Source organism: Brienomyrus brachyistius, unplaced genomic scaffold (genome assembly GCF_023856365.1).
Source record: "Brienomyrus brachyistius isolate T26 unplaced genomic scaffold, BBRACH_0.4 scaffold51, whole genome shotgun sequence".
NCBI classification, from domain to species: domain Eukaryota; kingdom Metazoa; phylum Chordata; class Actinopteri; order Osteoglossiformes; family Mormyridae; genus Brienomyrus; species Brienomyrus brachyistius.
The window spans coordinates 948952-1191710 of NW_026042326.1; the positions used below are offsets into that span (position 1 = coordinate 948952).

The 242759-nt window shown below is 41.8% G+C and overlaps 6 protein-coding genes across 23 annotated transcripts; 2 read left to right on the forward strand and 4 right to left on the reverse strand.

The window, feature by feature from the left end:
* Positions 1 to 6607: 6607 nt before the first annotated feature.
* On the reverse strand, positions 6608 to 31979 carry LOC125723793 (RAC-alpha serine/threonine-protein kinase-like). Its single transcript, XM_049000576.1, has 14 exons — positions 31847 to 31979; positions 26655 to 26771; positions 21770 to 21898; positions 21143 to 21254; positions 20456 to 20585; positions 20079 to 20210; positions 19922 to 19987; positions 19466 to 19534; positions 19261 to 19386; positions 18919 to 19047; positions 13498 to 13712; positions 13162 to 13249; positions 11640 to 11742; positions 6608 to 8719 (listed from the first exon to the last, which is right to left on the reverse strand). Exons 2-14 carry the CDS (start codon positions 26698 to 26700, stop codon positions 8640 to 8642), a joined length of 1425 nt encoding a protein of 474 aa, XP_048856533.1. The 5' UTR covers positions 26701 to 26771; positions 31847 to 31979; the 3' UTR covers positions 6608 to 8639.
* A 20767-nt stretch (positions 31980 to 52746) lies between these two features.
* LOC125723787 (uncharacterized) lies at positions 52747 to 155426 on the reverse strand. 12 transcript variants are annotated; one of them, XM_049000558.1, is made up of 22 exons: positions 155196 to 155426; positions 154605 to 154946; positions 153891 to 154235; positions 149728 to 149826; positions 149395 to 149490; positions 145997 to 146086; positions 145406 to 145477; positions 143722 to 143835; positions 143041 to 143139; positions 80688 to 80786; positions 66846 to 66929; positions 66145 to 66225; positions 64214 to 64300; positions 58834 to 58926; positions 56544 to 56633; positions 56215 to 56307; positions 56008 to 56103; positions 55703 to 55721; positions 54407 to 54461; positions 54211 to 54309; positions 53838 to 53906; positions 52747 to 53465 (listed from the first exon to the last, which is right to left on the reverse strand). In XM_049000558.1, exons 1-22 carry the CDS (start codon positions 155254 to 155256, stop codon positions 53370 to 53372), a joined length of 2379 nt encoding a protein of 792 aa, XP_048856515.1. In that variant the 5' UTR covers positions 155257 to 155426; the 3' UTR covers positions 52747 to 53369. The 12 variants fall into 12 exon arrangements, with proteins under 12 accessions (XP_048856515.1, XP_048856516.1, XP_048856513.1 ...); XM_049000559.1 differs by lacking the exon at positions 80688 to 80786 and adding an exon at positions 134251 to 134349; XM_049000556.1 differs by lacking the exons at positions 143041 to 143139; positions 143722 to 143835; positions 145406 to 145477; ... (2 more) ...; positions 149728 to 149826; positions 153891 to 154235 and adding exons at positions 84817 to 84915; positions 85493 to 85606; positions 87727 to 87798; ... (2 more) ...; positions 91716 to 91814; positions 96313 to 96657 and having other exon boundaries at positions 155196 to 155425.
* LOC125723806 (uncharacterized) lies at positions 107646 to 125913 on the reverse strand. 4 transcript variants are annotated; one of them, XR_007386971.1, is made up of 12 exons: positions 125808 to 125913; positions 125167 to 125247; positions 122850 to 122936; positions 114747 to 114839; positions 111447 to 111536; positions 111118 to 111210; positions 110908 to 111003; positions 110583 to 110601; positions 110009 to 110171; positions 109281 to 109335; positions 108712 to 108780; positions 107646 to 108335 (listed from the first exon to the last, which is right to left on the reverse strand). XR_007386971.1 is itself a non-coding variant. In XM_049000599.1 (12 exons), exons 1-12 carry the CDS (start codon positions 125854 to 125856, stop codon positions 108240 to 108242), a joined length of 924 nt encoding a protein of 307 aa, XP_048856556.1. In that variant the 5' UTR covers positions 125857 to 125911; the 3' UTR covers positions 107646 to 108239. The 4 variants fall into 4 exon arrangements, 3 of the variants coding, with proteins under 3 accessions (XP_048856556.1, XP_048856558.1, XP_048856559.1); XM_049000599.1 differs by lacking the exon at positions 110009 to 110171 and adding an exon at positions 109085 to 109180 and having other exon boundaries at positions 125808 to 125911; XM_049000601.1 differs by lacking the exons at positions 108712 to 108780; positions 110009 to 110171 and adding an exon at positions 109085 to 109180 and having other exon boundaries at positions 125808 to 125912.
* A 33415-nt stretch (positions 155427 to 188841) lies between the features above and the next one.
* LOC125723812 (uncharacterized) lies at positions 188842 to 192655 on the forward strand. 3 transcript variants are annotated; one of them, XM_049000612.1, is made up of 9 exons: positions 188842 to 189035; positions 189124 to 189195; positions 190021 to 190075; positions 190149 to 190178; positions 190266 to 190347; positions 190535 to 190649; positions 190906 to 190967; positions 192158 to 192232; positions 192317 to 192655. In XM_049000612.1, exons 2-9 carry the CDS (start codon positions 189141 to 189143, stop codon positions 192446 to 192448), a joined length of 606 nt encoding a protein of 201 aa, XP_048856569.1. In that variant the 5' UTR covers positions 188842 to 189035; positions 189124 to 189140; the 3' UTR covers positions 192449 to 192655. The 3 variants fall into 3 exon arrangements, with proteins under 3 accessions (XP_048856569.1, XP_048856567.1, XP_048856568.1); XM_049000610.1 differs by having other exon boundaries at positions 188847 to 189035; positions 192314 to 192655; XM_049000611.1 differs by having other exon boundaries at positions 188848 to 189035; positions 190024 to 190075; positions 192314 to 192655.
* A 5578-nt stretch (positions 192656 to 198233) lies between these two features.
* Positions 198234 to 213722, reverse strand: LOC125723790 (adhesion G-protein coupled receptor G2-like). 2 transcript variants are annotated; one of them, XM_049000571.1, is made up of 18 exons: positions 213570 to 213722; positions 212283 to 212373; positions 211319 to 211369; positions 210984 to 211163; positions 207969 to 208031; positions 207728 to 207823; positions 207358 to 207435; positions 205951 to 206110; positions 205464 to 205614; positions 204293 to 204427; positions 204085 to 204195; positions 203889 to 203928; positions 203621 to 203721; positions 202050 to 202171; positions 201179 to 201447; positions 200989 to 201079; positions 200566 to 200849; positions 198234 to 199790 (listed from the first exon to the last, which is right to left on the reverse strand). In XM_049000571.1, the coding sequence occupies exons 2-18, from the start codon at positions 212350 to 212352 to the stop codon at positions 199633 to 199635; spliced, it is 2160 nt and encodes a 719-aa protein (XP_048856528.1). In that variant the 5' UTR covers positions 212353 to 212373; positions 213570 to 213722; the 3' UTR covers positions 198234 to 199632. The 2 variants fall into 2 exon arrangements, with proteins under 2 accessions (XP_048856528.1, XP_048856527.1); XM_049000570.1 differs by having other exon boundaries at positions 207716 to 207823.
* Positions 213723 to 229728: 16006 nt separating this feature from the next.
* LOC125723794 (acyl-CoA Delta-6 desaturase-like) lies at positions 229729 to 238824 on the forward strand. Its single transcript, XM_049000577.1, has 13 exons — positions 229729 to 229949; positions 230502 to 230765; positions 231328 to 231438; positions 231794 to 231991; positions 232636 to 232737; positions 233933 to 234058; positions 235647 to 235707; positions 235984 to 236060; positions 236205 to 236302; positions 237432 to 237528; positions 237782 to 237861; positions 237973 to 238098; positions 238472 to 238824. The coding sequence occupies exons 2-13, from the start codon at positions 230559 to 230561 to the stop codon at positions 238521 to 238523; spliced, it is 1335 nt and encodes a 444-aa protein (XP_048856534.1). The 5' UTR covers positions 229729 to 229949; positions 230502 to 230558; the 3' UTR covers positions 238524 to 238824.
* The last annotated feature ends 3935 nt before the right edge of the window (positions 238825 to 242759 follow it).

Below are 242759 nucleotides of genomic sequence, written 5' to 3' on the forward strand. Positions count from 1 at the left end.
GCCCTGCCCATCCTTCTAGGGAGAGCAATACGTCATTGGCAGATGAGTGGCCGTCTGATACAGTAATTGGTGAATGCTGATACATGAATAAATTCATAAATTAATTTACAATATTTTATCAATAAATACAGATCGCATTTGGAAATGCGCGTTGGGTGTGATGTTTAATATACGGTATATCTACCGCAACCTCGCAACTGAAAATGTCACCAAGATGTCTTTAACGCTATAATTACTACGAAATTATTTTGATAGGCTTTTTAAAAGACTTATACACCGATCAGCCACATTAAACATTATTAACCACTGACTGGTGAATTGAATAACAATGATTATCTCATTACAATGGCACCTGTAAAGGATGTCATTATATATTAGGTGAGGGAGCAGTCATTTCTTGAAGGTGATGCTGGAAGCAGGAAAAATGGGCATGTGCAAGGATCTGAGTGACTTTGACAAGGGCCAAATTGTATCGGCTAGATGACCGGGTGGGTGACATGGTGGTGCAGTGGTTAGCGCTGTTGCCTCACACCTCTGGGACCCGGGTTCGAGTCTCTGCCTGGGTCACATGTGTGTGGAGTTTGCATGTTCTCCCCATGTCGTCATGGGGTTTCCTCCAGGTACTCCGGTTTCCCCCCACAGTCCAAAAACATCCTGAGGCTAATTGAAGTTGCTAAATTGCCAGTAGGTGTGCATGTGTGAGTGGATGGTGTGTGAGTGTGCCCTGCGATGGGCTCGCCCCCCCCCCATCCTGGGTTGTTCCCTGCCTCGTGCCCATTGCTTCTAGGATAGGCTCCGGACCCCCCGCGATCCAGTAGGATAAGAGGTTTGGAAAACGGATGGGTGGATGGATAGATGACTGGGTCAGAACATCTCTAAAATGGCAGGTCTTGTGGGGTGTACAGTGGTTAGTACCTACTAAAAGTGTTCCAATGAAGGCCAACCGGTGAACTGGCAATGGGATCATGGGCGCCCAGGGCTCACTGATGCGCATGGGAGCAAAGACTAGCCTGTCTGGTCGGTCCCTCCGCAGGAGAGATACTGTAGTACAAATTGCTGAGAAAGTTAATGCTAACTATGATAGAAATGTGTCACAATGCACTGTGCATTACAGCTTGCTGCATATGGGGCTGCATAGCTGCAGACTGGTCAAAATACCCATGATGACCCCTGACCACTGCCGAAAGCACTTAACATGGACATGTGAGCATCAGAACTGGACCATGGAGCACTGGAAGAAGGTGGCCTGGCCTGATGAGTCATGTGTTCTGTTACCTTATGTGGATGGCCGGGTGCATAACTGTTATTTACCTGGGTATAAGATGGCACTGGGATGCATTATGAGAAGAAGCTGGCAGAGGCAGTGTGATGCTCTGGGCAATGTTCTGCTGGAAAACCTTGGGTCCTAACATTCATGTAGTTGTTATTTTGACATGCACTACTTACTTAAACAATGTGCAGACCAAGTACACCTCTTCATGGCAATGATATTCCCTGATGGCAGGGGCATCTAGTTAGGATGCCTCCTGAACGACTTCCTGCGGAGGTCTTTGGGCATGTCCAACCGGGAGGAGACTCTGGGGCAGACCCAGGACACACTGGACAGATTATATCTCTCAGCTGGCCTGAGAACACTTTGGTATTCCCCCGGAGGAGCTGGAGGTGGTGGCTGATGAAAGGGAGGTCTGGGCGTCCCTGCATAGACTGCTGCCCCTGTTACCCGCCCCCGGATAAGTGGCAGAAAATGGATGGATGGATAGATGGGTGGGTAGGTTTGTTTACTGACCATTTTAAAGAGTCAAAAAACAGGCAGTGATCCACAAGACCAGTGATTCTAGGGGGAAAAGCTTGATGAACTAGCATAATATCCAATATTAATAACTTCTCTCCCCATCCATCCATCCATCCATCCATCCATCCATCCATCCATCATCCTGTGTATGGAGGGTGGCAGGACTATCCCATGTAGCACAGCACATACAGGCACAATCATACACTAATATTAATCAACAATATTAGACACCAGTTGAATGAATGAATGAATGAATGCCTTTTATTGTCACTATACACATGTACAATGAGATTAAAAGCAACTCCTCCAGTGCAAACATGCATGTTGAAAACGCAACAAACAATAAACAAATAGTGCAAAAAGTGCAAAAACTTTATACTATATACATATGGAAGGAATAAATAACTATGTAGGTTATTGTTTAAATATTACACAGTAATGATGATCATGTGCAGTGAGTAATGATGACACAGAGCGATGATATTGTACAGTATACAAATATTGCACAGTTATTATCAATACCAGTTAGATATTGGATATTGCACAGTTGATGGACGGAAAGAAGTCCAGGGGTTGGGGGGGTTAGACTGTGTAGTCAGTGCATGTGTGAGTTTAGGGTGGTTATGGCTTTTGGGAGAAAACTCTTCTCGAGTCTTTGTCCTCGCTGTGATGCACCTGTAGCGCCTCCCTGGTCAAACAGGTCAGAGCCAGGGTGGGAGCTGTCCTTGATGATGTTTTTTGCTCTGCTGAGGCAGCAGGAGGTGTAAATATCCATCAGGGAGGGGAGAGGGCAGCCGGTGATCTTTTGTGCTGCCTTTACTACTCTCTGGAGCTTCTCCCTGTCTACCATGGTGCAGCTGCCGTACCATACTGTGATACAGAACGTCAGCAGGCTCTCAATGGATGAGCGGTAGTTGGTGGCTCATGTCTTTGGACATTTCCTACCTGACACAAGGAGAATTCGTGACAGATACACCCATAGAAAGGTTTATTTGTACTATTCTCTAGACTTTAGAATAATTATAAAGAAATCAATACCTTGTGGGTTGGAACTCAAAAGGCTGCCAGTTCAAATCCCTGGGCTGACTGAATGATCCCAGATTGCACTGTAATCAGCATCCATAGTCTGCTGAGCTGCTTTTGGTATAAAAGAAAAGGTGGATAAGGTCTAGGCGATGGACAGAAGGGCCGCCTCTTTGTGACTGCAAAATCTCTGTGGTTTGTATGCATGGACAAAAGAGCAGCACCCAGACTTCATAGGAGATAGTGGGTAAGGTGCTTTGGCGGGGGGACCTCCTACAGACTCTCGGGTCCTGCTGTGAGACACTGATGCTCACATGAGAAAAAATGGTGCTACGTCGTATGTTAAGGGAAGTGAATGGGGAAAATGGCCTCATAGAATTTAGATCAGAGTATGGATCGGGATTTCTGTGCAAGGCATAATGAACAGCTGCAATGTTTAACATCATTCAAACCATGCATTTCTGTGGGCTACCAAGGTTTGGGGGCCCCCTGTTGGCCGGCAACAATTACTACACTGGAAGGGAGGGTGAAAACAACAGCCTACCTCTGATAATGAACACCGTGTCCAAACACTAAGATGTAATCATATCCCGAGCTGTGGAAGGTTAATGACTGGCTTTATGGTCGTGACTTGAGACCATATGTTTTGGATGCTCCGGTACATGATCATCGCTTGGTGCTGGGTTCCGGACAATAGTGTTTGAGAGAGTTATATTGGAGGGACACAACTTAATCATTTAAATATAAAGGTCTATTTTTTTTTTTTTTTGGGGGGGGGGGGGGGGAATAAAGCCAAAATAAATATTGGTGGGTACACGGCCCCCATGCCCCCTGGTTCCTATGCCCCTGCAGACCGGCCAGGATGACCAGGATGAGCAGTCAGAGTGTTTGTTAGGAATGTCTGACTTAAGTTTCCAAACAGGGTAAATTCAACTCACACCTCCGAGAAAACCTGGCAGTCAGAGGCCAGAAAGGTGCTGGGCCCAGGGCCCTTGTTCAGTGCTCATATGCATGCAGTGAGAGCAGTTTCCGCATTCTTGGCACGAAGTCGAAGACGTTTAGAGTGGGTGTTATCCTCTGGCAAAGGTGCGCCTTAGAATGGCATCCTGTATAGGAAGCTAGAGCTAACATCCCTACTTCTTATAGATGATTTTGTACCTTTGCTCTTCTCTGACCAGGATCTCCAGCATGTACTTGAACCGAGTGTGAAAGTGGGATTGAGAGGCAGATCAAGTTGACGGTCTCAGTTTTGCAGGATCAGAGCAGGACCATAGTGAAGCTGAAGCCATGAAAGGTAATTCAACGTTCTATATACATTCCTGTCCTCACTTCTGGTAGTAATGATCGCAAGAACAGGGTCACCAGTACAAGCAAAAGAAGTCAGACATCTCCGCAGAGTTGCAGGGCTCACTCTCCATGACGTTTCCTTACATGGTACATTGAACTGAAAATAGAAGCTGCACTCTTGAGTAGGTATTTCAGACGGTGACATATATAGGTAATGAACTCTGATGAAACTAAAGTCTTGGGTGAACTGCATCCAATTAAATCCAGGGACTATTGTGTCCCATGTATGGCTTGTTTATGGATATGTCCAATCAATGGATGACATCCATCATCTATACTATACAACACAACTATACAACAAAAATGTGCCAAATATTTAATTCCAAATGGTTTGTAATGTACCTAGCTAGTATTTATTTCATAATAAAGAATGTTTTGACTAATGCTGACTTAAGAACTAGAGCTTAAGTTAGCATTAACCTAAACATTCTGCTTCAAAAACATTATTTAAATAAACTCAAAAATGCTACATGCCCATCATTGTATGTGTACTTGCCATCTGTTATACATGCTGTGTTTAACCAGTGAAGATGTGGGTTGGTTCTCAAGTTGTGCCACTTGAGCACCACATGAGAACCAGCTCCCTGTTGGTACCGGCACCGGCACCAGTAAGGTACGAGTGGGAAAGAGGTAAAAGTGAGGAGTTCATTCTGTCATGGCAACCCTAACAGGTACAAGGACTATAAAGAATAAAGATACCAGCCCACGATTAATACAGATCTCTTATTACACCAACAGTAACACAATCTACAGTAAATATCACTCCTGAGTTGTTTTCTAAATTAGACAAAACTTCATAGCAACAGTAGTAAACACACATGAAAGAAAGCAGACTAACTTTTCTATTGTAAAGATGGCTGTATATGAATTTTGACACTTAAATCACAAATCAATACATAACCACAATCAAATTAACTCAGTACTTAGCAAAGGAATGCACACTCTGACTGAAATACCTCAGATAGTATTTTAGAGCAGTGATTTTCAACCACTGTGCCGCGTGAGAGATTGTAAGGTGTACCGTGGGAAATTATCCAAATTTCATTTAATTGGTCTAAAAAGCTTTTTTGAAAATTAAGTATTTGTAAATAATATGCCATTGTCGAATGTCTATGCTGTTATGTAGTTATGTATTCTAAACAAACAAAGCTATTTCAACATTACAGTGATCCCCCGCTATATCGCGGTTCAGCTATCCTGCCCCCGCTATATCGCGGACTTTTCCCAGATGCGTCACAGTTCTTTGCATCTCACGTACCTTGTATGTGGTTCGATTGTTTTCATTTTGTTTTAAGCCCTGCGATGGCTCCCAAGCGTCCTGCATCTTCTAAGCCTTCTGGTAGTAGTGAGCCTAAGCACCAGAGGAAGACCTTGACCATTCAGGAGAAGGTAAATCTCACGGATATGCTTCAGGAAGGAAAGCGTTACGAGGACGTCGCTCACCATTATGGCTTGAATGAATCAATGGTACGATACATCAAGAAGGATGAAAAGAATATAAAAACCACCACATAACTTTCCTTTAGTCAAACAGAAAAAGAGGGTGGCAGCAACTCCTGATGAAGCCATCGTTAAAACGGAACCACATTACATACAGTATTATGTTACTCATATCCTTTGCCCGACATCCACATATCATGTGTTGTTTTAATAAATGCACATGTGTTTAAAGTGTGTGGGATGGGTATTTTAAGGCTTAGACTATAAAAAAATGGTTTATTTATACAATCCTCATATATCGTGGATTTTCACCAATCGCTGATGGGTGTGGAACGTACTCCCATTTTCCCACGACATGTCTGTGAGCTGAGTTTTTCCAAGCCTTACTCATACAAAAACTAAAAACAGACTGAGAGGTGTTGAGGAAGAGCTTTGTGTGTGTCTGTCTTCAGTTCCTGCCAGAATATTAGCTTTGTGTTCATCCAAAACAGGCTAAGGTTTCACACTGAGTGAGTATAAATAAATTGAGAGGCTATTTTGTCAAGACTAGGCTACAGAATATCATTTCGTAACATTTTTGGTTGGTGGTGAGCCATGGGACTTTTCAATGTTAAAAAAGGGCCGAGGCGTAAAAAAGGTTTTAGAGCTATGGTGCTCCAGTGCATAGCAGTAATCTTTCACCTGCAGGGGCACTGATATGATTGTCCAGTCCAGTATTTTGCTAATATTATCTCATACTATGCATGCCACTCTTATTATGTTCTTTTGTTATTTGAAGAGGGCAGTTAGCGCTTTACGATGACATCACATGTAGGGGTGTGACCCTGTCAACTTCCTCTTCCAGTCAAATGACATCTTAGGAGGACACATTATATACTGTATAATAACAACAGGTGACTGTAGGTGAACCTGCCTCCAGGGTGTCCCCTGCCTTGTGCTTCCTGGGATAGGTTGATTGTGACCTTGAACCGGAAAAGGCTAAACATCACAGAATATGACATCAGCTGTACTACACTCTTGTTTTATTGTGATTTTCTGTAATCCATTAAGATGTCTGACTGTTCATGGCTTCTCATATGATACAATTCTAGAAATCCTGCTCAAACAGAACACATATACAAAAAACGCAACCCTTATTTGAAAAATTTAAGTACACAAAAGGTTCGACATATAGGGAGGGAAAAATGTTTGCTGAAGCTTTTCAGGTTGCTACCAAGGGAGTGCACAGAGGAAGGGGGAGTTCTAGAGAAATTGAGAGCCAGGCTTAGTATACAAGTGAATCAAGACAATATTCTGTACAATTTGCTAAGTGACAAAAGATCCAAAAGGTTTAAAATAATAATTCATTTACAAAACTCACAACATATATGATCACTTAGCTGGAAGTCAAAATGGCAAAAAAAAAAACGTTAAATGGAGTATCAAGCTTAATAAGTTATAAAAGATAAAAAAGTGCATCCTTTTGAGAGTAAAACACAAGGTTCACTGTGGATATTGTGTTTCATGGTCTGTGAGTACAAAAGGTGACTTCATTTCTCATTAAGCGGAAACTTTATATTGAATTTACAGTTTAACTCTAAAAGTGAGTGAATATAATAAGTCTTCAATACAGCTGTGCAACACAGGCTGGAAATGCACAAGGGAAATAACACCGCAGACCTAGAACGTATACAGTATAAACACTGGACTGCTTTTGTCACTGCTGGTGTGAAAAGCCATCTTAATTAAAGCCAGCCACTTTTCTAGGCAGCAACTCCCCAGCTTAAGAACCACACCCAAAAAGGTGTGTATCACAACGGCAGCCTCACTGAGGCTGAGCACTAGGGATGAGCGGCAGCTCAGACACCGCACCGGTGAGGCACGGCCGAAAGCACCAAAAAACTAGGCCCGAGAAGCCAAGACGGCAGGGTCTGAAGGGTTTTTGTTTGAAAAGACAAACATCGGGTAGTTAAAAGCAGAGCGCTGTCCAACAGCCTGCGTCAGCACTCATTGCTCACAGGTATTCAGAGCACATCAGTATCGTATCAGTGCTATTTTCGAGTGTATGCTAAGCAGCCGGTGTTTACCACAGACCTGTGCTATGGCACAATGCAGCTCTCTCATGCTGGTTAGTTTGGCTGTGTAGCTGACATTCTGTTGACACACAGTCCAGTGGCAAACTGTGAGCATTATGAAGATGAGAGCAGCTCTCAGTCGGTGAATAGAAGTGTGTTCAGCCATTGTATAAAATCCTCAGAATTACAGGTAGCAGGACAAGGTAGGTGAGGCTAGGCTGCAAACATCAGGCCTGCAGACAATCTTGCGTTAGGGTGGAAGTGGCTCTCGTAAGACATTTCATTGTTTACCGAGGCGTCCAAGTTCCTAGGTACATGAACTTAAAGCTTACTTTTAAATAACAAAAAATGTTACATTCCCATCCTACTGAATGCGTACTTAAGTTGCCTTGAACACACAGTCAGTCCAGGCATATTATCAAAATTCAGTCATCTACTCAAAGTTTTCAAACCATAAAAATAAGACGAGCAAATATGATATACAGAGAATTTAATAATTCAAACTTACTCTAAGAGCTCAATTTAATGAAGGATCTAAGTTACCCCCCTTGGTGAAACTAGAGAAACTTGGTGATTAGTTGCAATTAATACGAAAAGGAAAATAATATAAAAAAGTTTGATAGCGTGACCTCTTTGAAAAATATCTGAAGAGGGCCGCCACACGGTTATATACTGTCGCATTTTCGCAAATTACAATTAAGTAAATAAACCCTGTAGATCTGGAAGAAAATGTGGTAAAACAGTGAAGCAGCTATCAGGGGTAACAGCAGCACTCCCTCCCAGCAGTGTGTCCCCATTCCATCCAGACAAGAACGAAAGATCCAATAGAAAATGCCTGAATGGCAGTGGTGGCGATCGTATAAAGGCATACGAGGGAAAAGAGAAAAGCCCCATGATGCTTAGCGGCATGCAGTCTGGCAGGTGAGGGCCAGCAATGGTGTCGGGGGGGGGGGGGGGGGGGGGGGGGGTTTGCACACGGCTCTTCATGCAGTCCCACTGGCAGAGTATGAAAACTGGGGGAAGTGCGGCCTTCTGTCACTGTCATACGGCTCCATGTTCTCATCTACGAGCAAAAATGGCACAAATTAGATCAGTGGAAGCCGTATATAAACGAGAGATCAATAGAAAGAACAGAAACCATACTGCTATCACTAACCCAGAGCATAACATTATCACATTCGCCACTGAACACCCACCTTGCGGCTGCATATATAAAAGAGCCTCTGGTGAATTTGAAAAACATGACCTTTATTTTTAGCCATGGCTCTACGCAAGGATGAATGTGCTTTTATTTTGTACTAGAAAAAAAAACAAAGCCAAAAATTCTTTAGCTGAGACATTAAACCCGGGAGAAATTTAACAGAGTATAAGCCAAGCTAAAATCAACACCATAATTAATACCCTGGTGAAAAGGACACCATATAGACCAAATGGTGCTATCTAAATGCCAGGAAATAAACCTGGAAACAAAATGTCATTCATTTCTAGGCAAGTCCTATGGAGCCCCTAAAGGGTCAGGGTGGGAAAATATTTTTCTAAATAATTTTGTGTTCCCTCGCAATAGTTTTCTGATAATAACTGTCCTATGTTTAAAGTACAAAAGATAGAATTAAGGGACTAATAAGTATAAGCCTGAAACTACAGGGGAAAATGTGCACCATGTAACTTTCATATTACAGTATGTGCTTTATACGAATTTATTAATAATTGCACTATGTCCACTCACCGACAGTGACTGTAAGACAGCTGGACTAATCAGTAAACTTAAACGATACAGACTTTACCAGTGAAGTGTGCTTTAAGCAGTAAATTGTGGGAGACAATGTACACCATGTAACTTTCACATTATTAATGAATACATACAAAAACACACAACTGCACTGTGCCCAATCACCAGAAGTGACTGTAAGCAACAGACACAGTACAGTTATTATTGGAAAAGTTCTGTGAGGGAACAAAAAAAACTATTGCGAGGGAATGCAAAACTATTTAAAAAAAATAATTGTCCCACCCTGACCTCGTAAGGGCTCCATTCATGGAGCATCTCCTCTCCTAATATATTGTAGAAAACACAGCAAAGTATAATCCCATTATAAAATGTAACAGTGCCCAATGGCTTCTCATCTATGGAAGCCCATTTCCACCAATGTGAAAAAAAATGAAATTCCCTAAGCCATTATAATGAGAAACACACACACACTTTCATCAACTTTTTTTCGAAAACCAAATTTTATACATAAAAATACTTTGATTGGACAAGAACATAAGAAATTAACCATAATGATTTTAGCAATCACAGGCAATTACATTACTTATTAGGTGTATTAAACAGCAAATGTTCTAATCAACAATCTACTATTTGAGGTGGGGGAGGATAGATAATAAATGTTACAAACTCCACAACCACAGAGGGTGTAGAATGTTTCCAATTCAGCAGACCAACTTAAAAACATGCTTTGTCATTGTCATTATACACAGACAAACAGCAGATGGCATAAATTATCTGCCTCCTGACTAAAGGTGGCTGAACTTAGTTAACGGGAAAAACGTCATTTTAGCAATACCACGTCATGTGAGCAGTGATCCCACCCGCTGTCCTTGATTGGCTGACATGATGACATACCACGGGGTTGGTCTAATGATTGGACTAATTATGCAGTTACTGCCATGCTTTGTATCACACCGTGCATATCTTGAAGCTGTGCAAATTAATATGTGAATTTGTGTATTTATGTTAATTGTAAATATTACTGTGTAATGCCGTGGAATGCATGTGCCGTGTAAATTGTTGACTTCAGCATCTGTGCAGCTGCTAGTATTAAACTGACAGTGGCTGATAAAGAAGAGTTCATTTTCATTTTAAAAGAGCTGTCATTTCCCTTAATAAATGACTCAACCACCACACATCTTTTTTGTTCCCCTTTTTATATGGGTCTGGTGCATCAAAAATATCCTGCACTGTCAAGGGTTGCGGAGTTTGTAATATTGACCTCACCCAACTAAATAATATCCCTAAATAAATCATTATTTCGAGAAACTCTTGAAACATCAAGAAACCAAGTCGTTATTTCGAGACACTAAGTCGTTAATCCATGATACGAAGTTGTTATTTCGGGATGTTAAGTCATTATTTTGAGTAAGCTTTTCATTATAATGACTAATGGATCATGTTTTTTAAATCACATTGGTGGAGATGGGCTTCTAAACTCACTCCTTACGAGGCAAATTCAATTCAATTCAAATCACTTTATTTATCGCCAAGGGGCAATAAGACAAGAGTTGTGCAAAAACACATCAAAATTGTATTTTGATACAATATACAAAATGCCTTATTTATAAGTATCAAAATAAACTACAAAATACAGCCACGAGTGTCAAACTACAACTATATTTTTTAAAATACATTTCATATACTTCTATATTTGCCATGTTCCTTCACAAACAGCCTGACTCAAATGGCTAAACATAAGAGCAGCATTTTTCTCACTGCTTAATGAGACAATACAAATAAGAAACCAAACCAAAGATAAAAACTTCTGAAGAGATTCACTCAGCAACATCTTAAACACTTTACACATGACTATGCCTGAATGAAGTTTGGTTCAAAACAAGCGATCACCTATTGTTTAAAATGACCATTCATTAAAATGACTGAATAAACTAAAAACTTACTCCTCATGCAAGCACAAACCTTTTACACAAGACAACATGACACATGCATTAAAGTATTTCTTAAATTTTCAAAACTACACTGAACATCAATGTATTTTGCTAAAAAATATGTAATCATTTTTATTTAATCAATACAAATTACAAAATACAATTTTATATTTAAAATCCATTTTTTAAATATATGTATCAGATATACTGCCCATCCCTGCGAGTGACCCAGGCTAGAACTACTACCGAACTTATTTTGCATGCATGTGTCATTAGCAGAAAATGAAATGTGAGTAGTGATGCAGAGCTGACAGGTAGGGTACCTTGTCCCGGAGGTGTGATGGTGATAGTCTGTCCTGTAAACTCTTCATCAAAGTATCTTGTGTCTGTTTCTGAAGTAACCTGGGGCTTGAAGGGTGGGATAAGCTGAAGGGAGAATGTTTGCAAAGAACATGTAATATCGAGCATTGGATGATGTGCACAGGGCAGGTTATCCTTTACAGAGACAACATTATTATTACTATTATTATTATTACTACTTATTATTATTATTTACAATGGAAACCACTTTTAGGGATCACAGTTATAGTGATCAACTTCTTATATTGATCAAAAAGCTTGGGGGAGAATCATTCCTGTACAGATACTGTTTAAATAATTTGCTTACAGTAATCAAGTAGTCCTCTTAAAGTGTTCATTTTGGTTCTTTTTAAACATGACAACATAAGAAATTAAAACTGCGGTAATTATTTTTTCTTCACTTTACTTTGCCTTGCTGTAAACTATCTGCTTCTGGCTAACTACCTGAGGCTAATGCAGTGTGCACTGAAAACATGACGGGAAAAAGTTATTTTCTCTCATGACAAATACAGACTCAAAGCTTATGACAAACCACCAAAAGTGAGCAATCAAGCTGCAGCAGCGAAACTACAATAAGAGCTTTGAAACAATGTAACATTGTGAAAATGTGCTGCATAAATAAAATTCAATTTAATTGAATATTATGTACAGTACTGCACTGTATTATAGCGCATTTGACAGTTAAATTAATTTGTACAGTACTGTAATTTGAAGAGTTTAAAAACAGTTGCACTGTATTGTGAAATCAATAAAATTAAGCAAATAGTGACGGTGTCCATTTTATTATCTTATATTCTGTAATAAATAATTACATTCTGTAATAAATATGCAAATGACAATTAGATGGTAATCTGCCTGAGACACAAAGAAAAACAACTACTTCAATATCATCATCATCATCATCATCACTGTTGCTGTTGTCGTCGTCATTATTATTACTGCTGTGTGCCATGTCTCCTCACTGAACCGCCTAACTTCACGGCCAACGATTATATTCTGGCACTCAGTGTAATATAATACTCAGACTTTGCCTATTTGGTTGTCTAAACACAGTACATTATTTATCCATCTGTGTCTGTCTGTCCCTCCATTCTTTCATCCTGTCTGTTATGTATATTGTATTACTGGATCTACTTTTTCTGGTGTATATATAAATTAACCATTATGTGTGCGTATGTGCACAGATATAAGTTCTCTGTGTAATACAACGAGTTCAATAAAAAAAGCAAGAAAGTGGTTACCTCCAGTGTTTCTCAGTTTATTATAAGGTTGAATGTTGTAAGACACAAAAACAACAACTGGCGACAAGGATGTAAGACACAACACTGTCCACCTCTCCCTTCCCCCTATCTATTTCTCCCTTCCTTCATGATGTTCTCTTATGTTGTATGGTTGTGTGTATTATCTGATCCTGTTTATAACTGCTGGTATAACAGCTGAATTTCCCTTCATACGATTAATAAAATTCATCTTATTAGGGATTACCTTTTTCTCATAAACATCCTTCCACTCAATCCCCGCAAAGAACTTGTGCTGCATGATCTCCTTGGCATCACCGGGCCCACCACCTAACCTACAAGACAGAGAGAACACTGTACAGAACACTGTTCCATGTACATTTTTTTTCCTTGCAACAAGATCATAATTTTATTTCAGCGTATGACCTATCATATATCCAAAAATAACAAAAAAGATACTTTGACTCGGTGTTCAGAACATGACTGGAATCTCATCTGAATTTATAGCGTATTGCAGATGAGCAGGGTTATTCCAGTTCCCCAGATCAGTCCTGGAGCTGACAGGCAGGAGGTGGTCACGCACCTCTGCTTGGGGTCTTTCCTGAGTAAGCCAGTGAGCAGGGACCGTCCATCAGGCCCCAGGTTGCGAGGAAAGCGGATATCCTCCATAAGGATGAGCTCAAACAGCTTCTCATGGTCCTGGTTGTAAAAGGGCAGGCGGCCGCACATCATTTCATACATGACGACACCCAGGCCCCACCAGTCCACTGCCCGTCCATAATCATTGTCTTCCAGCACCTAAGAAGATGTACACAGCAAAGGAACATCAGCAAGGCAGAAGTGTGGGTATCATTAGTATGAGTAGTTCAAGCGTCAAGAGGCATTGAGGAGACACTGAGGAGTCAGTATCGATGCTGACTGGGTTAGAGGGGACGCCATAAGCCGATCAACAAAAGAACTGTGGGGTCGATTCTCCCATGGCAGCGTAGCTGTATGCGTTTTTCACTTAAGTGTATTCACTTTTCGACTTAAGTCTGGGGTTTACATGTGTAGGCTCGATAATCACTTTTGGCAAAGAAACACAGAAATATAGAACTGTCACATGTAAACGACCCTTAAATGCATTCTGCCACCGACTAAACCATTTTCACTGCATTTTTCACTATGTGCTGTGGAGGGCTGTATGAAGTCTTGTGCCTCTTCATGGCCAAATGTAAAATTCTAGTGTTCAGAAAGTCGACCATGAACCAAAGAAAACTTTTTGCATTGATTATATATTTAGAAGTAAATGTTATAATCCAAAACAAACAAAAAAAATTGATATAAAAATTATATAGCACTGTACTATATAGAAATATAAGGTGACCAGATATCCATGTCCGGGAGGACACTTTGCGCTACCTCAGGTTTTACAAATTAATTTAAAATGGAACAACTCTTACACTTGGCTAAATAGTTAAAATTTTCTTGCACTTTCACTTGTTTGTTTCCTTGATTGAAAGAGTCATCCAGCTCTTTCACATTAACATTAGTGACACAAGTATGATTAAGTGAATTCCAAGCTTGAATAAGTGAATTCCAAGTCGTTTGAATTGAAATGGTAGTTCACAAATCCTTAGCTTGAAGCATCTCCCCTTACAGTACATTAATAAACTGCTCACCCTAAATATATAAAGTATGTACAAGTATATTACCATTAGGTAGGATTCAAGTGACATCTGCCTTTTCAACATGCCTAGTAGGCTAAATGACTGGTCAATTAAAAAAAGAATTCCTTCAGTGAAAATGAATAAAGAACAGGTTCAATCTTGATGTACTTCAACTGACTGACACTGAATGCATCGCATGTTTCCAGGGGTATCGTGAAATGCTTTGTTTTGAACAATATGGGATGCAGTTTGAGGGGCGGCATGGTGGTGCAGTGGTTAGCACTGTTGCCTCACACCTCTGGGTCCCAGGTTCGAGTGTCCGCCTGGGTCACATGTGTGTGGAGTTTGCATGTTCTCCCCATGTCATCGTGGGGTTTCCTCCGGGTACTCCGGTTTCCCCCCCACAGTCCAAAAACATGCTGAGGCTAATTGGACTTGCTAAATTGCCCGTAGGAATGCATGTGTGAGTGAATGGTGTGTGAGTGTGCCCTGCGATTGGCTGGCCCCCCATCCCGGATTGTTCCCTGACTCATGCCCATTGCTTCCGGGAATGGCTCTGGATAAGCGGCTTGGAAAATGGATGAATGGATGCAGTTTGTCCCTTGTTTTCATACACTACATATGTACACTAGGTTAGGGATCCCCAATGGAACTACCTGACCAGGACATTTGCCTAATTAGTAACTATTCTATGCTTAATGGGGTAGATGTGCGGGTTTTTAGTGGCAGTGACTAACAGTTGGATTGGAATAATACATTGCAGCCTACAGTGTAGCTTATAAGCTTGTTTAGACTATGTAGTTGATTGAATTATTTTATCAGCAATGCATTCTAAACTTTCAGTCCATGCTACTGTTGATATCATTTTCACCATGTCTAATGGAGAGGCATATTTGCTTGATGGAAGAATAGACCAATAGCTGCAGATCCACTGTGAGGCAGATCCACTGAGAGGTCAGAGGTTCACTGTGGGGCCAGAAATCCTCTGCGGTGTTGCCGAAAGTGATGTTACTTCCAAAACAATACTATACAAGGAATTGTAACTGTTCATTATGCTTAGAAGTATGGGAATTGTATTTATTTGCTGCTGCTTGACTGCTACAGAATATACTTTCTGCTTAGACTGTTACTGGTTTTGGTTAATAGTTTAATTCATTGTCAAGTGCAGATTGCTCTGGTTTGATGAACACTTATTCCACTCACACTTAAATACAGTAAGTGCAAGTTAGCCTGAATTGCATCACGGACTGAGGTACCATATTTAGCAATCAATAAATCTTCATTCAAAAGACCATAAACGCATACTCAATCATTTTTACAGTGTTTTGTATTTGATATTGACCAACAGATACACAGATCAATTTGTAAAAGAAATACTGTGCCTCAGTTATGAAAATGTGCTACCTGTTGCACACATTTTCATTACCCATTATGCCCAGTGATGATGTTAAACCAAAATAATTGCCGCAAAGAACTAACCTAATTAGATTTTCTTATTTCTTAAACTGGTGAATGAAGTAGATATGATGTTCTTATAACAGTGCTTATCTAATTAGATACAACTACCATTTATCATTAATTGGTACCAGTTTGTGTGGTACCATGCATTTTCAGTATATTTTGATCTCTTGATTCAGACCAATTCTACGCTTAAGAGGAATACATCGTCTTTGTAAGTCGCTTTCTATAAATGTCTGTCGAAATCTAAACAAATTGAGGTCAAGGCTGATTCCCAGCCCTAAACAATAACTGTATGTTCTTCAAATAAGATGCTTCTAAATTTATGTTTTGCCACATGTCTTTAAAGTAATTCTGAAATAAGGCATGCGACTTTTAGACTTGCCCATTTTTATTTTCAGCTATTCTTTTCAGTCAGAAGTTATTTTTTTGTGCTTTGATAGAGACAGATTGCTTTTGTTTTTAAGGAACTATACCCATATGTTCATCAAATAAAAAGATTTTGGTATACGAGCCTTTGAGGTTTTCTCAATTTGTTTCCAGTGACTGTCCATTTGTAAATTTGTCTTCCATTTGGAGAGTTTTTTCCAACATCTTTTCAAATACGGAAAGCCGCTATACAGAATTTTATATGTCATTCCAGTTGGACAGATATCGAATCGGAATCAAATCAGATTAAATTGAATTGCTAAGCTTATGATTCAGAATTGAATCAAAACGGAGCATCTGTGCCAAAACCCAGCCCTAGTGAGGAAGAAAGTTCTTTTTGAAGTACAGCTGTAGCATTTGCAGCACAACAAAAAATGTCAAACTGTTATGCTTTACTCCTCAGGGTCGGGGTTTCAGGCCTCCAGGGTACCACTCTTCATGGCCATTTAGTCCAATAGTCTTCTCTGATTTTTCTGTACTATTTTATGTTTATATCATATCATTGTATCTAGTACTGTCCCAAATGATTATTCTTTAAACGATTAATCTAGCGATTTTTTTTTCTCTCAATTATTCGACTAATCTAACAGCTCATTTTTTGATTGTCCTGATAAATTTATTGATAAGCAATTTTCAAGTTTCACTAAATGTGAAATTCTCATTAACATTTAAATTTATTAAAACTTTTCTTAAACATTAGAGCATTATTAACAAAAAAGGCAAATCTTAGGAGACAGTAGGATTTCTGTTAGACTGAAGTTAATAATCACAGCAATAGTTTTTACTTTATTATTTCAGTATACCAATTTGACTTTAATGTTGAAATAGGTGCTAAAACATGCAATGATTTCATAAATAGAGAAACATGTTTTTAACAAACACAAGCAAAGGTAGCTTATAGGTAAGGTTACTTCAGTGAGCAAGGAATGATTTAGGCTACAGTACATTTTTATAATCAACATTGTTGATTACGTGGAATAATTGTCCCAACCCGATTTGTATCATTGTATTTTTTTACAGTGTCGTAAAGTTTTTACAATATAAAATTAATAAAATGGTGTTCGTTTCATTGTAATGTGTATACTTAATTGTATTAAGTAGGAGTACAAAGAAACTGCAGGTTATGAACAGATATTTTCCCAACAAAGGTCTTTTATGCATTCAAGTCTAATCATGGCATGCACATAATGTCTGCAGTAATCATAAAAAAAAATTCAGAATATATAATTTACTAAAAAGCCTCTCTCCAACGCAAGCCACATCCATAACAATTATATATATATATATATATATATATATATATATATATATATATATATATATATATATATATATAAACTTTTGAAGATATTAAAATTCCTGCATAACAATGATGTGCATAATGTATCCAAATGTAGGGATTTTCAGTATGAGTCCAGATGTCCTACACAAGGTGAGTTTACATTAGTCACAGAAACAAATTAGCCGGTTACAACTGTGTAGTTGTCACATGGTGAACTGAGCAATTAAAAACCCCTTGTTTCTGGTCTGTGTGAAAGTGTAAAATGACTCCTCTTTGTTACCTACAAAGAGGCTGACATTAGTTTAGCAGCTGAAACATATGTAAATTGCATTTACTGAAAAGAAAGTAAAGCCACGCGGATATGAAGGGAAAACATATTATGGTCACATGCTTGTTATGCAGCAAGGCTGTATTTCAGCTTACGAGATACAAGTGCGTGACCGATTATTAGGGCTGAATGGCTTGGGGAAAATATCTAATTGCGATTTTTCTGACAGACATTGTGATTACGATTTGACTTGCGATATAATTTTTTATGTCAAGCTTCAGTTCAATATTCAGTGTGCAGTAAATTTAAACATATGATGCAGCATGAGATACCATCAAAATATTCATTGGCAGAGGGTATAGTTTTTATAGTTTTTCTCTTATACATACACAACATAATAAACAACTGTAAAAATTACTTTCTAAACGGTGAAAATTATCCATTAAAACACAGCACATACCAAAAAATCTGCCATACTGAATAAACAATAAAACACTGCTGGCATCACAGTGGACTTCTGGACTGTCATTGGATTTGCCTCACAGTAGATATGCAGCCAGACCCTTCTCGAACAGACCACTATACTTTTAGTCATTGTAATCTCTGAAGTATCTTTTGCTTTGTTGATTAAACTGAATAGTCACTATTACCAAAATTGAAATGCTAGTTAAACAATGAGTTTATCTGAGTGCAAAAGAATATCAGAACCCTAATCCATGACCCAGCTTGTGCAAAAACATCACCAAAGGTTCTTATTTGTAAATTGCTGCAAAGAAGGAACAAACTTCCCACAGGAGGCAAACAACATGTTTGTGGACAAACCCCAAAAAAGGCATGAAAAAAGCAAGAAGGTTCTGGACACCGATATTCTATTAAGCATCCTATTATGGTAAACTGTCAATGATAACAAGCCATTACCTCTGGAGCCAAGTACTCTGGCGTTCCACAGAAGGTCTTCATGGTGGCCCCGTCTGTGATGCCCTCTTTGCACAGCCCGAAGTCTGTGATCTTAATGTGTCCATCCTTGTCCAGCATAAGGTTTTCCAGCTGTAAGAAGAACAGAGGGTCTAAAGTATTAAGTATTGCTAATGGAATTCAGTATTTAATTCATATCACGTAAATGACAGATAACCTAAGGTTAAAAAAAAAAACTTCAACAACATGCTTCTCTTGAAACAGCAAATACTTCTTTTACTTTACAATGATACCCTTCAAATTCTTTGACTGGCTGAGAAAGCTGGCAGTGCCTCAGAGGCTCACCTTTAGGTCCCTATAGACCACATTCCTCTCTGAGTGAAGGTAATCCAGTGCTGAAACAATCTCTGCCCCGTAGAACCGCGCCCTTTCCTCTGAGAAGACGCGGTCCCGTGACAAATGGAAAAACAGCTGAAAGGGAGCAGAAGGGTTATAGTGGCAATGCTGAATCTGAGGTTTTCCCCAAATTATGCATAATAGATGCACTTACCTCACCACCATTTGCATACTCCATCACAAAACACAATCGGTCATGAGTCTGAAAGGAGTATTTCAAACCCTGGCGGGAAGAAAAGTGAAAATTATAATTCAATTAAAGAAAACTTTCACTATGACATTCACACAAATTACTCCCAGTTTTCTCCCTACTTTGAAAAAATGTTTAAAAGAACATGGAGGCTTCCCACAATGAGTTTATCAATATATTAGTAATTAGGTTCCACAAATCTAAACAATACCTGAGAATCAAGAACAAAACAAGCAAAATTCTGAGGCCTTACATCAGTTTGATTCCAGTCAGATAACCTAATTAAGTCGATGTGTCTGATTGGAGCTCATCAAACAGTACTGGCCAACAGCTGTTGAAGTCCTTCTACAACTAAAACGTAGAAAGTTTCTTTGGCCAGCTACTCATTAACAGCTGGTAAGGGATGTAGGACAATGTCACCGTTAGGAATGGATGCTTGGAATTCTGCAGCACTCGGTTCTCAGTAAGCGTGTGTGCGACTTCATCCTTAGAGAAGAGAATTAGGGAAGGCAATCAGCAGCATTAAAACCTCGCTCTCCCACTTCCCCACCTCCCAGCCACCATAGGAGCTACTTACCTTTGCCACGATTACTTCCTTTTTCAGAATCTTCATAGCGTAATATCGCCCAGTGGCTTTCTCCTTCACCAAGATGACTTTTCCAAATGTACCCTTACCAAGCAGCTTGAGGTATTCAAAGTCATGCATAGTCTATGGAAAGGAGTGATAAAAAGTGAAGCTACCTCTGGCCAAAAACCCACACAACAGCTGCTAAAACCCAACTACTATAACCCAGAGTACATAGAGGAAAGCTGAACAAACACATGAAAAATAAAGTCACCATGCTATCTACCATAAAATTTATGGCATATCTCGCTGTTTCTGCCGTTCCTAAGAGTAACACAGGAAGAGACTCAGAAATGGGCTAAATAGAAGAATATTCAAGCAGTACATACAACTTTCAGGCGAGGTTTGGTTAAGTACATCTCCATGTCCATGGGGTCAGGGGAGTAATCCATCATCTCCTCCTCATGTTGCTTCTGCAGGCCATCAGCAACAGCCTGGATGGCTCGAGTCCATTCCTCCCTAATCAGGGCCAAAAAAAGGACATATATGTTTATGTGTTTCACACTTATGACTGCAAGGCCTTTTTCCAAGTAGAATAATGAAATCCTGCAATGTATTAATCAATAAATGTTTGAAAATAAAAGTTCTTTTATCCAGTAATGGAACTGCTGGAGAGCTGAATTATCTGGACAGTTGAATACAATCTTGATAAACACTGAATTGTAACATTTCATACACTGATGTTTATCCACAAATACCCACACTAGTGAAGTTGGATATTTAATGTAAAACAAAATATTGTGAGGTACACAAAAGGGGTAATTGTATTAAGTAGGATTAATCACTCCATAGGCATGCACAGCAAATGACATACATTGTGCAATGTCGTTCATTATTAGTTTAGTGTACAGCTCTAACAGAATACTGTTACAAAAAAATTTTATGTTGATATTTTAGAATTATGTTGTTACTTGAATGCTAGATACAAGAGTTTTTTTCTGTAATACAATAATCAGTTGAAGTGAGTTGTGCTATTAGAGTGCCATTTATGTGTTCTGCATGGGTCTCCTGGTCACCTCTCCTCAGGAGTGTCGACGTGAAAGGTGCGCTCAATGACAGTGGTCCACTGCAGGCAGCGGATGATGAAGGTGTTGGGTTTGGGTCGCTCAGTCTTCATCAGCTGACATTCTGACCAGAAACATGGACAGTGGAAAAGAAAGAGGTCCGAAGCTACAACAGAGTGCCAGTTCTGACCATCATTCATGAGTGAGTTCACAGAAAGCTGAAAGAAGGACAGCAGAACCAGAGATGAAGAACCAAACTAGAAGACTGGAACTTATAACCAGACTTAAATAGACTAGGGAGATAACTGACTCGGAATGAAGAATCTAATAGGTAGGTCTTCCTAAAGGTTCCATTTCCCCTTCTGTTTAAGCATCAAACCCTTGCTGGAGCTACATGCTATTACGTGTTTGCAAGAGCTGTTAGCTGGCTAACTAAACAGCTCAATGCAATGCTGCTTTTGTAATGGTGTTACGATGGCACAATATGTATGACTGGAACATACTCTTCTGGCAGGCTAAAAATGTAATAATCTCCTGAACACAACAATCTAGCCCCGAGATACAAGTTATCCAATATGGCGGCCAGGTGAATGGCAGCAGAGTGGCACACTAAGGAACAGGGTCAGTAAATTCACTTACGTGCCACAGAAAAGTTATTTAATGGCGTTTCCAGCTGGTCCACATCTTGTGGACGTTCCTTATAACCAATGAATGTACCATCGGTCTTCAGTAAGAAATATCTCGGCCTCCAGGTCTTGATGTACTCTCCTGTAGGTCAGAAACTGGCATGAGCTTTCTCTGCAGAGCGAATGAATCTAAAATACAGCCTGTTACACTTCTGCTATTTCTGACAAAAACACTTAATGCATCACTAACAGGAAACTGAACCCTAAGGCTACGTTGACACTGCCATGCTGAAGTGACTCAAATCGGATTTTTTTGCCTTAATGTGACGCAGACCTGATCTTTTCAGGGCTGTGTGGACACGCAAATCTGATCTTTTGAAATCGGATTTGTGTCACTTTCATATGTGGTACTAAATCGGATACATATCCGATTCGCGGCCATACGACCTGAATGTGAACGCTCAGATCAGAATTCATGTGGCTTTTTGCTTATACGCAGGCGCCGACATCATCAGCCTGCACCGGCAGGCTCGTACCCACACATCTCTTGGTGCAGCAGTTCCAGCAATAACTGCAAAGCCAGCCTCCTGACTTTTTTTCTCCTTTTCGACCTGCTCATGTACAGCTGATTCACTGTTTGTCGTCCTCCAGAGCAAAGTGCGATACATGCGTGAACTACAGACGCCTCCATTTTTAATGCCATGAGTCGTCACACAGATATGACGTTATTTGTTGTTGGTGATGCAGCTGACCCGGGTAAAAACGTATCAATGTGCACATGCATGACATTTTGAATGACTGATGCATTCACATTGCAGTCAGGCACAGGTCACTAGGTAGTTATGAATGTGATTTGGCACTATGCATACAGTTGAACACAGTAGAAAAGGAAAAAGGGCATATATACATTTGTTAATTTTCTACTGTATGCAACTAAATTTCCACCTGGAATAGCTACACCATCATTTTAAACCATGGATACTAACGTGCCCCAGAGAATTGGGGTCTGCTTTGTCTAAGCCTCCACCTTAGAAGCAGCATCATCTATGATTAACAATGTATAATATACAGACTAATACACTGAACAGTTAAGATGCCACTATAATGGATTATAAAACTCAGCTGGACATATATCAGTCTTTCAACACACACACACACACACACACACACACAAGGGGCAATTCTCACAACTAAAGTGTTACAGCTGACGGGCAACTGGCCAAAAAATATGAAGCAAATGCTGCATTGTAACATTAAAGATGAAATCATAAGGGAACCTAAAACATTACGCACTGAAAGAGAGCCCACAGCCCAGGCCTGTAGCCAGAAACTAATTTTGAGGGGGTCCAGGAAATTTTTTTAGGGGAGTTAAAATTGATTATCTAACTACCAGGCTGTGTCTTTGGTCGGGAGCAAACAAATTTTGGGGGGAGTTCAAACCGATAATTTTACTACGTGGCTACATGACTGCCACAGCCTTGGAACAAAAAGCTAATATTTATGGCTTTAACCATTCAGAATAACTGATTACCCATTACTATGGCCAAGATATATGCATGAAAGATGGATGGATGAATGAATGGATTATTAACTGTAGTGGTGCACTTGTACTTTCAATGGAACATCCCAATCTGGTGCTGCTCTTACTTGCTGCCATTTGCGTGACATTCACTGTCATGAATGAGTAACTTATCATAGCAGTTCACTCAATGCCAGAAGGGGGCGTCAGTGACATCTGTTTTGCAATTCTATGGTAGGTCACAATGCAGATGCTTGGTATGATAAGTGCAATAATGTAACAGGAGTTATTCTGGTGGCATCGCTGTCTGGGAGAGGCTATGATGGACAGGGTAACCAATGAGCAGGTTCTAAAGGATGGATACCAGTTGTTTTCCCTACTCTGTTTGCTGACTGCACTAAAAGCATTTCATCCTGCTATGGAGTACTTCCCTTCATTCTCTTTGTTACAATTGCCACAGATACATCTTAATATTGCAAACAGTTAAATTCTGTGATTAATTCTGTGATTGACATTTATAATATATGTTCATCCATCTCTCCAACTTCCAGCTGTTCAAGGTCACAAGGGATTGAAGTCTGTCCCATGTAGAACAGGGCTGGGTAATAAAATACATACTAATGTATATCAGTGTAATCAAATATTTTTTTATTTCTACAGGAGATATTTGATACCCCTACAGCTAGCTTCATAAATCTGTACAACAAAAATCCAAATATTTTTTGGTTGAATCTGGTCAGGAAAGAGGCTACTCAATTTACTTTTTAAAACTAGATGACATTTGTGAATTTCCAATGTATTTCTGCTTTTATCTTTGGTATGTGGGTGTTTATGTGTACTTTATGGGGATGATATGCGGCTTGGCGGGTATGGGTGCTGTGTCTGTGATCGGAAAGTCCCACTACTGGTGATTAAGGGCCTTGCCCTGACACTGCCAATTGCTTCAGGGGCTGTCTGATGCTGCTTTCTCAAAATGTATGTCACTTTGAGTAAAAGCATCAGCTAAATAAATAAAAAGTAATTAATTATTTAACTAGGCCTGGGGCATTTAAAAACTACAATGGCTTAAATGAACTTTGATCCCCCATTGGATTTTTACATTTTTTTGTGCTACAACTGGATTTAATCGTGAATTTACATCACGGATCTGCACCAAACAGCCTGTAATGTCAAAGTGGGGAAAAAATATCTACACAGTTTTCAAAATTTACAAAATCAGCTGAGGTCTTGATTGCATAACAATTACACTATCTTAGCTGTGAAACCTCGAAATAAGCTCTAGTGCAATCAACTGCCTTCAGGAGACATAATTATTTGACAAGAGTCAACCTGAGTGCAATTAAAATGTCACATTAACTGAAAATAAAAACAGCTGTTTCTGGGTGGCCCCAGTGTCTAAACAAACAGCATCATGAAGACCAAAGAACAACCAAAACAAGTCTGTAGATGCTTGTAAAGTTCTAGAGAAGCACCAACCTTTGGTTATAAAAAGAAAAAAAATCCCTGAAGCACCATTAAATATGGCACTACTGGAGCTGGCTGTCCACAAAATGTCAGTGGGCAAGTAAGGAGGGCATTAGTCACAGAAGCAGGGAGGCTAATGGTAGCTTAGGAGAAGCTTCTGAAACGGGATAAACTTTCCAAAGGACGATCAAACCTGGACAAGAATGCCAATGTCTACCACCGTGGTCATGTCCTCGGTATTCTTACTGCATTTTTACGCAGGACATTTTATTGAAAGATGCGCTGAAAACAAAGCTGACAGAGCAATCAAAAGTCAGTGAAATTAATTTGGATTGAACCATATAGAAAAGTTAAATATAGTGTTACACTGTAGTCTTAAATTCTCAGGGGAGCACGACCCCAAATCCCCCCAAGGAAGGGCTAACACTTTTGACTTTGGTATTTTTCTGGCTATGTCCCGGTGGACCATTAAACCTGAACCCTTCACAAAGCTGGACCTGCTAGTGACAATAAGAAAGTCATTGCAAAAAAAAAATCTTATGAAACTGTCATCATGTGAAATTCCTCTTGTAATTTGCTGCAAGCAAGCATGTATGGTTGTCTTTTTGGCCTTAACGGAAAATGCTATGTGGGGGAAAGGCAACACTGGGCTGAAAATATCATCCCCACACAGAAGCATGATAAATCATGCTGAGGGGATGCTTTTGGCAGGGACTGGGGGAACTCATCAGGATTATGGGCAAGATGGATGGAGCCAAAGACAAGGCAATACTAGAAGAAAACCTGTTTCGGTTTGCATCAGACTGGAGTGGAGGTTTCAACAGGAAAATAACCATAAACGCACAGCCAAGGCTACACTGGAGTGCTTTAAAAAAGACCAAGAATCTGAATGTTGGAGAATGTCCCAAAGCCCAGATCCCAATCCAAGTGAGAATCTGAAGCAAGACACCAATCAATAATTCTCATCCAACCTGACAGAACTTGAGCAATTTTGCCAAGAAGAATAGGTAAAAATTGCAGAATCCAGATGTGCAAAACTAGTAGACACTTATCCCAAAAGTGCATTTCTCATTTACATTGGAATTAGCAAAAACTTCAGATCATATTGAAAAGACAACATCTATCACCTTGAGCCGAACAAAATACTGCAATCTTAGTATGCAAGTGTGAACATGGTGTTTAGAGTGGAAAAAAAAAATCATGTGTAGATTTTACAATGAGACATCAGAAAAGACTGAAGCAGCATCATCTGCAAAAATTCAACCATCTTTTCATGACTTAAAAAGTATCTACCTCTTCAATAGGCATATTTCATATTACATAATTACTGACCAGCTTTAATACTGTGTATTGTCAGGAATTGCTTGGAAAGTGCACTGATCAAAAGACAAATTACCTCTACCAACATGAAAGTGACAAACTATGGTAATTCAAATAAACAAGATACTGAGAATGTGGGTCATTTTTTCCCAAGCCCGCCAGCATCTTATGGCCTACTCCCCTGGAAAACCCCTTCCAATACCTCTGGCTCATGTTAGTAGGTTACGTTAAGGCTCTACAGCTGAGGAGCACCAGGGTAAGTAGTACACAAAAGCTACTTAAAGCCAAGAGGCATGTGAAGAAGCGTGGAATTCTTGGCAACGGCTCATTGAGGACACATACTACAGCTCCAGGATCGCATTTCATTTTATCTTTAACAAAAGTCTTTTGTTTTGTATCTTTGACTAAATCCACTTTCTAACTGATAAAACTTAAGATGAATTCTCAGCAGTATCGGTCCTCCATAAAACTGCATGAGACAATCCAGATTTATTTAGTCATGCAGTGGCCTACAAAGAATTTTAGAATAAGACAATTTAATTTTATCTAATAATAAGAAATGAACAGGAAAGAGACAGAAAACTGGGTTTCTTACCTCGTTTGTAAAGCCAGCCCTCCTTCACAATCATGACTTCACTCATGATGTCCCCTAGCCTGCTTGGCTCAAAAGCTGGCAGGATGTGGGAGCCTAATTCTCATTAATCACTGGAGTCTTGGAGAGCATTAAAAAGACAGACACAAATTAACCCTGGCAAAACATTCTGGCACCCCCATCCATATAATATACAAAGGATGACCCATAACTTTAAATATTGTAAGCTGGATCAAAATATATACAAATGTTAAAAGTAGTGGAGTAATGGTACACAAAATTCATGGTTGTGTACATACAACAGTTTTGGGTTCATAGTTTGGCAATTTCGGTACAGCAAATAAAACAATTATTAAATCTGCAAACACAACCACAATTAGAGACAGTTGTAAATCAAAGGCAATGCATCTGTAGATGTGCCTGAATAACAAAACCTAACAGACACTTATTTGCACATTATTTTATGAATTTATTTTTACAAAGATTCAAAAATATTAAGTCATGATCATAATGAATTAAATCCCATGTTCTCTACTACAGATTATGGTCAAATCTCTCTTTCTAAATTTCCTCGCAAAAGTGCATTAGATGCTATGGGAATTCCAACCTATAGAGGAATATTCTGTCTTGCTCCAATTGTAGACATATGCACACAACTCTCTCTCTCACACACACACACACACACACACACACACACACACACACACACACACACACGCACGAATGATGATTCAAATGAATTGACACACTGAATGTGTTTCAACACATTTATTGGGAAAACAATGTTCCAAAACCTGCCAATTATCATTACCTGTAATCAGCATTAGATGAAATCATCTAAGTCACAATTAGCAAAATGTTTTGTGTTGAACATCTACAGTCAGTCCTTCTATAACGCATGATACGCGGCATATCTGTTGTCGCACAACTAATATATTAGTACCCAAGTCCAACATAATGCAGAATCGTTCGGAGAGAAAAGCACAGTGCAAGCTTTGCAAGCATGCAAAAACAACTATCCAAGTGAACGATAGTGATATCCGATTAATGAACAAATTGCTTTTTTGAACTGGTTCTTGTCAGTGAATCAGTCAAACTTGTTTTCAAATCTAAAATAATTGACCTTTTTGTACATCAAAGCAATGTACAGGTTAAAGTCTTAGATTCTAAAAATCTGAAAATATTTGGCAAATTATCATACAAAAACACACAATAACCTTATTTGATTCACTGATATTTGGTTTTCATAGACTGTCTGTAGCCATGTTGACTTCCGCTGTATTTGTGCTGTGTGCATGCCCAGCCACACTGTATGCTGGCTTTCACTCACTATTCCCAAATCTCAGTAAGCAACAAGTTTAGCACAGTGCTCCCCAACCCAGTGTTCTCAGACTAGGAATGAAATGGTTACTGGTTTCACGGTGAACCGCTGTAAATTTTCCAACAGTTAGTATTACCGTATCAAATTTTAATAATCAATAATGCCGTGGTTTACCATCGTGCTTTGAAAATCCTGTTAAACACTGTCCAACTTGTACCAAAGTTAGCAACAGGCTCCCAGATGCAGGTGCAGCATGCATGTGGGTTTGTTTTGTGCTGAAAACATGGCAGAAGGTGGTGACAGCACTTGGGAAATTTCAGACGTCTAACAGGACTAGGTCAGAGGTGTGGTTCTATTTTGGCTTTTATAAGAATCCAAAAATGATTGAAGTTGGCCACCCTGTCTGCAGAACTTGGAGGAAAAAAAAAATCTGCAAAGTCTAGTCTTTCAAGTCATCTCTGTGAGCACTGACCACCACTCTCTACTTTTTAGTGAATGCAAGGTAGTTTAACTTTTAGGTTAGTGCATGATGCGGGGACTTCAAAATAGGAGAAAATGTTATGGTTTGTCTGTATAACTTGGCAACAGCTTGTCAATAATGTGAACTGAATCTTTCAGTGTTATTTACTGTTGTAAAAACATTGCATATTGTCATTGCTGTAATGGAGCTGGCATTTTGCCAATGTGCTCTTAAGAATGAATTACGAGTACGTTTGCATTTGCATATTCTTGAAACAGAACAATGTTTAATTGTCTCATATGACAACACCATACAGATTCCTCACATTCCGCTGCTTTCTGGGTTCATTCTACACAACATGAAAGCTCACATTTGCTAGAAATGGGTTTCCAGTATCACGCACTGCCTTATGTCACCACAGTTCTAGGCCAGTGGTTGCAGACCAGCAGCTTCAGGATGGAAGTTTAGGGGTGGGAACAAACCAGTCAATGATAGAAGAATACCCAGTAATTGTTTAATTACGATGCTAATGTAGTTAATTAAAAAGTAAGAAGTTAGTTACTGATTTATTTTATTGGCTACATTATTATTATTTTAAAGTGCATTTATTTGTGGTTTTCAATATAGGCCTAAAACTTGGTGAAATCATTTGGTTTTGTGTACGTTTTGAACATTTTCAGCACACATTAAAAATACCGGAGTAATACTGATAACCGTGTTACTTTTGATCACTGTAATCATGATATTAAATTTTCATCTCTATTTCTTCTCTATTGGGGACCACAAACAGTTCATGTTTTTTCTCTGTCTCAGCTCCCTGCCAAACAGTCCACATTTTTGCTCCTTCTAGCAAAAACGTGGACTGTCTGTTGTTCCCTGAGGACCAGATTAGGAAACACTGAGTTAGTAATTCAGCATGTTCAGTTGAAGCGGTTACTAGGCAATTCATGTGAGACTCATAAGATCCATAGATGTTTATGATCATTTATTAATGTATCATTTCTTATTTGAAATGCATAGAATTACATTATTGGCCACTGGCATTACTGATTTTATTGTTTAATTTTGTTTGGTGGAATTTACTATGTTTTGGAGTCACAGATATTTTTCCCATTGGATATGTGCATTTTAGTACACGATTATAGTGAACGCTAGGTCTTTCAAGCACGAATTAGTTGCATTGTAGCAGGACTGACTGCACTTGTAAATTTAGGTTCCACCAGTGTTTGTAAATATATTCATATATTTCATTGTGCATACCGAACCAAAAATTATATACTGAATGGTACACAACGAATACATGTACTGTTACAGCCCTAGTTGTAGGATAGACGTCCATTACATGTATTGGCTGGCAACCTTAAATGCAAGAACTAAATTATAATATACAAAATTATGATAAATACTGGCTTATGAAAGGTTTTGTTTTACCCTTTAGAAAGCCCTAAAACCAAAGCAAACGTCATGCAACCATGGTGGGCCTGGAAATCAAAGGTCTCAGCAATGGAGCTGCGAGACACTAAAATTCCACCCCAGACCAATGTCATTTACTTCCCTAAATATGTCCAAAAGCCCCATTCATTTGTAGTATACAAAGAAATCTTAAGATAAACTAGAGCACTCTACCTTTAACTTCTATACAAATATCTATCCATCCATCCATTTTCCAAACCGCTTATCCTACTGGGTCGCGGGGGCTCCGGAGCCTATCCCGGAAGCAATGGGCACGAGGCAGGGAACAACCCTGGATGGGGGGCCAGCCCATCGCAGGGCATTCTATATACAAATATGTTTTTTATAAATATTATTGGAACGGTGCTTGCTATCATTGTCAACAATCAACTGACATTACCTTACAATCATATGCATCCTTTGCTGAGAGTAAGCATGAGCATTCAGATAGCACACTCTGAATTTAGTCTACTTTTATCGTGACTGTGTTATTCTGGAAACTAATATACACCCCTGGGACTAGAACTTTAGAATAGAGAACAGAATTAACTGTTCCACCATGCCAACTGGACAGACTTTTCCCTTAGAAACTTTAATAGAGCTATGTAAAAGGGTCAGACAGCAGCAACAATACTTTCCCAAAGTAGCAACACAATTATGCATGAACGTTGAAACTGGAATATCATAAATGGCCTTCGTAGGCCTTTGTAACTAGGTAGGGTTTTTCGAGTTTGAAAGATAGAATAACCACTTGGAAGCAAGTGAGAAAACAGCAAGCCTAATAAAAAATCCATCCAATAAAGGTCTGGCCAGAGCAGGTCATGTGATGCCTGAAGGTCTTTGTCTCTGAGGAAGACTGCTAGATTGGCTTGTGTATGCTTAGCATAGCAGCCAAAGTAAATTCAAAAAGCAAACCTGCACACAATGAATCAGTCAAGATGGGCAGTATAATATATGTCATGAATTACATTTAAACCAATGAAAATGTGTTCAATTAGTATAACAGGAGAATACGGATTCATTGTTTCTAATTGAAACAGCCAGCTATTCCTATTAGACACGGCGTGTATTGCGCTACAAATCAGAATTCGGCCCTCAGTGATTTTATATATATATATATGTATATATTTGCACGCTGCCTACGCTAATTTTCAAAGTTAAACAGGATTTATTTTAATTTCGCTAAATTCATAAATATTTCAAGAGCAATGCTACCTATGGAGCAAGTGAAGAACTACTCGGTGAAGATGACACCGAGTCGTTCACAGGAAGGGGGGAGATGGGGGGACCGTAGCCGTTTTGTAACTTGGCTTAATGACCAGTTCTCAAAAAAGCAGCGTAAAAATAATACATTCAACATGTTAAGCAAGACCAAAGGTCATTATTCAAGTGGACTACGAACACATGGTAACACCACTTTTTTTAACAACGGGACTCTCAAGGAGTTTAATTCAGGCTGCACGAACTATTCTGATATTTAATGTAGATACCAGACACAGAAAAATAAATTGAAATTAAAAACGTTAAAACCCCTAAACAAAAAATAACTTGATTATAATGTAAAACACAAAGCAGACAAAATAATTACGTCAGGAGCAAGACGAACGAGACGTACAAATTAACTGAACGATAGCTTCATCAAACCCAAATTTAACCATTATACCATATACTTCATATAGGATGTGCCCAATTTGCACTGTATATAATAAAAATAAAAATGTAACACACTGTTTACAGTAAGGGTAAACGGCTCACATGCACAGCGGTAGGTCAAAACCTCCACTTCAGCATCACACGTGTCGATACTCCGATATGTGGTGTTCGATAATACACGTGCATAAGAAATATATATGTTTATATAAATTCTCAGCTTTTCTGATGGGCTCTGCCTGCGCCTCAGGCCTACTCTCGGCGGCCGCTCCGCTCCTCTCTGTCAGCGGTACCCACACAGCATCACTTTACCTCGGCCCAGCGCTTCACACCCGATTCCGGATCATCGCCGCAGGCTTAATCCACCACGTATCGCTTCACTTTCTTCTTGGACAGTTTCATAAAATAAAATCTGTCTCTTTTACTTCGTTTGCCTTTTCCGTCGCGCCTACCGGACGCCGCTGGACCGCTCCTGCTCGCTCTGGGTCCTAGTGCCCGCGAAGTCTCAGTACATGCAAGTCCAGAGGACCCCCGAGCTCAGGCTGCGGAACGTCAAACACTGCAGGCACATCAGGGGAGGAATTTTGATACAGTCCTTAGTCCCCTTGTTCAGGTGCGTTCCGCGGTCCATCTTTCTAGTTATATTTTATTTTTTCTGGGATATTTTGTTCGTCTACTGTATACTTTTATCCTTCCTTTGCACTGTGCTGTATTTGCACAGTTGTCTGCACAAGTTGCCTTTTAGTGCTATGTATTTGTCTGCAGTTTGCTGCTTTATGCACAAGAATTTCAAGGCAATTCATCTTAATCATAATGTTTGTTTGTCCTGATGTTTTTTTTTCGTACTATTTCGTTTCTGTAATTAGATATTTGTAGAGATTATATATTTGTGCAGAGTGAACAGGTTTGAAACTATGCGTTTCATACAAAACCACACAAATATGTTTATATAGTGACCTGCCAATTTAAATACAATGTAAAATAGATCATCTGCTTAGTTTAGCCTATCGGGCTTAATTCCAGGTTGTTTCCTTTATTCATTTCCCCAGCCGTCCATCCACTTCCGCCGAGTGTACCAAAATTATACCATAACCATAAATCGCACTTGCTGTGTGTCGCTGTGTCATCTGCCCCCGGCCTGCACTGCGTGTGAATTAAACTTATCAAGCGTGGGCGATGTCTGAGTAAACTAGCAAGCAAGGTTAATGCTGCATTTACATTGTCTTAGGTTTTATTTGTAGCCTATAAAAGGAGAATGCTTATCACTTTAAGCTCACAGTCACAAAATATTTTAAAGGGGTAGTTCTATAAGGGATAGTGAATGTATACAATTATTCAGAAATATGTTACTGTCTTGTAATTTTTTATTTTTATTTTTTTACAATTTTAACATCCTTTAATGACTGACATCTGTTGAAATAATTGCAATATTAATATAAGCAATCGCTTATTGCATTATTACTATTTATATTTCCATAGTTATTTATCTGTAAATCTATTTTTATGGTTGGTCATTTTGTGGCAAATTGTGGAACAAAGGTCCATAACAAAGCGGGAGAGTCGGGTTCAAATAAAAGACAAAATATTCAAAGACAAAAAAAAAAATTCTAAAAGACATCAAATACAAAGAAGCACAACAACAACAGCTCATGGCAGTTACAGAAGTTAAAGAGCCTTCTTTTAGAGAGCATTTCCCCACAATGCTAAAAAAACACTGAAGCAATTCCGATAACTAAGTTTCATCATCTAGGGCAACTGTAGTCTCAGTGCTGTAGGTCATTTGCCACAGTAACTCACAGTGCATGTAGTTCTGTTTTGTGTGTGAAATGTTGGTTCATTTCTCTGTGATTAAATATGTTTTTATACTTTTGTGCATGGATGTGTATATCTCCTGAGTGCATTTCTATATTTGTTTGTATAAATACATCTATGTCATTCTGTCAGGAAAGGTGCAATATTACTGCTGAATTTAGTTCTGCAACCTTCAGATATTCTTAGAAATCAAGTTGCTGCAGCGTAAATTTAACCTGCAAGGGTGGTTTTTCCGCACCAAGAGGAAATCCCCTCACACAGCTAGACAAGTAAACAACATATCAGAAAAACACTATGGGGAAAATGAACAGGTTCTGCATTGCCCTCACTCTGAATCTATGAAAATGTGTTTACTACTGAAAATAAATTCTTGCGGTGTTAGCTCCGTACTAGAGAATTATACTGTTTATACTATACTGATTTTATAAAAAGCTAGTTTTCCAAGCAAACTAATATATACATACTTAATGACAGCATGAGTTTTCAACTCCCTAGGAAAATGGATATGATATATTGGGGACTGCTTTTTCAACAGTAACCAAAAAATGAATTATTATTCTGGAACTAGCCTCTTAATAAGACCTCAAAACTTTAAAATACCTCTAGGCATCCCAAATGTCTTGAATATTTACAACCTGGAAATGTAATTGATTTGGCAGTTAACTTGCATATAAAATCAGAGCAGCCTTGCACCTATAATTTCTGGGATAGGCTCTAGACCTAGGGTCACCAACATGGTGTCCGCGGGCACCATGATGCCCCAAAGCACCACATTAGTCGCCCGCGGACCTGTTCTAAAAATAGCACTACTCACCAGTGAGCAGCGTCTAAAATTTTATTTTATCCTATTGCTATTCTTCTTTAATAAAATTTGCATTTATATAGATTTGAAAATGACAATATCTAAAGAAAGCATTTAAAACATGTTTATTATACATGAAGTTAAATAAGTTTAGGATGGTGTTTCAAACTGGTAACCCTTCGTATGGCTCAGTACCCATGAAGTAGTTCTCAGTTTCAAAAAGGTTGGTAACCCCTACTCTAGACCCTTTTGGCTTCGGTTTCATCCCACAGTCCAAAAAACGTGCAGCATAGGCTGACTGGCGTGTCTAAATTGGCCCTGTAGTTGTGTAATGTGAGTGTGGCTGTGTGAGTGCATGCACTCTGTGGTGTATTGGCGCCCACTCTGGGTTGGTTCCCGCCTGCGCCTGATGCTCTCGGGATAGGTTCCGGGCCCCCCACAACCCCAGTGGGGATTAATGGATGGTACAGATCTTGCTTACCTAAGTTCCTGTGGTTGTATTAATGTCATAATATATCTATATTAATAGGCCTATGTGATAGTTATACTGTATTTAACACAGGGTTGCCAATCTGGTGTACTGGTTCATATTTCTCCACACAAGTGCAACCCTCGCGTATTCACTCTGCATACTGTATGCATACACGGAAATGTTCATAGTTCTCCTGTCAAGCTGCGTAATTTGCACATGTGCACAATGTATTGTATATTTATGGGCGAAGCACCGTAGGTGTGTAGGCACCCATTGTTTCTGTTAGTATTTTTCACTATTATTATATTTTCTGCCATGGGAGTCTATGGCAGCTCATAGAACAGATAGAATTTGGCACATCAGAAGATGACAGTTCAAGCTGTTCATACACCAAATTTTGGGTCAATCCATCTATCCCTCTAGGAACACGATCAGGCCAAATTTCAAGATACATTTTTGCTTATAACTTTTGAACCCCTAGGCCTGGATTTGTGTTCTTTGATTCCTCTGAATCCATAAGTAATCCTGATTCAAATAGCTCTAATTTTCACGATATTGGTTTTCACCACCAATCTTGGAGTGCATGATCAATCGTAGGTGGGGACCAAAAGTTATTCAAGTAATTATGCTATGTCAAATGCCATGGTCACTGTCATCCAATGCATTTGATGGCAAAGCAATGGTTTGATATCCATTTTCTGAAACCGCTGAATCCCAACTGGGGTGGTAGGGGGGACCAGAGCCTATCCCGGAAATAATGGGCACAGGCAGGAACTAACCCTGTGCAGCTGCCAACACACCGCACAGTGCACACTCACATAACTACAGGGCAAATTTAGACACACAAATCAATCTATTCCGCATGCTTTTAGACCGTGAGAGACAACCGGAGCCCCGGCGAAAACCCATATCAAAACCAAATTTGTTAGATGGACTTGGGACCCAATTCCGAGGAAGGTCAACAAAAATGGTGTCACGGTACCAGTAGAGGGCACTGTAATAAGCAAATTACATTTTACCTAATAACTATAAAAATATTGTGTTTTCTAATACTGTCTCTAATTCATTATTATTATTATCCATCCATCCATCCATTTTCCAAACCGCTTATCCTACTGGATCGCGGGGGGTCCGGAGCAGGGAACAACACGGGATGGGGGGCCAGCCCCTCGCAGGGCACACTCACACACCATTCACTCACGCATGCACTCCTATGGGCAATTTAGTAACTCCAATTATCCTCAGCATGTTTTTGGACTGTGGGGGGAAACCGGAGTACCCGGAGGAAACCCCACGACGACATGGTGAGAACATGCAAACTCCGCACACATGTGACCCAGGCGGAGACTCAAACCCGGGTCCCAGAGGTGTGATGCAACAGTGCTAACCACTGCACCACCATGCCGCCCCATTATTATTATTATTATTATTATTATTATTATTATTATTATTATTATTATTGTTATTATTATTATTAGTATTATTTTATTATTATTATTGTTATTATTATTATTATCCCTGCACGCGTAAATAGTCTGTTGGGTTTGCAAAATCACCTCAGCGATCATGCGCAGAGTGTCCCAATGAATGCAGAAAGCGTTCATCCGCGGAGGCGCTCAATGACGTTAAACACGTAGTAAACGTTGGAGCGGACACGTCCGTAATACGTGTGCGGAGAAGCATAAAGCAGCCACGCGAGAATCTATGTTATTCCATTACAAACTTAAAATTAACTATATCGGAATCGTCGGGGTAGTTTGCAAAACTTCTACACGATTTACAATGTAATAAAACTGTTACATACAAGTAAATGCGTGTGCATGTGTTGAAAGACTTGTCTCCAATCTTACTCCTGCCAGCTGACCAAAGTTGGCAGCCTTGTAATAATGTCATAAAACTTGCATAAACAGAAGTCAAACGCCATTGGTTCCATTCACTGTTATCAAGGTTGACCTCGCGAAAATAAGTTTATTTTTAGTTAGCTGAAATAAAAGGTTGTACGCGTTTGCCAAAATGTTATTTACCTTCCATAATATTTACTTAAACACTGGGCTTCAAAACAGGAAACGTCATAAAAGGCACAATGTACGAGGATGTTGGGATCAACCAATTACGGAACGCCACGTCATGTCTCCCAAATGGCGATGGAGGTGACTACGGTGTGGTACATTTCATGTTTTTTAGACCATATTTTATGGTTGAATTATCCGTTATCTACATCATTAAAACATTAAGCCGTGCCTTCTGCCACTTTTTAAATAATGGTGTATAACAGCAGCTTATTATTGTATTTTTTTTGGAAGTGTATAGTTACATTGAACTCACACACTATGTGCAGTTCATACATTTGAATAAATGAAGCTTACCAAGGTTACCAATGTATATTGAAAGGTTCTACTTCTAAGAATACTGCTGTTAGTGGGGTTATGTATAATAGAACAGTGGTAGTAGTGATTTTAGGTACATTTTGCAACTATTTGCAATTGTGCCAGGCTGCTTTTCAGTTTGATGGTGTTTTAGGAGGTAATTTCATGAATGGGTCATTGATATGGAATGGGGGAGGGGTCTTTTCAAGTGCATGATGTAGCAAGTGTATGGATGTTTTGATTAATCTATTGTTTACTTATATTTACTGTATATTTTCAGTATTATTTATACTTTATGCAATAATTTAAAAATACTTTTTAAACGGAACAACTTAAAATGATAATGTAGCACTTATGTCTATCTGGGCATTCACCATTTGTTCTTCGGGTTCCAGAAATAAAGGAAGTTAAAACTCGTATTCTTCTCGCATTTCTGACGTTTTTCGTCTTTTGGTGCCACCTGGTGGAATCAAGCAGTAAACAACATTTAATTGTATTTAAAAGACTCTTATGGGACTGCAACATGAGAGGTATTTGAAACATTGCCATTTAAAACCATAAGGTGTTATTACAATCCGTGTCAGCATTGTTTGGTCCAGTACCAGTTTGAAAGATTTTTTACTCCAGCACCATAATCTGCAGGCAGTATTCAGTCCCAGGTGTGTAAAGGAACAGTGCTACCCACTGCATCACGGTGCCACCCCTACAAAAAATATGTAAGAGCATTATTTTACTGTTAGAATATTGGTGGACACCACTATTCCAAAGAGTAAACTGTGCCATGCAAATCATTGTTTGTATAAAACGAATGACAATAGAATGCAAATGTAGTTGACAGAGAGGGGGTCCAGCTGTAAAAGGTCTCCAGTAGTGACGGTTGAAGGCCCTGTGGTGCCCTAGGCTGTGCGTTTGGATCTCTAATCCCCGACGAGTCCTATTACAGAATTCCTTGCCTCACTATGAATCCAGCAAAGCTCTGTGGCACGTTGGCTCTTCTGAAGCAGCTCCTGGAGGACCTGGCTTCTGGTCAGTCCACCTCCCCAGCAGTACATCCACACCTCCCCGACACAGCTGCAGTCCTGCTGGTTCCCAAACATATTCATCATTTCCTGATATCTGAGCGCTATGGCGGATCTCCTGAGCACAGCTGTGGGTTCATCCTTCAGTGCAAGTTGGACCTCCATCACAACAGCTTCCTGCTGGCCACCAACCAGGTTGATTTCTTCATTTTGCTTCTCACTGGGAGAGTCTGTGAGTGGGTAATGGCTCTCTATTACCAGCAATGCTGGACTCTTCAATCTTTTTATAGTTTCGTCAGACATATGATGAAGGTGTTTGATCATCCTGTCCACGACCAGCTGTTAGACCTCCCCCAGAGTTCATGTTCTGCTGTAGAATATCGAGTTAGGTATCCTTGCCCCAGTAACTGCATGGAGCAAACCGATGCTTTGTGTGCCATACCAGAGAGGGATGTACCCAGACCTCCAGATCAAGATAGCATGCAGAGGAGAGAAGTTACTACTGGAGGAGTACATTCAGCTCTCTATGTCTTGATAACCTGATTGGGACTGTCATCACTACAGCAAACATGCATGCATGGGCCTTGCATGGGCAGTTGTGAGTTTACTGTGGGCCAGTGTGCGCAGAGCAAACAGTTTAACCACACTTTGAGTTGTTAAATTCCACAATGAATATTAACTTACTATGTTCTTGAATACTAAATTACTCTGTTAATTCAATGTGTATCAGTTTCACTGGCTAAAATACTTACCTTTATGCACTTATATCTTTATTGATGCACAGAGCTAACGATTTACCCGTAGTACACTGCTCAAAAAAATTCATGGAACACTTTTTAATCAGAGTATAGCATCAAGTCAGTTAAACTTCTAGGATATTGTTCTGGTCAGTTAACTAGTAGAGAAGCTTGTTAATTAGTTTCAGCTGCTTTGGTGTTAATGAAATGAACAACAGGTGCACTAGAGGGGCAAAAATGAGACGACCCCCAAAACGGGAATGGTTTAGCAGGTGGAGGCCACTGGCATTTTTCCCTCCTCATATTTTCTGACTGTTTTTTCACTAATTTTGCATTTGACTACTGTCAGTGTCACTACTGGTAGCATGAAATGATACCTGGACCCTACAGAGGTTGCACAGGTAGTCCAACTCCACCAGGATGGCACATCAATACAGCAGGACCGGTATCTGCTTCTTTGTGCAAGGAGGAACAGGATGAGCACTGCCAGAGCCTACAAAATAACCTCCAGCAGGTTACTGATGTGAATGTCTCTGACCAAACAATCAGAAACAGACGTCAGGAGGGTGGCTTGAGGGCCCAACATCCTCTAGTGGGCCCTGTGCTCACTGCCCAGCACCATGGAGCTCGATTGGCATTTGCCATAGAATACCAAAAGTGGCATGTCTGCCACTGGCGCCCTGAGCTATTCACAGATGAGAGCAGGTTTACCCTGAGCACATGTGACAGACGTGAAAGGGTCTGGAGAAGCCATGGAGAACATTATGCTCCTGGTGCACGACAATGCCCGGCCTGATGTGACGAGAGTATGCAGGCAGTTCCTGCAGGATGAAGGAATTGATACCATTGACTGCCCCCCTCGCTCCCCTGACCTAAATCCAATAAAACACCTCTGGGACAGTATGTTTTGGTGCATCTGACGCCGCCAGGTTCCACCTCAGACTGTCCAGGAGCTCAGTGATGCCTTGGTACAGATCTGGCAGGAGATCCCCCAGGATACCATCTGTCGTCTCATTAGGAGCATGCCCCGACTTTGTCAGGCATGCATACAAGCACGTAGGGGCCATATAAGCTAATGAGTATGATTTTAAGTTGCTGCAATGAAATTTCAGCAAAATAGACTAGTCTGCCGCGTCATTTTTTCACTTAGATTTTCGGCGTCTTTGAATTCAGCCCAGTGTAGGTTGAAAATTTTCATTTCCGTCAAACGATGTGGCATCCATTCATTCCTAAAACATTGCCCTGTATATCAGTTTAGATATCCAGCAGGATTTTTTCCCCATTTAGATCTTATGTGTTTTCAAAGTGTTATTTACATTTTTTGTAGTATGCTGTATATACACTATATGAACAAAAGTATTGGGACAGCTGACCATTACACCTACAGGAACTTTTATGACATCCCATTATAAATCCATAGGCATTAATATGAAGTGTGCCCACAATATGGCCCCACTGTGCCCACAGCATGCCCATTGTATGCCCATAATGAACCCAATGTGCCCACAGTATTAGCACAGTGCCAGCTTTGGGGCCTGTATAGGGCCACTGCCGAGCAGCCCACAGCGGGGCATGTAGCAGGTCAAAAATGCACCTCATCTGTGGGCATACTGTGGGCATGCTGTGGGCATGCTGCGGGCCCACATGAGCCCCAATGGTGATCCACTTTGTTTTGTGTGGGTAGCTTACTGAGCCCACGTGTGCCTCGCATTTCACGCTGGTACCAGGGCCAACAGTGGGCTTCCCACAGTGGCCCCACATGGGCCCCAAAGGGGCATGTTTACTGGGGTCTACCTCTATCCCTGTCTCTGCTCCTCGTGACATCCTCTCAGCCCACCTCTGGATTGAACCCCATACCGCAAACAGACTGCAGCTGTACCATGTGTACCTAGGTCAGATCCTCCGTTATCCTGGACATTACCCACAAGCAGCTTACCATGCCCATCTTGCTCCAGTGTGATTCAGGTCTGCACTCATCCACCGCTGTGATTGACTCTGCGGTAGCAAGCAACTTGATTAATGCCATCTTCACCCTCTGCCTGCATCTGCTTCTCCAACTGGTCAATCTGCATGTGGTCCCAAAAGGGAAGCAGGTTTATTACCCAGTGCACCAAACCTGTTGTCATTCATCCCGATTAATTTAATCAGGAGCAGTTTCAACTGTTTGTAATTAAGTTCCCCCAAACTCAGTAGCTCTAGGATAACTAGAGACCCTGTAGTTCTAGAACATAAGAAATGTACTGAATGCTGACAGTAGGTGGTCCAAATAATGAGGTTCAGGTTAATTACACCAGGGAGTTGGGAGGGAGCAAAAACATGGACCGTTTGGGGGTCCCTGAGAACTTTTAAATATCACGGATTTATGAAATGTTTGCTTGGCCTTTAAACATTACATATTTACAAATCATATTCCTGGCAGTGACATGTTGTCTTCAGAGCCAGACATTGCCAGTGATGGGTGCAGCGGTGAAGTTTCTCTGATTAAGGGTGAATTGGCTGGCAGCATACTCTCTTGTGAGCCAAATGAAGCAGGTGGTTTGGGCGGCGTGGTCACTGCTGATGTGTGAGATGTAAATGGATGGAATGTATCATGAAAAGTGCATTTTTTTCTAATTTTCTTTTTTTATGGCAATATTGATTAGATATTTCTTTGGCTAACTAAAAGTAAGCTATGGGAAATACAGAAGACTTTTGTCAATGTAAGTATCATAGATTGCGTAATTTTAAGTACTACTGATCTGCGAAACTAGGAGAAGTTCTTCCAAAAGCGTAGTTGGTAGCAACGTTAGCAACTTACATAGTTAGAATCATGTAACTGAACAGTTCCAACTATGTAAGTTACTAACAGGAGTTTTGGGGAAACATACCCATAACTTACCTGTTAAAGATGAACATCAACCATGTCTGTTGACAGTTTTGTTCCTCAAGAAGGGTATGAAAAATCACAGCCTTGAACGACATACATGCATACAGCCAGCCATTTCTGTTGTTGTCCTCCACTTGTTCCACACAGTCTGAATGCGCATGCCCACTGAACTCGAACGTGGGCTGGCATATGTGACATTTTAGGGATGTGTTTAAGACCGTAACAGTCCAGTAACAGTCTAGGAAATTCAAAACAGCTCGTTTCATTTCCTTCTCTTAGATATTCAGAATTATATTTGAAAGAGGGAACAGCAGTGTTTGAGATTCATTTTTTGGCACATTTGAATATTTATTAGAATTCACTTTAAATTCATGCACTTTAAATTCGTACCCTGAAGCAGGAACACAGGGCAACAATTTCCCAAAACATCCATTACCTTCCGTTTACAAATGCAGCCAACTTTTGTCTTCCATTAAGAAACTATTGTAGCTTCAAAATATTATAATAAAGTCTATACTATATGTGTAGTTTCCATACATGCGAAGTTAAGGCAACAAGGGGGAACTCACGATTCTGCATACATTGAGTGATTTAGATATCACTGATTAAAACCGTTTCAATTTGCTTTACATTCGACATTTCAATATTCTGCAACTTTTACTCCTTGCAATTGGAGCCCTTGAATTTCAGGCCCGATTCAAGCCGAGCTCGACGCCAGCTTAACAATGATGCTCCACAGGCCCAAACACGCAAACACACGCAAGACGCAGGAGCACGCTGTCTTAAACACATCTAACGTTTCAAAGGCACAACTAGGTAATTAACGTAAAGAAGCTCCCGAAGAAAATGCGCAACCATGATGTTGGGAGGAGAAAAATACATTAGGGAAGGTGATATTGTGATGCACTTTTGCACTCGCGAGTGGCATATTTACGCGTGTGAGTTTTGACTTTGATGTGACGCCATACTGAATATGCATCCAGTGTCTTGACAGCTTTTTTCTTTTTTAATCCATGCAAGGTTTGGACATAAAGTCCCATTTCTATATTAAAGTCCTGGATGTAAAACAAGAAGATTTTTTAAAAGCAGATTAGCAGGATGACTAAAATAATAGTAATATCTATAAATTCAGCATATCCTTATGTTTAATAAACATGTAGAACTTTAAACTGCAAAAACCACCACCATCGTTTTGCTTTGTTTATCCACAATATATCCTCTTTCAAAAGATGTTGTGGCTGCTGAACTGTTCCTTTCTTCACTGCCACTTCAGTGCCTAACCCTTCCGTGATATATCAATACCGTGTGGTGTGTTCTGCTAACCAAATTTAATAAACACAAGGATTTGCCAAATTTATATAGATTACTAACTTTTGGGCATCACACTATGCCTCTCGTCAGTATTTTAAGGATACTGATAACCTGTATACCAAATTGTGAGTGTAAGTAAACGCCCATACAGTACTGAAAAGCTGGTGACTGGACAAATGTTTACACTCATCATATAAAGCTCTGGTGATTATTGTGCGGGGCGGCATGGTGGTGCAGTGGTTAGCACTGTCGCCTCACACCTCTGGGACCCACGTTTGAGTCTCCGCCTGGGTCACATGTGTGTGGAGTTTGCATGTTCTCCCCATGTTGTCGTGGGGTTTCCTCCGGGTACTCCGGTTTCCCCCCACAGTCCTAAAACATGCTGAGGCTAATTGGAGTTGCTAAATTGCCCATAGGTGTGCATGTGTGAGTAAATGGTGTGTGAGTGTGCCCTGCGATGGGCTGGCCCCCCATCCTGGGTTGTTCCCTGCCTCGTGCCCATTGCTAATGGGATAGGCTCCAGACCCCCCGCGACCCAGTAGGATAAGCGGTTTGGAAAATGGATGGATGGATGAATTCTCTGTAAGTCAGAGCAAGCTGGCCGTGAAGGGCAGTTACCCACAACAGCAGCAATGGAGCAGGGCATTAAGGGCCTTGCTCAAGGACCCGCAGATGTGTTGAGGCCAGGCTCGCATTGGAGACTTTCCAACCACTGAGCCACACGCTGTAGATGTATATCCATTAAAGGTAGCTTACAGGGTGGCATGGTGGAGCAGTGGTTAGCACTGTTGCCTCACACCTTTGGGAAAAAGGGTTGTATTCTGTACCATAGCTCCATGTGTGTGGAGTTTGCATGATGTAATAGGGTTTCCATTGGGTATTTTGGTCCCCCACCCCAAGTCCAAAAATATGCTCTGATGTATTACAGTCACCAAATTGCCCATAAGGGAGTGTGTCCGGTGATAGGTTGGCACCCCGTTCTCGATTACTCCATGTCTTGTGCCCATTGCTTTCATGGTAGTCTCCAGACCACCTGTGACCCTGAATGGGAAAAGCAGGTTCATAAGATGGCTAACTTGCAGCTCCACTTGATCTATCTAGTACTCTATAAAGTAAAATGTACCTGTCATGCCCGGCTCGTCCACTCCTCATGTGTGCCACGCCCCCTGGTTACCCACGTGTGATTCCCTGATCGTCTCCAGCTTTGTCCACTTAATTTTGATTGGTCTCGTCTTTCTTAAGTCCTGGTCTTACCTGTTCCCGTTGTCCGTCATTGGCCTCTTTGTGGTTAGATGTGGTTAGCTGTGCCTGTGTGTCTCCTGCTCCTTGTCATCAATAAACCCCCAGTTTACCCCGACTTCTGCCTGATCTGCCTGTTCCTAACCCGCCTACCCGCACAATCGCCGTTCACCAAACCGTGGTCGTGACAGTAGCAATTTCAGAGGGTATTATTTTAAAAATTCTACAGTAAAATACCTTCAAACTCAGGATTTTGTAAGTGTGATAGTCGCTTTGTCACATGATAATGAGCTTTCTAACAGATGTTTTCACATTGACAAGAGAACTTACTGTCACTGTTGCAGAACATTCGTTATTTTTTTAGTAGGAGTTAGTGGAAAAGTACCTGTTTCTGAGGGAATTATTTTATAAATTCTACAGAAAAATGTCTTTAGGCTAAGGGTATTGCAAGAGTAATAGCTGGTGGATCAGATGGTTAGATTAGATTCGACTTGATTTGATTAGGCTTTGTCTCCATGGGGAAATATGGCTTGGGCAAAGTGCATAGTTAATTTATATACATTTCAGAACATCCCATCACACAAAAAAACCCCAGCAACCATTTGAACATCCTCATTGACAACCTAGTGTTTGATAGTCTGTGGATTAAGGGGCCCTTTGCTTTATTGTACTTGAAATGTACGATGTACAGTCATGGACAAAAGTTTTGAGAATGAAACAAGTATTGGTTTTCACAAAGTTTGCTGCTTCAGTGTTTGTAGATCTCTGTCAGATGTTTCTATGGTATACTGAAGTATAGTTACAAGCATTTCATAAGTGTCAAAGGCCTTTATTGACAATTACATTAATCTTATGCAAAGAGTCAATATTGGCAGTGTTGCCCCTTCTTTTTCAATTCACCCTGGCTGCTCTCAATCAACTTCTGGGCTACGTCCTGGCTGATGGCAGCCCATTCTTGCATAGTCAATGCTTTGAGTTTGTCAAAATCTGTGGGGTTTCGTTTGTCCATGCGCCTCTTGAGGATTGACCACAAATTCTCAATGGGATTAAGATCTCAGGAGCCTGGCCATGGACCCAAAATGTTGATGTTTTGTTCCGAGAGCCAGAATGTATCTTCTAGAAATTATCAGTAGATCTTGTGGTTCATTTTTGTACCTGGATGTCTGAAAGGTCCGACAAATTCATCACTGGTAACTGTAGTTTACATCATCACTCCTCCACCTCTTTGTTCGTGCTTGAAGAAGGTGTCCAACCACTGACCCATCGATCTGCTTCATCAAGGATCACTCTCATCTGACCTATCAACAAAGCCTTGGTAACATCAGTTCTGAGACATGTCCATACCCATAAGTAATGCTTTAGCAAGTCTGCCTTATTGAGTGTTTCAGGTTCTGTGACTTTGAGAATATCACATAACACAATCCATTCAGTTTGCAAAATGGTGGCATTGGATGCTAAAGGGTCCCTGGAAGTCTCCCCATTAATTTGGCACATCTTTGGCAGTTAATTTCACTCTTCTCTCTTCATGCTTATTCCCTCCTCTTTGACCATTGGCCACAAAAAACTCAATTGTATGGTAATCACATTTTAAAGATTTAGCGTTAAAGAAGGGCTGTCACAATCATAAAATTTTAGTGGATAATGAATTGTCATACAAATAATTGCAATTAACAACTTAATTGCCCCGTTTGGTTCATTTTATAACATTATTATAGAGTTAGCCTAATCATTAAGGTGTATCCAACAGCCAGAGTTTGAAAGATGAGGCTGTCCTAGTTTTTTTTTCCTTTTGACATGTTTTGCAAACATTTAAAATTCTGGGCAGATTAAGTTTCAAGGGTCATCCTGTCATCTGACGTTTTCACTAAGGCAGTACAATTGCGGAATGCTCATGCAATGCAAATAATTATTGTGGTAATAAAAATTCACATTGGTACTTATTTATTGAAAGCGTGATGTCATTATTTTAAGCATGTATTTAATTTGATCATAGGCATTAATTTTGACCCTCTGCGAGTTATTATAAGGAACTCAACTTTAGTTTTGTATAAGCTGGCATAAAGTCCACGTGGTTCATTTCTGCCAAGTAAGTAATTTAGCATAGTGAATAATCCATCCATCCATTTTCCAAACCGCTTATCCTACTGGGTCGCGGGGGGTCCGGAGCCTATCCCGGAAGCACAAGGCAGGGAACAACCCAGGATGGGGGGCCACACTCACATACCATTCACGTACGCATGCACACCTATGGGCCATTTAGTAACTCTAATTAACCGGAGGAAGTAAACCGGAGTATCTGGAGGAAACTCCACAACGAGATGGGGAGAACATGCAAACTCCACACACATGTAACCCAGGTTCCAGAGGTGTGAGGCAACAGTACTAACCACTGCACAACCATGCTGCCCACATTTTCTTGCTGATAGTGAGTAATCAATATAATATTATTCATAGTATATTCATAATATTCATAATATTATTCATATTATTCACTGCACACAAGGCTCCGGGGCAAAACACAGATTGCCCCCCCAGCACGCATGCACGCGTGTATGTGGCGGCACTGAAATGAGTTACGAGTAATGAGAGAATTCGACTGTCCCTCACAAAAACTGTAAAGTTTTAGTGGCTAAACTGCGTCTTCTGCATCTTTTCAGACAGGAGGAGATTTGTTTGGCTATGCATATAAATTTTTTATACAATTTAGATGTCATGCCCAGCTCGTCTGCTCCTCGTGTGTGCCACGCCGCCCTGATTACCCACGTGTTCTTTCTCAATTGTACCCAGCTGTGTCTAGTTACTTTGATCAGTCCTGTGTATTTCAGTCCGTGTCTTACCGGAGTCCATTGTCCGCCATTGATGTTACTTGCTGTTTGTCGATGTTCGTGCCTCCACCCCGGAATAAACCCCTAGTTTACCCCGACTTTGGCCGTCCTGCCTGATCCTTACCTGCCTGCCTGTCTGTTTGCCGTACCCGCAATCCACGAGCGTGACATTAGACAGAACAAAATCATTAACCTACTTTAACGCATTTATTTATGCAACCACATATTTCCCACATTTTGACATCAGTAATGCAGTGAGGGTACAGTCTCTCTATTTCTTGACGCCAACCCTCCCCATTAATCCAGGCTTGGTACTGGCACCTAGTTGAGCTGGCTTGCTCCCTTAAGTGGCTGAGTTAGGCTAAACTATATACATATTTACAAAGACTACAATAAAACATCCCGAAATATGTAGTCTAACAAAATGTAATTTAAAGAAGGTAGCCTACCTGGCGAAATCGCAAACAAACAAATTAAAAGGCCCACAGCATATAAGCGGGCTATATCCAAGCAGTTTTTAAGAACGTAGCCTACATGGCGAAATTGAATTACTTTCTGTACCAACAAACGCAACCAGACATAAACATTATGCACCTTCCTAGTCCTATGTAAGTCGTCAGACGGATGAGGACGTTAGGGAGCCTTTAGATCCTACCCATCATGCACTGCAGTTTTTTTGCAAATTCTTCAAACGAAAAACCATTAAATACTTTACAAAAGGAACAGCTTAGTTTGATGTCAAAACATTACTATGTATTATGTTTTAAGTTTGTTGTAGGGATTTTACAGATTTTTTTTCTAAAAATTAAAAATTACACCATACACCCACCATAATAAGAATGTATACAAAAATAACAAATTAACTATATATAGTTAAAGCACAAGTAGTATTTTCTAGCTGTCAAGAGCTTTGGAGAAATTATATCAGTTTAGTATATGGAAGGGCCCTCTACGATCCAGAAGAGGGCTCTTGGCCCAGGGGTGGTGGCCCCACCCACCCTGCCTCTAGCTCCGCCCCGATTATTCAATAATCTGTGATTTCTTTAATTGCTACTAAGATGTTAGACCTATTGCTTTTAAGTCCTATTTTGTACTAAAGCAATTTGAAATATATTTATGCACACACAAAGTAATACTGCAACATTTTCAAGTGAATTTTAGCTATGGACACCAAACTTGTTTTTGTTACAGTTATGAAGTTGCAAGTGAGACAGACAACAGTGAAAAAGAAAAGGCAATCTGTGGAAATAGACTTTTGGTCCCCTAAAAAGCGGGTGGCACATATACAAACTGCTGTAATTCCTACACCGTTCACCTGATTTATATGCAAATACCCTCAAATTAAAGCTGAAAGTCTGCAGTTAAAGCACATCTTGTTCGTTTCATTTCAAATCCATTGTGGTGGTGTATAGAGCCAAAAAGATTGGAATTGTGTCGATGTCCCAATATTTATGGACCTGACTGTATATGTGACTGGGGTACCTAACGAGACCCATAAACATGCACTGAAACACAACTGCAGGGGCTATGCAGAACGTTGGTTAAACAGAGAGAGAAAACAAAGAATCCGAAATCACAATATCTGTCTGAATATCCCACTCTGGGGGGTGGGGATCTCTCACAAGCACTTTGTAAAAAAACAAACCTGATGTCATGAAATGAATGAGTTTAAAAAATCAGCTCTTGCATAAGCTCCATAGTTCCATGTAAACAAAATTTGCATTACCGGTGTGGTGTCCTGTACCTTCTGCATCTACTGTATGTTTTAGCTTAGGAAACCATGCATCAGTATGTTGTAATAGAACTGGACTATGTTGGAATAGGTACAAAGATCGTCAGTAGTACTTGATAAAATTAAAAAAAGTAGCCTACAATTAGGTTATGATTTATCACACTGATCACCACACATTGAAGTCCTATAAACAACAGTAGCATCTTTATTTGCCCAGCAAACATCTGTTACCAGTGATTTGAACAGTTTATCTTTAAATAATACACAAATATTGAAAAGACATCCAATGTTTTTGCAAAAGTGATTTAGCATGTTTGTAGAAAGACATTAAAATGAGACAAACTTTCAATTTGTTACGCAGTGGGTTACATTATGATTCAAAGCAGTGTGTGACTCGGACATGGGGAACTGAATTTCCCAGAACATTGGTTCTAATCCCAGACTGGGCTCTGTATCAGTAATTTGTGATAGTTAGCCGGTTTCTTAGTCTGTGACCTCATTTCAGTTGCAAAACATGGAATAATAGTCCCTGCCCTTCTTAAACATGATGTGTTACGGTTTCACCTTCATACTGGAGCCATATCAGAAAATTACTGCTAATGTTACTAGGTCACTAGGGGATAGATAAACGAAAATACTTGTTTGCGTTTATTTGCGTATAAGTTTACTTCTGTTGTGGTATTTTTGTAAATATTTCGTAATACATCTTTTGCGTTAAAAACCTCACAGTATCCTTGAGCCTGGCTTGCTTGGTCCTGACAATGGTGAAATAGTAAGAGAAGGTTGTTTATTGTATGAATAGAGAATAAGAACGAGTGAAAAAGTGGTCCTTCACCTAAACAAATGCTTGCTGTTTAGTTTTCTTTAAAATTAGCTAAATTAGCTCATTTTGTTAGCTTTGTACAAGCATCTGCTCAATGACAATGGAATACAGCCTATTAGTGCAATTAACCTCCTGAACTCCATAATGTGGGAATTGGGCTTGCCAAGCAAGTCGCCATGGAATCACAATACATGATTAGTTGGACAGACATGTTTTCCACCTTGGCAGCAAAGATTTTGGCGTGGTGGGCTACCACAGAGAAATGCTACCAGTGAAAATACTGTACTAGATTTTGTGTATGTATTCTCTTTTTACCCTTTGTGCTCACAGAGACCCCGGCAGTAACCACCTGGTCTGGATCGGCACAATAATGGAAGAAGCTACTTCTGAAGTGAGCCCCACTGAGGAATATAAGACAGGGAACTGAGAGGTAAGAACTTGTGTTTTTTCACTTTACAAGTTGACAAAAAAACCTTTCCAACATTTTCAGAAGCAGTAGGAATTACAGTATCAGTTTTAACCTAATGCATTTCCTTGAGACTTCAGTGATTCAGCTCTGGGGTAGATTTGTGTTTATTAAATGGAATTTCCTGCAAAAACCTTCAGTTAAGTTTTGATCATTTTTGGAGACAGTACAACTAAATTTTATAACTTCGTGCACCAGTAAGACTTCAAAATTCGGCCTGTATTTGTTTTTAACTATCATATCATCAGAAACACCTGGAGGGTGTGTGTGTGGGGAGAGCAGGAGTCAAAACAAACTGGAAAACAGACTAAACTTAAAACTCTTAATTAATCACACAAAGGAACCAAGAGATAATAGGAATAGGGCTAGACAACAATAAAAGTAATAACAGGCAAGGTAACAGCAAGGAGAGAAAATACAATAACCAGCCACAGAACAGACTAAAAAGCAAGCACTTCAGTACATACTGACAAGGCGGCTAATGAGGAAGGGTATGTGGGGAACATGAGAATTAACCAATAGCAAGGGTGCAGAGAATACAAGCAACAGGTGCAGAAACTTAATGACTAATGAACACTAATGAACATGAGACATAAAGGGCAGAGTCAGACGGGCACTGACCCTGACATCCACCTACAAAGATCTGACCATTCCCTGATCTGTGTACCTCAGAGTGCCACCACTAAAAGGCAGAGTTTATGAAGCTGTTTCAACAGCAGGGGAAGTCATCATGCCAGAGTGATTGGCAATTGACAAATTTTTGCAGCCATGGAAAACCAAATGAGTTCCCCTTTGTCTCACTTGGCTGGTAACATTACTCAAAAAGTTGCCCTGTGTATCATCACCTTTACGACTTACAAGTCTAGCGACAGAGACTGTAACAATGACACTAAATCTTAATCCAGGTTCAGACAATTTCATGCCTCGGGATCCCCCCCAGAGGAGCTAGATGAAGTGGTCGGGGAGAGGGAAGTCTGGGTTTCCCTGCTTAGACTGCTGCCCCCCTGACCCGACCCGACTCAACCCAACCCAACCTAACCTGGAAAAGCAGTAGATGATGGATGGATGGATGGATGGATGTAAACAAGCTGGTTTGCATCAAGTTTCATGGCGTATCATAGTACATGATGGTAGAGCAGAAGACACAGCTGAAGATTTAATGTCATGTTGTCCATCTTATATGAATTATATTTATATCGAAGATTTTTTTTCCCAGGGGCGACATGGTGGTGCAGTGGTTAGCACTGTTGCTTCACACCTCTGGGACCCGGGTTCGAGTTTCCGCCTGGGTTACATGTGTGCGGAGTTTGCATGTTCTCCCCATGTCGGCGTGGGGTTTCCTCCGGGTACTCCGGTTTCCCCCCACAGTCCAAAAACATGCTGAGGCCTGAGTCATCAGAGCTCCTCCCAGCTGCTCTGTGTGACAGTTTGCCAACAGAGTATCCGGATGATGATGTGGCACACTGGAGCTCACGGAGAAACACCATCATGAACACTGGCCAGAAAATCCTGGGTTTAAAAACTAGAAAAAAACAGAACTGGTTTGATGACAGCAATCCTACCACCAAAGGTGTTTGTGTAAGATTCGTCACATCAGCTGGGAAGAGAGGCGGACGAACATCAGCATCCTAGAAGAAGCAAACTGTGACAATATTACCACCACCATCATAAAACACCAACTAAGATGGACAGGTCATGTAATATGAATGCCTGATATATGCCTCCCAAAACAGGTCCTCACATGATTTGTAGAGAGAGTCCATCTGCACTGAGGTCATGTAATCACGAGATTTAGTATATTTTATTAAGACAATCTGCTTGGCCGTGCTTGGACTGAGACAATTTCTTTTCTTACTGAGAAGCTTCCCAGCTTTGGCTGCTGGAACAAGTAGAGATAAGATTTTTGTTAAATGAAAGAGAAGAGACAGTTCTGAGCAGATATGGGGCTGAAAGATACTGTTAAACCTCCATAATGGCATCAGCAGAGATCAGTGCTCACTTGTTTTACCTCTCAGAGGCTTTCATTATTGTCATTTGCTTGAGCTGCTGTAGCTATGTGATGTTGACGACTGAAAAGGTTTGTAAACTTTCACAAAAGGCAGTACGCTACTCAGATGTGAAACATTTCCCTTTTTTGGCTATGTTCTCAGGACATTCCTCAGAGTCATACTGTTTTTCTGATCATTGCATGTCTGTAATGCAGTTGGACTCGATAATTTGATTTTTGAAGCAAAAACTTCTCTGACAGGTCCATGTTGAATGACTGAACATTGCTAGAACCCGAACACAGTCACTGACTATTTCATTATCACCACTATTTAAGGAAGTTATACCAGTGTTGGGAGACACTGCTCCATCTGGTTTTAACCTCTTGGATAAGTTTCATTTTGAGTTTTCCCATCTGCTCCTGGATATTTAAGAGCTGCTGTTATGCAGTGGTGCTTGACCTGAAGAAGTCAGATATTAGTAGAGACTGCAAATGTATTTCATACAGAATAGGGGTCTGATATAGGGCCTTTGTCATCCTTTAGCATTTTTTTAATTAACATTTGTTGGTGATTGTTTTGAAGTGAGCTACAAGTCTGGGCTTGATTCTGGGTACTTTTGCAAAAATTAAAGCCAAGCTGTACATCATAGTGCAAATAATTAAGTCAGGAAAGTGTTAAGTCCTGACTACTATAGCATTTACATATTAACTGCATTTGAGGGACTCACATTTGATAATGCAATTGACACAATGCAGTCAACAATTATGGCTTTATTGGTTCTCTGGCCTTGTTTACACTTGTGCCAAGAATGACAATTCCACCTACAGAGTATTCCAAAGGTCACATGCATTTTACATAAATACATAATAGATTACTAAATAGGGTTTCATTAGGTATGTTTCAAATTTTATGGGGACAGGGCAGGAACAAGAGAAAAAAAAGACCAAAATTCACAGTGAGACAAAAAAAAATCTGTTGACCATAACCAGTTTCAGGAGATTACTACATACCCACCAAGCCACAATGCCACCTAGAAAGAACACCACTACATACAAATTCCTGACAATCATTACATTTAAATACAGAATCACTTCACAGCTGAAAAAATAATACTCTTCAATACTATTCCATGTAAGGGTTAGGGTTGAGGCTAAGGTTAGGATTATGGTAATGGTTGGTATTAGGTTTAGTGTCAAATCAAGATTTATTGCTTTATACAAAGCAAATATTGTGAGACCAAATCAACCAAAAAATATGAAAAATATGATGGCAAGATGGACCCTGTTCAAGCAAATGTTCATCTTACACCCAGCAAGGTGTTTCATGTCAGTAAACAAAATGGACTGTAACAGTCAGCTGATTATGTAACCGGCTTGGTTACGCAACAATCTTTGGCAAACTTGAGACCTGAGATCTGAAACCTGTAAGTTGTATCTCGGATCCTTCAGATTTATCAGTTCCGCTCCAAGTAACCTGTGCATTGCAGAGGGTAAAGGTATGTTACAGGTGCAAATGTTCCTTGACACATCAAAAATATATGAAATTCCATAACAGACAGTGTGGACTGAAGGCAGTCACTATGAGAGGGTGTTCTCTCTTATGTCCGTCATCTTTCAAGATGACCTACTGTAGGAAGCAATTTACAGTGCTCCGCTACAAAAATCATACTACAAAATTTTGTGGTCAGCTGCAGCGCTTACAGAATAACAGAACTCTCTCCCTGACTAAACCCAGGGTGAAAGTGGTTAGAGTACAATATAGCTGTAATAAATCAATATACATACAGCGAAGTCTTCTAACCAAACTTACTGTACTTTAGTAACACTGCCTCGGGTGCATATTTACCTCCCCTGTTTCTGTTCCATTGGGATCAGTGGGTGAAAACGCTTCCATCTCCTGATCATCATGTGATCCCTACAAGGTTATTTGATCATTTTTATATTTACAATATAATATAAACAATATAATGACCATGAAATGGTATTTACCTTTCAGTTTGCATGCCACCCTTTTAAAGTATCCAAATATGAAACTTTTGACATAATTATGTTTAACAGGACCATGTACATGGAGAATGTACTGACATATTCCTGTGTGCTGGATCTGTAACTAGTTTTAACAACAGGGGGCTGTGTACATGGAGAATGTACTGACATCTTCCTCTATCCCGGAGTTACAATAAGGGCTCTTCGCCTGCCTCTGCAGACTGCATACTTACCTCCCCTGTTTCTGTTCCATTGGGATCAGTAGGTGAAAATGCTTCCATCTCCTGATCATCATGTGAGGGATGGAGGAAGTGCACAGGGCCACAGATCTGCTAAAGACAAGGTTATCCATCATATCCACAGTGAAGATAGTCAAAGTGATGTATAGAAATTAGACACCGAAGAGGCAGATGTATCTTGAACACCCACCTCATGAGGCTCATTATCCTGGTGTCTCTGAAGACAGGCAAATGATTGTTTTATTCTAAGGAAAAGACAGAGTCAGTACAACAGAGCGCTGGCAGTGGAGAACAGTTTCAGAAAACTGACTAGTGGCTCCCATAACCCTGAACAGGATGAGAGGTTGGAAGATGGATGGATGTATGCATAGTCACTTGTCATGTGTATTATATTCATGTCCAGTATTACTTTAAATTTAGGGAATTCCAGCAATTTCAAGAACTGATGAATAACAGAATGTCAACTAAGAGCATGGGTCCCACAAAAAAAAAAAAAAAACATATTATAGAGAAGTTATTGTGTGGTGAACCTACTGAAATGTTAATGTTTAAAATATGCTCTCATATATATCTGACAAAAATACTGATCACATATTATGTCTAATACAGATCTTGCTTGTTCCACACATTGAGGATTGGATTAAATATCTGAAATATTAATGTAATTATACATTAGACAGCTCCATGGCATCCTGAATGCCTGCTAAAAGTACCACAGAAGTTAAATCAGGAGAGCATAATTCTGTGGAGGCCATGGACTCCATAATACACTCCAATTTCTCATTTCATGCTCTGCTGATATGTTTGGATCTGTATCTACTGTGAAGATGTCCCATGTGTTACACTGATTGACTGTATGGCAGATAGTCACAGGGTTTCACAAGGTGCCTAATGCTGCAGTGACGTACGTACAGCAAACACGCAGGCTTGCCCTGACTGGTCCCCATTGTGTAAACACAGGGTACCGAGGATCATTTTATAGTTGGTGAACTGGCAGGGCATCTCAGAGAGGCAATGCTTCTCAGCAGTGCTGCTGGGTGGACATGCCTTGATATCCAGCCAGCTGCACTGCCTTCTGGGTATGAGAGGGAGAAGATGGTATGTCCACTCACTTCAATTCTCAACAACTGCCTCTTCGTGGCATGTCTCGATTATGGAAAGGCACCATAAGGGGCCCACATTGAGAGTCTGGCCAGTGCTGACAGGCTCTCTAACAGACCAGAGGCTATTCATCCTGAATCGTCTCCCTCCCACTAGCATCCATCTCACCACAGGGAACAAAGCTGAGCACAATTCCCACACATGCAGGTCAGTGAGCTTCACCTGGACTTCCAGCATCATCCCATTAGTCTACCAGTGATGAAGTGTCTGATAACAAGGGCCGAGCTAAAGGATCTGGAGGTGTCTGGTCAGAGTCCTCAGCCTTAGTGATACAGGGCTGCTGGTAACTGCTTATGAATTCTACTTAGAAAAAATGTCTACTTACTCCTGTTTTCTGTCCATCCCTATAATAAAAAAATATAATTCACAACGTCATTTAATGTAACTACCAGGAAATAATAATCAAAAGTGATTATATAATTCCAGTCTTCTCCATCACATATAGAATGAATTAGCATGTGTACCTCCCAATGCAATGTAAACTGTTCCCTATTACATCAATAAAATAGCAAGATAAAAGAAGGTTTAAAATGGTGCTTCAACTCAAACATTGACTGGAGAGTCCACAGCGCACTGGAGAACACCCAATATGTATAACCCAGCTTAGTTTAACACACCTGTTATACTTACAGTATTCAGTGATCTTGATAAGAAACCAGCTAAAGAGGATGGATGACGCAGAAAAAAAGACAACAACCTGTAGGTCCAATGACCTCTTTCCTGTGTCTGAAATGATATGATCACAAAAATAACCAACAGAGTAAATGAGTAACAGATAATAAACATAAAATCTCAGTAATCCATCTCTAAGGTTAAAATATAAAAATGTTAGTTTACCTGCTTTGAGTATTAATACTACAGCCAGGGCAATAGAATTCACCAGGGGGAGACTAACAGACCCGAACCAATAGAGAAGGATACGGGGTCTGCCTGAAAGAGAAGGAGAGAACATAGAGACATAAAATCACTTCAACATTCATACCATCATGATGTTTTTCATTATTTTCCACCATATTATACTCCCATAAGTTTCAAATATTGGAATATTTCACATTAATATGCAGACAGTAAAGTAATTCATACTTGTAATAATCATATTTCTTATTACATTAGATAGAAACCAAGACAAATATTCACTCAAAAAGATTGAAAATAATGTTCTCTACCAAGTAAACAAGATCGAAGCCAGTCATCAAAGAATGATATGATAGTCGATGAATAGACGAATGTATACCGGGCCAACTTCACAAGTCGCTCTGTGGTAAAATAATGATTACAAGAGAAGGTTATTAATGAAGTGAACAACTTCCTGTTCCTCTAACATCAGACACAGGCAATACAGTACCAGCATAGGTAATTAATGGTAAACTGCATTTAAAAATTTGTCTTAAATTTTTCATGAAATGGTCAAGCAAAATAAGAGATTATGAGTCTCTGGTTAAAGCAGTTGACTGTCTGAAACAATAGTGCACACACACCCTGTATCACAGGACACACACACACACACAATCACACACCCTATATCGCATGACACACACACAGACACTCACATACCTGTATCACACGGCACATACACATAGACATTCACACACCCTGTATCGCATGACACACAGACACACACACACTCTGCATCACAGGATACACGCACAGACACTCACACACACACCCTGTATCGCATGACACACACACACAGACACTCACGCACCCAGTATCACAGGGCACACATACACACACACACCCACATACACACAGATACTCAAACACCCTGTATCACAGGTCACACACTCACAGACACTCACACACCCAGTACCACAGGGCACATGCACACAGACGTGGAGACACCCTGCGTCACACAGTATGCACACACATACACACAGACACTCATACATCCTGTATCACAGGGCACACATACACACACACACCCACACACACACAGACACTCACACACCCTGCATCACATGACACGTACACAGACACTCAAGCACCCTGTATCACAGGGCACACATACACACACACACACAAACACACACAGATACTCAAACACCCTGTATCACAGGTCACACACACACAGACACTCACATACCTGTATCACAGGGCACACACACATACACAGGCAGTTACATACCCTGCATCACATGATACACATACAGATACTCATACACCCTATAAATTAAGGTACATACACACACCCTGTATCACAAGGCACACAGGCACTCATACATCCTGTATTACAGGGCACACATACAGACAATCACACACACCCTGTGTAACAGGGCACATATACAGGGACACACACACCCTGCATCACAGGACACACGCACAGACACTCACATACCCTGTATCACATGATACACACACAGGCACTCACACACACACCCTGTATCACATGGCATACACACACACACACTCACACACCCTGTATCACAGGGCAGATACACGCAGACCCACACTATGTTTGTAAGAGGTAGAGAAGATGAGCACATGAGTTCTGCATGTGGGACTCCCACTGTCAAGTCTGGAGGAAGCAGTGTGCTGGTTCATGGTGAGTTATCTTTGCTAAATTGTGATCAATGCAATCATTGGCTATTTTGAGGTTTTAGAGATAATGTCTAATTTGCCTGCATAGTTTTATACTCCTTGTTTTATTCTGTGATTTCATTTTTGGTTATTTTCAGAAAGGAATATGCCAGTAACCTCTTGGGGGGCACCAATAACTTAGTTACTACTTAAGAACAAATTTCGAACTAATACAGTTCCTGTATAACATACATGAACAACCATGCTTGATTAATGATGAAAAAACATGGGGTCAGTATATAACCATCCATCCATCCATCCATTTTCCAAACCGCTTATCCTACTGGGTTGCAGGGGGTCTGGAGCCTATCCCGGAAGCAATGGGCACGAGGCAGGGAACAACCCAGGATAGGGGGCCAGCCCATCGCAGGGCACACTCACACACCATTCACTCACATATGCACTCCTACGGGCAATTTAGCAAGTCCAATCAGCCTCAGAATGTTTTTGGACTGTGGGGGGAAACCGGAGTACCCAGAGGAAACCCCACGACAACACGGGGAGAACATGCAAACTCCGCACACATGTGACCCAGGCGGAGACTCGAACCCGGGTCCCAGAGGTGTGAGGCTAACCACTGCACCACCATGCGGCCCCCAATATATAACCAACAGTTGTTAATTAATGCAATAAGTAAGCGTGTTTTATGTGCCCTCAAATTAAGTGTTTCCGAAATTCAATTATGAATAAGACTACCTTCTAACAAGAATATTGTACTTATGGTATATGCTACACTACAGTATGATTCAATAAGGCTTGGTACTTAAAATTGTTACAAAACTATTGTTTATGGCATCAAAGAAACATTGAATTGAAAAACATTTTTTTAAATGGTTTAAAAAGAAAAAATAATTGCTGTCATGGTTTCTTATCTCTTACCTTTGTCATCTTCCAGAGTCAAATTCACATACTGGGCACTTATTATTAGGTGAAAGGGGAATAATATTGCCAATAGGATCCTCTGACTCGCATCTAAAAAGTATTAATAACACAAAGAGCAAAACAGTAGTTAGACATAAAATGAAACAGACCATTTAAAAATCCGTTGGTTAACTTTATGGGGTCATACCTAAAAAATAACAGTATGATTCAACTTAATTTTACCAATCTATAGAGTTACAGCTCACCCTGGTGGCATTATATATTAGGCAAGTGAACAAGTCAGTTCTTGAAGTTGATTAGTTGGAAGCAGGAAAAATTGGCAGTCATTTTACCTTCTACCCTCAGAAAATTTTGTGTAAGTAAAACTTCCATGGGCCACAATGTTAGGCAGGTGGTTTTAATGTTATGGCTGATTGGTGTATGTACAGGTCAGGTCAGGTTTGGGAGCATGTGCTGATGCATTGCATTGCTGCACCCACCACACAATGAGACTCTGCAGGATCCCAGCTAGTGACCCCCCAGGCAGACACACGGTCCAGTCCCATACTCCTTAAATAGCCATCCATCTGCCACAGCCAGGTGTTATATGGACGCCCCCTCAGCCTGGTCCAGTCACTTGCATCCTCATTGCTGAGGATCCTGTGAGCCAGATCACCCTCAGGGAAACGCGCCACATGGCTGTAGTGCCGTAACTGACGCTCACTCACAATGCAGATAATGTGCCTCATTCAGGACTCCTCTAGCAACCACTCGTTCGACAAAGTCAAATTAGCAGTACCCAAGGATTCTCCGAAGAGACGCAGTTCTGAAAGAGTCCAGTCTTCGTGTCAGCTCACTGGATAGTGTCCATGTCTCACAGCCTTTCAGAAAGACAGGGAGAATCAGGACTCTAAAGACTTGGACGTTGGTTGTCTTGCAAAGATATCGGGAGTGTCACACACCCCTTTCCAGCAACCTTATGCCCGTCTGCTGACTTCATAGGAAGAGTCACCAGAGACATGATTGTCGCTGCTGAGGTAAGTAAATCTCTGGACAAGGTTGACACTACTGATGGCTGTGCCTACGAAGTCATTACAGGCCTGGATCTTGGTTTTTATCCACAACACCCACAATCCCAGACACTCAGATTCCTCTCTAAGTCTCTCGAGAGCCCCAATCAGAACCTCCACTGACTCCACAAAGATCACAGGAACATCATAAAAGTCAAGATAAGTAAATCTTTCTTCACTAACTGATACCAATGTATAAGTTGGCTAAGACGTTGAGCAACTTCGGGGGGTCTCAGGATGTCCCACAGGGCAACTCGATCAACTGAGTCAAATGCTTTACAAAAACTAACACGGGCCACAAAGAACCTTTGCCGATATATGAGGTTGTGCTCGATGTGAACCCTCAGTGCCTGGATACAGTGGATGGTAGACTTCTTAGGCATGAAACCAGACTGCTCTGGTCACTGACAAGTGAGCAAGTGATCACAGATCCTGTTAAGGATGACCCTAGCAAGGACCTTACCTGACACTGAGAGCAGTGTTATCCCCCTGTAGTTGCCACAATCCAAGTGATTACCCTTCCCTTTCAGAAAGGGGTTCGTTTTCCAACCAGGTAGGATGATACCTGACTCCAAAATGAATGCAAAGATTGCCTGCAATGGCAGGAGGACAGCCTTACCACCAGCCTGGAGAAGTTTACTCCGGATATCTGTGGCCTTCCCTACCTTTAGCTGATTTACCACACATGCAATCTCAGTGAGGCTGGTAGGAGGACATCTTAGCTGAAGGGTCAGCTTTAAACAACTATTCGAAGTAGCTGGCCCAGTGGGTCACAACTGCAGTATCATCCAAAAGGACCGTTCCATAACCACCCCCCCCCCCTGACTGCAAGTCTCTGAGGAACAAATGCAGATGTGCATAATGCTTCAATTCCTCTGTAAGCAGTACGTGGGTCACTAGACCACAGATGGTGCGTCACCTGCTCACAGATTCATCAAACAAACGCCTCCTTATCTTCCCTCCTGACACAGACTGCAGTTGCCACCAAGTTGCGTACTGCACCATTTCTCGATAATATCCAGGGTGCCCTGCAAAATGAAGCACCTCCTTCTGGGAACACTGCCAACACCAACACAACCCTCAGCAACCTTCAGGGTCTTATCATAGAAGTTCTCCCACATCACATTTGAGTCAGCAGTCGTACCCAAGTTTCTCACACAAACTGCATGCAAATTCCTCAGAATCAGCTTGATCTTGAAGTCTGGCCAAGTCCAGACTAATTCTCTTACAGGTGGGAACCTACTGGATCTAAGCTGAATTCTCAGAGTAGCAACAACAAGTCTGTGGTCACAAACTGGGCACTTCTGTAGACTCGGCAGTTCTGCAGGAGCCTCCAGTGTCTGCCTATGAGAATGTGATCGATCTCTTTCGCTGGACCACCAGTATTGGAGCACAAAGTCCAACGATGCGGCTCAGGGTGTTGGAACCTGGATCCAGCAACCCACAGCCCCTGACCTTTCAAAAAGTCAAGGACCATGCAGCCGCTCTCACCCCGGTCTCTAGACGCATGGGGACTGACACAATCCTCATAGCCAGCCCTGTTAGTGCCATTAGTCACATTTAAGTCACCCATGACCAGATGAATGACACCTCGTGGGCACCCATCAACCACCAAGGGAAGTTGCAAGTCTCTGAATGAAACATCACTCACTGCGGTCGGAGCATAGACTGAGACAGCAGATAAGACACTGAAGGAGTGTCTTAGCCTGAGTCTCATGATACACTTGTTGAAAGGAATGATGTCAGACACCATCAGGAGGAGCTGATCTGCTACAGCAACAGTTACTACCTGAATATGGCAGCCGTCAGACTTATCAGACCAAAAGTAGGTATACCCACCTACAGAGATCTGGCCACTCCCTAGTCTGCATACCGCAGAGAGTGCTGCCACCAAAATGCGGAGCTTACGAAGCTCCCCCGACAGTAGAAAAAGATGGTCATTGCCAGAGAGACAAGATGTTCCACACGCCTACCTGGATGGCCGCCTCAATCTGGGACCCAATTGCAAACATGCAGCAGGCAAAGCCTCAACACCACACCAGCCCTGATCCCCAACAGGCCTGACCCTATTAGATCTCCAATGGTTTCAGCTCTTCTGGGAATGAGGCTCCTGAAGACTTTCCCCCATTGCCTTCATGATGCGTGCAAGCCTTTCCTGTGGGTGCTGCAGCAAAGCTACTCCCACTGAGAGAAGAAGGGTATCATGCCTGCTTATACTGAACACTTGTGAGTTGTTTTTAGAGTGGCTGGAGTGCCAATCCTGCTACCAACCCCCAAATATTTTTCCCTGCACGCTGGAGGACCACTTCCAGGACCGGATGCAGTTTAACGTCCTACCCAGGATATATATGATATGTACACATATATGCATATGAGAGGGAGAGACTCTTAAAGCAGAATTCTGATAGCAAAAATTTAAAATAAAGTGATTATTTTTAATGATAGTGATTCCTGTGAGGAAATTCTTTTTTGCCTCACAGGGGGCATGACGCTCAATGAGCTAAACCTCTGTGCTTGTGATCAGGCTCAAGGGCCCACAGACATCTGACTACTTTGCTGATACTGCACTTACTGTACACTGCCAACCTTTCAATTGCAAGCACCATTCTTTACCCTGCTGAGTCACACACCATCCCTTTAGATTGTACAGAAGCTTGTACACAAAATTCCATTAAATTATGAAAGCAGCTCTGAGTAAGGACAAATGCTAATATTTTGGATGGATGTTAATACACTATATAATAAAAGTATTGTGACCTCTTAAATTCACATCCATTGCCACATGTGTATAAAATTCAGCACCTAGCCATGCAGTCAGGTTTACAAACATTTGTGAAAGAATGGGTCATTCTGAAGAGCTCAGTGAATTAAAGTGTGGTACTGTCATAGAATGCCACCTTTGCAATAAGTATGTTAGTGAAATTTATTCCCTGCTAGATATTCCACAGAGAACTGTAAGGGGCATTATTGCAAAGTGGAAGCATTTGTTAACAACAGAAACTCTGCCACAGAGTACTAGACCACATAAAGTAACAGTGGGGTCACTGAGTGCTGAGGCACATAGTGCGTCAAAGTCGCCAGCACTTTGTTGACTCAATTACTGCAGAGTTCCGAACTATCTCTGGCACAAACCCCAGCAAATACCAGTGCAACAGGAGCTTCATGAAATGAGCTTCCCTGGCTGAGCAGCTATGTGCAAGCATCACATCACCAAGCGAAATTCCAAGCATTGGATAGAGTCATGTAAAGCACACTGCTACTGGACTGTGGAACATTGGAAACATGTTCTGTGGAGTGACAAATCATGCTTCTCTGTCTGGCAGTCTGATGGATGGGTTTAGGATGCCAGGAGAACGTTACCTGCCTGACTGCATTGTGCCAGCTATAAAGTTTGGTGGAGGAGAGATAATGCTAGTGGGTGGTTTTCAGGGGCTGTTCTTGGCCCCTTAGTTCCAGTGAAAGTAACGCTTTGGCATACCGATGCATTTTGGACAATTCTATGCTTCCAACTTGGGAAGAGCAGTTTGGGGAGCAGCCTTTTTTGTTCCAGCATGATTACGCTCCAGTGCACAAAACAAGATCCATGAAGACATGGTTGGGAATGATTAGTATGGAACAACTTGACTGGCCCACACAGAGCCCTGACTTCAACCCCATAAAACACCTTTGGGATCAACTAGAACAGAGACTGCAAGCCAGGCCTTCACATCCAACATCAGTGCCTGACCTTACAAATGCTCTTCTGGATGAATGGGCAAAAATTCCCAGAAACACACTCCAAAATCTTGTGTGAAGCCTTCCCAGAAGAGTAACAGCTGTTACAGCTGCAAAGGGGGGACCAACTCCATACTGATGCCAGTGGATTTAGACTGGGATGTCATAGAAGTTTCTCTAGGTGTAATGGCTAGGTCTCTCAAAACCTTTTTTCATATAGTGTAGCTACAAAACCTGCAAAATTGGACTTTTAGCCAAATAAGTTCCCAAGATACATTTTGGCAGAAATTACATACCGCCCAAGCCTAAATGGTAGCTCAAATAAAAAATATGTTTTCAGTTTGTAAACGTGAAATTAACACCTTCAAGTACAAATCTGAAAGGCAAATGTGTGGTGAGCATGGTGTAAGTGGGTTAACACACTACAAGCTGCGCATTAATAATTTTTAAGTGGTTCTTTGCCAGTCATGCATTTAAAAACATGTAATACATGGTTTGTCATGCATTAATCCCTGCATACTGCAGTTGGGCTTCATAATTTCAGTGTTTCTTTTTTAAAACTTTTATAGGTCAATGAAAATAGGGCTGATCATAGTTCATCACAAAATACTTACAGAAATGTCTCCATGAATGCATGTATACTTCGACGACAAACGATGCAAACATTAATGAAGGAGCTATTACAATCACAAGTAAATATCCTGGTGAGAGAAAGCAAACATAAGTACGCATTAGAGGTATACAAATTCCACGCACTAATTTCACATTCAAGCATTCATATATATATATATATTAATATTCAATTGAATCACGGTTAATGACTTTGGGCTTTATTTTCCACTGGGGTACATCAGGCTACAAAGTGCTTTTGCTAGTTTTGTACCAGTGCATTGCTCATTTTCAAGCCATGTGTGCATGTTGTCAAAATAGCAAATGACTTTGTGCTGTTTTTTAAAAGAGGCGTGGCCGGGGGCATTGGCAATGAGTTGCTACTTTAAGGCAGCAAAATGACCTTGCATTTTTGACCAACAAAAACTATGTCTAAAGTCAGTGATGCATTGCTTAATTGTATTTAAGCGGCGCGTTTCAGAAATGTGCGGGTGCACAACACTTCTTATGGAGACAAGTTACGCCCCCGAGGTGCATTAATGATTTTTATTTTATTTTATTTATATATGTTTTATTATAGAGTACATCAGATCAAACTGTTTAATGAAACACCAAAAGAAAAGAATATATATTAAGTCAAGAACAAACCATATGATTAAAAAAATCTTTCGAGTTCATTATCAGAATTAAGCACATACTGTAATGGAAAGGACATTTGGATTGCTGACAGTGCATTTCAGGTGTTAAGATAAGTCAGGGCGACATTACAATACAACCCTCAGAAGGTTGCAGCATTCTTTGGTGTGTGTTGTTTATTGCTGAACATTACCATGCATGAAAGATGTCTGTTGGACTTAAATGAGGACATATTAGAGGACTTTAGAAGGCGTCATGCTGAACTGCATGTGCCGATGCGTTTAAAGGTGAGGTAACGTACCATTCCAATTGGGTCATTGCATGTTATGCCCAAAAGAAGCGTATGAACCTGGTTTTTCCACAGTCAAAATAGCTAAATGTATTTGGACACACCTGCAAATGTGAGTTGTGTGTTGCGCTTTATGCTTTGCGTTAGATTGTCAATATAGAACCCTTTGTTTCATGATTTGTACAGTTAAGCAATCCACATGTTACCTGTCCTTCTTTATTTACTTAATCACATGGCCTTAACAGGAACACAGACTACAGTCGACTCTTCTGCACTGTGACTTTCCCCATTGCAGTTTCGAGATCAGTATTAGAAATTAAATGGGAAATTTTTGAGAGTTTTTGACCGCAGACAACATGCAAAGGCCAGCAGAGGACACAAAATAAATTTAGTAGCTTATAAATGCATAAAAAATATGTACAATGCAGGTTTGGAGGACACCCAGCGTGTTAAGGCAGCCTCGCGCATGACATCTTCCATTGATCTCGCAGTGATCTTTGTATCTCACGTTCCTCGTATCGTATTGTTTCACTTCATGCACCATGGGGACAAAATCCCAGGGGGCCTGTGCCCATAACCTCCACGATATGGAATGGTCGACTGTAGAAAGGATAAAGTAAACCTTGGCAAACGTTCTTCTCCATCAAGCATGCAGAGGTGCTTTTATCCATCCTCCCACTGTGCTGCAACCACACTTACATCATGTGACAAGTCTGGACCAATCAGGGATCAGTTGCACTTCGCTGCATGATGATTTATCAATTCCCTTATTTAAAGGGTAATGTCACTGTTGTATAGAGGTCAGATTAGATATGCTCTGTTTAACTTTAATGTAAAAAAAAAGCTTTGAATAAGCAGCTTTTTGCACTTTTTGTATAATTGTGTGGTGGAGGTTTCGTTGAACATTACACAAAGAAGATAAGATTTGAGTTTTGCAGAAGAATGTGAATGTAGAGAAATGAAACTACTGAGAGTTTCACAAAAACTTCATCTAACTTCGGGAAGGCTCACCTGGTATAAAAACATTGTGCACCAAGGTAATAAGCTGGTTATAAACAGTAAGAATCATAAAATATGAAAATGAAGGAATACCTGTATGGGCAAAAAGTCCAACAAATTAGACATATTTTTTTCATTATTATAGATAACATCATAACACATAACACAGTACTCCTAAAGAAGGGGTCCAGGGAAAGGTGTTTTATTATAGAGTACTGAATCACCTCAGTAAAACTACCCAGTGATTCAACAGATTAACTGCAATTTGTTCTGGATAAACAATCTGCTAAGCTTTTAAAATAACTTAAACATTAATAAAACAATTATATTTAAAGTGTTTTACTTCTTATTCTGTTTAGTTTCTTTTGTGTCTTTTATGTAAGTAGCTTAGTATTTACCAATATAACTTCTAAAGGAAAACCAATAGAACAAACATAAAACAAATCATATGAATTACTTTTATGAAAATCCCTGTCTTACGCCTTTACTTCCTGCGATAGACCCCAACCTCCTTACTCCTTACCTTAAGTGATCGGAAGATTATGGATTTTATGAAAACTGTAAAAGGTCATGTGTCTGTGTCTATAATTTGGTATACTCTAAAAGAGAGAGACACTGCTAGATCTCATTACAATCTAATATTCCTATGAAATAACACTGGTCTACACTGTAAAATAAAGAAACAATTTATCTAAACTTGAATATATACTTACACATAAATAAATAATTTATTTTAGGACGCTTTTCTTCTGCAGGTTTCATTATGTAACAGGTCAGAACAATCCCACAGCTGACAACTGAAAAGAAGCAAGAATTAGTTATCATGAAATTTGCATGAAATACATGAATATAAAGAATGTTCCGTTCCTAACAGAATTGCCATTATAAACACTATCAATATATGCTATTTTTCCACTGAATGCAAAATTTTGCATAGTTAAATGGAGTGCCACATCCAAAAGCCTTTCTAGCCGTTCCCTTTTTACAGTCTATCCCCAGTGCTGTCAACCAGGCACATTAGTGGCATCCATTTGAAACACAGCAACACCTGCCGGCCAAAACAGGGAAGGGAACATGAAAGACTCAGACAGACGGGTGCTGAGCCTGACACAAGTTAGCTTGTTTGACACTTTCGGTTGAAGCAGTTACTAGGCAATTCGCGTGAGACTCATAAGACCCAAAGGAGGTGTTTTCGATATGACATGTTTTTATTATTTAATTAATTTAATTTGCTGTAAGTTGCTATGTTTTGGAGCTGCATTCCCCTAACCCTAACCCTGTTTGTCCCATTGGATTTATCCATTTTAGTGCGTGATTTTAGTTTACGTAAGGTTGTTCAGGAATGCATTAGTCGCGTTGTAACAGGACTGACTGTTATTATTGTAGCACGGGCAGACTATTTTCCATCACCACAATGCCTCAAAGACAAGAAGGAACAGACTGACAGGAAGTAGCTCTTGATATCCGTCCTTAAAGAAACCACACAATAAGCAACAATATCACATCGACAAACATGGCAGACAAACACGAGGAGGTTATACACCACTTGTGTAGGATATTACACAACACTAGAGCACATCAGGATTACACATACAACACAGTTAGAGGCACATGCGATAACCGGATACACAGCACAACAAGTATCTACATTAACAAATATAAACATGGGCTATATATACGCGCTCACAAGGCATTCCGAGATATGCAGATGCTGCTGGCACTACACTAGGTCTGCAATGAAATGCATATTGGTAAAGCCAAATCCCTAATATTATCATTTATCCAGGAAATGATTTTTGGAACCACGCTCTTTAACCAAACATGTCAATATCAAGCTAAATATGTGGTAATAATCAATCAAACATGTTGCTATCTAGCCAAATATGCATTACTAATTTAAAAAAATCACTATGAAGCTGATTATGAATGAATAATCTAGTAACCATCTGTTATAATTTCAATGTACACAATGTAAACTATTTTAAAATAGTAGTTAATAAAAACAGACCTTTTTAAAATCATTCATCAATGTATTTTATTCAGGCAAATCCTTTCTGTAACCACCAGAATCTTAAAAAATAACTGTAATACAAATATTTGGTCTTACTGGCCAGCAGCGGTTCTGAGCTTTCATGGTACACTACAGGCCAGGAGTTTGAGCCCACCCTCGGATTAAAAAAAAATAAATGATGCACTGCTTTGTTTATTAAACTTTTTATTATAGAAAATATTAGAAATACTTGTACATGTAACTGAATGGTTTTCAGTGTTTGATAGCTTGCAGTAACACATTATTTAGCCACAAATGCTGAATCTATTGGTTTTAAAGAAGACATATCAGGTCTGTCTGACATGTACTTTGTGTTGGAATTCTATTTTCTATTGTAAGAACTTGATTTGCTCTTGGTTTCTCACAATTGTATGTTAATGAACTAAATGAGCCACTTGTCTGCCTTGTCCAAGATCAGTTTGTGGGTGGTTTAATTGCACTGTCTGCTCCTAGTTTTGATCTTCTGTTGTATTGTATTACAGTTAAGTCAGAATTTTTGATAAATATTTGTTATTTTTATGCTTGTAATGGCTTGTAACTGTTTCCATGTTTAAAAAGATGCTGGGAGGGTTTGGACACAAATTATTTCCAAAAAATGCTGGAAAGGATGGTGTGACTCTGTGCTGCTGTGATAAAGGCAAGAGGTGGTTATTTTACTTTTACTAAGGCACTCATATTTATTAACTATTCATTAATTTCACTTTTTATTCACAATTTAATATACATTAAATTGTTACATTACACTTCAAAACGAGTCACTGTTACAATTATGCAGTTACATTCATTTTAAGTACTTTTAATATTTTCTTGTAGCAAAAGTTGGAAAAAGCAGTGCAATTTATCATTTATTAAAAAAAAAAATCAGAAGGTGGATCCAAACTTCTGTCTGGCCTGTAGTGTAAATCAGCCAGTCTCTTGACTCCACCCACTCAGTAGGTGAGCCAAAGCAGATGAGGATGGGTTAAGTATCGAGAACCGGTTCCAAATCAGAACCAGTTCTAAATTTCTATGAATCAGGAAACTGATAAGGCATTTGAATTATGGTTCCAGTTATCGATTCTCACATGAGCATTTTCAATCAACTATGTAAGGGGTAATGCATGATAACTCCACTTACACATTTATACTTGAAGATGTTATTTTCACATTTATGATCTACTTAGGCATTGGGCATAACATGCAATGACCCAATAGGAATGGCACGTTACCTCACATCTACTTAGACTTGAGCAGTGTAATGGCATCACTGCATACAGCAGTATTTCTTCTTTCAGAGAAACTATGGGCCTTATTTTGCATTAGCAGAAAATGTGACGCAAAGTGGTTTTGCTATTTTCATACCAACGCATTCCTCAATTTCACACCAAGCGTGCACAATGTTAAAATAGCAATATGATTTTGCGCCCGCTTCCTGCTGGTACGAGTGATGTTTTTCATTGAGGTGAGTCTCTGCACATCAAAAAAAAAAAAAAAAAATCCCAATCATGCCCAGCGGTATCTTGTTATTTCGCCCTGTCTTTTGTCTATATCAGTCCACGTCTTGCCCTGTCCGATGTCCATCATCGATGTTAGTTAATGTTAGATGATGTCCCGTTCCGCCCATAGCCGTCTTCCCCTTAATAAATCCCCAGTTTTCCCCGTCTTTTGCCTCCCTGCATATATATATATATAATATATATGCAATAAGTCGGACTCGTTTCCGGTGAGGGTTGGACTCCGTCAGGGCTGCCCTTTGTCACCGATTCTGTTCATAGTTTTTATGGACAGAATTTCTAGGCGCAGCCAGGGCGTTGAGGGCGTCCGGTTCGGTGACCTCAGGATTAGGTCTCTGCTTTTTGCGGATGATGTGGTTCTGTTGGCCTCATTGAGCCGTGACCTTCAGCTCTCGCTGGAGCAGTTCGCAGCCGAGTGCGAAGCGGCTGGGATGAGAATCAGCACCTCCAAATCCGAGACCATGGTTCTCAGCCGGAAAAGGGTAGAGTGCTCTCTCCGGGTTGGGGATGGGGTCCTCCCCCAAGTGGAGGAGTTTAAGTATCTCGGGATCTTGTTCACGAGTGGGGGAACGATGGAGCGGGAGATCGACAGGCGGATCGGTGCGGCGTCGGCAGTCATGCAGACGCTGCATCGGTCTGTCATGGTGAAGAGAGAGCTGAGCCAAAAGGCGAAGCTCTCGATTTACCAGTCGATCTACGTTCCTACCCTCACCTATGGTCATGAGCTTTGGGTAGTGACCGAAAGAACGAGATCGCGGGTACAAGCGGCCGAAATGAGTTTCCTCCGCAGGGTGGCTGGGCTCTCCCTTAGAGATAGGGTGAGGAGCTCAGTCATTCGGGAGGGACTCAGAGTAGAGCCGCTGCTCCTCCGCATCGAGAGGAGTCAGATGAGGTGGCTCGGGCATCTGATCAGGATGCCTCCGGGACGCCTCCCTGGGGAGGTATTCCGGGCATGTCCCACTGGGAGGAGGCCCCGGGGAAGACCCAGGACACGCTGGAGAGACTATGTCTCTCGGCTGGCCTGGGAACGCCTCGGGGTCCCCCCAGAGGAGCTAGACGAAGTGGCCGGGGAGAGGGAAGTCTGGGTCTCCCTGCTGAGGCTGCTGCCCCCGCGACCCGACCCCGGATTAAGCGGGAGATGATGGATGGATGGATGGATATATATATATATATATATATATATATATATATATACCTACACACGCCAAATCATTAAAAAATCTTTCAAATTCATTATCAGACTTAAATGTGTACTGTAATCGAATGGATATTTGAATTGCTGAAAATGCGTTTCAGATGTTTAGGTAGGACAGGTGGAACATTACAATACATCCCTCAGAAGGTTGTAGCATTCTTTGTGGCATGTTTTATATTCTGGTAGTAGCCTGTAAGATCTGTAGCCTGGTAAGGAATCTAAGTTGTGAAATGTAGAATAAAAAAGCCTTTCAGTTTAAACATTTTAAAACACCTTAAAGAACTGTAGGATGTGTTGTGTTTGAACAAATTTTGCAAGTTTATACTATATTCTGCAAACTGCAGACCAGCGATTCTCAGGTAGATGCTGTGTTGAGGCCTTTCATCATGAGCACGAGCACGTCTGTTTTCTTCAGCAAAAACTCATCTCATTTGGCTAGCAAACACACCATTATAATAATCTGCCGTAGGTCATGCACTGCTGCCTTTAAAAGGTGAGCTGACGTGTGATTCCGATGATTTATTACTTTTTATACGTATAACCAACCTCTGCTCTGGTTAGGACAACATTTTTGTACCTTCCGCTGGCACAAAGTCTATTTTTTTCTGCTGCCAAAATGATAAAATGGGTTTGTACACATCCATTAATGGAAGTTGCACTTTGCACTTTAGGTTGTTGAAATAGAGCTCTGTATCTTGTATCTTGGTACGAGTCCCTAAGCTAGTCATAGTTCAGAAATTGCTTGCTAAGCCCAAAGAGGTAAGAAGCATGCACTTATTACAATGCATTGCCGTACCTACCACACGGCAAAACACCTCAGGGATGAGAACCTGAGGGCAGCCATGTGGCGGGCAATACCTCAGTACCGCAATTGTCCAAATGGACCAGTGTGAGTTTTTTTCTGGTGGCTGGAGTTCCAATCCTGCCACCAACCCCCAAGTTTTCCCCCTGTAAGTTAAAGGACCTCCTTAAAGGGCTGGATGTAGATTAACATCATACTCAGAACAAAGCAGTTGTGAGCGTGTTGTCTGAGTGACTAGTATGGGTGCAATACACACCACCTTCTGGTCAAATTTTATTGCCTCCTGCCATTTACTACACCTTCCTACACCATGGTCAATCAGTTCATATTTCATTCATTCATTCCAGCATTGTTTAATAAAATTCTGCTTTATGTACCTCTTATTGTGTTATGACACGTACACACGTGGACAAAATTGTTGGTACCCTTCAGTCAATGAAAGAAAAACTCACAATGGTCACAGAAATAACTTTAATCTGACAAAAGTAATAATAAATAAAAATTCTATGAAATTTAACTAATAAAAGTCAGACATTGATTTTCAACCATGCTTCAACAGAATTAATAAAAAAAAAAAACTCATGAAACAGGCCTGGACAAAAATGATGGTACCCCTAGAAAAGACTGAAAATAATGTGACCAAAGGGACATGTTAATCCAAGGTGTGTCCACTAATTAGCATCACAGGTGTCTACAATCTTGTAATCAGTCAGTGGACCTATATATAGGGCTCCATGTAGTCACTGTGTTGTTTGGTGACATGGTGTGTACCACACTCAACATGGACCAGAGGAAGCGAAGGAAAGAGTTGTCTCAGGAGATTAGAAAGAAAATTATAGACAAGCATGTCAAAGGTAAAGGCGATAAGACCATCTCGAAGCAGCTTGATGTTCCTGTGACTACAGTTGCACATATTATTCAGAAATTTAAGATCCATGGGACTGTAGCCAACCTCCCTGGACGTGGCCGCAGGAGGAAAATTGATGACAAATCAAAGAGATGGATAATACAAATGGTAACAAAAGAGCCCAGAAAAACTTCTAAAGAGATCCAAGGTGAACTTCAAGCTGAAGGAACATCAGTGTCAGATCGCACCATCCGTCGTTGTTTGAGCCAAAGTGGACTTCATGGGAGACGACCAAGGAGGACACCATTGTTGAAAACAAGTCATAAAAAAGCCAGACTGGAATTTGCCAAACTACATGTGGACAAGCCACAAAGATTCTGGGAGAATGTCCTATGGACAGATGAGACAAAAAATGAACTTTTTGCCAAGGCACATCAGCTCTATGTTCACAGACGGAAAAATGAAGCATATCAAGAAAAGAACACTGTCCCTTCTGTGAAACATGGAGGAGGCACTGTTATATTCTGGGGCTGCTTTGCTGCATCTGGCACAGGGTGTCTTGAATCTGTGCAGGGTACAATGAAATCTCAAGACTATCAAGGGATTCTAGAGAGAAATGCGCTGGCCAGTGTCAGAAAGCTTGGTCTCATTCGCAGGTCATTGGTCTTGCAACAGGACAATGACCCAAAACACACAGCTAAAAACACCCAAGAATGGCTACGAGGAAAACATTGGACTATTCTAAAGTGGCCTTCTATGAGCCCTGACCTCAATCCTATTGAGCATCTTTGGAAAGAGCTGAAACATGCCGTCTGGAAAAGGCACCCTTCAAACCTGAGACAACTGGAGCAGTTTGCTCATGAGGAGTGGGCCAAAATACCTGCTGAGAAGTGCAGAAGTCTCATTGACAGTTACAGGAATCGTTTGATTGCAGTGATTGCCTCAAAAGGTTGTGCAACAAAATATTAAGTTAGGGGTACCATCATTTTTGTCCAGGCCTGTTTCATGAGTTTTTTTTTATTAATTCTGTTGAAGCATGGTTAAAAATCAATGTCTGACTTTTATTAGTTAAATTTCATAGAATTTTTATTTATTATTACTTTTGTCAGATTAAAGTTATTTCTGTGACCATTGTGAGTTTTTCTTTCATTGACTGAAGGGTACCAACAATTTTGTCCACGTGTGTACGTTATGAGTAAAACCTTACTGTAAAGTAAGTAAAACTTTACTGTTTACCGATCATTAAACCCAGACCCAGACAGTTTTGGCAGGTCTGTACAGTATGACCGGACTACAAATGCATTACATCAGTAATTCATTTTGCTATTTAATCACTGACCACAGGCCCTGGTCCTCAGCCTGAAACACTTTTTTTTTTATCTAAGTCAGCTCTAGCAATTTCTTTGTTTTTATGTTTTCTGTTTAGTTGCATTACTTAATTATAATTGATTCCTGATGCTGCTATCGAGCTAGGACAGCACTAACGGCTCCGGGAAAAACAAAGCTGGAGGACTGCATGTCTACATGAACAGCTGGTACACTGCCACGGACACAGCAGACAAATTCAGCTCTCCTCCTAATGGTGAAGTGCTGATAGTAGAAATTACGGCCAAATATGTACTTCCTTCTCCCCCAAAACACACACACACGCATGCACACACTCACTCACACACGCACACACACACACACCAGTACACAAAGTTATTAATAACCAGCTAAAGGCATATCCAGATGGGGTGATGATTGCAGCTGGGGACTTTAACCACACTGATCTTAAGACAGTCATGTCTGCAAGAATGTAAACTTCCCTACGAGAGAGTGTAACATCGTGGACCAGACGTAGATAAACATACCAAGGCAAAACAGTGTGCACACTAGGGTAATCACATCGACCAATATGTATAAATACATACATACATATTTTACATTCATACACATGCGCACATACAGTACAATGAAATTGAAACACCTCGTCAATACTGCTTGAGGTTTCACACCCATGTAATTCTTTAGGAGCCTGCACAGTATTGCCACCTAATAAAACTGACCACAAATTTTAAGTACAAATGCAATGAAACAGCATCAATACAAACAAACTGTCATGCCCTGAATGTTCCGATCTTCTTGTGTGCTACTTCATGTGGAATCCCCGTGGTATCAGCTGTTCCTAGTTGTGTTTAATTAGTCCTGTGTATTTATTTTTCTGTCAACGTTTCCCCTGTCCAGTCATTGACGTCGTTGTATGTTCTTGAGTGTGTTTTCCAAATTTAAACCCAGTATTCACCCGACTCCTCAGCTCCTGCTCTTCTTTCCCCAGTCCGTGCCTGTTCGTGCATGATAGAATAACCGGACTCCAGAAGAAGACACCTTGTCTCACTGAGGCTGAGTACTGTACCTCAGTCTGATCAATGAAGTAATCCATTGCCTAAGACAACCATAGGTCCAGGAGAACCCCAGGGCTAGAGCCCTTGCAGTGCGGTCGAGAGATATTTTAAACGAGATCTCCCCGTCAGAAGACCCACGCCGCACGAGAGGAGTTGTGGCAGAACCTGGCCCAGGTAAGAGGCAGGGTCGCAGAAAATGAGGCGCACCAGTCAGCCGCACCGACCGAGGAGCTTCCCACTCCAGGGCTTTCTGTTTCTTCAGTTTTTGTAGCCCCCGTTCGGAACATATCCGCTTCAGTATCTGCTCCCGTTCCTGTGACTCCAGTTCCAGCTCCTGTGGTTCCAGTTCCCATGACTCCAGATCCCGTGGCTCCTGATCGAGTCCTTGTTTCCCCGGTTCCTGATACAGTTCCTGATTCTCTGGTTTCTGTTCCTGAGGAGATCTCCGATCATCTGACCATCACTCCTCCCCCCTCAGTAGAGATGGAGGAGGAACTCAAGTGGGACCCCTCGAGAATTACCCTGACTCCTGCCCCAACGAACCCTGCTGGAGTGATGCCCCGACCACCACCCCGTCATGGCAAATTCCAGCTAGGACCCTGTCTCTCAATGAGAGGACACTTACACCGGGGTCAGATCCTGCCTGCCCTGCTCATGGGTTTGCCTTTGGTCCTCCTTGCTTCTGTCTGGCAGTCACATTTGGTTCCCCCAGCTCCTGCTCAGCTGTCGCTTGCGGTCCCCCTAGCTCAAGCTCAACGGTCGCATGTGGTTCCCCCTGTGGTCACTCGTCGGTCACCTGCTGTCCCATTTCCAACGTCTCGTCGGTCACCTGCGGTTCCCTCAGCTCCGCCTTGTCGGTTCGCCATTGCCTGCGGTGGCTTCTACTCTCTCCTCACCACCTCTGGTGTCTCCTTCACCTTCCTCCTCACCTCCTTCAGTAGTCCCTCCGCCTCCCTCCTTCCCTCCTCTGGTGTCCCGTCTGCCTCCTGCCTTGTGATCTCCGAGGGTCACTCTGGCTCCAGCCTCGCGGTCTCCTGTGGCCCCTACTACTCCTGCCTTCCACCCGCTAGGATTCCCTCCAGCTCTCTGGGTCCCCCCCCGCTTTGGTTCTTTGTCACCTGGTTGGGATCCCCTTGCAGGTGGTTCGCGTGCTCCCTTTCCATCCATGGTTCTCCCTTGCTCCTGCCTGGTCCCTTCCCTTCTTTGGTTGGTTTTCCCCCTGTTGGTTTTGTGCCCCCTGGTGGTTCTGTCCCTTTGGTCAGTTTGTCCTCTGGTGTTGTCCCTTCATGGTCCCCCTCCTTGGTGTCCATGGGTTCTGTGTTCCCTGTGCTTTGTCATTTGGTGTCTTGGTTGGTGTTTTTGTCCATGTTTTGCGTGTCGGTCCTGTTCTGGTTGCCCCGTTAATGTTTTGTCACATGTTTCCCCAGGTGCTGTCCAGTCGTGCCTTGCATTTCGTCGTGTCCCCTGTTTGATCCCCTCAGGCACGCCTGGAGTGCACGCCTTTTGGGGGGGGGTTCCTGTCATGCCCTGATCATTCTGACTCTCTTGTGTGCCATGCCCCCTTATCTACCTCATGTGGAATCCTCATGCTATCAGCTGTTCCTAGTTGTGTTTAAACTAGTCCTGTGTATTTAAGTGTAATTTAACGTTTCTCCAGTCTGGTCAGTGATGTCGTTGTATGTTTTTGGGCATGTTTTCCAAAATTAAACCCTGTGTTCACCCGACTCCTTGACTCCTGCTCCTCTTTCCTTGCTCTGTGCCCATTCGTGCATGACATAAACCAGTCCACTGCTACTTTGGATGTTGGACTGCCAGAAAAGGTACAATAACCGTAAATGTTGTTTATTCGTTATAATATTTTTTGTCCTTATAACTGCTAGATACACTAATCATCAATGCCATAAAATTATCTACCTGCTACCTGCTAAGTGTTTGTAAAAATGTTTAGGCTAAAAACTGGGTTTATTTTACGTTGAATGACGGCGCTATGTTCATGCATGTTGTTCAGACACTGGTTGTTGACCAGTGTTATTACTGTAAACTAAAACTGAAATGAAAACTGAAATTAATAAAAAAAAAATCATTAACTGAAATAAAAATGAAGCTGGGGAACTGGGAAATGATTCACTTCCATAATGCACATCCTAAAACAGTCAGCATCTTGTCTAAAGCACAGCGAGTGATTATATGTGCATGTTAATACAGTATAAACCCCCTGGACCACTGCAGGCAATAATTTGGTGCAAGTGCAATATTCACCAGGGCTTCAGATGTCGGGCGAAACATTTGTCCGGTTACTGAATTTTCAGTACTGTACGGACATTTATTTACACCCACAATTTGGTAAGCAGATTAATAGTGCACCTAAAATATTAATGAGAGGCGCATTATGATGTCCAAAAGTTAGCAATGCCTATAAATTTGGCGTATTGCTGTTTAATAAACATGTCAGACTTGAAACTGCAAAAATACCACCATCCCACTGGTGCCTTTTTACCTGGTTAACCACAGTATCTGCTCTTTTAAGATGTTGTGACTGCTGAGCTGTCCCTCTCTTCATAACTTCCATAATTTAACAAAAGTCACATGTGGTGCGCTTTGCTAACTTTATGTTTAAAAAACACAAGGATATGCCGAATTTATACAGATTCCTAACTGTCAAGCCCAGCTTGTACGATCCTCGTGTGTGCCACGCCCCCCTGATTATCCACGTGTACTTCCCTGATTGTACCCAGCTGTACCCTGTTATCTTGTCTATTTCAGTCACCGTCTTGCCTCAGTTCAGTGTCTGTCATTGATGTTCGTTAGCTCTCATATGTCCTGCCCCTGAATAAATCCCCGTTTTCCCCGAACGTCGCCTGCTTGCCTGCTTTTCGCTGGCGCGCCTGCCCGTGCGATCACCCGTCTCACCGCCGAACGTGACAGAATGACAGACCGTAAGGACAAGTTATCTTCCGTAGCTGAGGAGGATTACCTCAGTTGCGTCGACCAGGTGCTCTTTTGGCTTGCCCAGCCTGGCATCCGGGAGGATCCCCCAGCGTGGGACCTCGTGAGCTGAAGCTGGGATATCCTGGATCAGCTGTCTCTGGAAGAGGACACGGACCTTGCGGAGGAGGTGCGCGGAAACTTCCGGCGGGTGGCCGAGCTCCGGATGGAGCGGTACATCGCGCCGGGTGAACCGGGGACTATCCTCCCGCCGTCCGTCTTTACGGACTTAGCGCCGCCTCCCAGCACCACCGTGCACCGGAGAAGGAGGAAGAAGAGAAGAGACCCTGCTTCTCTTCCTGAAGGTGATTGGGAGTGCTTCCCGATCACCACGGAAGTCCCCAGTGCTGCTAAGCTGCCTCCCTGGGCAGCTTGCATTTGTACTCCCTGTCCGGAGAACACGCTGGGCCGCTGCGTAGCCTGAGCAGCCGCCTCCGCTGCTTGCTTTAGCTGCCTGGCCTGAGGAGCTCCCTCCGCTCCTGCCTCCTGCGCAGCCCGAGCAGCCGCCGGCGCTGCCCGAGCAGCCGCCCCTGCCTGCGGCTCCAGCGCCCGAGCAGCCCCCCCTGCCTGCGGCTCCAGCGCCCGAGCAGCCCCCCCTGCCTGCGGCTCCTGAGCAGGTGCTCCCTCTGCCTGCGGCTCCTGCGCCCACACCCGAGGCGCTCCCTCTGCATGCAGCTCCCACTCCCGCGCCCACACCCGAGGCGCTCCCTCCGCCTCAAGTGACTGTGCTCCCTGTGGCTCCTGTTCCTGGTCCCACTCTACTTCCTTCTACCCCAGTGACCATGACCCCTGTGACCCCTCTGCCCTCGCCCCGGCGAGCTCGACCCCGGCCAAGGGCCCTGATGTCTGTGTCTCATAAGGGGAGAGGACACAGGTGCAGGGATGGGGTACCACCCACCCTGCCCCCTGGCTCACCCTCCCTCGCCTGCACTGGGGCTCGGCCGGCGCCTGCGGGTCCTGGCCCTCCGGGTCGGCTGTCGCCTGCGAGTCCCCCTCCACAGCCTCGTCGCCCTGTCTCGCTCCCTGCTCCGGTACCTCGTTAGTCGCCTGCGGACTCCCCTGCTGCGGCTCCTCAGTCGCCTGCGGTTCCATCCGCTCCGGCCACCTGCTGCGGCTGCCCCCCTCTCCTTGCCCTCCCCATGGTCCCCTCCTGCTCTGGCCGCCTGCGGCCCCTCCGACGGCTCCCCGTCTCCCGCTGGGGCTCCCTCGGGCTCCCCTTTGTTCCCCCTCCTTCTCTCCCTGGCCTCCCATCTTTTCCCTCCTGTCTCCGTTCCTCATCCCTTTGTTCTTCCCGTCCCTGCTCCTCATCCTCCCTCTGTTCACTCCTGGCCCTTTTGTTCCACCTGTTCCCTCTCTGTCCCCATTCCTGATCCGCCTTCCCTGTCCTATGTCAAGTCCTGTCCTACTTCCTGTCTCTCTGTCAGTTTTGTCTGTCCGTTCTGTTCCCTGTGCCCCATTAATGTTTCTGTTCTTCTGTTCCAGGTCCCGTTTCCCTCGTCTCGTCCGTCGCCTCCCCTGAGGGGGGAGGGGTTCTGTCATGCCCAGCTCGTACGATCCTCGTGTGTTCCACGCCCCCCTGATTATCCACATGTGCTTCCCTGATTGTACCCAGCTGTACCCTGTTATCTTGTCTATTTCAGTCCCTGTCTTGCTACAGTTCAGTGTCTGTCATTCATTTTCGTTAGCGTCAGTAGAGGTTACTTGCTCCCATTTGTCCTGCCCTTGAATAAATCTCCGTTTTCCCCGAACATCACCTGCTTTTTGCTCGCTCACCTGCCTGTGCGATCACCCATCTCACTGCCGAACGTGACACTAACTTTTGGGCATCACAATATATCTCCAATTGTGGGCATAGGTAAATATCTGTATAGTGCCAAAAAGCCGGTGTCCATTATCTAAAACCCTACAATGACAGTATGTACCTATCAAAATAAAATTAAGTAAGACAGTCTGTTTGATTTTTGAAAGAAAACTTATTGTTTACATTACTTGAAACATCGGTATAATAGCTGATAGATTAATCAATTAAAAAATAGTCATTAGTGGCAGCCCTATTGATTATGTCACTATATCATATGACATGGCACAGCCCTACAGAGTGTAGCACGGGGGTGGGTCAGTCATAGTTTGAGCCGCAATATTATGAAATTCTTCTATATGGGCACGTCACTGCCAAGGACTACCGAACCATTCTGGAGGACCGTGTTCATCCAATGGGTTAAACTATGCACCCTAAGGTGGTACCGTGTATCAGGATGATAATACACCAATACACACAGCAAGATTGCTGACAGAAGGGTTTGATGAACATAAAAGTTGAGCATCTCCCATTGCCTGCACAGTCATCAGATCTGAATATTATTGAGCCACTTTGGGGCATTGAGTGGAATGAGTGAGTCAGGAAACGTTTTCCTCCAGCAGTATTATGTAGTGACCTGGCCACTGCAAGAAAAATGCCTCACAATTGCTATGGCCTCTGTGTGGGACTTGTATCTGTCATTCCCAAGATGGATTGATGTTGTATTGGCCACAAAAAGAGGCTCTACACCATACTAATAAATTACTGTGGTCTAAAACCAGGTGTTTCAATTTCATTGTCCAAACCATTTATACGTAAACATACACATGCACACGCACACACAAGTGAAAATAAACAAAATGTTTTTTAAATCCTTGCAATGCAAATATGTATAAAATACCTTGCTGCCTATTTCTGGTACAAAAATCCTGAGATCGCAATGGCCAAAACAAATTCAATATGAACATATAACAGATGTAAAAACATGCTGATATACTCACATGGGAATAGTACTACAATCATTGGAACTATCAATACAGTTAGCATTTCTTTGCTCACTGTGGCTGTGAAATATTTCATGAGGTACACGCCAACAGCAACTGCAATGAGGAAAGAATACTGTCAGTCATCATGGAATTCATGCCAGATACAAAAACCAATGCATTTAAAACCCTGCACTGCACAGGGGCTCTGGGTCTGAATCCCATTTTGGACATTGGGGAAGTGAAAGTACACATACATACACACACATAAAACGATAACAATAATTAACACAATATAATGTTCCTCTATATCAATACAACAAATGCTCAATAAAAATATTATATAATTTGAGACCCAATGTGTTGCCAGTAACACGCTTTGCATCACAAGGAAATGAGGACCAGCAATGGGGCACAAGCACAGACACAGCCATAAAAACACAAGTGAGGATTTTATTGAACAAATGAGAGAATGCAATAGGGTAGTCAGGCAGACAACATAGTCAAAGCAACCCATCCAATCAGGGTATTCCAGTGAAAACCAAAATGAAAGAATATATCATGACCTGCTTGTATAATCCTCCTGTGTGCCACGCCCCCTCATTTGCGACATTGTGGCCAGCTGTTTCGTGTTATTTCTGCTAAGTCTTGTGCATTTTAGTCTGCGTCTGAGTCTGTTTCCCCAGTCCTGTCATAGAAGTGTTTCACCGTGTTGTGCTCACCCAGCATTAAAACCCTTTGTTTTGGATCTCTGTGTGCCTGACCCTGATTCCCCGTTTCCTTTTCGCTCGCCCTGCACTTGTCATCACAGTATGACAGGACAAAATGCAAGTCCGCTTGCCAACAGCCAGCACGTCGGTGTACTGGCTAAACCAGCCCGAGGTTCGAGAGGATCCCGTGGCTTTGGGCTTAGCCTGCTGGAACAGGACTCTCCTAAGGGAGATGATTCCGCCCGAGAACGAGGTACACAATAACCTCCGGCAGCTGGTGCAGCGTGTGACTGAGAGGAGGACCCAACTAGTCGCGCTGCATGAGGCAGAGGTTGTGGAGCCGCTGTCCATCCTTCCGGAGATGGTCAAACCTCCCACGACAGCCACGAACCAGAGGAAGAAGAAGCACACAAGCCAGAGAGGTTCTTTCCCTGCCGGGTCTCGGGAAGAGCCTCTCCCAATTCTAAACCCCGCAGTGTTTGCGCAGGAGTTCACTTCCACTGACTTGGAACGCTTTTCTGCAGCTACCCCACCAGGATCAGCAGCACACTCCTTGACTGGGACATGCCTGGATCTTAAAGGGGTCAGGTCTTTTCGGGATGCCATTCCGTGGGTCTCAAAGGCTTTTAAAGGGACAAAGCCTGTCCCTGTGCTGCCTGACCAGCCTGTTCTGCCCTTGCTGCCTGACCAGCCTTTACCTGTTGTTCCTGACCCGCTAGTCCCAGCAGCCGGTGCGCCGCCCATGCCTGTGGCTGTGCCCGAGGCCCCTGCTGTGGCTCCTGCACCGCCCGAGGCCCCTGATGTGGCTTTTGCACCGCCCGAGGCCACGCCTCCGCCTGCTGCTGCGCCCGAGGTGCTGCCTCCGCCTGCTGTTGCGCCTGACGTCCCGGCCCGGGCTCCACCCGTGCCCAATGTCCCGGCTCCACCCATCCTGTTTCCTGTCCCAGTTCCCTTGACCCAAGTCTCTGAGGTGATCCCGGACTTTTTGAACACTGCTCCTTCCCCTATGATGGAGGAGGAACTCGAGTGGGACCCCTCAGGGATTTCCCTGATGGCCCTAATGGACCCTTCGGGTGAATCACCCCAGCGTGGTGAATCCCGGTTGGGGCTATACCTTTCAGTGTCCCGAAGTGGGAGACGACACAAACGCAGGGGTCGGGTCCTGCCCGCCCTGCCCCCTGGCTTGTCCTTGGTTCCCCTGGCTCCTGTTTAGCGTTCGTCTGCGGCGCCTCCTTGGCCGCTTATGGTCCTGACTCTGCCGCTTCGACGGTCGCTGGCAGGCCTCCCCACGCCAACTCCTCGGTCGCCTGTGCCTTCACCGGCTGTGGCGTCTCCTTTGCCTGTGGCGACTCCTGCTCTCTCCTCCCCTTTGCCGGTCGCCCCTTTGTCACCCTCCTTGCCTTCATCACCTGTCCCTCCGCCTTCCTCCTCAGCCACTCCGACGCTCCCTCCTGCTCCCTCCTGGCGTCTGCCGAGGGTCCCTTCGGCTCTGACCTCGTGGTCGCCTGCTGTTCCTTTGGCTTCTGCCTTCCATCTGCCAGGGACCCCTTGTGCTCCCCATTGTCCTCCGTCCTTTCTCTTTCAGCATCCTTATTTCGTCCCTTCTATGTCTGCTCTTTGTCCCTCGGGGTCTCCTCTGTTCACTCCTGGTCTTTTTGTTCCTCTGTTCTCTGTGCCCTCTGTGTCTCCTTTCCTGGTCTGCCTGTCTGTGTTCCCTGTTTTGTGTCAGGTATTGTCTGGGTTCCTGTCCCTGTGCCTATTCTGTTCTTCTTGTCCTTTGCCTCCCCGGAGACGCGCCCGGAGTGCGGGGAGGGGGGGCCGGGGGTCTGTCATGACCTGCTCGTACGATCCTCCTGTGTGCCACGCCCCCTCATTTACCACGTGTGCAATCCCGATTGTGGCCAGCTGTTTCGTGTTATTTATGCTTAGTCCTGTGTATTTCAGTCTGTGTCTGAGTCTGTTTCCCTAGGTTGAAGTCCTTCGTGCTAGTTTGCCATCTGTCTTTTGTTGTATGTATTCCCCGACAATAAAGCCCTCATTTTCCTGACTACCCGGACTTTTCCTGTTCTGAGTCTTCTCCATCCCCACACGGCATGACAGTCCACAGAAAAATTGCAGGAAGAATGTGTGTGTCTTCTCAACGTCGAATAAAAAAACCTGTTCAATTTCTACATCTACGTGATTTGAGAAATGTGAAATGCTGTTTGGCAAGTGTTTATGTTCTGATGATAAACAATAGTTTAAAACCACAATTAACCAACTGGTTTCTTCAAATTTCTCTTAGGAAGAAATATTAATTAATAAAATTAATTTAAACTGGAAAGAAATAATGATTTGACAATATTCGTACTAATTATCAATATTAATTGATATTACATTTTATTGTGAAGACATTCTTAGCCATACTATCCAGTCCTGTGACCAGCTTAATTTCACTATCCTTGGTTATGAAATCAGATACTGGAAAAGCTGCCCTTTCATTGTGCCCCACATACAGCATGTAGTGTTATTTCTAAAATTATTTGGGGTTCCGTCACACATGCAAATTTAACGGTTAGAAATAAAGTAAAAACATAATGCCTGTAAATAATTTGACTGAAAAGTGGCATTAGTGACTGCTCTTCCATAACTAAAAGAGCAGTATGACTGCACACATTATTTTAACTTTTTAAAATGGAGTTTGTGGTGTTATTCGAATAATCATTTATTGAACTGCACACACAGAAGCTGAGAGAGAAATCAATTTTATCAATTAACTGGAATTTTTGCTTTAGAATTACGTGTAAAAATACTAAAAACATGCATTTATTTTAGCAGCACAACAATTGTGATCTGGGTTATACTGATTCATTAGTCAATCATCTCACTTTAACATAGTTGAGGGCGGATTAGTCAGGACATGCTTTGGTCTGGCTCCAGAGCAGGGCCAGTCTGACATGCTTTCAGAAAAGCAATTTATGCATACATGCACGGTCCAACTCAGGAATTTATGCCAAAACTTCCTGCAAGGGATGTCTTCAACATTATGTTATTTTGATAAAGTATTAATTTTAAAATTTACATTAGAAAAGTCCTTAGGTTCTTACAACAATTTCATTGCTTCAAAGGCATTTGAATTAGCAATTACTTTGAAAATATGTATTAGCCTAAAAAACTATGAAATGTAGTTTTTTAAATGTTCAAATGGTGATTCCCATTTAGTCGCATCAGTTACTCATAGAAAAAAAACAAATAGGCGGTTACATTTTTGATAAATAGTAATGTCAAATTGGAACCGTGATGTAGACTTGAAACTAGACTGACTCTAATTTTGTCATTGTGAACATCTCTGTCTTTTACATTAAAATATAGAAAATAAGCTCCTGTACATAATGCCTGTTTAGATATCTTCAGATTGTAAAAGAAACAGATATTCATGAACATGGAAACATACTTACTTGCAAATGAAATATAGATAATCAGAAGAACAGCTATGCCGCCCAGCACTTTCTTAAATGTGCTCAGTGTTATGTTCCCCTGAAGAAAAACGTAGCCAACTGAAATGAGGTAAGAACAGGATTAGGCTGCGAGAAGTTCATGCTAGGCACATGTACATACTGTAGGTTAGGGTGTGTCCAGATCATAGAAGTGTAAGATGGGACATCTGAAACTACCCTAGTTTACGGTGTAAATGTAGACTGGTGGGGTCTGAATGAAAGATCTGAGGATCTATGAATTTGAAGTAGTTAACAAAGTCACTTGTATCTGTACATCTCCATACAGGATCTCATTTCTCAAGTTAACCTAATTGGATGGGAGAATAATATCATATGGTTGACATGATGACATGATGTATGAAGAGTATAAAGATGTGGGTAATTATTATGTTCGGGGGGGGGGGGGGGGTGGATCCAGAATTAACCACAGGTGACAAGGTTTACATTACAAGCCTCATCTCTTAACTCCAATTTTTTGTTTGGATCTGATTTCGCTATTTTGACGGTTCACATTCATACTCACATTTCACCTGTATCATTAGTTTTCCAGGGTTATTTAATTGTGTTTTACATCTGTTTAATGAACAAAGAAACATTTCTGTAGCCAATTCTGCCCCTGACCTCTAAAAGTACTTACCTTGCAAAGAAACTGTAAAGATTATTGTAGCTATAAACACACCAACAACGTATCCTAGTACTACTTTCTCAGCGGTGTATGTGGAATAATTTGTTGTAAACTCAATGACTGCAACTGAAAAGAAGTAAGAGCAGAGTCAGTCATGACAAAATACATGGCACAAAAACAGATGCTCAGTGGTCCTATATAAGGCAGTTTAAAAAGGGTTATAAAAGTAATGCTTCTTATTCAATGCTGCAAATTATACTTTCAAACACCTATAGAGTAACTGTAAATAAGAATAAGAAATAATTCATTTGGATAGTCCACTCACACAAGGTATAGAGAGTATTTGTAGTATTTCAACAGCTTATTAGTTGACAGTCAACAATTCATATAACATTGAGTAGTCAAATTCAATTGAATTATTTTAGAAATGTAAAGGCATGTTCATTAATTATATTTATACTACGGGACCGTTGAATGCTTGAATCTGATTGGCTGACGAACGTTCTGAGGTGTGTAATTATTTTCAGGGAAACGCATGGCGAACGTACTTCCAGGCAGCTTTCTTGACCGTATTACAGTTCCATATCACTTCGCATAGTTAACTGTAATAACGGAAATTAGCATACAGTACCTATACAGCACACAGGACTAACAAAAACAACAACATGACAGACAATTTTCCGAAAGTAAATTTTAATACTTACGGTGAATATGAAACTTTCAACAACTGGGCTGCAGCAGTACTAGTTAGCCTAGTGTACCAACTTAAAGGCTACACATGACATTTCTCACTAGCGAGGTAATAACAGCGCTGCATCTTAAAGCAGACTTACAGTTTAGAGACGGTGCTTCAGAACACTGTTGAGGGACACACAGAGGAAGCCTAATTCATACAAGCTCTCTCTCTCTGTTTCTCTTTCTCTGTGTCTCTGTCTCTCTCGCTCTCTTTCTAATAACTTCATTATTAACTGCATTAGTCTGCTATCAACGGCTCAAGCCTCCATTGCCAGCTTTAAAATGACGTTTTGGAAATAGCAAAAGAGTCGTTGGATGAGACGCGGAAGAAATAATCCTACTCACAATGGCGATTTAAGTAGAAAAAAACCGGACGAATCCCTTGAAATATATCATCTGATTGATGTCATGAGGTGTGGCAACCGTAGTATAAGCGGAATAATTGACTCCGGACCGTTAAATTATTAGAAAAATAATGCATACTATCCACTCCGCTTCACGTCGTGGCCGCATCACCACCTCGGGTGTGCATTATTTTCTAATAATTCAACGGCCCGTCGTCAATTATTCCTTACATATAAAGTTTGTAACCCGGGTGGGTGGGGTCCTTGATTATGTTGCTAACCTTCCTACATAGTTGGCTAACATAAACATTGTTCATATCTGGGAGCTTGATACCCACGATCCTCCATCTTAACTATCCAGGCCAAGTCTCTCCGGTTCCCTGCAGTGCAGCTGGAGTACCACACTGTAGCACCGCAGCAGAGAATGCTCTCTATTGTGCTCCTGTAGAAGTTGACAAGGGGCTGAGTGGGAAGTCTGACTTTTTAGTGTTCTTAAGAACAAAAGTCTCTGTTGAGCTTTCTTTGGTGTTAACAATTCATTTCAGATCTCCAGGAATTTCATGTCGTTAACCCTCTCCACTTCCTCTCCACTTATGTGGAGGGGGGAGGCGTAATTTTCCTGGCTCTCCTGAAGACCATGACAATCTCCTTTGTCTTGGATGTATTCAAGACAAGGTTGCTATCTGAGCACCACTGTATCAAGTGTTGCACCTCCTCCCTGTAGTGGGTCTCATCGTCTCCTGTTATCAGTCCCACTGCCGTGGTGTCATCTGCAAATTTCACTATGGTGTTGGAGGTGCGGATGAGTGTGCAGTCATGTGTGAATAGGGTGAAAAGGGCTGGGCTAAGGACAGAGCCCTGTGGTACTCCTGTGCTCAGTGTGAGAGTGGATGATATGCGGTTTCCCACCCCAATATTTTGTGGTCTGTTGGTGAGAAAGGTCAGAATCCATGAGCAGAGAGTGGTGGTTAGCCCCAGGTTGGTGGGCTTGGTAATCAGTTTGTGAGGGATTATTGAGTTGGTGGAGCTGAAGTCAATAAATAACATTCTGCCGCATGTGTCGGGATGCTTCAGATGAGACAGGGCAGCGTGAAGTGCGACTGAAATTGCATCTTCTGTTGACCTGTTTCCCCGGTAAGCAAACTGTAAGCACACTTAAAAACTTACATGTGCCTAAGTAAATGATAAAGATTCCACATCCTAGTCCGTGAGCCTGATCTTTAATCTTCCTTGCTATACCTGTAAAACAAGGAGTTTTATAATGAAACAATGCAGGAATGTCATATCTCACACTTAACATCACGGGTCACCTAATTAGCCCTAATTAATGGTAAAACAATTAGTGCTGTCAGAGAGCTTTTTTTCAAATTTATATTGCCATCCATTAAAGGTTTCATCAAAACATGTATCAATCACATCTAGTAAAATATATAACAGTTTAAAGCATACAAAAGATTTTCTGTTGCAATTTAAAATTTTGTTTAAATGATTTTATAGTAATTGTTTAAAAATAATCTTACTCTGCAACACAGAAATTGAGAAATGGAGGGTGACCCACATAATGTAGCCCTACACATAAATTCTATTTGTGAAAATGTAGGGGTACTTACAGTATGTGGGTCACCCTGTGTTAATTATTCTGCATTTCTTACATTTTATTTTCCTCATTTTCTTAGTAAACATGTTGCTTGTCACCATTTTTCAGTGTATGCAGGAAATATAAGGAAACCATGGAAACAAATGAAAGTGTGTACACATACCAGTAAATAAATCACGTGGCATCAAATTAAACAACATGAGGACATTCAGCAGACTGATGGAGGTACAAGTAACGGCCTCTTCTGTGGATCCTAAGAAGAAAATTGTTATATTAGGTAAAACTGTCTACAGACACATTAAAAAAATTGTTCTCTAGTCCAGCATGCCAGTTTTTCCTGTTTGAATCTCTTTTAAAAATTTTCATCTGCTGAATGTTCCGGTAGATTTTGCTTTATCTACAATAGACAGTTTGTTGGTCTCTGTTTTAGAAGCATGTATAACACATGGGTAACCTAAGCTTTGGCAGTGCTGCAGAGTTAACCTTCCCTGCCTGGGAAATACGAATTTCAAATATTTTTCATATTCTGAATATTCAATGGAATCTATTTTTTAACCTCCTTCACATTAACAATGAGCACGTCTCAGGTATGGAACTTTACATAGAAACGTAAGACTTGAGGTAACTTGGTTTCACCCCATACACAGTGTTAAATCCGAATAATGCTTGTGGAAGTACCCTACTGGATAAAATAACATCAAGTTTGTAGGAATCCATTGGTTCTTGCACAACTTATCTTGATCGCCTTCGAGGAAATGTAAGATGAAATACACAATAATATCCTTAAATCAATAAAGTACCATCTCAATGCTGACACATATAATGACAACCTCAGCTAAACTTCCCGATTGTGCTTCTTCCAGTCAGCACTGGGATTAATGAAGTAACACGGCTTGTCCTACCTTAGAGTAATTCAGGAATTCATAAGCTGGATGGTTGTTAACTTTTGACAAACATACCACGGTAAACAGTTCTGAAACCAACAAGTTTCATCTGTCAGCAAGATACAAAAGCCTAGAATGTTTATTGGTTGGTTCACCTGCAGGTGGGAGTCTTGGTATACCCTCCCCCATTCCTCATTGCAGTTACATACCAGTTAGTTACAGTTTTACTTGGTTGCTTTGGACAAATTCTCAAATGAAAATTGTATTTCTCACAACCACATATATCTGCATATATATTTCTCACCCTTAAGCCAGTTTCTCACAACAGAATGTAATTTCATGTTGTTTTTATTAATTTACATATGATTTAGTTTCAGCTCTCATAGGATTTAGTCCAAAAATCTGTTGTATTAGTCATGTTGCCAAAACAATATATGCGCTTCTCATTTGTTTACTTGTACTCTGCAAAATAGTTAAACATATGTGCATCACATACAAAAATGTTAATGCAGTGGTCAGAAAGGTTCCTTTAATGATGAACTGTATAGTATAAAAAGAGAGGTTTCGTTGGATGATAAAAACAGCAACTGCTTGTCACCAGCCACACATTCATGTTTCTTTACTCACTGCAATGGATGCTACCTGTGATAACATCCCGACAAATTCTTGTAGAGTGTGGCCGACGCACACAAGATTTTTTTTTCCCTTGGTGTAATGCAAGCGAGCATATCAGATGTGATGTAGATGAAAATATGTGGACAAACAAGCAGGAGCAACAGGATAACATATGATGTATAGTTGACCTTCTTCATTCCAACATAACTACCTAAGACACTGTGCAAATTTTTACTGTAACATGATTTTTTTAAGCTTCCAGATATAGAGAAATGATAATGAAGTAAATTGAGGAAACTGATCCATTTTAATTCTTAAAATACTTCCATGGTATATTTTGACTAAACATTTTGACTAGTATGACTATAGGTAATGATACAAAGATTTCACATTTTAGAAGGCACTGACTGAATGGCAGACAGCTGCCTTTTGAAACATAAATGAATTACTTAATTTTGCTGGTTATCCAAATTATTGTGCTGCAATGGACAAATGGTTTTGGGAAATGTGCAAGCAGTTGAAAAACCTCAAGACTCTTTAAAGAAACTGTCCAAAGCGACGAAAAAAAACTGTAAAGGCCTGGTTTTGTTATTCTCTTGTTAACTACCCTGGGTAAGAGTCGCCCGTATTTTTTCAGGAGGTATAAACCTCTATTTATTACATCCTTCAAGAAATGAGAGCAAATGTCATCAGTAAGTACTTCCATGAAATTTTTCCTTTAAGGCTCTTTATACTAGGCTTGGGTGACATAATTTTTCATACTATCATATCTTCCAGACATTTTTATCAAGACATATGGTACTTTAATGGCATTTTGTGTTGGTGATGTACAAGTCACACATTTACTAAGGAAAACCCTGGCCCCTCTTGGAGCTGTGGCTACCAATTTTCACTATACTTATGTAACCCTGTGAGAGATGGTATTAAGACTTATTTATTTTATGTATCTGTTTCATTGCTTAAATTAAGTTTTTTGTAAATTTGGGTTACCCCAGAATTTAAGGGGTTAAATTCTGTTTCGGGCAGATGTGTCTCTGGTCATGTGAGAGGGGAGGAGAATAACGGCGGGAAAGGAGGGTCGGACAAAGGACCCCGGAGCAAGGTGAAGCGTGTGTGCGCAGGGGACGGACAGTTTCCAGCTACGGAAAAAAAGGGATGGACCGGCTTATCTGAGAGCCTACTCCCAGGAGCTGCCTCGAAGGAGATAATCCAGACAGTGCCCCAAGTTACCGGAGAAGCTTGGGGTTCCTCCGGCACCGAATAAGCGCCGACTCACTGCGCCAAAGCACAGAAACAGGCCTGCAGCGATTTTTTTTTCCATTTTCCCTTTTTGTCTTATTCCATGGACACAGGGTGGCATGTTTATTTTTGTGCTTTTGAAAATACTCAGTTATTTGTAATCATTGGGGTTGGCATATGTTTATATATTGCTTTGGTTGATTTATTATATATATATATATATATATATATATATATATATATATATATATATTATTTTTTTCTGTTTTTATTAACTTCAGGGTGTTTGCATTTGGTCGATTGTTAATTGTGTTATCTTAGAGTTTTGGATGGTAAGGAGGGCGACAGAAACAACAAGCCGGTGTGGGACGCACCCAGGGCCCCTTTCCTATAACTGCAGTGTGCAGGGAAAGGGTGCTACACTTATAAATACTGCCACCCTATTGTACATTAATCAGTTAGTATGTCCCCATTTTATAAACTCACCTTCAGTTACACCCCACAGGATGAACGCTATGAAAACCATGAAGGATGGAACTGTGATGTATAAACAGTGATACAACACAGGTTGTTTGCTTTCACCTATAAACAAAAAGTATACAAAAACTTAACCACATTCGATTTAACATCAGATGAGAGAGTTCATTCAAACTTCAACATTTGCATTTAGCAAGTGAACCCCTGCAGCATAAGTGGTAATTAGAAACGGATGCGATTTTAAATGATAGAAGAGACATTCCATAGTGATTCAGCAGATCTTTGACCGGTGATTTACTGGCTGGATTTGGAATTAAGGCCAAATATGAATTAAAGTCACTTACCTGGTAGTTTTAAATGCCTTAGAGAGAAAGCTGTGATTAGCACTACAGGCGTAACAGCAAAACACAGCACTAAAATCAACCAGTGCAGGGATGAATAGCCTAAAAAAAAATCAAATTTCATTAAGCATTTTTCAAAAACACATGTTGCTTAGCATACTGTACTTTAACTGACACAAAAGGCATGCAACATGAGCATAAGCAACTCATGCAACCCGTCAAGTCATTTCCTAAATTGAAGCACAAATCTTCACCTTTCTCAGATGGGTGTTATTTCAGAGATATTTTCACCTCATACTGAAAAAAGACATTTTAGTACCCAAAGGAAAATGATTTTAAGTGTATTTTGACATTGAAGTCATACAGCGAATCCTCAAGGTCAGGGGACACAAAAAGGAAAGAGGAAATGGATAACAGGAATGATAGACACAAATCAGTCGGTAACAAAAGCTAAGGCCAGGAAGCCAGAATATCTGTCCTAGAACTAAGCAGTAAAGCAGACATCAAAGAAGTGGGATTCAAACTGAACAGGAAGGGTAGCAGGGAAAAACATCCTCACTAAACCCAAAGAAGGAGCAGCAGGCACACAGGGAGCAATCAAGACCGTTCAGTAGAAGCTCATAGCAACAGCACAGTGCAATTCAGTGTGTCAATGAAGGGAAACCAGAAAGAGGAGTGTGACAGAACTGAGCTAATACTCAGGAGAGGAACACCTGACAAAGGGAAGTAGCTCAGTCCAGCCTCAGAGTTATGTACAATTATTAACAGTTACTGCACTTTATTCCAGTGAAATTCATTCTGCCGTTCTAACATGAAGTAAAAATAAAAAATATGGTATGAAATCATCAATGTACCTATTTCAATACAGGATACAATAGAAACATAGTGCTCACAGGGACACTTAGCTCACTAAAAATGCTGCAATTTTATTGTTTTTATAATAAAAATCATTACTTTACTCATTTGATTGTTTACAAAAACATATCATGTTAGAAACAGCCAGAAATTTTAACTAAAAGATAAATTTCATGAAATTAGTTGCAAAAGAGCTTATAAAAAGCAAAAGATCTTTTATAAAGAAATATATTTTCTTTATTTTTTTTTAATTTTACAAAACAATATAGGTAATTTTTTTGTATATTACTTATTTTTAATAGCCTCAAATAGTTGCATGATATTCAGTACTGAGGCTTATCCAGGCTTGTTTTGCCTTCTCTTTCAGCTCAGACTGAAAGAACCCATTATAATGCATTATAAAGGTATTTATAGTGTAGGATCACACATGTACATATCACAGAGCTTAAATTCCAGGTGGCCTGAGACAAGGCCTACCCTGGTACGAGAGGTACTTGCTGGCCTAGGCAGCAAAGGGGGGTTCGTGACCCCCCCCCCCCCACACACACACACACACACACAAAGAACCACTTAAACACACACAGATAACAAGGGAGGCCAGCACTCCAACTTTTATTGCCCAAAGATTTAGGGATCTACAGACAGCAGTGGACCCCAAGGACAGGGGTCCCTCGACTTGGCACACAACCCCTCCTCAGACATCCTGCCTTACATACCACTCACCCAACAGACCAACACCTTTAAGAAGGTTTTTTTTAAGTTTGGCTTTTGTATATCTGTATATTTATTTATTCATGACTACTAGTCTCAATATACAGATTTGTATGTGTTTGTAAGTATTTGTATGGTTATGTTTGTATGTGTCCTAACTTTCAGAGATTCTTTTTCTTTGTTTGACAAAACCCCCCTTTTTCTACCATATTCCTCAGTGGCCTTATCTGATCTTTGTGGCCGTTTGCAAGCTATTTGAGTTCTACCATCCTATATTAACAGAACTGAATTAAGGTGTATATTATCCATTCTGAGGAGAAGGTCAATTGAGATAATTCATAGCAAGCAAAATATGTTCCCAGATGTGCAATTTAAATTGGTATTACTACAGACTAACGGCCACACCTATCTAAGGGTAAGATGTGCTATTTGAATGTGAATATGTCTGTATAAAGTGTAACATCTGTTGAGGTGCAACCCAAACCACCTGTACCATATACTGATGTGAGTCAGTGACATTCAAGATGTAAGTAATTGTTAATTAATTATTATAGACGGTATGAGGTGTGAACCGCTAGGCTGGTATGGCATGTTTGGTATCAAACTGATGGAAAATCACTCCTGATTCCAAATTTGGTCAGTGGTTACCATGAAAATGGATATATCAAAAGTTACACCAACTTAATGAAAATCATCAATAAAGGGGGAATCAGTCTAGTCATAAATCTCAAAAGGACTGATACAGACCCCCTTCTGAAAGCCCGCCAAATGGATGGTCAGTCATTGATCCAGGAGTCGAATTCCTGGTCATTCCTATTCATGAACTTTAGAGTATAAAACCTGGCACCTCAGAACAAAACTAGGAGGAGAAACAGAAGACCATCAACCCGAAGGGAGAGGGGAGAACAGAAAGACCATCAGCCCAAAGAGATTGGTGGAGAACGTCAGCCCAGGAGAAGAGAAGCCCACAAGAAGCCCTCCTGAAGCCTGAAGACCCAGCTGGACAGAGAACTGCAACCAAGACAAAGCTTCACAAGGAGAGAGAATCAAAGGGGCTCCACTCCAACAACTGCTGCAAACACCGCGCCTCCCTGAGTGCCATCACCCGTCAGCTCATCAGCCTCTGCAACCAACTGCCAAGACCCCCCCTGCCCCCCCCCCTTCCCCCCCCCCCACTCTGCAACCAAGTAAACCAACTTCCTTTCATTTCTAACAACCTAAGATGTTCTGTTAATCTGCTATATGACTTTAGGGTCGTTTTTCCACAAACTGTGCTTGCTTTGCAGAACAGTATTTCTCTTTAAAAGGTTACTCATTTAAATCTAGTCATTGCATTTCCATAATTACATTGTTTGTGTCTATTCCGTTATTTCGTGTTTATTGTTTGTATTAAGTCTAATGTCTGTCTTATGTTAGTTGTAGGAATAAATGTATGTCTTTTACACAACTTCAGCCTCCGTTCATTGAGTGCTCACAATAGTCCCTGTCTGTGCGATCTGGCTACTACGCTCTGAAACCTCAAACTCGCCTGAAATATCGCGAGACATCGGCAGTGAGGGGAGCTTCACTACAGATCGTTTACATTACCTGGTGACGCAGCTCGCTGGACGAGCCTGCTAACCCAGGTTAAGTGATACTGGTTATTAATGAATTCCATTTAAGTCTCACATTAACAGACTCACGGGGATTCACAATTGAGTTTGGAGGAGCCGATCATTCGGCATAACAATTGGTTAATAATCCGCATTAAATAATAATTTATTAAAAGTTAATTAATTTCAAAACATGTTGGTGGAGATATTAAAATTTACCTGAGCTAATAATTCCTACAATAGTGCATTACAGAGGAGCTTCATAAAGCATTCATTATGCATAATACACATGGCTATGTGTTATGCCTTTTGATAAATACTTATAAGCATGTTTATAATGCTTTATACTACGGGACCGTTGAATGCTTGAATCTGATTGGCTGACGAACGTTCTGAGGTGTGCAATTATTTTCAGATAAACGCACGGCGAACGTAGTTCCAGGTAGCTCTCTTGACCGCATTACAGTTCCATATCACTTCGCATAGTTAACTGTAATAACGGAAATTAGCATACAGTACCTATACAGCACACAGGACTAACAAAAACAACAACATGACAGACGATTTTCCGAAAGTAAATTTTAATACTTACGGTGAATATGAAACTTTCAACAACTGGGCTGCAGCAGTATTAGTTAGCCTAGTCTACCAACTTAAAGGCTACACATGACATTTCTCACTAGCGAGGTAATAACAGCGCTGCATCTTAAAGCAGACTTACAGTTTAGAGACGGTGCTTCAGAACACTGTTGAGGGACACACAGAGGTAGCCTAATTCATACAAGCTCTCTCTCTCTGTTTCTCTGTCTCTCTCGCTCTCTTTCTAATAACTTCATTATTAACTGCATTAGTCTGCTATCAACGGCTCAAGCCTCCATTGCCAGCTTTAAAATGACGTTTTGGAACTAGCAAAAGAGTCGTTGGATGAGATGCGGAAGAAATAATCCTACTCACAATAGCGATTTAAGTAGAAAAACCGGACGAATCCCTTGAAATATATCATCTGATCGATGTCTTGAGGTGTGGCAACCGTAGTATAAGCGGAATAATTGACTCCGGACCGTTGAATTATTAGAAAATAATGCACACCCGAGGTGGTAATGGGGAGCCGATCCACCTCGGGTGTGCATTATTTTCTAATAATTCAACGGCCCGTCGTCAATTATTCCTTACTTATAAATGCATTATTGTTATGAATGTTTGTAAATTTTAAACTAATTTAATAATTGTTAATTATTATTAACAATGTGGCCAAAGTGTTACAAAAAATACATTTCCAAAGGAATATTCAGTATTTAGGCCTGTTTCATTTTGTGTGCATTAAAGCCTGTTAGAATACAGAACACTCATAATCTGTATATAGCAGACTCTAATAAAAATTAAATCAATCACAAAACATAATGTTGAGAAACATATTAAAACAATTTCTTCTGGTGACTTACCCAGTGGTGATATCCTGACTGTTGTATTGGCAGAATCAGTATTTGTGTGGACTTCACACATGAAATCTCCATTGTCTTCAGTCCTGACTTTCCACAGTTTCATTGAGAAATTTCCTTTGGGAATTTCCTCAATGAAGAATTCAGCTCTTCCAGAGTATCTCTCAGGCTGAGACTCCGGTCTGATCTCTCCATCATAAAGAAGGACCAAGATGTCATCGTCTGTTTTTCTCCATTCCACATAAAGCTCTGTCACGTTAACATGGGTGTCCACAGAGCAGCTAAGAGTCACATCCTCTCCAGCATCTGCATAGACAGCCTGATCCGCACCAGTCACCACCAGTCGCTCTGGAACAAGAACAAGACGATTCGTAAATCTGATCTTTTTTGTTTTGCCAAAGAGCACAAGATGTTTCATCTCTTGTAGTAATAAATATCAGATTGATTAGGGTGAGTGTGAGCAGTGTGACACGTAGGGCTGTACATATTGTTTAATAAACAATTAGTAAACGTGTTCAGGAACCTTGCAAACAGGTGTGTGATGATACTGAGTGGCTTGGACATATTGAAAATTGGTGCTTTTTTCTTTACTTGGTACTCTACTGTAACTTGCAACATTAAGTTATAAGTGCTGCAAAGCTAAACTCGGACAAACCGGCAATTTTTGAAAATCACCCAGATGACTGGACAGGAGCCTAAGTTGGACTAACTTACCTACTTGCTGTATTGCCACCCGCTTTTCATGGTATTCCTGCTCTGTATAAACCACACACTTGTACACTCCTGCATCTGCAGTCCTCACACCCTCAAGCAGTAGAGAGAAGTTGCCTTTGGGGATTTCCTGAGAGAACTGCGCTCTGCCCCTGTATGCGTCTCCCTGTGATTCAGGTCTGCTGTGACCCCCCTGGAATAGGTGCACGATGGTGTCTGAGTCAGTCCTCCTCCAGTCCACCTCCAGCACCTCCAAAGGCAGGGGTCTGTCCGCAAGGCAGGGCAGCAGTACAGCTCCTCCCAGCCGGGCTGTTAGAGGACTAGCAGAGCCGAGCAGCTGGAAACCTGCAACAGCAGCACTATATGTAAAATATCTACCATCTACTTTTAGATGGCAAATAACAGACAAATCATCGATTATAAATTATCTACGCATAAGCATATATTTCCACGATAATTAGTACACCAAAGTACTTTTCTTAAAACCATCTTAATCATGGCCCTTAAATATTATATGCCCAGCATACGAATACAGTAGGTAAGAGGATGTACTATCATACGAGTTACATGGTACATAATTTGCGTGATACATACCGTCAGTGCTAACGACCATCCCGAAAAAGATCAAAGCAAGGACGAGACTTCTGATCTTCATTTCCAGCTGAATGGTTATTCTGATTATGTTCGCAAATTATCGTTTCTATACGACGGGGAAAAAAGTAATATTTTAAATATATATACGCTTGATTTTACACACTTCGAAAACACACTTTCGGCTTCAGTTTTGATTGTACTTTCACCTATTACCTAACACGCGATGTTAAACAAAGGGGAGGAAATAAACAAACAAAAATGTTGAATAACCAGCCGGCCCACCTCTAGAATGCAAATATTACTATAGCCTTACATAGAGTTACTCCTGATCGAGTTACGTACGATCACATATACTTCCAGGGTCCATAGTAAATAATGCACATTAATTAAGAGATGTATAAAAGCGGACGTAGTAGGACATTACTGAGTGTATCGTTTTTTATTATAAAGTGCTGTGATTTTTATGTATTTATTATTATTCACTCTAGAGTACTATAGTTTGACTCCGGTGGTCCAGCTGTTACGGGACATTCAGGACGCCCGTGTTCCCCCGTAGCACGCTGATTTGAAATCATGACGTCATTTCGCTACGCTATTTCTGCGCACACTACTCTTCTAGAACAGGGGTGGCTAATTTTATCCAGAAAGTGCCAGTGTGTATGCAGATTTCCTTAAACAGGTAAACATATTTTGTGTTTCTTGTCTGCCTGATGTCAGACCTTGGTCTGAATTGTCGGCAGTAACTCGGACTCATTCTCGGTGAGAGTTGGACTCCACCAGGGCTGCCCTTCGTCACCGATTCTGTTCATAACTTTTATGGACAGAATTTCTAGGCGCAGCCAGAGCGTCGAGGGTGTCCAGTTTGGTGACCTCAGGATTAGGTCTCTGCTTTTTGCAGACGATGTGGTTCTGTTGGCCTAATTGGACCATGACCTTCGAGCCCCTTAGAGATAGGGTGAGGAGCTCAGTCATTCGGGAGGGACTCAGAGTAGGGCCGCTGCTCCTCCGAATTGAGAGGAGCCAGATGAGGTGGCTGGGGCATCTGATTAGGATGCCTCCTGGACGCCTCCCTGGTGAGGTGTTCCGGGCATGTCCCACTGGGAGAAGGCCCCGGGGAAGACCCAGGACACGCTGGAGGGACTATGTCTCTCGGCTGGCCTGGGAACGCCTCGGAATTCCCCTGGAGGAGCTAGATGAAGTGGCCGGGAAGAGGGAAGTCTGGGCTTCCCTGCTGAGACTGCTGCCCCCGCGACCCGACCTCGGATTCAGTGGAAGATAATGGATGGATGGATGGATGGATAGCAGCTCCATGATGAGACACATCACAGAAACTCAGATACACTCTATCCTTATCAGTGATCACTCACCGGTGTCTATCTCTTTGGTTAAGGACAGAGTCACACCATCGAGCAGGAACTGTAGACTCAATACATCTTTACTTAAAGAACAAGATTTTATCAATTATTTCAAAAATGAATGGGCAACGTATTTCGATAAAAATGATCTAGCAGAATTCTCACCATGTGTTATCTGGGAAAGAGGAAAGGCAGTAATGAGAGGAAAAATAATATCTCATTGCTGACATAAAAAAAAGAAAAAGCACATTTAGCAGAATTAGAACAGAAAATTAAACCATTAGAAACAGCTTATGCTTCCTAACTGCAAGACTATATAATTAGCAACTTGAGAAATCTAAAATTGGAATTTAATGAACTAAATGGTGATAAGAAACATTTTCTGGTAGAAAGATTACCATTGGAGAACTTCGAACAAGGCAATAAATCTGGAAAATTCCTGGCTAACCATTTAAAACTAAATTAAGAAAAATCAACAATTTGTTCTATTAAAGACTCAATGGGGAATATAACTCATGATCCCCGACAAATTAATAAATCTTTTACAGAATTTTATGAAGCTTTATACTCAACAAAGAATAATATATCTATTTCTTAGCAATATAAATCTGCCAAAGCTAAATGTTGAACAGATTACTGTTTTAGACTCTCTATCAATATCTGAATTCAATGAAGCCCCAGGTGCTGATGGTTTCCCAGCAGAATTATACAAAGTATTTTGGCCAACGCTAGCACCCGTTTTTATCAGAATGGTTATTCAAATTCAGAATTATCACTGTCTCCAAACATGCCAATATTAGCCTGCTTCTGAAACCTGGTAAAGACCCAACGCAGACATCGAGCTACTGCTCAATCTCACTCATAAACGTAGACCTTATAATTTGCAAAGTCCTTGCCAAAAGATTAGAGAAAGTTACTCCATTTCTTGTACATTCTGACCAAACAGGTTTTATCAAGGGTAGACACTCAGCCAATAATACACGTAGACTATTAAATGTTATAGACTACTGCTTCATTAACCAATTAGAAACCATGGTTATATCTCTAGATGTAGAGAAAGCATTTGACAAAGTAAATTGGAAATTTCTATTTGCAGTTCTACATAAATTTGGATTTGGTTCATCCTTCATAAGCTGGACTAAAACACTATACAGCTCTCCGAATGCACATGTTAGGACAAATGAACTAATATCTCAAAGCTTCCGTTTGCAGAGGGGCACCAGGCAGGGCTGCCCGCTCTCTCCCTCACTTTTTGTTATCTTCATTGAGCCAGTAGCAGCGGCAGTTAGACAAAATTTACATATTAAAGGAATTCAAACAGAAAAAATAGACCATAAGATAAGCCTTTATGCAGATGACGTATTACTCTTTTTTAGGAACTCACCAGCCTCTCTTCTTAAGACAATATCACTTATAGATAAGTTGCCATCTATATCAGACTACTCTGTCAATTGGAGCAAATCAACAGTTTTGCCTCTGAATTGTAATTTCCAAAACACAACTGCTACTCTGTTGCAGTCAGGTAACCTTAGAATACATTACACAGGACAAAGGATGTTCCAAATGGGTCTTATACACTCAAACTTATGCACCCACTGCTCAGGTAACTTTATGGAGAACTACATGCACATAAGGTCCTGCACACTGGTGCAGACGTTCTGTTAGAGGATATGTGAAGATCTATCAATATGGTTTAATTGTCATATCCCAACCTCACCCACACTGTGCATTTTAGAAGATGCAAGTGAATTAGATATGGAAGAAAATAAGGCACACATAATCCTTACTGCCTTAGGCATTGCAAAGAAAACTATCTTCATGAACTGGAAATAAAAAATTAATTTATGTATTACTTAGTATAGAAATTTACTTTTAGATCACATAAGTATGAGGAAAAAATCTGTTCCCTTTTGAAAAAAACAATTAGGTGAATTGGGTTCTCTCCGGTCCACACTGACCAATATATAGGGGAGGTTATCGGCTGTGGTCTCATCTCCTCGGGATCCTGGTGGGTGTCGGGGTTGGGCCCTCGAGCTATGTGCGTCTGGTGGCTTCTTGGGGCTGGGGGGCTGTGGCTGCCGTCTTGTGATGTCTGCGTGTCTGCCCTGGCTCGGGTGGTTGCTGCCTGGTAGTCATGGGGCGTGGGGTCTGGAGTGCTGGTGGTGGCAGTGGCTGGCCCTGAGATGGGCAGTTGGTCTCTTCGGTGCGGGCCTGGGTATGGGGTCCAGGGCTCTGGCGCCCGGGGTCTGGCCATTTCCTTGGTGGGTCTCCCCCCGGGGTGACGGCGGGCGGGGGGGTCAGTCTATGTCAGGGCATCCAGCCTGTGCAGTTTTGGGGGTGAATAATCTGCCACCTGGCGTTATGAATCCCAGCCTCTCTCCCCCCTCATTCAACAACATGCCACTCACACATGTAGGATGTTGGGGTGGGCGTATGCTATGCATATTACAGTGGGGAGGGCCATTTATGTGGCCTTACCCACTGTGCTGCACGGCCTTCTGCCTCCCCCTGTTTTAATTGCACTTTAGTCATCACATACCAGTATACACACAGGGCCTTGGGGGTGGGGGCATCACTCACCTGGCTGGTGGTATCACTCACCTCAGTGCTGCTGCCGCCCCTCAATTTTACTCACACCATATACATTGAGGGTTTGATGGGGGGGAGATGTGGAGGAGAGCTGTTCACAAGCAGCGCTCCTCTACGCTTCCCCCATCAATTTTAAATTCATCTTAGTTTCCCAACAGTCATACTCACCCCTGCACTACATACAGTCACACGCATCCAACACTCTACCTCTCTGGTACAGGTGCATGGGGAAGGAGAGTGGGCGCGTCTTCCTACACCCCTGCTTCCTGCCGGGGGTGGGGGGGTGAGCGCTTGGGTGGTCGCTCATCTGGCGGCGCCTTGGGGTCGCAGCTGGTGCCGGGTGTTGCATCCGTTCTCCCGCACGTCGGAGGGCAGTCCGGAGTGAATGGGCCTATGTCTTTCTGTCTCTGTGTATCGGTGTCTGTGTATGTTGTGGGAATGTGTGTATGGTCTATGTGCATGGCTGAGAGGTGTGTTTGCGGGGTGTCTGTGTGGATGGTGGGGGCCTGGGTCCGGGGCTTGATGCTCCGTTCTGGTTGCGGTTGGTCTCCTGGGCATGGTTGCTGGCCCCTTTCTTTGGGGTGGTGGCCCGGGGGGGGCTCGGGCCTCTCCGCCATGGGTGGGTCTCTCTACTGGGGGCTGGTCGGCCCCCGGCCGCCTGGGGTCCTAGGGGCTCTGGCCTTGGCTCATACGGGAGCGGCCGCGCCCTCGCATATGGGAACCTACCTCTGGTTCTCTGGGGCTCATGCCCTTTTGGCTGCGGGGGCTGCGTCTGGAACCTCCCTCCTCCCCACAGTTGGAGTGGGGCTGCAGCTGTCATTTCTGGATAAATTCAAATTTCTGAATTTATCCACTCTTGACATGTTTCTCACTTACTCTTCACTTACTCACTTACTTATTTTTCTTTTTTTCTGTTTTTTTTTCTTTTTCCTTCTTTTTTCTCCCTCCTAATCTGTCCCTCCTCTTCGGCCAGCTCACCCACTGCAATATTTTACATGTGTTAAAAATGAAATAAATAAATAAAATAAAAAGATATCGATCAACATGAGGGGCTATACAGAGTTTATAGAGCCCCACATGGTAAAGCAAACATGTTTGGCACAGCAGTGCATTCAGACCATGATTCTGCTTGCTAAAGCTGCCGGACAGAAGAAAGGTAAAAAAATATATATATATTTTCCAACCCTGGCTTTTAAGAGGCTCCGTAGTTACCAGCTTGACAAGCATATGCAATGTTTGTTATACAAGCAGCACTAGCATTCGTTGTTGGGTGCTAGTAAGCTTGTTAGCGTTATTTATGAGCCCTTGCTGGTGGATCAGCTGATTTCATGTAGACGTCTTTTTACAGCCCAGTTTTAAACGCAAATGCAGCTTTTTTAAATGTCATTAAAAATGCTAGCCAAAAGTAGCATCTGGTATGTATGGCTGTGTTAATGTAGTCTTGGGTAGGTATTTGATAGTCAGGACAGATTGCATCCATCATGGAGCTACAATATGCAAATGGAAATGCTATTGTAGCCCATACAGAGGAAGATCTCCAGTGCACATTGAATGCTTTCGCCAGGGCCTACAGACTTCTCGGCCTGACTATGAACATAAAAATGACAAAGGTTCTCCATCAGCCCCCATAAGACCATTCTACATGCCCACCAACAATAACAATTGATGGTGAATGTCTTGAGATCTGACAGGTTGCCAAAATCAAGGTGCAGCAAAGAAAGGAGAGAGTCACTGTCAAACAGGCTGCCCCACACCCTACCCCCAGCACCTCATATCCATGTCCACATTGTGACAAGGTTTGTGGTTCGAGAATTGGCCTCTTCAGCCATGTAAACATCCACAATGAGGAATCCTCAGGTGGACCATCATACTCGAGTCCGAGTGATTGCCGATGATAACTACCATCAGAGAGAAAATAATTGTCATCCAAACATCAAAGAGCAGCACTGTTACCCCTGAGAAGGTCTGACCTTGATTTACAGACCCAGGCTTTCTGGATTGAGTTTGCGGATCAAATCATCTGCAATATTTTTGTGTTCATCCTTCTTAAAGTTCGGCTTCTCTTGCATAGATTGTTCTATCTTTGTGGAATGGTCTCTCTCTCACGCGGAATACTGTACTGTATGGGAGAGACCAGATTCCATGTGGCAATTCAGCCTCCTTCGTGCTGTATCTAGTCCTTCTCATATGCGTATCCCCGTTCCCTCTCGCAATTTTCATTTGGCTTTTGTGTAGTTGGATGCCTCATAGTTGAAAACAAAGAAAGAAAAAGCAAGGAAGCAAAGCTGCTTTTATGTTTTACTTGCACCCATATGTTTTCTGCATTACATGCATGTTCTGCATTACTTTGCATGGACAGTAAGCAAAGTGTTAAGGCGTGGCATGGCTCAGGCGGGAAAAAAGGTGACAATCCACTAGCGGCTCCAAGACAAAAGGGGGTTTATTAAAGAAAGCAGAACACATATAATACACATTTGTATTTAAAACATAAAATACAAACAAATATTAAACAACAAATGCTATTTTATGACTGGCTGGTAGGTGGCTATCAACTCTGCATAACTCGTGAGTCATTTTAAAGGAGATGACAGCTTTTTTAAAATGGAAGTTGCTCTTGTAATTTACATGACATTTAAGCTTACATTACACGGTTTCAACATTTATCAAAAATCCATCCATCCATCCATCCATCATCTTTTGCTTAATCCGGGGCCGGGTCGCGGGGGCATCAGTCTCAGCAGGGAGGCCCAGACTTCCCTCTCCCCGGCTACTTCATCCAGCTCCTCTGGGGGGATCCCGAGGCGTTCCCAGGCCAGCCGAGAGACATAGTCTCTCCAGCGTGTCCTGGGTCCTACCCAGGGTCTCCTCCGAGTAGGACATGCCCGGAACACCTCCCCAGGGAGGCGTCCAGGAGGCATCCTAATCAGATGCCCGAGCCACCTCATCTGGCTCTTCTCAATTCAGAGGAGCAGCGGCTCTACTCTGAGTCCCTCCCGAATGACTGAGCTCCTCACCCTATCTCTAAAGGAGAACCCAGCCACCCTGCGGAGGAAACTCATTTCTGCCGCTTGCACCCGCAATCTCATTCTTTCGGTCACTACCCATAGCTCATGACCATAGGTGAGGGTAGGAACGTAGATCGCCTGGTAAATCGAAAGCTTCGCCTTTTGGCTCAGCTCTCTCTTCACCATGACAGACCGATACAGCGCCCGCATGACTGCTGACGCCGCACCGATCCGCCTGTCGATCTCCCGCTCCATCGTTCCCCCACTCGTGAACAAGATCCGAGATACTTAAACTCCTCCACTTGGGGGAGGACCCCATCCCCAACCCGGAGAGAGTATTCTACCCTTTTCCGGCTGAGAACCATGGTCTCGGATTTTGAGGTGCTGATTCTCATCAAAAATCTCTTTATCAAAAATACACATTATAATTTACACTATTTAAAACGACGTGCTGTGTAAAACATAGTAACTACGTAATTAGTCCTGCCGACCAACGCTGCGGCGTCAGTTTATGCCAGTCAAATGTGGACGGCGGGTGGGATCAGAACAAATGGAAAGGTTGCTTTGCTTTGGTAGTGCACCAAAACGGTGATCACTGGGGTGATTATGCTTCATACGACACCGTGTTTCCAAAATGATTGATTTCACCTCAAGTATATGTGGCACCCAGGAGTATTTGATTATAGAAAGGCACCCCCCCCCCCCCCCCAACAACGGTTTAGTTAATTATTTTGTTGTTTTTTGTGTTTTCATTGTTTTTGCTGTACTCATTTGCTGTGGTACTCCCTCACACTGGCTTGCGTTAACAGTAACCTGTGGTGCTATACCCTTTTACGCCAGAGGGGGGCAGTAATGGCGCATGGGAGACAGAGAGGCTGACTGCGAACCGTAGAAGCAGCTCAGTTCGAGCGCGAGCTACGTTCAGCAGTCAGCATGGTGTAGCCATTATATTTGATTATTATTTTCTGTTATTACAGGTGAGTTAAGTGCACAAGCATTAGATCGAAAGTGTTCTTGCTAATATTTCTAAGTTTAATGACTATTTTTATTGGTTTAGATTATACTTTTAGATCGTTTGTATGTTAGAAGCAGCTCAGTTCGAGCGCGAGCTACGTTCAGCAGTCAGCACGGCGCAGCCATTGTATTTGATTATTTTCTGTTATTACAGGTGAGTTAAGTGCACAAGCATTAGATCGAAAGTATTCTTGCTAATATTTGTAAGTTTAATGACTTTTTATTGGTTTCGATTATACTTTTAGATCTTTTGTATGTTAGAATCAGCTCGAGCGCGAGCTACTTTCAGCAGTCAGCACGGCGCAGCCATTATATTTGATTATTATTTTCTGTTATTACAGAATAAAAGCCAACCTGTTACACGCCAGCCCATTCTTTTGTCGTAACGTGTGTAACATATACAACCAGCTTTAAGCAGCACCTCCTGCTTACGGCTTAGCAGTTGTTAGCACTCCTTGCGGCCAACCACGGTGAGGATCTATGAGGAAACCAAAGTTATCATTGGCATGCCTAGTCCTGGATTGCCCCCTGCTGGTGCATGGTGGATCTCTGGTAGACTGTCATGTCTGTGATGACCCCAGTTGCAAACGTTTTGCAGATCTTTTCTGCCCTGCTGTCTGGGTGTGTCCATGTGTCCCTGATCCCACCCACCTTTACATCAGCATACTTCTCTATGCCAGCTGGTTAATTCCTATTTTAACCACATTCTGAAAAAGGCCTCCCAAACACTGAAGGAGGAGATCTTTACTTTGAATGTGTCTTGCCTTCTGTAGAACTACTGTGATTTTAAGTGTACTAGACCCTTTGACAGGTTGGTTGTGATGTGAAAAGTGGATATTACGGCATCTTAGTGTCTTAAAGAAATGTGTAAAAACAGAATGCATGTGGTATTGTTAACTACATCTTTAACAAACATTGATTTCATGCTTTCACATTCAGTTAGGTCTGTTATCTATTTGCTTTTAATATCATTAGCCCATAAATGTCACTACCATTATGGGTTTAGTTTTTTTTTTTTTTAATCATTTAAAAAATTTCATTAATATTATTACTGATTTACAAGGAATCTTTCACATGATTTGTAGGGAGAGTCTATCTGCACTGAGGTCATGTAATCACGAGATTTAGTATATTTTATTAAGACAATCTGCTTGGCTGTGCTTGGACTGAGACAATTTCTTTTCTTACTGAGAAGTTTCCCTGCTTTGGCTGCTGGAACAAGTAGAGATACGATTTTTGTTAACTGGAAGAGATGAGAAAATTCCGAGCAGATATGGGGCTGAAAGATACTGTTAAACCTCCATAATGGCATCAGCAGAGATCAGTGCTCACTTGTTTTACCTCTCAGAGGCTTTCATTATTGTCATTTGCTTGAGCTGCTGTAGCTATGTGATGTTGACGACTGAAAAGGTTTGTAAACTTTCACAAAAGGCAGTACGCTACTCAGATGTGAAACATTTCCCTTTTTTGGCTATGTTCTCAGGACATTCCTCAGAGTCATACTGTTTTTCTGATCATTGCATGTCTGTAATGCAGTTGGACTCGATAATTTGATTTTTGAAGCAAAAACTTCTCTGACAGGTCCATGTTGACTGACTGAACATTGCTAGAACCCGAACACAGTCACTGACTATTTCATTATCACCACTATTTAAGGAAGTTATACCAGTGTTGGGAGACACTGCTCCATCTGGTTTGAACCTCTTGGATAAGTTTCATTTTGAGTCTTCCCATCTGCTCCTGGATATTTAAGAGCGGCTTTTATGCAGTGGTGCTTGACCTGAAGAAGTCAGATATTAGTAGAGACTGCAAATGTATTTCATACAGAATAGGGGTCTGATATAGGGCCTTTGTCATCCTTTAGCATTTTTTTAATTAACATTTGTTGGTGATTGTTTTGAAGTGAGCTACAAGTCTGGGCTTGATTCTGGGTACTTTTGCAAAAATTAAAGCCAAGCTGTACATAGTGCAAATAATTAAGTCAGGAAAGTGTTAAGTCCTGACTACCATAGCATTTACATATTAACTGCATTTGAGGGACTCACATTTGATAATGCAATTGACACAATGCAGTCAACAATTATGGCTTTATTGGTTCTCTGGCCTTGTTTACACTTGTGCCAAGAATGACAATACCACCTACAGAGTATTCCAAAGGTCACATGCATTTTACATAAATACACAATAGATACTAAACAGGGTTTTATTAGGTAGGTTTAAATTTTTATGGGGACAGGGCAGGGACAAGAGAAAAAAAAGTCACAGTGAGACAAAAAAAATTCTGTTGATCATTAACCAGTTTCAAGAGATTACTACATACCCACCAAGCCACAATGCTACCTAGAAAGAACACCACTACATACAAATTCCTGACAATCATTACATTTAAATACAAAAATGAAAAAATAATACTCTTCAATACTATTACATGTAAGGGTTGAGGCTAAGGTTAGGATTATGGTAATGGTTGGTATTAGGTTTAGTGTCAAATCAAGATTTATTGCTTTATGCAAAGTAAATATTGTGACACCAAATCAACCAAAAAGTATGAAAAATATGATGGACCCTGTTCAAGCAAATGTTCATCTTACACCCAGCAAGGTGTTTCATGTCAGTAAACAAAATGGACTGTAACAGTCAGCTGATTATGTGACCAGCTTGGTTACACAACAATCTTTGGCAAACTTGAGACCTGATATCTGAAACCTGTAAGTTGTATCTCGGATCCTTCAGATTTATCAGTTCTGCTCCAAGTAACCTGTGCATTGCAGAGGGTAAAGGTATGTTAAAGGTGCAAATGTTCCTTGACACATCAAAAATATATGAAATTCCATAACAGACAGTGTGGACTGAAGGCATTCACCATGAGAGGGTGTTATGTCTCTTATGTCCAATATCTCTCAGGATGACCTACTTTAGGAAGCAATTTACAGTGCTCCGCTACAAAAATCATACTTCAAAATTTTGTGGTCAGCTGCAGCGCTTACAGAATAACAGAACTCTCTCCCTGACTAAACCCAGGGTGAAAGTGGTTAGATTACAATATAGCTGTAATAGATCAATATACATACAGTGAAGTCTTCTAACCAAACTTACTGTACTTTTTAGTAACACTGCCTCGGGTGCATATTTACCTCCCCTGTTTCTGTTCCATTGGGATCAGTGGGTGAAAACTCTTCCATCTCCTGATCATCATGTGATCCCTACAAGGTTATTTGATTATTTTTATATTTACAATATAATATAAATAATATAATGACCATGAAATGGTATTTACCTTTCAGTTTGCATGCCACCCTTTTAAAGTATTCAAATAAGAAACTTTTGACATAATTATGTTTAACAGGACCATGTACATGGAGAATGTACTGACATATTCCTGTGTGCTGGATCTGTAACTAGTTTTAACAACAGGGGGCTGTGTACATGGAGAATGTACTGACATCTTCCTCTATCCCGGAGTTACAATAAGGGCTCTTCGCCTGCCTCTGCAGACTGCATACTTACCTCCCCTGTTTCTGTTCCATTGGGATCAGTAGGTGAAAACGCTTCCATCTCCTGATCATCATGTGAGGGATGGAGGAAGTGCACAGGGCCACAGATCTGCTAAAGACAAGGTTATCCCTCATATCCACAGTGAAGATAGTCAAAGTGATGTATAGAAATTAGACACCGAAGAGGCAGATGTATCTTGAACACCCACCTCATGAGGCTCATTATCCTGGTGTCTCTGAAGACAGGCAAATGATTGTTTTATTCTAAGGAAAAGACAGAGTCAGTACAACAGAGCGCTGGCAGTGGAGAACAGTTTCAGAAAACTGACTAGTGGCTCCCATAACCCTGAACAGGATGAGAGGTTGGAAGATGGATGGATGGATGCACAGTCACTTGTCATGTGTATTATATTCATGTCCAGTATTACTTTAAATTTAGGGAATTCCAGCAATTTCAAGAACTGATGAATAACAGAATGGGTTAGGGTAAGGGTAAGAGCATGGGTCCCACACAAAAAAAAACAAACATATTATAGAGAAGTTAGTGTGGTGAACCTACTGAAATGTTAATGTTTAAAATATGCTCTCATATATATCTGACAAAAATACTGATCACATATTATGTCTAATACAGATCTTGCTTGTTCCACACATTGAGGATTGGATTAAATATCTGAAATATTAATGTAATTATACATTAGACAGCTCCATGGCATCCTGAATGCCTGCTAAAAATACCACAGAAGTTAAATCAGGAGAGCATAATTCTGTGGAGGCCATGGACTCCATAATACACTCCAATTTCTCATTTCATGCTCTGCTGATATGTTTGGATCTGTATCTACTGTGAAGATGTTCCATGTGTTACACTGATTGACTGTATGGCAGATAGTCACAGGGTTTCACAAGGTGCCTAATGCTGCAGTGAGGTACGTACAGCAAACACGCAGGCTTGCCCTGACTGGTCCCCATTGTGTAAACACAGGGTACCGAGGATCATTTTATAGTTGGTGAACTGGCAGGGCATCTCAGAGAGGCAATGCTTCTCAGCAGTGCTGCTGGGTGGGCATGCCTTGATATCCAACCAGCTGCACTGCCTTCTGGGTATGAGAGGGAGAAGATGGTATGTCCACTCACTTCAATTCTCAACAACTGCCTCTTCATGGCATGTCTCGATTGTGGAAAGGCACCATAAGAGGCCCACATTGAGAGTCTGGCCAGTGCTGACAGGCTCTCTAACAGACCAGATGCTGGTCATCCTGGATCGTCTCCCTTCCACTAGCATCCATCTCACCACAGGGAACAAAGCTGAGCACAATTCCCACGCATGCAGGTCAGTGAGCTTCACCTGGACTTCCAGCATCATCCCATTAGTCTACCAGTGATAAAGTGTCTGATAACAAGGGCCGAGCTAAAGGATCTGGAGGTGTCTGGTCAGAGTCCTCAGCCTTAGTGATACAGGGCTGCTGGTAACTGCTTATGAATTCTACTTAGAAAAAATGTCTACTTACTCCTTTTTTCTGTCCATCCCTATAATAATAAAAAAAAGATACACAGTAATATAATTCAGAACAACATTTAATGTAACTGCCAGGAAATAATAATCAAAAGTGATTATATAATTCCGGCCTTCTCCGTTACATACAGAATGAATCAGCATGTGTACCTCCCAATGCAATATAAACTGTTCCCTATTACATCAATAAAATAGCAAGATAAAAGAAGGTTTAAAATGGTGCTTCAACTCAAATAAACGTTGACTGGAGAGCCCACAGCGCACTGGAAAAGTCCCACTGCGTATAACCCAGCTTAGTTTAACACACCTGTTATACTTACAGTATTCAGTGATCTTGATAAGAAACCAGCTAAAGAGGATGGATGACGCAGAAAAAAAGACAACAACCTGTAGGTCCAATGACCTCTTTCCTGTGTCTGAAATGATATGATCACAAAAATAACCAACAGAGTAAATGAGCAACAGCTAATAAACATAATAAAATCTCAGTAATCCATCTCTAAGGTTAAAATATAAAAATGTTAGTTTACCTGCTTTGAGTATTAATACTACAGCCAGGGCAATAGAATTCACCAGGGGGAGACTAACAGACCCGAACCAATAGAGAAGGATACGGGGTCTGTCTGAAAGAGAGGGAGAGAACATAGAGACATAAAATCACTTCAACATTCATACCATCATGATGTTTTTCATTATTTTCCACCATATTATACTCCCATAAGTTTCAAATATTGGAATATTTCACATTAATATGCAGACAGTAAAGTAATTCATACTTGTAATAATCATATTTCTTATTACATTAGATAGAAACCAAGACAAATATTCACTCAAAAAGTTTGAAAATAATGTTCTCTACCAAGTAAACGAAATCGAAGAAAGTCATCAAAGAATGATGTAAAAGTCGATGAATAGATGAATGTATACCGGGCCAACTTCACAAGTCGCTCTGCCGTAAAATGATGATTACAAGAGAAGGTTATTAATGAAGTGAACAACTTCCTGTTCCTCTAACATCAGACACAGGCAATACAGTACCAGCATAGGTAATTAATGGTAAACTGCATTTTAAAATTTGTCTTTTAAATAAAAATTGAAATCTTGCAAATGAAATGGTAAGGCAAAGCAATAGAATATGAGTCTCTGGTTAAGGTGGTTGACTGTCTGAAACAATAGTGCACACACACAAACATTCACACACCCTGCATCACGTGAGACACACATACACACACACACACACACCCTGCATCACGTGAGACACACATACACACACACACACACCCTGCATCACGTGATACACACATACACACACACACACCCTGCATCACGTGAGACACACACAGGGACACACAAACATTCACACACCCTGCATCACGTGAGACACACACAGGGACACACACACACCCTGCATCACGTGAGACACACAGGGACACACAGGGACACCCTGCATCACGTGAGACACACAGGGACACCCTGCATCACGTGAGACACACAGGGACACCCTGCATCACGTGAGACACACAGGGACACCCTGCATCACGTGAGACACACAGGGACACCCTGCATCACGTGAGACACACAGGGACACCCTGCATCACGTGAGACACACAGGGACACCCTGCATCACGTGAGACACACAGGGACACCCTGCATCACGTGAGACACACACACACACCCTGCATCACGTGATACACACAAACACACCCTGCATCACGTGATACACACAAACACATACACACCCTGCATCACGTGATACACACAAACACATACACACCCTGCATCACGTGATACACACAAACACACACACACCCTGCATCACGTGATACACACAAACACACACACACCCTGCATCACGTGATACACACAAACACACACACACCCTGCATCACGTGATACACACAAACACACACTCACGCACGCACCCTGCGTCACAGGCCCCACAGACACTCACACCCTGCATAACACGGCATGCATGCAAGCATACATACACACACACACACACACCCTGCATCACAGGGCACATACACACAGATATTCACATAAGAACATAAGAAATTTATAAACAAGAGTGGGCCATTCAGCCTATCAAGCGCATTTGGGGGGAACTTAACTAATAGCTCATAGTTCTTAAAATGTTATCTAGCTCTGATTTAAAGGAACCCAAATTTTTAGTTTGTGCTACACTAACAGGAAGACTGTTCCATACTCTAACGGCATGCTGTGCAAAGAAGTGCTTTCTCAAATTCATTTTAAAATGTTCTACCAATTTCCACTTATGGCCACGAGTTCTAGTATTTAAACTAATACTGAAGTAGCCATTTGGCTGAAGCATCCAGACCTGTTAGAATCTTGTATACCTGGATCATGTCCATCTTTAGTCTCCTTGCTCGAGGATAAACAGATTCAGCTCAGCTAACCTCTCCTCTAAGACATTCCTCTAAGATCAGGAACCATTCTCGTAGCCCTATGTTGTACCCTTTCCAAGGCAACAATGTCCGGCACACAATATTCTAGGTGGGGTCTTACCAAGGAATTGTATAATCTTAGCATCACCTCCCTTGACTTGAACTCCACACACCTGGAGATATACCCCAACATCCTATTGGCCTTTTTTATTGCTTCCCCACACTGGCAAAAGTGGGGCATGAAAACATCAACATACACACCGCGGTCTCTCATAATCAGCTACCTTTATTTCAGTAGAACCCATAAAATATCTGTAGTTTATATTTCTGCTCCCTTCGCGGATTACCTTACATTTATCTACAATAAATTTCATCTGCCAGGTATCAGCCCAGTCGCTAATTAAATCAAGATCCCATTGTAGCCTCTGTGCTGCTAGTTCAGTATTTGCTACACCACCCACCTTTGTGTCGTCTGCAAATTTAACCAGTTCGCTGTATGTATTGCTGTCAATATCATTAATGTAAATTAAGAACAATAGTGGTCCTAAAATTGAACCTTGTGGTACCCCACTATGAATGCAGGCCCACTGTGACATTGAACCTCTAATAACTACCCACTGCTTCCTGTATGTTAACCAGTTTTCGATCCAAGCTGCTACAGTTCCTGAAATCCCTGCAGCTTTAAGCTTAAGCAAGAGCCGTTTGTGGGAGACAACAAAGGCCTTCTGGAAATCTAAGTAGATCACATTGTAGGCCTTTTTGTGATCAATTTCTCTTGTAGCGTCCTCAAAGAACTCAAGTAGATTAGTTAAACAGGATCTACCTCTCCTAAACCCATCTTGGCTATCCCTCAGAATGTTATTTGAATCCAGGTAATCTATCATTTTCACTTGGATTATAGCTTCCATTACTTTTCCAGTTATGCAACTGATTGGCCTTTAATTTTCTGGATTACTTCTATCCCCTTTTTTGAATATGGGCATTATATTAGCATGCTTCCAATCAGAAGGTACCACACCAGCAGATAGGGATTTCTGAAATAGTAAAGTTAGCGGTTGGCTAATAATATCCCTCATCTCTTTTAAAACTATAGGTACTGTAAGATGCCATTAGGGCCCTGTGATTTATTTTTTTTGAGCTTAGCTAGGCTTTGTACCACAGACTCAGTTATACATACTGGTCATAGATGACGCTGTATTTGTACTAATGTTCTCTACTGTGTGTAAAATAATCATTAAACTCATGAATTTCATTTTCAATTATAAGGCCCTTACCATCCTGTATATTAGTAATTTCAGCTTTTACACACCCTATATCACAGGGCAGATACAAACATAGTGTGGGTCTGTGTGTAAGAGGTAGAGAAGATGAGCACATGAGTTCTGCATATCTCCCACTGCATGACTCCCACTGTCAAGCCTGGAGGAAGCAGTGTGCTGGTCTGGGGTTTATTCATGGTGACAGAATCAGTTACCTTTGCTAAACTGTGATCAATGCAATCATTGGCTTTTTTGAGGTTTTAGAGATAACATCTAATTTGCTTGCATAGTTTGATACTCCTTGTTTTATTCTGTGATTTCATTTTTGATTATACAGTATTTATACTATACTACAGTATGATTCAATAAGGCTTGGTACTTAAAATTGTTACAAAACTGTATTGTTTATGGCATCAAAGAAACATATAGAAGTAAAAAACATTTTTTAAAGTATTGAGAAAAGAAATCATGACACAATAATTTTTTATCTCTTACCTTTGTCATCTTCCAGAGTCAAACTCACATACTGGGCACTTATTATTAGGTAAAATGGGAATACTATTACCAATAGGATCCTCTGACTCACATCTAAAAAGTATTAATAACACAAAGAGCAAAACAGTAGTTAGACATAAAATGAAACAGACCTTCATTTAAAAATCCATTGGTTTACTTTATGGGGTGATACCTAAAAACCAACAGTATGATTCAGTTTAAATTTTACCAATATTTCAAGTTACAGCTCACCCTGGTGGCATATATTAGGCAAGTGAACAAGTCAGTTCTTGAAGCTGATTAGTTGGAAGCAGGAAAAATTGGCAGTCATTTTACCTTCTACCCTCAGAACATTTTATGCAAGTCAAACTGCCATGGGCCACAATGTTAGGCAGGTGGTTTTAATGTTATGGCTGATTGGTGTATGTACAGGTCAGGTCAGGTTTGGGAGCATGTGCTGATGCATTGCGTTCCCGCACCCACTACACAACGAGACTCTGCAGGATCCCAGCTAGTGACCCTCCAGGCAGACACACGGTCCAATCCCATACTCCTTAAATAGCCATCCATCTGCCACAGCCAGGTGTTATGTGGGCGCCCCCTCAGCCTGGTCCAGTCACTTGCATCCTCATTGCTGAGGATCCTGTGAGCCAGATCACCCTCAGGAAAATGCGCCACATGGCTGTAGTGCCGTAACTGACGCTCACTCACAATGCAGATAATGTGCCTCATTCAGGAACCACTCGTTCGACAAAGTCAAAGTAGCAGTACCCAAGCATTCTCTGAAGAGACGCAGTTCTGAAAGAGTCCAGTCTTCATGTCAGCTCACTGGATAGTGTCCATGTCTCACAGCCTTTCAGAAAGACAGGGAGAACCAGGACTCTAAAGACTTGGACGTTGGTTGTCTTGCAAAGATATCGGGAGTGTCACACACCCCTTTCCAGCAACCTCATGCCCATCTGCTGACTTCATAGGAAGAGTCACCAGAGACATGATTGTCGCTGCTGAGGTAAGTAAATCTCTGGACAAGGTTGACACTACTGATGGCTGTGACTATGAAGTCATTACAGGCCTGGATCTTGGTTTTTATCCACAACACCTACAATCCCAGACACTCAGATTCCTCTCTAAGTCTCTCAAGAGCCCCGATCAGAACCTCCACTGACTGCATGAGAATCATAGGATCATCGGCAAAGTCAAGATAAAGTAAATCTTTCTTCACTAACTGATGCCCCAGAGCTGCTGGACCCCACAACCCTGTCATTCAAGTCGGATACCACCAGCATACAAACATGAAATAGCAGAGGAGCAAGAACACACCCCTGGCAAACCCCAAAATCAACTGGGAAGAATGCAGAGGTTCTCCTTCCACTCTGCACAGCACTCACAATACCAATGTATAGGTTGGCCAAGATGTTGAGCAACTTCGGTGGGTCTTGGGATGTCCCACAGGGCAACTCGATCAACTGAGTCAAACACTTTACAAAAACTAACAAAGGCCACAAAGAACCTCTGGGGATCTTCGAGCTTGCACTCGATGAGAACCCTCAGTGCCTGGATGCAGTGGATGGTAGGCTTCTTTGGCATAAACCTGACTGCTCTGGTCACTGACAAGTCAGCAAGTGATCACAGATCCTGTTAAGGATGACCCTAGCAAGGACCTTACCCGGCACCGAGAGCAGTGTTATCCCCCTGTAGCTGCCACAATCCAGGCAATTATCCATCCCTTTCCAGATAGGGGTCCATTTTCCAATCTGGTGGGATGATGCCCGACTCCAAAATGAATGCAAAGATTGCCTGCAATAGCAGAAGGACAACCTTACCACCAGCCGGGAGAAGTTCACCCTGGATACCTGTGGCCTTCCCTACCCCTTGCATGTTTTGGTGAATCAGCCATCTCAATGAGGCTGATAGGAGGATCAGCCTTGAGAACTGTGGACCCAGAGATGTCCAACATCCTAGCTGAAGGGTCAGCTTTAAACAACTACTCGAAGTAGCTGGGCCAGTGGGTCACAACTGCAGTATCATTCATAAGGACCATTGCATAACCCCCAAGACTGTAAGTCTCTGAGGAACAGATGCAGAGGTGTATAATGCTTCAATTCCTTTGTAAACAGCATGAGGGTCACTAGACCACAGACGGTGTCTCATCTGCTCACAGATTCATCCAACAATCGCCTCCTTATCTGCCCTCAGAGACCTCACAGCCATCCTCCTCACTTCCCGAGACAGACTGTAGTTCCCACCAAGTCCTGCACTGTAACATCTCTCAGTTATATCCAGCAAATTATGTCCTGCAAAATGAAACGCCTCCTTCTGGGAACACTGGCAACACAAACACAACCATCGGCAACCTTCAGAGTCTTTTCATAGAAGGTCTCCCACATCACATTTGAGTCAGCAGTTGTACCGAAGTTTCTCACACAAACTGCATGCAAATTCCTCAGAATCAGCTTGATATTGGAGTCTGGCCAAGTCCAAACTCATTCTCTTAGTAGGTGGGAACCTACTGGATCGAAGCTCAATCCTCAGAGTAGCAACAACAAATCTGTGGTCAGAATTCAGAAACTGGGCACTTCTGTAGACTCGGCAGTTCTGCAGGAGCCTCCAGGGTCTGCCTACGAGGATGTGATCGATCTCTTTCGCTGGACCACCAGTATTGGAGCACAAAGTTCAACGATGTGGCTCAGACTATTGGAACCTGGATCCAGCAACCCACAGCCCCTGACCTTTCACAAAGTCAACCACTCTCACCCCGGTCTCCAGACCCATGGGGACTGACACAATCCTCATAGCCAACCCTGTAAGTGTCATTAGTCACATTTAAGTCATCCATGGCCAGATGAGTGTCTCCTCGTGGGAACCCATCAACCACCGAGCGAAGATGCGAGTAAAACGTCGCCCTGAATGAGACATCACTCACCACAGTCAGAGCATAGACTGAGACAACAGATATGACACCCAAGGAGTACCTTAGCCTGAGTCTAATGATACACTCGTTGAAAGGATTGACGTCAGACACCATCAGGAGGAGCTGATCTGCTACAACAGTTACTCCCCAAGTATGGCAGCCATCAGATTGATTAGAACAAAGGTAGGTATATCCACCTACAAAGATCTGGCCACTCTCTGGTCTGCGTACCTCAGAGAATGCTGCCACCAAAATGCGGAGCTTATGAAGCTCCCCTGACAGCAGAAAAAAATGGTAATTGGGTCAGTCCGTGCCAAATCAACAAATGTCCAGAACTTCTGTAGTACTTCTTTCAATCTCCTGAAAAGCCTTACAAATTATATGCGCGATTCACAAGTGCAAAAAAGGGCGTGGCACCCAAATTTGAAAGGGCCATAACTTTGGACTGCATCAGAATCTTTCAATAAAACTTGGGGAATTTTCAGTGATCTCTATAAGGATCAAAATACCAAGTTTTCATCAAAATCAGGAATGATGCCCATGGAGTCCCTGGTTGATTTGGCATCAACTGAATTGCCTGTCAAGTTATGTCAGGTTTCACTCAGTTTTTGCTCTAGAGCCTGGTCTAAAGAACATAAAGGAACTCCTCCCTTAGTTGTAGTTTATTGAGGTCTTCAGTTTTGTTTCCAGGTCGATTAGATTCAGATTAGACTAGATTACAGTAAATCAGATCAGACTGATAACCTTCAAGATAAACAAAAAAGAAACATTGTATCACTTAAGAAAAGTTTACACTAAACAAATTCACAGCTATTACTTTAAGCACTGTAGTTCAGCACATTTCTTCCATGTAAAATCAGAACATCATATCCCAGTTTACATATGCAGCATACACAATCAAGAAACTAATTAAACATTATCATTAAACGCTTTTCCCTCCAAGCATAAACCATGCCTTTTCAACTTTCCATACAAAATAAATGAGTCACCAATTAGCAAACAAGCTATCCACCAATATCATTTACACACAGGTCAAATCAAACATTTTAGCTTCCTGAATCACTGATTCTGAAAACACAGGCTTCAAGTCTTAATTAACATTATTGAATATCTCCACAGTTAAATCAATACTGAAAATGGCTATTCCTTTACCAGTTGTGTCTTGAGCTGAATGTTCTTTTGTGTTTTGCTCTTTGCTGAAAGAATCCTGTGTATTTCCTTTGTTCACAAACTTTTTCTCCCATGGAGTTGTACAGGCCTTATAGCTGCTTCAGGAAGTTCAGGGTGATCTCTTTGGTTACTAACACACAGATCCTCTCTCTGCCCTCTACAGGTCTGGAGGTTTGGAGCTGAGATGTCCGAAAATGTTTGTTAATTGTCTCATAAGTGGATGAGGTTTCAGTGTTCTTTGAGTTGACGCGACACTTCCCACTTGACCTCCTAGTTCTTGAACCCAGGGAGGTCACATCAGTTGTGAATGCACAGTGTCAGATTCATTCTTTATGGTTTTGCTTTTGTTCTTCCGTAGGCAGTAGAACGATGACACATCTGATGTCCTTATGAAGAACTGCAGCAGGGATTTTGTTTAAGAGTTTCTTTGCTTTCTTCCTTTGATCAGATTTCATGGTCAGGACTGGTTAACTGGGGAAGGTTTTTACATGTACATCTCTGACAATGCCCCTCTTGTCAGCGTCGACACTGATGACTCGGGCAAGTTTATACTGACCCCTCAATGCATCTTGGTCAGCCACAGGCTAAGAGGCCAGTTTCTGCATCTTTGTACACAGCAAATCTGTTGAGGGTGGTGTCTTGAAAGGCTGCACCTTCTTGAACTGTAAGGAAGAGATCTCTTTGCGCTTCTTCATACTCACTGACAGTAAGTACAGCTTGTTTGGTTTTTAACTTTACCTCTATTGATGAAATTTCCTCCCACTTACGCCTACGTGAAGCTGTGGTTGAGCTCTTTGTCGGTACCATCTTCGACTTCATTGCAGCTCTCCATACCCAGGCAACGACTCTAATCAACATGGTTAGGTTGTTGAACTTTCTTGTATCAATGAGTTTTCTCACTGCAGAGCCAGCTGGTGGTCTATAGACTTGAATCTTGGATTCTTTTCTATTTGGGTTGCTGTGCAGTACGACATGGTCATTCTCCTCTGTCACTGCTACTGGAGGATTTGGAACTGCTGCCCCAGATGTCACATCACCTTTGCTCTTCTTGACCTGTGACCTGGTCAGTGCTGCTGAGAAGGACTTCCTTTGGAGTCTGTCTATGCCTTCTTTGGCAGACTTTGGAAGGTGATCTGGCTGAGACGTATATATTCTTCAAACAACTGGATAGGTTCTTCCCTCAACTCCTCAGACAATGGTTTGTCCCAAGTGTCTCAGGTCGTGCTGCTTCCAACGTCTTGGAATGCTCTTCTGAATGGTACCCTTTTCTTTAACAGGTGTAACAAGACCTATTGGTTCATACAGGCTAGCTACTTGGCTTAGCAACTGTCTTCTAGTTAGTGGGTTAGGAGTTTTCCCTCTCACTTCTTATCCAAGGAGATTTTGACCCACTCTCATTTTCTTCCTCCTCTTTGTGAAGTTGATTCAGGTCATGGGGTACAATTTGTTACTTTCAACAAGGTAACCGACTCTCAGGGCTTTGTTGTCTTCTTCTCTCATTTGGTTTGGGAGAATAATCACTCTGTCTGACGATACTCCTGGCTTTCCTGGCACATGCTTCTGTCTCACACGTTAGCCTGACCATACCCAAGGTTTGAGGAAGAATCCACCTGTCCTCAGGATTTCCTCAACCCTTTTGGTGTTCTCGTCCAGACAAGAGACAAGACGTTCCACCCACCTACCTGGATGGGCCGCCTCAATCTGGGACCCAAGTGCAAACATGCAGCAGGTGATACCTCAACACCACACCAGCACTGATCCCCATCAGGCCTGACCCTATTAGCTGTCCAATTGTTTCAACTCTTCCGGGGAAGAGGCTCCCGAAGACCCCCATCCCCTTCATGATGCGTGCAGCCTTTCCTGTGGGTGGCTGCAGCAGAGCTACCCCCACTGAGAGCATATGGGTATCATGCCTGTTTATACTAAGCAGTTGTGAGTTGTTTTACGGTGGCTGGAGTGCCAATCCTGCTACCAACCATCAATTTTTTTTCCCTGCATGTTGGAGGACCACTTCCAGGGCCGGATGCAGTTTAATGACCCAAGACATATATGATACACACCTATATACATATGAGAGGGAGTGACTCTTGAAGCAGAATTCTGATAACAAAAATGTAAAATAAAGTGATTGTTTTTAATGATAATGATTCCTGTGAGGAAAATATTTTTTGCCTCACAGGGGGCATGACGCTCAATGGGCTAATCCTCTGCTTGTGATCAGGCTCAAGGAGCCATAGACATGTGACTACTCTACTGATACTGGGCTTGAACTGGCAACCATTTAATCGCAAGCACCATTCCTTACCCTGCTGAGTCACACACCATCCCTTTAGATTGTAAGCTTGTACAGAAGCATGCACACAAAATTCCATAATCTGAAAGCAGCTCTGAGTAAGGAAAATGCTAATATTTTGGATGGCTGTTAATACACTATATAATAAAAGTATTGGGACCTCTTAAATTCACAACCATTGCCACATGTATATAAAATCCTCACCTAGCCATGCAGTTAGGTTTACAAACATTTGTGAAAGAATGGGTCATTCTGAAGAGCTCAGTGAATTAAAGTGTGGTACTGTCATAGAATGCCACCTTTGCAATAAGTATGTTAGTGAAATTTCTTCCCAGCTAGATATTCCACAGAGAACTGTAAGGGGCATTATTGCAAAGTGGAAGCATTTGGTAACAACAGAACCTCTGCCACAGAGTACTAGACCACATAAAGTAACAGTGGGGTCACTGAGTGCTGAGGCACATAGTGCGTCAAAGTCGCCAGCACTTTGTTGACTTAATTACTGCAGAGTTCCGAACTATCTCTGGCACAAACCCCAGCAAATACCAGTGCAACAGGAGCTTCATGAAATGAGCTTCCCTGGCTGAGCAGCTTTGTGCAAGCATCACATCACCAAGCGAAATTCCAAGCATTGGATAGAGTCATGTAAAGCACACTGCTACTGGACTGTGGAACATTGGAAACATGTTCTGTGGAGTGACAAATCATGCTTCTCTGTCTGGCAGTCTGATGGATGGGTTTAGGTTGCCAGGAGAACGTTACCTGCCTGACTGCATTGTGCCAACTATAAAGTTTGGTGGAGGAGAGATAATGCTAGTGGGTGGTTTTCAGGGGCTGTTCTTGGCCCCTTAGTTACAGTGAAAGTAACACTTTGGCATACCGATGCATTTTGGACAATTCTATGCTTCCAACTTGGGAAGAGCAGTTTGGGGAGCAGCCTTTTTTGTTCCAGCATGATTGCGCTCCAGTGCACAAAACAAGGTCCATGAAGACATGGTTGGGTACGATTAGTATGGAACAACTTGACTGGCCCACACAGAGCCCTGACTTCAACCCCATAAAACACTTTTGGGATCAACTAGAACATAAAACACCATAAAACACTTTTGGGATCAACATCAGTGCCTGACCTCACAAATGCTCTTCTGGATGAATGGGTAAAAATTCCCAGAAACACACTCCAAAATCTTGTGGAAAGCCTTCCCAGAAGACCAACAGCTGTTTCAGCTGCAAGGGGGGGACCAACTCCATACTGATGCCAGTGGATTTAGACTGGGATGTCATAGAAGTTCCTCTAGGTGTAATGGCTAGGTGTCTCAAAATCTTTTTCCATATAGTGTATCTACAAACTCGGAAACTTTGGACTTTTACCCAAATAAGTTCCCAAGATACATTTTGGCAGAAATGAAATACCGCCCAAGCCTAAATGGTAGCTCAAATAAAAAAAATGTTTTCAGTTTCTAAACGTGAAAGTAACGTCTTCAAGTAGAAATGTGAAAGGCAAATGTGTGGGGAGTATGGTGTAAGTGGGTTAACATACTATAAGCTGGGCATTAATAATTTTTAAGTGGTTCTTTCCCAATCGTGCATTTAAAAACATATAATACACGGTTTGACATGCATTAATCCCTTCATAATGCAGTTTGGCGTGGTAATTTGAGTGTTTCTTTTTTAACTTTTATAGGTCAATGAAAGTAGGGCTGATCATAGTTCATCACAAAATACTTACAGAAATGTCTCCATGAATGCATGTATACTTCGGCGACAAAAGATGCAAACATTAATGAAGGAACTATTACAATCACAAGGAAATATCCTGGTAGGAGAAAGCAAACATAAGTACGCATTAGAGGTATACAAAACACGCACTAATTTCACATTCAAGCATTCATATATATATATATATATATATATATATATATATATATATATATATATATATATATATATATATATATATATATTCAATTGAATCACGGTTAATGACTTTGGGCTTTATTTTCCACTGAGGCACATCACGCTACAAAGTGCTTTTGATAGTTTTGTACCAGTGCATTGCTCATTTTCAAGGCATGTGTGCATGTTGTCAAAATGGCAAATGACTTTGTGCTTGCTTTGCACTTGTAGGAGTGGTGTTCTTTAAAAGAGGCGTGGTTGGGGGCATTGGCAGTGCGTTTCTACTTTAAGGCAGCAAAATCACCTTGCATTTTTGACCAACAAAAACTATGTCTAAAGTCTGTGACACATTGCTAAACTGTATTTAAGCGGCGCGTTTCAGAAATTTTATTTATACATGTTTTATTACAGAGTACATCTGATCAAACTGTTTAATGAAACACCAAAAGAAAAGAATATACAGTACAGGCCAAAAGTTTGGACACATCTTCTCATTCAATGTGTTGTCTTTATTTTCATGACCATTGGTAGGTTCTCAATGAAGGCATCAAAACTTTGAATGAACACATGTGGAGTTATGTACTTAACAAAAAAAGGTGACATAACTGAAAACGTGTTTTATATTTTAGTTTATTCAAAATAGCCATGCTTTGCTCCGATTACTGCTTTGCACACTCTTGGCATTCTCTCGATGAGCTTCAAGAGGTAGTCACCTGAAATTGTTTTCCAACAGTCTTGAAGGAGTTCCCAGAGGTGTTTAGCAAGTGTGCAAAGCAGTAATCAGAGCAAAGGGTGGCTATTGTATATTGTTGTGGCATGTACTGTATATTAAGTCAAGAACAAACCATATGATTAAAAAAAAATTTCGAGTTCATTATCAGAATTAAGCACATACCGTAATGGAAAGGACATTTGGATTGCTGACAGTGCATTTCAGGTGTTAAGATAAGTCAGGGCGACATTACAATACAGCCCTCAGAAGGTTGCAGCATTCGTTGGTGTGTGTTGTTTATTGCTTAACATTACCATGCATGAAAGATGTCTGTTGGACTTAAATGAGGACATATTAGAGGACTTTAGAAGGCGTCATGCTCAACTGCATGTGCCGATGCTTTTAAAGGTGAGGTGACGTACCATTCCAATTGGGTCATTGCATGTTATGCCCAAAAGAAGCGTATGAACCATTTTGCGGCTATTGCTGTGGCAAAGTCTGGTTTTTCCACAGTCAAAATAGCTAAATGTATTTGGACACACCTGCAAATGTCAGCTGTGTGTTGCTCTTTATGCTTTGCGTTCAATTGTCAATATTGAGCCCTTTGTTTCATGATTTGTACAGTTAAGCAATCCACATGTTACCTGCCCTTCTTTCTTTATTTAATCACATGGCCTTAACAGGAACACAGACTACAGTCGATTCTTCTGCATTGTGACTTTCCCCATTGCAGTTTCAAGATAGGGTCGGCATTAAAAATTAAATGGGAATTTTTTGAGAGTTTTTGACCGCAGACAACATGCAAAGGCCAGCAGAGGACACACAAAAATTTAGTAGCTTATAAATGCATAAAAAATATGCACAATGCAGGTTTGGAGGACACCCAGCATCGCGCATGACATCTTCCATTGATCTCGTAATGATCTTTGTATCTCACGTTCCTCGTATCGTATTGTTTCGCTTCATGCACCATGGGGACCAAATCCCAGGGGGCCTGTGCCCATAACCTCCAAGATACGGAATGGTTTACTGTAGAAAGGATAAAGTAAACCTTGGCAAATGTTCTTCTCCATCAAGCATGCAGAGGTGCTTTTATCCATCCCCCACTGTGCTGCAACCACACTTACATCATGTGACAAGTCTGGACCAATCAGGGATCAGTTGCACTTCTCTGCATGATGATTTATCAATTCCCTTATTTAAAGGGTAATGTCACTGCTGTATAGAGGCCAGAAAAGGTATGCTCTGCTTCACTTTAATGACAAAAAAAGCTTTGAATAAGCAGGTTTTTGCACTTTTTGTATAATTGTGTGGGGGAGGTTCTGTTGAACATTACACAAAGAAGATAAGATCTGAGTTTTGCAGAAGAATGTGAATGTAGAGAAATGAAACTACTGAGAGTTTCACAAAAACTTCATCTAACTTCGGGAAGGCTCACCTGATATAAAAACATTGTGCACCAAGGTAATAAGCTGATTATAAACAGCAAGAGTCATAAAATATGACAATGAAGGAATACCTGTACGGGCAAAAAGTCCAACAAATTAGACATAATTTTTTTCATTATTATAGATAACATCATAACACATTTTATTACAGAGTACTGAATCGCCTCAGTAAAAACTACCCAGTGTTTCAACAGATGTAATTTGTTCTGGATAAACAATCTGCTATGCTTTTAAAATAACCGAAACATTAATAAAATCATGTTTTATTGTTTTACTTCTTATTCTGTTTAGTTTCTTTTGTGTCTTTTATGTAAGTAGCTTAGTATTTACCAATATAACTTCTAAAGGAAAACCAATTGAACAAACACCATATAAATTACTGTTATGAAAATCCCTGTCTTATGCATTTACTTCCTACAATAGGCCCCAGCCCCCTTGCTGGACAAGTGGTCGGAAGATTATGGATTTTATGAAAACTGTAAAAGTTCATGTGTCTGTGTCTATAATTCAGTATAATCTAAAAGACAGAGACACTGCTAGATTTCAATACAATGCAATATTCCTGTGAAATAACACTGGTCTACACTTTAAAATAAAAATACAGGTTATCGAAACTTGAAGATATACTTACACATAAATAAATAATTTATTCTAGGATGCTTTTCTTCTGCAGGTTTCATTATGTAATAGGTCAGAACAATCCCACAGCTAACAACTGAAAAGATGCAAAAATTAGTTGTCATGAAATTTGCATGAAATACACAAGTATAAAGAAGGTTCCGTTCCTAATAGAATTGCCATTATAAACACTATCAATATTTGCTATTTTTCCACTGAATGCAAAATTTAGCATAGTTAAATGATTTGTATTCGGTTTGGAACACACAACAAAGGGATTTGCAGGTAGCCATGCGGCCAACAGGGAAAAACACAAAGGCTGACAACAGGAGGGACAGGATGACCAGCAATTCCTGCTGGCCAAAACAGGGAAGGGAACATGAAAGACTCAGACAGACGGGTGCTGAGCCTGACACAAGTTAGCTTGTTTGACACTTTCAGTTGAAGCAGTTACTAGGCAATTCTCATGAGACTCATAAGACCAAAAGGAGGTGTTTTTGATATGACATGTTTTTATTATTTAATTAATTTAATTTGCTGTAAGTTGCTATGTTTTGGAGCTGCATTCCCCTAACCCTAACCTTATTTGTCCTATTGGATATGTCCATTTTAGTGCGTGATTTTACTTTACGCAAGGTTGTTCAGGAACGCATTAGTCACGTTGTAACAGGACTGACTGTTATTATTGTAGCACGGGCAGACTGAGATATTGTGGTGATGGCAAATAAAGACAAAAAGGAACAGACTGACACAAAGTAGCTCTTGATATCCGTCCTTAAAGAAACCGCACAATAAGCAACAATATCACATCGACAAACATGGCAGACAAACACGAGGAGGTTATACACCACTTGTGTAGGATATTACACAACACTAGAGCACATCAGGATTACACATACAACACAGGTAAAGGCACATGCGATAACCGGATACACAGCACAACAAGTATCAAGTATCTACATTAACAAATATAAACAAGGGCTATATACACGCGCTCACAAGGCATTCCGAGATATACAGATGCCGCTGGCACTACACTAAGACTGCAATGAAATGCATATTGGTAAAGCCAAATCCCTAATATTATCATTTATCCAGGTAATGATTTTTAGAACCATGCTCTTTAACCAAACATGTCAATACCAAGCTAAATATGTGGTAATAATCAATCAAACATGTTGCTATCTAGCCAAATATGCATTACTAATTTAAAAAAATCACTATGAAGCTGATTATGAATGAATAATCTAGTAACCATCTGTTATAATTTCAATGTACACAATGTAAACTATTTTAAAATAGTAGTTAATAAAAACAGACCTTTTTAAAATCATTCATCAATGTATTTTATTCAGGCAAATGCTTTCTGTAACCACCAGAATCTTAAAAAATAACTGTAATACAAATATTTGGTCTTACTGGCCAGCAGCGGTTCTGAGCTTTCATGGTACACTACAGGCCAGGAGTTTGAGCCCACCCTCGGATTAAAAAAAAATAAATGATGCACTGCTTTGTTAAACTTTTATTAAACTTTTTATTATAGAAAATATTAGAAATACTTGTACATGTAACTGAATGGTTTTCAGTGTTTGATAGCTTGCAGTAACACATTATTTAGCCACAAATGCTGAATCTATTGGTTTTAAAGAAGACATATCAGGTCTGTCTGACATGTACTTTGTGTTGGAATTCTATTTTCTATTGTAAGAACTTGATTTGCTCTTGGTTTCTCACAATTGTATCTTAATGAACTAAATGAGCCACTTGTCTGCCTTGTCCAAGATCAGTTTGTGGGAGGTTTAATGCACTGTCTGCTCCTAGTTTTGATCTTCTGTTGTATTGTATTACAGTTAAGTCAGAATTTTTGATGAATATTTGTTATTTTTATGCTTGTAATGGCTTGTAATGCTTAAGAAAGGTGCTGGGAGAGTTTGGACACATGTTATTTCCAAAAATTGCTGGAAAGGATGGTGTGACTGTGCTGCTGTGATAAAGGCAAGAGGTGGTTATTTTACTTTTACTAAGGCACTCATATTCATTAACTATTCATTAATTTCACTTAAAATATACATTAAATTGTTACATTACACTTCAAAACTAGTCACAGTTACAATTACGCAGTTACATTCATTTTAAGTACTTTTAATATTTTCTTGTAGCAAAAGTTGGAAAAAGCAGTGCAATTTATCATTTATTTAAAAAAAAAAAATCAGAAGGTGGACCCAAACTTCTGTCTGGCCTGTATTGTAAATCAGCCAGTCTCTTGACTCCACCCACTCAGTAGGTGAGCCAAAGCAGATGAGGATGGGTTAAGTATCGGGAACCGGTTCCAAATCAGAACCAGTTCTAAATTTCTAAGAACCAGGTTACTGATAAGGCATTTGAATTATGGTTCCAGTTATCGATTCTCACATGAGGATTTTTAATGTACTATGTAAGGGATAATGCATGATAACTCCACTTACATGTTTATACTTGAAGATGTTATTTTCACATTTATGAACCAAAAACACATTTACTTGTAGAACTACTACTTAGACTTGAGCAGTGTAATGGCATTACTGCATACAGCAGTATTTCTTCTTTCAGAGAAACTATGGGCCTTATTTTGCATCAGCAGAAAATGTGACTCAAAGTGGCTTTGCAATTTTCATACTAGTGCATTCCTCATTTTCACACGAAGCGCACACAACGTCAAAATAGCAAATGATTTTGCGCCCGCTTCCTGCTGGTAGGAGTGATGTTTTTCATTATGGCGAGTCTTTGCACATCATTAGTGTGTTGCTATTTTTAATTATTTTTATTTTAAAAAAAATAATAATAATAATATATGTGTATATATATGGTGCTGCAGTGGTTAGCACTGTTGCCTCACACCTCTGGGACCCGGGTTCGAGTCTCCACCTGGGTCACATGTGTGTGGTGTTTGCATGTTCTCCCTATGTCATTGGGGGGTTTCCTCCAGGTATTCCGGTTTCCCCCCACAGTCCAAAAACATGCTGAGGCTAATTGTACTTCCTAAATTGCCTGTAGGTGTGCATGTGTGAGTGAATGGTGTATGAGTGTGCCCTGTAATGGGCTGGCCCCCCATCTTGGGTTGTTCCCTGCCTCGTAGCCATAGCTTCCAGCGTAGGCTCTGGACCCCCCGCAACCCAGTAGGATTAGCGGTTATGGAAAATGGATATATGTATGTATGTATGTACATATATATACTTCTTCCATAACTGCTTATCCAGTATATGATTGCAGGAAGCATAAGGCGTAAGACACACTGGATGAGGCATGATGTGTGACATACTGCATGAGGTATGAGGCATGAGACACTGAATGAGGCATGAAAGATCTGGAGCTTACTCCGGAAATGGAAGAAGCCTCAGAAGGTCATTTAAGTCGTCATGAAAGTCATGAAAAAAAAAATTCTCTTTGTAAAAAGAAATTTAGCAAACACACCATTATAATAATCTGCCGTAGGTCAGGCACTGCTACCTTTGACGTGTGATTCCAATGGGTTTATTACTTGTTATGCGCATAACCAAACTCTGACTCTGGTTAGGACAACATTTTTGCACCTTCCACTGGAACAAAGTCTGCTTTTTCCACTGTCAAAATGTTGAAATGAATTTGTACACACCCATTAATGTTAGTTGCACTTTGCACTTTAGGTTGTAAAAATAGAGCTCTGTATCTTATCCATTAGTAAGAGTCCCTAAGCTAGTCATACTTCAGCAATTGCTTGCTGCTAAGCCCAAAGAGGTAAGAAGCATGCACTTATTACAGTCCATTGCCGCACCTACCACACGACAAAACACCTCAGGGATGAGAACCTGAGTGCAGCCATGTGGCAGGCAATACCTCAGTATCACACTAGTCCAGATTTTTTCTGGTGGCTGGAGTTCCAATCCTGCCAACAACCCCCAAGTTTTTCCCCTGTAAGTTAAAGGACCTCCTTAAAGGGCTGGATGTAGATTAACATCATACTCAGAACAAGAGCCTTGCTCAAGGGCACAACAGAGTAGGATCACTGCAGGCATTCATCAGATCTGAACCAGCAATCTTCCTGTTACTGATATACATCCCTAGGCTCAAAGCCACCACTCCACCTAAAGGCTGAAGCCCAAAGAATAGTTTTCATGTACAAACGTATAAGCCAAATGTATAGCTACCATGATTTAAGTGGGTAAATGTACTCCTAGCCATGCTTCTTTAAATGCATAGCTACGGAGGCTACCATGGGGCAGCGCGGCAAATTGGACTGGTGCCAACCGTATAAACTGTTGCTATTGCAATGCACGATAATGTCTTTTGTTGTAATGTCATGTGTAGTGTTTAATGTTAATTGCTGTACATAGTGTGTGCGTGTGTGTGCTTACCATGCGTGTTAGGAGTAAGCGGGGCAATGGTCATGGTGGCAGAGTGAATGTGTTGTCTGAGTGACTGTTACGGGTGCAATACAACCACCTTCTGGTCAAATTTTATTGCCTCCTGCCATTTACTACACCTTCCTACACCATGGTCAATCAGTTCATTATAATATATTTCATTCATTCACTCCAGCATTGTTTTACTAATTTAGCATTATATACCTCCTAATGTGTTATGACAAGTATGTTATGAGTAAAACCTTACTGTAAAGTAAGTAAAACTTTACTGTTTACCGATCATCAAACCCAGACCCAGACAGTTTTGGCAGGTCTGTACAGTATGACCGGACTACAAATGCATTACATCAGTAAATCATTTTGGTATTTAATCACTAACCACAGGCCCTGGTCCTCAGCCTGAAACACTTTTTTTTGTCTAAGTCAGCTCAGGCAATTTCTTTGTTTTTATGCTTTCTGTTCAGTCACATTACTTAGAATTACAAATTATAATTGATTCCTGATGCTGCTATCAAGCTAGGACAGCACTAACGGCTCCGGGAAAAACAAAGCTGGAGGACTGCATGTCTACATGAACAGCTGGTACACTGCCACGGACACAGCAGACAAATTCAGCTCTCCTCCTAATGGTGAAGTGCTGATAGTAGTAATTACGGCCAAATATGTACTTCCTTCCCCCCCAAAACACACACATGCACACACACACACACACACACACACAGACACCAGTACACAAAGTTATTAATAACCAGCTAAAGGCATATCCAGATGTGGTGATGATTGCAGCTGGGGACTTTAACCACACTGATCTTAAGACAGTCATGTCTGCAAGAATGTAAACTTCCCTACGAGAGAGTGTAACATCGTGGACCAGATGTAGATAAACATACCAAGGCAAAACAGTGTGCACACTAGGGTAATCACATCGACCAATATGTATAAATACATACATACATATTTTACATTCATACACATGCGCACATACAGTACAATGAAATTGAAACACCTGGTCAATACTGTTTGAGGTTTCCCACCTATATATGCACGGCATGGTGACCAGATATCACTGATTGCACATTCCATCAGTAAGAGCAGAGTGCGAAAGTTGCATTAGCAGAGCAATAGCACAGCTGTACATAAAATATTGCAATCCACAAAAAAGACTTCAAAAGAGGCCAAACTGTTGGTGTGTGTTTTGCTGGTGTGTCTGTGACCAAGACAGAAAGTCTTTGTGGTGTACTGAGAGCATTCCATCACGAAAGATGGACCACATCCAACGGAAGTAACTGTGGACGCAACAGGAAGCTGTCTGAAAGGGATATATAGGTACTAACATAAATTGCATCCAAAAGACCCAAAACTACAGCTGTCCAACTCTGCAGAATTAAAACTGCACCTTGACTTTCCAGTTTCCAACAGGCTGTTGTAATCAAACCTTTGGTCACTCATACCAATGCCAAACATCAGTTTCAATTGTGCCAGCAGGGCAAATCTTGGGCTGTGGACAATATGAAACATGTATTGTTCTCGGATGAGTCCACCTTCCTGTCTTTCCCACATCTGAGAGAATTACGGTATGGAGAAGCCTCTGAGAGGCTTACCACCCAGACTGCTGCATACCCAGAGTGCTAAGGGTGGGTGAAATCTTTGCTCCTGCCTGGTCCCTTCCGTCCTTTGGTTGGTTTCCCCCCTGTTGGTTTTGTTCCCCCTGGTGGTTCTGTCACTTTGGTCAGTTTGTCCTCTGGTGTTGTCCCTTCATGGTCCCCGTCCTTGGTGTCCTTGGGTTCTGTGTTCCCATCTCTGGTGCCCCAGTGTGCGTCTGTGTGCTCTGTGATTTGTCAGTTGGTTTCTTGGTTGGTGTTTTTGTCCATGTTTTGCGTGTCGGTCCTGTTCCTGTTGCCTTTGGGAAGGGGGGGGGGGCAGGGGGTTCCTGTCATGTGCTGACCATTCTGATTCCCTTGTGTGCCTTGTCCCCTTATCTACCTCGTGTGGAATCCTCATTTTATCAGCTGTTCCAAGTTCTGTTTAAATTACTCCTGTGTATTTAAGTGCTTTTCTGTCAACATTTTCTAGTCTGGTCATTGATGTCGTTGTATGTTCTTGAGCATGTTTTCCCAAATTAAACCATGTGTTCACCTGACTCCTGCTCCTCCTTCCCTACCCTGTGCCCGTTTGTGTATGACACAGACCTTCAGTCCACTGCTACTTTGGATGTTGGACTGCCAGAAAAGGTACAATCCCCGTAAATGTTGTTTATTCCTGTTTATTAAATTACCATTAGTATGGAGAGCCTTATAATATCCTTTGTCCTTATTAGATACACTAATCATCAAAGTTATAAAATCATCTTCCTGCTACGTTAGAATCTCCATTGAATAAGTATTTGTAAAAACACTTAGGCTAAAAACTGGGTTTATTTTACATTGACTGGCAACCCTAGTGTGTATGTTCGTGCATGTTGTTCGGCTTGTTGGGACCAGTGTTTTTATCGTAAACTAAAACTGAAATGAAAATGGAAATTAATTTTAAAAAGAATATTCATTAACTGAAATAAAAATGAAGCTGGGGCACTGGGAAATGATTTACTTCCATAATGCACGTCCTAAAACAGTCAGCATCTTGTCTAAAGCACAGTGAATGATTATATGTGCATGTTAGTATAAACTCCCTGAACTACTGCAGGCAATAATTTGGCGCAAGTGCAATATTCACCAGGGCTTCAGATGACGGGCGAAACATTTGTCTGGATGCTGAATTTTCAGTACTATACGGACGTTTACTTACACCCACAATTTGGTAAGCAGATTAATAGTGCAATAGTATTGCTACATTTAATAAACATGTCAGACTTGAAACTGCAAAAATACCTCCATTCCACTGGTGCCTTTTTACCTGGTTTATCCACAATATCTGCTCTTTTAAGATGTTGTGACTTTCTTCATCACTTCCATGATTTAACAAAAGCCACATGTGGTGCACTTTGCTAACTTTATGTTTAATAAACACAAGGATATGCCGAATTTATACAGATTCCTAACTTTTGGGCATCACAATATATCTCTAATTGTGGACATAAGTAAATGTCTGTATAGTGCCAAAAAGCCGGTCCATTATCTAAAACCCTACAATGACAGTATGTACCTATCAAAATAAAATTAACTTAAATAAGACAGTCAGTCTGATTTCCGAAAGAAAAATTGTTTACATTACTTGAAACATCGGTATAATAGCTGATAGATTAATCTATTAAAAATAGTCATTAATGGCAGCCCTAAATTGATTGTATAATCGATTGATTGATTGTATAATATCAATAGTGCAATAAATTACTTTTTTATCATGTAAAATTTATACTGGTGTTATTGCGGATGGTATGACATGGCACAGCTCTACAGAGTGCAGCACGGCGGTGGGTCAGTCATGGATTGGGCCGCAATATTATGAAATTTTTCTATATTTTTCTATAGTAGTCAAGGACTACTGAACCATTCTGGCAGACCATGTTCATCCAATGGGTTAAACTATGTACCCTAAGGTGGTACCATGTATCAGGATGATAATATACCAATACACACAGCAAGACTGCTCACAGAAGGGTTTGATGAACATAAAAGTTGAGCATCTCCCATTGCCTGCAAATTCACCAGATCTGAATATTATTGAGCCACTCACTCATTTGGACAAGTGAGTCAGGAAATGTTTTCCTCCAGCAGTATCAAGTAGTTACCTGGCCACTGTTCTGCAAGAGAAATGGCTCACAATTGCTATGGCCTCTGTGTGGGACTTGTATCTGGCATTCCCAAGATGGATTGATGTTGTATTGGCCGCAAAAAGAGGCTCTACACCATACTAATAAATTACTGTGATCTAAAACCAGGTGTTTCAATTTCATTGTCCAAACCCTTTATACGTATACATACACATGCACACACACAAACACACACACATACACACACACAAAGTGAAAATAAACAAAATGTTTTTTTAAAACCTTGCTGTCTATTTCTGGTCCAAAAATGGCCAAAACAAATTCAATATGAACATATTACAGATGTACAAACATGCTGATATACTCACATGGGAATAGTACTACAATCATTGGAACTATCAGTACAGTCAGCATTTCTTTGCTCACTGTGTCTGTGAAATATTTTGTGAGGTACACGCCAACAGCAGCTGCAATAAGGAAAGAATACTGTCAGTCATCATGGAATTTATGCCAGATACAAAAACCAATGCATTTAAAACCCTGCACTGCACAGGGGCTCTGGGTCTGAATCCCATTTTGGACATTTGGGGAAGTGAAAGTACTTCCCAGTTTAATAAGCAAATTAAAATGATCTATGCAAAAGTAACAAGGATGTAGGGGGGCACTATACATATATACATACACACACATACATACACACACATAAAACGATAACAATAATTAACCCAATATAATTTTCCTCAATATCAATACAACAAATGCTCAATAAAAATATTATATAATTTGAGACCCAAAGTGTCACCAGCAACACACTTTGCATCACAAGGAAATGATGTCACTTTCTCTGTGACTGTGAGGACCAGCAATGGAGCACAAGCACAAACACAGCCATAAAAACACAAGTGGGGATTTTATTGAACAAATGAGAGAATGCAATAGGGTAGTCAGTCAGACAAAAGACAACACAGTCAAAACAAGTGGGAAACCAAAGCAACCCAAATGAAAGTCCATGTCATGACCCGCTCGTATGATCCTCCTGTGTGCCACACCCCTCATTTACCACGTGTGCAATCCTGATTGTGGCCAGCTGTTATGTGTTATTTCTGCTTAGTCCTGTGTATTTTAGTCCGCGTCTGATTCTGTTTCCCCAGTCCTGCCATAGAAGTGTTTCGCCGTGTTGTTTTGGATCTCCATGTGCCTAACCCTGATTCCATATTTCCTGTTCTCTCGCCCTGCACACGGTCATCACAATATGACTGGACTCCCAGAAAATGCAGCTCCGCTTGCCAACAGCCAACGCGTTGGTCTATTACAGGTAGTAATGTATTGGCTAAACCAGCCCGAGGTTCGAGAGGATCCCGTGTCTTCTTTCCTCGCCGGGTCACAGGAAGAGCCTCTCCTGAATCTAAACCCTGCAGTGTTTGCACTACCCTGGAACGCTTTCTTGCAGCTACCCCACCGGGATCAGCAGCACACTCCTTGACTGGGACACGCCTGGCTCTTAAAGGGGCCAGGCCTGTTTGGGACACCACCCCGTAGGTCCCAAAAGCTTTTAAAGGGGCAAAGCCTGTTCCTGTGCTGCCTGACCCACCTGTTCTGCCCTTGCTGCCTGACCAGCCTTTACCTGATGTTCCTGACCCACTAGTCCCAGCAGCCGTTGTGCCGCCCACGCCTGTGGCAGTGCCTGAGGCCCCTGCTGCGGCTCCTGCCACGCCCGAGGTACCGCCTCCGCTTGCTGCTGCATCTGACATCCCAACACAGGTTCCGCCCATGCCCGATCTCCCGGCCCAGGCTCCGCCCGTGCCCGATGTCCCGGCTCCACCCCTCCTATTTCCTGTCCCGGCTCCCTTGATCCAAATCCCTGAGGTGGTCCGGGACTTTCTGAACAGCGCTCCTTCCCCTGTCGGGGAGGAGGAACACGAGTGGGACCCCTCAGGGATTTCCCTGATGGCCCTAATGGACCTTTTGGGTGAATCACTCCAGCCATCACACCAGTGTGGTGGATCCTAGTCGGGGCTCCACCTTTCAGTGTCCTGAAGGGAGAGAGGACACAAACGCAGGGGTTGGGTCCCACCTGCCCTGCCTACTGGCTCGCCCTTGGTTCCCCTGGCTCCTGTTCGGCATTCGCCTGCGGTGCCTCCTCGGCCACCTACGGTCCTGACTCTGCCGCCTCGACAGTCACTGGCGGGCCTCCCCGCTCTGACTCTTCGATCGCCTGCACCTTTGCCGGCTGTGGTGTCGCCTTCACCTGTGGCAGCTACTGCTCCCTCCTTCCCTTCACCGGTCACCCCTTTGTCTCCCTCCTCGCCTTTATCACCTGTCCCTCCGCCTTCCTCCTCAGCCACTCCAACGCTCCCTTCGGCTCCCTCCTCGTGTCTGCCGAGGGTCCCTTCTGCTCCGACCTCGAGGGCGCCTGCTGCTCCTGCGGCTTCCACCTTCCGTCCGCAGAGGGTCCCCTTGTGCTCCATATTGTCCTCTGTCCTTTCCCTTTCAGACTCCTTATTTCGTCCCTCCTGTCTCTGCTCCTCGTCCCTCTGTGTCTCCTCGGTTCACTCCTGGTCTTTTTGTTCCTCTGATCTCTGTGGCCTCTGTGTCTCCTTTCCTGGTCTGCCTGTCTGTGTTCCCTGTTTTGTCAGGTGTTGTCTTACTTCCTGTCCCTTTGCCGGTTATGTGTGTCCGTTCTGTTCCCGGTCTCCCGTTAATGTTCTTGCGTTCTGTTTCTGCTCCATCCCCACACGGCGTGACAGTCCACAGAAAAATTGCAGGAAGAATGTGTGTGTCTTGTCAATTTTGAGTAAAAAAAACTGTTGAATTTCTACCTCTACATGATTTGTGAAAGGTGAAATGCTGTTTGGCAAGTGTTTGTTATGTTCTGATGATAAGGAATAGTTTTAAACCACAAATAACCATCTAGTTTCTTCAAATCTCACTTAGGACAAAATATTTAATTAATAATATTAATTTAAACTGAAAAGAAATAATGATTTGACAATTTTCGTGATAATTATCAATATCAATTGATAGTAAATTTTATCGTGAAGACATTCTTGGCCATACTACTCAGCCCTTTGACCAGCTTAATTTCACTATCCTTGGTTATGGAATCAGATGCTGGAAAAGCTGCCCAGGTGCCCACACCTTTTAATTGTAACCCACATACAGCATGTAGTGTTATTTATTAAATTATTCGGGGTTCCGTCACACATGCAAATTTAACGGTTATTAATAAAGTAAAAACATAATGCCTGTAAATAATCTGACGGAAAATTAACAGGGGCGGCATGGTGGTGCAGTGGTTAGCACTGTTACCTTACACCTCTGGGACCCAGATTCGAGTCTCCGCCTGGGTTACATGTGTGCGGAGTTTGCATGTTCTCCCCATGTCGTCGTGGGGTTTCCTCCGCATACTCTGGTTTCGCCACACAATCCAAAGGCGTCCAAAAACGGACCCGTAGGAGTGCGTGTGTGAGTGTGTGGTGTGTCAGTGTGCCCTGCGATGTGCTGACCCCCCATCCTGGGTTGTTCCCTGCCTCGTACCCATTGTTTCCGGGATAGGCTCCGGACTCCCCGCGACCCAGTATGATATGTGGTTTGGAAAATGGATGGATGAAAAGTAACATCACTGACTGCTCCATAACTAAAAGAGCAGTATGACTGAACACATTTTTTTTTACTTTTTAATATGGAGTGTGCTGTGTTATTCGAATAATTATTTATTGAACTTTCCCAGGGAATCTGGGAGGGAGGCCACCAGGACTTTAGCATCCGGGCGGTCCATTTTTTCCCTCCCATGGTCCCGTGATATCTGGTCATGCTGAACATAAGAACATAAGAACTATACAAACGAGAGGAGTCCATTCGGCCCATCAAGCTCGCTTGGGGAGAACTAAACTAATAGCTCAGAGTCGTTAAAATCTTATCTAGCTCTGATTTAAAGGAACCCAAGGATTCAGCTTGCACTACATTATCAGGAAGGCTATTCCATACTTTGACTACACGCTGTTTAAAGAAGTGCTTCCTTAAATCCAGCTTGAAATGTTCTCCCGCTAATTTCCACCTATGGCCACGGGTTCGTGTATTTAAACTAATGCTGAAGTAACTATTTGGTTGAACAGCATCCAAACCTGTTAGAATCTTATATACCTGGATCATGTCCCCTCTCAGTCTCTTTTGCTTGAGACTGAACAGATTTAGCTCAAGTAACCGTTCCTCGTATGACATTCCTCTAAGACCAGGAATCATTTTTGTGGCCCTACGCTGCACCTTTTCTAAGGCCACAATGTCCTTTTTAAGATATGGTGACCAAACCTGCACACAATATTCAAGGTGAGGTCTCACCAAGGAATTGTATAATCTTAGCATTACCTCCCTTGACTTAAACTCCACACACCTGGAGATATACCCCAACATCCTATTGGCCTTTTTTATTGCTTCCCCACACTGGCGAGAATGGGACATGGAAGCATCAACATACACACTAAGGTCTTTCTCATGATCAGCTACCTTTATTTCAGTGACACCCATGAAATACCTGTACTTTATATTTCTGCTCCCTAGATGGAGTACCTTACATTTATTGACGTTAAATTTCATCTGCCAGGTATCGGCCCAGTCACTAATTAAATCAAGATCCCGCTGTAGCTGCTGAGCCGCTAATTCAGTATCTGCTACACCACCCACCTTGGTGTCATCTGCAAATTTCACCAGTTTACTGTATATATTGGTATCCATATCATTTATGTAAATTAGGAACAATAGTGGTCCTAAAATCGAACCCTGCGGTACCCCACTATGAACGCAAGCCCACTGTGACATTGTGCCTCTTATAACTACTCGCTGTTTCCTATCTGTTAACCAGTTATCAATCCAGGTCGCTACGGTACCTAAAATACCTGTCGCTTTGAGTTTAAGTAGGAGCCTCTTGTGGGGGACAACATCAAAAGCCTTTTGGAAATCTAAGTAGATGACATCATAGGCCTTCTTATCATCAACTTCCTGAGTAGCTTCCTCAAAAAACTCCAACAGATTCGTTAAACAGGATCTACCTCTCCTAAATCCATGCTGGCTAACATACAAAATGTTATTGGAGTCCAGGTAATCTACCATTTTCTCTTTGATTATAGCCTCCATAACTTTACCAGTTATACAAGTTAGACTGATTGGCCTATAGTTAGACAAATTACTTCTATCCCCTTTTTTGAAAATAGGCATTATGAAGGCGTGCTTCCAATCAGAAGGTACCACACCTTCAGATAAGGATTTTGAAGGGCGACGGCGTCCTGGGCTGCCACTGTAATGCAGTATGTATTGCATGTGGGGGAGAAGATGGCAGCCGGGATCTGGGTCTCCACCCAATCCTCGGCTTCTCGTGCCCTTTTGACCATAAGGCCGAGATCTTTGGCCTGATGTCTGGGGTGCAGGGCAAGTAAAATGTGGGGAACCACCTCCTGACCCATCCTGTACCATGGCTGCGGCTCGGGAGTGAGGATGGTAGCTGAGGCCACCCCCTCGGGGCCCACATAGATGTTTTGGGAAGCAACTTGCCATTTATAGCCTTCCAGCTGCTCCGAAAAAGCTCCTCGTACCAGTCAGTGCTATCCCTATCATAGAACAGAGTCACATGAGGTGGATCGGGCGGAGGGACATAGGGCTCGAGGAGTGAGATCCAGGGCCTCCACATCGAGTAGGCCCCGAGGATGGACACCTGATCGTCCTTTGGAACCATGTTCAGAGTGGAATATGTGGCTCCAGTGTCCACCAGAAATGTCAGTTTTTTGTCCATGACCACGAGGAACAGCACAGGGTCTGCCCTCTCCTCTGTCCTGGGCGTTTCTTGGGGTGCGTCATTGGGAGGAGAAATCTTCCCCCTTCCCACCATCCAGAGCCGGATATTGGCCTCCTGTCTGGGGTGCGGCTTGTGGGTTGGGGGCCATCATGTGTCCCTCATCAGGCTGGGTGCAGAGCAGTGCCCAATGCCCGAAGTTCCCATACCGGTAGCAGGCGCCTCCTCCCGGCTTTACTCTCTTCGGAGTGCCCCTTTCCCAACCTCGGCCCCCTGATCCCCATCCCGGACCACCTCGTGCTCCTCCCCAATTAGGTGCCCACCCGCCGTATTGGCAGGGTGGAGCGGGGTACGTTCCTCCCAACTGGCCTGGCGTGGGTAGTGGGGGTGGGCCCCCCTGTGGTCAACTCTGCCAGCATCTGCTTCCCAGCCCCCCTCTTTTTATTCTCGTTGGCCTTCTGCTTAGCCTCCCCCACCTGCAACTCCAGCAATTAGGTTTGGAGCTCTTTAAGGTTAAGCTCTCCTCCTTCTCTTCCTCATCCTTGGCCCCCTGTAGGTGGTGTATCACATGCCTATCCCACACGTGGGAGTCTGCACCTAGTAAGTCTGGGTTGTCCAGGATCGCAGCCCGCACCCCCTCTGGAACCCCCTCCATTACAGCCCGCTGGAACCATTATCGCTGTACCCCCTCCTGTCCGGGGTGACACCCCGTTTCACTGCATCCAATCCTCCTTTCACTTATCCAGGTATTCCCTGGGGTGCATGGTTTTATCCCACGCCAGCTTCAGGATGCCTGCTCTAGTTGGAGGAGGAAACATTTCTCTAATGGCGTTCCCAATGCGTAGTACTACAGCTGTTAAGCTAATGTCATCAGGATGCGTCAGTGTCCCTGCCCTCTTACCTTGTAATGACACGCACCCTCGCTCTCTCCCTCTTCATCGAGGGCAAAGCCCTGAGCCCTCACCCTTTCCTCGAAGAGTGAGGTTTCCCATTTTAGTGCCACCTCTATTCTGGCTATCCGCTCCTCTAACTGGTCCGCAAGGGCTCTGTCCTCTGGGTCGTCCTTCCATACCCCCATAACGTGACCCCACATTTCCACCTTTCTACCATCCTCTTGTTTCCCTGCTTTGGTCCCTGCCCACCGACCGGGCGAATCTACTCCCCCTTGTTTCTCTAACTGCTCTCTCCTTACTCAAGCTTCCAATGCCACCTGGTCCTGTCTGCCTTTTCCTTTTTCCTCATCATCCCCGCCTGATGCCTCTGACTAGCCGCCTTGTCCCTAAGAATAGCGTGCTCCCTTTTTTTTTTCTATGTCACAGTAACTCGCCCAAGGACTGTCTATCTTCTGGCTGATACCCCGCGCCCCGAACCACAGTACACATCCTGTCTTTTGCTGTGGCTACCGCCCTATCTCTCTCCTTCTCCTTTGCTGCCTTTGACACCGCTACTCCTATGACTTGCATTTGCCTTGATAGGGGCTTCCATGCCCCTTTCTTGACTGGAGGAGCCAGGCCCCCGTTGACCACTTTCCTATGGAATTCCTCATACATTCTGGCTCGTCCATCTCCCTTTGCAAAACCGTACACTCGGGGCTAGGGTTAATCCAACCACACTTTCTACACCCGCTTTCCACCCGGGTGGAATATCCAACTAACACACACCACCAATACATAGACTGACACGCAACACAAGATAACACAAAATGACACTATTACACTTTTTGGTACTTTGAGACCCCTGGTCTCGGGACTCCAACCCGGTGCTTTGAGGATTTTAACCTCGGGACTCCAACCCGGTGCTTTGAGCATTTTAACCTCGGGACTCCAACCCGGTGCTTTGAGGGCTCTATACCTCGGGACTCCAACCCGTTTTAGAGAGGCGGAACCTTATTCCTCTAGCCAAACTAGCATTTGGGGGTCCTGAATTCCCCGGGACTCACTGGGACCCTAACCCAGTGTTTCTATTCGCTCGTCAGCGAATAGTGGGGCTGCCACACCAAGGACACCACAGTGGGACTCTAACCCACCGTCCTGGGACTCCAACCCAGCCTTAATATTATTTTACCCAACCTCATCCGCCGCCTCAATTTACTGACGGCCCTGATGGACACTTCGGACTACTTTATTTAGCATAGCCAATGTGCAGATTTTGATATAACAGGCTCTGCTTACCTTTTGTTAGTGGCGCCTGCAGCCTTCCGTGCCCACTCAGGTCTCATCTGGTATTTGCCAAATGCCAACCTCTATCTCATCCCTGACGAGCCCCCAAATTGTTGGAGTACGCCGACTCCACCGGGTCCGTAGATGAGAAGAGATCACCCGGAGGTGTGGATGAGTCGTCCAATAACCTTTATTCCAACAGATCGATCTGGGAACCCTGCGACGCACCGTAACCTCCACAGAGTTCGACTTCCTTGTTGTTCATTGTTTGTCTTATACCCCTTCTATAAGCAGCCCCCGCCCCTGTCCGTACTTTTCCACTTTCTGGCAATTTCGCCTTATCTGGGCAACATGTAGTTCTGTATGTCCGTAGTTATTGTGTCACCTGTATATCATTTGCCTTGCAACTGTCACCGCAGCCTGCGTCAATAGATTAACTTTGGTGCGCACAGAGCCTCCCTATATGTCCTTGGTCCCCTGCAGATATCGCTCTCCACAACACACATGATCTCAATCAATTTTATCCAATAACTGGAGTATTTACTTTAAAATTATGTTGAAAAAACAAAATTGCGATTTACTGCATTTATTTTAGCAGCACAACAATTGGGGTCTGTGTTATTCTGATTCATTAGTCAATCATCTCACTTTAACATAGTTGAGGGCGAATTAGTCAGGACATGCTTTGGTCTGGCTCCAGAGTAGGGCCAGTCTGACGTGTTTTCAGAGCGGCAATTTATGCATACATGCACGGTCCAATTCATGAATTTATGCCAAAACTTCCTGCAAGGGATGTCTTCAACATTATGTTATTTTGATAAGATATTCATCTTAAAATTTACATTAGAAAAGTGCTTAGGTTCTTACAATAATTTCATTGCTTCAAAGGCATTTGAAATAGCAATTACTTTGAAAATGTGTATTAGCCTAAAAAACTATGAAATGTAGTTTTTTAAATGTTCAAATGGTGATTCCCATTTAGTCACATCAGTTACTAATAGAAAAAAAGCAAATAGGCGGTTACATTTTTGATAAATAGTAATGTCAAATTGGAACCGTGATGTAGACTTGAAACTAGACTGACTCTAATTTTGTCATTGTGTCATCTCTGTCTTTTACATTACAATATAGAAAATAAGCTCCTCTACATAATGCCTTTTTAGATATCTTCAGATTGTAAAACAAACAGATATTTATGAACATGGAAACATACTTACTTGCAAATGAAATATAGATAATCAGAAGAACAGCTATGCCGCCCAGCACTTTCTTAATTGTGCTCAGTGTTATGTTCCCCTGAAGAAAAATGTAGCCAACTGAAATGAGGTAAGAACAGGATTAGGCTACGGGAAGTTCATGCTAGGCATATGTACATACTGTAGGTTAGGGTGTGTCCAGATCATAGAAGTGTAAGATGGGACATCTGAAACTACCCTAGTTTACGGTGTAAATGTAGACTAGTGGGGTCTGAATGAAAGATCTAAGGATCTATGAATTTGCAGTAGTTAACAAAGTCACTTGTATCTGTACATCTCCATACAGATTCTCATTTCTCAAGTTAACCTAATTGGATGGGAGAATGATATCATATGGTTGACATGATGTATCAAGAGTATACATATGTGGGTAATTATTATGTTCGGGGGGGGGGGGGGGGGGGTCCAGAATTAACCACAGGTGACCAGGTTTACATTACAAGCCTCATTGCTTAATTCCAATTTTTTTGGAACCACATTGTCCACAGAGTTTGGATCTGATTTCCCTATTTTGACGATTCACATTCATAATTGCAAGTGACCTGAATCATTAGTTTTTCAGGGTTATTTAATTGTGTTTTACATCTGTTTAAAGAAACATTTCTGTAGCTAATTCTGCCCCTGACCACTAAAAGTACTTACCTTGCAAAGAAACTATAAAGATCATTGTAGCTATAAATACACCAACAACATATCCAAATGCTACTTTCACAGCGGTATATGTGGAATAATTTGTTGTAAACTCAATGATTGCAACTGAAAAGAAGTAAGAGCAGAGTCAGTCATGACAAAATACATGGCACAAAAACAGATGCTCAGTGGTCCTATATAATGCAGTTTAAAATGGGTTATAAAAGTAATGCTTCTTATTCAATGCTACAAATTATACTTTCAAACACCTATAGAGTGACTGTAAGTAAGAAATAGTTGGATAATCCACTTACACAAGGTATAGAGAGTATTTGTAGTATTTCAACAGTTATTAGTTGACAGTCAACAATTCATATAACATCGACTGAGCAGTTAAATTCAATTAAATTATTTTAGAAATATAAAGGCATGTTCATGATGTCACGTTCAGCGTGACTGGGTGATCGCTCGGACAGGCAGGCTGGCAAGGATCGAGCAAACAGGCAGAATACGGGGCAAAACAAGGGGTTTAATCAAAAGACGGGGATCAGGATACATCAGACGCCAACTAACATCAATGACAGACATCGAACTCTGATAAGACAAGGACTCAAATAGACAGGACTGATTGAAAGTAAACGGACACAGCTGGGTACAATCAGGGAAGCACACGTGGGTAAGCAGGGGGAGTGGCACACATGAGGAGCGGACAAGCCGGGCATGACACATGATTTATATGTTTCATGAATTATATGAGGGGAGGCATGGTGGTGCAGTGGTTAGCACTGTTGCCTCACACCTCTGGGACCCGGGTTTGAGTCTCCGCCTGGGTCACATGTGTGTGGAGTTTGCATGTTCTCCCCATGTCGTCGTGGGGTTTCCTCCGGGTACTCCGGTTTCCCCCCACAGTCCAAAAACATGCTGAGGCTGATTGGAGTTGCTAAATTGCCCATAGGTGCGCATGTGTGAGTGAATGGTGTGTGAGTGTACCCTGCGATGGGCTGCCCCCCCATCCTGGGTTGTTCCCTGCCTCGTGCCCATTGCTTCCGGGATAGGCTCTGGACCCCCCGCGACCCAGTAGGATAAGCGGTTTGGAAAATGGATGGATGGATGGATGGAATTATATGAATTCTTCATATCCTTCTAATACGAGGTCCTGCGTCGCTTGTGTGAAAAGGTGTGCCCTTTCTTTCGTCATTTTTTTTGGAGCCTTTCAAAGACTTGCTGATCATGTTTTTTAAACTCGATATATATGGGTTTTTCAATCAGCTCGGGCACGCACAATCATTTCGGATGAATGGATCCAGCAAGACTAATCTACTACACAGCTGTCTTTGAAAAAACGACTTTTCCCAGATGAGTTTCACCGGCATTAACACATCCAAGATGAGGCGTCTGATCTCACATGATTTAAGCGACGTACGGAAAATATCCCCCACTACTGGTGAACCGATTAGCTAATTTTGTTCTAATTCTGATGTCTTTGTTTTAATAAGTGTTGTTCTTCACCTTTTTTAATTTTATAGGGCCCTGGTGTCTCCAATGGGAACCGAGCCCTGATTTTAAAGCCTGTAGTCATGAAGCACAACAGGCATGCGGATGTCTGTTGCTATAGATGCACCGCAGCATATTTTACCAGTTACTGCTGGTTTATTCTTGTTTTAGTGCTGCCTAGTAAGCACACTTAAAAACTTACATGTGCATATATAAATGATAAAGATTCCACTTCCTAGTCTGTGAGCCCGATCTTTAATCGTCCTTGCTATACCTGTAAAACAGGGAGTTTTATAATGAAATTATGCAGGAATGTCATATCCCGCACTTAACTTATCACGGGTCACCTAATTACCCCTAATTAATGGTAAAACAATTAGTGCTGTCAGAGAGCTTTCAAATTTACATTTCCATCCATTAAAGGTTTCATCAAAACATGTATCAATCACATCTAATAAAAAATATAACAGCTTAAGACATACAAAACATTTTCTGTTGCAATTAAAATTTTTGTTTAAATGATTTGATAGTAATTATTTAATAATAATCTTACTCTGCAACACAGAAATAGAGAAATGCAGGGTGGCCCACATAAATTAGCCCCACACATAAATTCTATTTGTTAAAATGTAGGGGTACTTACAGTATGTGGGTCACCCTGTGTTAATTCTTCTGCATTTCTTACGTTAAATTTTCGCCATTTTCTTAGTAAACACATTGCTTGTCAGCATTTATCAGTGTATGCAGGAAATATAAGGAAACCATGGAAACAAATGAAAGTATGTAAACATACCAGTAAATAAATCTTTTGGCATCAAATGAAACAACATGAGGACATTCAGCAGACTGATGGCGGTACAAGTAACAGCCTCTTCTGTGGATCCTGAGAAGAAAATTGTCATATTAGGCAACATTGAGGGAAACTTTTCCTATTACAATATCTACAGACACATCAAAAAATTGTTCTCTAGTCCAGCATGCCAGTTTTTCCTGTTTGAATCTCTTTTCAAAATTTTCATCTGCTGAATGTTCCGGTAGATTTTGCTTTATCTACAATAGACAGTTTGTTGGTCTTTGTTTTAGAAGCATGTATAACACATGGGTAACCTACGCTCTGACAGTGCTGCAGAGTTAACCTTCCCTGCCTGGGGAATACGAATTTCAAATATTTTTCATATTCTCAATGTGTCACGATCGGGTTCGCGGGAAGCGGCGATCGTGCAGGTCGGCAGGTAAGGAGAGGCAGGCAGGCAGGCAGTGATCAGGGCTAAACTGGGGTTTATTACGACGGGACAGGAGCTGGAAACACACACACCACACCGAATCCACAATGACGGACAAGGGGAACAGGTCAGACCAGGACTTAAATACACAAAGACTAAGCAAAGGAAGCGGACAAAGCTGGAGACGATCAGGGAAGCACACGTGGGTAATCAGGGGGCGTGGCACACACGAGGAGCGGACGAGCCAGGCATCACACAATGGTCAATGGAATCTATTTTTTAACCTCCTTCACATTAACCATGAGCATGTCTCAGGTATGGAATTTTACATAGAAACGTAGGACTTGAGGTAACCTCGTTTCACCCCATACAGTGTTACGCCCGAATAATGCTTGTGGAAGTACCCTACTGGATAAAATAACATCATGCAGCAAAATAAATAAATAGATAGATAGCTAAATAAATAAATAATCATGAACTTTTCTGTGCACTTCTATGGGTTCATTACAGTAACTAATCAATAGGATTCATGAGTGGAACATAGCCTTCAGCCAAAATAAATAAATAAATAATGCGGTAAAAAAAGTTTAAGAACAAAACAAACTGAAATATCAGTTTATTCGAGCGATAATGATGACAATGTGAACTGTTAAGATATTGATACAGACAGCAAAACTGAAACCTGTTTGGTAGCTTCTGACCTGCCCAATACCAGGTTACCCCAGTTTAAAGGTACCTGTTCATCATGATTATCTAGACTATTCATGACTGTTTGTTCATGACAGTCTGGTGGAGAAAACAGCTGGTGAAATAAACTGCTATGATGAACAGTGTTGGAAAAGTCAAATAAAACCATTTTCATGTGACAATAATTGGCAGCCTGTCACTGCGAATGACATGTGGCCTTCAGGTACTGCCTCAGGTAAGTGGCTAAATCAGTACAGCAATAGCTCCACAAACCAGATGCTGTGGACACCCATTTTTTTCAAAGCTATGAATGTTGTTTTTGACTCATTAAGAAACACCTGCATTTCACTGACAACAAAGACTATGTTAACGTCTATGTTAAAGTCATCTGTGTGTACATATATTTTTTATATTCTAGACAATCATGATGACTGTCAAGGGGGAGGAATACTTTTGCAAGTCGCTGTATTACTGCCCCCTCATCATTTTCCAAGACAGTAGCAGGCCAGCACTGTAGGTTTCACCTTTCACAGTTGGTTGGTTTGGGCTACTGTGTGATGATGGTTTGCGTATGTAGCATAATTGTTAATTTGAATTATTCAACATATACCACTGTGAAAGTAGCATTTGGATACGTTGAATAATTTGAATTTCTTCAGATAATAAATTACATCACCACATGATAATAATTTGAATGCCTTTATAGAAGGAGTTTCCCAGCCCTAGCCTACAATGACACAATGGGCAGCATCAAACATGCAAATGAGGTACTTACATTGTACACGCACAAGCGACAAAAATGTTTGCTTGAACAGTGCCTAAGGAACACATTTGTCCTATACAAGAAGAATGCTGAAAAGCTATAAGGCGGCTGGCCCCCCATCCTGGGTTGTTTCCTGCTTCATGCCCAATGCTTCCGGGATAGGCTCCGGACCCCCCATGACCCAGTAGGATAAGCGGTTTGGAGAATGGATGGATGGATGCTTTGCACAAATTCTCAAATGGTACTTCTCACAACCACATATATAAATCTGCACACCCTTAAGTCAGTTTCTCACAACAGAATGTAATTTCACATTGTTTTCATTAATTTACAAATGATTTAGTTTCAGCTCTCATAGAATTTAGTCCAAAAATCTGTTGTATTAGTCATGTTGCCAAAACGATGCCATAACTGTGATAACATCCCAGCAGATCATATGTGATGTAGATGAAAATATGTGGACAAACAAGCAGGAGCAACAGGACAACCTAAGACACTGTGCGATCCCATGTGTAACTACAGGCTGCATAAAGGTGAGGGCAACAGCAGATAATCAAAAGTCTTACTTTATGACTGCATTAGTAACGTGAGCTGTATGAGCTGTATGAGCTGCACACGTCACACATTTACTAAGGAGATCCCTGGCCCCTCCTGGAGATGTGGCCACCAATTTTCACTATACTTCACTATGTAACCCTGTGAGAGATGGTATTAAGACTTATTTATTTTATGTATCTGCTTCATTGCTTAAATTAAGTTTTTTGTAAATTTGGGTTACCCCAGAATTTAAGGGGTTAAATTCTGTTTCGAGCAGATGTGTCTCTGGTCATGTGAGAGGGGAGGAGAATAACGGCGGGAAAGGAGGGTCGGACAAAGGACCCCGGAGGAGCAAGGTGAAGAGTGTGTGCGCAGGAGACGGACAGTTTCCAGCTACGGAAAAAAAGGGATGGACCGGCTTATCTGAGAGCCTACTCCCAGGAGTTGCCCCGAAGGAGATAATCCGGACAGCGCCCCAAGTTACCGGAGAAGCCTGGGGTTCCTCCGGCACCGAATAAGTGCCGACTCACCGCGCCAAACACAGAAACAGGCCTGCAGCGATTTTTTTTTCCATTTTCCCTTTTTGTCTTATTCCATGGACACAGGGCGGCATGTTTATTTTTGTGCTTTTGAAATACTCAGTTATTTGTAATCATTGGGGTTGGGATATGTATCTATATTGCTTTGCTTGATATATATATATATATATATATATATATATATATATATATATATATTTTTTTATTTTTTTTTTTTTCTGTTTTTATTAACTTCAGGGTGTTTGCATTCAGTCAATTGTTAACTGTGTTATCTTAGAGTTTTGGATGGTAAGGAGGGCGACAGAAACAACAAGCCGGTGTGGGACGCACCCAGGGCCCCTTTCCTATAATTGCAGTGTGCGGGGAAAGGGTGCTACACTTATAAATACTGCCACCCTATTGTACATAAATCAGTTAGTATATCCACATTTTATAAACTCACCTTCAGTTACACCCCACAGGATGAACGCTATGAAAACCATGAAGGATGGAACTGTGATGTATAAACAGTGATACAACACAGGTTGTTTGCATTCACCTATAAACAAAAAGTATACAAAAAATTAACCACATACTATTTAACATCACATGAGAGTTCATTCAAACTTCAACATTTGCATTTAGCAAGTGAGCCCCTCCAGCATAAGTGGTAATTAGAAACTGAGTCAATTTTAAATGATAGTAGAGAGATTCCATAGTAATTCAGCTGATCTTTGACCTGTGCTTCACTGGCTGAATTTGGAATTAAGGCCAAATATGAATTAAAGTCACTTACCTGGTAGTTTTAAATGCCTTAGAGAGAAAGCTGTGATTAGCACTACAGGCGTAACAGCAAAACACAGCACTAAAATCAACCAGTGCAGGGATGAATAGCCTAAAAAAAAAATCAAATTTCATTAAGCATTTTTCAAAAACACATGTTGCTTAGCATACTGTACTTTAACTGACACAAAAGGCATGCAACATGAGCATAAGCAACTCATGCAACCCGTCAATTCATTTCCTAAACTAAAGCACAAATCTTCACCTTCCTCAGATGGGTGTTATTTCAGAGATATTTTTACCTCATACTGAAAAAAGACACTTTAGTACCCAAAGGAAAATGATTTTAAGTGTATTTTGACATAGTGAGAGAATCCTCAAGATCAGGGGACACAAAAACAGAGCAAATGGATAACAGGAATGATAGACACAAATCAGTCGGTAACAAAAGCTAAGGTCAGGAAGCCAGAATATCTGTCCTAGAACTAAGCAGTAAAGCAGACATCAAAGAAGTGGCATTCAAACTGAACAGGAAGGGTAGCAGGGAAAAACATCCTCACTAAACCCAAAGAAGGAGCAGCAGGCACACAGGGAGCAATCAAGACCGTTCAGTAGAAGCTCATAACAACAGCACAGTGCAATTCAGTGTGGAAACCAGAAAGAGGAGTGCGACAGAACTGAGCTAATACTCAGGAGAGGAACACCTGACAAAGGGAAGTAGCTCAGTCCAGCCTCAGAGTTATGTACAATTATTAACAGTAACTGCACTTTATTCCAGTGAAATTCATTCTGCAGTTCTAACATGAAGTAAAAATAAAAAAATATGACATGAAATCAACAATGTATCTATTTAAATACAGGATACAATAGAAATATAGTGCTCACAGGAACACTTAGCTCACTAAAATGCTGCAACTTTATTGGTTTTATAATAAAAATCATTTGATTATTTACAAAAATATATCACATTAGAAACAGCCAGAGATGTTAACTAAAAGATTAATTTCATGAAATTAGTTGTAAAAGAGCTTATAAAAAGTGTAAGATCTTTTATAAAGAAATATATGTTCTTTATTTTTTTTAAATTTTACATAAAAATATAGGTAATTTTTTTTTTGCATATTACTTATTTTTAATAGCCTCAAATAGTGGCATGGAATGTCCAAGTTTCTTGGTGCTTTCAGTACTGAGGCTTATCCAGGCTTGTTTTGCCTTCTCTTTCAGCTCAGACTGAAAGAAACCATTACAATGCATTACAAAGGTATTTATAGTGTAGGATCACACATGCACATATCACAGAGATTAAATTCCAGGTGGCCTGAGACAAGGTCTACCCTGGTACGAGAGGTACTTGCTGGCCTAGGCAGCAAAGGGGGGTCCGTGACCCCCCCCCCCACACACACACAGATAACAAGGGAGGCCAACACTCCAATTTTTATTGCCCAAAGATTTAGGGACCTACAGACAGCAGAGTGGACCTCAAGGACAGGGGTCCCTCGACTTGGCACACGACCCCCTTCCTAGACATTCTGCCTTACATACCACTCACCCAACAGACCAACATCTTTAAGAAGGTTTCTTTTAAGTTTGGCTTTTGTATATCTGTATATTTATTTACTCATGACTACTAGTCTCAATATACAGAGTTTGTATGTGTGCTAACTTTCAGAGATTCTTTCTTTGTTTGACAAACCCCCCCTTTCTCTTGCACATTCCTCAGTGGCCTTATCTGATCTTTGTGGCCGTCAGCAAGCTCTTTGTGTTCTACCATCCTACAGTATATTAACAGAACTGAATTAAGGTGTATATTACCCATTCTGGGGAGAAGATCAATTGCAATAATTCAGACCAAGCAAAATATATTGTTCCCAGATGTGCAATTTAATTTGGTATTACCACAGACTAACAGCCACGTCTATCTAAAGGTAAGATGTGCTGTTTGAATGTGAATATGTCTGTATAAAGTGTAACATCTGTTGAGGTGCAACCCAAACCACCTATACCATATACTGATGTGAGTCAGTGACATTCAAGATATAAGTAATTGTTAATAAATTATTATAGACGGTATGAAGTGTGAACCGCTAGGCTGGTATGGCATGTTTGGTATCAAACTGATGGAAAATCACTCCTGATTCCAAATCTGGTCAGTGGTTACCATGAAAATGGATATATCAAAAGTTACACCAACTTAACGAAAATCATCAATAAAGGGGGAATCAGTCTAGTGGTAAATCTCAAAAGGACTGATACAAACCCCCTTCTGAAAGCCCGCCAAATGGATGTTCTTCCATTGGTGCAGGTTTCGAATTCCTGGTCATTCCTATTGATGAACTTTAGAGTATAAAACCTGGCACCTCAGAACAAAACTAGGAGGAGAAACAGAAGACTATCAGCCTGAAGGGAGAGGGGAGAGCAGAAAGACCATCAGCCTGAAGAGATTGGTGGAGAACATCAGCCCAGGAGAAGAGAAGCCCACAAGAAGCCCTCCAGAAGCCTGCCAGTGAAGACCCAGCTGGACAAAGAACTGCAACCGAGACAAAGCTTCACAAGGACAGAGAATCAAAGGGGCTCCACTCCAACAAGTGCTGCAAACGCCGCGCCTCCCTGAGTGCCATCACCCCTCAGCTCATCAGCCTCTGCAACCAACTGCCAAGACCCCCCCACTCTGCAACCAAGTAAACCAACTATCTTTCATTTCTAACAACCTAAGCGGTTCTGTGAACCTGCTATATGACTTTAGGGTCATGTTTCCACAAACTGCTTGCTTTGCAGAACAGTATTTCCCTTTTAAGGTTACTCATTTAAATCTGGTCATTGCATTTCCATAATTACATTGTTTGCGTCTATTCCGTTATTTCGTGTTTATTGTTTGTATTAGGTCTAATGTCTGTCTTATGTTAGTTGTAGGAATAAATGTATGTCTTTTACACAACTTCAGCCTCCGTCATTGAGTGCTCACAATAGTCCCTGCCTCTGTGCGATCTGGCTACTACGCTCTGAAGCCTCAAACTCGCCTGAAATATCGCGAGACTCTCTCTCATCGGCCGTGAGGGGAGCTTCGCTACCGATCGTTTACATTACCTGATGACGCAGCTCGCTGGATGAGCCTTCTAACCCAGGTTATTAAGCGATACTGGTTATTAATGAATCCCATTTAAGTCTCACATTAACAGACTCACAGGGATTCACAATTGAGTTTGGAGGAGCCGACCATTCGGCATAACAATTGGTTAATAATCCGCATTAAATAATAATTAATTAAAAGTTAATTAATTTCAAAGCATATTGGTGGAGATATTCAAATTTACCTGAGCTAATAATTCCTACAATAGTGCATTACAGAGGAGTTTCATAAAGCATTCATTATGTATAATACACATGGCTATGTGTTATGCCTTTTGATAAATACTTATAGGAATGGTTATAATGCTTTATGAATGCATCATTGTTACGAATGTTTATAAATTACTAACAATGTGGCGAAAGTGTTACAAAAAAAAAATACATTTCCGAAGGAATATTCAGTATTTAGGCTTATTTAATTTTGTGTGCATTTAAGCCTCTTAGAGTACAGAACACTCATTATCAGATTCAAAACACTGATGCTCGCATACAAAGCCAAAAATCCTCTGGCACCATCCTACCTAAAGGACCTCATCACACCCCGCACTGCACCACGATCTCTCCGATCCTCCAGCACTGCAAGACTGGTCCCACCTCCCCTCAAGGCACAAGGAAGACACACATCTCGGCTCTTCTCTGTCCTGGCACCTAATTGGTGGAATGAACTCCCCCTAGATGTCCGAACAGCTGAATCCTTGAATGTTTTCAAGCGACGACTCAAAACATTCCTATTTCAGAAATACCTGACGTAGTACTTCAGTACTCTTACTCGGCTCTTCTCTGGTGTGTGTGTGTGTGTTTAAAAAAAAAACAATTCTGCACTTCTCAACGGAGTTTTCAGACAGATGGTATTCATAGCTTGAGCTAGCATCAGAAATTCATCGCAGAGTCTTATGTAAAGCACTTATGTAAGTCGCTCTGGCTAAGGGCGTCTGCCAAATCCTGCAAATGTAAATGTAATCTGTCTATAGCAGACTCTAATAAAAATTAAATCAATCACAAAACATAATGTTGAGAAACATATTAAAACAATTTCCTCTGGTGGCTTACCCAGTGGTGATATCCTGACTGTTGTATTGGCAGAATCAGTATTTGTGTGGACTTCACACATGAAATCTCCATTGTCTTCAGTCCTGACTTTCCACAGTTTCATTGAGAAATTTCCTTTGGGAATTTCCTCAATGAAGAATTCAGCTCTTCCAGAGTATCTCTCAGGCTGAGACTCCGGTCTGATCTCTCCATCATAAAGAAGGACCAAGATGTCATCGTCTGTTTTTCTCCATTCCACATAAAGCTCTGTCACATTAACATGGGTGTCCACAGAGCAGCTAAGAGTCACATCCTCTCCAGCATCTGCATAGACAGCCTGATCTGCACCAGTCACCACCAGTCGCTCTGGAACAAGAACAGGAAGATTCGTAAATCTGATCTTTTTGGTTTTGCCAAAGAGCACAAGATTTTTCATCTCTTGTAGTAATAAATATCAGATTGATTAGGGTGAGTGTGAGCAGTGTGACACGTAGGGCTGTACATATTGTTTAATAAACAATTAGTAAATGTGTTCAGGACCCTTGCAAACAGGTGTGTGATGATACTGAGTGGCTTGGATATATTGAAATATATTGGTGCTTTTTTCATTACTTGGTACTCTACTGTAACTTGCAACATTAAGTCATAAGTGCTGCAAAGCTAAACTCGGACAAACCGGCAATTTTTGAAAATCACCCAGATGACTGGACAGGAGCCTAAGTTGGACTAACTTACCTACTTGCTGTATTGCCACCCGCTTTTCATGGTGTTCCTGCTCTGTATAAACCACACACTTGTACACTCCTGCATCTGCAGTCCTCACACCCTCAAGCAGCAGAGAGAAGTTGCCTTTGGGGATTTCCTGAGAGAAGTGCGCTCTGCCCCTGTATGCGTCCCCCTGTGATTCAGGTCTGCTCTGAGCCCCCTGGAATAGGTGCACGATGGTGTCTGAGTCAGTCCTCCTCCAGTCCACCTCCAGCTCCTCCAAAGGCAGGGGTCTGTCCGCAAGGCAGGGCAGCAGTACAGCTCCTCCCAGCCGGGCTGTTAGAGGACCAGCAGAGCCGAGCAGCTGGAAACCTGCAACAGCAGCACTATATGTAAAATATCTACCATCTACTTTTAGATGGCAAATAATAGACAAATCATCGATTATAAATTATCTACGCATAAGCATATATTTCCACGATAATTAGTACACCAAAGTACTTTTCTTAAAACCGTCTTAATCATGACCCTTAAATATTATATGACCAGCATACGAATACAGTAGGTAAGAGGATGTACTATCATACGAGTTACATGGTACATAATTTGTGTGATACATACCATCAGTGCTAACGACCATCCCGAAAAAGATCAAAGCAAGGACGAGACTTCTGATCTTCATTCCCAGCTGAATAGTTATTCTGATTATGTTCGCAAATTATCGTTTCTATACGACATGAAAAAAAAACGTAATATTTTAAATATAAATACGCTTGCCTTAACACAGTTATATCTCTATAGCTAATGCTGTCTTTCTGACCACACTTTCGGCTTCAGTTTTGATTGTACTTTCACCTATTACCTAACACGCGCCGTTAAACAAAGGGGAGGGAACTTACAAACAAAAATCTTAAATAACCAGCCGGCCCACCTCTACATCGAACGCAGATATTACTATAGCCTTACATCGAGTTACGCCTGATCGAGTCACGTATGATCGCATTTACGTCCAGAGTCCATAGTAAATAATGCACATTAATTAAGAGATGTATAAAAGCGGACGTAGTAGGACATTACTGAGTGTATCATTTTTTTATTATAAAGTGCTGTGATTTTTATGCATTTATTATTTTTCACTGTAGAGTACTATAGTTTGACTCCGGTGGTCCAGCTGTTACGGGACATTCAGGACGCCCGTGTTCCCCCTGCAGCACGCGGATTTGAAATCATGACGTCACCCGCTACGCTGTTCCCGTGCACTCTACTCTTCTAGAGCAGGGGTGGCTAATCTCATCCAGAAAGTGAAAGTGTGTATGCAGGTTTCCTCAAACAGGTAAACATGTTTTGTGTTTCTTGTCTGTCTGTTGCCTGCCGGTCTGTCTGTCAATATACTTTGGATTTGGAATGTATACATATGTTCATTAAAAACGTTTTGATGTGTAAATGGTTAATTTATTTGTGTTTTCATTTACATATGTGATTGAAGTGTTCTCATAATTTTTTTACCTATTTGAGGAACATCTGATTTATATATATTATATGTGGCGAGTGGTGGCGAGTGTAATACTGCCAAATAGCACCAAACAATGGTACCAATAGCCACACGTTAGTCCGACTACGCCACCCCAGGTATTACACCCAGAGAAAGTTCAAATCGCCCTACTCCCGGGCAAAGGCACACTGGTCCGTTCACCCTAAACAGCGGAGAGACGTTGTTCCAAACACACACTTTTATTATACAATAAAACCATAAAAAGATTAATACATCAACCCGAACGCCCAGAGCTTGAAATACCGCCGCGTACCAGCAGCCACTTCTTGCCGATCTAAGGCTGGGCACCGGAACCTAAAACAGCGAAAATCATGCAGCACGAGCGGGAAGGGAAAAAGATATAACCGCAAACCAAACAAAATCACACAAAAAACCCAAAGAAAACACTGCAGTCTAAAAGAAACAAATAAAAAATACAAAACCATTACATTAATACACAATAAAAATCCCATTCAAAACAGAACACCAAATATACCAAACAAAACAAACATAATACAATTAGAACAGAAGAACACAAACCCTTAGAAAGCGGGGGACCAGTCAGACTCTCCAACACCCGCTCACACGCATGTGGGCACACACACCCCCCCGCCCCCAGCTATGGACCCGCTAACGACTCAGCCTGCTATAGGCTGGACAGAGTAGAGACAAACCGAAAGCGCAAAGCGCGAAACGGTGCAAACGTCACTAGGCAGCAGCAATAAGGCAAAGTAAAGCTGAGCCGCCGCTAGGCAGAGCAGGGCACAGTCGCCGCTAGGCAGAGCAGGGCACCGTCGCCGCTAGGCGGAGCAGGGCACAGTCGCCGCTAGGCAGAGCAGGGCACCGTCGCCGCTAGGCGGAGCAGGGCACAGTCGCCGCTAGGCAGAGCAGGGCACCGTCGCCGCTAGGCAGAGCAGGGCACAGTCGCCGCTAGGCAGAGCAGGGCACCGTCGCCGCTAGGCAGAGCAGGGCACAGTCGCCGCTAGGCAGAGCAGTGGTTCCACGCGAGATGAAGCAGCTGTCAACCCCACGCCACAACGCACGGGACCCGGGCTGAACACACCAAGGTAAGATGTCCGCGGATGAACAGGAGATCCAGCAATTAAGGTGACCGCCGAAAAGGAGCCTAGAACATTGGTGCCAGGGTAACTCTTATAGTCCGAGCGCCCTCTCCGATTGGCTACTCCCCTCCAGAACTTAATTAGGTACACACCTCATTTCCTTTCAGCATATTTCAGTATACTGTGAGACAGAATATGAAACACCAGGGTGAACTTTGTGAGTGACAAAGACCAAGATAATAAAACAAGTGAACTACCTCTTCTCAGGAAATACCAAGATAGACAAAGTGACCTTAACATGTCACAGAAGTGAGGACTGCACTCAGCAGAAGAGATCCTGCAAGTCCTACCACCTGCCCTCTGGATCCAATCCCTTCCACAATGCTCCAGGCAATCTCTCAAGACCTTCTCCCCTTCATCACCACTATCAATAATAGCTCCATAACATCTGGTCATGTACCAACGACATTCAAAAAAGCCAGGGTTATTCCCATCCTGAAGAGACCCGCACTGCATCTCTCAGACATCAGCATCTACCGACCGGTTTCACTTCTCTCTTTTCTTTCAAAAATGCTTGAATGCACAGTTTACAATCATCCATCCATTTTCCAAACCGCTTATCCAACTGGGTCGTGGGGGGTCCGGAGCCTATCCCAGAAGCAATGGGCACGAGGCAGGGAACAACCCAGGATGGAGTGCCAGCCCATCGCAGGGCACACTCACACACCAGTCACTCACACATGCACTCCAACTAGCAATTTAGTAACTTCAATTAGCCTCAGCATGTTTTTGGACTGTGGGGGGAAACCGGAGTACCCGGAGGAAACCCCACGACGACATGGGGAGAACATGCAAACTCCACACACATGTAACCCAGGCGGAGACTCAAACCCGGGTCCAAGAGGCAACTGTGCTAACCACTGCACCACCATGCCACCCAGTTTACAATCAGCTGTCTCTCTTTCTCTCTCAGAACAACCTTCATGATCCTAACCAATCTGGCGTCAAAGCAGCACATTCCACAGAGACTGCCCTCTTGGTTGTCACTGAGAAGCTACATGCTGCCAGAGCAGCCAAACTGTCATCAGTCCTCATCCCCCTTTACCACCAGCATTTGACACGGTCAAATACAAGACTCTTTTGTCCAACCTCATGAGTCTTGGAATCCATGACCGTGGTTCGTTTCCTACCTAGAAGGCCGGTCATATCAAGTGACATGGAAAGAATCTCCCAAGGAAGAATCTCTATCCTTGAGTGGGTCATTCTGATTCTCCCGGTAGCCTTTACAGTACCCTGCACCTCATTAAGTTTGGACTCACTAAGTGGGGTACGGGATGTTTTGTGGATCACTGCACACTGAATATAGAACATCTCCCATGTAACAGTGTTCAAAATGAGGATCCACTTCCAGATCCTCACTTTAGTCTGGCTGAAAGGTCATTTCGGCTCCTCCCACCACTCTCTCTTTCGTCTTCCTTGTCCTGCCATTATCTCTCCCTGTTGTCCTCTTTCTCCCACCACTCTCTCTTCCTTGTCCTCTCTCACACCATTTTCTCTCCTTACTCTTCTTTTTCAATTGCCTCTCTCTCTTACGTCTTCCCTTTCCACTCAAGCTTTCTCCCTTTCTTCCTCCTTCTCAATGAACTGTTTAACACCCTAACCTACTCTGGCTCCCTCTGCCCCTTGGCTGGTTGGTCTGGCTCAGTGAGAGTTTGTGTTTAGAGTGTAGAGTTTTGCAAAAATATCCTATAGTTTCAAAGTTTTTTTTCCTTAGGCACTAACTTGAAAGTTTCACATGAGGTCTAAAAATCCAGAGGAATTTCATTATGCACCGCAGGTTATACCTGTGGGGCAGTTCCTTACCACTATCAGGTCTGGGAGATGCCAGGAAGACGACTATAGCTTTTTGGCAGATTTCCTGAACACAGTGCAACTAAATATCACTCTGTTAGACAGAGTGGAACAGCCGATGGGTTTGAACAGAGCAACACCTGACCTTAGAAATACTGAGAAATGGATTATCTTCCACCTTGCAGGCCACATTGTCCACAAAGTCATTGAGTCTGCTAACACTTGTGAAAAATGGAAAATTATAACGGAGCACAATAATGATCCTGCTGGAGACAACAGCTGGAGAAAACTGAGGAAGTATTTAGGACCAAGACTGGTTACTCCCTCATGGAGCTCCCCACAGCAGTGCATATCTCGGAGAAAGAAGCTCAGGTACTCTGCAGAAGGCTTGCTTCATGCTGAGGAGGCCCTCAGCGGCTTGTGAACCTCCCGTGTCAGCCATCGCTTCTGATTAGCCTGTTTGGTGATGTTCCTGGTGTACATCACATCATCAATGCATTTGGTGACAGTCCCTGTTGTGAAAGGTTGCGGAGCGGACGCTGTTTAGTGGGAGTGGATTTGGCCAAAAAAATCAGGGTCAGCGTGAGAATAAGAAAAATAGTTTTAATTTTTAGGGGAAAAAAGAATCACACAATAAGGATCCATTGTCCCAATTCCTAAAGATTAAAAACAACGGTCAAAAACTTCCTAATTACAGCAAGGTTGGGTAATCTCTTAAATGCAGAGAACAAAATCACCCCATTCCCAGAGCCTCTGTGCTCATACACCATAAAAAAAAAAGACTCTCCCCCCACGACTAAACAGCAAACATATATCCGGCGGCCAGCACCATTTACAAACAACGGGGAACACATAACAATCAATTAACTCCTAAACAAACAAAGAGACTCTGAGACACCCGCCCAACTTCTCAACTCTGCAAGTAAACAGATTTCCTTAATGGATGAAAACCCAATCCATCCCTATGTCACCTGAGAAAGGACAATACAGAGGTGGCTTGATCAGGGCCTCCTCTGTCTCCCCCCCTGGCCATAACCCACACGGGCTAGGCCAATTAGGCCCGGAACCAAAGAAATATTCCCTCGTTTCTGCCCGGCACCCTTTAGCTGCTGGCCAGAGCAAACAACCCAAAGACCAAACAATCGACACGGATGGCACTCCCCTCGTGCACAAATACCCCCTTGCGCTCAGGTTTGCGCCCCTACCTAAGCACAATAAACAGGTATGTATATGCACGAAAGTCTGTGTGTGCCTCCTGTATCGGTCTCCTCAAAGGGCTTCCCTGTGCGGTCGCTCCATGACCGTCACACACCCCCCCACCTCTGGTCTCACGCTGGCAGGCGGGAGAGGAAGTCAGCCGTAGCATTGCTCCGCCCCGGGATGTAGTTGATGGTGAAGCGATACGGCTGCATGGACAGGTACCAGCGGGTAATCCGTGCATTGGAGTCCCGCATGCGGTCCATCCATTGCAGCGGCCGATGATCTGTCTCCAGGAGGAACTCGCGGCCCAGGAGGTAGTATCTGAAGGTGTCAAGGGCCCATTTGACCGCCAGGCACTCCTTCTCGACTGTTGAGTATCGCACCTCCCTCGGATACAGTTTACGGCTGATGTACGCCACTGGATGCCTCTGGTCTGGTTCACCCTGGAGAAGCACTGCACCTATACCTGTATCAGAAGCATCAGTCTGCAACACAAATTGTTCTTTAAAATTAGGACAATACAATACCGGCTCATCACACAGCGCATGCTGTATGTCCTCAAAAGCGTTCCTGGCATCTTCAGACCACTGCACCTGGACTGGACAATTCTTACGTGTCAACTCTGTAAGGGCAGCTGCCCTAACAGAAAAATTGGGCACAAATCTTCTATACCATCCAGCCATGCCCAGAAACGACCGCACTTGAGTCTTAGTCTGTGGAAAGGGGCACCTCTGAATAGCCTCAAGCTTCTGCACCTGTGGCTTGATGATCCCCCCACCAATCACATAGCCCAGGTACTCGGCCTCCCTCTTGGCAATGGCACACTTAGCAGGGTTGATGGTAAGACCTGCAGCTGCAATCCTGCCCAAAACATCCTTCACATGGTGGACATGATCTTCCCACGATGCACTGTACACGATGATGTCATCGAGATACGCCGCCGCGTAGCCATTTGTGCCGGCCAACACCTGGTCCATTAATCTCTGAAAGGTTGCGGGAGCTCCATGCAACCCAAATGGCATTTTAGAAAAATGGAAAAGACCCCAGGGGGTCCGAAAAGCAGTTAGTTTCTTGGAAGGGTCACTAAGGGGTACCTGCCAATAACCTTTCGCAAGGTCCAAGGTGGTTACCCAATTGGCATGTCCTAGAGAGTCAATGAGGTCATCAATTCTAGGAGTGGGATATGAATCAAATTTAGAAACCGAATTTAGATACCTGAAGTCAACGCAAAACCGGAGGGTCCCATCTTTCTTGGGTACCAACACTATCGGACTACACCACTCACTCTTCGATCTTTCAATGATGCCCATGGCCAGCATCTGGTCAACCTCCTTCCTCAATCCAGCAAGGAGCCGTTCAGGGATGCGGTAGCTCATGCGTCGAGGTACGGCGCTCTCACATAGGGTGATATGGTGAGTTACTAGCGTGGTATGCCCTGGCTGCTCCTTGAACAGGCCCAGGCCACAAAGACCGTTGATGTCACTTTGCTGAGCCGGGGAGAGATGGCTGAGGTCAAGGGTGCCCCCCGTTGGTAAAGGTAGGTACTGCTCCTCCACCTCATCCTCCTCTGGCACTCGTCGGATCAAAAGTACCTCAGCACCTGAACCTGGTCGTTCCCGCCACTCTTTCAGGAGGTTGATGTGCAAGACCCGTCTGGGGTGCTTTTGCCCTGGCTTAGCAACCTCATAGGTTGTAGACCCCAGCTTCCGAGTGACCTCAAAAGGGCCTTGCCATTTCGCCAACAATTTGCTGGAGTCACTTGGCAACATCACCAGCACTTTGTCACCTTCTACAAAACTCCGAACACGGGCTCTCTGGTCATAATAATACTTTTGACACAGCTGTGCCTGTTCGAGGTTCTGTTGTGCCAGCTCCGCCATACTCTTCAGCCTTTCCCTCATCTGCAACACATATGAGAGGATGTTCTTTGGCTGTGGCAGATCTTCCTCTTGCATCCAGATCTCTTTTAATAATGCCAGGGGTCCCCGCACATCCCGGCCATACAACAACTCAAAAGGTGAAAATCCCGTCGAAGCCTGCGGGACCTCCCGGTATGCAAAGAGAAGATAGGGGAGCCAGTTGTCCCAATCTGCTCCGGTTTCACTAACAAACTTCCGTAACATCTGCTTGAGGGTCTGGTTAAACCGTTCAGTCAGACCATCGGTCTGTGGATGATAGGGTGTAGTCCGTATACCCTTTATCCCTAACAATCCATAAGCCTGCTTAAGGAGCTTGGACATAAAGTTGGACCCTTGATCTGTAATTATAGCCCTAGGAAACCCCACCCTTGAAAACAATTGCACAAGACAAGTGGCTACTGTCCTAGCCTTCACTGTTTTCAAAGCAAAAACCTCAGGGTACCTAGTGGCATAATCTGTGATGACCAACATAAATCTGTTTCCAGCTCTACTGCGCTCAAGGGGGCCTACCACATCCATCCCCAACTGCTCAAAAGGTGTCCCTACTACCGGCAGAGGCTCTAAGGGGACCTTTGGGGCACACCTACTGGCAGTTTTCTGGCATTCGGGACATGTTTTACAGAACTCAGCAATATCTTTGGCCATATTTGGCCAATAAAAATAGCGGCTGACTCGGGAAACTGTCTTCTGTCTGCCTAAATGGCCTGCCCAGGGAATCGAATGGCCTAAGTCAAGGACTACCCCCCTAACTTCCTGAGGCACTACCATCCTTGCCTCTGCACCTCCCACTTTAAACAACACACCATTCTTAATGGCAAACCCCTGTCTGGAAGTCTCTCCTCCATTACCACTGAGTTGCTCTGCCTGAGCCTGCTGATATAATGGGCCAATATCTGCGTCTTGTTGCTGCATTAAGCTCATATCCGGAGGGATCTCTAAAGGAACCTCCAACATTTCGGGGCAAACCTCTCCTTGACCCTGAGCCGCCCCAAATTGAAACTTCTCCTGTCTCCTCTGTCTTTTTGTCTTCCTGGACTTCCCAGGCTGAGCTTCAATGTCTGCATTCTGAAAAGGCAATACAGGAAGCGGTACTTCTTCCTCCCTCTTTTTAGCCATAGCCCTCGTCACTGTCATGTTACACTCACCACTCCCAGGTACTAAATCAAGCAGCAATGGGAAGTCCTGTCCCAAAATCATCTGATATGGCAGGTTATCCACCACCCCAACCTCCAGTAAGTAAGTCTGTCTAAAAACCTGCACATACACCCTGGCAGTTGGATGCATTCTCTCTTCCCCATGAACACACTTCAGTTGGGTCATCACAGAGTAGTTCCTTAACTGGATTGGGACCAAATCAGAAGACACTAAAGACTGCATACTACCAGTATCGACCAGTGCCTTAACCTCCCGCCCATTCAGGACTACAACATGACAATGGAGAGCTACAGGCTTCTTAGGGGAACTAAGCCCAGGCACGGTACATATACAAGATTGGTTGGCTGGATTATTTGGACATTTTGGTTTTATATGACCCTCCTGCCCACACTGATAACACACCAAAGGTTTAGAGCCACTAGTCCTCAATACAGGGCTCTGTTTGACCGGACCACCCCTATCAGCCACAGACTTACCCCCACTGCTGATCTTCATCAAAGGCGGAGACAGCCGGGTGGCCCTATTGGAGATGGACCTGTTGGAATCTCTGTCCCGTCTCCACCGAGCACATGACCAAGACTGGGCCTTCCGTCGGGCAGCCACAAAGACATCTGCCAGCGCAGCAGCATCAGAAGCAGATGCAGGGTTACGCTCCCTAATCCACACCTGGAGTTCTGGAGAGACCAAACGCAGGAACTGTTCTAAAATGATAGTCTCTCCAATCTCCTCTTTGGTGTGGTGTTGTGGTTGGACCCATCTCTGGTACAGGTCCCGCAGCCGGACATACAGCTCCTTTGGGGTCTCTTCTTCGCCCACCTCTGCTCCACGGAACTGCAGTCGGTAAGTCTCCTGGTTGATATCATATTTTGCCAAGATAGCCTCCTTCAATAGTGCATAACTAAGGGCGTCATCCTGGTCCATACTGACATAAGCAGCCCTAGCCTTGCCCGTCAGGAGGGGCGCCAGTCTAACTGCCCAGTCAGTTGTTGGCCACTGACACGCCACCGCGATTCGCTCAAACGTCACTAAATAATGTTCTACATCATCAGTCTCATCCAATCGTTGCAGTCTAGGTTCCCTCTCTATCTGAGTTCTAATTTGGCTACTCGTCTGAGGTGCACTAACCAATGGTGCTGGATGACGTCCCATGGCTGACGTTCTCTCTGGTGGCTCACGTCCACCAGCAGCATTAGCAGCAACCCCAGGATCTGGTGCGGTTCTGACGTGTACCTCCCGCTGTAGGAGGCTAAACTGATGTTGCAACGTCTTCCACCGGGTCTCCTGACGTGCTGCTTCTTGTTCCCACTGAACATCTCGTGCCTGCTGCCATACCATATGGCTACGGAGCATGTCCTGCAGCTGCTGAAGAGAGGAATCTTCAGCCACGCTAGCCATCACAGGCTCAATACCATCCTCCTCTTCCCCTCCAATGGCCATGGTCTCCTGCGGGCCAGATTTCTTCTCTGTGGAGGCACCTTTCTTTGGCGCCATCGCCTCCACCCCAGAAGGCCAATCGATGACAGCGCAGGAGAAAAAAAAAAAAAAAAAAAAAAAAAAAAAAAAAAAAAATACAGCAGAAAATACTGATGCAAAAAAAAAAAAAACTCACTCACTACTGCCTCCTCATGGCATCCCACTTCTGACACCAGTGTGAAAGGTTGCGGAGCGGACGCTGTTTAGTGGGAGTGGATTTGGCCAAAAAAATCAGGGTCAGCGTGAGAATAAGAAAAATAGTTTTAATTTTTAGGGGAAAAAAGAATCACACAATAAGGATCCATTGTCCCAATTCCTAAAGATTAAAAACAACGGTCAAAAACTTCCTAATTACAGCAAGGTTGGGTAATCTCTTAAATGCAGAGAACAAAATCACCCCATTCCCAGAGCCTCTGTGCTCATACACCATAAAAAAAAAAGACTCTCCCCCCACGACTAAACAGCAAACATATATCCGGCGGCCAGCACCATTTACAAACAACGGGGAACACATAACAATCAATTAACTCCTAAACAAACAAAGAGACTCTGAGACACCCGCCCAACTTCTCAACTCTGCAAGTAAACAGATTTCCTTAATGGATGAAAACCCAATCCATCCCTATGTCACCTGAGAAAGGACAATACAGAGGTGGCTTGATCAGGGCCTCCTCTGTCTCCCCCCCTGGCCATAACCCACACGGGCTAGGCCAATTAGGCCCGGAACCAAAGAAATATTCCCTCGTTTCTGCCCGGCACCCTTTAGCTGCTGGCCAGAGCAAACAACCCAAAGACCAAACAATCGACACGGATGGCACTCCCCTCGTGCACAAATACCCCCTTGCGCTCAGGTTTGCGCCCCTACCTAAGCACAATAAACAGGTATGTATATGCACGAAAGTCTGTGTGTGCCTCCTGTATCGGTCTCCTCAAAGGGCTTCCCTGTGCGGTCGCTCCATGACCGTCACACCTGTATATATCTGGAGGTTAACGTGTTGCTTGTAAGAGGCTGCCTGCTTGAACATGTCCAAGTCTGTGGTGTTAAAGCAGTTCTGAATTGCCAAGGTGGTGCCTTCTGGCCACATCTGTACCTGATCCATATCTAATATGAAGTGGTACAAGGCAGACTGTTAGACTATATACCTATTTTCTCTGCAAAATAACTGAATGACTGAGAACACAGTTTCTCCCCACATTGAGCTGTACCTTTCGACCTGCCTTGGCCTTCGTAAGGCCATGATTGAGGACATGGTGCACGATAGTGGCCCTTATTTAATCAGAAACGTGTCTATGCCCTTGGCCTCCACTGTATCTTACTCTATTTTGCCTCCCTACTTTCCCACCGCCAACTCTTCTTCCTGGCTGTTCATCCTGTTCTTTTCCTTTTCGTCCTTCCATTGTCAAGAATATTCGCTTGCCAATTGAAGGTTCATGAGATGCACCTCTAAGCTACTTTATAGAACTGCTTGATCATTGGTTGATCAAATGATTCAAACATTCCCCTCTATTGATGAATGTTAAGATTCACCCGAGTGCAATAAATAAATTAGGGAACCATTCATAAAAAAAGTCTAATTGAAATGCATGGAGGGGGCGGCATGGTGGTGCAGTGGTTAGCACTGTTGCCTCACACCTCTGGGACCTGGGTTCGAGTCCCCGCCTGGGTCACATGTGTGCGGAGTTTGCATGTTCTCCCCATGTCGTCGTGGGGTTTCCTCCAGGTACTCCGGTTTCCCCCCACAGTCCAAAAACATGCTGAGGCTAATTGGAGTTGCTAAATTGCCCATAGGTGTGCATGTGTGAGTGAATGGTGTGTGAGTGTGCCCTGCGATGGGCTGGCCCCCCATCCTGGGTTGTTCCCTGCCTCGTGCCCATTGCTTCCGGGATAGGCTCCAGACCCCCCGCGACCCAATAGGATAAGCGGTTTGGAAAATGGATGGATGGATGAAATGCATGGAAAATATTCTTGACAAATTATGACAACTAGTTCAACCATTCTGCATGTAAGAACTTGTACAATGAACTAATGCCTAGATGTTTTGGGGGGCAAGACTGTTTAACAAAACAAAAATATAACATATTTTGATCATTATGAGATAACCAATTGATATTATGTACAAATTGATATTATGTAAGTATTTGCAGTTTAACCAAAATAATGAGACTTTGCATTTATCGTGTGCCAAGTGACTTGATAAAGTGGAGGTTGCACAAGTAGTTATAAGAATTTCATTTCTGATCTGAGAAATGTACCAAAACGACTGAGAAAAGCTAACATGCACTTACAAGATTATTTATACAGTAACAGAATATGATGAATACTTATATACTGTAATACGTTTAGTATTTACAGTCATCAGAAGGTTATAGGTTTGAGTCCGGCCTCGGCAGAACAGGCACGTCTGTAGGCCCTTGAGCAAAGCTCTTAACTCCCATCTGCATGGGTGCCGCTGCAGGTGGCTGCCCTTCACCGCCAAGTTTGCTCTCACCTGCATATGTGTCTTTGTGTCATGGAGAGCAAGATAAGGTAGGTGGAAAGAGAATTTCCCCACAGGGATCAATAAAGTGTTATTAAATTAAATTAAGTTAAATTTAATCTAATTAAATTACAGTTTTTTGAGGCCCTTAAATATATTAACCAAGCCATTAGTGCATGTTGTCAATTCCAAATGAATATGAGCTAAACAGCATTCTTGCACAATGGCAGATACCTTTACATTGCTTGCACATCTTATTTCATTGCTGAAGGACTTTTTGCAAAGCATTAGCCACAGTGATCATCTGATAACAAAATCACATGGGAGTGCCTCATCAAGCTAATCAGGACCAAATGGCAGCAGCTGCTAACACTCTGTCCCAAAACAGTTCCTGAATTGGGACAAATTTACAAGTGATTAACCACTATGGAAGTCCGTTTCTGCCACCCGGAGGAGAAAAAAAAAACATTTATCTTACATTTCTGACTTATTAAGTCGGAATTCTGATTGGATGGTATGAAAAGTTAAAAGTCAGAATTCTACGGAAGAGGATTAGGACCACCATAAAAATACTGTTTGAATTCTGACTTTTTTACTCAGAATTCTGACTTTAATCTCAGAATTCTGAGTTTTTTCAGAGATTAAAGTCTGATTTCTGAGAAAAAAAGTCAGAATTCAAATAATATTTTCATGGTGGCCCTAATCCTCTTCCGTAGAATTCCGACTTAATAAATTAGAATTCTGAGATAAAATAACACTTTTTTTCCTTTTTCTTTTTGTCCCTTGTTTTTCCCCTGTTTATCGCTGTTGTCACTTTGGGATGTTGCTTTGGCTCCTGCACTGTTTTACTTCACTTAAGGCTCCTCCCACGTTTTCTCACTACTTTTTCTCTGCATCACATTTCTGTTACCTTCCCATTTCCCCCAATGTGGCCATATGCTCAATGCACAGCATAAATAATGACACAAAGTGTACACAACGCCAACACAAGCATACAACACAGATATATACATGTTCACAGACACATACAAATAGGACAGATACAGACATGCAGGACATACATGATGCAGACACACACAGACACAGACATACACACACACACACACACACACACACACACACACACACACACACACCTTTAGCAAACATCTTAACAGTTAATATAAATATGTCCACACTAAGATTTTTCCTGGAATTGGTTCCAGGAAAATGAGGTAAAAAATTGCTAATCGGTTAAATGACATTGAAGGCAGACTCATATGGCCAAATCATCTGAATATATGCATACCTTCCCACAGTTCCCTCACACGTACTCAGCCTGGTACAACTCAAAACAAATAGGCGTAACCATATTGATTAACAAAAGCATAAACTTCACCATTAGCAACAATATTATAGATGCAGAAGGTACTGTAGATTTATAATACTAAATTTATCTATTCAAAATATGGATTTCTGCATTGCTAGTGTATATGGGCCGAACGTTGATGACCCCTCCTTTTTCATGCGACCGCCACCCCTCGAGTGGTATTGTTTCCGGCCCGAGCGACTGGCCAATAAGGGGGCCAGCGCGGTACGGGACGCTATCCTGCAGGTCCCTCCCACCCTGCCCCCTGGCTCGCCCTCCCTCGCCTGACGGGGGCTCGGTCGGCGCCTGCGGGTCCTGGCCCTCCGGGTCGGCTGTCACCTGCGGGTGCCCCTCCACGGCCTCGTAGCCCTACCTCGCTCCCCAGTCCGGTGCCTGGTCGGTCGCCTGCGGGCTCCCCAACGGCGGCTCCTCGGTTGCCTGCTGGTCCCCCACCTCCTGCGCGTCGGAGGACGTCGCCGCCTACTGCGGCTCCCCCCCCTCCTTGACCTCGCCAGGGTCCCCTCCAGCTCCCTCGTCCCCTTCCCTCGTGCTCCCTCCTACTCCCCTCAGCTCCTCGTCCTCCTGTTTTCCCTCCGTTCACTCCTGGCCCTTTTGTTCCACCTGTTCCCACTGTGTCACCTTTCCTGATCTGTCTGTCTGCCTTCCCGGTCCTGTGTCAAGTTTTGTCTTACTTCTTGTCTCTGTGCCAGTTCTGTGTCTCGGTCCTGTTCCCTGTTCCTCGTTAACTGTTTTGTTGTTCTTTTCCAGGTCCCGTTTCCCTCGTCCCGTCCGTCGCCTCCTCCTAGGCGCGCCCGGTGAAGTGCGCCTTTGGGAGGGGGGGTTCTGTGATGCCCCCTGATTACCCACGTGTGCCTCCCTGATCGTCTCCAGCTGTGTCTAGTTATTTTGATCAGTCCTGTCCTAGCGATTACCCGCGTCACCGGCGATCGTGACACCAACAAATTAATAAATCTTTTACAGGATTTTATGAAGCTTTATACTCATCACAGAATAATATATCTGATGCTGACATCAGCAAATTTATTAGCAATATAAATCTGCCAAAGCTAATTAATTGTTTAATTAATTAAACAAATTATTGTTTTAGACTCTCTATCAATATCTGAATTCAATGAAGCCCCAGGTGCTGATGGTTTCCCAGCAGAATTATACAAAGTATTTTGGCCAACGCTAGCACCCGTTTTTATCAGAATGGTTACTCAAATTCAGAATTATCACTATCTCCAAACATGAACTGTGCCAATATTAGCCTGCTTCTGAAACCCGGTAAAGACCCAACGCTGACATCCAGCTACCGCCCAATCTCACTCATAAACGTAGACCATATAATTTGCAAAGTTCTTGCCAAAAATTTATAGAAAGTCACTTCATTTCTTATACATTCTGACCAAACGGGTTTTACCAAGGGTAGACACTAATAATACACGTGGATTATTGAATGTTATAGACTACTGCTTCATTAACCAATTAGAAACCACGGTTATATCTCTATATGCAGAGAAAGCATTTGACAAAGTTAATTGGAAATTTATATTTGCAGTTCTACATAAATTTGGATTTGGTTCATCCTTCATAAACTGGATTAAAACACTATACAGCTCTCCAAATGCACGTATTAGGACAAATGAATTAATAGAAGATGCAAGTGAATTAGATATGGAAGAAAATAAAGCACACATAATCCTTACTGCCTTAGGCATTGCAAAGAAAACTATCTTCATGAACTGGAAATCAAAAATTAAAGAAATTTACTTCTAGATCACATAAGTATGAGGAAAAATTCTGTTCCCTTTTGAAAAAAACAATTAAGTGAATTGGGTTCTCTCCGGTCCACATTGCCCAATATATAGGGGAGGTGATCGGCTGTGGTCTCATCTCCTCGGGATCCTGGTGGGTGTCGGGGTTGGGCCCTCGAGCTATGTGCGTCTGGTAGCTTCTTGGGGCTGGGGGGCTGTGGCTGCCATCTTGTGATGTCTGGGTGTCTGCCCTGGCTCGGGTGGCTGCTGCCTGGTAGTCATGGGGCGTGGGGTCTGGAGTGCTGGTGGTGACAGTGGCTGGCCCTGGGATGGGCAGTTGGCCTCTTCGGCGCAGGCCTGGGTATGGGGTCCAGGGCTCTGGTGCCCGGGGTCTGGACATTTCCTCTGTGGGTCTCCCCCCGGGGTGACGATAGGGGGGGGGGGGGTTGTCAGTCTATGTTAGGCATCCAACCTGTGCAGTTTTGGGGGTGGCGTGTCTCCAGCCTGGGCTAGTCTGCCACATTTTTGTTGATGAGTGAGTGACTATCTGAGTGCGGACTGCCCTTCGGGGTGGGGGGTGGCTTTTGGTGCTGGCGTTGCCCTGGGATGTTGTTGCCGGGGGCCCCAGGTCCACTCCTTCCCGCACGGCGGTGGGGGGCTGGGGTGCCTACTGAGCCAGCTGGTTAGCTGGCTCTCTTTTGCCAAGGGGTGAGTAATCTGCCACCTGGCGTTATGAATCCCAGCCTCTCTCCCCCCTCATTCAACAACATGCCACACGCACATGTAGGACCTCTGGGGGGGGGCGTAAGTCGTGCATATTACAGTGGGGAGGGCCATTTACGTGGCCTTACCCACTGTGCTGCACGGCCTTCTGCCTCCCCCTGTTTCAATTGCACATTAGTCATCACATACCAGTATACACACGGGGCCTTGGGGGGCGGGGGCACTACTCAGAGGCTGGTGGTATCACTCACCTCAGTGCTGCTGCCGCCCCTCAATTTTACTCACACCATATACATTGAGGGTCTTGATGGGGAGGAGATGTGGAGGAGAGCTGTTCACAAGCAGCGCTCCTCTACGCTTCCCCCATCAATTTTAAATTCATCTTAGTTTCTCAACAGTCATACTCACCCCTGCACTACATACAGTCACATACAGGGACATCACCACACGCATCCAACACTCTACCTCTCAGGTGCAGGTGCATGGGGGAGGAGAGTGGGCGGATCTTCCTACACCCCTGCTTCCTGCCGGGGGTGGGGGGAGGGGAGGAGGCACTTGGGTGGTCACTCAGCTGGCGGTGCCCTGGGGTCATGGCTGGCGCCAGGAGTTGCATCCGTTCTTCCACATGTCGGAGAGCTGTCCAGAGTAGATGGGCCTACAGTATGTCTTTTTGTCTTTGTGTGTGGGTGTCTGTGTATGTTGTGGGAATGTGTGTATGGTCTATGTGCATGGCTGAGAGGTTGCGGGGTGTCTGTGTGGATGGTGGGGGCCTGGGTCCAGGGCTTGCTGCTCCATCCTGGGTGCGGTTGGTCTCCTGGGCATGGTTGCTGGCCCCTTTCCTCAGGGTGGTGGCCCGGGAGGGGCTCGGGTCTCTTTACCGGGGGCTGGTCGGCCCCTGGCCGCCTGGGGTCCCAGGGGCCCTGGACTTGGCTCGTACGGGAGCGACCGCACCCTCGCGGGGTCAGCTGCCTGTTGCCTCTGGTTCTCTGGGACTCATGCCCATTTGGCTGCGGGGGCTGAATCTGGAACCTCCCTTCACCCCCGGTTGTAGTGGAGGCGCAGCTGTCATTGGGACATGGAGCCCCGGTTCTTCCGTGCTCTTCAGGGGCTGTGGACGTCCTGGTCCTCCCGGGCCTGTCTCCGCCGACCTCTGGCTCTTGTGGGGTGTGGTTGCGGCCTCCCACCCTTGCTATTTAGTACATTCCATGTTGAAAACGCACACACACACAACATACACGCGCAAGACACGCACATAACACACGCACACAACACACGCAAACAACACGCATCTCGTCTACACAATTGAGCACACATGTACGTATACTTGCACGCACCCATCCAAGCACACACTAAGATTTTATATACTTGTATAGTTGTGTTACTTTCTTCACTCTTTAATTTTGTTTGTTCCTGAATTTGTCCATTTCTGGATAAACTCACATTTCTGTTTTTATCCACTCTTGACATGTTTCTCACTTACTCCTTTTTTCTATTTTTTTTCTTCTTTTTCTCCCCCTTTTAATCTGTCCCTCCTCTTCGGCCAGCTTACTCACTGCAATATTTTACATGTGTTAAAAATGAAATCAATAAATAAAGTAAAAAGAAATCGATCAATATGAGGGGCCTATGCAGAGTGTCACGACCGCGGTCGGGCAAAGCGGCGATCGTGCGGATCGGCAGGCAGGAACGAGCAGACAAGCCGAATTCAGGGCTGACAAGGGGTTTATTAGGAGATCCGGGGCAGGGAACATAGAACGGCAACTGACATCAATGACGGACGAAGGACTCAGGTAAGACACGGACTGAAATACACAGGACTGATTGAAAATAATCAGACACAGCTGGATACAAATCGGGAAAGAACACGTGGGTAATCCGGGGGCGTGGCACACACGAGGAGCCGACGAGCAGGGCATGACACAGAGTTTATAGAGTCCCCCCCATGGTAAAGCAAACATGTTTGGCAAAGCAGTGCATTCAGACCATGATTCTCCTTGCTACAGCTGCCAGACAGAAGAAAGGTAAATATATATATATATATATTTTCCAACCCTCGCCTTTAAGAGGCTCTGTAGTTACCAGCTTGACAAGCATGGATGGAATTGTGATGAAAAAAAAATGCATTCATTCATCCATCCATCCATCCATCCATCATATTCTGCTTAATACGAGGTCAGGTCACGGGGGCAGCAGTCTCAGCAGGGAGACCCAGACTTTCCTCTCCCCTTTCTTAAAGAGGGGGACCTTCATCCAGCTCCTTTGGGGGGATCACGAGGCGTTCCCAGGCCAGCCGAGAGACATAGTCCCTCCAGCGTGTCCTGGGTCTTCCTCGGGGTTTCCTCCCAGTGCGACATGCCCGGAACACCTCACCAGGGAGGCGTCCAGGAGGCATCCTAATCAGATGCCCGAACCACCTCATCTGGCTCCTCTCAATGCAGAGGAGCAGCGGCTCTACTCTGAGTCCCTCCCGAATGACTGAGCTCCTCACCCTATCTCTAAGGGAAAGGGTAGGAACGTAGATCGACTGGTAAATCGAGAGCTTTGCCTTTTGGCTCAGCTCTCTCTTCACCATGACAGACCAATGCAGCGCCCGCATCACTGCTGATGCCGCACCTATCCGCCTGTCGATCTCCCGTTCCATTGTTCCCCCACTCGTGAACAAAACCCCAAGATACTTAAACTCCACTTGGGGGAGGACCCCATCCCCAACCCAGAGAGAGAATTCTACCCTTTTCCGGCTGAGAACCATGGTCTTGGATTTGGAGGTACTGATTCTCATCCCAGCTGCTTCACACTCGGCTGCGAACTGTTCCAGTGAGAGTCGAAGGTCACGGTCCGATGAGGCCAACAGAACCACATCATCTGCAAAAAGCAGAGACCTAATCCTGAGCTCACAAACCGGACACCCTCAACGCCCTGGCTGCACCTAGAAATTCTGTCCATAAAAACTATGAACAGAATCGGTGACAAAGGGCAGCCCTGACGGAGTCCAACCCTCACCGGAAACGAGTCCAACTTATTGCCGCCCATGCGGACCAGGCTGTGGCACCAGTCATACAGGGACCAAACAGCCCTCAAATGGAAGCCCGGTACCCCATACTCCCGGAGCATTCCCCACAGGACTCCCCGAGGGACACGGTCGAATGTCTTCTCCAAGTCCACAAAACACATGTAGACTGGTTGGGAAAACTCCCATGAACCCTTCAAAACCCTGCTGAGAGTATAGAGCTGGTCGACTGTTCCATGGCCAGGGCGAAAACCACACTGCTCCTCCTGAATCCGAGGTTCAACTATCCGACTTACCCTCCTCTCCAGCACCCCTGAATAGACCTTACCAGGGAGGCTGAGGAGTGTGATCCCCCTATAGTTGGAGCACACCCTCCGGTCTCCTTTCTTAAAGAGGGGGACCACCACCCCAGTCTGTACACTTAGTGGCCTTCACCCCAAGGTTAAAATCATGTTGTCAACATGAAAATATACTATGGAAGTATTTTAAGAATTAAAATTTATTAATTATTGCTCTATTCACTTCACTATCATTTCTCTACATCTGGAAACTTTGAAAAAAAATAAAGTTATATGTTATAGTAAAAATGTACACAGTGTCTTAATTATGTTGAAATGAAGAAGGCCAACTATATATGTGTTGTCCTGTTGCTCCTGCTGGTTTGGCCACATATTTTCATCTACATCACATCTGATATGCTCTCTTGCAAGGAAAAAAAATCTTGTAAGCATCAGCAACACTCTACAGGAATCTGCAGGATGTTATCACTTGCAGTGAGTAAAGAAACATGGATGTGTGGCTGATGACAAGCAGTTGCTGATTTTATCATCCAATTAAACCTCTATTTTTCAACTATTTCCCATACAGTTCATCATAGAAGGAACCTTTCTGACCACTGCATTAACATTTTTGTATGTGATGACTCACACCATGCACATTTACATTTTTTGCAGTGTAGTAGTAAAGAAACGAGGAGCATATCATTCATTTTGGCAACATACTGTAACTAATACTAAGGTTTTTGGACTAATTCAAAGTGAATCCTATGACAGCAAAACTGAATCTTTTGTGAATGAATGAAAAATGGCATTCTGTTGTGAAAAAAGAGCATGCAGGTTTGCATATGTGGTTATGAGAAGTACCATTTTAATTTGAGAAATTGTCCAAAGCAACTGAGAAAAACTGTCAATCTAATGTCAAAATGTCAAACTAAGTAAAGGAAATCAGATATTTGGCCGTCCTTGTCATTGTAAGAGACCACTATGGGAACCACTTTGTTTTTGCCTGTTGTTACAAATGCAAGAAAGCGCCAGCGGGCTGTGCATGTCCCAGCATGCCCTGCAAGCAATTGTAAATAGCCATAATAACATACTGTTGTTATGTCTGGCACCTCAGTGCCACATATGCAGAGTTTAAAAGAGCCAAGCTACACTGGCATTCATTGCAAGTGCAAGCAAATGTCAACTGCACTAAAAACTGAAACAACAAAGTCCTGTGCATTGCAAAATGCAATTTAGAACACTTGTAGAAACATTATAAAAGTACATAGTAAGCAATGGTGGCAGTTTGTTTTGATCAAAGATATCTGATTACCAAAGTCCTGGCTACATGAAGATGACTAAATGGTGTAGTTTCAACATGCAGATGGATAAATAAATAAGAAAAACGTAACTCATGTCACTGTTTCTGGGCTCCATTCATGGAGTATGTAGCAACTTTCATGTGTATGCATGAGCCATTCACACCCGGCCACATCCCTCCCTCCACTTTTATTGCGCTGATGGGGATGTACAGTATGTGGATTGCGTTTCACCATTGCGTTGTTCATCAAATTACCATGATAATGCAATTCACGGAAATGCAGCTATTTAGAATGCGAATAGCGATCTTCAGGTGAGGGTGGTACTAGGGCTGCACAATTAATCGAATTTTAATTACGATCACGATTTTGGCTGCCACAATTAAATTAAGATGATCCTGGGCGATATTAACATTTGAATAGCGGGCTCTGCTGCATATCAAATCAAGCAAGCCACCAGGGGGCGAACGAAAGCATATACTGTATGAGTAGCAACCTCAAATTGAGTGAGACGTAATGTCGGGAGTAGAATGTCATATGTTTTTGTGCTTATTAATTTAAGTATTTCCAAAGAATAGTCTTAATCCCAAAACAGTGACAAAATAATAGCCTTGCTTTAACATAAATACTAAAAGAATAGATCGCATTAATCGCTATTACATTTGAGTATGGGCACGCGGTCTTATTTAGAAAAGGTACAAAAAGAAACGCATATAATATTTATTCAATGTTTATTCATTTTGTATTTGACCGAGTAACAAAGCAAAGGAATGATAAGCTGCTTCAGTCGAAAAATGCATTTTACTTCTCATTTCAAATAAAATGCAGAGTTGGCAATTTTGTCAGCTGCATGGAGTGAGATTTTCTGTTCTCTGTTCTGCACATACATTTACATGTATGTAAGTTTTATTACCTTGTAAATAGTCTGTAGGGTTTGCAAACTGCTGTAACGTTTTTGATGCAGCTAATTTTAAGTGGAATATAGAGTGGAATGGAATATAGATTTGCCGTAAGATTTTTTGCATGACAGTCTGAATGAGTTTGCAACCCTGAACACATACATGTTTCACCTGAATTGATTTGTATAGAAAATAACAGTATGCAGTTGTTACTTCGACCAACATAAAATCACCAATAATCAACTTCTATTTATTCAGCATTTTATAAAATGCATACTGCATTGAAAAATTTCCAGCTCTTGAGTGTTCTTAGCTGCTGTTATTAACTGTTATTACTTTTTTGCTGATTTAACTGATTTTTACTAACATCTCTCGGTGGTTGAAGGGTACCCACGAGGTAACACTCCTCTGGTCATGGGTGACTTCAATGCGACCACTAGCACTGACAGGGCTGGCTACGAGGATTGTATTGGCCCTCATGGGTCTGGAGACTGGGGTGGAAATGACTCCATGTTATTTGACTTTGCAAAAGGTCAATGGCTGTGGGTCGTTGGATCCTGGTTCCAACGTCCTGAGCCACATCATTGGATTTGGTACTCCAATACTGGTGGTGTGGCAAAGGAGATTAATCACATCCTTGTGGGCAGATGCTGGAGGCTTCTGTACAATTGAAGGGTCTACAGAAGTACCCCGTTTGTAAATTCTGACCACACACTTGTTGTTGCTACTCTGAACATTCAGCTTAGATCCTGTAGGCTACCACCTACTAAATGAATGAAGCTGGACTTAGTCAGACTCCAATATCAAGCTGTTTCTGATGAGTTTACACACAATTTGTGTGAAGAACTTGCAGACTTGGGTGTGACTGCTGACTCTAATGTGATGGGGGAGACCTTCTGTGATAAGACCCTGAAGGTTGCCGAGGGCTGTGTTGGTGTTGCCAGTGTTCTCAGAAGGAGGTGTATCATCTTGCACGGCACCCTGGATATTATCGAGAGGAGTCCCAGCACTTGGACTCCAGTCTTTACCAGGAACTGAAACCTGGGCTCTGAGGGCAGATAAGGAAGTGTTTGTTAGATTCATTTGTTTGTTAGATAGATTTGTGAGCAGGTGACACACCATCTGTGGTCTAGTGACCCACTCTTGCTTACAGAGACATCAAAGCATTATGCGCATCTGAATCTGTTCCTCGGAGACTTACAGTCAGGGCAGGTGGTGGGACGGTCTTTACGGATGACACTGCAGTTGTGCCCCACTGGGCCGGCTACTTTGAGCTGTTGTTTAAAGCTGACCCTCCAGCTAGGATGTTGGATATCTCTGGGTCCATGGTTCTCAAAGCTTATCCTCCAATCAGCTGTGAACCTCCCAATCTCAATGAGATTCCACAGGTGGTGAATGAGCTGGTGGCAGGGAAGGCCGCAGGGATCTGTGGTATCTGGGGTGAACTTCTCCAGGCTGGTGGTAAGGCTGTCCTCTTGGCATTGCAAGCAATCTGTGCTTCCATTTGGGAATCAGGCTTCATTCAAACTGACTGGAAAACAGAACTTGTAGTCCCTGTCTGTAAAGGGAAGGGAGATCACCTGGATTCTCGCAACTAGAGGGGGATAATACTGCTTTCCATGCTGGATAAGGTCCTTGCTAGGGTCATCCTTAACAGGATCTGTGATCACTTGCCTTCCTGTCAGCGACCAGAGCAGTCTGGTTTTATGCCTAAGAAGTCAACCATCGACCGCATCCTTGCACTCTTGCACTGATGGTTCTCATCGAGTGCAAGAGTGAATATTGACAGAGGTTCTTACAGTCTTTGTCGATTTTCATAAAGCATTTGGCTGAGTTGATTGAGTTGTCCTGTGGGACATCCTGGGACTTCGTGGGATCCCCCGAAGTTACTGGACGTCATGGCCGGCCTATACACTGGTACTGTAAGTGCTGCGCAGAGTGGAGGGAGAACCTCTGCATTTTTCCTCTGGGGTTTGCTGATTCTGGGCTTCGCCAGAGGTATTATCTTGCTCCTACTCTGTTCAATGCTTGTATGGACTGGGTGTTGAGCAGGGTCATGGGATCCAGTGGCTGTAGGCCGTCCGTTGGTTAAGATTTACTGATCTTGACTTTGCCAATGATGCTGTGATCTTAGCAGAGTCAATGGAGGCTCTGATTGGGGCTCTTGATAGAATGAATGAGCAGTTTTAATGTTTGTGGCTGTCCTGGATAAAGATTCAGGCATTTAATGATTTCTTAGGCACAGCCATCAGTAGTGTGTATGTCTGCAGGGAGAATGTCAACCTTGTCGTGGGATTTACCTACCTGAGCAGCGACTTTCATGTCTCTGGTGACTCTTTGAATGCAGACGGATTGGGAGAGCATGGGGGGTCATGAGGTCGCTGGAAAGGGGTGTGTGGCACTCCCTGTCTTGCTGAATGGCTGTGAGCTAAGATAAAGACTGGACTCCTTCGCTATTGTGTCTCTTCGGGGAATCTTTGGGTACTGTTGCGTTTGACTTTATGTCAAATGAGCGGTTGCTAGAGGAGTCCGGAATGAGGCATATTACCTGTACTGAGACCGTGTGTCAGTTACGGCACTACAGCCATGTGGTGCGTTTCCTTGAGGGTGATACGGCTTACAAGATCCGTATCCATAGGACCCAAGTGGCCTGACCAGGCCGAGGGGATGCCCATGTAACACCAGGCTGTGGCAGATGGATGGTTGTTTCCGGAGGGTGGGACTGGACCATGTACCTGCCTATGGGATCGCCGGCAGGGATCCCGAGGAGTTTCGCTGTGTGGTGGCTGCGGCAACGCGCTGCGTCAGTCCATGCTCCCCAACCTGACCTGACACACCTGCAACAAAGCCTGGTCCCAAACAGAATAAATAGACAATAAATGTCATGCCACTCAGTTGGTTGTAGACTAACCATTATCATTATTACATTATTCATAAATTTTGTTGATGTACACCTTAATGATATTTCACATTCCTATATGTGTACGCAGATCTGGGGGATGGCAAAAGGAAGGCTGTGTCCATCCTAGTGTGAAATCTGTCCTCCCCACACCTCTGTTTGTACTCACCTCTGTATTTGCATTTTGGTTAAATCAGACTTCCATCAAAGTGGTCAAAAGGTCACTTGGGGGCGGGGCTTGGTTGTGGTGGTACGATGTGACGTCATGGGAGTTGGATTTATTTATTTAATTATTTATTTATTATTTTTAATTATTTAATTATTTATTATTATTTTAAATTATTACATTATTTATTATTATTTTAAATTATTTATTATTTATTTATTAATTATTTATTATTTTAAAAATTATATTTTTATATTGAGGAGAGTGCTTATGAGTGTGTGTTATTTTAATAAGTTATTATTTTGTTGGGCGCCGCCGGGGCTGAGCGGGGTGGGTTACCTGATGGAGCGTGAGCGTACGCTGTGTCTGGTGTTGCGGTACTGTGGTAAGGTCCCGGGCTTTGGAGAATCAGCAAAGGACTTAGAACGCTGTGTCTGGTGCGGTACTGCGGTAAGGTCCCCACGGCTTTGGATAATCCTCGGAGAGAGCGATGCCGGAGAGCTGAGAGCCGTGCCGCTGCGCGAGTCTGATGCCGGAGAGCTGAGAGCCGTGCCGCTGCGCGAGTCTGATGCCGGAGAGCTGAGAGCCGTGCCGCTGCGCGAGTCTGAGAGAAACTCTGAGAGACTGAGACTCTGGGGGAAAATGATAGAGTTGGAGCAAAGAATGAGAGGAGGAGGTGGAGGGTCTGTCGTCCAATAAAAACGCTTGGCGGTAGTTTTGACAGTGTATGTGTGTTTTTTCCTCACGCAAGCATTTGTATTACATCAGCGTATGGGGCCACACTTTTGAAGGCCATCTCTAATAACTTGGGCCATACATCAAGTTGGACATTTTGTCTCCCAGTAAATCCTGTTTTTCATATATGACCTCGCACAAGTACAGATATGGGTTAATAGAGAAATGATATGAGTGCACCTGGTTAATAGCAATTAAATTTTATCACGTCGAGCGGGGGGCCTTTTCATCCTAGGGTAGAGGCACGAGTATCATCGAGGTCTTACCCTACCTGCCAGCCAAAGAGGTACGAGTTTCATTGAGGCCTTACCCGGTGAGTATATTATTTCTTTTATTCGTGTGATAAAAACGCTATTCAATTAAAAAATAACATTCTAATAATAGTTATTCTCTTTTTTTCTATGTACAAGAGAGAGACTGCGCTGACCGGTCAAGAGAAAATCTACAAGAGACCTGAATCAGCAGTGTTATAAAGCACATAGCCAACGCTAATTAATAAAGAATTTAAGCATAATAGCCCAGACGTACCATGGCCTATAGCTGGTAGAAATGGAGCTATCCTACGGCCTACAAGATAAAAGCATATGGCACCAAATTGGAATCAGTAGTCTTTAAAAGAATAAATGGACTAGCAACAGTCTCTGGGGGAGCACCCCCGGTTAGGTACTATTAAGCAGCATTTAGTGACATGCATCAAAACACATTTTTAAAAACTTTGACAGAATAAAGTCTTAGTTATTTTAATAAATACGTTTTTCAGTAAATGTATATTCATGCTCATGTGCACAAACACACACACACACACACACACACACACACACACACACACACACACACACACACACACACCGGTGGTCAGGGGCTTTAGAGTTTAACTTTAGGTCTGTGAAAGTATAGGACCGCAATGTGTATACAGACCCCAAAACATACTAATTTAGTCGTTCATGAGTCTTATTGTGAAAAACCACACAAAATAGACTTGTAAATTTTAAAGAAAAGACATTAACAGCTTTTGTTAATGTTTAAATGTATAAAAACTTTAGATGTGTTTGTTAAACAGTCAAACAAAAATGTGTTATTTTAAAGAATGTCGACAATGTCTGCCTCTTAAAACGCGACGCTTCATTCCCAATATATTTGTCTAAATACAAATAGATTTCAAAATGCTGTCGATTTGCTGAGCAATACATGATCTGTCTATACATATCCAGGCGACGGCTTTTTGTTCCGCTGATACAATCATGTTACCTTGTTAGCTTTGACATGTGGTGACATTTCAGTGACATTGTTTTAAAATACTCTACAGTAAAATAGAACAAGTGTAAGGTGATTAGAGGCTACTTGAATAAAATTAAGAATGTCGACAAAACAGAATGAGCCTTTAAATGTTTTACGTTAAAGAAAGCATCTATGTTTGTATGTTAAACACCTGTTGGCATAAGCGCATGCAGTTTACGACCGTATGCTTCTCCATCACCTATCAAACACTAGGCCTGGTGCTTAGACAACCACACATAACATGCAAACCAGAAAAATATGCACATGCTTCTGGTGGATTTCAATAGTTTTGTATGTTTATTTTTTATTTATTTAAATGTTGATTAGGTTTTCTTCTAAACCGTGTATGTACTGAATGAAAAATACAGCAAGCTTTAAGACCAGCTAAAGATGTTATTGCTAGCTAGCTCCCTCCTGGCATTGACAGCAGCATTAAGAGCAAATATACATGAACCTGGCTAAAGTGTCTCGGGGATAGTTAGCCGCATCTTAAAAACGTAAGAGCCCCACTGTTCGCAGCATTACATCAGCTAGCAGCTCGCGCCACACCGCACACTCCCTCGCGCTCAGTGCCATTGACGTGTCCGACATATTACCGCCTCCATTTCCCTTACTAACCGATAGGTCGTAAAGTAAGAAAATGAAACTTCGCTCACTTTTCGCTCAGAAATCTCACTGCAAAGTGGATGACGACTAGTTCTGTTGAATTAGGACTAAGTTTCATTAAGTGTGACACATGGTGCAGCTCAGTTACCGGTGTTAACATGGCATCCTCAGTAAGTATCTCAAATCAGGCACCCGGATGAGCATAGGATTGAGGATAGGTCACCTTGTAGGAAAGTCAACATTTACTGAAAAGCCATCTTTATTAAAAAATAACTAAGGCTTTATTCTTTAAAGTCTTTAACGTGTTTTAATGTGACTGCTAAATGCAGTTTACTAGCTCCTACTGTTATAAATTAAATGCTATTAATCAGCTGCACTCGTAGTTACAGCTTTCTCTGGACCTGACCCTACACTTTGTACATGCATGGGGGACCATTGCTGACATAAGGATCTAATGCCTAGGTGTCGAGTCTCACGGTTAAAACCCCCAGTCCCCGTGTGGCTCAGGGTTCATCAGCTGTTAAAGATTGGTAGATTCCATGAGAGGTACCCCTTTAAATACGCTTTATTCCCACCACCTCACAAAATTAGTACATTTTAAAAACACAACCGTACCGCATACATATAACAAAACATATGTACAACTTTTATTTTGAATAATAAAATACCCGGTCATGGTACATTTTAAAAACTCATTTGATAAATGTACATAAACATTTTTGTACAAGCTTGAAAAATAAAACACATGTATACATGATACATTTTAAAACACTTGTGCAACTTTGAAAATAAAAAAACTTCATGTTACATTAACAAAATCTCCTTTGATAAAAACCCTACAAAATCTTTACAACTTTGCTTTTGTAAAATAAAAGCCATGTTCATATTAGATTTCAAAACTAATTCACAAAATGAATGCATAAAACTTTGTACATTTTAAAAATACGTTTGGGCTGCAAACACATAACAAAATGTTTTTGTAAAACACCTCAACATCTTACGTCTTAAAACATCTGTATATCTGAAAAACTTTCAAGTCACATTTTAAAACTAAAACATTTGTACATCCATCCATCCATCCATCCATTTTCCAAACCGCTTATCCTATTGGGTCGCGGGGGGTCCGGAGCCTATCCCGGAATCAATGGGCACGAGGCAGGGAACAACCCAGGATGGGGGGCCAGCCCATCGCAGGGCACACTCACACACCAGTCACTCACACATGCACACCTACGGGCAATTCAGCAACTCCAATTAGCCTCAGCATGTTTTTGGACTGTGGGGGGAAACCGGAGTACCTGGAGGAAACCCCACGACGACACGGGGAGAACATGCAAACTCCGCACACATGTGACCCAGGCGGAGACTCGAACCCGGGTCCCAGAGGTGTGAGGCGACAGTGCTAACCACTGCACCACCACGCCGCCCCCATTTGTACATCTTACTTTGAAAAACTTTCATGTTACATTTTAAAACATCTGTATATCTGAAAAACTTTCATGTCACGTTTTAAAACATTTGTACATCTTACTTTGAAAAACTTTGATGTTACATTTTAAAACATTTGTACATCTTACTTTGAAAAACTTTCATGTTACGTTTTAAAACATCTGTATATCTGAAAAACTTTCATGTCACATTTTAAAACATTTGTACATCTTACTTTGAAAAACTTTCATGTTACATTTTAAAACATTTGTACAACTTACTTTGAAAAACTTTCATGTTGCGTCTTAAAATATTTGTGTAACTAAAAACTATGGTCAAGTTATATTACCATTCTTTAAAGTTTTTAATGTGTATTTGCATTTAATGTGTAAATGCAGCTTACTGGTTGCTATTAAATGTAATTAAATAATCATGTACACCTTCTTTAAAATAACAAGACTATATCCTAAATTCTTACACCCTTGCCTGATTCCACAGTTCCTACCCCCCACTTATGTGTCCCCCATCCCACCCTTCCATGACTTGTGAGATAAGGAAAGCACACTTCCCAACCTTTGGTTGTGTGCTTGTGCGCATGCTTGGGGTTTTGCTGTGTGTGTGTGTGTGTGTGTGTGTGTGTGTGTCTGTGTGTGTAGGTTGTTCATCTTGCGTGCAAAGTTAAGGTTATATTTTATACTACTTTAAAATAACACATTTTTGTTTGACTGTTTAACAAACACATCTAAAGTTTTTATACATTTAAACATTAACAAAAGCTGTTAATGTCTTTTCTTTAAAATTTACAAGTCTATTTTGTGTGGTTTTTCATAATAAGACTCATGAACGACTAAGTTAGTATGTTTTGGGGTCTGTATACACATCGCGGTCCTATACTTTCACAGACCTAAAGTTAAACTCTAAAGCCTCTGACCACCGGTGTGTGTGTGTGTGTGTGTGTGTTTGTGCACATGAGCATGAATATACATTTACTGAAAAAACATATTTATTAAAATAACTAAGGCTTTATTCTGTCAAAATTTTTTTTTTTAATAATTCCAGCAGATAAATGGGGTCGTTATAGTGAATCTGTAGTCTCCCTGCATAGTGGATGACTGCTGACACTGTTGAATTTGAACTATGTTTCATTAACTATCAAACAGTCTGCAGCTCCATTACCGTTGTCAACTTAGCATTGTACTCCAGCAAGCATCTCAGATCAAGCTTGTGGATTATATAAGCTGGGGCCGTGGGCACCTGGTAGGATGTCTTTATTAAAATAACTAAGACCTTATTCTTTAAAGTTTTTAATGTGTATTTGCAGCATGGTGCTAAATGCAGTTTACTGGTTCCTATTAAATATAATTAAATAATCATGTACACCTTCTTTAAAATAACAAGACTATATCCTAAATTCTTACACCCCTGCCTGATTCCACAGTTCCTACCCCACACTTATGTGGCCCCCCTCCCACCCTTCCATGACTTGTGAGATAAGAAAAGCAGACTTCTGCCTGCCTGGTCGGTCATTTCTAGCCGCTATTTAGGTTCTTCCTCAAATCCTGTTGCCTAAATGACTTATATCCCACTCATATTAATTTAAAATTTCGCTATAACAAAACAATCCTTATACATTTTAATAAAAAACGTGAACTATATATGTTTGGTGTTTTTTTGATTGAGCAAACTCTTTTGTGTTTTTTGTGTGCGTGTCCGATACAACTGTAGTTTGTATCAACTTTTTTTTTAGTTTGACCTCCGGGGTGTGTGTTTGTCTGCATGCGCGTGAATAAACATTTACTGAAAAACGTATTTATTAAAATAACTAAGACTTTATTCTGTCAAAGTTTTTAAAAATGTGTTTTGATGCATGTCACTAAATGCTGCTTAATAGTACCTAACCGGAGGTGCTCCCCCAGAGACAGTTGCTAGTCCATTTATTCTTTTAAAGACTACTGATTCCAATTTGGTGCCATATGCTTTTATCTTGTAGGCCGTAGGATAGCTCCATTTCTACCAGCTATAGGTCATGGTACGTCTGGGCTATTATGCTTAAATTCTTTATTAATTAGCGTTGGCTATGTGCTTTATAACACTGCTGATTCAGGTCTCTTGTAGATTTTCTCTTGACCGGTCAGCGCAGTCTCTCTCTTGTACATAGAAAAAAACAGAGAATACCTATTATTAGAATGTTATTTTTTAATTGAATAGCGTTTTTATCACACGAATAAAAGAAATAATATACTCACCGGGTAAGGCCTCAATGAAACTCGTACCTCTTTGGCTGGCAGGTAGGGTAAGACCTCGATGACACTCGTGCCTCTACCCTAGGAGGAAAAGGCCCCCCGCTCGACGTAATAAAATTTAATTGCTATTAACCAGGTGCACTCATATCGTTTCTCTATTAACCCATATCTGTACTTGTGCGAGGTCATATATGAAAATCAGGATTTACTGGGAGACAAAATGTCCAACTTGATGTATGGCCCAAGTTATTAGAGATGACCTTCAAAAGTGTGGCCCCATACGCTGATGTAATACAAACGCTTGCGTGAGGAAAAAACACACATACACTGTCAAAACTACCGCCAAGCGTTTTTATTGGACGACAGACCCTCCACCTCCTCCTCTCATTCTTTGCTCCAACTTTATAATTTTCCCCCAGAGTCTCAGTCTCTCAGAGTTTCTCACAGACTCGCGCAGCGGCATGGCTATCAGCTCTCCGGCATCAGACTCGCGCAGCGGCACGGCTCTCAGCTCTCCGGCATCGCTCTCTCCGAGGATTATCCAAAGCCGTGGGGACCTTACCACAGTACCGCAACACCAGACACAGCGTACGCTCACGCTCCATCAGGTAACCCACCCCGCTCAGCCCCGGCGGCGCCCGAAAAAATAATAACTTATTAAAATAACACACACTCATAAGCACTCTCCTCAATATAAAAATATAATTTTTTAAATAATAACTTAAAAATAACACACACTCATAAGCACTCTCCTCAATATAATTTTTAAAATAATAAATAATTAATAAATAATTTAAAATAATAATAATTAAATAATTTAAAATAATGATAAATAATAATTTAAAATAATAATAAATAATTAAATAATTTAAAATAATAAATAAATAAATAAATAAATAAATCCAACTCCCATGACGTCACATCGTACCACCACAACCAAGCCCCGCCCCCAAGTGACCTTTTGACCCGACCTGTCAATTTGATGGAACCGGCATCCTTCCTCTCTCTGAGAGTGAAGGCCAAAGGACTGCAGAGCCAAACGTACTTTACTCAGAAAGAAGGAATGAGGGTGAAGACTGTCGCTACAGAACTGAACAATTTACACTGTTACACATCTGAGTCATTTAAAACTGAGAGCCCCTCTCCCCCTTTTGTTAGTACTTGAAGCTTTGTTTTTGATAAGCTTTTGTTTTTGTTTTTCGATAAGATATTGAGGTCAATCAATTTAAATAATAATTATATAATAATTTTAAAAGACTCTCTTAAATATTTACTTAATCTCTTGAAAGCCAGTTATATGTTTGACTCCCCTTTCAGGATGTGACTAAGTCAAACAGTTATTTTAGATCTTCTCAAACTGATTCCACAAAGTCAATATCAGAGGCAAACTCCAGGTTGTAGCTCTGTAAGCTGGGAAAAGAAGCACTATAGAGCTGCAGTAAAGATTGCAATGATCGTTCACACTGACCCTTCACTCCCATCTGTGATCTGAGCCCCATAGGCACCCTCTAACTCAGTATTTCCCAAACTATTTTCTCTCACGGCACACTAATTACTGTGAAAAAAAATCTCACAGCACACCAACACGACATTAAGCATACTCATTCACAAAATAATAGGTTTTGCTGTTTATTGAGCACTGGCCCATAGGCTTCTTACTTGTAACGTGAAACGTGGGCTTGATTGGTTGCATATAATGAAGGGATTCTGGCTGGTAATGATGAGAGGCAAATCCACAGCTCGTCATCCTTGGCTCTCACTTTCTCTTTCTTTTTGTTTTGAGAGCGAAAGGCTTGAAAAGCTGAGCACACAACTAGGTAGTAGAAAAGGGGAGCAATATTGTAACTGCTCTGGCTGAGAAGATTGCATATAGATGCTTCTTAGCTGCACTTAACCAAGAACTATCCACCGATGGCCATATTTGGGGATGGCCCCTTCCTGTTCCAACATTACTGTGCACCACTACACAAAACAAGGTCCATACGGATCATGAACAAGTCTGGTGTAGAGGAACTTAACTGGCCTGCACAGAGCCCTGACCTCAATGTGATAGAGCACCTTTCGGATGAATTAGAGTGGAGACTGTGAGCCCAGCCTTGTCATCGTACATCAGTGCCTGACAATTCTGTCCTGGAAGAATGGTAAAGAAATTCCCATAAACACACTCCTAACCCTTGTGGACAGCCTTCCTTGAAGAGTTGAATCTAATCTAATCTTATCTATCTATCTATCTATCTATCTATCTATCTATCTATCTATCTATCTATCTATCTATCTATCTATCTATCTATCTATCTATCTATCACAGAGCTTATACAACAATAAAGATTGTTTGACTTTGCCACGAGCTGCATCCCAAATGTTTGTTTCCATTCATTTTTAATGGTGGCTTTTTGGATGAGTGTCTTGATGATCATGGCCATGATGATATGTGACACCTTGAACAGAATGAGAGCGATTGACATATAAATGTACAGGTCCGTGTATATTTTGGCCATTCGATTTTCGTTTTGGAATCAATAATTAAAAAACCAATGATGATTTGTTCAAAGTCAATATCAGAAAACAATACATTTCCGAGAGGAAACCGAAAGCACCATAAACCCCGCCATGATGTGATCGCCCACGCGTAACAGTCACTTCCGGGTTAGCACCCAATGAAAAACCAAAATGGAATATGAGTGCTCGTTTTATGTTTTTTCCCATTTGGATTTGAGCGCAAAATGGGAAATCGGAAAACGGCTCATTATCCGTTTTTTGATTTTAGTTTTCGAAATCAATACTGAAAAAACCCTCGTTTTTTGGATTTCGGTTTTGAATGGCCATGACTCTTCACAATTCCCTATCCTGCTAGAGATTCACTGCAACGATGTTTTAGGCTGTAGCCTCCTATCCAATAGAGGGCGACATATATATATATCAGTGATTTAAGTCTTGGGCGCAGGGTAAGCGAATAAGAGTTTCAATTTTCAAGAGCGGGCATTGTTGTGACAGTTAAGGTTAGTCAATAACGAAATCGAGTTTCGGATGTCAATGTTATTTATCCTTATTTAATTATAAAGCTAGTTTCTCTGGAGACTTGCTGTTACAAAGATCTTGCCACGCTGCGTCTCGGTGTTTTAAACAGTAAGTATAATTTTATTATTCACATGACGTTAATCTGCTAGTTCCTTATTTACTAATTGATTAATAACCATTTTCTTTTGGCTAATAGCAGGCAGTGCAGCGCAAATGGCTTCAAAAATTCCGGTGCACGTGGACAACCGCAGTGCAAACGCTGCAAATCGTAAGTAAATCTGCGGCTTTGCGATTGTGGATGGGCTGTATTATTTACACACTTAAGATGCCAAAATAACCTGATCTTTGTTGCCAAAAATAAAATGCCAGTGTCTAAAGCATGGGGAAGGCAGCTGTGTTTGGTAATCTATAAGCAATCACCCCCACACCAAATGATCCGCTTCTGCAGATGTTTGGGGGAGTGTAATACCTTGAATTAGGTTTCAGGAGCCGATCCTTCTGCTTTTAAATTTGTAGATGTCTCCAGTAATTTGTTACTGTCTAATCAAAGATACTGCGGTGGAGTAACGCGGTTTACCCAGTTTGTTTGAGTCGGGAACTACTGCCGATGTGCTATTAGACCAGGGATCACCAACCTTTTTGAAACTGAGAGCTACTTCACGGGTACTGAGCCATACGAAGGGCTACCAGTTTGAAACGCCCTCCTACACTTATCTAAACTTCATGTATAATAAACATGTTTTAAATACTCTTTTAGACATTGGGGGAAATCCATGTTGGTGACATCTGTATTAGACCCTGTTATGTTCACATGTTAGAATGTTTTCATTTGTACATATGGCCTGTCAGTATAACCATTGTGAATATTTTGTTCAACTATAACTAGCAGAAAAGATTTTTTTTCATGTTTTAGCTTGTATTGTGTATTTGTTTCAAAACGTAGATTTTCAGTTGTATAAAAAGGATTATGCGATCTTGATCTCTTTATGTAATACTTATAATAGATTTTTCAGAGTGTGGATATTTTGATCAGTGGGTTTGACAGAATTCAAGCAACTGCTGCACCACCTGACTTTTTTTTTCTTCTCTGAAGCAGAAGCTGCCGTTCAAGCTTCAAAACAAAGGAAAATTCAAAACGTTCTTTCAAGGTGGGTGTTGGGTGTCCATTGGTCTGTTGTTATAAAGTGAAGTTCATAACACCTGAAGTACTTGTATTTACAGGAAAAAGCCTGCCATGAGGGTCCCCAAAGGGTAGGCCTTCATTCCAGTGAACATTTATATAGACTTTGGGGGGGTATGTTGAATGTTCCTTGAGTAAACCTCTCTTTCTTTGCATAGCTGTGATGCAGAGCTGCATGAACAGAATCTTGCTTTGCAAGCCAGTAATGAAGAGCTTACAAGAAACTTCTCTCAGTCGAAGGTTAGCAGTCCTTTAATCACTTCATTCGTTCCATTGGAATGGTTGGGGTGATTTTTGTGTCACTGCGTCGTGTATTTTGGCAGTTATGTTTTGTTTCTCCCTATTTTTGGTAAAGCTATAGATATTGTATGCATCCTTTGTGGAATAGGTTGTCTAATGTGTGTGGGATGTGTGTCTTTAAATGCAGGAGCAGGTGATCCATTTAGAAGGGCAGTGCACAGCCCTTCAGCAGGAGAACATGGAAATCCGGAAGCAGCTTGATAGCTGCTGTCTGCTGCTGCTTGCTGGGAATGTTGATCCAGGTGATTCGCGTGAACTTTGAACTTGCATTTTAATGATGTTTGTAGTATATTTAAATGAATGGTGAATTACTTTGTACAACATAGAGCATTATTGACATAGATCAGCTTTACCTTGAAATGTTCCGTTTAAGCTGGGGGTTTTCTCAAAGGAAATTTCATGAGCGAATCCTGCTGTCTCTGTAGGGTAAGGAGTTGTAAAAGTTAATTATCAGTTGGCTTTCTCACAATACTGTCACGGCTAATGTATTTCTTTCAGTTTTGGGTCAGAGAGTAGCAGAAATAACGAAACAGAATGAAGACCAGCAGAAGGATGTCATGGTGAGCCCTTCATAAAGTAATTAGGAAGCACTGGTGGATTTCTAAATCCAAGCATTTGTTTGCGACCCGTGCATGACTTGAATCTGTTTTTCTACACAAATACAGGCAGTGCCTGGGGTAAGAACTGCCATAAAGCTTATTATATTAAATTAGATTCATTATTAAATTCATAATGAATGCATGCACTTCTTTTTGATGCATAAATATTTTTGTTGAAAATATTGTGCATCTTAAGCGGTTCGTCGGCTTGAGGTACAGCACAGTATGGTATGCAGTTTTATGATTGTATTACTGTGTACTGTATTACTGTTTTTCCAACTTGCAATACCAGTCAAATGTTTTTGCATGCCATAGGGTTTTCCCACTGTTCCATTTATTTCATGAACTGCAGATTTTTTTTTAATTCTTGTTAAGCACTGCAAAGTTGAGTGAAAAGAGAGAAATAAAAATATGTTATACAGGTTTCCTTTATAATATGGAAAGACAGCATTCCCCCTAGGTTTACAGCTTTGGGGGGGCAGATAGGCACTGATAGGATTCATGGTGCTCATGTGCTTCTTTTAATGACAGCAGTCAATATAACAACTGAACTAAACATCAGAACAGTGTAATAAATATTTACTTGCCACTAGAGGGTGATATTGGAACCTCAATATCACCCGTGAACAACAGGTTCGGCTGCCATCACCTTTAATTATACCACGGTCTGGTCCGGTAGGTTAGGACACTCCAGTCAGGCAAACTGAAGCACTAACAATACTTATTATTCGATTAGTTAATAAAACAATGGACTACCTCGCTGCACACAATTCCCCCGCATTCACTAAGGGCGTCTTCTCAGACAGCACAGCGCACGTGAAATAAGTTAGGCTACGATCTCAAGCTGGGTCAAAACCTGTCATCCGGTGGTGACTGGACTTCTGCTGCTTGTCTGTGGCAGGGTGTGCAACACTTGGGATCTTTTTTCTATTCTTGGGTCCAGAATTCGAATTTAAATGGAACGTGCAAATGTGAGGGATGGTAAAAATATATATTAAATGTACAGCTTAATTTTGGCCTGTTGGAATGTTCTCTTTCCATTTTGTATTGCAGACATTAATGTGCCGGCCAGTCAATGACTTTAATTGCAGTCTCTTTATATGTGACTGATTATGATTGACTATTATCCCCCCCATGCCACCACCTTAAAGAATGCTGCAGCGGATCTGCTTGGAGAGCTGAAGACTTTTGGGGAAATGGCCTTGGGACACAGACAGCAGCTGCAGGTTGGTGAACACTGTGGGCTGTTCTGGTTTTGCATCGGCAATGATTTGTGGGAGGCAGTTTTGACAATGTAAGTATTGCAGCAGGTGCAGGAGACAATGAGGGTGCTTAAGAGCAGCCAAGAGCAGCACTGTGAGGAGAGGAAGGGCTTTTCTCTGGAAGTGGAGGAGATGGAGAGGGCCCTGGACGATGCTGAAGCTCTCCTGCAGGACATATAACAGCCAGATTGTATCTTTGCTTAATCTGTAAGCTTCAGAGCAGCATACCTACTATGCTGTGCTATGTTGTACCATGATTCAAAGCCAGTCTTTCAGTATTCTTGCAAAATACTGTACTCCTTGGTTTGGAATTGTACAGTTTTGCCTCTTCCTCATAAATTTTTTAAAAATGTTATTGATATAATAAACTCTTATTTATGCTCTGCATATCCAGTTGGGGAGGTCTCCTTAAAATAGAACTGGTAGAAAATTGTGTGTATGTATATTAAGGGTCCAAAGCTTACGTTTCAGATTTTCAGTAACGGATTGTCTCGTTTTTTTGGATCAGCAAAAAAAGCTTTGTGTCCATTTATTACTTGAACACTTAAGGCAAGGAACTTTTAACATGCCTTTTTCACATGAACACAGAACTGCTTTGTCTATCTTCACTGCAACTTCATCGTGAGGAAGTCCACGATCATTATTGTTTTATGCTAGGATTGCGATTTACACTATATGGACAAAAGTACTGGGATACACCTCTAAAATCATTAAATTCAAGTGTTTCATTCAGACCCATTGTATCAACCCAAGTGTATAAAATCAAGCACCTAGCCATGCATTCAGGTTTGCAAACATTTCTGAAAGAATGGGTCATTCTGAAGAGCTCAGTGAATTCAAGTGTGGTACTGTCATAGGATGCTACCTTTGCAAAAAGTCTGTGAAATTCCATCCTTGTTATATATTCCATGGTCAATTGTAAGTGCATAAAAGTTGCCAATGTTCTGGCGTTAATAGCACAACTGAGCACCTGCAGTTTCATGGAATGAGCTTCCATGCCTGAGCAGCTGCATACAAGCCTCACATCACCAAATGCAATGCCAAGTGTCAGATGAAGTAGTGTAAACTCACTGCTACTGGACGCTAGAGCAGTGGAAACGTGTTCTGTGCAGTGAAGTACCTTGTTTGTTTGGCAGACTAATGGTTGAATAGGCGTTTGGCAGATAGAATTTTAGTTAAACGTGGTTCAGCAGGAAGTTAGTCTTGGGTAGGTTATTGTTAATTTGGTTATCTTAAGTTTAATTTCAAAGGTTATCTCTGACGCTAAAAGATCATTTTAGTTCCGTTTTAACGCAAGTGTTAATTTAGTGTTTTATTGTACTCAGCATTTTATTTTAACTACGTTAATTAGATCAACTAAAAGGTAAATACGCTATATAAATATACTGGGTTGGGAGTAAACCACGGGGTCATAGTGAGTTAGGCAAGGGCATAACTTTGGCTGGAACTTTGGGGGGGGTTGTGGTCTCTACCCATTACGGGAGAAACATGATTATTGGGGGGGGGTTGTATTAGCTGGTTTTGATTTATTGGGGGGGCTACATCCCCCGTAATTTATACCCATGGAGTTAGGTAATTATGGGGCCGGCTCAGTGTGTTTGCAAGATGTTTACCTTTCTGGGGCCTCATGTATAACGACGCGCGTAGAATTCACACTAAAACATGGCGTACGGACAAAACTAGGAATGTGCGTAAGCAAGAAAAAATCCACATTTCACTTGTATGTTTATTTAAACAGCAAAAGATTAATTATTAAAACAAACAAGAAAAAAAATCATTATGTAACAGTTACAAACCAATTTGTAATTTATCTAGGGAAATAAGTATTTGATCCCCTACAAACCAGCAAGAAATTAGGTCAAGTACATGTGCACTAACACAACACAAGTGTTACGATCAGGCAGGAAACGGGGAAGCATGAGGGAGGTAGGCAGGATTGCGGGAAATGAGGGTTTATTTGGGGAGACAGGGCAGACAGCGACACACATCACATCACATTAACCTGTGTACATCTTCAACCTTATCACTACGGGAAATACCAAAGAGACGTCTAAGGACACCAGAGAAAAGATTGTTGACCTTCACAAAGGTGGAATTGGCTACATTAGCATCAGCAAACAACCTGGTGAGGAAGTGACAACTGTTGGTGGAATTATTTGCAAGTGGAAGAAAGACAAAATAACTGTCAATCTCCCTCGGTCTGGGGCCTCAAGGAAGATTTTATGTCATGCAGCACCACTGATCTTAAGAATGGTGAGGGCTAACCCTAGATATACATGGGAGGAGCTCGCTAATGATACCAAAGCAGCAGGGACCGCAGTCACCAAGAAAACCATCGGTAGCATATGCCGTTACAGTTTGAAATCCTGCAGTGCTCGCAAAGTACCCCTGCTCAAGATGGCCCATGTTCAGGCCCGTCTAAAGTATGCCAGTGAACACCTGAATAATTCCATTGAGGCTCGAAAGAATGTCATGTGGTCAGATGAGACCAAAATTGAGCTGTTTGGCATCAACTCTACTCGGCGTGTTTCGAGGAAAAAGAATGTTGTCTATAACCCCAGGAACAGCATCCCTACTGTCATACACGGAGGTGGAAGCATTATGCTTTGGGGGTGTTTTTCTGCCAAGGATATAGGACGACTGCACCGCATGGAAGTAAAGATGGACAGGGCCATGTAGCGTAAAATCTTGGATGAGAACCTCCTCCCTTCAGAAGGTGGGTCTTCCAGTAAGACAACGACCCTAGGCATACGGCTAAGGCAACAAAGAAGTGATTCAAGAAGAAGCACATTAAGGTGATGGGGGGCCCTAGCCAGTCTCCGGACTTTAATCCCATAGAAAACCTATGGAGGGAACTCAAGTTTCATCTATCCAGCCTAAAAACCTTAAAGATTTGTAGGAGGTCTGCAAAGAGGAGTGGATGAAAATTCCTGATGATCTGCATGCAATCTGTAGTGACCAACTACTGTACAGTACAAGAAATGTCAGACAGCTGTGCTTGCAAACAATGGTTATTCCACCAAGTACTAAAGCATGTGTTCTAAGGAATCAAATACTTATTTCCCTAGATAAATGACAAATTGGTTTGTAACTGTTACATAATGATTTTTTCTTGTTTGTTTTGTTAATAATCTTTTACTGTTTAAATAAATATGCCAGTGAAATTACAGACTTCTCATTTACTTATTAATAGGTCAAGAATTCAGCAGGGGGTCAAATAATTATTTCCCTCACTATACACTAGATCAGGGGTCTAGCACATAACTTTTTAAGCCATATTTTTTTTTACTCATGCACCTAATAGGAGCCCCATTATCATAACTGACAGCAGGGGTGGACCCAGGCCTTGTCAACATTTGGGGCTTAGCTAAAACCTTAGGGGTCCCCCTCCCCCCGGGAGGTTTTTCTCTCATTATAGCAGATATATGCACTATTATTCAAGCCATTTGAAATAATATAATGCCTAGAAATCTGTACATCATTTAGGAAAAAAATGATAGCTGTTCAGAAAAATTATTCAGGAAACCGAAAAGATTTTCTGATAGAACGGAGAAATGATAAGTGGAGATTAAGGAGAAGCTCTTTTTGGATGTGACCAAATACAAATTTTTCCAAGAACATCCTTCTCATTGTTTAGTACATATGTTTATTATAACAAACCTGCACGTAGTAAAACCATACTTTTTATATAACTCACACTATTATGTTTTTAAGTTTAGTGTATTAGATTCTGCTGTGAAAATCTACTGGTTTTTCTTTTACCAGTACAGCCCAATTTACTCCATATAATTTAAACCTAGGAGGTTGGTGTAAGGTTCTCATTACCTCAGGTAGCATTGACTGGGGTAAACTCTGGGCCAGGGAAACCAAACCTGATCCTGGAGTGCCAGTATCCAGCAGGTTTTCTATCCTACCTTGGCAGTGTTCCACAATGCAGTTACACTGAACAAAAATATAAACGCAACACTTTTGTTTTTGCTCCCATTTTTCATGAGATGGACTTAAAGATCTACAATTCATTCCAGATACACAATATTACCATTTCTCTCAAACATTTCTCACAAATCAGTCTAAATGTGTGATAGTGAGCACTTCTGCTTTGCTGAGATAATCCATCCCACCTCACAGGTGTGCCACATCAAGATGCTGATCTGACATCATGGGTAGTGCACAGGTGTACCTTATACTGCCCACAATAAAAGGCCACCCTGGAATGTGCAGTTTTGTCTCACAGCAAAATGCCACAGATGCCACAAGCATTGAGGGAGCGTGCAATTGGCATGCTGACAGCAGGAATGTCAACCAGATCTGTTGCTCGTGCATTGAATGTTCATTTCTCAACCATAAGCCGTCTCCAAAGGCGTTTCAGAGAATATGGCAGTACATCCAACCGGCCTCACAACCGCAGACCACGTGTAACCACACCAGCCCAGGACCTCCACATCCAGCAGGTTCACCTCCAAGATCGTCTGAGACCAGCCACTCAGACAGATAATGCACGGCCCCATGTTGCAAGGATCTGTACACAGTTCTTGGAAGCTGAAAATGTCCCAGTTCTTGCATGGCCAGCATACTCACCGGACATGTCACCCGTTGAGCATGTTTGGGATGTGCTTGACCGGCGTATACGACAGCGTGTACCAGTTCCCACTAATATCCAACAACTTCGCACAGCCATTGAAGAGGAGTGGACCAACATTCCACAGGCCACAATTGACAATCTGATAAACTCTATGCGAAGAAGATGTGTTGCATTGCATGAGGCAAATGGTGGTCACACCAGATACTGACCGGTTCTGAGTCCCCAGACCCCCAATAAAGCAAAAAACTGCACATTCCAGGGTGGCCTTTTATTGTGGGCAGTATAAGGTACACCTGTGCACTACCCATGATGTCAGATCAGCATCTTGATGTGGCACACCTGTGAGGTGGGATGGATTATCTCAGCAAAGCAGAAGTGCTCACTATCACACATTTAGACTGATTTGTGAGAAATGTTTGAGAGAAATGGTAATATTGTGTATCTGGAATGAATTGTAGGTCTTTAAGTCCATCTCATGAAAAATGGGAGCAGAAACAAGAGTGTTGCGTTTATATTTTTGTTCAGTATAGATGGGTAACTGAAACCAAATGAGGAAACTGTCCAATAGAAAGAGAGGTAAATAACATTCTTATTAGACAATTCTTACATTTGGCTCAAGTTATCTGGCTAAAAGAAATTCTGCTTCGTGAAATTCCCTCAATGTTTTGTGGAATACCCCCCAGATCTCAAGAATTAGGCAGGATGAAAAACTTGCTGGATACCAGCACTCCAGGATCTGGGCTGCTTATCCATGCCCTGGACAAAAGTGGAAGGTGTGGATACACCCCAAAGCCATCATTTTAGCCACTCCGGATTGGCACCGATCTGCCTGCCCAGGGTGTATGCCATCTTGACTGCCCTCTGCACAGCTCCAACCCCTTTGACCACAGGCAGGGGCATAACTTTGGGCTGAGCATTGCGGAGGTTGAAGTCTCTACCAATTGTATTGCCTGGTTCTAACCAACCTAATATGTTTTTGCTTCTAAAGTATTTGCCAATATACATGTATTTTCATAAATTTTATAGAAAGGAGCTTAATTGAATCATTTTACATATAATGTATCTTTTTTGTATTTCATGATTAATCGCCTACCTAAATGTACATCATTCCACATAACTGTTAATTTTCACAAAATCTACTGCTATATATGAGTGTGTGTGTGTGTGTGTGTGTGTGTGTGTGTGTGTGTGTGCAGGACTTTATGCTAACTTTTTTTCAAAGAGCACTTGTGCCCCTAAGTCAAAAAGTTTAGGAGCACAGACAAAATTTGGGTGCACAGTAAGTTCTGTTTTAAGCACTCAAAATTAATGTACCATTATACAGTAATACAATTTCAGATACAAACTAGTGGAATGGAATGGTTAAGAATGACAGACAAAACCAACAAGAAACTAGCTTTTTAATTTCGTATTTTGGATTTCATTGATGCTTTATCATATTTCGCATTACAATTCATGCTGTAATTAAATCCAAGTGGCTTGGCCAAGCTTTGTACATAAGGTGTGTGTAACCGGTTTATCTGCGCATTTGACTTTTCTATAAACACAATCTGACGCTGTGTCCTAACAGGAAATTAACAAGTATTAAAAGGATTTTGTGTAATTGTCCACAGCAAACAAAAATAACCTAGTTACATACATACATGGTGGCAAATTAAAAAGTAATATACATTCGCTAACAGCCCTTTTGGTTTCTATAATATACCATTAGTGTTAACATCAGCGAATCAAACACCCTCAACCAAATTTTATTTATTTTTTTTTATAAAATGTTGGATAAGTAGACAGGGTTTACTGGTGATTTCATTTTTATGTTTTTTTATGTTTATGTCAAGTTTATGTTTCTGAACAACTATTAAGTAATATTCTTTTATACAAATCAACAAAAGAAAAACCTCGTACGCCTCACAGACCTCAGAAATCTTACGGCACATATATATTATTCTATCATAAATCTAAAATTAGCGACATCAGAAGCGTTGGTAATGTTTGCAAACCATACAGACTATTTACAAGGTAATAAAACTGTTTCAGGCGTGTACATGTGTGTGCGGATTTGTCTGGAATTGAAAATCTCATTCCAGCCAGCTGACGAAAGTTGGCAACTCTGTGTTTTATCAACTGCAAAATGCATTGTTTTCGGCTGAAGCAGCTTGTTACTCTGCGTTCTTATTCGGACAATTATATGAATATGAGAAAGCATTATCTGTCACTTTTTATGTCTTTTCGAAATAAACCCGCCCATCCCCATCTACAATAGCAATTCAAGTGTATATATATATATATAGATTAGCACATTCTGAAGCAGCCAATTGTAGCGTGATACGCAACTAGCATGTAAATATATTTAAATATGGCTTTGTGTGTGAAGTGTGGCTCACTCATTGAGAGCGCCTCGTGTGGTTCCAGTTTTTCTTAGGCGATGTCAGAAGTCACTCGCACCAGTGCGCCTAAATCTTTTTTCACGTTCACACACACGGCATTTTTACTCATATATTCAAGTGACATCTGCGCACTATGAAGTCCTGCAGTGTGTGTTTATATATATCTTTGGATTGTTGGGAGTGCCAATACGGCAGTTTAAAATGGTGGCCTTAGAGGTTTACTAAGCGTTAATGTTGCATGTGTAGATTTTTTCCCCCTGATTCATGTAAGGGGAATGTACATTCAAACGAATTTCGAACTAAGTTAAAGCCATGAAATAAATACTTGTGCTTTTAAAGATGTAGATGTAACAGTATAATGAAAGGACTTTAAATGAGCAATGAGACCCCCCCCTCAGTCACTGGTTGTGTTTGGGTCCTCGGTCTTGCTCTGCATAAGGGTTGTTGTGTCCTACCATGCTGTGGAGTGTGGCTGATTGTTTGCTTGAACAGCTTTCACTTTCTTCTCCATCAGTCGCTTTGTTTGATTTTATGTAGTAAATGAACAGAAAGAAACCTGCGAAAAAGACACCAGGTTCATTCTGTTTCATCAATAGTTCCTCCTCTAGTAAATCTAGTACAAATCCGAGCCCATTATCCATCCATCCATCCATCCATTCATTTTCCAAACCGCTTATCCTACTGGGTCGCGGGGGGTCCGGAGCCTATCCCGGAAGCAATGGGCACGAGGCAGGGAACAACCCAGGACGGGGGGCCAGCCCATCGCAGGGCACACTCACACACCATTCACTCACACATGCACACCTACGGGCCAATTTAGCAACTCCAATTAGCCTCAGCATGTTTTTGTACTGTGGGGGGAAACCGGAGAACCTGGAGGAAACCATCCGATGACATGGGGAGAACATGCGAACTCCGCACACATGTGACCCAGACGGACACTCGAACCCGGGTCCCAGAGGTACGCAGTTGACCAATGTAAAAACATATCAATGTGAGTCCCAAATGTGACGTTTTGAATGACCGATTCGTTCACATTGCAGTCAGATACAGGTCACTTGTAGTTATGAATGCGAACCGTCAAGATAGACAAATCCGATCTGAGAATTGAGCGATGTGGCTAGCAGAGTGAACGTAGCCATGGAGTAAATCGACCTCTAACCACATTTTCTGGGGTGTCTTGGTCCAACTCTGAGAAATTCGATTTAGTAGAATTCCAGGCAGACTAACGTGTTTACACGTACTTTAAAAGTCCAGTTTTAGTCGGACTAACACAATAAATCGATTTTCTTAGTGTGCATGTAAACATACTGAGTGTTTCTGCAACTCACCTTGAAATGAGTTCAGGATGGTGAATATGTAGAGTGCTGGTATTGTGAGGGGCCCGTAGCTGAGGAAGGCAAAGCCCCAGGTGACTCCCAGCAGGCAGCACAGTCCCATTACAGTTAATATATCAGCTCTTCCCGTGCCTGCCTTGGAAGTGCCTGCTGTTTTGCCCATGAAATACACAAGCCTTCTCACAATGATGATGAAGATGGTGAAGGTGAACAGAAACACTAACGCATAATAGCCAATGTTCACAATATAATGGACTAAGATGTCCGTTATCCAGCACCTGAAATCACAAGGATAGCAAATCCTCAGTACTTAAACATAAGATGCAATACAGTAACATTACCACCAGTGGCGTTACTTGCACTGATTTTCATAACAGTATTTATCTAATGTTTTAGAATTACAAAAATAAGAGTTACATTGTTACGTTACTACTTTGACCAAAGTTGGTAGTTTGTTGTCCATACTTTCCAAGGCACAAGAGGATTATGACGACCACAGCAGGAAGTGCTGGTAAGAAGCAGAGGCATTACTGGCATCGACTGGATTCACCCAGACATGCACAACTGCATCATCACATCAGAAGCAGATAGAGAACTGGATACTCACCCCACCCGACAATGCACATTCTGAGCACATAATGACTGGTGTCCAATTTCAAAGCACCAACGAGGTGCAAGCAGAGGTGTAAGGCTTCAATGGCGAAGCAGTTGAAGGTAGAGAGCAATGAGTAGTGCATGACTGCCCCCATGATCTTACAGCCTATCGGATTGCCTAAAGAGGTGATCCATTCATTGGAAAGGAAGGTGAGGTCCAGCAGAAACATGGCGACAAAAAGGTTTATGAGGATTTTGGACGCTGAATTGGATTTAGCTTTCCTATAAACAGAACAGAGTGGGCACGTCAGTTGTGTGTGCCCTGATCCAAACCTATGTATCAGTTACAATCACAGTAACACTTTACTTGAGGGGGCACCCATAATGTAGTTTTATGGTATTACTTAATTAACCACAAACCAAGTCTTAATTATCTACAGATCTAATGTTCATTAATCATTAATTGTGATGCATCTTTCATCCCAAGCAGTTACTATATTTGTTATTATATCTGTTAATTCAGTAAATTCTTGTGAACTACTGAAGGAACAAGTATTGAATAATACAAGTGAAATATTGATCTCACAATTCTTCATCATTTTTGAATCAAGATGCATATTTTTTTCTCAAGTAACTATAACTGTTCATGATTTGTACTTCAGTAGTAACTGAGTTACTAATAACTATTTGTGCCCCCTCAAGTGAAGTGTTACCACAGTGACTTTAACCCTCATCCTACTGACAGATATTTTTTTATCATATCTCTAATATAAGTTTTGCAATTAATATTATTTTGCTGTAATTGTCTGTCACAGTAAATTCTTCTTTGGGGACCCCAGTCGGTAGGATGAGGGTTAATGAAGTAATGATATTGAAAGCCCTACCTTAAAATGAAGTGTGTGAACAGAGCAATACCCAGAAAGAACATCGACAAGCCGCAGCCAATGTAGGAGATGTATGTTAGAGATTCCAGATTGGCGCTGCTGATGTTCACGTTAGGATCAACCTAAGTGGGAAAATCAAATGTTTTTTTGCCTATGCAGCTGTTTTTTCTCCTTTACCCACAAAGACAGTTCACCATGGGCAACCCCAAATATACTTATTTTGTATGAGGTTTATTCTGTATACAATAAACCACAGTACTTCTATGCAGACAACACTCAACTTATCCTCTGTTTTCCACACTCAGACACTCGTATCTCCACTCAGATCTCTGTGTGTCTGGGTGAAATCTCATCATGTATGGCAGCTCATCAGCTGAAACTCAACCCCAGCAAAACTGAGCTGCTGTTCATCCCAACTGATTCATCCTCACATCATAACTTATGATCTCTCTGGGCAACTCTCTGATCTCTCCTTCGGTCACCGCATGCAACTTTGGAGTGATCATGGACAATCACCTGTCCTTTTCCTCTCATATTGCTAATCCTTCTCACTCATGCTGATTGCTCCTCTTCAACATCAGAAGGATTTGTCCATTTATCTCCTCACAGGTCACTCAGGTATTTGTTCAATCCCTTGTCATCTCGAGACTAGACTGCTCACTCCTAGCTGATCTGCCTCTGGGTGCCATTCGTCCTCTGCAACTGATCCAGAATGCAGCTGCTTGACTTGTTTTCGACCTTCCCAGGTTCTCCCACAACACATCATTGTTACACTCCCTCGACTGGCTTCCTGTAACTGCCTGCATCAGATTCAAAATTTTGATACTCGCCTACAAACCCAAAAAAGGACCAGCACCTTCTTACCTAAAAGAACTTATCTTACGCCGGCCTGCATCATGCTCTCTCTGATCCTCCAGCACCGCTCGCCTGATCCCGCCATCACTCAAGGTGCAAGGAAGACATGCATCTAGACTATTCTCTGTTTTGGCACCCAAGTGGTGGAATGAACTTCCCCTAGTTGTCCAAACAGCTGAGTCAATGGGTGCCTTCAAACAATGACTAAAAACTTGCCTCTTGAATTAGTACTTCCAGGATTATATTCTTATTTTTAAAAATAATAATAAAATTTTTTTAAATGGTATTGCTTGCCAACAGAGTTTTTAGACTGAGGGTATTCTTAGGCCGGGTTCTATTGAACCAGTATCAGAATGTATTCACTGATGGAGACTTCAAAGCACTTATCTCTCCTTAGTCGCTCTGACTAAGGGTGTCTACCAAATGCCGTAACTGTAAATGTAAATGACATTTCATGGCTCTGAAGCTGTTTCCTGTGTTGCTTATTATCTTGAGGTCCAGTGTAAAAGAAATGATTTTGATTTAATAGGAAGTGGAAGTTGGCACGGTCATACCCCTATAAATGATGTCATCTTAAAGCCCTAATTAGAACAACAGGACTTAACAAAGTGGTGTACATAGTATGAGAGATATGAACAAAAACATAATGCCCTGTATAGAGGACAAAAATGAAGTGCTGGATCTCAGGAATAAATGCTTCAATGAAAAAGTCTTACCATAAGAATTGCAAAGAAGGTCAGGTGGTTACACTGGCATGTGATAGTGTTATTGTCTTCCGAAGTGTTGCATCCCTGACTCATCCAGTTGGGGTAGTTACCTTCAAGTGAAAGTGCAGAAAACACTTAATTTCCTCATAATTCAACCCAAAAGGATGAATGTTCATTTTTCTGCAGCAAAAAGTTTGTTTTAATTATTTGAATGATTTTTGTTAAACATGCCAATAACACATAATCTACTCAATGTCTGTTCTTGGATTGGCATTACCTTCACCGTTCCATGCACTGCAAATCACCTTGAAACCATCCTGCATGAAAATAAATTTTCAGTTGTCATTTTCCATTTTCCAGTTGTCATTTTCATTTTCATTCATTTTCATTTTCATTTTCCACTAAAAATGTGCAAAGTTTAACATAAGTTATACTGAGACACTGAAGGGTTCTGTCTTGGTCTTGTAACTTACCTTTGTGACGTTTCTGTATGTAATATTTATGCAAGTTGTGAGATTAGAAATCCCAGTTCCCATATCAATTGCAATGACCTCATTGTTTAAAACACTGGTATTTTTTGCATCCTGAAAGATCATAAAAATAAACCCTTGAACAGATCATTTACAAAGATGAGATTTTGGTAACTACACATGAGGAACTTCCAAAGGCAATTTTATTTACCTTAGTCATATTTGGAAACAGAAATACTCCCAGAAAAGTCCTGTTTTGGTTTACCGATATTGCTTTGTTTAAAGCTTCCTGAGGGACAAAAACACTTCTCGAGTATTTTTGCATTGCTTCTTCATCATCAGATATCTACAAAACAGCAAACACTTTTTACACCTATCTATGCACATCCTGCTGGACACATGATTTGTTATCAATTATTTATCAATTAGTTTATTTCTTTGCGAAAGTATTCACACCATGCAAATGCATTCAAATCTTACTGAATTTCTAAAGATATAGAAAGCTCTATCTAAATTATACTTAATAAAATTTTTATTTGGAGTATTTTTTTAACTATAAAAACCCAAAATACATTTTTTTGCCTGCAGATTTTGAAAGCAAAGGTTAAAATTGAAAGACATGCATCATGTAACCACATGGATGTGTTCTGAGAAATGCATCATTACTCGATTGTGTGAACATCATAAAGTGCATTTACACAAACCTAGCCTACTACACACCTAGGCTACAGTAAACTTAGAGTACACTCTAAATAACGATTAAAAGGTACAGTTTAGTAAATACATAAACTAGTAACATAGCTGTTATCATTGTCAAGTATTATGTACAGTACATAATCCCATGTGCTAATCTTTTACATGACTGGCAGTGCAGTAGGTTTGTTTACATCAGCATCACCACAAACAAGTGAACAATACATTGCACTATGACATCAGAAGGTGATAGGAATTTTCCAGCTCTGTGATAATCTTATGGGGCCACCGGCCATATTGTATATACACTCCATCGTTGCTTGAAATGTCATTATGCAATGCATAACTGTAAGCTAATTGAGTAGGAATTCAGCCACTGTGAAGGGAATTGCTCAAACAACAATACCCTTTTGCCTTATCAGTGGCATTTGCCTATGTACCAGTAAAGAAACTGCCTCTTTTTACTGGACATAAATTCCAGTATATTCCATGAATATGAAAAAAAAAACATTAAATGAAGCACCTCCACCTTCTAATCAAATATCCAAGGAAGGCTTGCATAGGCCCCTGGAGCATGTCCCAGGCAATAAAGCACTCTGTCTTTGACATGCAGTAGGAAACCCTGGAGAACATTCCCGCACCCAGCCCTGGAGACCACAGGTGATAGTCCTCAATGGAAAAATATTTACCATTACGGAATCAGAGATTACAAAGGAAGATCCTGAAAGAGTGTTATCTTCTGTTTTCACCAGAATGCCTTTGGCTTCTCCCATTGTGATAGATGCAGATGATTTACTTCCCATCAAGGTCAACAGTTGCGTGAGGTTTTCCATAACCTGCCTGTTAGAGAAGAGCTATCATTCTGATGCATAAAATGTGGCCTCGTCTAGTGCTGACTGCCGTGACAGCAATTTAGGCCATAGTCAAACCATCGTTATTGTCATTGTCATCATTGCCTGAGATGAAATTATGAACTTGTACTGTAGGTCGTAGTGCAAGAAAAACAGTGATAAACAGAACATAAATATTAATATGAAAGACATACAACACTGACAATCTGACAATACTGAGACATGGACATAAGATACAGTCAGAAAAATACAATCAAAAATACAGTTTAGAAACAGCAGGGAAAAAGTAAAATTAAGGAACAAAGATAGAAAAAAAATCACTTACACAGCAACAGCTGCACTTATTCCTGATGTCGTGTTTCCCACTTCAGGAAGTGTAAAGTTCATTTCGGGATATTCTACAATTTGACATTTTGCACATGTAATATTTTGGGAACAATTAGTGCTTCCTATTGTGATGTTAATAACAAATCTCTTGTTTTCGCCTGGAACAGAAGGATACATTTAAATTCTGTGTTAATACACATACATTTGAATAGTGTATCTCTCAGTGTCATACAGGTTTACTCTGGGTATGCTGGTTTCCACATGCCAAAGATATGCAGTTGGGGGTCTCTAAGTTGACTATTAGTTATGATTGTACATGTTTGTGCCCTGTGCTGCCTAGGGTAGGCTCCAGGATCCTCACAGCAGTTTGGTTAAAAGATGGATGGAAACATATGAAGGAAGAATTTTGAAATTGTCCCTATATCTATTTTCACAAATGCTAATGAATGTTTGTTCAACTTAACTTGGGATGTATCGTATGTTAGACACAGCCACAATTTTAGCGACAAGACCCCTTTGGGGGGGATGCTAGGGACAGGACCACACTTGGGGGGGGGGGGGGGTGGGTATGCTAGGGACAGGACCACACTGCCAGGGATGGGACCACAGTGGGGGTTATGCCAGGGATGGGATCCTATTGGGGATATGCCAAGGATGGGACCCCATTGGGGATATGCCAGGGATGGGACCCCATTGGGGATATGCCAGGGATTGGACCCCATTGGGGATATGCCAGGGATGGGACCACAGTGGGGGATATGCCAGGGATAGGATCCCATTGGGGATATGCCAGGGGTGGGACCCCACTGGGGATATGCCAGGGATGGGACCCCACTGGGGATATGCCAGGGATGGGATGCCATTGGGGATATGCCAGGGATGGGACCCTACTGGGGATATGCCAGGGGTGGGACCCCACTGGGGATATGCCAGGGATGGGATCCCATTGGGGATATGCCAGGGATGGGACCCCATTGGGGATATGCCAGGGGTGGGACCCCATTGGGGATATGCCAGGGATGGGACCCCATTGGGGATATGCCAGGGGTGGGACCCCACTGGGGATATGCCAGGGATGGGATCCCATTGGGGATATGCCAGGGATGGGACCCCATTGGGGATATGCCAGGGGTGGGACCCCACTGGGGATATGCCAGGGATGGGACCCCATTGGGGATATGCCAGGGATGGGACCCCACTGGGGATATGCCAGGGATGGGATCCCATTGGGGATATGTTAGGGATGGCACAACATTGGGGATATGCTAGGGATGGGACCCCATTCCACTGAGTACTAGTAAGTAAAAAATTTTGAACATGCAGCTCTGGACAGAGCACAGAATATCAATTCAGGGTTTCAATATGACACAATGAGCAACGAATGAAAGATTTATTTGTTACTTACTTCGGCAAATATCTGCAACAAACTTTGCAGACATACATGTTTTTCTAGTGTTTAGAGTTATATTACAGGATTGGTTTCCTTTGAAAATAAATATTCAAAAAGCAAGATTAGTTTTATAATTTTAAAGACTTGAAAACAATAATTTAATCATTTGGGTTCTGGCATGCAAACTAGAATTTGAATAATATTACACATATAATTCTTAATTTATATAATACAAGTTTCATTAATTTCCCATATTAAATAATTCATAATTAAATCAATATAATAAATTAACATGAATTAATGATTAAAACCAAAACTAGCCCATTTCCATTACAGTTTAGTTTCATGGAGTAACAAAAACAACATTGAGGACCTTTTGAAGTACCTGGTAAAAGAATCAGTGAAAGATTCAGTAGGCTCAACAAAGACTTCTGCAGGTATACTCGGTATGACTGACCATCTTGCCACACCCAAAAATCAGCTGAATAGTATACACAAATAATTTAAATGAACAGATAAATGACAAGTATTCACATGGAATGGCATTCATCATTTACTTATTGAAACTTTGAATTCGACAGACAGTTAGGATGTGACCTTATCTGGAACACAGAAATGAGCCTTACCTTCACTTTCATTTCCATTAGGTTGATATGACAGAACAGAGAGATTTGCACAGCCTTGGGTACCTAAAAAATATTCATTAGGAAGGGACTGAAATTCAAAAGGCAATATACCGCTATATTGTGTCATAGGATCCCAATTTAAACAGGTTTTTTTAATATATATATATATATATATATATATATATATATATATATATATATATATATATATATATATATATATACTGAACAAAAATATAAACGCAACACTCTTGTTTCTGCTCCCATTTTTCATGAGATGGACTTAAAGACCTACAATTCATTCCAGATACACAATATTACCATTTCTCTCAAACATTTCTCACAAATCAGTCTAAATGTGTGATAGTGAGCACTTCTGCTTTGCTGAGATAATCCATCCCACCTCACAGGTGTGCCACATCAAGATGCTGATCTGACATCATGGGTAGTGCACAGGTGTACCTTATACTGCCCACAATAAAAGGCCACCCTGGAATGTGCAGTTTTTTGCTTTATTGGGGGTCTGGGGACTCAGAACCGGTCAGTATCTGGTGTGACCACCATTTGCCTCATGCAATGCAACACATCTTCTTCGCATAGAGTTTATCAGATTGTCAATTGTGGCCTGTGGAATGTTGGTCCACTCCTCTTCAATGGCTGTGCGAAGTTGTTGGATATTAGTGGGAACTGGTACACGCTGTCGTATACGCCGGTCAAGCACATCCCAAACATGCTCAACGGGTGACATGTCCGGTGAGTATGCTGGCCATGCAAGAACTGGGACATTTTCAGCTTCCAAGAACTGTGTACAGATCCTTGCAACATGGGGCCGTGCATTATCTGTCTGAGTGGCTGGTCTCAGACGATCTTGGAGGTGAACCTGCTGGATGTGGAGGTCCTGGGCTGGTGTGGTTACACGTGGTCTGCGGTTGTGAGGCCGGTTGGATGTACTGCCATATTCTCTGAAACGCCTTTGGAGACGGCTTATGGTTGAGAAATGAACATTCAATGCACGAGCAACAGATCTGGTTGACATTCCTGCTGTCAGCATGCCAATTGCACGCTCCCTCAATGCTTGTGGCATCTGTGGCATTTTGCTGTGAGACAAAACTGCACATTCCAGGGTGGCCTTTTATTGTGGGCAGTATAAGGTACACCTGTGCACAACCCATGATGTCAGATCAGCATCTTGATGTGGCACACCTGTGAGGTGGGATGGATTATCTCAGCAAAGCAGAAGTGCTCACTATCACACATTTAGACTGATTTGTGAGAAATGTTTGAGAGAAATGGTAATATTGTGTATCTGGAATGAATTGTAGATCTTTAAGTCCATCTCATGAAAAATGGGAGCAAAAACAAAAGTGTTGCGTTTATATTTTTGTTCAGTGTATATATATATTACTGCTGTGTTTTCTTCAGTCTTCAGGAAAATGCAAACATTTCTCTGCTTATGTCGTCACAAATTTCACTATTAAAATCTTCTACAGTGCAATTTCTTATTTATCAGTGCTAAGATTTTTAAATTACAAAGGATGGAGCCAGGGACGGATTATGGGTTGTGTGGGCCCCTGGGCAAAACATTCGCGAGCACCACCACCACAACCACCACAATTCAAGGGCCCTTGGCAGCCAAACGCCCTCCCTATAGGGTCAGGGGCTCTTGTAGGCAGAGGATCAAAGAATGTAGGTCCTCTAAAATAGACAAACGAAAATACATTGTTGATAAGCATTGCAAATTGTTTTGGGCTAGGGGCCCCATGGGCCCCCTGCACCCCAAGGGCCCCTGAGCAGCGGCCCCGCTGGCCCAGTCCGTAATCCGTCCCTGGATGGAGCATTGTGATTAGGAAACTCAGCAGTCTCCGAACAAGCAGTCTCCGAACACTTTGTAGCGATCCAGTGTTTAAAAGTGAATCACCATCCCCCTCTACTGGCGGCTTAGTGTTGATTCAGGATGATTTTAGGATGATTTAAGGTGCACAGGAAAACTCGATCTCAACCTCACACGCCGCAGCAAATTTTCTCCATTCCATCCGTTTCACAAACAGACGCGTTTGTGCGGGAACAATGATTTATATAAAGCAGGCTTATCTTTTCCTGGGTTTATTTTTTTATAAGGATAAAACTGGAAATTTAAAATTATAAAATTTATTATAAAACTGAAGTAAAACTGAAAAACAAAATGAAAAACTAAATAAAGATTAAAAACTAATGTTGAAACTGTAATACCTCTGACCCAGAGTAGCCTGCTAGAATGCCCTGGGTCCTGTTCCATGTTTGGAAAAATATGCTTAATTAGTCTTATCCTGTTTTCTGTATCTTGGAAATGGTGGTATAACTGTGTAACGTAACTGAGTAGCAGCATATACAAAATAAACAATAATGGTGGCAGGACTGATACTTGTGAACGTTCTGAGATAATTGAAAGGTTAGAGAGCAGTTTGTAATTTGCTAGGTCACTAGGTTCATGGATGCATAAAGTCATTGCCTGAAGTACAGGAAGTGAACAACCAACAGCTCGAGCAGAAAGATTAGCAAACCTTAGTTGTACCTTATCAATATTAAGAGAGAATGATTGGAGACTACTGACATGCCTGAGCATGATCAGATGAATATGTAGGTCCTGTTACATTTCGTAGAACACCAACACAATTTATTATGGAAGTGAATGCTAATTTCACACATGATCAGTCATTTTCAATATGGATATTAAAATCTCCAACAATCACGTGCTCATTGTACTAACAATCAGGTTAGTGAGGGGTCTGCAAATCTCTGTATTAATTATAGACATCCTATATTGACCAGGATGTCTGTGAACGATAAAAATAAATGATGAAGAATTGCAGGTAGTTGAGCCAGAAACATGAAGAATCGAGATTTCATGTGTTAAATCTGTAATACAGTTTCTCTGAGATTCATAGATTCAACTTATACAGCAGCAAGACCACTTTCTTGGCAATTAGGACTATGTTTAATAGTATACTCAGAGGAGGCAGATCCTTTAAGTTATACCTTCACTACACTGGTTGGTGTCCGTCCACGATCCTCCATTAGAATTGCTTACTTGTAACTTACACCAGCACTGTGATTGCTGTGAGAATGGAGTTCTCCTCAGTATTCCTGTGTAATTTTCACCAACTATCACAACTGTCTTGTTTGAGTTACAGTTGTTCAGGGTTAGATTATCAAGACCTAAAATAAGACAGAAGTTGAGTACAAGTATTATATGAATTGATTGTACAGTAGTTACCATGTTAAGCTTTGAAAATCTGCTATGCCTTATTATCTTATGGGAATAGTTATTAATTTATGAGTTTCATTTTGATTAAAGTGTACTGCTCTCTTACTGTATGGCCAGGCGTTATTCAGGTCCTCATTATACTGACACGTATCGGCAGCTATGGAACAGAAAAAAGACAGGAATTATTTATTATCACAAATGTAGCAAATTTTCCATGAATTTATCTTCGTGGTCATTCTCAGTATAACTTCCAAAAAAGTTTTTGATTCTCATTTTTCCTTGAAAGTTTTAAATATCCTTTAGACTTTATACTGTTCAGAAAATGTGTCAAGCTTAATAACATTTTATTTTGTAACAGTAAGCTGGCAATTTACAATTCAGCCACAAATTACACCCACTCTTTCATGGACAAAAACAAAAAAGATTACAGCTGCAATAGAGACCACAGCAGAAAGAATCCTGAAAACAATAAAGTGTGGTAGAGACTAATATCCACGACATACTATCCTCGATTATGGTGGGCTTCTAAATATTAAGCCTGGGTTTCTAAAAATTAAGCCTAGTAAAAATTTGAATATTCAATGAGCAAAATGACTTTGTTCTTTTATCTGAAGTTGTGGTCTAAAAGCAATGAAAATTCACTCCTATAGCCATTAGGGGAGCTATCATCTTCTCACCGACCTGATAAATATTTAATGTTATGAAGTCTAGCAACCAGTTCACTTGGTTTAATTAGACGTGAAAAACTTAATTGAGATTAACTCAACTATGCATTTACGTAAAAAGAATGTCTCATTTTCAAAATACTCATTCTAGTTGTGTGAAACCAGTGTACATGATTCAATTTAGTTTATTCAAAGTAACGTTTTTCATTGCATTGAGGGAAGGACAAAATGAAGATTGTGATGTGACATGTCAACGGTTAGCCTCTTAATAGGGCAGTTACCCCAAAGCCATAGGATGAATAGCTATTCCCAGGACACACTGTGTATGTGGTGGGTTTACATTGTGATAATAAATGATAATAAATTCCAAGCAAAGGCTAGCAGAGGGCAATGTTCAGTACTTACCTTTGTTACTGCATCGGCACAATATCATGAAAGCTATGACGGCTAGGACCAACAGCCTTTTCCACCCCATGATGGATTTTGTATTTTGGATCTGTGTGATTGAGAATCATTAGAATTATTCAACCATTTGCAAGCTGTAAAGTCTGATGCACATAAACCACTCTAGGGTAACACTTTACTAGAAGGAACACAAATACTTAGTAGTAAGTCAGTTATTACCCAGGGCATAGTTAGAGATGAATTGACTGGGGGGCTGAGTCTGTACTAGGGCTGCTGATGGCTCTATTCATGACTTAAGCCAATAAATACACATTTATTTGGGGGGGCTAAAACCCCCCTAAATTTGTCTAAGAACCCCACTGAAGTACAAATCTTGAACAAATATAGTAGTTGCTTTAGATAAAAGCATTATGATTCATTAATGATGAACAAACACGAGATCAGTATTTCAATTGTGTTATTCATTACTTGGTCATTCAGCAGTTCCTTCAGTAGTTCACAAAGATTAACAGAGTCAACAGATATATGTGTAGTAACGAAAATAGTAACTGCTTGAGATAAAAGATGTGTCATGATTCATTAATGATGAACAAACATGAGATGAGAATGTAACTAACACTTAGTTTGTGGATAATTAATACATAAGCATTATTATAATGCTACAGTATTTGTACCCTGTTAAGTAATGATATACTCTGTTGGAGCATCATATGGAGTATAACTGTTTACTTTCAGAGTAATACAGTAAAAATTCTCATATCCTGCAATGTCAGGACAGAGGCACTGTCCGATAGTTACTATCGAAAAAAAACCCCACAAATTTCGTACACTTATTTAATCCTTTTATACACACACAAATGAATTATAATGTAATTTTAACACGCTTCAAGGTAAACAATGGCAGATCAAGCAGAAAGAATACAAAAGTATGCTGCTTCATAGGTATGTACAGGAACTGAAATGTACAATGTTATTTTTGAGTTTTTTATATTTAAATTAGTGTACACTTTTAATAGAATAACACTAAAATTTATTATTATGGATTTAAAATCTTTATAATTGATTTTTCTGTAGCCTAGCACAATGAGCATTTTACGTACAGACATCTACAGAGGCTACGAATCCTGCTGGGCATCATTAACAGCACTTTGCAGTAGCTTTCTTATAAAACCAACTGAATAAAGGTAATTTATTATTCAACGCAATAATAATAGCTTTCATATTTATATGAATTGTTTTTCTATCTGCTTGTGTCCGTCAATAAAGAAAACAATCTTAGACTCTTACCTGATTAACAGGAACGTACAAATGCAGAAAGAGTCATTTGCGGCATCCTCTACCATCGAGGAAATTTCCATTTGTATGCTTTATCAAAACAAGGACATTTGCCTTGCAAACATGAAGCCTGGTCAGGAACAGAACAAGCTCTGTGTCACCATAAAGGAAAATTAAGGGCAGTCAAAGAGGCAGAATCCTGAATGTCAATGGTCTTGTTGTTGCTTTTCATAAGGGGAAACATTTCTTTGAATTTAATAACATATAATACGTTCCCTTTCATCTTTCTTGGATTTGAATCTTTATACATTACCTGAGATAAATCTTTTTTTATAATTTTCCACAGTATGAACAATGTTGTATTTCAGTGTTGTTTTCACCAAGCACAGTGGTTTTGTTTGCGTTTCTGAGCACATGTGCACTTTAAGTTAAAATGCCTTCATTTTGATATTATTCTGGAAAAAATTGCCTGTATTGGGGTTCACTGTCAAAGTCTTTCTAGACTTCGCCATGGTTCACACGATGCAGCCCGAGCTGGCTTAGACTTCATGTTCATGTGCACTGCATGCTGGGAGCTCAAGCACCTGGTAGGGCATATTTTGTTTAATTGGTTATTGGTAACCATACAATCCTGCTTCATTTTGCTTAAAGAATAAGTAACAACAAAGTAAATGCTGGAAAGCGTTTAGAATAGTATGAAGTGATATGAGCCTTCAGCAAACAACATAGACTTTGTGAACTTGTTTTATATCAATCTGGGTACTTTGCATTCAGATAATGTTTAGATAGGGTCTGAAAGTAGTATCTGTTCATGTACAAATGTAAATCTTTAATGAAGGTAAAGCAAAAAAAGGCTAAATAAATGTGTCTGATTTTCAGTATGTTTGAATATATGATGATTCATTTCAATGGGTTATAGTTGAATAGTGTGTCTTTATTTGTTTAGTTTAAAAGGTAAACATATAATGAAACATACAATGGAAAGAGGAACTACCACCACCTACCCCAGGAAACGCAACCTAAATAAGCAACAATTAGGGTCAACAATTTGCATGAACGGTAAAGTGAGATGTTGTTCAGCTGTGTCCAGTATAGGTTCTTTTTGGTCCTAACAATTAGGACACACAAACTAAGATTAATGTTAAGATTAATATTACTTTATTGATCCCAGAGGAAAATTCTGGTGCATACAGCAGCAAGAACATGTGCTCAGACAAATACACAAATAGTGCCAAACAGACGAGACAGTACAATAGCACAAACAATTAAAAACTGATTTAAAAAGTACACAAATAAATGACATATTCCACAAAAAAGAATGCAATGCTTTACTAAATATTTAAAGATAACAAAACCAATTTCCAAAGACATCTGGTTGTTAGTGGTCATCAACCAGCTAACTAGCAATTTTGCTAGCTAACTGATGTTAATGACGTTTAAGTAGAGTTTATTTTGTGGTGTTGTAACTTACAGTAGCATCATCCATTGAAGGGTCTTTGCTCATCAGACAACCAGTTACCACTTGCAGCAATAATTTGTCAAATTCTTCCAAAATCGGCTGCCTGTGAGCACAACTGGTTTCTCTTTGGCAATACACACTTTAGAGTCTGAAACAGGCGCACAAATGTACCAGTGGAGAAATTCTAGCAAATCTGAGGCTCTTTCAAACTGACTCGTACACATCGAATACATCAGCTTAAGTGGACAACGACTCAGAAGATGCGGATTCCAATGCTGTTTGAGTGTTTATGACTTTCAGCAGATTCTCCATTTTGAGCAGACTCTGACTTTCATCACTGAGCCTCATGCCTTAATACCCACCTGGGGTCAATGAAATCTGTCATAACAATTTTAATCTTAGCAAGGGAACTGTCTTTGTGTTTAAAAAAGGAAATATCTTCAGAATTTCTCTTTTTATTGGTATATTTAGTTTTTGTCACAAAAGAAACACACTGGGTAACTAGATCACCTCAGAGAGACTAGGACCTAACAGTTTAGGGATTAGTGATGTTATGACTGGTACCAAAGCTTCGAAGCATGTGCCGAGTAATCAGGGCTCTTTCATGTGAAGCCCCATGTTGGTGTTGTATCATCTGGATCCGATAACATAATCAATGACATATTAAAGTTTGGGCTGACCAGTATGACATCAAAACCGGGCACGGCTCCACTGTACAACCACATCGGCCTGCTCAGACCAGCACGTCCCCGCCTTGTAGTGTTTCCTCTCCCATCTTGGAAAGAGCTGAGGTGACAGTAGATGTGACTGCATCACCTGACTTTAAAGCCGGGCTCCTCTCTTCGCTTCGCAGCGAGATGACGGGGATATTTAAAACCGAGCTTCAACCCACTCTTAGTGAACACGTAGCTGTTATTAAGACAGAACTACAAGCAGTGAAGAAAGAGCTCGCGGACAACATATCGAAGATCCAGTCAGAGGTGCACACTTAGAAAAGTACCGCGATCAAGATGGAGAACACTCTTTTTTCCTGCACTGATGACAATGTCTCACTTCAAGCAAAAGTGGCTCAGTTATAGTCTGATTTGATAAGAGTGGACAGTAAATGTTAGGATCTTTGAGGACAGATCGCGCGTCAATAATATCAGAATTCTAGGTATTCCCGAAGATGCATTTGTATCTTCTACTACAGCGGCGATGTCTTTGTCCAAAAGACATTCTCTAGCTGGAAAAAGAGCTCCTCCTGGACCGGGCTCATCGTACTCTCCAGCCGAAGCCGAAACCAGGTGAGCACCGCCTCCCATAATTTCCCGGTTGCACTATCACACGGATTGCGTTGATGTCCTCCGGCGTGCTTGGGCACAGCTGCGATTTACAGTTGGAGAGATGACCATATCCGTCTACCCGGATCTCACCGCTAAGACAGCCTGCTCCCGAGGCGCATTCAATGTCATTTGACGCCAGCTATATACCTGGGATAAGATACGGACTGTTGTACCCAGCGCGCCTACAAATCACACATAATGGAACACAGGAGTTTAGGTCACCTGACGAAGCAATTCATTAAGACACTGACTAAGTAAGACAACTGAAAAACAAGTTCATTTGTTGGTATGTTTCTCTTAGGTAATTCAGACAATGAGTCTATAACCTTTCTGGTTTCTGTTACCCTACCATTTACATTTTGTGGTATTGTCTTTTATATTTATATAACATTACTTTCCCAGTTGTCATTATATATACTATTCTGTGCCATGTTTTTGCAAATTCTGTGACATTTAGTTTTTTTGCAGGAGCCCAGATTTTATTTGTTGTTTCTTTTTCTATATTTTTCGCTTAATAGCCATAAGAATTTCCAGGATAGACTCAACTCCTAGTAGAGTCAGCACTGGTGCCTCCATCATTTGGGGATGGAGGTTTTTTTTTCTGTCAGTGCTCAGGGGGGAGTGAGTAGGGTTGTTTGGTTTGTCTTTGTTTCTTATTTTAGTTTTATTTTTTCATTAGTTGCTTTTATGCTGGTGTGGGTGAAGTGCTGTACATTTTCTTTTTTCTGCACACTACAATATTCAAAATATGGCCACTAATTTTAACAATTCAGGGTTCCCTCGTGACAGCTCTCCTGTGAGATTTGTGAGCTGGAATATTAAAGGTATGAGATGCCCTGTCAAAAGATCTAAAATATTTACTCATCTGAAACATCTCAAAGCTGAAATAGTATTTTTGCAGGAAACCCATTTGTGCACAAAAGATCAGGGGCAACTGAAATGCCCTTGGGTTTCTGAAGCATTTCATTCAGACTTTAATTCGAAAGCCAGAGGGGTGGCAATTTTAATTGGCAAGTCGATTCAGTTTTCACTCTCCAAAGTAATTTCTGATAGAAATGATAGATACTTAATTGTTTCTGGAACGTTGTTTCACAATCCAGTTCTTTTAGTTAATATTTATGCTCCAAATTTTGATGATCCCCATTTCATGAATAAGTTGTTTGAGCTACTTCCTTCTTTGAACAACAGTTTGCTTATATTTGGGGGTGATATCAATTGTGTGATTAACCCCAGTTTGGATCGTTCAAATCCATACCTCATCTATGTCAAAGCTGGTTTCTGACAACTAACAGTTGCGTAGACCCTTGGAGATTTTACCACCTGCATGCTAAACAATATTCATTTTTTCCCAAAGGCATCAGTCCTTCTCTCGCATAGACAATTTTTTTATTGATACCAAACTTATCTCCAATGTGTCATCTGTTCATTATCATCCTATTGTTATTTCTGAGCATGCCCCCCTTTCTTTAGATATTCAGATATCCAAACAACCACACTATCCAACCCCATGGAGGTTCAATTCTTTGCCAATTTTAATAAATTCATAATATCTGCTATAGATTAATTTATCGTCATAAATCAGAATGAGAAGGAACCATCCATCCATCCATTTTCCAAACCGCTTGTCCTACTTTGTCGCGGGGGGTCCGGAGCCTATCCTAGAAGCAATGGGCACGAGGCTGGGAACAACCCAGGATGGGGGGCCAGCCCATCGCAGGGCACACTCACACACCATTCACTCTCACATGCATTCCTACGGGCAATTTAGCAAGTCCAATTAGCCTCAGCATGTTTTTGGACTGTGGGGGGAAACCGGAGTACCCGGAGGAAACCCCACGACGACATGGGGAGAACATGCAAACTCCACACACATGTGACCCAGGCGGAGACTCGAACCCGGGTCCCACAGATGTGAGGCAACAGTGCTAATCACTGCACCACCATGCCGCCCCCTCTATTTTTCATAAAGTAATAAAAAATATTAAAAGTAATACCTTCAGGATTTCTAAATAATGGGGTATATCGTAATACTGTCATACTGCCCAAGCTTATCAAACACTTAAAATGCAGCTGCTACATGACAATATGGTGACTTAAAGGGTTAATGCAACAGCAGTAAACACAAGGCTCTGATTAGCCTGCTTTCCTCCACAATCTGATCCCTTCACACACAAACAGGCCGGCTGGTTTTTTACGAAGTTTCCCGCATTCTCCCGGCAGGAGTCATGAACTTGGAAACCCTCCAAGAGCCTGCATGATGCTAAACAGGAAGGGTGGGGGTGAGGGGACACCGCACCGAATGCTGCCTCTCCCCAAATGCCGCTGCTCGGGGAGAGGACACACAGCGCAGCTGCAAAGACAGCCCTGAACTGAAACAAATGGGCCACTTCCATTCTTTCGCTTTGTGATTCACTCTTTCAGCTCATATGTCATTGGTCAGTATTCTCACCTCACTCAAAGGAATGTCTCACACCATCTGAATCATTTCAAATACAATAGGATCTCTCCATGTGTCACAGTTCTTCAAATTGGTAAGATGTGTGTTAGAATTGTATATCAACCCAAGGCATTTCAATTAGGCATTTCACATTAAATTAACGAGTTGTACAAACTAGAAGGCACTCCTGTTGCACATTGAAAACTTCTTCATAAGGCAAGTCTTTATGTATTCAGGTACATCTATTACTTCATGACTCTAAAGCTTGTTCTGCAATTTATGAGGTTGCTAAGTAACAGAGAACAGGGAATCTAGCCTGTAAGCCGGGGGTTAGCTAACCTTGGGCTTTATGTGCTCTTTTTGTGGTACAGTAAAAAATAAAAAGCACGGCTGCTAGCCATGCTAGAGCCATCGGAAAAGCAGACGGCTTGGAAACAAAGGAACTAATGACTTTCAACTAAACTTCTGACTACAGCACTGAAGTCTTATGTCTCTGTGGATAAACAAATGCAAATCTATAATATCCCATAATTACATTCAGCTTCTTGTTACGTTTCATATACTAAACATATAGAGTGTTACATAGTTAAAGTTGGTTATATATAGAATATAACTGTATTATCTGTTCATTTTCAGTCAACTAATACTGTATATATTCCACCCTTCATGTTGCCACTCTACAGTAATGCGTGAAAATCTTAACCAAAGAAAATGTTTAAATTATCTTTATGTTGGTGTAGAATTCTCCTCTCCTAAAATCACCCCAGTATTTGCAGCAACCCTCTCATAGGCTGATCTGTTTTTTCAAGCAAGTATTGAGTCAAGCACTACCACACTTTTGTTTGGCTAATAAATATCTCATTGACTTTTTTAACTAATTAAGCTAATTGAGTTGGGGGTGAAATTTAACAAATACATGGAAGGTTCAGGTGGCACTGAGGTGCCCCTGAGTAGGGGTTTGGGAACTAAGGCGGTGTTCATCTTGCCATCCAACAAGATATCAGTAACTTTTAGGAGAACAGAAGATATTCCTGTTAGTTTTTATTGTTACACTTAATTTGCATTTGCTCTAATGTTGTTTTTGTTATGAGCAAATATACACTTACTACTCAGATAAATAGCTTTAAACATTTCCTTTGACTGCGTAAGGCTTTTGCACAGTACTGCATATCTGATAATAGAGCTCACTTGACTTGACGCTTGAATACTAGTGAAAGTAATCATTTCATTGTAGCTTGGAAAATCATATAGAAATTTTAGGATAGAAGAAACCCGCAGTTTCTGAAGTGACATTTGAGCTGCCTGCCTTACACTAGAGCTGCTTGGGGCTGGGAGAAATCAGTCAGCTGTCAATCTTCAAAAGTCCCACAATGCCGCCCCGAGAAGGAAGCAATCTCACATAAATTGCTTTGGGAATATCTTAAAGCGTGCTTACGGGGTCATATCATCGCCTGCTCTGCATATTTAAGCAAATCTTGGAAAAACAAGATGCAAGAACTTTCTACCAAAATTAGCCTTTTAGCTCAACAGCTTGCTGCTTCTCCCTCCTCTATCCTACTGAAATCTCGGGTTGAGTTGCAGTCCAAATTTGAGCTCATCACAACTACTGACGCAGAGCACCTTCTCTTACGCTCTCATTCTACATATTACGAGCATGGAGATAAAGCAAGGCGGTACTTTACTTAGAGACCCTACTCATATTAACTCCGTATTTTTTTCCTTCTATTCTAACTTATACAGTATGCATCTGAATTTCCGTCACACTCACCAGATATGCATTCCTTCTTAGATGGTTTTAACTTTCCTTTACTAGAGCAAGATGCTGGTGACCGACTTGTTGCGCCTTTGACAATACAGGAAATCTATAATTCTATTAATTGTATGCAAAATAATAAGGCACCTGTCACGATCCGTACAGAACGGGTGATCGTTCAGGCAGGTGAGCAGGCAAGAAGCAGGCAAGGCAAGCTGAACACTGGAAAAATGGGGTTTTATTCTGGATCGGGCAGGGCAGTACGGGACAGAAGCACGAACATCGAATAACATCAATGACGGACAATGAACTCAGGCTAGACAGGGACTGAAATAGACAAGACTGGGCGAAAATAATCGGACACAGCTGGGTACGATCAGGGAAGCACACGTGGATAATCAGGGGGGCGTGGCACACATGAGGATCGTACGAGCGGGGCGTGACAGCAGCTGGCCCTGATGGATTACCTGTGGAATTCTTTAGAAGGTTTGCCCCTTTAGATAACTTTAGATAAGTTGACCCCACTTCTACATTCTACAAAATATCTGAGATCTTCCTCTGCCTTCACTGGGATAAAATGTACTGGTATGGAGCTTTCACTATATACAGATGATCTATTATTGTATGTTTCAAATCCAAACCACTCCATACCCATAATTCTTTCAGTCTTTCAGAGGTTTGGTGTATTTTCTGGTTATAAAGTGAACATTCCCAAGTGTATATGTTTCCCTATTAATGATCTGGCTATGTGACTTGATCAGCTTGATGTTCCATTTAAATTGAGCCCCTCTGGGTTTAATTATCTGGGGATCTACGTAAGTAGAAAACTGGTCGAACTTATTTCAGCAAACTTCTCCCCTTTGTTATCTAAAATCAGCTCTGACCTTCAGAAATTGACTAGTCTACCTCTTTCTTTGATTGGTAGGATCAACACAGTTAAAAGTAGTCAAGTCAAGTAGTCAAGTTGGCTTTTATTGTCATTTCAACCACACACGGAGTATATAGTGAAATGAGATAACGTTCCTCCAGGACCATGGTGCAACACAGAGCAGAACAAAACAGAGCAACATCAAAATTAAAATGAATGTCCTGCCCAAATTTTTGTTTCTATTTCAATGTCTCCCTCTCTTTTTGCCAAAAAGTTTTTTCAAAAATATTGATCAAACTATCCATCCATCCATTTTCCAAATCGTCAGGGTTGCGGGGAGTCCGGAGCCTATCCCAGAAGCTATGGGTACAAGGCAGGGAACAACCCAGGATGGGGGGCCAGCCCATCACAGGGCACACCCACATACCAGTCTTGATCAAACTATTTCGGCTTTTTTATGGCAAGGTAGGGCACCCAGGATACGTAGATCTGTCTTACAGAGATGTAAATTTAAGGACAGTCTTTCCATGCCTAATTTTCAATTGTATTATTGGGCAGCACACATCCACAAAGTCTTATTTTGGCTTTCACCGACTGATTTGCCTTGGTGTGAGCTAGAGGTGCAATCCTGTACTGATTCTTTTTTGCTGGCCCTTCTTACCGCAAGTACATTAACTAAGCTCTCTGGCTTTATAGTCAACCAAGTGGCATGCTGTACCCTCAAAATATGGTACCAGTTCAGGACACATTTTAAGTCTACCTCACCATTATTGCTCCTTTATTGCGGAAGCATTTCTTTAAACCCTCGTTTACAGATTCCACCTTTTCTGCTTGGCATAATAAAGGGCTGAAATCTTTCAAGGATTCTACAAAGATGGTATCTTCCAAAACTTTGCCGTGCTGTCAAATGAATTTAACCTACCCCCACCTCATCTCTTTCGGTACTTCCAGTTCAGACACTGTGCCAGATCTTTATTTCTGACATTTCCATCTTCTCCTCCAAGTCAACTTTGGGAGGAGCTTCTCTGCCTAAGTCCCAGACAAAAGTCACTCATCTCAGTGCTTTATATTAAATTACAGTCTTTTGAAAGTTTAACACTCACCACAGTTAAGAGTGCATGGGAATCTGAGTTGGGCTTGGACCTGGACGATGATTGATTGGATGCTGCCCTCAACATTATTCACACAAACTCTACTTGTGCTTGTCTCATGCTCATACAATTCATGGTGTAACCTCACTCACATGTTCTACTCATGTCCCTCACTGTCTAATCTTTGACAGAACTATTTTAACATGTTGTCTAAGGTATTTTCCAAGACTATAGAAATTTCTCCACAGATTTCCATTTTTGGGCTCCCTGGTAATTATTATCATTATACTTCAAACCAGCTGGATATTCTAGCTTTCACTTCCCTTATGGTGAGACACCAACTTCTTCATTGGAAAGCCACCCAAGCTCCCTCTATCAGTCAGTGGCTCAAAGATACGATGTCCTTTCTAAAACTGGAGAAGATTAAGTATTCTGTGAGGGGTAACCAAAAAATATTCTTTGACAAGTGGCAATGTTTTATAACATTTTTCAAAACTCTTTCTTCCATACCTGGTGGTGCAGTGGTTAGCACTGTTGCCTCACACCTCTGGGACCTGGGTTCGAGACTCCGCCTGGGTCACATGTGTGTGGAGTTTGCATGTTCTCCCCATGTCGTCGTGGGGTTTCCTCAGGGTACTCCGGTTTCCCCCCACAGTCCAAAAACATGCTGAGGCTAATTGGAGTTACTAAATTGCCCGTAGGTGTGCATGCATGAGTGAATGGTGTGTGAGTGTGCCCTGTGATGGGCTGGCCCCCCATCCTGGGTTGTTCCCTGCCTCATGCTCATTGCTTCCGGGATAGGCTCCGGACCCCCTGCGACCCAGTAGGATAAGTGGTTTGGAAAATGGATGGATGGATGGATGTTTCTGTTTATTAATAAAAATAAATAAAAAATGTCTCGTGTGGCCTATCCTGCATTATTCCCTGTTGTGCGCTTGTAGCTTCCAGGATAGGTTCCAGATGACCCTGAATGGGCCAAGAAGGTACAGAAAATGGATGGATGGATGGAAAATGTTTCATGTTAATGTGTATTTTAAAGATGCTTTATTGTCTTTACTGTACAATGAGATTTCGTTTTGAGCGTGCCAGCAGAATTTAGTTACTTGGAAATTTTTCACCAAGGTGTCTTGATTAACTTCACACCTATTTTAATGGAAAGAGATTATAAAACCATAAAAAATGATACCTCATTTGTCAATATAGCTTTAATAGAACCAGAGATGTTGAAGATTTAATATGCCTGAAATCGGCCTTTTGTTCTAATGTAATTACAATTAGAACTGCAGAAAAAACTGTGACTACTTAGAGCAACTTTGCTCTGCATATGCGGAGGGCAGCCTGCGCCTCATTCAATAAATTTAAGAAATTGTAAATAGGGTATGGTGCACTTAAACAACCATAACTTTGCCAATATCTAACCAATCTTAGTGATTTTTTTTGCAACATGTTGTTGAATGTTGAAATGAAAATTTACTTGGGGGTATCTACATTAGCTGGCATGATTTCCAACCAATCAGGAGCCAGATCGGTGGTCACGTGACATTGACCCATCAATATAAAATCCCTTCAATCTTCAATCATCCTGAAGTGGGCACACGATTGTACAGTGTGGGCATGCATCAATCGTCATCATAGTTGGCAATTTTCACATTTAGGGTGCAATAAATATGCCTGTGCACAAATAATCGATGCCCCATGATTCTTTCGATTTTTATTTAGTGCGTGAAAGTTACCTTGTTTTCAAATTGTTGTTGCTCTGCGAATACTGAACCGATTTTGATCCGGTAAAAAATAAGAAAATCAAGGATAAATAAGTTATTCAAAATGACGGATATCTCATAAGTGGAATGCAGAGCTAGCCGCGAAAGCCGCATTTTCGCACCCAACCCGTAGCCGCCGCTGAAAAAATTATGACGTCATCACACGGAATAGTAGAGTGAGCGACCAATGCAGGATTTCCAAGTACCTAAGGAGATACACAAAATTTACAATAAGATCCAAAAAATACAATATGTACACATACACACACACACATACACACATTCACAGTGAATAAGGTGCTTGTAAATTAGTGCAATATAATCGTACTCATGAATGGTTATGATTTTGTATAAAGTACAGTGCATGAGCAATTTTGCTGCGGTAGAATTAGGGCGCCTTTCGGCTTATATGAACCCCGAGAAATCGGAAGCTCTGGACCACCTCCACCCTCTCGCCACTGATGCTGATGGGGTGGTGGCCCATGTGTTTCTGTCTCCTGAAGTCCAGTATCAGCTCTTTTGTCTTTTTGGAGTTCAGGGTGAGGTTGTTGTCTCGGCTCCAGCGCTCCAGGTTCTCGACCTCTTCCCTGTAAGATGACTCGTTACTGTTCGAGATCAGACCTATCATGGTTGTATCGTCTGCAAACTTAATGATGATGTTAGAATCATGGGTGGGTTTGCAATCATGTGTGAAGAGGGAGAGAAAAATCCAAGTCCCAGTTGCACAGGTGTGTGTACAGTCTAAGGTTGTACAGTTTGATGGCCAGCTTGATGGGGGGGATGGTGTTAAAGGCAGAGCTGTAGTCAATAAACAGCATCCGCACATAGCTGTCGTGCTGCTCCAGGTATGATAGGGCAGTGTGGAGGGCCAGTGTAATGGCATCCTCAGCTAACCTGTAGGCAAACTGATGTTGGTCCAAGGAGGGAGGGATGTTGTTCTTGATGTGAAGATCAGCCGCTCAAAGCACTTCATAACAACGGGGGTTAGGGCCACTGGACGGTAGTCGGTCAAGTTCCTGATTGCTGCCTGTTTATGGACGGGGATGATGGTGGCGGATTTGAGGCAAGTGGGGATGGTGGCCTGTTCCAGGGAGATGTTGAACATCTGCAGTCAGCTGACCTGCACAGTGTTTCAGGCCCTGCTGCTTTGTTGGGGTTGATGCGTCTGAGGGCCCTTCTCACCTCATGTGGGTTGAGCAGCAGGGTGTTTGGTGGGGCCTCCCGCAGGGCCAGTTTGGTGTGGTGATGGTTAGTGTCTTTGTCGAATTGTGCAAAAAAGTGGTTCACATTGTGGGACAGGGATCACTGTGCTGGTTGGACAGGTGTTGCTGTTTTTGTAGTCGATAATTTAATTGATTCCCTGCCACATGTGCCGGGGGTCATTGTTGTTGAAGTGCTCCTCGATTTTGTCTTTGTAGAAGCGCTTCGCCTCTCTGATGCCTCTCCTTAGGTTGGACCTGGCTGCCAAGTTGGCTTCTCGGTCACCGGTGTGAAAAGCCACATTGCGTGACTTCAGCAGCTCTTGAACTTCCCTGTTCATCCACGGTTTGCGGTTGGGGAAAGTGTGAATGTCCTTGAAAGTGATTACAGTGTCCATGCAGAAGTTTATGTAGGAAACAACAGAGGATGCGTATACATTCAAGTCGGTGTGGTTGTCCTGTGTGGATTTCAGTTTAAACAAATTCCTGTCTGTGTCATCAAAACAGTCCTGTACTCTGGTCATGGCTCCTTTGGGCCAGACTCTGATGGACCGTACAGTGAGCCCAGTGAGCATTGTTCTGGCAATGAGGGGTTTGTACTGTATGCTGGGGTCAGAAACAAAGAGATGTGATCAGACTGACCGATGTGGAGGGAGGGGGACGCTTTGAAAGCGTTTGCTTTGTTGCAGTATACATGATCCAACGCGTTATTTCCTATGGTTGGAAAATCAACAAACTGGTCGAATTTGGGTAGCACAGTTTTGAGATTGGTGTGATTAAAATCTCCCCAGGACTGGTGTTTTGCAGTCCGTTTGTAGCATCTTGCGAGTGCTAGCTTAGCATTAGCTTGAGGGGGGATGTAAACGGTGGTGAGAAACACTGTGGTGAATTCCCTCAGTAGATAAAACAGTCTGCACTTCAGCGTAATAAATTCCAGGTCCGGTGAGCTGTATTGTACTACACCAAGAGTTATTCACATAGATGCACACGCCGCCGGCTTTGTCTTTGTCAGTACTTTTTAAATCCTTGTGAAGTGTTGCAGCTCCAATCACACAATGAGAAATCTCATCTTATTTCAAAGGTACCTAAAAATATTGTTCCTGTATAATCCATTCATCCACCCATTTTCCAAACCGTTTATCCTACTGGGTCGCGGGGGGTCCGGAGCCTATTCCAGAAGCAATGGGCACGAGGCAGGGAACAACCCAGGATGGGGGGCCAGCCCATCGCAGGGCACACTCACACACCATTCACTCACACATGCACACCTACGGGCCAATTTAGCATATTTATTTTTTAACATATTATTATAATTATTGTTATTATTATTATTAAGTTTACGTGTGTTTGAAGCGTGTGGAAGGGTTATTTTAAGGCTTAAACTATAAAGAAATGTTTATTTATATGGTCTTTCTATATCGCAGATTTTTACCTATTACTGATAGGTTTGGGACACATCTTCCGCGATAGGCGTGGAATCACTGTACTACCATTTCATCCCTACTCTGAGTACTCTAGTTTCCCCTACAATCCAAAGACAGTTGATCAGCCATTTTTTTGGGACTTGAATGGTTCAGTTTCAGTATTCAAGAAATGAAGCTCTTGGAACGATTAACTTCTCTCTCAATAGCAAAGAGGGTCATCCTGTCAGTCTTCATCCTGACATTACAAGGTATCAGGCATTTTGGAGAGGCATCTAAGAGACTTACAAAGTTGCCAAATAGATTGGGGTGCCGGATTTTTTAAGGTATTTTATATTAGAACCAAACAAACCAACCAAAATATCAAGTATAACAAATTGTTCTTTAATTTTGATCGCAGACCTTCCATTTTGTGACATGCAGTAGTTTACACTCATGAAATATAATTTAAATATATCTCTTCCACTCCAGTTAGAATAACTTTGATTTTGGATAAGCAGCAAGTTTGCAAATTACAAAACATCACTCATTCTCTAATTTTGATCACTACTGTATTGTATTGAACTATGGGACAAGCCTGAAAAGATAGGTTTATATTATTTATATGATTTCTATTTCCCAAGAGAAAATCCAGTGAGTTATCAGAAAATGCTGGTTAGCTGCTTGCACGACATTAAGCACACTACCCAGCTACCCAGGCATTTGTGCATACCTGGCACCCACAGTGTGGTAACATCGTATTAGCAATGCTGGCATCTTGTGAAGCTTTAATATAACTATTGTCAGTAACTACAGGCACACAAAGCTGAGATTCTGGTTTGGCAATACTAATGACAGTACTTTCAGTGAAGATTATATTACCTGATGATTCTCACCACTCCCAGATTTCATTTCTGTGTTTTTCCCATCTGATTTAAAAGTTCGAATTATAAATTTACCTCCCCAGCTGTTTTATTTCTGATTAAAAATGACTTCATACATATGTGACATTATCATAAATATTGTTTAAGATAGGAATAAATGCCATAAGCATCCATCTTTCAACTCCTCACCTCAAACAGCGAATCTCTAGCCCATCCTAGTAAATGAGGAAACAGAGGAAACAAGCTGACACCAACTGGTTAACCCAGCCAGGATGTACATACTGTGGCCAGCTTGGAGTTACCAGTTCTCTAACTTCATGTCTCCTCAACCAGGGAGATGTTTGGCAATGGCACTAACCACTGAGTCACTGTCATCCAGGTTTCAGAGCCATACTTGCCAAAATGAGACACTTTCAGACACTTTAAAAGAATCTCTTTGAACAGAACTCTCCCTACCTATGGCATACAGTATGATGCCGTCAGCAAACAAAACAAAACAGGCAAAGGATCATGTACAAAAATGAGACATGCGAGTGCTGTGATCGGATGAGAGTTACGTTTTAAAATTTTGTTCTGTTTCCCATAGATCTACTATGGGATGCTGCCTTTGTATACAGTAGGCTAAACTACTCTAATGCTCTGTTGTTGGGGAGCACACACTGGACATTAAACACCTTGCGGCGTATTCAAAATGCAACAACTCAAATTGTCACTAAGAACAGGATGTTTGAACACATAAACCCTGCTCTTAGTTCCCTGCACTGTTAGGTTCAGGACTGACTTCAGTTGACTGACTGAAGTTCCCCTACTTACATATTCCTTATTGGGGGCACCTTGTGGATGTGACCTACAAACCGTAATATCATGGGTACAGACTTCAATCTGCACACTGCACAGGCCGGCATGGAGAATTGACTCATTGATTGAACTTTGGCTTTCACCTTGACTACAGTCTACTGTCACTATAATGATAGTATGCCCGAGGGGTGGGGGGGGGGGGGGGGGGGGGTTGGGACCTTGGACCCCCCAGAGGTTTTTTTTCTCCTTACCTGGGAGTTTTCTTCATTTCTTTGTCTTTTTTCCCTATTTTTGTATTGTTCTCTCTTAATGATGTTGTATTGTATTACAACACTAAACACTTTAAAGAGCCTTGGGGTGACACTGCTGTGAAAGGTACTACAGTATATACAAATAAATGGAATTGAACTGGATAAAAATGATCCTAGTGGCCAAGCTATCATCACTTGACAGAACAGCAGGGACTGGTAAATGCTTTACAAAATGGAGAAAGTACCACAAGAAATCTACTAACAATGTCTACCACAGAAGGAAAAAAAAACATTGATACAGACGTAAGACTGTATCAAAGCTGAAGTGTTAATGCATGGCAAAGTAAATGTCCTTGAGTGCTCCTGTTCTGATGTGACAAATGATCTTTAAGACGTCTGAGCAACTTCACTGTATAACTAATTCTCCACGAAGAATGGGTTAAGCAACAGGTAAAGTAGGTTACACAAAGGCTGTATTGTAGGTCTTCCTGAAAGTGCGTCCAACGGATACTGAGCTGATAATTCTCAACAATTATGTATACCACAGTATTTACTAACTTGTATTTCAGTTTACTTCCTTTGGGGTAAGTATTGGTGTTTAGTGTTTAACTGTGATGCCTTTGTAATATACTGCAAATATGGAATATAAATAAATCACTCTTTCAACGATTAAACATGAGCAACCCAATGTAAGCATGCCAAACACGCATCCCCTGAACATCAGTTTCTAGTTGCGATTTTTTTATTATTAACCTGAATCTTTACTTAACAATTATGGGATTTAGATTGGCGCGAGTGTTTTCAATATTCACGCATCTGCTGGATCCTCATGTTTAGCAAACTGGCAGTGCACCAGCGAGTCCATAACATTCACCGATCACCCTGGCCTGTATTACCAGCAGAGCACCCCTGGGAGCAAAATGCGGCGTCCCTCTCTCTCGCTTACTGTCGGAAGAGCGATCCGGACCAATTGCGAGTTCGCAGGCAGTGCCGAAGAAGGCACCGATTGGAGAGGGAGGCCTCGAATGATCGCCGGGGCACCGAGCTGATCGTGAATGAGCGCGTTGCATAAGGAGCAACGGAATCGACTGGACTTTGTTACGGGAGAGACGTAGTGCACTTATACGGCGCAGGGATGTGGCAGTGAGGGAAACCCGCAAGGAACAGGTGAGTGCAACGGAGCTGTACCATGCATCTGCATATAGAGGCGGATCTCCTGTCTGTGATGTACAGTATGTAATATCTAGAGTAACAAAGTATGGACGCAGTATCGTTAATAATTCAGTGCTTATAAAAGCAGCTGTAGTAATAAAATAATATAAAGAGAACATGACCGTTCGGCTTGAAGAAATAACTACGAATTAATAGGCTATTCTTACCCATTGATACGATCAATAAGAAATGGGGTTAAATTAAATAAGAAAATAAGAAATGGGGTCTTAGCTTCCCTAATGTCTGTCAGTCTGTGTATCTATCGATAAAATATATATTATTAATGCTTTCAGTGTGGGGAATCATGAACAATTGTAAATTTACCTGTGCAATTTTTCAGTAAATTCCGTGGTGCTTCTACAGCAGTATCATAATAGATGTTACACTTATCCTTAGAACATATATGTCCACGTCATGTACTATATATTGATGCCGTTCTTGTCAAAGCTTCTGTGTTGTAGGCCTAGTATTTCTGCGTTTCCTTTCTCCGTTGCTTATGCCCTGCAGTAAAAGGGAGCAACAGCGCCCAGGTGGAGACGAGCAAGACGATAAGGAGCAGCAACAATGGGCGGCGGGCGACGGCACCTTGAAGCCGCCCCCGGTAGCAGCCGAGACAGCGGTGTTTATACGTGGGAGGAGGTGCAGAGACACCGCAGCAGAAACGACCAGTGGATCGTCATTGAAAGAAAAGTGTATAATGTAACCGAGTGGGTTAAGAAGCATCCGGGAGGATATCGGGTTATAACCCACTACGCTGGGGAGGACGCCACGGTACGAAATCTCAGTCCGCATCCAGACTTCGTGTATGGCTGGACTGGCACGTTGCAATAACCAGGCATTGTTTAGAACCTGACCCTTTGCAGATCGTGTAGTGTAGTGGTTTATTATACTGTCAGAAGAACCGTTTGAACCTTATCCTGCATGTTGTAAGTCCATAAAAATATGCCCTGTATGGTTTTTCTTATTTATGTGAAACAGATGACAGGTATATTAAAATCATTTGCTTAATATTTTACACTTTACATTGTTAATTTTTTTTGCATGTGTAAAATACAGTAATATTATTTAAAATGACACTTCGTTGTGATGTTACTCATATTATGATTAAGAGTACATCTGCTTGCTAAAGAACTTTTTTGAAATTGTCATACTATAGATTATTGAGAAATATAAAAATAAACACTGCTCAGGGAGCTTTTTAAAGAAAACATAGAAAAAAATAGTAACAGCCAGGAAACATTTTGCACTGTGATACCCTTGTAATATGAACGTGTTGTGTAACCATGGATAATGGCAAATGATAACACATCATTTCTCTGTGGCTGCATTTTAGGATGCGTTTGTTGCATTCCACCCAGATCCTGGCTTCGTGCGAAAGTTTCTGAAGCCACTGCTGATTGGAGAGCTGGCCCCCTCGGAGCCTAGTCAGGACCACCAGAAGAATGTGAGTGCCGACATTCACCTTCCAAGCTTGTGCAAATTGCCAAAGGTTATTACTGTGTCAGGTTATTGTTCAGCAGAGTTTATGAAGATAAGGGACACTGATGGTTGACCTTTTGGAGTTAATCCATACATGAGAGTTGAATGCAATGTGAATCCGAACCTGTGTCACATGATTTAAGGGGAGCAAGACTGATACATTCAAAGGCAGGATTCTAGTATTTTCACACAGTTGCTACATTGTTTCAAATTGCCTCTGTAAATCCAATTGTTCTCATTTCTTAATTGTTTCTCTTACTTTTTCCTCTGCATTGGAATCTTCCTGTGTCATGTGATTTTCTCTTTTCCTTATATCAAAGGCTATGGTGCTCCAAGGCTTCCGAGCCCTCCGAGAGCAAGTGGAGAAAAAGGGCCTGTTTCGAGCCGATGCCACTTTCTTCTGCCTCCACTTGGGGCATATCCTGCTCTTAGAAATGTTGTCCCTGCTAGTGCTGTGGACATGGGGCACAGGGTGGATCCCAAGCTTGATGTGTGCAGTGCTTCTTAGCACATCTCAGGTATAATCACTACATCTTAGCGCTCATGTGTCACATGACAGGAAACTCATATATCCAGAACAAGAGAGTGAACAAAAATGAAATGAGTGGAATGAAAGAAGTATCAAAAATTAGTGGAGTGAAAGAATTACCCATGGCTGATATACTGTCCCTGCAAGACAATTACCTCAGACGATCCGGGAGCTGAGCTGCCAAAATCAGCAGGGACACAACCTACCCACACAAACCACTACCTCTTTACTAGGCTGAGGTCTGGAAGTACTTCTGCTGTCTCTCAGTGAGACCTGCGATGCTCAGAAGGAGCTTCTATCCTCAAGCCATTAGACTGCTTAATACTAAATTGACACATTTAATTTATATCCTCTCCTTATTTATGCAGCTCACACTTTATTTGATCTTTGTTGCACATCTCTGGTGTATGTACTTTTTACAGTGTAACTTTCCTCATCTGTGACTATTTATTATAATGTTACTCTTAATGTCTTTTTTGCTTCCACTCTTTAGTATAGCAGGGTTAACCACCTTGCATTTCGCTCTAGGTTATGGTCTGACTGTAAACCTTGCATGTGACGAATAAAACCCTTGAATCCTGATAGGTTGTACTCTGCCAAACTGAACCATATTAATATGTGGTTCTCTTGCAGGCCCAGGCTGGATGGCTTCAACATGATTTTGGTCACCTATCCGTGTTCAAAACGTCGTATTGGAATCACCTGCTACACAAATTTGTTGTTGGACACATAAAGGTTTGAAAATGGAGAGGATGTTCACTTTATTCAAATGTAAAAGTAGTTTGTTTACTAAAATTCAAACTATCCATATCCTGGCACACTGTGTGGGAGCCTATAAGTGGACTGCAGACTGTAGGGTATCTATATGAGGGTTGTGGCTAAAGTTATGAGAGTTATTCTCATCTGTTGACCTGTGGTAATGGGCACCATTATTATCTGCATTGTGTTGATATGTGAATTGAGCTTCCCTAATGTAATAAATGCCTCTCTGTCACACCAAGATGCAGTAATATGAGTATAACATGAGTCAGAGACTCCCAGACAGTCCACATTTTTGTTCCCTCCCAGCTCCCAGCACACCTGAACCAAACAATCAGGTAGAGGAATGCTCAGATTTGGGAAGGAGGAAAAACGCGGACTGTCTCAGCTCGAGGACTGGGTTGAGAGACACTGGATTGGTGAACATCTCAGCCAATCCGAGACACAAAATAATAACAAAAACAGTAACAACAATAATTGTCAAAAATTGGATCTCCATAAGAATAACTGCAGTGACCACATACTAATATAATGCAGATATTTTTGCAGTATTTGTAGTTTTGATGGTATACTTAGCAAAGACAGGTACCTTCCTAGTGAACAGTTCCAAGGTGAATAATTTCTGACTCTCAGAGTGATATCATATTTTTGCTTTTTTATTTAAGGTCCCTAGTAGAGAAAAAAACTGCCTGCATAGGTATGAAGTGTGCCCACAGTGAAACTATGTACCCAGGTAGTGTTTAATGTGCAAAACAAACAGCATGTAAAAAAAAAAGATTGCAAACATAATTCAGTGCAGATCATATAAATCAGTGTAGGGAAACAATGACATTTATTTTCTAATTTTCAAAACATTCAAAAGCAATGAGAAAATGGTGAACACAGGGAAGGGACAGGGAAATCTGTTTGGAATTGGGGTAAACAGCAAAGATGTTTCACAGAAATAACTTTATAATAGTATTTTTTTCATAATTCAGGGTCAGTTGATGCAAAGACCTTTGGGGAGGATGAGATTAATGGTACTGTGATGCATTGCTAAAAGGCAGGTCACAGAGTGAGGACTGAGAAAAATGAAAACAGGAGACAGACCAAGAATAAAGTGCTAAAAGAAAACGTGAGGAATGAGACATGCATGGTGGGGATCTCCCTGGGCTTGTCTGTCTGCCCCCAGGGTGCTTCTGCCTGCTGGTGGAATCATCTGCACTTCCAGCATCATGCCAAGCCCAACATCTTTGGCAAGGACCCTGACGTCAACACACAACATGTCTTTGTAGTGGGAAACACCCAGCCTGTGGAGGTACTGGCCTTGACATATTCATGAAGAGATGCGCCTTGTTCTGCTGATTGTCTTTATGATGTGGCCAGGGGTGTGTGACATACAAAAAAAAGGTGTTTTGACTGCATGGCTAAGTCTCCTTAACCAAAATTAACATGAAATCTTAACAAACGAGGATTAGCAAAAAATGAGCAATGCAGTAAGTCTCTGTAGGTTATGAATATCGTGATTATTTAAATTACAACTTAACTGATACCAGCAACCATTAAAATTATGTGTCAGAGTCACCCATCATACTCAGGGCAGGATCTAAACAAAACGTAACTTCTGATTGGTTGCATTGATAACTAAGTCGCAACAGATCAATCTCGCCTAGTCGGTTGAATTCTCATTTATAACCGCTTTTTGTCTGTTCTGTCATTTTTTCATTGCTCCACCATCTCTTGAGAATTGAGTACAATGTATTATTACTGTATTTAATGTTGGTTATGTCTTACTGTGCATAATGTACCATTTAAACTTATACATATGCATGTGTATGAAAATCACGCTATATATAGGGTCTGTGGATTATTTTTGGCTATCCATGGTAGATCTTCAAACTCCGTAAGAATAATGACACTTCATTGATCCTGGTGAGAAAATTCTCTTTTTGCTTATCTTGCACGCACATAGGTGAGAGCAAGCTTGGCAGGGAAGGGCAGCCACCTGTTGCAGTGCCCATTGAGCTTAAGGATGGCGTTAAGGATCGTGCTCAATACCCTACAGATGTGGCTATTTTTCAAAGGCCAGGCTAGAACTGGCAGAATTCCAATCATAGGCAGAAAGGCTTAGCCCACTGAGCCACACGCTGCCCCGCACACTCACCTGTGGATAAGGGGGGCACTACTGAGGTAAAATGTGGCCATTATAAGCATAACTTGTGTCATTACATCATGAGCGGGACTGTGTAGTTATCCTAAAGTTAGGAGGCTTGTATAAGCTTGTATAATACACATTTCCTTGTGTGGTGTCAGGACAGGAACAATAACTTAGGAACTGCTCATCTGTAATACCTTCTTTCTAAATCAGGTTCTAACTCCAGTTACCATTGTTACCAAACTATTAGGAAGTTTCTGTCATATGACCAGAAATACGACGGAACAGACATAGCGTGGTTATAAATGAGAAATCAATTGATTAGGTAACACCAGTCTATTGTGAATTAATTTGCAGTGCAACCAAGCAGATGTTAATTTTTTTATTAGAGCCCGCCCACTGAGTTTGATAAGTAACTTTGACAGATAATTTTTATGGTTGTTGTATCATTTAAATGGTCATTTAAACAATCATTTAAATAACAATTTAAACAATGATTAAAATAATAATTTAAATTATAATTGTATTTAATTATAATAAAAAAAATAATTTTAGTGACATATTAATTTATTGAATATTGTCACAATACACCCTCCATAAATGACTGGGCTGTAATGAGTAATCCTGACGGTCCACTTCTGACATACTGATGTATAGGTGTAGATAGATGTAAAGATAGTACTTTACCAAAACGTGTTCACAGACTGTTGGATATACAAGTAAGCTGATACATTGCTTTTCTGCTTTTCAGTATGGAATAAAGAAGCTGAAGTATTTACCTTATAATCATCAGCATCAGTATTTCTTTCTCAGTGAGTTCCTCTTACTCTCCTTAAACTGACATGCAATTTGCTTGTACTTCTGATTACTGCCACAGGGTGACACAGTGTGTAGGGTAGTCCTGAGTAGTTGAGACCCAGTTACTTTGTACAGACCGGCTTAAGGACCATGAAGTGAAAATATAATAATAATAATAATGATGGTGATGATGATAACTTCCTTGGTTGAAATGTGACAGTGTTTATGAGCACAGAAACAATACATTATTAAGATATAATGCAATACCTGTATCTCATGATCTTTCTCAGTTGGACCTCCGCTTATCATTCCTGTCATTTTCAATCTGCAAGTCGTGCGAACGATGCTGTCTCAACGTCTCTGGGTGGTAAGTTGTACTGATGGCTGTAGGATGACTTGATGGTGCAGCTAATGGCACAGTGTTCCGTATTAATGAACAGAGGGATAGATTACATAATCGATGAAGTGGACATATCCTGTTCTTCTTCAGTGTTCTTCTTCCCCATTGTAGGATTTGGCTTGGTGGACAAGCTTCTACATGAGATTCTTCTACTGCTATGTGCCTTTTTACGGAGTCTGGGGCTCGGTGTTGCTGCTCACTTGTGTAAGGTGAGACCTGAGGGATGAACTCCACTCAAACGCTGTATTTTGTCCACAAACTGCACACTTACAAACAGCAGTTATTACTCTCATTCCTCATCTCCTCACTTAGAGAAGCATGGCTGGCTACACACCCCCACATCATTCTGTTGGATACAGTACCATAATAGACCACTGCAGTTTCACAGAAATCTATTCAATGTGCAATATGCCAGTATGTCCGATAAGTAAGGGATAAACCATAACAAGGTGTGGGTTTATACAAAAATAACCAATTTGGTGTAATGTCGCTAAACATTTTGAAGTTGATTATTTTCATATAACCTCAGCATCCATGTGAGATCTTTGGACCAATAACAAAATAGTATAAAATATTTCACTTTTATTGATGGTTTACTCTTATGTATATTGTCTATATATTTTATATATCCTCCTGAGATTCAGTGAAAAAAGTTTTTCTTTATTATAATTATTGATTAAAATTATAGGTGACATGGGGGAACAGTGGTTAGCACTGTTGCCTTACACTACTGGGACCTGGGTTTAAGTTTCTGCCATGGTTCTCTGTGTGGAGCTTGCATGTTCTCCCCGTGGGTTTGTGGGGTTTCCTCTGGGTACTCTGGTTTCCCCTCACAAACCAAGAACTGCTGAGGTTAAATGGAGTGTCTGTAAGTGTGAATGTACCCTGTTAGGGGTTGATGCCCCATCCTGAATGGTGCCTATAGGCTGTGGACCCCCAGTGACCCTGAAAAAAACAAGTAGTTACAGAAAATAGGTGGTTGGATTAAAATTTTGATTTGACAAGAAATGGAAGTTGTCAGGGTCACACCCCTACATGTGATATAACCTTAAAATGCTAACTGTCCTCTTTAAGGAACTACTGAATTGAATACAGTGGCATGTATAGTATGAGAGATATGAGCAAAAACCTAATATCCTCTACAGTGGACAAAACATTGGATCTCAGCAGGATATTATTTACTTCATATTTGTATTGCATTGGCTTTGGAAGTTTAATCTTGACTGTTAGATACGCCACAAGGGAAGCACAAGATATGTGGAAGAAGTTGATTATTCAGACGAAGGTCTGTGTGTCACTCGGGAAATGCTGTGCAAATAACATGCTCTCCTGGCCCAGGTTTCTTGAAAGCCACTGGTTTGTATGGGTCACACAGATGAACCACATCCCCATGAACATAGACCATGAGGCACACCAAGATTGGCTGACCATGCAGGTACGCCTTGATCCCTGCAGCCTAACCTTCAAGATGAACTTCAGCTTTCTTTGTCTTCGATTTGCCCACAAAATCACTGTGTTTTTACCACAAGACAACAATTTGAATATTGACACTGACACCAAAAACCAGACTAATAAAAACTTAAAGAATACTCAGATTAATATGACCTTTATATAATGGAAGATACAGTACGGTAAGATTGTTAGTGACTGCATATGTACATTATCTTTGCTTTATTCTTCCTTTTAAGCTGAGTGCCACATGTAACGTTGAGCAGTCTCCCTTCAATGACTGGTTCAGTGGACACCTCAACTTCCAGATTGAGCATCAGTAAGTGCAGCACACCGCATTTCAGCACACAACCAATTTGATACCTTCGATACTTTAGCCTGGCCACAGTTTGCCAGGCCTGACGTGATCCCCATACCTGTTTTGCTGCAGTCTGTTTCCCACAATGCCCCGGCACAACTACCAGCGTGCGGCTCCCATGGTGAGGGCGCTGTGTGAGAAACACGGCATTCCCTATCAGGTCAAATCGCTCTGGCACGCTTTCGCTGACATTGTTGGGTAAGGGAACCTCTACTAGCCCACACCACTCTATATTCTCTGAATGCTATTAGTGTTGCACTTTGTTTTTTGATTTGACTAGCTGTCTTATTAAGTTCTTGCGATGTTGAAACAATACTGGATATTCATTGGAAGCTCAGACTCTGCATTTATGCCCAGTTGATGTACTGTTTGCCTCACTTGTACATCACTTTGGACAAAAGCGTCTGCTAAAAAAAAACAAATGTAATGTACTTATAAGGACACAGCTCACCATCGGGGTTTAAACGAACAAAATCGCACACTCACTGGAGGTGACCCACATGGGATGTTGATAATGAAAGTGTCATTTATCTCTGTAAATACCCACTTTTGCTTTCTTTCATTTTTTTAGCTCCCTTAGGAAGTCTGGAGACTTATGGTTAGATGCATATCTCCACAAATAACACCACCAAAACCACTGGATTTCCTGGGTTTTTTTTTCATGGGAAGAAAGAATCTCTTCATATTTATGAGTTTATTGAAATGTAGCCATACCTTGTTCTGGCTAATTTGATTAGTATTATGTACATGACTTTAATTATGTGATTTTTTTCAGAACTGTTAATTGTTGTACTTTGCATTGTTGTTTCTATTGTTGGAAAGAACATGCAGACTCTTCCTGACATTTGTAGATATGAGAAGGATGCCTGTCATTTTCTGACTTTTTGAATGCATTTTGTGGAAAATACAAAAGTGAATCATTAATATTTATACATAGTGTGTTTGTTGAAATCATCCATTTTCACTTTACCATTTTTAAAGCACAAATCGTAAAAAATGTAGTGGTTATTAAAAAACCCTAAGTAGATTTACATGCACAGTAAGAAAATCTAATTATTGTGTTAGTTAAACTAAAGCCAGACTTTTAAAGTACATGTAAAATATTAGTCCGGCTGAAATCATACAAAATCGAACTAAGACACCCCAGATAAGGTGATTGGGAATCAACTTACTCCTGCATATACTGTATATGTTCAATTGGACTCAAACTGGCCTAGGTGCTTTGCGCATGATCCACAGTCTCTGTCTTTGTAACAGTAGAAGCTGGTACAGGGACTGCAGAGGACATACAGCATATACGAAATATAAAGCATGTAAAGCTGTCCAATTCACTACTCAAGTATAGGGCAATTTCCCACCACACCAGGTACTGTATGTTGGGTACTTCAGAAAAAAAGGTTAAGTGGTACCTTGGGCGGAGCTTAGTAGGGCTCCGTTAATGATGTCATAAGCAGGAGGGGGCATTTCCCTTATTCTGATTGGTCCAGGGGTTATGTCCGTATATGGTATCATGCATGCTTATGCCACATGTTGCGGATTTTGGGCCATATCGTTTTAAGGAATAATAAAACATGTAGCAGGATGAATGTAAGCTAGCGCATACACGTTCAGCAGTGGTCCGGTTGCAGCCATGTGCTGTTAGGGGTAGGCACAAGCGTCCCAGGACTTTGTGTATTTTAAAAGAAGAAAGCACTTAAACTCATTATATTTAACCAGCATGTTAAAAGAAGAAAAACTTTAATGGTATTTATGTTTTTTAAAAGAAGAAAGCACTTAAACGCATTATACTTAACCAACATGCTAAAAGAAGAAGAAAAACTTTAGTGGTGTTTTCCAGTGTTTTATTTCATTGTTAGGTTGAAGAAAGCATTTAACCAGCAAACATATAGGAGGAATAACCTTTAAGGCCGACACCCACGGTAGCTGAAAGGCGAAATGAGCGAGTCCCACAGCTCTGGTCCATGCGTCTGGTCTATTTGAACAATGTGGGTGAAATGATTTTCAGAGGCGGCTCCACACTCGCGCATGCGCACTGAGTGTTGCCAACTTAGCAACTTTGTCGCTATATTTCTTGAGTTTTCAGACCCCTCTAGTGACTCGTTTTCAAAAAAGCGACTAGAGACAAATCTAGCGACTTTTTATGGTGTTACTGGAGACTTTTGGAGACTCTGACGTGAAAGTATTTATCATTCTTACTCTTCTCACCGAGCAGCGAGTGCTGCCATGAGCACCTCTCCCATCCCAAAGGTGTCATAGGCAGCCAGTCCTCACGCAGCAGCCCTGCTAGCTGCAGTCAGAGCAGCAGATGTTCACCCCTCTGCGTCTAGACTGCAAATTAATTGCACATGCTCAAATCCGCCACTGGCTGATCCTGCCCTGGCTTAGTCAGGGCAGGATGTAAATAAAAAAATTTCTACGTCTAAAATAAATGGCTGCACTAAAATAAATTACCGATTTGACTCACAGCCTCAGTCACTTACGTCGTCCACTGCATGTGTGCCTCTCTGCGACATACGCTAAACATTCATCATGCCTCAGTCTAAACTGTATTCTCAGAAATACAGTGGGGATCAAACCCTGAATTCAACGGCTGGTTGAAACTGTTTATTGGAGATGCTACTCGGGCATAGTGCCTGTATTGTAAGGCTGATTTCTATGCCAAACTTAGTGATGTAAAAAAACACGACAACTCAAAAACATTCTCAAAAGGCAAAACCTTCTAACGGTTCCACCCAAACCACACTGCCATCAATTGTTCTGCAAAAGAAGGCAGAGGTCACCATAAGATTAGCTATTACTGAACACTGTTCTATGCTGGCATGTGACCACATTGGAAAAGCATGTAGAGCTGCTTTCTCAGACTCCACTCTTGCTAACCACTTCAAAATGCACAGGACACAGTGATTAATGATGTTCTAGCAGCATACTTTCTAAAAAGGTTGGCCGTAGATGTGGGTGAGCATTGTTTTAGCCACCTCCTCAAAGAGTCCACAGATGTAAATGGGGATTGTGATAAGGTACTTTAGTAACACCAAGCAGACAATTGTGTCAACATTTCTGGGGCTTGTTGAGTTGGAGGGAAGAGATGCTAGATCTATAGCCAGTGCTCATTTAAGTCAGCTCCCTCAGTTGCTGAACCTAACATAGAGAACCTTGACCAAAATGATGATGATCCACTTTTTCTGTGAGCCAGCACAGCCTCTGTGTATGTAGTCCGCCAGTGTCTCTTTGGGGTCACTTTTGCTGGTCTCATGCCCGGATAAAAGAGGAGGGTTGGAATTGTGATATTAAAAAACAAGAATCGACTGAAGAAAGTTCATTTGCAGTTCAAAATGTATTTAGGGTGTTTTTAACCAGTTTTTGTCTCTCCCACGACAATATTCCTCTCTCCTACAATTACAACTCAATTCATTACAATTTCATGCATATTGCACATTATGCAAACTAGGCGATCTCGTAATTTACTGAATTCTAGTGACTTTTGGGACAGCCAATAGCTGCTTTCCTTACTGAGGAGTTGGCAGCAGTGCTCAGGCAGACACACATTTCAAAATGGAGACACCACCGGGGCACACATAGCCCAAATTATTTCAAATAAGCCCCTTTAACGATAATGTTGTTTAACTAATGAAGCTCTTTTTTTATTTAAAATAAAACATCCTAAGTATTCTTAAGCATCATGGCGGCCACATGTATTCTGCATTCATTGCATATGTCGTTTGTACCCCTACGCATAGAATTTACGCTACACATACACGAGATGCAGTACCACCAAAAATCCAGGGGGCAGTATGGTCACCTTTTGTCATGAAACTATGTGCCGCTTTAAAAGTACTACATGTTTAGAATCATACATCAAAACATTTTTAAAAACTTTGGTAGAAGTGTAAATTAACTATTGCTTCAAGATTCCATTATGGAAGGTAACCGACAAAGTTTTGCAGATTTCATAAAACAAGACACCGCAAGGGTTGCGTTTGATCCAGAGATGGCCCCTCTGCCTAACACAACATGGGGCGCCTCGCAGCAGAAGCAAAGCACTCTGGGTAACAGATCCCTGCATCGAGCAGGCAACACAGGGTAAGCACTGGCCTTGGGGTAACATATTCTCTAACATGATTATGGCAGATTGTACAGGCCTTAACCCGCTATCTGTGGAATCAGCCCAGACAAACATTGCTGTGTTAAATTGCTGTAGGAGCTAGTGCTGTAGGAGCTTGCGTGACTATTTTCACAGACCTAAAGTTAAACTCCAAAGCATCTGACCTCCGTGGTGTGTGTTTGTACATATGAGCGTGAAAAGTAACAAAGTCTGTATTCTGCCAAAGTTTTAAAAAATATGTTTTTGATGCTTGCCACTAAATGTTGCTTACTAGTTCCTATCCCCGTTTAAAACATTACTGGGGCCGACAATTTTATTATCCGCACCGATTTGGGGTAATGCCGTATGTTCATTTAAACTCGTTATTCCTTGAAGTTTTACAATACATCTGTGTGGTCTCTACATGCGGTGTTCCAGGATTGCCACAAATCAGTTCAAGCGTACGTGGTATAAAATGAGTGTACTGCTTAAAATAACATGTTAACAAACACAACTATTACTTTTGTACCATTTAAAACTGCCAGACCCTCTTTCATCTCTAGCTAGAAAAAAATTATGAGCCCGGAGCACCATTAAAAGCACGCTGATAAAAGTTATTATCCTTAAAACACATTTAAATTATTTATTAATAAATATTTGTAATGTATTTTATTCTTTTAAAGACTATTGAACCTGCTTTGGTGCCATATGTTCTTACCTTGTTGGTCATAGGACCGGCTATCAGTATGGTACATCTGCCTAGCGATTAATTTTACAC

What these genes read in the sequence shown, in the direction of transcription:
- LOC125723806 (XM_049000599.1), bottom strand. Translation starts at nt 125,856, where the DNA reads ATGAAACCTGCAGAAGAAAAGCATCCTAGAATAAATTATTTATTTATG. An exon ending in AATAAATTATTTATTTATGT is followed by an intron (nt 125,248 to 125,807) that starts GTAAGTATATCT and finishes TTGCCCGTACAG; the next exon opens with GTATTCCTTCATTGTCATAT. An exon ending in ATGGAACAGAAACAGGGGAG is followed by an intron (nt 108,336 to 108,711) that starts GTAAATATGCAC and finishes TGCAATGCACAG; the next exon opens with GTTACTTGGAGCAGAACTGA.
- LOC125723787 (XM_049000558.1), bottom strand. Translation starts at nt 155,256, where the DNA reads ATGAAGATCAGAAGTCTCGTCCTTGCTTTGATCTTTTTCGGGATGGTC. An exon ending in GCATTCATGGAGACATTTCT is followed by an intron (nt 58,927 to 64,213) that starts GTAAGTATTTTG and finishes AATACTTTTTAG; the next exon opens with ATGCGAGTCAGAGGATCCTA. An exon ending in GACTCTGGAAGATGACAAAG is followed by an intron (nt 56,634 to 58,833) that starts GTAAGAGATAAG and finishes ATTTTACCACAG; the next exon opens with AGCGACTTGTGAAGTTGGCC.
- LOC125723790 (XM_049000570.1), bottom strand. Translation starts at nt 212,352, where the DNA reads ATGGGGTGGAAAAGGCTGTTGGTCCTAGCCGTCATAGCTTTCATGATA. An exon ending in GTGCCGATGCAGTAACAAAG is followed by an intron (nt 211,370 to 212,282) that starts GTAAGTACTGAA and finishes TCTGTTCCATAG; the next exon opens with CTGCCGATACGTGTCAGTAT. An exon ending in TAATGGAAATGAAAGTGAAG is followed by an intron (nt 207,824 to 207,968) that starts GTAAGGCTCATT and finishes TATACTATTCAG; the next exon opens with CTGATTTTTGGGTGTGGCAA.
- LOC125723812 (XM_049000610.1), top strand. Translation starts at nt 189,141, where the DNA reads ATGGCTTCAAAAATTCCGGTGCACGTGGACAACCGCAGTGCAAACGCT. An exon ending in CAGTGCAAACGCTGCAAATC is followed by an intron (nt 189,196 to 190,020) that starts GTAAGTAAATCT and finishes TCTTCTCTGAAG; the next exon opens with CAGAAGCTGCCGTTCAAGCT. An exon ending in GACACAGACAGCAGCTGCAG is followed by an intron (nt 192,233 to 192,313) that starts GTTGGTGAACAC and finishes TAAGTATTGCAG; the next exon opens with CAGGTGCAGGAGACAATGAG.
- LOC125723793 (XM_049000576.1), bottom strand. Translation starts at nt 26,700, where the DNA reads ATGAGTGAAGTCATGATTGTGAAGGAGGGCTGGCTTTACAAACGAG. An exon ending in AAATAACTTTTCTGTGGCAC is followed by an intron (nt 21,255 to 21,769) that starts GTAAGTGAATTT and finishes GTTTCTGGTCAG; the next exon opens with AATGTCAGCTGATGAAGACT. An exon ending in CAGAGTACTTGGCTCCAGAG is followed by an intron (nt 13,713 to 18,918) that starts GTAATGGCTTGT and finishes ACATCTTCTTAG; the next exon opens with GTGCTGGAAGACAATGATTA.
- LOC125723794 (XM_049000577.1), top strand. Translation starts at nt 230,559, where the DNA reads ATGGGCGGCGGGCGACGGCACCTTGAAGCCGCCCCCGGTAGCAGCCGA. An exon ending in GAAACACCCAGCCTGTGGAG is followed by an intron (nt 234,059 to 235,646) that starts GTACTGGCCTTG and finishes TCTGCTTTTCAG; the next exon opens with TATGGAATAAAGAAGCTGAA. An exon ending in AACTTCCAGATTGAGCATCA is followed by an intron (nt 237,862 to 237,972) that starts GTAAGTGCAGCA and finishes GTTTTGCTGCAG; the next exon opens with TCTGTTTCCCACAATGCCCC.